At 44.0% G+C, this 242,017-nt stretch overlaps 2 protein-coding genes and 1 non-coding gene across 6 annotated transcripts; all 3 read left to right on the top strand.

The window, feature by feature from the left end:
• The first annotated feature begins 13,439 nt into the window (after nt 1-13,439).
• Nucleotides 13,440-120,832, top strand: TBC1D9B (TBC1 domain family member 9B). Of its 4 annotated transcripts, XM_040344989.1 has the most exons (22): nt 13,443-13,735; nt 28,840-28,950; nt 41,148-41,266; nt 54,982-55,210; nt 57,081-57,339; nt 60,916-61,123; nt 67,556-67,780; nt 70,469-70,612; nt 75,898-76,048; nt 82,659-82,873; nt 89,399-89,516; nt 92,326-92,611; nt 93,098-93,227; nt 93,375-93,473; nt 93,603-93,671; nt 95,278-95,518; nt 99,652-99,717; nt 103,231-103,302; nt 109,610-109,660; nt 110,075-110,131; nt 112,234-112,340; nt 115,370-120,832. In XM_040344989.1, the coding sequence occupies exons 1-22, from the start codon at nt 13,618-13,620 to the stop codon at nt 116,066-116,068; spliced, it is 3,774 nt and encodes a 1,257-aa protein (XP_040200923.1). In that variant the 5' UTR covers nt 13,443-13,617; the 3' UTR covers nt 116,069-120,832. The 4 variants fall into 4 exon arrangements, with proteins under 4 accessions (XP_040200925.1, XP_040200926.1, XP_040200923.1 ...); XM_040344991.1 differs by lacking the exon at nt 115,370-120,832 and having other exon boundaries at nt 13,440-13,735; nt 110,075-110,130; nt 112,232-112,334; XM_040344990.1 differs by lacking the exon at nt 109,610-109,660 and having other exon boundaries at nt 13,444-13,735.
• LOC120934006 lies at nt 18,285-18,499 on the top strand. Its single transcript, XR_005748168.1, has one exon. It is a non-coding gene; the product is annotated as a small nucleolar RNA U3 (small nucleolar RNA).
• A 75,059-nt stretch (nt 120,833-195,891) lies between the features above and the next one.
• On the top strand, nt 195,892-210,677 carry SQSTM1 (sequestosome 1). The gene is made up of 8 exons (XM_040344987.1): nt 195,892-196,236; nt 201,935-202,030; nt 204,196-204,410; nt 206,416-206,572; nt 206,685-206,780; nt 207,535-207,758; nt 208,698-208,899; nt 210,135-210,677. The coding sequence occupies exons 1-8, from the start codon at nt 196,050-196,052 to the stop codon at nt 210,287-210,289; spliced, it is 1,332 nt and encodes a 443-aa protein (XP_040200921.1). The 5' UTR covers nt 195,892-196,049; the 3' UTR covers nt 210,290-210,677.
• Nucleotides 210,678-242,017: the final 31,340 nt, after the last annotated feature.

The following is a 242,017-nucleotide window of genomic DNA, read 5'->3' as shown; positions in this document are numbered from 1 at the left end:
TGACCACTGGTGGCATATGCCAAAAGAGGTCAGTCAAGGCTTTATATGACGATTGTCAAACAGCAATCCTTGGCAGGAAGCGTAGGTCCAACTGGTGGGTAGGTCCTTATATGGAATAGGTCCCCAGGAGTAAGCCGGAAGCTATACTGATGTTGGTATCCCAAAACCAATTGGCTCAGTGTGTTAGTGGTGCATAGAGAAAAATAAAGAGAAGTGGCCACATAGCGTAACTCCGTATAAAAGAAAAAATACGTGTTTATTCACAGCTAACAAACTTACATTTGGCTGGAAGTAAAAGAGCTCTTGCATGTAAATGGGGCGACAGTGGAGTCCTCCCGACGCGTTTCGTGGTCAAAAGCACATCGTCACCCCAGACGATGTGCTTTTGACCACGAAACGCGTCGGGAGGACTCCACTGTCGCCCCATTTACATGCAAGAGCTCTTTTACTTCCAGCCAAATGTAAGTTTGTTAGCTGTGAATAAACACGTATTTTTTCTTTTATACGGAGTTACGCTATGTGGCCACTTCTCTTTATTTTTCTCTATGCACCACTAACACACTGAGCCAATTGGCTTTGGGATACCAACATCAGTATAGCTTCCGGCTTACTCCTGGGGACCTATTCCATATAAGGACCTACCCACCAGTTGGACCTACGCTTCCTGCCAAGGATTGCTGTTTGACAATCGTCATATAAAGCCTTGACTGACCTCTTTTGGCATATGCCACCAGTGGTCAACAAGTTCCGGTAAGCCTGCACTTTTTCCGGTGATGGGATTGTCACGTTAAAGGAGTCACGCTTTTTCTATTTATTCACCTTTTCACTTGAATGACTTGTGGATGTTGATGAACTTTGCTACATACCTCGGATCATCACACTTAGGAGTTTTTGTTGGACTTTGTTTTTATGTTTGATACCACCTTAGGTGCATCAGTTCACGTGCCAGTTGGCACTGTTGTCACCCCTCGCTACAGAGGAATCTCACATGTTTCACAATTTGTGTCTAACATTTATTAATGTTATATGTGTTTTATTTTTTACTATACACATTTTTTGGTATTTTGATATTCATTTATTAATTTTAGCGCTACACATACGTATTTTTTTGGTTGTTTTGCTTTTTTGAATAAGCCGTGTCAGCAGCTACCATTTACGCACACCTGGCAGCGCAGGGTATCCACTCTCTTTCAGCTATGTAGCCTCCATCTGATTTTTTTTATCGGAAGTCCAACGGACCTTAGATAGAGAACCTGTCTTTCCGTCGGACTTCCGTCGGACACACGGCGGACTTTTGCATGGTCAAAAGTCCGACCATGTGTATAAGGCATTACTGAATATAGACACAAATGTCCAGAGGTGGCCAAACAAAATTCGGAAATGTTATCACACTTTTGTAAATGTTGAATCTTGGTCCCTTCCCCTCTAACCTGGCTGTACTAGGTAATGGGCCTGGGGGCCATTATGGTTAATACAGCCCTGAGATTTGTACAGTATGTGGTTTTGCTTTGTTTCAGTGTTTTGTTTTACAGGATGCTCCAGACATGCTGTTGAGGTTTATTGAAAGCACAAGTGTTTGCTGTTTTGGTGGTTGGCAAATACAATGCATTAATTGAACTCATTTGTGTGTGGAGGAAACTCCTATTACTTTTCTGTCCTTTCAGGCAGCCGCCTTAACAAAAGTATTTTTTTGCTGATCTCCGCATCCTGTGAAGGTGTGCTTATTATGTAAACTCCCATTAAACTGTTAATGAAAAACAGCCAGGGTCCAAGGTACACTTGTGGGACGGGCCACTCACCCAGCATGTTGGGGTACCTTTCACGGGAAGCGTGCTCATCAATGCCCGGGACCAGGTGGGGACTGCGGTCATGTGAAAGTCTAGCATTAAAGATTATGTAAACCCCATTCATGAAATCTGATCTGGGCACATATACTGTATAAGTGGTGTTTACTTATCTCTCTCCAAAGCCTTAAGTGCAGTTGCTTTCTGCTTCTCTGTTCCTCTGTTATTAGCATGATAACTTCTGACAAGATCTCTGACACAGGAGATAAAAGCAGCTGGAAATATGTGTCAGGGAGGGAACTTATGCCCTGTACACAGGACCGGTGACTTGTCCTCAATGTTCCCCTATGGGGGAAGTTCCTCCACTGACTGCGCAGGCGCAAACTTCCCGACGGAAATTCCCGAACCTCGGCTGGCATCCAGGCTCATTCTTTAACATCCCCGTGGATTGGAGGATGTTAAAAAAAGAGCCAGGAGGCCAAACGAGCGAAGCGAGCCGTCCGAGCGCAGCGAGGACGTGAGGCCGACTGGCCACTTACCTCAAAATCCACGTCGCCCTGGATGCCGGCCGCCGTTCGGGGATTTCCGTCAGCAAGTTTGCACCTGCGCAGTGATTGAAGGAACTTTCCCGATGGCTGGAACCATCTCAGCGCATCAGTTCGCGCATGCGCTGGAACTTCCGTGATACCTGGAACCAGCACGTCAGATCACCGGGTTTCCCGACGGGAAAACTGCAAGGAGAGCTTTTGTTCAGGAATCCTGGCTGTGTGCATGCTCCTCACAGTATTTCCGATGGGAAAACTGTCCAAAAACCACCGGAGACAAAAAGAGAACCTGCATTTTTTTTTCCCCCGCCGGGATTTCTGGCGGACATTTTCCCGGAGGAAAATTACAGTTTTGGGCAATTTTCCTGTGGGGGAAAAAGCACGATGGAGCATACACACGGTCGGGATTCCTGAGGAAAAGCTTTCATTGGAGTTTTCCAGAAGGGAAAACTGAACGTGTGTACGGGGGAAAAGTAGAGAGCAGATTCTCGGTTTTCCCCTCGGATTTCCGACGGACCTTTTGTCGTCAGAAATCCTGGTCGTGTGTACAGGGCATCAGAGACAGATAAACAAAGAACTGGTCTATTCACAGCACAGCTCTGCAAGTTTCTTCATTCCTCTGCCTATGTGCCTTTCCTCCAATCAGCTCACACACAGTTCATGCCCAGACTCCCCTCCCACTGCTGAAATAGGAAGAAAAATTTCTAACACAATGTGCACTTTCTAAAGAATATAGAAATCTGAAGACAGCAGATATACATGTAAAACCTGTGTTTCATTTGTTCCATCTCTGTGTATCATTTCAGGCAGTTAACTTCACTGGGTATATGTGAGCGTTTACATCCACTTTAAGGCAGTGCCCTGACTAACACATGGGCTGAATGTCAGGTGACATCAGCCAGTTCAATAAAAGCCGGCGGAATGGACGAGCATGCTGGAAACCAGCAGCCGAACGTCTCCCGATCATGGCACGAGAAGCCTTTTCCTGCGTATGTTACATTTAGGAGGGACACCGCTGAGCTTGTGCCCTCTCCACCAGTCCAGCCTCACTCACTCCTATCTCTGTTACCTCACTCCCAGTAAAAGAATGTGGTCCTGCCATGCATGTGTGCACTTGTTAACTCTTTCCTTCCCATACCATGTGACCAGGCCATGAATCTCAGTAGCAGAGGTTTAGAGATTGACTGCTAGGGAGGGAGCCAGATCACCGACCCCAGGATTTGATACGATTTGATTTATTTTAAATCAAGTCGATTTAAATCATGATTTAAATCACTAGTAAAAAGGCTTGATTTAAATCAACTCAATTTAAATCATAATTTTTTAACGAGCAACTGTCATCTCTGCCCCGCAGCGGCTGCTCCTCTGACCCGCTTTTGACTTGCCGACAGTCCCATTCACTTTAATGGAATGGCTGGTGATGCGGCAGTGACACAACAAGGTGAGGGACGTGGCGGCAGCAGGTGAGTGGATGCCTGATAACAGGCACTGCCACGATGGATCTGAAATGACAGGTGCGCTTTAAATGTAAGAACTCATTCTTGCTAGTAGTTAGAAATGTTTATATTTGCAAACAGAATTAATGCTTCCCATTTAGAATAATGAGCCATCAGGTCAGGTGGTCAAGGTCAGGTTTTGCCTAACAGTAAAACAGCGATATCTAATCGATTCAATCATACAGTTTGTAGTGTACATAGATTTGCAAAACATGGTATAAAGGAATATTCCTGAACTTGTTTTATCTCATGGTTACTGTGAAATTGTGTGAATGAATCAATGCAGTGCATGTTATCTCAGCTTGCAGAGCTTGGATTAATTGTAAATATTGCAGAATATACAGCTTCATGCTACATAACTAAGCTCCAGTTCATGCTTAATAAACTAAATTATTAATGTATCTTAAATAGAAAACTATATCTTTACATAGATTTTTACTCCATAAGCATTTTACTATAATAAATTTGATAAAAATCAAGAAAATCTGATTTCTGTATTACTCTTCCCGCTTGAGTTGCAAGTAGACCTTTGGTAGAGACTTGTCTTCATACTTCACATGTGCTTAACTGACCCAAGTTCTTTTGCTATGCCCGAACCAACACGCACTCCTTTAATAACTTCAGACCAGGCTCAGAACAATGTAACATTACTGAAAGCAGAGTTCCGCTCGATTCTGTGTTCATTAAAAGTTAGTAGCTACAAAAAGTGTAGCTGTTGACTTTTAATAAACACACACTCACCTGTCCCATGATCCAGCGATATGGCCGCCCGAACCCTTGACTCTCTCCCCCGCCTTTCCCCAGTCGCCGGCATCACAAGTGTGGGCACCCGGCTGTGAAGCTGCAAGCTGTCACATGCACGAGTCGTGCTGCACATACTCAATAGCCGGGCAATCTTCGGGGACCTGTGACATGTCCCAGAAGATTGTTAGGAGGGAGGGGGAGAGAAGAACTTCCGCTCGAGTCGCCTAGGTGGCCCGAGCGGAAATGGGAGCTGGGTACCTATCAAAACTAGATACCCCCCCAAAATAATTGCATGTCAAATGTGGCATGTAAGAGGGTGAGGAGTCCTTAAAGCGGAACTTCCACTTTTAAGTGGAACTCCGCTTTAAAAGTCCTTTAGCATTACAGTCCTGAGTTGTGCTCAGTTGAACTAATTACCCACCCAGTGGATCCAACGTTGTCCTGCTGTGGCCCATTTCTCTGCTGTCACTGCTTGGCTCTCGCCCCGCCAGCTTCTTTTGTGATGTTATTAGGAGACAGCTCCAGGTTTAGGCAGCCCCCTTCTGATGGTGAACCTACCTGCCCCCCCCCCCCCCCGCCCTATGAATGGAAGACATTTGTGTCCTCATCATTATGTGGGCCATATGATAATATTTGGAAATGTAAAGGGAACCAGTTGGCTTTGTTATTTTAAACTACAGCTATCCATGTTTGTGAAGGTTCTCATTTATACAGGTCATAGTATATTTAGTAGCACTTAGTCACAGCCACCTGGTCTTGGTCTGTAATGTTGAAGAAATTTCATAGCTTCACCAAAAAAAAAAAAACAAATTCTATTTTTTGCCTCCTCCCTTTTACCATTTGGGGTAATGCTATACACACACACAATACCTATACTTACCTGCTCTGTCCAACAATATTGGACAGAAAGGTCGCTTTCCTCTCTTTTTGGCAGTCCCGGCTGTCGCTGTCAGCTCCACCCTCCTTGGAGTGCCTTCTTTAGCAAGCTGGGTGATAAGGAGGCACCCGCAGGGCTGGACTGGGACAAAAATTTAGCCCTGGACTTCATCCAGACAGTCTGGCCCACTTTGACAGGTCTTTCCCATGGCGGCCGGACAACTCCCGCACCCCCCGGCCACCCAAGCCCCCTCTGCCCCTTCACTAGCCACTAGCCATTCTACTTTGTTAGAGTAGAACGGCTGGTACTGGTACTCTTATAGGCAGTACCAGTGGGGAAACTAGACATTATTTCACCCGGGGGAAAGAATCAGTTCAGTGCCCCCCCTTATGGGACAAGATTAGGCAGAAGTGAGAAACTCCCAGGCCATAGCTGTTGAGTCAGCTGTCTGTCCCCTCCCCCATGCTCCTCTATTGTCTCCTCTGATCCTCCCCTTGCTTCTCTGTTCCCACCAGGTGAGCGTTGCGGGAAGAGAGAGGAGGGGAGCGCTGCAGGAAGGGAGAGACAGAGGAGCGGAGGGGGGAGGCGGTCCGCTGTCACTGAAGCCGGCCCACTGAGCCATCGGCCCACCGGGAAACTCCCTGTAGTCCCAATGGCCAGTCCATCCCTGGGCACCCGTGCATGTTCCCGCTGGGTCCTGAGCCAGGCTGTGAGTCTAATAATTGATCTGATCATTTTCATATATTTTTTGACACAGATACATTTTTTTTGGTGGTATTTAATCACCACTGTGTTTTTTATTTTTTTGCTAAACAAATGAAAAAGTACAGAAAATTTGGAAAAAAGGGTTTTCTTTGTTTCTGTTATAATATTTTGCAAATAAATAATTTTTCTTTTTCACTTATGTGCGCTGATGGGCACTAATAAGCTGTACCGAACTGCACTGATTGGCACACATGAGGCTGCACTGATGATCTGTGTAAACAATGTTCTGACAACCTTGCTGATTATCAGCAACGCTTTCCTCACACAGACACAGCGTGTTAGGAAATGACTGCCGATAACTGCCAAGTGTGTTTACATATGATCAGATGTTATTGGACACAGCTGATTACATGCTAATGGCCACTGTGATTGGCCTTAACGCGATCTGTAAATAGCTGTATCCAACAAATCCAGGGTTATGGGAGAATATCCATGGAGGACGTCCAAGTTAAACTTTAAAGTGGAGTTCCACCCATAAATATAACATTACATCAGTAGTTTTAAAAAAATGTCATTAGTCCTTTACGAATTTTTTTTTTTTTTTTTAGATGCCTTCAAAGTGTTGTTGCTAGGCAGAATAGTTAATCTTCCCACTTCCTGCACCTAGGTGCTTAATGCTTCCTAACCTACACCGCACAGACTCCTGGGGATGTAGTGGGTGTAACTTTCCAGGAGTCTGTGCACTCCCCAGTCTCAAAGAATCATGTGACTTGGACAGCACAGGTGCTGAAACCTGATCTGACACTGCTTGTGCAGCACTGAGCATGTTCGAGATCTGCAAGGCTGAAATCCAGGAAGTCATACAGTCTGGCTTCATGATGCCCACACTTAAAGGGATGGTTTACCCTAAAAACAACTTTTTTTTATTACACTGCCCCCCCACATTACAATACGATTAAGGGTATTAATTTTTTTTTATGCTGTACATACCTTTGTACTGCATATTCACCCCTGGCATCCGGCTTGCGAGTCCCGCGGGAGTGGGCGTTCCTAACATGTCTGTGATTGACGTTTGACCAAAAACAAGCTCCCCCCGTCGCGTAAGCCGCGTCACGGTTGGCGAAAGGAGCCGAACGGCGAGTCGGCGCTATACTGGGCATGTGCATCGCCGTTCGGCTCCTTTCGCCAATCGTGACGCGGCTTACACGACGGGGGGGGAGCTCGTTTTTTGTCAAACGTCAATCACAGACATGTTAGGAACGCCCACTCCCGCGGGACTCGCAAGCCGGATGCCAGGGGTGAATATGCTGTACAAAGGTATGTACAGCATAAAAAAAAAATTAATACCCTTAATCGTATTGTAATGTGGGGGGGCAGTGTAATAAAAAAAAGTTGTTTTTAGGGTGAACCACCCCTTTAAGATGGCCCCAGTCAATTTCTATTTTATAAAGTGTCTAAATGCTGTAACAACCTAACAAAACGGACCTTAGTTTACAGGCCAACTTTACTAGAATACATTAAGCTTGTGTATTACAGGGGTATTTATATTTAAAAAGTGAAATTGTGGCCGGAACTCTGCTTTAAGGTGGATGTAAACCCAATTCATGAAATTTGAGCTGGGCAAATATGTCTGCAATATTTTGTTATTTCTCTTCAAAGAACTAAGTCCCGTAGCTTTCTCCTGAATCGTTCCTCTGTTATCAGCCTGATAACTCCTGACAAGTTCTCAGACACTTTAGATAAAAGCAGCATGCAATTTCTGTCAGGGGAGGTTGCTAAAATAGATTAACAGGGAGCTGGCCCTATTACAAAACACCTCTGAGAGTTTCAGCCTATGAGGAGAGGGGGGTGTGCCTTTCCTACAATCAGCAATTTTAGCTATCAGACATCACACTCTGTGTTAAACAGGAGGAGAAAATCTCCTAACACAATATGAACTTTCTAAACAGTATATAAATGTGAAGACAGCAGATATACATGTAAAACCTATGTAGGGAGATTTGGTTCATCCCTGTGTATCATCCGAGGCTGTTCACTTCACTGGGTGTATGGAGGGTTTACATCCACTTTAACAACTTCCCGACTGCGCTAAAGCCATTAGACAGCTACAGCGCGGTCAGGAAGTAGTAGAGTATTAACTAAAGGCAAAATATTTTTTTTGAACAGAGTGGAGAGGGATTAGAAAACCTGTTAGTTTTTGTTGAAGTCTGTGCCCCCCGTTAGGGAGACTCACCCTCTCTATTCGTCTTGTTTACCATTATCATTGAAAGTGAAAGAAAATCATACATTTTGGGCTGTTCCCAGAAAAGTAATAGAGGGTAAATCTTCCAATGGGGACACTAGTTCTGGTGACCTGGGGGTCCTCAAGGGATTTCTTTAATTTGTAGGAATCTCCTCTCACTTCCTGTTTTAGTTATGGAACAGGAAGTAAAGGGAAATCTCCCCAATGGGACACAGATGGCAAAAAAGGATGTGATGTGCCTGGAGGAAGTGGGAACCACCGAAAAACAAAATAATTGTGATGGAGTATAAACTCCAGAGCACCGATAAAAAATTGGTTGGTCTTTCTTTCAAAGCGACTGTTCTGGGAAATTATATGCTTGACGTGTGAGTTTTATAAATGGCAGAACGTTGGAGTTTGTATTTAGCATTGGCAATGTATCTGATTTCTTTTTATAGGTTTGGGATATCGGGGTGGGGGGCTCCAATTGATCAAAGTGCCCGATTAAGTGCTTGAGATCAATCCGATCGATCAAATCTGGTGGGTCAATTTCCTCCAAAAGGTTGATTAGAGTATCAAGAGCTTTAAAGGGTCACTAAAGGAAAACATTTTTTTAGCTGAAATGACTGTTTACAGGGTATAGAGACATAATAGTTAACTGATTCCTTTTAAAAATGATTAAACATAGATAAAAAACAATCATATAATGTGCCTGCAGTGTAGTTTCGTTTTTGCTGTTGTTTGCTGGTTCTCTGATGTACAGAGAGCCACTAGAGGGCAGTCAGCCAATAGAGAGCAGTGATACTTTGTCTAAAACTCCTCAGCACCAATCCAGTTTCGTTTTACACACAGCTCCTTGATTAGTGACCACCGTGAGAAATCTCCCAGTACTGTGGTTATCAGGAAACAGGCAACCAGGAAGTGTCCAGAACAGAGAGGATTTACAGCAACATGAAAGCAAAAACGAACAATGAGGACATGAAACCAGGACTGCAGTAAGGTAAAGGAAGCTATTTAGCTAAAAAAAAAAAATCCTTTAGTGACCCTTTAAGTTCCTGAGATTTACATTTTGGTTTATTTTGTACATCTTTGAAATAAAGCTTTTTCAAAATGAATTTTTGAGCAAAAAGTTGGAGGTCCTTAATGACCCCAAACTTATCAAGATCCTGGTCCGGACAAAAACTGAGACCCCGTGCCAATACCTATGTCTCCAAGTCAGTGAGTTTGTGAGAGGACAGATTTACCACATTAACATTTACCTCGTGTTGTGATTGTGAATATGTGTCTTGTTGCTCGATGGGTCTGTGATCACTTACATCTCGACTTTGTCGATTGGCTTGACCAAAAAATAATTCTGTAGTGCATTTGGTGGTAGTGCAATGTTACCTGACGAGGAAAGTCTAGGGAGAAGAGTATTTGTGTCAGAGTGAAAAAGTGAAGGAGAGAGACCAACGCCACCTTGTGAGTTACCCGACCCCATGTGAGGGCCGCTATGAGAAGCCGGTGGATTGGAAGGTTCAGTGATCCGTTTTTTGTTGGACCTTTCATGCGATCCACTTCCATTTGAGTTTCTTTTGGATTTCCGTAATTTCTTATATCTGGCAGGTCCTTTCGAGCCGGTTCACACTGGGGCGACTCGTCAGGCGACTCAGTCGCCTGACAAGTCGTGTCCCATTCTATTCAATAGAACCGTTCTAATACCGTGTTTCCCCAAAAATAAGACCTACCCCGAAAATAAGATCTAGCGGGATTTTCGGGGAGGGCTGCAATATAAGCCCTACCCCGAAAATAAGCCCTAGTAAAATGTGTTAAAACATGTTTTACTCCACCTTGGAGGTCTTCTCCTCTCCTCCTGGCTGACACCCGCCCCCTCCACAGTGCACAGAGCTGGGCAACGCCAGTGAGACAGCGGCTCCCCCCCTCCACTCTCCTTGCGCCCGACTCCCGCGGCCCCCCCTCCCAGTGCACGGAGCTGGCCAATGTCAGTAAGATAGCGGCTCCCCCCTCTGCTCTCCTCCCGCAGCCCCTCCTTTCTCGGTGCACGGAGCGGACAGATGCCAGCGGGACACCGGCTCCCCCCTCCTCCCACCCGACGCCCGCGGCATCCCCTTCCAGTGCACGGAGCAGGCCAACACCAGCGAGGATCCCGGAGCAGAGAAGAGCCCAAGGAGACCATGCGACCACCAGGTCAGCTGAAAGAAAGGTACGGGTAATGCTCACAAAGAGATCACAAAGGGAGACACACTGCACCTCACATTCCTAAAAATGTAATTGCATACTGTAATTTTATGAGGATGGATTTTAGGACGCTTTTTAAATTCTGACCTGACAGGGAGGGGGGGATAAGACAGGGGACCCACTAGATAAATGACAAAGCAGAAGCACTATGCAATCTAATATGATTTAAATTTTTTAGGGTTACAACCACATTAAGATCATTGTACATATCGTAAAAAAAATAAGACATCCCCCGAAAATAAGCCCTAGTGTGTTTTAGGTTGCCAAAATTAATAAGACCCGGGCTTATTTTCGGGGAAACACGGTAGGAGCGACGCAAGTCGCTCCGACTTAGAAAAAGGTTCTTGTACGACTTTGGGGGCGACTCGGGGCGACTTACATTGACTTCTATACAGAAGTAATTTTGCAAGTCGCCTCTGAAGTCGTCTTCGGGACGCCTTGCCGTGTCCCCCCCGAAGTCGTGCCGCCCCAGTGTGAACCGGCTCTAAGAAGAGGCATCAGAGAGCCCAGGATCAGTATTGTTTGGCTTTTGTTTATAGTTAAATCTCATTTTGTGCATGTTCTTCCAATTTTATGCTCTATTCTCTTGAAAAACATTCTTGTTCCTATAATATTTTTTCTCTTTTTTGATCAAGATTTCCCTATTGTATTATTCCAAATGTTCGCTCAACTCTTTATCATACTATGCATAAGATGCATGCTTTTTAAAAACGGCAAGCTGTAAATAAACAGAATATATCTCCCTATCGATTTATTTTTTTGTCTTTTTTGATATTCCTCTATGAGGAGGGACATCATTCCCCTTGAACATGTGGAGAGGTTCTTTTCCCAATCATTTTTAAAAAGTTATTCCAATATTTTCCATAATAGGGAAATTTGTATTTGTAGACCAAAAGGATTAAAGGGGTTATAAAGGTTTGTTTTTTTATTTTCTAAATAGGTTCCTTTTAGCTAGTACATTGTTGGTTCACTAACCTTTTCCTTCGATTTCCCTTTTAAATGTTTTTTTTCTTTGTCTGAATTTCTCACTTCCTGTTTCTCCTCAGTAAGCTTTCCACCATCATCCATGGGGGTTAGTCAGCCAGAACTGAGGAGGAACAGGAAGTGAGAAATTCAGACAAAGAAAACAAAGAAAAAAAAACATTTAGAAGGGAAATCGAAGGAAAAGGTTAGTGAGCCAACAATGCACTAGCTTAAATGGGTTTTCCACCCATTTTTTACATTTATTAAAAGTCAGCAGCTACAAAAAGTGTAGCTGCTGGCTTTTAATAAACTGACACTTACCTGCTCCAGCGTTCCAGCGACACGCCGGCCAGGGCTCCGCTCCTCTCCCCCCCCCCTCCCCGGCCGGCGTCTTCATTGTCACTGTGGGCACCTGGCCGTGACAGCTTTCGGCTTCACGGGCAGGCACCCACTGCGCATGCGCCAGCGGCACTGCGCATGCGGCCCGGCGCTGCGCTGTGTCCTAGGCGATCGCCTACAAGGAGGGGCTGCCAAAAGGCGATTAAGCTTAATCGCCTTTGCAGCCCCTCGGCGGAAGGAGGAAGTGGGACAGGAAGTCCCCTTCTCCTGAAGCCCCCACTCCCCCCCACAAAAATTACATGCCAAATGTGGCATGTAAGGGGGCGAGGAGTGGATTAAGAGGAAGTTCAATTTTTAGGTGGAACTCCTCTTTAAGGGAACCTATTTAGAAAATAAAAAACAAACCTTTACAACCCCTTTAATGTTATTTTTGATGTACTGTTCAAAGGAATGTATGTGCCAATGATGTAGATATAAAAAAAAAAAAAAAAAAAAAAAAAAAAAGTTGTGCCTGTAGTTCTACGTTTAGGTAAACAACTAACTTTGTTTTACCTTCTGACTCCTTGCCTTGTTTACGTCACAACCCTGGAGGCAGTGTTTGAGCGCAACATCCCATGCAGACATGCCACAGGTCTCTCTCTGCCAGTCTATAGGACCTGAGAGGAACCCCTGGCGTATCCATTCCTGTGTGGGGGAGTCGGGGGCAGGATAGGTCTACATTTTAAGATGGTGCTATGGGAGCAGAGCAGTAAGGATTAACTTTGATTGCAAGGAAGAGGATGCTGGACTACATGTACTAGTAAGTATTTTTTTTTTTTTTTTTTTTAGAGGAACATTGATTAGAGATTTGAAATGTAATTTTAACTAGGTAGGGAGCAAAAGAAGCTTGGATATGCTTCAAAATTATAGAACAAGTCCAGCTAATTGTGACTAACCACTACTACCTATAGTTATCCTTCAAGTATTCCCCCTCCATTGCACCCCCCCCCCCCAGGGAGGAGGACAGCTCCCCCATACCCCCTCTATTTCACCCCATGTGAAGGAGGGCAGCCCCGTCTATTGCACCCCATGTGAAGGAGGAGGGCAGCTCCTCTATGCCTCCTCTATTGCACCCCATGTGAAGGAGGAGGGCAGCTCTACTATGCGCCCTCTATTGCACCCCATGTGAAGGAGGAGGGCAGCTCCCCTATATTGCACCCCATGTGAAGGAGGAGGGCAACTCCCCAATGCCCCATCTATTACACCCCATGTGTAGGAGGAGGGCAGCTCCCCTATGAAGGAGGAGGACAGCTCTCTATGCCCCCTTAATTGCACCCCCCTGAGAAGCACAGCTCCCCCATGCCCCTTCCATTGCACACCCCCAGAAGGAGGAGGCCAGCGCCCCCCAAACCCTCTCCATTGGACCCCCTGTGAAGGAGGAGGACAGCTCCCCATGCTCTCTGCTCCATATGAATCATGCTCCCTTTCAGCCCAAAAACAAACATGACAAGTAAACTACAACGCCACCTGTCATTCCTCCGTCCATCCAGCAGAGGGCTCTGGAGTTCAGCGCGGCCTCCAAGGCCTGGGCTCCGGACCTCATAGGGAGTGAGGGGCGGAGGAGGCCAGTATACAGCACCGAGCACCGACACTCATCTCACCGGACACTGAGGACCTGCACCGGGCCGCTGCTCCTTCCCCCACCCGGGGCTCGGCTGGTGAGGATATGTGGCTGAACCCGGAGGAGGTGCTGCTGGCCAATGCGCTATGGGTGACCGAGAGAGCCAACCCGTTCTTCATCCTGCAGAGGCGACGGGGACACGGCAAAGGCGGAGGGCTGACAGGTGAGGGGTCGGGGGGAGGCCCATGGTGGGCCCGGGCATGTTCCAGATCTTCTAGTCTGCCTAGAAACTTACCTCCAGACAGTGACTGCACAATGTAAACATTGCAGGAGCCCTCCTCTCCAGGTCATCATACACATTATTATTATTATTACAGGTCATCATACACATTGTTATTACAGCTCATCATACACATTGTTATTATTACAGGTCATACAACTTGAGATCAGGAGGGCTCCCTCCTATTCTATCAAAGGTCTCTGGATTCTTCTGTCTGCTGTGTTTACCATCTGGATCAGCACCCCCCCCTGATTGTGATTAGTACAGGGCCCCCCCCCCCCAGATTGTGGTTGGTACAGGGACCCCCCCGGATCCTGATTGGTACTGGCCCCCCCCCTGGATCGTGATTGGTACAGCCCCCCCCTGGATCGTGATTGGTACAGGCCCCCCTCCATGGATCGTGATTGGTACAGGCCCCCCTCCATGGATCGTGATTGGTACAGGCCCCCCTCCATGGATCGTGATTGGTACAGGCCCCCCTCCATGGATCGTGATTGGTACAGGCCCCCCTCCATGGATCGTGATTGGTACAGGCCCCCCTCCATGGATCGTGATTAGTACAGGGCCCACCCCGGATTGTGATTGGTACAGCCCCCCCCCCCCCGATTGTGATCTATATAACTCTAGCTCTGTGTATCCATTGAGCTCCACATTCACTCTTTAAAGTCAAACTTCCCATAAAAGGGGAAGTTTCACTTGTCCTCCAACCCGACCCCCCCCCCCCCCCTTCTCTTTTTAGATTAGTGATGTGTTTTTTTTGGGGGGGGGTGCAGGTACTTAGTTTTTGAAGTACCCAGAAGGCTGCAAGACCATTCGCAGAGCGCGGCTTGTGTATGCGCATTAGGAAGCCAGCTGTCAAGGCACAAGGCTTGACAGCCAGCTTCCCAGAGCAAACATACTGGCATCGGGGACCCAAAGGTTGTTGAAGAGCTGGCCTGGGCAGCGGTGGATCCCTGGACAGGTATAAAAAGTCAGCAGCTATCATTTTTGTAGAAGCTGACTTTACATTTTTTTTATTTTTTGGGGGACTGAAAAACCTATGTAAAGTCCCCATGTTGGATACAGAGGTTAAACCTTCTTGCGTATTAAACTGTTTGGCTCAATAGGGATCGTACATATTGGAAGTATGAGAGCTGGCATTGCGGATTAGTTTGTGCGGGCACACGCATGGATGTAGTCTTCACATGGGTGCACAATATACCATGATGTATATGGATCTGAACGGTGTACAATTGTATGCTACGGGCCCCACTGCCCCATTTTGGTTCATGGCATTAAGCAAAAAAATTAAAAATTGCATCTACAGTCTGACTGTATTTTATGCATGTAAAGGTTTGTGTGAATGTTTACATGAGTAGATAGATGCACGTGGCCGTATCTGTTGCTGCCTATGTAAATATCAACTGTGCAGATAGCTGTGCTGGTGCAGAATTACTTCTGCCATTCGTCATTTGGCACTGCCACTGCCTAGTGACTGATTCATTCAGGGGGAGGTGTAATGCAGGCCATAGACGGTGTGAATATTCACACTATTCCCCCATCAACACAGACAGGGGAATCCCTCCTGCCAAGCATTTGTCTGCTTGTCTTGTACCCCACATGATCTTACAAGTATATTCAGCCTGCCCATTAATGGCTCCAATCTCAGCTGGTTCCTGCTGAACCAGCGTAGTTTCGAATTGTCTATGGCAGGGGTGTCCAAACTTTGGCAGCGCCGATAAATACGGTATATATCTTTTGTGGCCCTGGGGGCCACAAACAATATATATATCCAAATGCCCAGGGGGGCATATTAAATAAACAGGGGGGCCGCATTTGGTCCGCGGGCCAGACTTTGGACATGCCTGGTCTATGGCCAGCCTAAGGCCTCATTCACTCAGGGGTACTACAGCGTACACCCATGAGAGGGTCGTATTTGCCCGCACTGGGATGCACAGGTGTTCGTGCATGTGCGGTAAAACATGGCTCTTGCGCCGGTGTATGCTGTACTACTCCCATGTGAACAAGGCCTAAATGTCCACAATGTATAGACGGTGCGGGTGCAGAATAACTTTAAATACAGTGAGGGGAAAAAGTATTGCTGCTGATTTTATACATTTGCCACTGACAAAGAAATGATCAGTCTATAATTTTAATGGTAGGTTTATTTTAACAGTGAGAGACAGAATAACAACAAAAACTTCCAGAAAAACGCATTTCTAAAAAGTTATAAATTGATTTGCATTTTAATGAGTGAAATAAGTATTTGACCCTTTTGCAAAACATACATTGGTAAGTGCATTACTTTGTTTAATAAAAGTTTTATTGAGATTTACACTATGTTTAGCCTTTTGTTCCTTTTGAGATACCGTCTCAGCCTACATGCTACCATAGAGTGATGCGGTGGGGAGATCATCTGGACCCGGTGTAAAGGCCTTGGCTGGGCTATAGCCACAAGCATTATTGATCCCTTGTAATGAGGGACTAATAGGAGCGGATAAGCAGGCCCTACAGCTATTGGAGACCCTGATTGTTATCACTTCGTTGGTAAAGATAACTTCAGGATTCACTCTCGCAACACTTGTGCACTGTTTATTCATGCATTATTTATGCGAATAATAATTCTGAAAATTTGTTGGATTATACATATTAGCGCAACCTGTTGTTTTGTTTGCGATTTACTGTGTATATGTTCCACAGGAGGTTTGCTGCATTAGGATTACTTGCTTTTGGTTTAAAACATGACTTCGTACTTCGTGGCAAAACCCATTTTTGGCAATCAGAGGTCAGACATTTCTTGTAGTTGGCCACTAGGTTTGCACACAACTCAGGTGGGATTTTGTCCCGCTTCTCTTTGCAGATCTTTTCCAAGTCATTAAGGTTTCGAGGCTGACATTTGGCAACTGGAACCTTCAGCTCCCTCTACATATTTTCTATTGGATTAAGGTCTGGAGTGGAGACTGGCTAGGCCACTCCAGGACCTTAATGTGCTTCTTCTTGAGCCACTCCTTTCTTGCCTTGGCTGTGTGTTTTGGGTCATTGTCATGCTGGAATACCCATCCACGACCCATTTTCATGCCCTGGCTGAGGGAAGGAGGTTCTCACCCAAGATTTGACAGTACATGGGCCCAGTCCATCGTGCCTTTGATGCAGTGAAGTTGTCCTGTCCCCTTAGCAGAAAAACACCCCAAGGCATAATGTTTCCACCTTCATGTTTGACGGTTGGGATGGTGTTCTTGGGGTCATAGGCAGCATTCCTCCTCCTCAAAACACAGCGAGTTGAGTTTATGCCAAAGAGCTTGATTTTGGTCTCATCTGACCACAACACTTTCACCCAGTTCTCCTCTGAATCATTCAGATGTTCATTAGCAAACTTCAGATGGGCTTTTACATGTGCTTTCTTGAGCAGGGGGACCTTACGGGCTCTGCAGGATTTCAGTCCTTCACAGTGTAGTGTGTTACACTTGGTGACTATAGTCCCAGATGCCTTGAGATCTTTGACAAGATTCTCCCGTGTAGTTCTGGGCTAATTCCTCACCGTTCTCATGATCATTGAAACTCCATGAGGTGCCCCAGACCAAGGGCATTTGACAGCTACTTTGTGTTTCTTCCATTTGAGAATAATCACACCAGCTGTTGTCACCCTCTCACCAAGCTGCTTTTCGATGGTCTTGTAGCCCATTCCAGCCTTGTGTACAATATTTTCCCTGACATCCTTGGACAGCTCTTTGGTCTTAGCCATTGTAGAGAGATTGAAATCTGATTAATTGCTTGCTTCTGTGGATAGGTGTCATTTATACAGGTTATGAGCTGAGATTAGGAGCACTCCCTTTAAGGCTGGGTTCACACTACTACACTACTTTCATCCTACTTTGCTCTGCTACATTTGTCCTACATTTATCCTACATTGGTCCTACATCCATCCTACTTTCATGAACAGGATACTACTTTGGTCCGACTTCAATGATATTCAATGGGCCTGAAGTAGGATCAATGTAGGACCAAAAGTAGTACAGGGAGCATTTTCAAAGTCGGACCGTCTTGTGTAAGACGCTACAAGACGCTCTCATAGGGAAACATTGAACACAGAGCAAAGTAGGATGAAAGTAGTGTAGTAGTGTGAACCCAGCCTAAGGGAGTGCTCCTAATCTCAGCTCGTTGCCTGTAAAAAAGGCACACGGGAGCCAGAAATCTTGCTGATTGATAGGGGATCGAATTCTTATTTCAGTTTTATTGCAAATGCAAATCAATTTATAACTTTTTTGAAATGTGTTTTTCTAGATATTTTTGTTGTTCTGTCTCTCACTGGTAAAATAAACATACGATAAAAATGATAGATTGATCATTTATTTGTCATTGGGCAAATGTACAAAATCAGCAGGGGATCGAATACTTTTTTCATCACTGTAGATACATCTCCGCTCATGAGGACATAAGCGCATCCTACAGCAAAAGCCATGGTCCGCAGAGAGCTTCCAAAACATCAGAGGGATCTCATTGTTAAAAGGTATCAGTCATTATACTTTCAGGGATCATTTCTGTAGGATGCAAAGGGAGAAATGTGCTTGAAAGTGTTCAAACTCACCTTCCACGATGATGAATTTTAGGGTTCTTGTCTCGTTAGGACTCCTGCTGGCAGTGCTGCTCTGTGCAGGTGCTGCCACCATTTGATGACTTGGTCATCTTTCTAGGTGGGAAGATGGCAGGTGAGAGCTCATTCAGAGTGGTAAGAAAAAAATTAATAAATAAGGTATCAGTCAGGAGAAGGGTACAGAAGAATTTCCAGGACATTAGATATACCATGAAACATTGTGAAGACAGTCATCATCAAGTGGAGAAAATATGGCACAACAGTGACCGTGATTACCAAGATCTTGACGTCCCTCCAAAATGTATGAAAAGACGAGAAGAAAACTGGTCAGGGAGGCTTCCAAGAGGCCTACAGCAACATTAGGGCACATTGGAAGTGCCTGGGTGTCGGTGGTAAAACACCGCTATTTTTAGCACTTTACCGTAGTTTTTTCGGCCGATAGCTGGGCACTTTTAACCCCTGCTAGCGGCTGAAAAGGGTTAAAAGCACCCACAAAGCGCGGCTACAGCGGCGAAACTCTGTATCCTTCAGTGCCCAGTGCATTTCAGAGATGTTCAGTATCTCTCCATGATTTGGTCCAACCGCCACTCCACATCGCTCCCAAAGTTCTGATCCCCTGTCGGCTTCATGTACAACAGTCCCAGGCCACCTTAGCCAAAGCCTTCCATTGGGCTGTCATCCGCTGCTTGGGATACATGCCACCGGAGGGCTCTGTAGCTCTCATCCAGCCGCATCTCTGCTCAGACCAGCCTGCTTAACTCCGCTGTCTGCTCCCTTTTTCCTAAAAACAGCACCCGCAATATATACTGTGACCAGTACCTTTTCTGGATGGAGGCGAGAATTTCTCCCTGGTGGTGCTGCTCACAGGCTATAGTTTCCTTCCAGAGTTCACAGCGGATAGAATTATACCATCCCAGCAGGACCTGCTCTGATACTGGTCCCCTGTGCTGTATCTGTATTTCTCGCAAACCTCCTTCCGAATTCCTCTTCCATGGCAGCTTATAATCTTTACTCTGCTATCCAGACCTTGGATCCAGATGGAGGTTTAAATGTCCCAGACTGCAGGAAGCATCCCAGTGCTTGCCACCAATGTAACAGAATCGTCTCACACTCCACTTGAGTGCTTTCGTCATATACCGCTTCCTTACAGTCTGAATATAGATATCGGATATTCCAAACGCTTGCAACCAAAAACTAGGCAAAACTCGTTTTTGGCTGCTGAACTGTTTATTGCATTCAGGGGGTAAACTGTCCAGTCAGCAGGGAGAGCTGTTGGCGGAATTTCCCCCTTTCTCACACCAAACGCACATACACATCTCATAATGCTTTTCTCCCAAGGCAGACAGACAAAATAGAACAATGGATTACAGCCACAACCCAGCAAAGAGTCCACAACAGTGTGAGACATATATTTATATATATATATATATATATATATACATATATACATTCCAGTGTGGTTGTACAGTAAGTCCGATTAGTACAGATCAGACTGGAGTTATCGGTCATCCTGTGTCCCTAATAGGGTAACTTAGACGTGGGAGGTGCATGGGGAGCTGAAACAAGGGTTTCCCAACCTCTCCAAGGGATTCTGGGTTCCATGGCCCCCTTGCCCAAAGTTACTCCAGTTACAACCACATAACAGCAAGGTCTGCTATTGTGATAGTTATACCCTTGGTTTGGGGGGAGAGGGGACAGAGGTGTACATGGTCTGTATACATTGATTTTGCAATGGTGAGTTTTTTTCCAAGCTGAATCATTCACATTTCCCAGTGGTTTTAGTAGTCAGTGGCAGTGCAGTGCGGTACTTTATTTATAGTGCCATGAGCTCTAGTGCCTAGTTTTGACAGGTACCCCAGCTCCTACTTCCGCTCGGGCTACCTAGGCGACTCGAGTAGAGGTTCCCCCCCCCCCCTCCCTGCAATCTTCTGGGGCACATCAAAGGTCCCAGAAGATTGCCCAGCCATTCAAGACACGCAGTGCGCCTCACAGCCAGCTGTCAAGCCACCACAGCCAGGTGCCCACACTTGTGATTCTGGCGCTGGGGAGAGGCGAGGGAGAGAACCGAGGGTTCGGCAGCTGGATCATGGGACAGGGGAATGTGTGTTTATTAAAAGTCAGCAGCTATTTTCAGTCAGCAGTTTTTGTAGCTGTTGACTTTTAATAAACACAAAAATGATCGGAACTCTGCTTTAACATCTGTTGATCCTGATAGAAATCCAGTGTCTTTGTAACTTGTTTAAACCAAGCTAAAATTCCAAATAATGTTTCTCAGCTATTTTCTATAAACTGCAAAACATCACTGTCCATGTAATGGAGAAAGGGAGATGTTTTGTAGTACCAAACCATGCCCTGTCCTAGAGTGACAACTCTGCTTCTCCATAGACACTCTGTGATGAGTTAGCATTGTCATCTTGGCAAAGGAAGTATGTTACAAACAGGATTACCAGGTGAAAATAATGCAAAAAAAAGTCTTAAAAAAATACTGATACAGCCAGGACTGTTAAAGCAGAACTCTGGGGGGGAGGTGGATTGCACCCGCTGCATGGGTAAACTGTTTGCTTTGCCCAGGGGTGCACAGAAAGAATATACTCACCGATCCTTCGATCTTCTGGAAAACGGTGCTCCCCCGCCACATCCAGCAGTGGACTGTTCCTGCTATCCTCATGTCCAGAGCCGGTCTGTGGGAAGAAACAGTCCACTGCGCAAGAGCGTAAGACTGCTAACATGCAGGGACGGGGGGATGGGCAGGAGTGGCAGGGACCTGTCTTGAGTGTTAATTTCGTTGACTAAAACATTTCAGTCGACTAACTTAATACCATTTTAAAATATGACTAAAACAACTGAGATGACTAAAATACAACTAAAACTAAAATGGAACTGAAACTAAAAGGCCATTTTAGTCCAAAGACTAATGCCAGCGTACACACGACTGTTTTTCATGATGAGAAAAATGCAATTTTTTTAATTGGTCATTAAAAACGATCCTGTGTAGGCTCCAGAGCATTTTTCTCGACGTGAAAAATGGGCATTAAAAATTTAGGACATGCTCTATTCTCGTCATTTTTTTACGTCGTGAAAAAAACGGTCGTGTGTACGCTTTAGCGACGGGGAAAAAAACGTGCATGCTCAGAAGCAGGTTATGAGAAGGGAAATTTGCATAATCGGCCCAAAGGGTGTCGCCAATCGAATGGAACTTCCCCTTTATAGTGCCGTCGTACATGTTGTACGTCACCGCGCTTTTCTTGAGCATTTTTTTTATCGTGTGTATGCAAGGCAGGCTCGACAAGTATCGCCGAGAAAAACTTGTTTTTTTCCATGACATTAAAAACGGTCATGTGAACGCAGCATAAGACTAAAACTAAATCGAAATTTGCTGCCAAAATTAACACTGCCTGTCTTGCGCTCGGAGAATTGGCAGATTAGGTAAGTAGATCTCTTCACCCTAGACAGAAACTAGCAGTTAACCTATCCACCCACTGCATGGGGGAAAAAAATCCCTGTAATTTTTCTTTTAGGCCCTTTTCACACTACAAAATAAATCCGTTTTAATAATCCGTTTTAAAATCCGTCAGATAATGTTAAAAAACGGAAGTTATACGTCCTTTATAAAATATCATTAAAGTCTATGGGATTTTTTTATGTTCCGTAAAGATCCGTAATAGTCCGTTATAACATACGGACGTTAGTTATAACGGAATATGTGACGGGTCTTGCACTATTTTTTGTCAATTTTTTGTCCGTTGCAAGTAACGGATATATTATCGTCCGTTATATTTTAACATTGAAGTCTATGGCACATGGAAGTTAGTAAATGTCTCCGTAAATGTCCGTTATGTTAACGGACGTTAATTTTACTGAGCATGGATATTCAGGGGAACCCCGCTGTCAATTTAAAACAAAAATGACGTGCGGTTCCCGGTAAATATCCATAACCAGACCCTTCAGGTCTGGTATGGATATTCAGGGGAACCCCGCCGTCAATTTAAAACAAAAAAGACGTGCGGTTCCCCCTAAATATCCATAACCAGACCCATTATCCGAGCACGTTGACCTGGCCGGCCGCAGAAAAGAGGGGGGGACAGAGTGCGGCCCCCCCTCTCTCCTGAACCGCACCAGGCCACATGCCCTCAACATGGGGAGGATGTCCCCATGTTGATGGGGACAAGGGTCTCATCCCCACAACCCTTGCCCGGTGGTTGTGGGGGTATGCGGGCGGGAGGTTTATCAGAATCTGGAAGACCCCTTTAACAAAGGGGACCCCCAGATCCTGACCCCCCCCATGTGTGAAATGGTAATGGGGTACACTGTACCTCTACCATTTCACGAAGGAAGTAAAAAGTATTGTAAAAAAAAACACACTGACACAAAAGAATAAAGTCCTTTATTAAAAAAAAAAAAAAAAAACTCCAGCGCTGAAAAATCCACTCGTTCCCGGCTTCCTGCGTTGTCCTGATCCAGCGACGGGTGCGGGTGATCTCCCGCGATGAGAAGATCCAGCGTCGGGTTATCTCCGCTCCGGCGATGTGAAGATCCATCCATCCGGCGCAGCAGCATCCCGGACCTCCTCTCACCGCTGGGCACAGCCCAGCGAATGAGCGGCTGAAGCTGTGACATTTCTTATATAGAGGAGGCAGAGCCACCCGTCACGTGACCCTGCCCCCTCTGACGTACCTCTGCTACATCACTGGGGAAGACCAAGAAGAGGAAAGGTCTTTCCTCTTCTTGGTCTTCCCCAGTGACGTAGCAGAGGTACGTCAGAGGGGGCAGGGTCACGTGACGGGTGGCTCTGCCTCCTCTATATAAGAAATGTCACAGCTTCAGCCGCTCATTCGCTGGGCTGTGCCCAGCGGTGAGAGGAGGTCCGGGATGCTGCTGCGCCGGATGGATGGATCTTCACATCGCCGGAGCGGAGATCACCCGACGCTGGATCTTCTCATCGCGGGAGATCACCCGCACCCGTCGCTGGATCAGGACAACGCAGGAAGCCGGGAACGAGTGGATTTTTCAGCGCTGGAGTTTTTTTTTTTTTTTTTTAATAAAGGACTTTATTCTTTTGTGTCAGTGTGTTTTTTTTTTACAATACTTTTTACTTCCTTCGTGAAATGGTAGAGGTACAGTGTACCCCATTACCATTTCACACAGGGGGGGGTCAGGATCTGGGGGTCCCCTTTGTTAAAGGGGTCTTCCAGATTCTGATAAACCTCCCGCCCGCATACCCCCACAACCACCGGGCAAGGGTTGTGGGGATGAGACCCTTGTCCCCATCAACATGGGGACATCCTCCCCATGTTGAGGGAATGTGGCCTGGTGCGGTTCAGGAGAGAGGGGGGGCCGCACTCTGTCCCCCCCTCTTTTCTGCGGCCGGCCAGGTCAACGTGCTCGGATAATGGGTCTGGTTATGGATATTTAGGGGGAACCGCACGTCATTTTTGTTTTAAATTGACGGCGGGGTTCCCCTGAATATCCATACCAGACCTGAAGGGTCTGGTTATGGATATTTACCGGGAACCGCACGTCATTTTTGTTTTAAATTGACGGCGGGGTTCCCCTGAATATCCATACGACTTCTGGAGCTGGACTTCAAGAAAGGGTGAAATGTTTTTTATTAAAGCGGAAGTAAACCCATCTATTTGATAGTTTAAAAAAACAGTTAACATTCCCGGCATGCCGGAAATGCTAGATGTCACATTTGCTTGTGCTCTCAACCAAACTGTCAAACCATCCAATGGCTGGTTTCATAACTGATCACATGTGCAGCATCGTGGCAGTTGCAGATTAAACAGAGGCCAAGATGGCAGCTTCCTTGGCTGAAAACAATAGGAGGGTTTACTTCCACTTTAACGGACGTTAGAAAGGAATGATATAACGGATGTATACGGATATATACGGATAAACATTATCCGTTTTCAATAAAGGAAGAATGGTAAAATATTTATCCGTATGTATCCGTTATTAAATCCGTTAATAAACGTCCGTTAATAGGTGTAATACGGATATTATAAAACGGACATACAATCCATAGTGTGAAAGAAGCCTAAGCTGCAATATATTACATTGTTGTTTTGGCATTTAGATACCCATGTATCTATTTACAGTAGCTTTGTTTTTTTTTGTTTTTTGTTTGTTTTTTCTAGGTCAAAAGAACAATTTGGTGCTTTATAACAAATAGGATTTAGAATGGTAATGATGTATTACTGCAGTGAAGGGGCCTGGAAGTTATCTGTAGGTAATTGTAGCTGCTCAGCAATGACTCACTGAAGATGTTGTAAATATCTTTGTGGCAGCTTGAGATTGCTGTACCCTCCTGCCTGGAAAAGAATGGCATTCCACAAACATATGAGGCTCCAGCCCCAGGGGGGTCCAATGCTCTAGAGATAATCTCATGGTCCTCACCACTCAGTAAAATGTGAAGACTGCTCTTTTCTGGGCTGTCATTTCTCATTCCATTAAATTGCAGCGCAATAAAGTGAATAACTTCCCATTCTTTTTCTCCACAATCAGAAATCGCCTCCAAGTGTTTGAATAGCATTTTTGTCAGTTTATTTTTTTGCTCTCTGAACCTTTTGGGCGGATTTCACCACTTCCTGTTCCAAAAGATGCAAAAGGAAGTGAGAAAAAATCCCATACCAGTGTCCCCATTGGAGCGTATACTCTCATTTTTGTTCTGATGACAACTAACATTTTGGATTTTCTATCGTTTTTGGTTTCGGCCAAAAAAGAGGGTGACCCAGAGCAGACAAAGAGAGTGACTCTACCTAGCAGGAACACTAATTCTAATTCCTCCTTACTCTTTCCAAAAGATAAATATGTTTTGGCTATGCATTCACTTTATTAGGGGCCTAGTCACACTAAAGCGTTAAGGTTATGAATGAGCTGAAAACACACAAATGTTGTGCAAAGGGGCAATGTGCACTGCCTCAAGTACACGTGTGAATGGGCCAGGGGTCAAGTCCTGGGGAAAAAAGCGTGGGAACTCCCACCCAAGATCCACTCCCCCACCAAAAAATAAATAAATTATACGCTCATATGCATAATTACTAAACCGCATGTTTTTTTTTTTTTTGGATTTACTGTACCTTAGTAATCCTGTGTTACGTTGTGTTATGTTACTGGCCGCTTCCTGTACATGGATTCATCGGGTAGTGTGCAGGTATTCCGTCACTTCCTCGATGCCGCAAGGTCTCCTGGGAGCTTTTGTCATTGTTTACAGGAGGCATTGCGGAGGTCTGCCCCGAGTTGTTATCACAGGATTTAGAAAGAAGCAAGTTCTTTCTAAATCCCGCGATAACTCGCGGAAGACCTCGAGCTGGGCATCGCCGCTTAGTGAAGGATTGCCTCAGACAGGCTCGGCTGCTATCGGCTGCTCTAGTCCTGCAAAGGGAACTGAGTTCCTGCTGTGAAAAAAGTGCAGGAACTCCGTTCCCACGCGTTCCCGCAGGACTTGAGCCCTGGGATGGGCCCTAAAATATTTACGTACGCGTGTGTGTGTGTGTAAAGAGGTGTTATAAAGTTCATGCCAATATGATGTAATTTTTTTAACAAAAATACAATAAAAGTCCAGACCTTGGTGAAGAGGCCTAAAGCTAATTTCTTTGTGTAGTGATCATGTGCTCTGTGATTTCACATGGCCAATGGACATTTTTTTTCTTTTATGAATGCATTTATTAGTATTATTTATTTTTCAAAAAATTGACAATGGCCCAGATTCAAGAAGCACTTGCGCCCGTGCAACCATAGGTTGCGCGGCGCAAGTGCTTACTTGCTCCGGTGTAACGAGTGCTCCTGATTCAGGAACCTCGTTACACCGACTGCAGCCTAGGATATGACAGACATAAGCCTCCTTATGCCTTCATATCTCAGGCTGCATTCTTGCGTTGGCCGCTAGGGGGCGCGGCCATTGTGATCGGCGTATAGTATGCAAATTGCATACTACCACCGATTCACAAAAGTTGCGCGGGCCCTGCGCACGCAAGGTACGGAGTTTCCGTACGGCGACTTTAGCGCAAGGTTGCTCCTGCTGTAGCAGGGGCAGCCAATGCTAAAGTATAGCCGCCCTTCCCGCTCGTGAAATTTAAATTTCACGTCGTTTACGTAAGTGATTCGTGAATGGCGCTGGACGCCATTCACGTTCACTTAGAAGCAAATGACGTCCTTGCGACGTCATTTGCCGCAATGCACGTCGGGAAAGTTTCCCGACGGAGCATGCGCTGTTCGCTCGGCACGGGAGCGCGCCTAATTTAAATGATTCCCGCCCCCGGCGGGATCATTTACATTAGGCGCCCTTACGCCGGGCTATTTAGCATATCGCCCGCGCAATTTACGGAGCTACTGCTCCGTGAATCGCGGGCAAATCGAAATATTTGCGTGGGCGCAGAGCAAACATCGTTGCCCTTTGCCCACGCAAATATTGCACGGATCTACCTGAATCTGGGCCAATGTCTTTAAAATCTGACCACCCACAAGAGCTCTGCCCATCAGTAGTAACAAACCCAATACATAAACAGATGTACAGAAAAGTGTTTAAAATATAACAATCACACAAATAATAATACACATTAAAATGAAAGTGATCAATTCTTACCAGATAAGGCCCAAAGTGTCAATATTTTGTGTGGCCACCATTATTTTCCAGCACTGCCTTAACCCTCTTGGGCATGGAGTTCACCAGAGCTTCAAAGGTTGCCACTGGAGTCCTCTTCCTCCGAGCTAGTGGATGTTAGAGACCCTGCGCTCCTCCACCTTTCATTTGAGGATGCCCCACAGATGCTCAATAGGGTTTAGGTCTGGAAACATACTTGGCCAGTCCATCACCTTTACCCTCAGCTTCTTTATCAAGGCAGTGGTCGTCTTGGAGGTGTGTTTGGGGTCGTTATCATGTTGGAATACTGCCCTGCAGCCCAGTCTCCGAAGGGAGGGGATCATGCTCTGCTTCAGTATGTCACAGTACATGTTGGCATTCATGGTTTCCCCAATGATCTATAGCTCCCCAGTGCCGGTGTCCTGCCGAGAAAGGTCTCCCGGGGGATAATACCCACCCTGTACTGCGCAGGCACAGCGCTTGCGCAGTACGGAGCACAATGGAGCCGCCGAAAATCGCCAAAGGTGAATCGGCTGTACACGGCACCTGCACAATGAGCACGACATTGTGCCACATGCTGCCGCACGCTCCCGATGCTTGTGCAACCCTGCAAGGGGCGGGTGTATTACTATTATATTATGTAAGGGGCTGATGGCTAAAGCCCGCCCATCAACATTGCAAAACCCGCCCTTCAGTTGTTGAAACATGCCCCGCAAAGACGTCTAGTTTATTGATAAAACCACCCCCAACTTTTTAACCCATCAATTTTAAATTTGGCCTCTTCTTTTTTCATTTCTTCAGTGTTGTCACATGAAAAGATATAATAAAATCTAAAATGTGAGGGGTGTACTCACTTGTGAGATACTGTGTATGTATATAATACATATAAAACTGTAACGACCTCTCCCTGCCCTATTATTAAAGACTAAGTTAACCTTGCAGAGAAAAAAAAGTGGATCGCGGCTGCAATATCAGGCTCCTGCAGACAAGCCCTACAGCTTTCTGGCCATACCTTGGCAGTTTGAAATCCCAGCTGGCAGTGTTTCAGTGAGGACTGAAAAATCTCTGGCGCAATTCAACTATTTGGGACCTGACCCAGATCTGCGGCATATCTGCACACTTGAGGTCCCAACAGAACCCATGCTTGTGAAGATAAAAAATTAAATAAAAAAAAATTGTCTTCCTATTAGCAGGACATTTGAAGATGGTGGGTTGAAAGCAAAGTGACACTAATAGAGCTTAAAGTGTAAACCTCGCCTTGTAAAACAACCTATTCCGTTTAAAATAGAAATGAAAGGCAAAACATTTTCTGTATAGATATAGAAACATTTGATTTTTTTTTTGTTTTTCTTTTTTGTTTTGTAAATGATCACATTCCCTCTGTTTGCAGCTTTATGAGAGTTGTGGGGAGGAAAAACAGCAGTACACTGATCCTTCCAGTGGATGGTTGTGCAAGGGAAGTGTGTCAGGACAAGTCTGATCATTGGAAGAAAGCAAGCTGAGTTTCCATCAAGGCTAGAGAACTGACTATGCTGTGCTTTCCTGCATAGTGTGGTCAGTTTTTAATCGGAAAGCAAAGGAACACCAGGGAACTACATGGTACAGCAGGCACATATCATGAATATGAGATTTTGGGTTTACATTTTCATCAATCTGTATGAAAGACAACACTGGCCTCTGTTTTTGTTTAGGAGCACTTTTTAGAGAGCTGAGATTTGGTTTAACCTTGGGAAGTTCCTCTTTAGGTCCATTGTTGTCACAACAACTTAAAATAGTCTCTTGATTAGTCACATGGTGAAGATACCACAGGCAATCGCATGGCACGCAAAGACTACTTCTGTTTTGAAATCACTTTGCACTCATATTAACTCCTATCATTTGCTGTTTTTCCCTTAGGCCTGCTGGTGGGGACACTGGATGTTGTTCTGGACTCAAGTGCACGTGTGGCTCCGTACCGGATCTTACACCAAACCCAGGAATCTCAGATCTATTGGACCGTGGCTTGTGGTGCGTGTGTATACACTGCATATTGTGATAACAAGTCTAAGCTGATGTAGATTTGGGTGGAACAGATATCTAAATATATTTTATAAGTGTGACATCACTACTTTTTTTTTTTATGTACATTTATGTGACATTTTACAGTAAATATATCGTATAAATGGTGTGACTATAGCAATATTTTACAAGGGCCAATCTACCCATAACCATTATTGTAAAGCCCAACTCTGGGCACAACAATAAAAAAACTACCATTCTTTTGCAACACACAAACACACTATGGCCCAGATTCACGTAGGAGATACGACGGCGTATCTCTAAGATACGACCAGCGTAAGTCTCCTACGCCGTCGTATCTTAACTGCATATTTACGCTGGCCGCTAGGGGCGTGTACGCTGATCTACGTCTAGAATATGTAAATCAGCTAGATACGCCTATTCACGAACGTACGCCCGGCCGTCGCAGTACAGATACGCCGTTTACGTTAGGCTTTTTCCGGCGTAAAGTTACCCCTGCTATATGAGGCGCAGCCAATGTTAAGTATGGACGTCGGGCCAGCGTCGAATTTTCCGTCGATTACATCGTTTGCGTAAGTCGTTCGCGAATAGGGCTGTGCATCATTTACGTTCACGTCGAAAGAATTGGCTTTTTGCGGGTTAATTTGGAGCATGCGCACTGGGATACTTTCAAGGACGGCGCATGCGCCGTTCGTAAAAAGCGTCATTTACGTCGGGTCACAATAAATTAGCATAAAACACGCCCACATGTTCCATATTTGAATTAGGCGGGCTTACGCCGGCCTATTTACGCTACGCCGCCGCAACTTTGCTTTGTGAATACTGCACTTGCCTGTCAAAGTTGCAGAGGTGTATCGTAAATAGGATACGTTACGCCCGCTGACAAATACGCGCTCCACACGTGAATCTGGACCTATGTGTTGTCCTCAATGTACAGTGTAGGGTTAATAGCCTGATTGTCTGTTATGACGCTAAAGGAAAAAAAAATGCCTTCTTTAGCCCTGGTTCACACTGATGTGGGAAACGCAGCGATCCTTGTGCATTTCCTGCAGCGCATAGCAATCGCACTGTGTTAATGCAATCTGCTGCGGGTGTCAATTTAAAAGTTAACAACACCACAAAAGCAGCTTGCAAAACGCAGTGCTCTTGCCTAAACCGGATTGCATAGGTATGAATACCCCTGCGTTCTGGTTCAAGTGTGAAAAAAAAAAAAGGCTGCCTGTACCATTGTGATGCTGTGCGATTTGATCCATTCAAAGGAATGGGTTCAAATTGAACCCCACAGAATCTCATGTGATATGCACAGGAATGCAGTGTGATTCCTGTGCGACTCACATGCAATGTGACAGTGTGAACCGGGGCTTAAAGTGGATGTAAACCCACTATCAAATTTAAATCAGTTAGACTGTTGTAATCGATAATGCTATACATACCTCCTACATGTATCTATATATTTTTAATGTCACCCCTCACCTGTCAGAAGCCCCGCAAAATTGCAGAATCTGTGGGCGTTTTTTTTTTGTTTTTTTTTTGGCGCTCGGTGGGCGAAGTCGTGACGTCACCGGACTCCTCCGCCCACCACTACACTCCCAAGGCCAGCCAGCGTTGCGAGGACGAGCCTCGCGCCTGTTGAGACTGGCGTGCATGTGCAGGAGTGACTGAGCGCATTCTGTGAAGAAGCAGAGCAGGCTTACGGCCCCTGTCACTTCTGCACACATGTGTATGTCCAGGGACAGTCGGGGGGTGATCGGTGCAGCAGGGACAGCTGTGAACACCATGATCCCCCATTGTTTTCATCAGCCACTTCTCCTTCTCTCCCTCCCGCGGCTTTCACCTGAAAAGCCATGTATGGGGGATCGCGGTGTTCACAGCTGTCCCTGCTGCACAGATCATCCCTGACTGTCCTCCGTGTCTGCCTCCTCCATCGCCCCCCTTATTGTCCTCCTCCCAACAAGCACGGCTTCTGTGCATGTTCTGTGCGTCCCGCGGCAGCACCCCCCCCCCCCCAGCTCAACAATGTTCATTTATGGGTTAAAAAAAAGCGGTCCCGCGGTCGCACAGCCCCCCCCCCCCCCCGCTCAACAAGTTTTTTTTTTTCAGGGGTTAAAAAAGACGTTGTCCCGCGGCAGCACCAACCCCCCCTCCCCCCCTCAAAAAATTTGGATTTCAGGGGTTAAAACCCTACCGACCACTACCCCACTGACACCGACCACTACCCCACTGACACCGACCACTACCCCACTGACACTACCCCATTGACATCGTCCACTGACACCGACTACTACCCCATTGAAATCGTCGTCCACTGACACCGACTACTACCCCATTGACATTGTCGTACACCGACTACTACCCCATTGACATTGTCGTACACCGACTACTACCCCATTGACATTGTCGTACACCGACTACTACCCCATTGACATTGTCGTACACTGACTACTACCCCATTGACATTGTCGTACACCGACTACTACCCCATTGACATTGTCGTACACCGACTACTACCCCATTGACGTCGTCCACTGACACCGACTACCACCCCATTGACATCGTCCACTATCCCACTGACATCGTCCACTGACACCGACCACTACCCCACTGACACCGACCATTGCCCTACTGACACCAACCACTACCCCATCCCCTTTCCCAAAAGCACTGTGAAAAAATATATTTAAAAATTAAAACCCCGCCCTCCCATCAATAGTACAAAAATAAATTGTAAAAAAAATAATTAATAAAATGTAATTGTAAAAATTAATTACAAAAATAAATAAAAAATCCGCTGGTACAAAAAAATATTAAATTGTAAAATAAAAAAATTATCTGACACTGTCCACTATCCTGACACCATCCTGCATGTACTACCCACCACTGTACACTCCACATTCCTGTTCAGATCACATGCGATGTCTGTGCGATGCAATTTCAGCCCTACAAACTTTATGGCTGAAATCGCATCACATTCGGACCAAACACGCACAGGACCCTTTTTTTGGTCCGCAACTAAATCGCATGGGTGTTCACACATATGTCCTAACTGTCAGTTCACAGTGCGATATGCAAGCTGAAATGGGGGTGTCATTACCATTGTATGACACTCCCCAGCAGTTCGCAAATGTCAGTGTGAACTGCTGTGCGAGTCGGGTGCGATGTGGGAAGCCGCAGTGGATTCGCAGGGTTCCCGAATCGCACCAGTGTGAACCAAGCCTTGGTGGGAGCAGTCAGGTTGTAGGCTGTATGCTTTGAGGCTGGGTTCACACTGGTGCGATTTGGGAACCCTGTGAATCCACTGTGGGTTCACACATCGCACCCGACTCACACGGCAGTTCACACTGCCATATGCGAACTGCTGGGGAGTGTTCATCACACTGAACTGTGGATCACCCCATATTATGAAAACATATAGTCAAAACGCAGGAAAGACAGACAATCCTGGGAGAGCTGGAGGGGAGGGGGATGTGAATTGTGCACTTTTTACAGAAGCTGTACATGTCTGCAAGCTAGTGCACGAGATATGTAAATAACCTGTCACTCAAAGCAAGGACTTTGGTTTTTATCTGGAAGTCTGTTTTATTTCACTGAACAATAAAAATAGGATTGCTCAGCGCTGGATTAACTCTGTGTGGCAAGACTGGGCACAGATGATAGGAAATCTTATTCTCTACATTGTGACATCAAATTTTTTTGGGGGGGGTTTACATCCACTTTAATGTGTATCTGGAGCCAAAACTTTTCTTTTCATTTTGGATGGAGTAGGGAATGTTTAAAATCCCTCTATTTATTTTTTGCTTTGGATGCAACAGGGATTGAGGCTCAGTTCACATAAGTGCGCTGTGCGACCTTGTATGTGATTCGCACCGCACTGTAAATTGCATGCAATGTCTGTGCGATGCAATTTCAGCCATACAGATGGTATGGCTGAATTTGCATCGCATTCAGGCCAAAGTTGTGCAGGGCCCCAGAATCAGATCGCATGTAATTTTTCTATTCCTACTGGCCCCCCTTAAGTCTGAAGGACAGTAATCTAGCCCTTAGTTTAGAAAGTTTGGAGACCCCTGATCTAAACTATTCCATTGCAGCTCTGGCTGTATGCTAAGGACCGTTGTCCTGCTGGAAGGTGAACCTCTGCCCCAGTCTCAATGAGTCTTTTGCAGACTCTAAGGCCGTGTACACACGGCCGGACATGTCCGCTGAAACTGGCCCGCGGACCAGTTTCCGCGGACATGTCCGACCGCGGGTACTGCCTAGCGGACAGGTTTCCAGCGGACAAAAGTTTCTTAGCATGCTAAGAAACTTGTCCGGTGGAAACCTGTCGGTCGGACATGTCCGATGGTTAGTACACCTAACCATCAGACCAAAATCCCCCGCATGCGTCTAAATGATTCGACGCATGTGTGGAAGCATTGAACTTCCTGGTTCGCGCACGTCGCCGCCACGTCACCGCGTTTTCTGTCCACGGGAATTTGGTCTGATGGTGTGTACACACATCAGACCAAAAGCTCCCAGCAGACATGTCCGATAAAAACGGTCCGCGGACCGTTTTCATCGGACATGTCTGATCGTGTGTACAGGGCCTAACAGGTTTTTTTCTAAGATTGCCCTGTATTTGGCTCTATCCATATTTCCATCAACTCTGACCAGCTTCCCTGTCCCTGCTGAAGAAAAGCATTCCCACAACATGATGCTGAACAGTGGGGATGGTGTGTTCAGGTTGATGTGCAGTATTAGTTTTCCGCCACAAATAGCGTTTTGTTTTTAGGCCAAAAAGCTACATTTTGGTCTCATCTGACCAGAGCACCTTCTTCCACATGTTTGCTGTGTCTCCCACATGGCTTCTCGCAAACTGCAAACAGGACTTCTTATGGATTTTTTTCAACATTTGGCTTTCTTCTTGCCACTCTTCCATAAAGGGCAGATTTGTGGAGTGCACAGCTAATAGTTGTCCTGTGGACAGATTCTCCCACCTGAGGCCTCGTACACACGACCGAACATGTTCGCTGAAACTGGTCCGCGGACCAGTTTCCGCAGACATGTTCGGTCGTCTGTACGGCCGACCGGACCGGATTCACGGCCTAGCGGACAGGTTTCCAGCGGACAAATGTTTCATAGCATGCTATGAAACATGTCCGCTGGAAGCCTGTCCGTCGGACATGTTTGGTTGTCTGTACGACTCACCGGACATGTCCGCTCGGCCGAAAGCCCTCGCATGCGTCGAAGTGATTCGACGCATGCGTGGAAGCATTGACCTTCCAGGGTGGCGCACGTCGCCGTGTCATCATCGCGGCCACGTCGCGACCACGTCACCGCGTTCGCTGTCCGCGGGGATTTTGGTCTGATGGTGTGTACACACATCAGACCAAAATTCGGCAGCGGACATGTCCGATGAAAACGGTCCGGCGGACCGCTTTCATCGGATTGTCCGTCCGTGTGTACGAGGCCTGAGCTGTGAATCTCTGCAGCTCTTCCAGAGTTACCATGGACCTCTTGGCTGCTTCTCTGATTAATGCTCCCCTTGCCCGGCCTGTCAGTTTAGGTGGACGGTCATGTCTTGGTAGGTTTGCAGTTGTGTCATACTCTTTCCATTATTGGATGATGGATTGAACAGTGCTCTGTGAGATGTTCAAAGCTTGGGGTATTTTTTTATTACCTAAACCTGCTTTAAACTTCTCCACAACTTGATCCCTAACCTGTCTGGTGTGTTCCTTTGCCTTCATGATGCTGTTTGTTCACTAAGGCTGGCCATACATGTTCAATTTTCTTTTAACCTTACCATAAACCATATAATATGAGATCAAAACGAAATAACCCTTTCAAGAAAATTGTACAGAAAATTTTATAATGTATGGCCAGCCTTAGGTTCTCTAACAAACCTCTGCGGGGCCAAACAGAACAGCTGTATTTATACTGAGATTAAATTGCACACAGGTGGACTCTATTTACTAATTAGGTGACTTCTGAAGGCAATTGGTTCTATTAGATTTTAGTTAGCAGTATCAGAGTAAGTGGGGCTGAATACAGATGCACGCCAAACTTTTCACATATTTTTTGGTAAAAAAAAATCTTGATAATCATTTATCATTTTTCTTCTACTTCACAATTATGTGCCGTATCCTAATGCAACCAAAAATGTAACATGACAAAATGGGGAAAATTTTCAAGTGGTATGAATACTTTTCCAAGGCACTGTAGACTGTGCATTTTACTTTCAGGGCCTGTTCACTTTGACCAAACACTCCAGTGCAGTTAGCTGTCAGTTTTTGACTGCAGTGAGCCTCAGTGACAGATTCCAGAAAATAAATGCTACATTAATCATCTGCCCTTATTTAGGAGTGCCTTGGTCAGAAATGCTAGGGGGTGTTTTTCTCAACAAATCAAAGCATGGAGATGTGGATGGATGGGGGAGTTTGCTTTTTTTTTTATTTGGTCATGTTAGGCTGCTGGGTGTTGGGTTCACATATGTGCGGCTGCAGATTGCAGTCCAGGGTCCCGTGTGTTCAAAAAAGCATATATGGTAAACCACATGCAATTGGCAGACATTCACCGCCTCCCCTTGTTCAATTGTCGTGGATGAAGAAGGGAGTGTAGACTGATTAGAGCACAGGTGTCAAACACAAGGCCCGTGGGCCCGAATTCATCCCTCCAGGCCATTTCATGTGGCCCTTGCACCTCTCCTGCAGCCCTCCTCTGGTCCTCCTCCAGACCCTTACTTTCTGCTTTCAAACAATGTATCCAGCTTCTTCCCAGCAGCAGCATAAAGTAAGGGGGGTGAACTGTGATGTAAGGGAATGTGGGGGACTCGACTTCTGATGGTGGGGTGGCTCTTAAAATCTAATGTAAGGGGAGGGGATACGCTGGACATCTAATCTTACAGATACAACCGTCCCTTTTGAGTGCAATCGTAATGCTGATGCGGCCCACAATTAAATTGAGTTTGACACTCCTGGATTAGAGGATAACCACAGGGACCAGGTTTTGAAATTTATTAGGACATCCCCTATGTATAAACATGTATAAGCTCTTCTCTCCGTAAATTTAGAGAGTTTGCTTTAACTATTAAAACATAATTAAAGCGGTTGTATAGGCAACATATTTTTTTTTTTACCTGGCACCTGTAAAGGAAAAAGCATAATGAGCTAGTATGCACCGCTAGTGGCCTGCGCGAGAGCCGACGTAAAGCTACGGCTCTCGCGCAGGGGAGCCGACTTGCCGCCGTAATATGACGGTGGGCAGTCGGCAAGCAGTTAAAGTGGATGTAAACCCTCTTCTATACCCAGTGAAGTGAACAGCCTCAGATGATGCACAGAGATTAAACAAATCTCCCTACGTAAGTTTTACATGTATATGTAAAACTTCATCTTTCCACATTCTTTAGAAAGTGCACATCATGTTACAAATATTTTTTCCTGTTTCAGCAGTGGGAGGGGAGTTTGGGCATACACTGTGTGTGAGCTGATTGGAGGAAAGGCACAGCAGTTTGCAGTCCAGGGTCCTGTGCGTTCCTGTTCACCGGTTCAGGTGCTAATTTTTGCGTGAATGTGTGCCTGAACCGGACCCAAAAATGCACAGGACCCTTTCTGAAACCGCACTACGGCACCCCGGACATGTGTGAACCGGCTCCATTGACAACCGGTCACATTCACATGTCATGCGAATTGGATGTTAGGTGCGAATTGGATGCATTTTAACTATGTGTGAGCTGATTGGAGGAAAGGCACAACCTCCTCCACATAGGCAGAGGAAAGAAGAAACTTGCAGAGCTGTGCTGTGAATAGACAAGCTCTCTGCTTATCTATCTCTACATTCCCTCCCTGACACAAATTTCTAGCTGCTTTCATCTCCTGTGGAGCAGACAAATAACATAGGGCTTAGGGTTTTGGAGAGAGACAAGTAAACACTACAGATATATGTAGTGAATTTCAGATTTCATGAATGGGGTTTTTCATCCACTTTAAATAGTGTTTTTGGTGCTCCGATACATTAAAGTGGATCTTCGCTGTATCTATTCACACTTGTGCATGCACATTATCACACATACACTACAAAGCATGGTTTATGAAGGGCTTCCCAACCCCTATATACCATATGAAGAAACACTTCCATTCAGCATATCACAGTGCACAAATGTGAATGCACTGTGCGTTGTAGTACACTGTGTTGGCAAAACATTCGATCTTTTATTTGTGTGTTGAGGCTTATTAAAGGTCAAAGTGAATGAGATTCCCTCAACACAATGCACATGCAGAATGCTGCAGCTGGAGTGTAAATTTCTAGAGTGGAGTTGGCAGGGAGGGAGGTATCAGATATGAGAACATGGTGGAAGTGGAACAAGCTGTCATCGTGTATTCCTCCAGCCAGGAGTAAGCTTGTGTGTTTGTTGAAGGTTCTAATGCTTGAAGACTGCATTTAATAGATCGCACTTAAAATGCAGGCGCAATGTCCACTTTGTTCTCTGCTATAAACATGCCCAGCAGGTTTTCTTTTCATATAAATGTAGGTTACCTAATTGCAACCTTTATCAGTGCTTGTTAATTTTTTTTTTAAAAGCTTTTTTCTATATATAGCTTGTAATCCTATATATCGACAAGGGGCAGCTTGTTGTATATAGCTACACAAGCTGTGCTTTTTGGTTTTGCCTTGCTGATCCTCTTATCCATCTGCAAATCTATAGGATAGGGTCTGTATAACAACAATGGACTCTTTACACACTCTGTGAATCATCCACAGTGCTCACTGATAGCCTCAGGTCATGTGATCTAGGTTTTTATTCTCTGTAAGATAGAGATTTCTCAACCCAGTAACTTGATTTGGTAATGCTGACATGTGACCTAGTTATTGCTGTAAAGTATAATTCTGAACAATAGTCCACCTCAAAAGGAAACCTGTCAGCAATAGCTGAGTGTTGTCTTAAATGACACGCAAGCAGGGAACTGCCTATCCACTGCCTAGGAACTAGTATATGGCTTGTAAACTAGATGTTTCCCAACTCCAGTCCTCAAGGTACACCAACGGGTCATGTTTTCAGGCTTTCCATTATTTTGGACAGGTGATTTGATCAGTTTCACTGCCTTAGTAATTACCACAGCCGTTTCATCTGAGGGAAATCCTGAAAACATGACCTGTTGGTGTGCCTTGAGAACTGGAGTTGGGAAACACTGATAGACAATGGCAGCTTCTAGCAGACAGGTATTTAGCTCAATGACCTATTCCCTTTTTAAAACAATTGAAACTGGAAACAGATAGCTATTAAAGAGAGCAAAGTAAGAGGTAAGTATTAAAGTAGATCCAAAGGCAAAACTTTTTTTTTTTTGGACTGGGCATCTGTGTCCCATTTTCCTTTTGGCTTCCTGTCCTATAGCTAAACAGGAAGTGAGAAGAAATCCTTGCAAATTAGGAGAATTTCTTTGGGGACCCCCAGGCCACCAGAGCTAGTGTCCCCATTGGAAGATTTCCCCTCTAGTACTTATTTGGGGACAACACAAAATTTGGAATTTTCTTTTACCTTCCCATTTCAATGGTAATGCTAAACAGGACAAATAGAGAGGGTGAATCTCCCTAACGGGAGCACAGACAGCAATAAAAACTGGCACGCATTCTAATCCCTCTCCACTCTGTTCAAAACTAGAGGGAGGGGCCAGGAGCACAGAAGAGGGACTCAAGAAGAGGAGGATCTGGTCTGTTCTGTGAAAATCCACTGCAACAGAGCAGATAAGTATAACTGTATAGCGGTTTTACAAGTACACATTTTTTGGAGACATCTGTGCAGGTGGGACAAGGTCATAACGCATGTATGCCTGTGATCTTTGGGCCCTCAGACAGCACTGCATTAAAAACGGCATGATTCTGTGATACAAATAACTTCATGGGCTCAGGAATACTTCCAAAAATCACTGCCTAAGAACACTGTTTGCCATGCCATCCAAAAATGAGGGTCAAAGCTCTATCATGCAAAGAAAAAGCCATATCTGAACATGAAAAACAGAAATGCCTCCTTCTCTGGGGCACAGCTCATTTGAAATGGTCTGTTGCATAGTGGAAAACTGTTCTGTGGTCAAACGAATTGCAATAAAGAGGAAAGAGATTTTCCAGCTTGTTATCAGCCCTCGGTTCAAAAGCCTGCATCTGTAAGGGTATGGGGGAGCATTAATTCGTATGGAATGAGCGGGCACCATTAATGCTAAAATATATATATCCAGGTTTTAGCACAGCATATGCTCCCATAAAGACGGATTTTTTAGGAAAGGCCTTGCATGTTTCAGCAGGACAATGCTAAACCACATACTGCATCAATGACAACAGTATGGCTCCGTAGTAAAAAAAATTGGGTGCTTAACTGGCCTGTCTGCAGTCCATACCTTTCATCAATTGAAAATATTTGGCGCATCTTGAAATGAAAAAAATACAACAAAGAAGATCCAGGACTGTTGAGCAGTTATAATCCTATATCGAGCAAGAATTGGACACCATTCCTCTCCCCAAACTTCGGCAATTGGTCTCCTCAATACCCTGACATTTACAGATTGTTGTTAAAAGAAGAAGGGATGCTACACCGTGGTAAACATGGTCCTGTCCCAACCTTTTTGAGACGTTGTTGCTGCCATCCATTTTAAAATTACCTTATTTTTTTTTTACTTTTCTAACGTTTTCTTAGTTTAACCACTTCCCGCCCAGTCCATAGGGGATTTACGTCGGTGAAGTGGTTCTGAAATCCTGACTGGACGTCTATGGATGTCCTGCAGGATTTCAAGCCGCGCGCGCCCGTCGGGGCGTGCGGCGATCGGTGATGCGGGGTGTCAGTCTGACACCCCGCATCTCCGATCTCGGTAAAGAGCCTCCGGCGGAGGCTCTTTACCACATGATCAGCCGTGTCCAACCACGGCTGATCACGATGTAAACAGGAAGAGCCGTTGATCGGCTCTTCCTCACTCGTGTCTGACAGACGCGAGTAGAGGAGAGCCGATCGTTGGCTCTCCTGACAGGGGGGGTTCGCGCTGTTTGTTTATCAGCGCAGCCCCTCCTCGGATCGCCACACTGGACCACCAGGGAAGCCCACACTGAACCACCAGGGAAGGGCAAAAGGGGCAATAAAAAGAAAAAAAAGGCAGTAAAAAACAAAAAAAGGCAGTAACAAAAAAAAAGATGCCAATCAGTGCCCACAAATGGGCACTGACTGGCAACATGGATAAATCGGTGCCACCCCACAGTGTCCATCAGTGCCACCCCACAGTGCCCATCCATGCCCAGTGCCCACCTATCAGTGCCCATATGTGCCACCCATCAGTGCCGCCCATGAGTGCCCATCAGTGCCGCCCATGAGTGCCCATCAGTGCCGCCCATGAGTGCCCATCAGTGCCCATCAGTGCCGCATGCCAGTGCCACCAATCAGTGCCCATCAGTGCCACCTCATCGGTGCCCATCAGTACTACCTCATCGATGTCCATCAGTGCCATCTCATCAGTGCCGCCATATCAGTGCCCGTAATTGAAAGAGAAAACGTACTTATTTACAAAAAAAATTACAGAAAAAAATAAAAACGTAATTTTGTTCAAAATGTTCAGTCTTTTTTTAGTTGTTGCGCAAAAAAAAATCGCAGAGGTGATCAAATACCACCAAAAGAAAGCTCTATTTGTGGGGAAAAAAGGACACCAATTTTGTTTGGGTACAGTGTAGCATGACCGCGCAATTGCCATTCTATGTGCGACAGCGCTGAAAGCTGAAAATTGGCTTGGGTGGGAAGGTGCGTAAGTGCCTGGTATGGAAGTGGTTAAACATTTAATATTTTTCCTATTGTGAATAAAATACGGGTTTATGAGATTTGCAAACCATTGCATTCCGTCTATGTGTAGATTTTACACACCGACCCAACTTTTTTGTATTCCGGGTTGTAAACGTGACCCCACATCCACCCACAGTATTTGTGTAAAGTACTCATGGCTTTCAAGGTCTTAAACTTCTGGAGCTTAGCCAATCAGTCATGGTTTGAGAGAGTGTGAATATATTTGTTCCTGGCCTCAGACATCTCCACCCTTTTATATCTAGTTTAAAGGTAATAATTATATAGGATGTGTGTATATAAAATTGCACTCATTACATATTTCAATAATGGGCCTTTCCAAATATTTGGAGTAGAAAAAGGCCATTGGATGTTATTTTGGTGGGTCCTAACCTATATCTTTCTTCAGGGTCATCACGTAAAGAAATCACTGGACACTGGGAATGGTTGGAAAATAATCTGCTACAAACTCTTTCTATCTTTGAAAATGAAGATGACATAACAACCTTCGTCAAAGGGAAAATTCACGTAAGACAATTCACTGCTCATACTGTGGAATCTTTTTGTTAGCAATTTTTTCATGCATAACATCTATTGACTGAATGTAAAATTTAATGTGCTTGCCATTGCCAGCAACATGTCTTTTAAAGGAGTTGTAAATGCAAGCTATGCATTAAGGTGAAAAAACATCTGGTGTTGCCGTTCCCCCTCCGAGCCCCCGTTTTACTTACCTGACCCGTCGAAAGTCCCGCGCGGTCCCGAAGATCCTCTTCGCCGCTCAGCCTGGCCGCTGATTGGCTAGAGCGGATGGATTGAGCGCAGCGTAGCCATTGGCTGGCGCTGCTGTCAATCACATCCAGTGACGCGGTGCGCAGAGGGGCGGGGCCGAGTGATACAGTGAGCGGCTATGGCCGCTTGCTGTATCACGGGAGCGCGCCCGCAATTACTGACCACCATGCGAGCTCTCACATGACTGTGGTGAGTAATTACGGGGAGGACCAGAGACCGCCGCCGAGGGACCCCAGAAGACGTGGATCGGGGCCACTCTGTGCAAAACGAATTGCACAGTGGAGGTAAGTATGACATGTTTGATATTTTAAAGGAAAACATTTTTTTCCTTTTTACAAACGCTTTAATTTCAATAATTTGCCAGTCCACCCGTAACAGTTTTTTTTTTCTCTTGGAGACTGATGGCGAGATCTCCACTTTTGAGTTTCTTGGTCCACACACCTACTGCAGTCCTTATGAAAGTGTCCCACTCTCCCTGTTGGATCTTTCACTTATTATATTTTACGAATAATTCACCAGGCGACTCTCACCCAACACCCTAAACACCAGAGGTGGTCAGGAAAAGATGTAGGGACTATGACGAAGAGAACTCGCCTAAGAGGTGTTAGAAGCCAATAGGTGACCTGCCATCTGTAATTGAAATATCTTTTTTGGATGCAATGATTTTTTTAAGGACTTTGGGCACTATAAGAAGCCAATGGATGATTATGTAACCAAAATATAATCTTTGGGTGGGTTAACTATTTAAAAAACATAACTGTATTTGTTTTGCTAGAAAATTACTTGGAACTCCAAACATTATATATTTTATTTATTTCAGCAGAGACCTTTGAGAATAAAATGGTAGTTAATGCAATTTTTTATGTCACGCGATATTTACGCTACGCAACGGTTTTTAATACACAATTCTTTGAGAAAAGATACACTTTAACCACTTAAAGGAACACTAAAGGTTCGTTTTGTATTAGATCAATTGATTGCTGTAAGCTAGAGCATTTAAATATCACTTACCTCGTTTCTCCTTTTGACCTCCAAAATACAGTAATCCAGGTTTGAAAATGCCATTTCCTGTCTCTCCTCTTCTTGCTTTCCACCAGCATCTGAGCCGTTTTGCATGGTGGAAAGCAGAATGTGCTCACCCCCTCCCTATGACTACAGCCCTGCGTGAAGATGCTCTCTTATCCCTCACGGTATGGAGGCTAAGCCTAATGGGGACTGTAGTTCCCATTAGGCCGTGATGTAGCAAGAATGAATGCGCACCGCAAACCAGGAAGTCAGTGAGAATAATGATTCAGGAGTGACGGAGGTGAATAAAACAGCTCGATTTCAACAGGTATCAAACTAGTTATAATGCAAAACATTACTTTTTACTTTATCAGCTACTGTCAGACTTTAATTTAAGAGGAAAATATTTTTGTCTTTACAACCCCTTTAAGGACCGCCTCCTGCACATATACGTCGGCAGAATGGCACGGCTGGGCACAGGCACGTACAGGTACGTCGCCTTTAAGAGCCTAGCCTAGGGTCGCACTGTGTGCGTGCGCCGGACACCGTGCATTATAGGCAGCGTGATGTCAATCACGTGATTGCAGGTGAGATGCCTCATTTGCCTAGTTTTGCGCCACAACTCTCCCATCTTGCAGCATTCTCCTGTTGTGTTATTTTGTATTGGCACCGCCATAAGGCATGTGCGGTGCTTTCCCTGGACCCGCAGCGTCAATTCCGGATTCCCCCTGGCTGCACTGTGGAGGGGAGTGGAGACACAGCAGGATCCTCGCCACAGCCCAGTAAGTGCCCGGACCTCCCACAGGGGGGGGGGGGTGCTGTCAGTGCTGTCAAAGCTATATACACCCTATAACACTCTGCCTATGTAAACAAGGCAGAACACTGTTCTGACACTACTGTAGGTATGGAATGTGTGTAAATTCCATCTCTTCCCCTGTAAATGCACCTCACACAGTATAATGAAACACAGTTAACCCTCTGATACCCCTAACTAAAAAAAAAAAAATACCAATTGCCTTCAGAAGTTACCTAATTAGTAAATAGAGTCCACCTGTGTGTAATTTAATCTCAGTATAAATACAGCTGTTCTGTGAAGATCTCAGAGGTTTGCTAGTGAACCTTGGTAAATAAACCACATTATGAAGGCCAAGGAACGCACCAGACAGGTCAGGAATAAAGTTGTAGAGAAGTTTTAAAGCAGGGTTAGGTTATAAAAAAAAATAGTCGGCAAAAGTCTTGAGACTGGAGCGGAGTTTCACCTTCCAGCAGAACAATGACCCTAAACATACAGCCAGAGCTACAATGGAATGGTTTAGATCAAAGCATATAATTATGTGTTCGAATGGCCCAGTCAAAGTCCAGACCTAAATCCAATTGAGAATCTGTGGCAAGACTTGAAAATTGCTGTTCACGGACGTTCCCCATCCAATCTGACAGAGCTTGAGCCATTTTGCAAAGAAGAAGAATGGGCTAAAATTTCACTCTCTAGATGTGCAAAGCTGGTAGAGACATCCCCAAAAAGACTTGCAGCTGTAATTGCAGTGAAAGGTGGTTCTACAAAATATACAAAAATATTTGTAAAAAAAATTGAAAAGCATTTATCGTTTTCCTTCCACTTCACAATTCTGTGCCACGTTACGTTCTATCACATAAAATACCAATAAAATAAATTTACATTAGAGCTGCATGATTAATCATTGCCAAACCGCAATATCGATTCAACCCCACTCACAATCCTTATCCGGCATTTCCAAGATTCATGTAACAAGTGCAGAGCAGTTCTCTGCTCCGAGCTGTCAAAAAAGATCCGGCAAAGTTTATCACAACATTGCTCAGCGCTGAGAGATAGAAATAAACATTGTATCTTTTGGTTCTTTAAGATCTAAGGGATGAGGATGGAGGGAACACATGCCCACATATGGTGGCAATGCCCCCTCATACAGGTATATTGGCGGGAGATATTAGGACTGATAAAAAAAATCAGCGGATATGCGATAAGATATGACCCATGGGAATGTTTGTTTCACACTACAAGTATGTCCAGGAAAAAGTATAGAGGTTCCTTGGTCCCGTTTCTTTTGAACGGAGCCAAGGCACTAATACCTAGGAACTGGAGGGAAAAAAAAGCACCAACGATAGGGGAATGGCTTCAAGAAATTGATAAAATGAAAGTGATGGAGGAGCTGTGGTCCTTTAAGGTAGAGTCTGGGCTAAGATATGAAATGATCTGGAGGAGATGGAGGGATTTCAGGGCTGGGGGGAGGGGGGGGGAGGAGAGTCTGGAGGGGAATAGGGGAGACTGTGGGTGGGAAACCTCCTGTCCCCCCCCTCTTATTTGTTTTTCCCTTTTTTTTTTTTCCTTTCTCCCTTCTTATTTTTTTTATATTTAAGTAAATACACAATAAGGGGAATTAACCCCTCTACTTTTCACTAGTATTTTAGATGAACTCCCTTTTCTTCACAATCCCATCGTGTTTTGGCGCACTTAAGTAAATACACATTAAGGGGAATTAACCCCTACTCCTCACTATATTTCAGTAAGATTTCGTGTTTTTTATTTTTTAGAAGAAACTGTTTTTAGTTTATTTTCTTTCTCATGGGGTAGTATATATTTAATTTTTTTTTTTTTTTTTCTCTTTTCTTTCTTGGTTTATGTACACCTAAGTAAATACACAATAAGGGGAATTAACCCCTATAGTTTAACCATTTTTCCTTTTTCTCTTCTTCTTGTTCTTCATAATTCACTCTTGTTATTATATATTTAAGTAAATACACAATTAGGGGAATTAACCCCTACATATCTCACTATATATTAGAGGGACTTAATGTTTCTCATTTGGTCTTCACAGGGGAAAGTGTTCCCCCTTTTTTTTTTTTTTTTTTTTTTTTTTTTTCTGTACACCTAAGTAAATACACAATAAGGGGAATTAACCCCTATAGTTCAACTATTTTTCTCTTTTCTTCTTTTCTTGTTCTTCATAACTCACTCTTGTTATTATATATTTAAGTAAATACACAATTAGGGGAATTAACCCCTACATATCTCACTATATTTTAGAGGGACTTAATGTCTCTCATTTGGTCTTCACAGGGGAAAGTGTCCCCCCCCTTTTTTTTTTTTTTTTTCTCTTGATTGTTGTGCACTTAAGTAAATACACAATAAGGGGAATTAACCCCCACTTTTTTTTTTTTTTCTTTTTTTTTTCTCCTCCCTCTTCCTCTCGTTCTGTCTCTCCCCTCTCCCGCTGTCCCCTCTTTCTCTCTCTCTTTCCCTATATCCCTCCCCCCTCCCCCCCCCCCCCACTCACTGTGGGTATTGGCATTTCCCATGGAGATGGAAAGGGAAGGATCGGCCCTGGGGCAGAATGTGATGGAGAAATCCAGTAGTAGAATGTAGTAGTGGTAGAAGAAGACACAGTGTTTATATTTGTCTTTTCTTCTTTTTTTAATCGAAGGGGGTACATACCGAGACCTTAGATGTTAGTCTGTATATTGATTTTATGTTGTATTGATTGTATTGTTTTGTGAAAAAAAATGAATAAAAGTATTTGATAAAAAAAAAAAAAAAGATCTAAGGGATGATCTTCGGTCTGCAAACAAGGTCAGTTTAACCACTTAAAGCGGGGGTTCACCCGAAAAATTTTTTTTAACATTAGATTGAGGCTAATTATGGGAAGCAGAATCGGGTGTTTTTTAAAAAAATCAATGCAGTACTTACCGTTTTAGAGATAGATGTTCTCCGCCGCTTCCGGGTATGGTCTTCGGGACTGGGCGTTCCTATTGACAACCTTCCGACGGTCGCTTACAGCTCGTCACGAGTTGCCGAACGTCGGTGCGGCTCTATACGGCGCCTGCGCACCGACGTTCGGCTACTTTCGGAAACTCGTGGCGCGCTGTATGCGACGGTCGGAAGGCTGTCAATCAAATAGGAACGCCCAGTCCCGCAGCCCATACCCGGAAGTCACGGAGAACATCTATCTCTAAAACGGTAAGTACTGCATTGATTTACAAAAAAAACACCTGATTCTGCTTCCCGTAATTAGCCTCAATCTAATGTTAAAAATGTATTTTTTGGGTGAACCTCCACTTTAAAAACTAAGCCTTTTTCGGACACATGTTGCTTACAAGTTAAAATCAATATTTTTTGCTAAAAAATTACTTAGAACCCCCAAATAAATATATATAATTTTAGCAGAGACCTTAGAGAATAAAATGGCTGTTATGGCAATATTTTATGTCGCACTGTATTTGCGCAGCAGTCTTTCAAATGCAATTTTTTTAGGAAAAAAAACGTCCATGCATTAAAAAAAAAAAAAAAACGGTAAAGTTATCCCAATTTTTTCTATAATGTGATAGATGATGTTACGCAGAGAATCGTGATCTTTATTCTAAGCAAAAAAATCGTGATTCTAATTTTATCCAGAATCGTACAGTTCTAAATTGCGTTTTTGCATTTTCCTTCCACTTCACAATTATGTGCCACTTTGTGTTGGTCTATCACAGGGATATGCAATTAGCGGACCTCCAGCTGTTGCAGAACTACAAGTCCCATGAGGCATAGCAAGACTCTGACAGCCACAAGCATGACACCCAGAGGCAGAGGCATGATGGGAATTGTAGTTTTACAACATCTGGAGGTCCGCTAATTGCATATCCCTGGTCTATCACATAAAATCCCAATAAAATACATTTACGTTTTTGGTTAAATGTGGAAAATTTCAAGGGGTAGGAATACTTTTTCAAGGCACTGTAGAATATCTCAATGTGAAACTAATAGCTCTCTTTCTGAACGAGAATTCCTCTTTTGTGGTGTAAACAGTTCCTCTGTATTTCCGTTTGAAATCTTGGTAGAGGGGTGGGTAAGGTAGAAAACCACATTTCTCTCAGTTGTAGTCCCTGGGGGAACCGTGGTTTACCAGTGAATGGGACTACTCATAGATAACCCTTGTGAAATGGTATTTGTCTGTACAGGTTTATTGCTAAAATTGTATACAAACCGCCGCCTATATTTTTTACAAATACCTTTAAAAAGAAAAAGCTGGATGGTGTCCTTGTCAGGTGACAGTGTGTGAGTTGGGCATTTGACTGCATCATGGAAGGAGATCACATTCTGCCCCAACCGTGCAGCTCTGGATATTTACTGATGGTTGCAATGAAGCAACTTAAATGCTGTTACTTTTAAAACGGAACTATAGTCTATTTTTAGTTGACTTACATTTGTTTAGTCTTTATTGCAGTATTTGCAGGAAATTTAAGGGAATAATTTTTTAAAAATTTACAAACATTTTGTAAAATTTGCACTTAATGTTGTTAGTAAATTAAATGTATATATTTACTAGATGGGAGTCCTCATTGGCTAATGCTTCCTGTTAAACAGCTGTTGAGGTAAAATATCCACACAGGAAGTGCATTGTTTTCAGTGAGTCAGGCTAGTAGTCATAGACTTTCACTGGAGGTAGGAGCTGTAAAGTACAACCATTGTGTACCACTGCAAAGTAGGCATCCGAGGCTGTGTATGTAGTGAGCAAATATAGATGCCCCCTTTTTTAATAAATTATTATTATGCAGGATTTATATAGCGCCAACAGTTTGCACAGTACTTTACAATGTGAGGGCAGACAATATATTTACAATACAATTCAATACAGAAGGTATCGAAGGGCCCTGCTCGTTGGAGCTTACAATCAAAAAGGGAGGGTAGAGTGATAGAAACGTTTATAACTGTAGAGGATGAGCTGATGGGGAAAGTATATGTACAGTTTGTAGGTGATGGCAGGATTGGCTTCTGAAGAGAAAAGTTTTCAGGGATTGCCTAAAAGTGGATAGAGTTGGAGATGGGACAGATTGGGGTAGGATAGTTTCAAAGGATGGGAAAGGCTCAAGAGAAGCCTTGGAGACATGCATCGGAGGAAGGTGGGTAAGGGAACTAGCGAGCAGGAGGACTTGGGAGGAACAGAGAATGATTTTGCTGGTATTTTGAGACTAGGTTAGTGATGTAGCTGGGGGCCAAGTTGTGAATGGCTCTGTAAGATATTGTTAGTATTTTGAATTTAATTTGATGGGTGAGTGGCAGCTAATGAACTGATTGGCAGAGAGGGGTAGCAGGCGCTCAGTGGTTTGGGAGGTGGGGGGGTTGGCAGCAGAATTCATGATGGACTGACTAGGGCATAGCCTATTTTAAATGTAAACCAATGAAGAGCAAGTTGCAGTAGTCAAGGCGAGACATTATCAGGGAGTTGATAAAGAGCTTTGTAGTGTCATTGGTTATGAAGGAGCGTATTTTGGAGATGTTGTGGAGGTTGAGGCGGCAAGCTTTGGAAAGTGATTGGATGTGAGGCCAAAAGGAGAGTTTAGAGTCCAGGACTACACCTAGCATGTGAGGACGTGTTGATGGTTGTGCCCTTGATCTTGACAATGAAGTCAGGGAAAGAGGCACGTGGGGGAGGAAATATTGTGAGCTTGGTTTTGGACATGTTGAATTTGAGGAAGTAGTGTGAAATCCAGACTGTCGATCAGTAAATAACTCATGCACGAGGAGACTGATGTTGTGAGCTGAGTGGTAGTAAGATGTGGGTGTTGTCCACGTAGAAATTATATTGATATATCAGCTGACCTGGGGAGGAGGTGTAGATTGAGAATAGGAGAGGTGGAAGTAGAATTGTAAGTGACACTGAAGGTGCTTTGGTATAGGTAGTATGAGAGCCAATGAAGAGCGCAGTCATGAAAAATATAGGAGTAAAGTTTTTGAGGAGGACGGAGTGGTCAACCGTATCAAAGGCAACCAAAAGGTCCAGAAGTAGGACTACAAATTATGGGGGATTGATTTTTGCTGTTCGTTAATCATTTGTTAGTTTTAGGAGAGCAGTTTCTGTGGAGTATTGATTGCAAAATCAGGACTGAAGGGAATCAATAAGGTTATTCTTAATGAGATGGTCACTCAGTTGGTTGTAGACCAGGCATTTAAGGAGTTTGGAGAAAAGGGGGAGCAAGGAGATGGGGCCTAGGTTGTTAAGATTGGTGGGGTCCAAGGAAGGCTTTTTAAGTATAGGGGTGATCAGGGCTTTTTTTCAGGGGGAACTTGGGGGAACTCGGTTCCACCACCTTTGGCTCAGAGCCTTTGGTGCCTGCTCACCACAATCACTTGTAAAAACAGAAGTCTGGTTTCTATGTTTACAAGTGACAGCTCTGCACTCTGTGTGTAACCCCCCTGAACTCTGTATGCAATGCAATCCTGGTATTTAATGCCCCTTGAATATCCTTCTACTGTTTGTGAAATCTGAACGGGGTGGTGGTTGAGTTCCTGCACCTATTTTCTGAGAAAAAAAGCTCTGGGGGTGATTGAGGAAGTTTTAGATAGTTGTGGGAGAGATTGAAGATGTTGGCTAGAGAGCGTAGGATAGAGCCAGATGGTGACCTAGGAAATAGGTTTAGCAACCCCGTCTATAGTAGCAGGGTTGAAGTGTTTGTACCTGTGGACATGGGGTGTTAAGTGGAGGGGGGATATCTGTAGAGTGGAGACTTCACCACTAATTTAAATCGATCTTATTTAAGTGATTGGCAATCTCCTGGGCAGTGAGTTAGTGGGTGGAGGCAGTGGAAGACGAAGTAGAGCGTTAAAGGTAGAGAAGAGTTGATGGGGATTGGATGAAAAGGTGTTATTGAAGGTGTTATTGGAAGTTATAAAAAAGGTCTGCTTGGCAGTGAGGAGGTAGGAAATATATTTTTGTAGGGCAGATTTGTATTGGTTACAGTCTTTGTTGGACTTGCACCGCAGACGTTCAAGAGCACTGCCACGTTTTTTTAGACTTTTTTGATGTCATCTGTTTGTGGGGATCGGGGCCTGATTCTCTGTGTAGTAAGGGGTGCAAGCTAAATAATTCCGAATTCATGAAGAAACAAGATTTTTGGAAAACTAACAAACATAAGATGATATAATTGACACATTTACATAATAATAGGATTTTATTTTGTATAAAGATCCTGTTGTGTTTTCATTTAAAATGTATTAAAGGCAATCTTCTTTCCTTTTAAAACGGAGTTCATGCAGCAAGACTGAGCACAGTTAAAGTGGATGTAAACCCCAATTTTTTTTTTTTTTTTTTTTTTTATGTCATAATGTAGAGTATACGATTTCCTATCATCTGTGCCCAGTCTTGCCACACAGAGTTAATCCAGCACTCAGCAATCCTCTTTTTATTGTTCAGTGAAATAAAACAGACTTCCAGATAAAGACCAAAGTCCTTGCTTGAGTGACAGGTTATTTACATATCTCGTGCACTAGCTTGCAGACATGCACAGTTTCTGTAAAGTGCACAACTCACATCCCCCCTCCCCTCTCCTCCTCTCCTCTCCCGTCCAGCTCTCCCAGGATTGGCTGTCTTTCCTGTGTTTTGATTAAATGTTTTCAAAATATGGGGTGATCCACAGTTCAGTGTAAACAGCCATCAGAATATACATAGACAAGAAGCTGTGCATGTCTGCACAATAAAAAGAGGATTGCTCAGAGCTGGATTAACTCTGTATGGCAAGACTGGGCACAGATGATAGGAAATCGTATTCTCTACATTGTGACATCAAAAATTTGGGTTTACATCCACTTTAAGGTAAGCCAGCCATTAATGGATCAGCAGGAACTAGCCCAATTTCGATCCATCTTTGGTCAGGCTCGTTGTAGTGATATACTGATGGGCATCTCTACAACCAGCCTGTTTTTTTTTTTTTTTTCATACGATAACTGACAGCAGTGATCATTGTATTCTGACGACTGAGAAACCTCCTGCTGTCAGAATACAATAGCGGGATGGATTCCCCCATCAACGCACACAGTGTGCGATTTTCTTTCCTTCCATCCGTGGTTAAAGGAAAGAAAATTGCATAATGTATTGCCAACCTTAATTGTCAGGTATGTAAAGTGCCTTGAAAATGTATTCATACCCCTTGAAATTTTCCACATTTTGTCATGTTACAACCAAAAACATAAGTGTATTTTATTGGGATTTTATGTGACAGACCAACACAAAGTGGCACATAATTGTGAAGTGGAAGGAAAATGACAAATGCATCCTGTGCGTCTTCTGGTCCGTTTCAAGTCCGAATTCAGCCAAGACTTCGGGCTGAAATCATACCTGAAACAGTGAGTGGGGACGCACCGGACCTCTGCTGTGTGCCGCTCCAGGCTTAAGTGTGAACCCAGCCTTAAGCAGGGTTAGGTTAAGAAAAAATATCCCAAGCTTTGAACATCTCACAGAGCACTGTTCAATTCATCATCTGAAAATGGAAAGAGTATGGCACAACTGCAATTCTACCAAGATGAGGCCATCCACCTAAACTGACAGGCCGGGGAAGGAGAACATTAATCAGGAGCAACCAAGAGGCCCATGGTAACTCTGGAGGAGCTCCACAGCTCAGGTGGGAGAATCTGTCAAAAGGACAACTATTAGTCGTACACTTCACAAATATGACCTTTATGGAAGAGTGGCAAGAAGAAAGTCATTGTTGAAAGAATGGCATAAGAAGTCCCGTTTGCAGTTTGCTCGAAGCCATGTGGGGGTCACAGCAAACATGTGGAAGAAGGTGCTCTGGTCAGATAAGACCAAAATGTAACTTTTTGACCAAAAAGCAAAATGCTATGTGTGGAGGAAAAGGACCACTGCATATCACCCTGAACACACCACCCCCACCGTAAAACATGGTGGTGGCAGCATCATGTTGTGGGAATGCTTTTCTTCAGCAGGGACAGGGAAGCTGGTCAGAGTTGATGGGAAGATGGATGGAGTCAAATGCAGAGCATTCTTAAAAGAAAACCTGTTAGAGTCTGCAAAAGACTTGAGACTGGGGTGGAGGTTCACCTTCCAGCAGGACAATAAACATACAGCCAGAGCTACAATGGAATGGTTTAGATCAAAGCATATTCATGTGTTCGAATGGCCCAGTCTAAGTCCAGACCAAAATCCAATTGAGAATCTGTGACAAGACTTGAAAATTGCTGTTCATAGACACTCTCCATCCGATCTGACAGAGCTTCAGCTATTTTGCAAAGAAGAAGAATGGGCAAAAATGCCACTCTCTAGATGTGCAAAGCTGGTAGAGACATCCCCAAAAAGACTTGCATCTGTAATTGCAGCGATAGGTGGTTCTAAAAAGCATTTTCCTTCCACTTCACAATTATGTGCCACTTTGTGTTGGTCTATCACATAAAATCCCAATAAAATACATTTAAGTTTTTGGTTGTAACATGACAATATGTGGAAAATTTCAAGGGGTGTGAATACTTTTTCAAGGCACTGTAGATGGCAGGATATGGGTGAAATGGATCTGAACTCTTAATACTGGCTACGTTGACTGTAGTCCTGTAGCCTCATAGCTACATGTATATCTGCAGTGTGTTTTTTCTTCCTCTGCTAGTCTGAATAGATTTAGGGGTAGATTCACGTACAACGGTGCATTATTGCGCCGGGCGTAGCGTATCTAAGATACACTACGCCGCTGTAACTTACTTTATTTTGTTTTGAATCCTCAACGAATTCGCGCCGTAAGTTACCTCTTGCGGCGTAAGGGCGCGGAATTCAAATGGATGTAATGGGGGTGTGTTTTATGTAAATACGTTGTGACCCGACGTAAACAGCGTTTTTTTTAACTGCGCATGCGCCGTCCCTGGGGGTATCCCAGTGCGCATGCTCGAAATTTAACCGGAACAAGCCAATGCTTACGACGGTGACGTCATTCTATGCAAATTCCTATTCGCGAACGACTTACGCAAACGACGTAAAAAATTCAAAATTGTACGCGGGAAAGACGGCCATACTTAACATTGAGTACGCCACCATATAGCAACTTTAACTATACGCCGGAAAAAGCTGAACGAAAACGACGTAAAAAAATGTGCCGAGCCAACGTATGTTTGTGGATCGCCATAACTAGCTAATTTGCATGCTCGACGCGGATTTCGACGGGAATGCCACTTAGCGGCCGCTGAAAAATTGCAGCTTAGATCCGACGGCGTACTAGGACGTACGCCTGTCGGATCGATCCCAGATGCCGTCGTATCTTGTTTTGTAGATACAAAACAAAGATACGACGCGGGAAATTTAAAATTACACCGGCGTATCAGTAGATACGCCGGCGTAATCCTTTTGTGGATCTGCCCCTTAGAGTGTAAATTCTTACTAATTGCCCACTGTCCTCCATGCTAAAGAGGAATGCTGTAGATGAGGACCTGTGGTACAGGGACCTTTCTGTTTTTGCTTTGTTCATTCTGTGGATCTGTGCTTCCTCTATCTCTCCTGCAGCTACTGAAATATTATCCCAGTCATGAGATCACCAGAAGCGGCACATACAAGCTTTTGTAGACCACTTACCCCATTTGAAGACCTTTGTGCAGGGGAGGGGAATATTAGGAAATCCCTCACATCTTCTTATGGCAGCCTGCTTGCAGCATCATCCCAACCAGTCCTCACTTTGTAGCCAATATCAAGAAACAACCTAAATCCTGACGTGCTGGTATCTGCTCTGCTAGTAACCTTGTTCCTTGGCCACAGCCCATTACGTTGGTGGTGTGGCACCCAGGTCCATACACTACTCCATATCTTTTGGGATTGCCCTGCTTTTCACCCTTTTTGTCAACAGGTCTTGCATTGATTATACACACAACCTCTTGGATTTCTCTTTTTCGATAATCTAGCTGCAGCGCCCCTTGACTTAGTCAAGTTAAAGGTGCGCCACAGCCGGATTTTTTGAAAATCCTATGTCCAGTAAAAGATACCGCAAATCGTAACTTTAGCACCTGTTTAATGCTGCTAGGACTATAATGTGACAACAACAATCCCGGGCCACCATATCAATGGTTTGCCAGGGTGAATGATATTCAACTTATGAAACACTTGACCGCTGCCCTCAGTGATAAAACGAAGGCACATAAAACATGCTGTTTTTTTTGGGATATAATTAATTATTCTGACGGATTCCTTATTGTGAAGTCCATTCCCCATAACGCCGGTGTTAGCTGGTGTCAAGCCAAATCCCTATTGTTTATTGTGTCCTCATTTAGCACTGAATTTAAACTGAGCAATCCAGGTTCTGAGCACCGTTCCTTTTAGTAAGGGAAGTTGCGCCATGTGCGAGAATATGACAAGAGGCTGGAGAGAGTCCCAGAAGCACTTTGAAAAGCTTCCTGAATTTGGTTGCAAAGGATTGTACAGGTTCCTGCTTTTAGCGCATTGAAAACAATCCTGGATTGCATTGTTAGTTCACAGATTTTACCTGCTGCCTGGAGTTGTAGCGTGAAGGCTAATTTGTTTGGCAGCACTCTGCTAGCAGAGGTTTTTTCAGAGCTGTATGCTTTGTAATGAAGCACAAGATCTGACCGTGCTTGTTGAATTAAAATAATGCATCTTTACAGTCATAGTTTTAGTAATATGCATACATAAATGCTTCTATTCTTGTTATTGTAGGGCATCATAGCTGAAGAGAACAAGAGCCTGCCCCCCAAGGATGAAGAAGACCCAGGCAAGTTTAAGGAGGCAGAGCTAAAAATGCGGAAACAGTTTGGTATGCCGGAGGTGGAGAAACTGGTGAATTATTACTCCTGCAGTTACTGGAAGGGACGCGTCCCCAGGCAAGGCTGGCTGTATCTCACTGTCAATCATCTCTGCTTTTACTCATTTTTACTAGGGAAAGAAGGTGAGAATATGATGTTTCTATATTTACTGCAATTGTTAATTTACCTGGTCCTGGATCTTGTTATATGCTGTTTTTAATTGGCTGATGCTGTCGTTTATCAGAGAGCATGCAACAAAATGCCAATTGGCCAAGGTCAAATATTTTGAATGCAGCTTCAGATTAGATCAGGCTTCACACTCCATAGTCACATCTCAGGTGATGGCTCAGCTTGTGTCCACCAAAGCAATCAATCGTACGAGCAACAGGAATACGCTACACCAGGATCTCTCTCTTTGCAGTCGAAGGATAATTTTCCATTTAAGTTCAGCCCTTCATCATTACATTACCTAGGAATATCTCTTTCTCCAAACTCCTCTAAACGTTCTTAAGATGGATGTCATTCCTCTATTTCTTTTACATATTTCAGACAGTTCCATTAAAAATCCCTCCTTCTGTATTTCTTTGGCATAGTAGGCTTCGTTATTGGTTGCTTACATTGCCCAAGATGCAAGGTGGAGCGCCTGATGTGGCCCTTTATCAGAAAGTAGAAGTAATTTTTAGATTTCCTACTTGTTGGTTCCATAATTTTTCCATGCAACAGTGGGTCCAACTTGAAAATCCTATGACTCCTATAGATCTCCTGGCCTTACCGTGTATTTTTCCATCTCTTTGAATCACCACAGGATGTCTCCCCGACATTACAAAACTAAATTTCTCCGTGGGACCAGAATGTTACAAACTTGCAAATCTCCTAATATTTTGGTTCTACGACACTCGCACTTCTTTTTGGGAATCCAGCAATCCGTGCTGGCCCTTATCGTTTATCTGGTGGCCTGAACGGGATATACAAAGTCACCTGGCCAGTGGCTTTATAAGAAACGACTTATCTGGTTTGTTCTATCCCAGATATTTCTGAACTTCAATCCAGCTTTTAATGAAGTACACTCCTCCATCCCATGCTGTATTTTCCCGTATTCAATTCTTTTTTTGTCTCGGCTTATCCAAATTTACCCAAATATACAGCAGCAAGAGTGAGTGATCTTCAAACAATTATTTCTCCTTATCAACAATTTTTTTTTAATATTTGCCCACAAATTATCAATAGCCACCAGTGATCAGGAAAATGGATTTAAATTAAATACCAGATGGTACAAATGTCCAGATCTTCAACCATATCTATCCAATCATCTCTGATGTCACAATATGACATACAGTTTGTGGTGGAAGTAACCACTGATTAACCCATTTTCAGAACATATTATTGATATATACTATAGGATCACAACGTCACAAATTCCAACTCCCCAAAGATGGCATTATTATCTATAATACCAGGCCATGTAAAAACAATCAAGAAATATATTCTTTGCCACTTTAACTTGGCATCAAGAGTAGTGATTCCTTGCCATCAGTAAACAGGAGTTTAATCTTTAGCCGAATGGGCAGTTTTTATTCATACAGTGTTGGAAATTGCAAGGGTTAAAACTATGTTTAACCTCATCCCCACAGGTAAACGCACATATGCGGCCTCTTGGCACATGGGCCTTCACGCCGAGTAGCTGCATTATTGCGGCCCTGTGTAAAACACTTGCCACCTCCCGGCGTTTAGACCCCTTAAAAGGCTGGGCGGCAGCCGGCAAGAAGGGTTAAATAAGCTCTTGTACGATTTACTAACCGTTACTGTATTTTTAACATGCATCAATTTAGTTTGCCTAAATTAGACTTAAAGGTCCAGCCGAGATGTTAACGCTTACGTTTGTATATTAATATGTATAATTGTTTTCTTGGTTTCTTTTGATCTGTTTTGTTTAAATTATTGATAAAATAAGACTGAACATATTATTTTATAAACATAATATTTTTTCATTGATAATGTCCTCCTATTTTTTAGTAACTTTAGTCATCCAGTGGCTTGATGTGACTCAACTTGAGAAGAATGCAACTCTGCTCTTTCCAGAATGTATCAAAGTTAACACACGCGACAATGAGTACTTTTTCTCTATGTTCCTTAACATCAGTGAGACCTTCAAACTGATGGAACAGCTAGCTAACATTGCCATGAGACAACTGCTAGACAATGAAGGCTTCCTGGAAGACCGAAATCTGCCTAAACCTACACGACAACTCAAGAACATCTCTGCTCTGAAAAGGTTAGAGACAGTCAAGACGTCCAGTATTGTGCAAAAGTTTTAGGCAGGTTTTTAAAAAAATGCTGTAAATGAAAAATGCTTTCAGAAATAGAAGTGGTAATAGTTTATTTTGACAGACCCTGTACTCAAGAGGAGTATGTCCACCATATAAGCTTCCCTTGTCCAGTACCAGCACGATCCAAGATCCCTTAGCCCACCCATTCACTTGTCGAGACATAGGTGTAGGGTGGTAAGAAGCATAAGGCTGTTTGTTCAAACATACGTACAAAAAGATATACACTCGGACAACCCCCCCTCCCCTCCCTTTCTTTGTATAATGACTCAGGGCAGGGTAAATCTCAGTAACAAGAGAAGCACAGCCTTTAGGAAGGACTGCAGTAGAAATTCCCCCCTTCCCTCTAGCAGCTATTAGGTGACAGTGGTTTCATTAACTTTTAGGCTTCATTTCCATGGACGTTTTTACAGCCACTTTTCTGAGCTTTTTTTGCAGCTTAAAAACAGCTCTCCATGTTAGTCTATGGCCTCATGCCCACCATGACGTTTTTGAGCTGTAGATGGCTGAGCCGTTTTTAAGCTGCAAAAAAAAACCAGGACCAGTGCGTTCTGAAGCTCCAGCCTTAGAGCTGTAAAAACGCCAGACGTTAAAAACGCTCAAACGCGCAAAAACGCTACCGCAGCGTTTTTGAGCTCCAGCTCAAAAAAAAAAGAAAAGGACAGGCATTTTTAAGCTGTAAAAAAAGTGGCTGTAAAAATGTCCATGGAAATGAAGCCTAATGCTAATCCACATAAGCATATACGTCCCATAATCATTTGCTCCCAAGGCAGACAGAAACAATAGAACAATGGGATACAGCCACTTAACAATAAACACATAACAACCCCCCCTACCCCACCTCAAAATATCTAGCAATGGTCTATGAGACACTCCTACAATATTCTAGCAGTCTGAAAGGTGGAATTATTTATCTTCATATATTTTATTGAGGGAAATTGTTCATAAATATTACTGTGAAAGAGCCCCTTAATGCTTTCGGCACAAACCACACATAGAACCCAGGATAAAGGGTAAAATGAAATGCTGAGTCCGGTGCGGTTGTACTGGGAGTCTGGTTAGTGCAGACCCGAACAGGGTAACACAGGGTAACTTGCACATAAGAGGGGGCTGAGGGAGCTAGAAAATGTTTTTTTTAGAGTTCTCTAAGGTACGCTGGGTTCCACAAGCCTCCCGCCCAAAGTGACTCTTGTCACATTTATTTTTACAGTAGAGAAATTCAAATCAAATCAATATTTGGTGTGACCAACCTTTGCCTTCAAAATGTATTAAATTCTACGTTCGCTTGCATACAGTTTTTTTTTTTTTTAGGTGCTCAGCATGTTTGTTCCAAACTTCTTGGAGAACCAACCACAGATGATGTTGAGATCAGGGCTCTGTGGGGGGCAAACCATAATTTCCAGGACTTCTTGTTTGGGGTCACTGTCGTTGAATAAATTTGAGGCCAGTCATACGCCTCCCTAATAGTATGGCATGATGCCTAAGTATCTGCCTGTAATTTTTTTTTAGCATTGAGGACACCATTGATCCTGACCAAATAATTCCATTTGGAGAAATGCAGCCCCAAACTTGCAAGGAACCTCCACCATTCTTCACTGTTGCCTGCAGACACTCTCCAACCCTTCAGCAAACAAACTGCCTCCAGCTACAGCTAAATATTTCACAGTCATCATTCCAGAGCACCTGCTGCCGTTTTTGTGCATAGGGCATGGAAACAAGGCTAATTGACTTCACTATGATTGAAAACATATAGCTGGATTCAGGTATCCGTGCCTAACATTAGGCAGGCGTAGCGTATCTCATATACGCTACGCCGCCGTAAGTTAAAGAGGCAAGTGCTGTATTCACAAAGCACTTGCGTCCTAAGTTACGGCGGCGTAGCGTAAATGTGCCGGCCTAAGCGCGCCTAATTCAAATTGTGAAGAGGTGGGCGTGTTTTATGCTAATGAATCGTGACCCAACGTGATTGACATTTTTAACGAACGGCACATGCGCCGTCCGTGGACATATCCCAGTGCGCATGCTCCAAATTACGCCGCAAAGACTTATTGGTTTCGACGTGAACGTAAATTACGCCCAGCCCCATTCACGGACGACTTACGCAAACGACGTAAAAATTTGACGCGTTTCCGACATCTATGCTTAACATTGGCTGCGCCATCTTTTTGGTGGAATATCTTTAGGCCTGAAAACGCCTTACGTAAACGGCGTATCTTTACTGCGACGCGTACGTTCGTGAATAGGCGTATCTCGCTGATTTACGCATTCTAGGCGTAAATCAGCGTACACGCCCCTAGCGGCCGGCCTAAATAGACAGCTAAGATACTACGGCGCCCGTGGTCGTATCTTCGTTAGATTTAAGTGTATCTCAATTTGAGAATACACTTAAATTTACGACGGCGCAGATTCAGTTACGACGGCGTATCTACTGATACGCTGGCGTAACTCTCTCTGAATCTGGCTAATAGTAATTGGGTTTAAGAAAAATGGCAGGTGTTCTGGACTGATTAGCCAGCTCTCTACATTCTTTTGTATCTGTCATGAGTGATTTGGAGCCTGAGCACCAACATTTGCAGACCTCAAATTTGGATTTACTGGAACCCTTATGTGAGCATTGTTTTTTTTTTTTTTTTTTTTGCTCATTTCCACCTTTAGTCATTTATTGCTGGAAGCTTGGTAAAACTGTGGTTAAGAGAACTGAAAGCAACCAAATCAGAACACAATGTGTGTGACATAATCACAGTTTTCTTACACAAAACCACTCTAGATTCTTAAGCTGTGTAAGGGAAGTAGTAACTCCAGTTAGCATCCAAGTCCTCTGTGGTACTGAATGTCCTGAGTTTCCTGTGCTGCAGATAACATTTACAGGTCTCCCCCACCCTCAAGCTTTTAACTGGACAGTGAAAGGAAAAGCAGCAAATTGATAAGCTTATCCCTCTGTTACTCATCTGTCTCCTCCTATCAGCATATACACAATACTGCAGCATACAGTAACTATTTAAATCCTTGTGCTGCTTTTCCTTCCCACTATTCTGAGCTCAGCTGTCCAAGGACTGATATTAATAAATACAAAGCTATAGGTTATCAGTTTTCTTTTGTCTACTCCATGCTTCAGGCTGTCTTCCTTTGTACCCAAATAATGTCTAATGTCAGAGAAATAATAAAACGGAATGGGGCTATTACGCTACAGCAGCTGTGACATGATATTGTGTGTGCTGTGGAGCTGAGCAGGCAGTCTTTACTATTACATTTTTAGACTTGAGAAAAAGAATTTACCAGAAATCCAGAAATGTATGTTTTTTTTTTTTTGTTTGTTTTTTAACCAGCCATTTATATATGGATAATGATATATAATGTACTATTTTATGTATAATAGTGTCACTTTACATAAAAACTTTTTTTTGTAATATACCTGATGTATTTAAATATTTTTTTCAAGCCACACTTTATTTTGCAAATTTTTCTGCATCAATTACCTTTCCTATATCTTGAATATCTAGGTAATGTCTTGTGTCTCTTCTCAGAGATTTAGATGCGAGAGCAAAGAATGAACAATACCGATCCACTTTCCGACTGCCAAGAGATGAGAGGCTGGATGGACACACAGACTGCACTCTGTGGACACCGTTTACCAAGACGCACATACCCGGTCAAATGTTTGTGTCCAATAACTACATCTGTTTTGCCAGCAAGGAGGAGGAAGCTTGCCATTTAATCATACCACTTCGTGAGGTGAGTTTAAAATTGTGACCAATGATCCTTCTGCTCCAACTGTTAACTTTTATGGATAATAACAGTCACCAAGAATAGAAGGCCACATTATTATTAGGCAGAAAGCTTCAGTGGGGTTTGAGAATCTATGCTGCCTAGATCACAAGTCTGATTGAATGGAATTAATAATCCTTCAGTTCAACTCTTTATTAAGGGCTTATGCACACGGGTGCTTTTTGGCATACAAATTCCCAGTGTTCTGTTGAGAAGTGCCCTGCTATCGAATAGTACCCGGGTGGAACTGTGCATGTACCACACAGCTGAGTTGCCGATCAGCTGTTGTCTTGTGTTATATGTGGAGGGTGGGTGCGCTAACAATAATAAATTAGTAATACATACTTAAATCATGTGCAAAGAAATAAATATAAGATTACTGAAACACCTAATAGTAATAGATGATCTAGTACAAATGTCCGTTAGTGCAGTACTAATTGCTGCCTGTTGGATGTCGATATTCCTGTGCCAAACATAATATGTGACTTTGTGTCCTCAAATGAAGTGAATAAGTCCAATAGATGCATGAAAAATAAAAAAATCCATATGCAGTCCTCAATGATTAAAGACAGATGCGTGCTCCTAGTCAAATCAGTAGTATTCCACCTTCACCATTTAGCTGACATACACCCGAAGTGAATGAATATAGATGGCTCCTTACCGAATGGAAATGCCCCTTATTTTGATACCAAAAAAGGAGACATATAAAGCTTTAACAGGTGAACCTGTATGATCAAATGCGTCCTGGCAGTGTTAGTTCTTGCGATCAGAGATATCCCAGTAGATGCATGTAAAATAGAATAGTGCCAAACCTAGTGTAACTTGTTTATTAAAAGTATAAAAAATTTAAACAGAGGGAGCCAAATGGTCGCTTACTATTTGAGGTGCCTCAAACCCGGCACTGAGGCTCAATCGCGTTGGATCGGATGGTAAGTCCTAGACGCTGTGTGCTGCACTCGTGTCCCGAGCGTGCGTTCCACCACGGCGACGATCAGAACCAGCGGGACAGGAAGTGACGAAATGCCGTGCGTGGATAGGTACCGCCTCGACGTACGTTTCGTTGTGAACGTCTTCAGGAAGCGTGTTGTCTTGTGTTGCCGAGGCACATTCATGTAAGTGAGGGGCGGATAGTTACATGAAGGGGGCGGATTTTTAAATGATGGGCAGTGCTGGGGGTGTATTTTTTTATCGCTGGGTAAACAAAGTTGCAAAAGAAGTCTTTATGTAAAATAGAAAAAGTCGCCCTTCAATTGACTAAACACACCCGCAAGCGTCCAGAAAAAATATCAGATAAAGATTTTTTTTTTGCAGCTTTGTTTGGCCATCGATAAAAATTCTGCCTCCACCACTGCCCATCATTTAAAAATCCACCCACTTCTTGGAAATATCTTCCCCTTACCTACATGAACGTGCCTCGGCAACGCGAGAGAAGAGCTGATCATAAACGCAGCTATTCTGGGGAACCGTACTGCGCATGCGCAGTTCCACCCAGGCATTTATCGGCAGGACACCGGGATACACGACTGCTGCTCACAGCCGACCATAGTAATGAAATTCTTACTCAGGTGCACACCACTGCTTTTTAATGCTTGCGCATATGTAAAACTGTATGCCCCTGAATTCAGAATATCTGCGTCTGTATGTAAGTAAAAGGGTTACCCCATATGTACAGTCACATACAACCAGTGGGTCCAGAACAAGACACAGATATAACACAACAGTACAAGAAATAGTGGCTGCACAGGGCCTGACCAGTTACTTGAGGCCCATTTCACACATACAGACCGTTTTTCCATTTTTCATCCGTTGACGGATACAAAATGGACATCAATGCATCTCTATGGAAAAAAGGATGATTATCCATTTACATCATCTGTTTTTTTTTAAACGGTTCAAAGCCCTATTTTTGCTCCATTAAAAACAAAAATGTAAAGGACAAAAAACTGATGTAAACAGACAAATGGTCTGTTTTAGCATTGGTAGTGGATGTAAAAAACGAATGTAGAAACTGATGAAAAACTGATTTTTCTTTGATAAAACATGACTGAACTGATGAAACGAACGGTCATCATGCGTGACAGGGGCCTTACATTGAACAATCAGATCTAATAACAAAGTAAAAGTGCCCATTAAGCCTAGTACACATGGGCCAAATGTCTGGCAGCATTGGCCAGTTCAATAGAAACTGTCCGACATTGGCCCGTGTTTACTGCAGCTGGTCCGACAGAAGCCAGCATGGTCTCACAGAAGGGGGATGACTGAAACTGGCTGAGAGCACTGACCGAAGTGTTCTAAAAACACTGTCCCCCTGTCAGAACACAATAGAACATCAGGGAAGATCGATGTACTAATTGCATAGTTGGTACAGCGCCTCCCACCTGAGCTGTCAGTTTTTTTCTATTTAGCCCACTGCATTGAATGAAAAATAAATATTAGTGTGTACAAGTCTTTAATATAAACAAAAAGCAGTCTCCTCCTCCTTCTACCCCTTTTGGCATTAAAGGGTCACTAAAGGAATTTTTTTTTTTTTTAGCTAAATAGCTTCCTTTACCTTACTGCAGTCCTGGTTTTATGTCCTTATTGTTCGTTTTTGCTTTGATGTTGCTGTAATTCCTCTCTGTTCTGGACACTTCCTGGTTGTCTGTTTCCTGATCACCACAGTATTGGGAGATTTCTCACTGTGGTGACTAATCAAGGAGGTGTGTCTAAAACCCCTCAGCACCAATCCAGTTTCGTTTTGCAAAACCTTCACTGCCATCTATTGGCTCTCTGGCTCTGTACATCAGAGAACCAGGAAACAACAGCAAAAACGAAACTAAACTGCAGGCACATTATATTATTGTTTTTTATCTATTTTTAATCATTTTTAAAAGGAATCAGTTAACTATTATGTCTCTATACCCTGTAAACAGTCATTTCAGCAAAAAAATGTTTTCCCTTTAGTGACCCTTTAAGGCTTGGTTTACATTTTAAGCAAATGTTTACAGTAAATGCATTCCCGATCAGGACAAAGAGTTTAGAAAGAGCTAAAAGCAGTCTTCCCCCACTCCTGTAAATACAGGGATGAATAGAAAACCATAACCACCAGTTGCTCTTAACCAAGATGAAGCGGTCCCCGATATAATATCACTCAAGTAAATAGTCAACAAACACCTAGGGTTCAAACAAGTTACACCCCGCAAAAGAGGCCCATAGACCCAAGCAAATTGAAAATGATCAACAGTAGTAGATGGGGATGATAACCATGCCTGCCACACATTTATCAAACTTTTTTCGAGACCGGTAAGCAGGTTTATAATAGGGAATCATGGAACTGACCAGGCCTTTCCAGAAAGACTGTGGGAGCCGTAGCTTTTTTCTAGTGTCGAATGATGGCCTTGCATGCATACACGAATACTAATGATTAGCAAACGTCTGTAGGCATAAGTCGGCACAAACCCCTTCACCAAGCTCAGCAGGCAAACTCAAATTGTCCTGGGGATTGGCATGGCTAGTACCTCTGTAATACATCTAGTCACCTAGTATTGACCTGAAACGGAGGTCTCCAAACTTGTCTATTTTATTCAGCAGGAGTAAAAAAAAATCTGGCATCAGTGGGAGTAAACCTCACCACATTTGGTATCATTGAAAGGAGTAGTGCCCCATTGTTGGGAGGAATATTGCCCCATTGTTGGTGCCAGTGGGAGAAATGGCGCCCCATTGTTGATTTCAGTTGGCAGAATAGTGTCTCATATTAGTGGGGGAAATAAGGACCCAAGGGCCGGATAAAGGCAAGCAAAGGGCCACGTCTGGCTCCCGGGCCACAGTTTGAAGACCACTGACCTAAACAATAGACTTTTTCAATGCTTGAAAAGGTGAAGAACAGCAATAAGGATTGGAGCTGCATGTAATCACTGTGAAATAGAAAACACTACTAGATCAACAGAAAAAGGAATTTTAATCATCCCATGTTTGGCAAGGAAGCAATATCCTGAAGTTATTTACATTCATATCCTTAGATATGCTTAGTCTTCAGAATTGTAAGTAATGAAAAATTTGTTAGACTAGAATATAGCAATATAGACATTTTGTTTTGCATCTCCCCCACCCAAATTTTTCTATACTAACACTTTTTTTGAGAAATTTTGTTTTAGTGGGAATTTGGCTTCCTACAATAATTTTGCAATATTTAAGTATTGAAAAGGATTTTTTTTTTCTCATGGTAGTGTTTACCAAAGTGAAGCATTCACCATCAGTGCTAGTTTTAGTCATTGCAAATTATAGTATTAGTAACTTGAACTTCTGAGGGCTAGATGGCAGAGTTATAGTGGTGTCTGCAGACTGGTGGTTTACTGGGAGTGCGATCTGACATTAGTGATAATTGCCTGTATTTGGCAGACAGTTAACGGTGTGAACATGATATAAAGTAAAATATCCTCAGGCCCCGTTTACATCTGGCGTTTTGGGATCTCAGATTCGCATCGGATAATGGCAACACGCATTGCTATTCATTTTTAAACACGGTGGAGATTTGCTGCTATTGTCATGCAATAAATTGTGGCAAACCACATCATTTGAAGCTTGTCCCTCAAAAGAAGTTCCTGCTCCTTTTCTGAGCGACAAGCTTTGCGTGACGCTGTTTGACGTGATTGCAGCACGATTCATCACGCAATAATTGCGGCAAAACTGCATAACATTTAAGTGACATTTAAAAATTAATGCAATTTTGCCACGAGATCCAAAAACATCAGCTGTGAAGGGGGCTGCAAAATCTTGAGTGGGGTAGGGTAAAGAAGTCCATGCTGGATGAGGGTTCTTATCCCAACGCACCAAAGGCCAGCGAGATCAAATGTAATCTAAAAGTATGTTTTGTGACCATAAATGTAAATTCCTGTAGGGTGGGGTAAAAATAAATAGATTATACTTGTTTTAAGTACCTCCAAGTAACATAAATCTATATAATGTAGATGTCAATTTGTATAACAATCAATCAATATATATGGGACACAATGATCTCAATATTGCCCCCATATGGTACTATCATATTTTCTTGCTTTATTATTTTTTACCTCTGAAGAAGCTCTAATATAGGATGTATGGTTTAAGGTCCTTTTGGGAGCATATACTTTTTCATTCCTTTTTTCTTAGGGGTCATGAGATTTAATATCTTTTCTTCCTCAATGGGGTGAGGTACATACAAAATATGCCTGCCAAGACATTGGTTTTCTACTAGAGAAGAATTTTTGTGTATATGTTGAATGTGGGGCTCGTCCAATAACTAACTTCTAAGGATCTGTCATTGTGGCTTGTGCTAATTGACCCTGTATTGTGTGAAGGTCTATTGATGATAAATGTGTATTGTGAATTAAAAGACAGCCTAAAGGACAAGTGTATGAATCATCAGCTGTAGTTAATTAGCTCATGTAAATTAGACCAGGAGCCGGAGTCATGATGTCTACCAAAAAGATGTGTATTGGGGCTCATTGTGTGATGTTGTGGGTGGAGTTGGGTCATTGTTCATTTGGACTGCAGTATCCTAACTGTATATAAGAGCCTGATTTTCTCAATAAAGGGTCTATTCCTGTGAAACCTCAAACAGAGCTGTGTGTTTCGTTATTGGGGTTCGTCTGCCTGACTGTGAGGTGTTGGTAGCTGTCTTGGGTTCGGGAATGGAATATCTTAAATGGCTTTAACCCCTGTCCCATTTGGGGTTCCGTTACAGTGTGCATCAGGCTTGACACTATAATTGAGACTGCAATTCTATTAGCCATTGTGTTTAAATGGGTTGTAAAGGTTCGGCTTTTTTTTTTTTCTAAATTGGTTCCTTTAAGCTAGTGCATTGTTGGTTCACTAACCTTTTCCTTTGATTTCCCTTCTAAATGTTTTTTTTTTCTTTGTTTGAATTTCTCACTTCCTGTTTCTCCTCAGTAAGCTTTTCACCATCATCTGAGTGGTGGAAAGTCATTTAGAACAGCTTACTGAGGAGGAACAGGAAGTGAGAAATTCAGACAAAGAAAACATTTAGAAGGGAAATGGAAGGAAACGGTAAGTGAACCAACAATGCAGTAGCTTAAAGTAACCTATTTTGAAAATAAAAAACAAACCTTTACAACCCCTTTAAATAGAGTGTTTGTTTTTTCTGGAAGGTGGCTTCTTGAGATGAGAATGTCAACCATATTAAGGTGTGCATGAAAAAGAAATTGATAATTTATGTCATGTTGAAAAAAAATCACTTGAAAGTCAATTGTTTGTGGCCATAGTTTTAAAACTTGCATTCAGATGTCACATTTGGTGGTGGGTGGTGGTACACAAGTAACCACAATTTGGGAAATAAACATGTTGACTATAGTGTATCTGATGCCAAATGTTGGCAGATTCCAATTATTTGTAGGTAATTGAGTGACCACTTCTAACCCATAGGTTACAATTGTGGAGAAAGCCGACAGCTCCAGTGTGCTGCCAAGTCCTCTGTCTATCAGCACCAAAGGAAAAATGACGTTCCTGTTTGCCAATCTGAAAGACAGAAGTTTTCTGGTGCAGCGCATCTCTGATTTCCTGCAGAAGACATCGCTGCAGAGTACTGGAGGGGACGATAGTGGGGAGCAGAAGACTGCTGCAAGGAAAGGAAGCAAGGGAAATAATGAGGTAAACAGATCCCCCCCCCCCCCCCCTCCGTTTCATTTTATTTTGTAAAAAAAAAAGGATATTTATAATGGTTGTGGTCGTTGGGTGGTGCTTAGTTGTCTGTGGTTACCACATCCCTGTTCCAGTAAAGCTAATGGTCTAGATTCACGTACGGCGGCGTATCTTTCTGCCGGCGTAGCGCATCCCATTTGCACTACGCCGACGTAAGATAGTGAGGCAAGTACAGTATTCACAAAGCACTTGCCTCCTAAGTTACGTCGGCGTAGCGTAAATGGGCCGGCGTAAGCACGCCTAATTCAAATGAGGAACAGGGGGGCGTGTTTTATGTTAATGAATCGTGACTCGACGTGATTGACGTTTTTAAAGCGGTGGTTCACCCTGCTGAACAACATTTCAGCATAAAATCCGGCATAGTAGCGTGAGCTACACTATGCCGGTCTTAATTTTTTTTATCCCCGTACTCACGGTTATATCGTACATAGACGATTCCGTCTGCCGCGGGGAATGGGCGTTCCTAGCAAGAGGGAGGGTGATTGACGGCCGGCTCTGGCACGTCACGCTCCCCGAAGACAGCCGGAGTAGGTCTCGGCTCTTCACGGCGCCTGTGCACAGGCTATGCGCAGGCGCCGTGAAGAGCCAAGCCTATTTCGGCTATTTCCGGAGAAGCGCGACATGCCACGGCCGGCCGTCAATCACCTTCCCTGTCCATAGGAACGCCCATTCCCCGGAATCTTCTATGTAGGATATAACGGTGAGTATGGGGAAAAAAAAATACAGACAGGCATACTGTAGCTCGCGCTACTATGCCGAATTTAATGCTAGAGGGAAAAAAAAAAAAAAAAAAATTTCATATAGGGTGAACCCCCGCTTTAACGAACGGCGCATGCGCCGTCCGTGGACATATCCCAGTGTGCATTGCTCCAAAGTACGCCACAAGGACTTATTGGTTTTGACCTGAACGTAAATTACGTCCAGCCCCATTCACGGACGACTTACACAAACGATGTAAAATTTTCAAAATTCGACGCGGGAACGACGTCCATACTTAACATAGGATACGCCTCATATAGCAGGGGTAACTTTATGCCGGAAAAAGCCTAACGTAAACGACGTAAAAAAATGCGCCGGGCGGACGTACGTTTCTGAATCGGCGTATCTACCTAATTTGCATATTCCTTGCGTAAATCGACGGAAGCGCCACCTAGCGGCCAGCGTCAATATGCAACTAAGATACGATGGTGTAAGAGACTTACGCCAGTCGGATCTTAGCCAAATTCTGGCGTATCTTGTTTTCTGAATACAGAAAAAAGATACGCCAGAGCAACCTAGAAGTTACGCAGCGTATCAATAGATACGCCAGCGTAACTTCTTTATGAATCTACCCCAATGTGTTTTAGAAAATAAAAGAAAACATCAAGCTTATACAAAGTAATACCTGGTGTTGGTAAATAAACGAATGGTGCCAGCTGAACCAAATTTTCTAAAAAGATTCAGATATCCAGGGAGTAAACCACAATATAATCATCATGTTCTCTGTATCATCATTTTAGACTTTCTCCACGGCTGTATGTAGACAACATGTGCTTTTTGGAGGAAGCATGCATGCGTCTGCTTTGTATTCCAAATGCTGTTTTATTTGTACAGAATAACAAACAAAGGAAAGGAGAGGTGATTTCATGTCAACTATTTCCCCCTCATTCACATTGAACACGGCTTTGAAATCGTGTGACTTCACCTGAAATTGCATGATTTCAATGCCGCATTGTCGGGTCCAACTTGAAAGACATCTGGGCGGCTTCATGATGTCTATTGAAGTCGCACCCGAAATCAGCAAAAGTAGTGCAGGAACCACTTTTGCATATCAGTGCGGCCCCGCAAAGGCGTCGTACCGATTGGACCGGTGCCATTGCCAGGAACAGACTACGACTTGTCATGCGATTTGGCCTGTCAAATCACATGACAAATCACTTCACTGTGTATGAGGGCTTCAAGTCTTCAGGCGCCTCTGTACATCATCCACATCCTCATTCCTCTACAGTTTCATTGCTGAATGTAGCCAGAAATATCCGGAAATGACCAGAAAAGGGAACCCAAAAATAATTGTATCTGTTTGTGAATTCTGAGACGAGGCAATAGTGCACAAGTTACATTACGGTAAATGCAGCCCTGGCTAATTCCGCACCAGCAAATTTAATACTAGTTTAGTGTGACCCATTGCGGTCTGGCAACATTTATTTTCCTACTGATCCATTGTACAGAAAGGAAATATTTGGCTACTGTAGGTTACCACACTTGACATATTGTTGCTCTTGGAACAAGCCTGTATGGTTTTGCTGTGACAGACAGCTTGTAGTTCTCAATGAGCTGTGTGGGCACTGGTGAGCGCTCTCGTAGTTCACTGATTTTATTTTTTTCCTGCTATTCAGTAACTGTCTTCTTGTATGGGATGTACAGACAGACAGCTGATTGAGAGTCTGAAGGATCCTGGCATTGCACATGTGATCTGCTGATTATACACGCAGTTTAATAAGATAACAAATGCACATTTTTTATTTGTAAAGATATGTGATCTTGTTATTTTTTTTTGAAAGGTGGTCTCATTCTTTAAATCTATGCTTATTTTTATAAGTGATTTTTACAATGTGTGCCTGCTGGGGTTTTTTTTTTTTTTTTTTTTTTTTCTGATAGGCAACAAAGCTGCTTTCTGAAAGTCCAACTGATATTGCCACCTGCATTCCTCAGAAGTCTGGCTGTGAGGATGCCCCTACTGCGTCTCATGGACTTCTCAAACTCTTCCTGAGGGAACCAGCAGACGAAGAAGGGCCAAAATGGGTAAATTATATTTATGAATTAACCATTTCAAGATACAATTGTAAAACATTTTGGTTGCTGAGACTGCAGAAAATGAATGAAATCCTCTTGCTGACACATTGGCATTCTTCTTTTTTGTCATTTTTCTGTGTTAAATAATCCTATGATTTCATTAGAAGTCTGTTTACGATTTCTAAAATTTAAAGTGGAACTATAACCATTAATTAAATAATTAACATTGTTCTTCCAAACCCCTGCTGGTTATAGTACTTGTTTTACTGGAGAATCCTCTACAGAAGGATAAAAAAAACCTTCATTAAATTATTTAGGAATTAAAAGACGTAATGGTCCTGCAATAGTCTACATTCTATTTCTCAGGTCTAAAACACTGAAATGTGGATCGGCACACTTAAATTGTCATGTATAATGCAGAATCAGCAGTAGATTCAAGCCCTGCAGTCTACATGGTGACACTGGCAACAGAAGTGGCGTCAAGATCAGTTGGAAACTAGCACAAAGAGCGGCTTAGGGGGATAGTTACATAGTTAGTCATGTTGCAAAAAGACACAAGTCCATCCAGTTCTACCCTAAAAAAATTAAATAAAAAATATCGTACAATCCCATATACCCAATCCTATACCCACAGTTGATCCAGAGGAAGGCAAAAAAAAACAGCAGAGCATGATCCAATTTGCTACAGCAGGGGAAAAAAATCCTTCCTGATCCCCCGAGAGGCAATCGGATGTACCCTGGATCAACTTTACCTATAAATGTTAGTAACTGGAGTCACAACTGGAGTCCGCTTGAAGAAAGACTGTGGAACCATGGATTAAGGCAATTGATCTTTTATAGTAGATGATCTCCTTGCTATGTGAGCACTATACAGATGGGGAAGAGGGCAGTGGTAATCAGTTTATTTATGACCCCTTTAGTTTGGCTTACTTTATAATGAGAGCCTCATCTTAGACTGCTTATCATTCTCTTATATAATGATCAATACATTCCCAGGTCCATCATTCAGAATCAATTGGTGTAAGCTGATTGGCAGGCCCTCTAGTTTTAACCTATATCTGAAGTGATTAACATATGGCCTACCTAGTAGGCAGCGCTAAAACTGAATATCTGTAAAGTGTAAATCGGGGGTAGGCAACCTTAATGTGGTGGCGATCTACCTGAACAACCTGGTAGAAGTTAAAGATCATTGAGCATAGTGTTACCCAGGCCCGGACTGGGACAAAAAATAGGCCCGGGCATTTTAGACATAGCAGCCCGGGGGGGGGGGGGGGGGGGGCATTCGTGGGGGGGGGGGGGTGGCCGGATGTGTGGATTTGATTACTTTAACTCCGTTTTTTATGGTGGCGTACTGAAAATAGTATGAAGCAGCACAAGATGAGGGTTGCTCTAATCCAGGGGCAACCTTTTGGGCATAGTGTGCGAATAAATGCTTTCAAAGAAATTGAGAGTGCCAGATACATAAAATAAAAAAATATATACTGTCAACTTCACACGGAAAGAAATCTTTATAGTTAAGTAAATGCTGTAAACTACTTGAAACAACTAAACTTTGCACCATCACACTTCAGATCAGCCCTAATTCCTGCAAGTAACTGGCTTTGTGACTACTGAAAAGCCTGTTATAAAGTATTCAGCCTTGTACACACCACTAAACTGAAATTTTTTCCTCAAATGATATATGCAGTGTATGTGGTATGTGTTTATGGAATGATTGTATGATATATACGTTATTTCTCACATTTTGTCCATAAATAAAGATTTTAAAAAAAGATACTTAGAAGTTTTTGAGATATGACTACCAAATGTTATGAAGATAAAAACAGAGTTCAGGAGTGTGTTACATAAAGAATGCAGGGCTAAGGAGTGCGCTACATGAAGAATGCAGGGCTCAGCTGTGCCCATCTATGCAGCCTCACCAGTGCCAAGCAATGCAGCCTCACCAGTGTCCATCAATGCAGCCTCACCAGTGCCCAGCAATGCAGCCTCACCAGTGCCCAGCAATGCAGCCTCACCAGTGCCCAGCAATGCAGCCTCACCAGTGCCCAGCAATGCAGCCTCACCAGTGCAGGGGATCAGTGAGGAGAGCCGGCCAGGTCATCACACAGGCTGGTGTTGCCTGCTGTGACAGCTTTAATTTGAATCACTGCCATACTGCTGTCATACCAGTCCCGCCTCCTCTATCAGCTCCTACCTATGATAGACAACACATGTCCCAGTATGGACAAGTGTGCGGTCTATCAAAGGAGCCAAACCTGGAGGTGGGACTTGTGTGATGGTTGGCACCCAGTGATTAAAATATAAGCTGTCACAGCGGGCGATGCCGGCCTGACACCCCCCCAGTGTGGCACTTGGGCTGGACCGCACCCCCAATCTGCCTTGCACAGGGTGGCCATCAAAAATGTTGGGGCCCCTTGCACAGCTTTAGGCCCGTTAAGAAAAGTTCCCTTTCATACACAAGGGTCTCCTTTGTCTACGGCTACCAGGGTGGGACAATGCCTGTTCTGCTGTATTTCCCTGGATGGCACTGCTTACCATGCATGCATGGCTCATGGGTTTTGCACAGTTGCAGTCCAGGATCCACATCATGGCAATGCTGATATATTGCCATGACGTGGACACTGGCACCAACCGTTGGACATACTTTTAGTTGTTTGGAGGTAAGGCATCCTATTGAAATAATTGGGATTCCCTACATATGATGCGTGAAAAATATGCCCATGTTTGGTCACACCTGTATGTGTGAACTGAGCCTGTAAATAAACGCAAAAAAAACAATCCTCCATAAACAGAAATGATTCACTAAATTAATAAGTGTTCATATAATAGTGCTAGCATGCAGATGAATGTGAACACTGTGCTCTGCTGTTTATTGAGGATTATTATTAGTTTGTGTGGTGAGTTTATACTTTTCAGTGTATAACATTTGGATAATACAGGGTTAAATGGAAGGGTCGAAAATTAAGTTCACAGTATGTGGACATACAGACTGATTGGGGGAGGCTTATACAGTGATGTCTGCCTGCTTGAGAGATTTGTGTCAGCTATGGGGAGAGACTGCAAACTTAGCAGCCCCCCAGACACACACACACTCGACTCCTGAAGTGTCTCATGTCCTGCAAGAGAATCCGTCCTGTGTCCCGGCCGACATTAATCAGCTTGCCTTATCTTCACAAACTTTTCACAGTTCAGCTCAACTCCCTCGTGTCAGCAGCATTAGCTAGGCTCCGGCTTCTCTCAGAAAGGCACTGGAGATCGAGGTGAGGTGAAGGGGGGGGGGGGGGGAGGATCGGAGTGCAGGAGGGTGCAGAGCGAGCGTGCTGAAGACTGGGGGAGATAGAAAATGATGCTGCTGTCCCCGCAGCCCGATTTCCAGACTGAGCTGTAGCGGGACTTGGTAGACGGAGAATGCCTCCACTCCTCCCACCACCACCCGCATATCGGAATCTGCGGCTAACCCTGCATGTCCTAGCCAGACATGCGGCCCGCGGCCCACCGGGCAAACGCCCGGTGTGCCCTATGGCCAGTCCGGGCCTGGTGTTACCCAGTGTTGCTTCCTCACGCCTGATTTAAATCTCTAATTTCAGTACACATATTTACATACACATATGCAATGCACAGGAAATATAGGTTTAACCACTTCAGCCCCGGACCATTTGGCTGTCAAATGACCAGGTACATTTTTTCTCAGTTTAGGCCGATACATATTCTTCTACATATTTTTGGTAAGCGATGATAAGCGTATATTGATTGGTTTGCGCAAAAGTGTGTGTCCTAGGGAGTTTTTCTGTTAGGGGGCGTAGCTACATGTGACACATCACTGATCGCTGCTTCCGATAAGAGGAAGCAGACGATCAGTGACATGTCACCAGGCAGAACAGGGAGATGCCTTGTTTACAAAGGCATCCCCCCATTCTGCCGTTCTGTGACCTGATCGCTGGACACCGGCGGAAATAGAGTCCGCGGGTCCCGTGGGCACAGTCACGGAGACCGCGCGGCCGCTCGCGCGCCCGCAAGGGGGCAGGATTCAAAGCAACGTACATATACGGTGCTTTGCCTGCCTGTGCCATTCTGCCAACGTATATCTACGTGAGGCAGACGGCAGTTGGTTAAATCAGGTGGTGAGGATACAACATATCTACTTCTCACCTGTCAAACGGGCTTGGATTTTTTTTAGAGGAGAAGCAGTGCCTCCTGCACTTGTGAATGAGCCCTTAGTTGCATTCAGCAGCAGCAATCTTAGGGCTCATTTCACACGTGAGGTTCGGGATGGTAAAACCCTGCAGTTGAGCTGCAGCTTTACCACCCCCAATCTTTACTCCTTTTAGCTGCAGAGGCAGCAGCCAAGGATGTACACATGCCACAGCACGATTATACCCCACCTTGCTTTTGGTGGGCACTACCACCCACCAATCCATTTAAGTAAATGGGTCCACTCTGCAAGCACCCTACAACTACATGCTTGTGTCGGGTCCAGGGAAAATAAAGCAAGTAGTGAGGAGGCGATACAGCGCCTTCTCGCTGCTTGTTTTAACCCCTTGGATGCTGTACTGCACAAGGTTGCAGGGTGCTTGCTGAGCAGCCTTATTCACTTGAGTGGGTCATGCTTGGCGGGCTCCACACCCACCAAGCATAACAGGGCGTGTCATTTTGGTGCAGCCACAACATGTGTACGCCTCTGGCCGCTGCAGGTAAAGAGGGGGGGGGGACCTGGCTCAACTATGGGGTTTTACTGCCCTCAAAACACAAATGTAAACAAGCCCTTACTGCCCTGAGCCCCCATACATGCCCTGTTTTAGAACTTTTATGCCCAGTTCAGTGTTGCTTTTGTAAGGCACACTAACCGTCCACTTTCAGTGCAATGCAGAGCTTTTCTTTTTTTCTGTCTTGCAGCTGCTGCTGGCACCACTCTGATTCCGACTAACAGGGATAAGAGTTCAGTTAATATCACTCTGCCTAGGACTGCAGCCGGCACTACAGAGGAGCTATTGGCTTATGTGGCTGCTCTCCGCTCCCAATGCGGCTGGGCGGAAAAACCAACATATCCCCACTGCTTATATTGCACTGACTGCACTGTGTTAGATTCTCTGAGGACAGCGGTTCGGCAAACCAAGGGAGAGATCTACCAGTCACCTGGCCACAATCGACTGGAAGATCACGATCAAAAGCTTGCCAACCCCTGGTGTAAACGCTTTCATCATCACTATATATGACCCTGTATATGGAAACTGGAAATGGAAAATTGCACCTTTTTATAGAGCAGTTTTATAAATTGTTGTTTTTTATTTTCTTAGGCAAAAGAAAAAATGAAGGAGGAGTCTTGGAACATTCACTTCTTTGAGTATGGTCGAGGGATGTGTATGTACCGAACATCAAAGACCCGCGACCTAGTTTCAAGGGGCATTCCAGAGAGCTTGCGAGGAGAACTTTGGCTCTTGTTTTCAGGTAAGCCCAATGCATTGTATTATTGGATCCTTAGGATAGTGTGGCAAATGGAGTAATGTTCTTCAGATATAATAGAGTATAACTAAACCATAGTGCCTGTATGATCTTGGCTTAGTAGAACAAAGCTCTATTGCCTATGTGGGGACTGTGGGGACGCTCATTGTTTAGTGTTAGGACCACAGATATTACAGGGTGCCTTGGCGCGGCTCTGTGGCTCACGCATGCGTTTGCAAATGCGTGCAGACCGAACCCCTGTTTTTAACGCATACTGTAGACAGGTTAATTGGTTTTCTGCAAGCTGGTCGGTAAGTAGGCTTGGTTTTTCCCTGGGCATTCCCCAGGTTTTTGTTGTTATCTGCTTTAGCCTTCCAATGCTACTTACTGTTATGACCAGCTATAGATGGGGGCAGTGGACATGTTTATGCTTCACCTGTGGTGTTTATATTGGTCCATCAGTGCACCAACACCTTTACAGCCATTGTGCTATATGCTGGGTGCTTGGTGTGCTCTTGTACCTTTAAAGGAGGGGTGGCTTCCCTTCAGTTCACCTGCCCCTGTCTATCCATTAAAATGCATGTGCCTCCACTGTGGGGACGCTCATTGTTTAGTGTTAGGACCACAGATATTACAGGGTGCCTTGGCGCGGCTCTGTGGCTCACGCATGCGTTTGCAAATGCGTGCGGACCGAACCCCTGTTTTTAACGCATACTGTAGACAGGTTAATTGGTTTTCTGCAAGCTGGTCGGTAAGAAGACAATAGGAGAGGTAACTGTCAGCGCAGATACAAAGTACATATATGGGTAGGAGTATGGTGATTAGTCCATTGGAAATAGTAGTAACAGGAAGTTCAATGGTTAAAAATGCAGGTGATGTGGCTGTTCAATGGCGGCTGCTGTCCTCAGAGAGCTGACTCTGTGGTAAACAAAAAAGGGGTAGAGAAAGGAAGCGCCACCTAAGTGCAGTATAAAAGAGGTTCTTTTAATGACACATTGTAAAAAACACACTTACAAGAAGGTAAGGAAAGAAGGCTCATCTGTAACATCCTGTAGTCCTCGTCCCGGATCCATGGGCTGCTTTAGAAGTGAAGAAAGCAGATTGTGTGGAGTCTTCAGGCCTGTCCTGTGGCCTTCAGGATGTAGTCTGTTCCAGCCTCACAGGTCACGTGACAGGTCACGTGATTACTTCCCAGGAACACTTCCGGGAGGAGGGTCAAACAGGGAGAACAAAGGCTGATTGGGCTACGCGCTCGGAGCCACTGCTCCTTCTATTGGCCTGATGGTGAGCTATAGAGGCTGGTGCTTTTATGCTTATGTCGGTGCAGTGGGACTACAGGTCCCAGCGTGGCCCAAGATAGCAGCAAACTAACAAATAAATATAATGGCATAAGTAGAAAAGCTGGATAAAATACTATAAAAGACGTGTAAAAAAAAAAAAAAAAAAACATGTATATAAAAACTGGGGTGTATAAGAACCAGGATAATTAAACATATGTATGTCATAAAACTATAGAGAACATACACATATATATATATATATATATATATACACAATATATAAAACATGGGGCCAACAGAGAATATATGTAAAATGAATATATATATATATATATATATATATATATATATATATATATATATATATATATATATATATATATATATATATATATATATATATATAAACATTAAGTATATATTAAAAATGCAAAAAATAAATAGAAAAAGAATAAAAACATGTTTGTATGGATTATTAGAAGGGACCTATTCAAGAATATATATATATATATATATATATCATATGTCAAATCGCATGGCAATGGCACTACCCGAATCGGTGCGATGCCCCATTTGTGGCGCCGCACCGATTCCCAAAAGTAGTTTCTGTGTAACTTTTGGCGACTTCTTGGTGCAATTTCCATAGACATCTGTGCAGCAACCCGCACAGACGTCTCTGAAATCACCCGCCAAATTCACACTGACATGCGGGTATGAAATCGTGCGAGTTTAGCTGAACTGTCTCACACAATTTCATTCCCGCTGTCCGTGTGAACCTGGACTAAGTCCTGATTCACATCTATGGCATTTTTTGTGCTTTTTGCATTTTGCACAACAGTCCATTTAACATGGTTTCCTATGGAACACGTTCTGTAGTGCAAATCTGCAAAATACAAAAAGCACTAAACATGCCATATGTGTGAATCCAGCCTAAGTGAGTGTTATTCCCTATATATATTCCTTACATTGGTGATCAGTGAGAAGAATGTTCCTTACATTGGTGATTAGTGGGAAGAACGCTCCTTACATTGGTGATCAGTGAGAAGAACGCTCCTTACATTGGTGATTAGTGGGAAGAACGCTCCTTACATTGGTGATCAGTGAGAAGAATGATCCTTACATTGGTGATCAGTGGGAAGAACGCTCCTTAAATTGGTGATCAGTGAGAAGAATGTTCCTTACATTGGTGATCAGTGAGAAGAATGTTCCTTACATTGGTGATCAGTGAGAAGAATGTTCCTTACATTGGTGATCAGTGGGAAGAACGCTCCTTACATTGGTGATCAGTGAGAAGAATGTTCCTTACATTGGTGATCAGTGGGAAGAATGTTCCTTACATTGGTGGTCAGTGAGAAGAATGTTCCTTACATTGGTGATCAGTGAGAAGAATGTTCCTTACATTGGTGATCAGTGAGAAGAATGTTCCTTACATTGGTGATCAGTGGGAAGAATGCTCCTTACATTGGTGATCAGTGAGAAGAATGTTCCTTACATTGGTGATCAGTGGGAAGAACGCTCCTTACATTGGTGATCAGTGAGAAGAATGTTCCTTACATTGGTGATCAGTGGGAAGAATGTTCCTTACATTGGTGATCAGTGAGAAGAATGTTCCTTATATTGGTGATCAGTGGGAAGAACGCTCCTTACATTGGTGATCAGTGAGAAGAATGTTCCTTACATTGGTGATCAGTGGGAAGAATGTCCCTTACATTGGTGATCAGTGAGAAGAATGTTCCTTACATTGGTGATCAGTGGGAAGAATGTTCCTTAAATTGGTGATCAGTGGGAAGAATGTTCCTTACATTGGTGATCAGTGGGAAGAATGCTCCTTACATTGGTGGTCAGTGGGAAGAATGCTCCTTACATTGGTGATCAGTGAGAAGAATGTTCCTTACATTGGTGATCAGTGGGAAGAATGTTCCTTACATTGGTGATCAGTGGGAAGAATGTTCCTTACATTGGTGATCAGTGGGAAGAACGCTCCTTACATTGGTGATCAGTGAGAAGAATGTTCCTTACATTGGTGATCAGTGGGAAGAATGCTCCTTACATTGGTGATCAGTGAGAAGAATGTTCCTTACATTGGTGATCAGTGGGAAGAACGCTCCTTACATTGGTGATCAGTGAGAAGAATGTTCCTTACATTGGTGATCAGTGGGAAGAATGTCCCTTACATTGGTGATCAGTGAGAAGAATGTTCCTTACATTGGTGATCAGTGGGAAGAATGTTCCTTACATTGGTGGTCAGTGGGAAGAATGCTCCTTACATTGGTGATCAGTGGGAAGAATGTTCCTTACATTGGTGATCAGTGGGAAGAATGTCCCTTACATTGGTGATCAGTGAGAAGAATGCTCCTTACATTGGTGATCAGTGGGAAGAATGTTCCTTACATTGGTGATCAGTGGGAAGAATGTTCCTTACATTGGTGATCAGTGGGAAGAATGTTCCTTACATTGGTGATCAGTGGGAAGAATGCTCCTTACATTGGTGGTCAGTGGGAAGAATGTTCCTTACATTGGTGATCAGTGGGAAGAATGCTCCTTACATTGGTGGTCAGTGGGAAGAATGCTCCTTACATTGGTGGTCAGTGGGAAGAATGCTCCTTACATTGGTGATCAGTGAGAAGAATGTCCCTTACATTGGTGGTCAGTGGGAAGAATGTCCCTTACATTGGTGGTCAGTGGGAAGAATGTCCCTTACATTGGTGGTCAGTGGGAAGAATGTTCCTTACATTGGTGATCAGTGGGAAGAACGCTCCTTACATTGGTGATCAGTGAGAAGAATGTTCCTTACATTGGTGATCAGTGGGAAGAATGTCCCTTACATTGGTGATCAGTGAGAAGAATGTTCCTTACATTGGTGATCAGTGGGAAGAATGTTCCTTAAATTGGTGATCAGTGGGAAGAATGTTCCTTACATTGGTGATCAGTGGGAAGAATGCTCCTTACATTGGTGATCAGTGAGAAGAATGTTCCTTACATTGGTGATCAGTGGGAAGAACGCTCCTTACATTGGTGATCAGTGGGAAGAATGTCCCTTACATTGGTGATCAGTGGGAAGAATGTCCCTTACATTGGTGATCAGTGGGAAGAATGTCCCTTACATTGGTGATCAGTGGGAAGAATGTCCCTTACATTGGTGATCAGTGAGAAGAACGCTCCTTACATTGGTGATCAGTGGGAAGAATGTCCCTTACATTGGTGATCAGTGAGAAGAATGTTCCTTACATTGGTGATCAGTGGGAAGAATGTTCCTTACATTGATGATCAGTGAGAAGAATGTCCCTTACATTGGTGATCAGTGGGAAGAATGTTCCTTACATTGGTGATCAGTGGGAAGAATGCTCCTTACATTGGTGATCAGTGGGAAGAATGCTCCTTACATTGGTGATCAGTGGGAAGAATGCTCCTTACATTGGTGATCAGTGGGAAGAATGCTCCTTACATTGGTGGTCAGTGGGAAGAATGCTCCTTACATTGGTGGTCAGTGGGAAGAATGCTCCTTACATTGGTGATCAGTGAGAAGAATGTCCCTTACATTGGTGGTCAGTGGGAAGAATGTCCCTTACATTGGTGGTCAGTGGGAAGAATGTCCCTTACATTGGTGGTCAGTGGGAAGAATGTCCCTTACATTGGTGGTCAGTGGGAAGAATGCTCCTTACATTGGTGGTCAGTGGGAAGAATGCTCCTTACATTGGTGGTCAGTGGGAAGGATGTCCCTTACATTGGTGGTCAGTGAAAATGATTTAAAGTAAATACAATTATTTAAAGAAAAATTAAAACACACCCATAATCCCTTCTCACACTCTATATAAAAAGGGTTATGTAGGATGAGCATATGTATGTAAACAATAATAGATACATGTATAGTATCCACCAGAACATCAGAGTGAGAGCAATTCTAGGGCCATATATCATAGTTAAAGGGGTTGTATGGGTTCAGTTTTTTTTTTTTTTAACAACAAACACGTTATACTTACCTCCACTGTGCAGTTGTTTTGCACAAAGTGGCCCCGATCGTCATCATCTGGGGTCCCACGGAGGCTCTCACGGTTCCTCCCCGCAAGAGCTAACCCCCTCTGGGAAGCTGTCTCCCGAGTGGGTTACCTTGCGGGCGCACTCCTGTGTGATTCACTTGGCGGCCATACCCGAGAAGTGTATGACTCAGCCCCACCCCCTGGCGTGCAACAACATTAATTTGATTGACAGCAGTGGGAGCCAATGGCTGCGCTGCTATCAATCTAACCAATGAAGAGCCGATTGGAAAGCTATGCGGGAATATTGTGCTAATTTATGAAAACCTTCATTTCGAAAATGTACCATTGTTGCACTTTAATGTACATTTTATTTTTCTTTAATTCCTATAATAAACATTTATTTGGAACATAGCATCCAGAAATTCTTTGAACGCATGCAATATGGGCAGTGCAATATGTAGGTAGGATTTGTGTGGATGCAGCTTGAACGTGGCGGGGACACATGGGCAGAGACACAGGGGGCCCCATGATCTCCTTTTGCCCGGGGGCCCCATGAGCTGTCAGTCCGCCCCTGGGCATATATAAAGTTATATAAGTGGGTTAACAACCACTTTAATGGGTTGATGAGGGATTCAAGCTATTTTCTTTCCTTCTACTCATAGTGTAAAGAAAGAAAACTGTATAATCTATGGCCAGCCTTAGGCCTGGTACACACTAGTAGTTTATTTTTTTGTTCAACCCAGCGGGCTGAACAAAAAATAACTTAGGAGCTCAGAGGTGCCGCTGTACTAACAATCTGATGTTAGTAAAGTGATCACCCCTGCTGAGCTATTGTGTTTTGACAGAGGTAAGGGCCCCCGCCATAACACTATGGTAAGCGCTCTCAGCCATTGGCTGAGAGCATTGATCGGATGCGACCAGCAGACCTTTTTCAGGTATGCCCCGTTGACATCTGTCGGACCGGCTGCCATGCAGAAGGACCGAATGCTGCCTGATATTCCAGCAGTGTGTACATCCCTTTAGTTAGGTGAACAGCTTCAATAAATCAATCACACAATGCAGGTGCCAGTGGGTCATTCAGGGATGTATTTGTTTCAATGTTTTTAATTGCAGGCAAGTGAAAAAATCCATACAGAGGTAGTTCTAGGTTTTACATAAAGTATGAGTATATAATTTCAGGATTCTTGGTAGCATGTTATTGGTTAAGTCAAAGTATACACAGGTTCACCTTATTTACTAACATTCATCTTGAAAACATTGTGCACATCAGATCATCCCCTCTGTCTTATTACTGCATCTCTCCATCCTGAATAATGAAAATAATACAATTTTATTCATTTTTTGCTCTTTTTCTTTCAGGAGCAGCGAATGAAATGGCAACCCATCCTGGCTACTATGCTGATCTAGTGGAAAGGTCCACAGGAAAATGCAACCTTGCAACAGATGAGATTGAGCGTGACCTCCACCGCTCCATGCCTGAACACCCTGCATTCCAGAATGAGCTTGGAATAGCAGCTCTACGCCGTGTGCTCACTGCATATGCCTTCCGCAACCCCAACATTGGGTACTGCCAGGTATTTCCACTCTTCCTACCCACATAAGTGTTTAGCAAGAATAACAAATGCCTTCCCAGATCTGTAGCATTCCTGTGTTCTAAACTGTGTATGATAATATTTTTTGTATAAATGGAGGTTCCCTTGTTAGAACAATAAGTAGGTCCAGAGATCTAAGTATCTGAAAAAGAAGGCTTGGTTTTTCTGTAAAAGTTGTGTTTGAAACAGGTCTCTCTGACCTCACTAAGGCTGCATTCACACCTAGGCGTAGGGCGTACAGGCGTTTTTACAGGCGATTTTTACAGACGTTTTTGTCGTACGTATATGCGCGTTTGCGCGCGTATGCGCACAGTGGCGTTCGACGTTTTTGTACTTTGTCTTTTTCCATATTAGCCAATAAGAAAAATTATCATCCCTGACATCACTTGTTGCTCTCCTAGGAATTTTTTATCCTATTATCTCACTATGGTAAGTTTGCTGTTTGCAGACTTTACCTTTTTTATCCTTCTCCTTTATTCTATCCCAGTTCGAGTGCCAATCTCGTCCCATGCCCTCCTCCGAACAGTTCGCAGCTTGTAGGCAGGATGACTAATGTCATAAAGGACAGGGTGCTGCTTTACCATGCTGATGAATTTTTCAGCATCCACGCCAGAAAGGATTTCATCCAATTCAGCCTCCATGCTGCTATGCTGCTGGACTCCAATGTATTTTTACAAATAAAAATGGTGATTTGTGGACTTCCTGTATGATATTATGTACTTTTTTTTCCATTTCCTGTATTGGATTTCAGCAACACAGGCGTCAAAACGCTTGTACAAGCGCGTGTTTACGCGCAATACGCGCGTATCAGGCGTTTTACATTGACTTCAATGTAAAAAAAAAATGCTCAAATACGCGCATATCGCGCGCTAGGAGCGACAAAAAAGGGTCCGGAACTTTTTTGAGCTACAGGCTACAGGCGTTTAGGCGTTCAGATGTGAACCATCCCCATTGCCTTTCATTACTTTTCGTCCCTCTGGCGTTTGTGCGCGTCGCGCTACAGGCGTAAAAACGCCTAGGTGTGAATGGAGCCTAAGTGCCCCTTTGGACCTCCTCGCTTGCTTGTGGGTGGGGCCAAACAACTGTTACAGAAAACATTTGCATATATTTTTTAGATCCCTGTAGCTGTTGCTTACCTTTGCCCCCAACCATCCATTGAATCTCTCTGCTCTTTTGCATTTGCCTTTGTCCCCTGCAGCATGCTGTGGTTCCATCAGCCAAGCACTGTCACTTATGTGTCCTGTAATGACATAGTCAGTTTTTTTTTGTTTTCAAAAAGTTTTTATTAAAGAATACACAGGTATAACAACAGAGGACACAAATAATGCCCAACTTACATTGGTATATAAAGTAATAGCAATCAGTACATGTGTGCAATAACTCATCACTATCTAAAGACAGAAAACTAGTTTATGGTACAACCTAGAGCCCTAGGCGTACCCCAAAAATGAATGCATAGACCATATACCTTAGTAAACTAGAAGAACAATTGTGTCAGAAGCCCAAGTAAAGTACAAGAAAATAAAAGGAAATAAAAAGAAAATTAAAGAAAACATGGCAAAAAGAACATACATAAAAAAAAATAAAGAAATAAAATCAGGACATATAAAACCAAACGAGACATAATCAAGGTCAGTTATACTTGGAGTCTATATAGAAACCACGGGTTCCATTTAGCGTCATAAATTGGGACTGAATCATGTAGAGTGTGGAATATCTTTTCTGATAGCATCATCTGATCTATCCGAGCAATTATTGGGGGAAAGGGCACCGTCGGCTTTTTCCAATGGAGGGCAATGGCCCACTGTGACATAGTCAGTTTTAAGGACAACTTCAACCTGGTGAAGTTGTCTATAAAAAAAAATCCCCCTAATCACCTATGTTTAGCTCGGCCCCTTTCAGTGCTATGAGTAAGTTGAATTTTTTGCGGACTCCAGTGGTCCCTTGGAGTATGGCTTACCTAACCCATAGAAATTAATGGGACCGCTGTATGCATGTGCAGTATCAAGAGAAGCTGGCCAGGACCTTGTCAGAGAAAAGACAACTGCATCGGGGACAATGTAACTATTATCCCAGATTGATTACATTCATAGGGTTGATGGTGTTTTTTGACAGACTTGGTATTATTAGCTGCATTCATAAAGTGGTATGCAAACTTGACGGATCCTAAAACTGAAATCCTAGGTAAAAAAAAGCTTTAGTGTGTGATGCTAACAAACTGGATTCCATGTAGAGTAGAGCTTTCGGTGTGGGTGCTTCAAACTTTTAAGCCATTCCCGCCAACCGTACACACGTATGCGGCAGCGGGTGGAATTTGCACAGCAGCTGCAAATATGTGTCAATAGGGAATGCCTTTTCTGTGCTGAGAGCGTACACTCAACACAGTAACTGAGCTGTCACAGGGAGCTCCTGATGCATTCTTGCGATCGGGAGCTTCCAATCATTTGCCTGCTGTGACAGTCAGTCAAAGCTCATGAAGTTTGCATCTGCCTCCCGCCATTTAGATTTCCTTAATGGGTCAGGGAGTGGCAGTAGAGGAAAGGGGTTAAGAAGCCCAGACTAATAGAAAGTGGTATGTTGTTTTAGGATGGAAACTGTTGTAAGTCACTGAATATTGCCAATTTGACATCCTTGGTATGGAGAGCAGCTTATAAAGTTGTTTAGAACCCAATGCTAATGCTAGTCTGTCTCTGTGCCCACCTCTCCATTCCATCATGCTTACTAACAGACATACACTTTGGAAAGTTTCTCCCCCCTATGGGTTAGTCCTGTTCAGGTGTGACATGCAGTGAGGAAGCCAAGATTCAAGTTTCTACACATGCACCTAACTGAGGCATGAGGGCATAATGATTTTCCTTTTCAATTGGCAGGAAGAAGTCTGAATTCACTAAAATATATTATGGAGTTATTCTATTTGGCCATTTGATGGAAATACTGCATAGTAATTATTTTTTTCCCCTTAAGACTGGGTTTACACTATAGATCGCAGCTGCTCACAGCAGGTGTCCAGTGCATCTCCATTCACCGTTTCAGGTCTGAATTCAGCACAAATTTTGTGCTGAATCCAGACCTGAAACAGACCACAATTCACACCGAAGCAACTGTGGAGAGCCGGTCACAATCTCCTGCTATGCGAATTGGATGCAGAGAAACTCTCATCCAATTCACATAGGTGTGAACCCAGCCTAAAGTGGATGTAAACCGGATAATTTTTTTTTTTTTAGACCCCTTTCACAGGGGCGGTTTGCAGGCGCTATATCGCTAAATATAGTAAACCGACCTAAAACAGCGGCTGCTGTTTCTTCACACTGGAGCGTTGCTCTGGCAGGATGGAAAAAAAGTCCTGCTAGCCGCATCTTTGGAGCGGTGAAGGAGCAGTGTGTTTACCGCTCCTGCCCATTAAAAGCAATGGGACACCGTGGCTATACCGCCGGCAAAGCGCCTCCACTAGCGGCTGAATAGCGCCATGAATTTAGCAGTAAAGCACCGCTAAAAATAGCGGCGCTTTACCGCCACCGCACCTCCCGCCCCAGTGTGAAAGGAGCCTAAAAGAAGACTTCTACCTGGTACAGTAGAGGATGTCGAGTCATCTGTGCCCAGTTTTGCCACAAAGAGTTTATCGAGCTCTGAGCAGGCCTCTTGTCTTTTTTTTTTTATTTTTTTTTTTAGTAAGATAAAAAAGGACACGCAAATAAGTTTGTGTAGCCACATCCCCCCACTGCTGTGACTGATATCCGATTTCTTTACCTCATTAACAAGCATGAGAGCAGAGAGTGTTTTACGATTCCATGTTCACATCCCTCCTCCTTTCTTCTCCAGCTCTCCCAGGATTGGTTGCTCCACACCTCAGCATGATTGGGCATGCTGAAGTCATGTGGCACCTTTCCTGAGTTTTGACTGGATATTACTCATTATGGGGCGTGATCAGTGTGACTGAGGAGGACATTCATGGTGCATTCAGCTCCCAGAGCCAGCAGAAAGAGTAGGGGAGTGTAGAGGTGGGAGGGGAGTCTTGTGACATCTCGACTTCTCGAGTTTTGTAGGGATACATGCAAGAGGCTTGCATGTATATATACATTAATACTGTGCCATTAGTTTATACTGGGTGAGTGGTGGGTTTTCATCCACTTAATCGATTCACACCTGACATGGTCGAACTGCGCTGGGCGGTTATTTCAGATGCCTTGTCACCTGTGTGCCTGATTCACACCACTATGTTGCGGTGGTGTGCGAACAGGGTGCACTGAAAAAAAGTATTGTGTGCACTGCTTTTTTTCAGCTCACCAAAGCGTCTGTGTGATATTTCAATAAACAAAACAAATAAGTTGCGCTAACCAAGGGTGAATGAGGAATATCAATTTGATTGATATAATTAAATAGTGTCCATATACAAAAAATCGTGAATAATACAAGTATATAATAAAAAGTTTTTAAGTGAATAGATTGTTGAATGAAGTTGTGCCCGTGACTGAACACACAAAAATCCTCCACCGGTGCAGTAAATGGATAATTGTCTAAACGCTTACCAGAAGGGCAAGCAAACAGGGCTTGCAGCTGAACTCCCCAGCTAGGGTCTTTACTGGAAGTCCGGATGGTATTCCTCCAAAGTAGGTGGATAGATCCAGGATCCAAGGAGCATGAAAATAAATGTATAGGCAACAAATGGTGATGTACCGTAGATAACACGAATATAGGCACACCAAGGGAAAGCCTCCACCAAAAAGAATCACCGAATAAGGGGGACTCTTACCAGATAAAAGTTATTAAGGAGCTTGTGGCCAAACCCAGCCAGGGCCTTTAGGGGTTAACTTCAGAAAGCATCAACCAAAGCAAACGACTCCCTCACACAGTATAGCCGAGTAAATCACCATAAAAAAGAGGAATTCCACATAGTGATGTACCGTAGGAAAACGATTTAATAAGGTAGATAACACTTACATAAAAACAGATAAAATCAGCATATAAATTTCGAGCCGGCCGGCTACTACGAACGCCCGTCCTCTGGACCTAGACGCAGCACGTCAAAGCGTCTCCTCCTCCCTGGGAGGGAGTCGTTTGCTATACTGTGTGAGGGAGTCGTTTGCTTTGGTTGATGCTTTCTGAAGTTAACCCCTAAAGGCCCTGGCTGGGTTTGGCCACAAGCTCCTTAATAACTTTTATCTGGTAAGAGTCCCCCTTATTCGGTGATTCTTTTTGGTGGAGGCTTTCCCTTGGTGTGCCTATATTCGTGTTATCTACGGTACATCACCATTTGTTGCCTATACATTTATTTTCATGCTCCTTGGATCCTGGATCTATCCACCTACTTTGGAGGAATACCATCCGGACTTCCAGTAAAGACCCTAGCTGGGGAGTTCAGCTGCAAGCCCTGTTTGCTTGCCCTTCTGGTAAGCGTTTAGACAATTATCCATTTACTGCACCGGTGGAGGATTTTTGTGTGTTCAGTCACGGGCACAACTTCATTCAACAATCTATTCACTTAAAAACTTTTTATTATATACTTGTATTATTCACGATTTTTTGTATATGGACACTATTTAATTATATCAATCAAATTGATATTCCTCATTCACCCTTGGTTAGCGCAACTTATTTGTTTTGTTTTTGATTTTATATTGTGTGTATATCACAATTTTTGTTGCAGCTTATATATTTACATTTGTTTTTTAGTCAGTTTAGCGCAGTATCACTTTTTTTCTTGATATTTCAATAAAGTTTGTTTAAAAAAAAAAAGAATGTTGCAGTACAGAGCTGTGATTCTCGCTGGACGTCGGACTTATGTATTTTTTTCAACTTGACTAACTGTGTAACACTGCACACTAGCCACTGTGGTATAAATCAGCGGCTAGTGTGAATGGATCCTAAGCCCTGGTTCACACCAGTGCGAATTTGAAATCGCGCTATTTCAGCGCGATTTCAAAGCCACAGATCAGTGCAATTTGGACCTCCGATTTCACTGCAACTTGCAAGTCGTATTGACATCGCAAAAATTAAGCGCAGGAACCTTTTTCAAAGTCGCTGCGACTTGACTTGCAACGATTTAATCGGTTCCATTGCCAGTAACTGGGTGTGATTTGTTATGCAACTATGAACTGTCAAATTGCATGACAAATCGCAGTAGTGTGAACCAGAGCTAAATGTGCATGCTTGGAGATATGGAGGCTTGCTGCTTAGAACTGCTTGGCTTCTTTTTTTTTTGCAACCTAGTCTAGGCTTAGAAACCCATTGAAAACAAATTACAAAGGCCAGGCTAACCCAATTCTAATAAAAGGCCAATGGGTCCTGAGCATTGTAGTACCCTCCGTTGCATTCAGACATCTGAATGCAACATGACCCTGGCTGGACAGGAAGAGTTGAAGGATGTAAAATGGCGTTTCACCTTAACCTTTCAACCTTTTTAGAAATATCTACCAGAACTGTGCTGTAATAGTGGTAACTGATCTTTTATTAATATCTCATAGTCTATATAGTTCTATATAACAACAAAATACTTTTTATTATTTGTAGGCCATGAATATAGTGACCTCAGTTCTGCTGCTGTACTGTAACGAGGAAGAAGCATTCTGGTTGTTGGTGTCACTGTGTGAGCGAATGCTGCCAGACTATTACAATACACGGGTTGTTGGTAAGTCATGATCAACATTTAGCTCTCTTAAGGATTTATACTGTCCTTTTATTAAACTTCCAAAGAACATGATTTCTTAAGACCCCTTTCACACAGAGTCACTTTGCAGGCGTTATAACGCTAAAAATAGCGCCTGCAAAGCACCCTGAAAAAGCCACTCCTCACTCTCCAGTGTAAAAGCCAGAGAGCGGTGCGCTGGCAGGACACTAAAAAAAGTCTTGCTAGCCGCATCTTTGGAGCGGTGTGTATATTATTGAAATTAATGGGCACCGTGGCTATACCGCCGGATGCAGCGGTGCTTTGTGGGTGGTTTTAACCCTTTTTAGGGTGCTAGCGGGGGTTAAAAGCGCCCCGCTAGCGGCCGAATAGCGCTGCGAAATTGACGGTAAAGCGCCGCTAAAAATATCGGCGCTATACCCCCGTCCCAGTGTGAAAGGGGCCTAATAATTGCATTAAACATGTATGTAATAGTCATGTTGGAGTGCCAAGTGTCCAAATTGTTTTTTTAATGGTTCATACAGTCAATGCAGACCATATACTGTACATATACAGCCGCAAGGCGACTCTCCTGCGCAGGATCATGTGCTAGTATGTGAGCCTGCACTTCGAGGTTTGGGGCGCATATGCCAGCAACCTGCTCCTGCTGTGATTATACACAGCGGGAGCTGATCTGTGGGTATGGCGGCCTCGATGTCTGCCGATACCTGACGATCATTAGGCAGAGAGCCAGAGCGGCGAACTACCTATGTAAACAAGGCAAATTGCTGTTCTGTCAGTATGTATGGCTTTAATCCTGTGTCCGTGAAAAGCAGGAACACAAATCTTTGCCTTCCTATAGTAAAAGCACCTCCCACACAGTGAGAAAGCACATGTTAGGAACATATTTAACCCTTTTTAATCGCCCCTAATGGTAACCCCTTCCCTACCAGTGTCGTTAGTACAGTGACAGTTCATATTTTTAGCACTGGTCCCCAAAAAGTGTCAGTGTTCCAATTTGTCCACCGCAATATCGCAGTCCTGCTATAAGGTCGCTGATCATCGCCATTACTTGTAAAAAATAAATTACAATTCTATAAATATATCCCATAGTTTGTAGATGCTGTAACTTTTGCGCAAACCAATCAATATATGCTTATTGGGATTATTTAACTAAAAATATGTAGCAGAATACATATTGGCCTAAATTTATGAAGATTTTTTTTAGATATGTTTTATAACAGAAAGTAAAAAAATTGTAGTTTTTTATAAAAAAAAAAAATTCAAAATTGTCAGTCTTTTTTTGTTTATAGTGCAGAAAATAAGAACTGCAGAGGTGATCAAATATCACCAAAAGAAATTTCTATTTGTGGGGAAAAAAATACATACATTTTATTTGGGTTCAGCGTAGCACAAACGCGCAATTGTCAGTTAAACTAACACAGTGCTGTATTGCAAAAAATGTCCTGGTCATGATAGGGGTGGGGGGGGGGGGGGGCGGATGATCTTCCGAGGTTCAAGTGGTTAGAGTGTAGTTTACCTGCAAGTCACATGATGAAGCAGCTCCAAAATTCAGATCATCTGGGGAAGTGTATTTCAATCAGAAATACCGGACTTGTGATGTCACTGCAGTATCCTGGACTGCTTGTCCTAGCATCCTTTACAGCTAAATAATGTAAACAGCAGTACTACCCATGTTACTGTCTCGGGCATTGTGAAGAGGTTTTAATGAGAGGAACAGGCAGTACACACAGGGCCGGATTCAGAGAGATCGGCGTATCTCTGTGCGGGCGTAGCGCATCTCATATGCGCTACGCCGACGTAACCTAGAGAGGCAAGTAGAGTATTCACAAAACACTTGCTCCCTAAGTTACGGCGGCGTAACGTAAATGGGCCGGCGTATGCCCGCGTAATTCAAAGTAGGCTGGTAGTGGGTGTGTTGTATTATAATGAATCGTGACCCCATGTAAATGAAGCGCCGTACGAACGGCGCATGCGTGCGCATGCTCAGAATCACGACGAATTTACGCCCTAAGATACGATGGGTCAATGGCAACGACGTGAACGTAACCTACGCCCAGCCCCATTCACATACGACTTGCGTAAACGACGTAAAAACATACGCTTGTTCCGACGTCCATACTTTGCATTACCTGCGCCTCATATAGCAGGGGTAACTTTACGCCGGACGTAAGCCTTACGTAAACGGCGTAGCTAAATCCGACGGGCGCAAGTACGTTTGTGAATCGGCGTATCTAGGTAATTTGCATTCGATGCGTAAATCTATTTCCAACAGGTCTTTAGTTTTAATGTGTCATAAATGCCTTCATGCATGGAAAGGCTGTCTCTCTTTTATATCAAGAATTAAAGTTCACTGGGTTCTTTGTTTTATTTATTAAAGTTGGAGAGTGCAAAATCAGGCTCACTTCTGCATAGAAACCAATCGGCTTCTAACCTCAGCTTGTTCAATTAAGCTTTGGTAATAAAACCTGGAACCTGATTGGCTTCTATGTAGAAGGGAGCCTGGTTTTTCACTCTCCAGCTTTAGTAAATAAACCCCATAGAGACTCGAGCTAAGTGTTAGTATTACTATTATTATACAGGATTTATATAGCCCCAAAAGTGTGCGCATCGCTTTACAATATAAAGGGTGACAATACACAAACGGTACAATTAAAAAGAAGCGGGTTAGAGGGGGCCCTGCTCCTGACACTTGGCAGCCATGGAGGAAGCTTCAACCACACATAATATTTTGAGCCAGCAGGAGTGTGAAATGACTGCTCATACAAAATTTGCATTGGTGACTTACACCTCCTATCTGTTTGGTATATAGGGGCCTTGGTGGACCAGGGTGTGTTTGAAGAGCTGACACATGAGTGCCTACCTCAACTGTCTGAGAAGATGCAAGAGCTGGGAGTCATCTCCACCATTTCCCTCTCCTGGTTCCTCACCCTGTTCCTCAGTGTCATGCCATTTGAGAGCGCTGTAGTCGTAGTTGACTGCTTTTTCTACGAAGGCATCAAACTGATTCTGCAGCTGTCATTGGCTGTACTAGAGGCAAACATGGATGCCCTGTTAAACTCCAGTGATGAAGGGGAAGCCATGACTATACTCGGAAGGTAATAACATGTACAATTTAAATGTAGGTTTAATAACATCGAAGGAAATGTAAATCACAATAATTTTAACAACATCTGTAGAATTTTACTGAAGTTTAATAGACACAGTTAACTGTTTATGATAATGTAAATGATAATTAAATATGCTTTTTTTGCATGTAGCTTGTCGGCAAAATGTACTATAACTGTAGAGAGTAAGAAACAGGAAGGTATCTGAACTTAATTTTTATTTATTTCAGTTTCCTCGAGTCATAAAGTATTATTTTTATGTTACGATGCACTTCTGTAATTGCTGGAGATCACAAACTGCTAGAAGCAGGAAGCCCCTGTTAAGCATATTTTCTACACTAATACCAATGTAATTTTCCTCATGACCTATTGTTCCACCGCTGGTACATAATCATTAAAAAATAATGGGGGAATGTGTTTGAACTTAATAGCGTTACCTGTTATACCTGTAGTAATACAATTCTTGTTTTCCTCTAGGTATCTAGACAATGTGCTGAACAAGCAAAGTGTGTCACCTCCAATCCCCCACTTGCATGCTTTACTTACCATTGGTGATGAACCACCAATTGAAGTTGAAATTTTTGATCTCATCAAAGCATCCTATGAGGTAAAAGCCCATAAAGTGATGTATTATTAAAGACCCCTTCAACCATAATTTTTGGGCAACCTACTTCTTTTTTTTTTTTGTAACTTTGATACCTTTTTGTATACAGTAATTGGATTGTTTACCTGAATTACTATCTTCTGCTTCTAGAAGTTCAGCAGTTTAAGAGCTGACGACATTGAACAAATGCGATTTAAGCAGAGGTTGAAGGTCATACAATCTTTGGAGGATTCTGCAAAGAGAAGTGTGGTAAGAATGAATAGATTATATATAATAATATTGTAGGTCCAGTGTTTGAATTGTGGGCAGAAATAACAATTTATGTTGCACGTTTAACAGGATGTTGTATATTACCCCCTGCTGTTTGCTAATGTTTAGGTGAGATCCATTTCTACTGACCTCGGCTTCTCCATGGAAGAGCTGGAAGATTTGTATGTCCTCTTCAAGGTTAGTGTTATTTTTTTTTTTATACCATTTATCAGTTGTAAGATAATAATGGATAACGGCCATTTCCAAAACCTGTGTTCCTTGTAAATTTCAAGTTGGGCTTTGGAGTTATAACGTGCCGGCATTGCCCTCCTCTAAAGTGTAGCAGTGCTTTCTGTAGATCCCTGGTGCCCAACATGCAGTCCACCAACCCTCTGAGATTAGGTCTGAAGCACTGAAGGCTGTGTTTGAAAGACAGAGGCTTCGATAGGACTTGGCACTGGGTCCACTGGCTGTCAGTGACCGCTGTTGTTCAGCAGTAATCAATTTAGCTCTTGGGTTTCTGCTCCTGCTACAAAACGCTCAGCAGGAGAGCTCTGTAAGCCGAGCACTGTAAAAACAATGTGGAATAGTGCTTCTGCATTGGGTTTACATAGGAAGGAATGAGGGATGCGACAGGAGCTCTGTGTGTGGACAAGCTGTGGCTTGATATGTGCAGATTTTGGGGAATCTATGAGTACTATTCTTCTCTGACATGAACTCTCCTTCCTTGCTTGCTAAAGTAGTGCTAAGCAACCAACCTGTTTCTTCATTGTGAGATGTGCTCTGCATAATGTTGGACAGTGTTATTGTCAATCATATTCCATCATTACGCAGAGCACAACACACCATGGAGTAGTTATTGAATACCATTACTCCAGCTAGCGATAGAGGAGTTCATGTCGGAAACGGAAAGTCCACAATCTGACAATGCTTGACCCTTCTTGGCAGACACAGTGCTCTCTAAAGCCCACATGTGTGTTACTGCACTGGGGTGCAATTCATTTTGAAAGATACCCCTACACACTGAAGCAATGCACCCCTGCACTGTAGAGCACCAGAACCAATAATAGTGTGGCGCGTTATGTTTGAAAAAGAAGGTCACTTGCAATTTGAAGCACATGAGGGTGCATTAGGGTTCCTTCAGATCAGAGCGCTCCACTACATTTTGACTAGAGTTCAAGATCAACTCCAGACTTAATTTCTGGGTTCCAATCTAGGAGTTTTTTTCTCATATCCTATCTATTCTATGGAAAACACGCAGAACAGGAACGGAAAATAAAAACCTTTTGCATGACAGAATTAGCTTTAATTTGTCATGAATAATTTTTTTTATCACCTAAGATGGCTCCATTGCCTACTGACTCTGAGGCCCCGTACACACGACAGAGGAACTCGACGTGCTTGGCACGTCGAGTTCCTCGTCGAGTTTTGGGATGAAGCCGCCGAGGAGCTCGGTGGCCGCCTTCTCCCATAGAACAACGCGGACAACGAGAAAATAGAGAACATGTTCTCTATTTTCTCGTCGAGTTCCTCGGCGGCTCCATCGAGCCAAAACTGTACAGACGACAGAGTTTCTCGGCAGAATCCGGGTTTTGACCGAGTTTCTCGGTGAATTCTGCCGAGAAACTCTGTCGTGTGTACGAGGCCTGAAATGTTACTCTTAGCCATGGTGGCTACCTATTCACAGGTTACTCCGTGGTGTGCCGGTTTCTTGCATTATTCGCTATAATAAAACAATAGGAACTTTGTATTATTTACATGAGGATTGTCTTGCAATGTAATATTTGTATATTTTCCACTTTAGGCTCAGCATTTAATGAGCTGCTACTGGGGTGCGAATCGTGCATCCAGTAATCGTCATGATCCCAGCTTGCCTTACCTGGAGCAGTACCGCATTGACCTGGACCAGTTTCAGGAGTTGTTTGCACAACTCACTCCATGGTCATTTGGCCCTCACATCACTATATTGGCAATACGGATTTTTCGCTTGTTAGACAGCAACAAGGACTCATTAATAAACTTTAAAGAATTTGTCACTGGACTAGGTATGTAAACACATACATTTTAAGAGATTTTTTTCTATTGAATAAAGTAAAACCTGGATGATAGTTTATATGATATTGCAGTTGGTAGACGCTCCACTCTCCTCCAACTACTTATACGTAGCCCTGTTCCTCCTTTCTTTGGTGTTGTGCTTAATGCAGGTCCTGTTCCTGTGGGAAGTCTTATGCCTCGTTTCCACTGAGCGGATCGGTTCGGTACGGTATGCCTTTTTGGGTGTTTCCATTATGAAAGCGTGCCATAAAAGCGAACCGTACTGGACCATTCTGGGTCCTGCTTCAGATGTGGGGCCATAGAGAATGGAACGGTTCCATTAGGGCGGACCTACAAATACATCTCACTGATTGGTGGACGTGCTAGGCTTTTTTTCTAAACCTTGCATGGTCCCGGATGGTCCGATTTGCAGTGGAAATGCTCTGCAGAATAGACCGGACCATTCTAACCCGTTCCATTCTAAGCGACCCAAACCGATCTGCTCAGTGGAAACAAGGCATTAGCCCTGGTTCACATCTATGCGGTTTACTCAAGGCCACAGCAGCATATTTAAAAGCCACTGAAACAGCAGGCAAAAGGTCCCTGCACTTTTTTAGAAAAACTCAGCCGCATGGAAGACGCATAGTGCAATGCGGATCCCAGTGCAGGAAACTGCGTTGTGGCTTCCAGAGCATGGGATGCCATTAGGATTAAGGGTACCTCCACCCATCTCCTAAACTTGATCGTATTTTTTCTGTGGGAAGCTGTGCGATCACACACCTTTTCGCTTCCTGCACTACTGTGAACCTAGCCTCAATGTGCTTCCAGAGTGTTAGAGGATGTTTCCAGTCTTTTTTACAGTGGGGAAAGGTTTATATGTCCATAGGCACTAGCTGACCATTGCAGATGTCCCCTGGCCAGCCTTTCACGTCGATCAGCTGTGATGGATTCTTCTCAGCTGATCCCTATTCCCCCTCCTGCGAAAGATATATCCGCTAACTGCTCTACATTTCTGCTCCTTAGGCACAACAATTAACTGTAATACAAATGTAATTTTTTGTACTATGATCTTTCAGATCATGTATGAATAGCTAGCTTAAAGTGATTCAATAATTAATGCTTAATCTAAAAAAAAAACTTAAAAGACCTCAATTATCGTGACTTATGATTAGTTATTGATAATCACAAGAATCGCGCTAATTGATGTCTTGGACAGTTTTATTTTAGGTTTAGCATACATAAATTAAAGGAGGTTTTTAGCATTTTAACATGATCTTTATGAAGGTAGTGCAGCATTAATTATTGAATCGCACTATCTTAAGGTGTGGGAACACAAGTCAATGCGTACAGTAACCTATATAAAGCATAGTAAAAGGGTTACATTTTCACATAGAAGTAGCGTGGGAATAAAGGGGTTGTAAAGGTAGAAGTTTTTTTTTTTTATCTTAATGCATTATGTACATTCTTGTCCAGCGATGTCCACAAGTGTCTCAGCCATCCAAGATTCTCATTCCTGATTGGCTGCTTGTGTCTCAACTCTGGTGCCCCCATAGCAAGCAGCTTGCTGTGGGGGCACTGAACAGGAGGGAGGGGCCAGGATCACAGAAGAAGGACCCGAGAAGAGGAGGATCTGGGCTGCTCTGTGCAAATCCACTTACACAGAACAGGTAAGTATATTTCATTCCCCGTCTTCATATTTGCCCTTTTTTTCTTTTCTTTTTTATGACTTTTCCTCACCATATATGCGATTTAAAGGTGTACAGACTGAGAACTGTGCTTGTTTATAGAGGAAACATCCTAAGTTGTAGCTAACAAAAAGGACAGGACTTGTGAAGTCCCAATGATCTCTCCATTACAAATGTTAAAATAGGTTGGACTTGATGGACTGGTGTTCCCTGCTGTCAAAATGCACTGATCATCGTTGCAGTCTTATAGCCTTTGGAACTGATCAAGGGAAAAATCTGACAGGGTGGTTGTAGATCAGTAGATAGACTTCTGTATAACCACAGGGGCCCTACATGGATAGAAATTTGTCCGGTCCCTACTGAACCGCCCAAATTTCGATCCCTATATGACCGGCTTAAAATTGTCCCAGTACAATAGGGACAGTATGATTTATACCCACATTCCATACTTCTCTTAAGGTGACCTTACACTAAGCAATCATTGGGTTGTACAGTCTCCTTTAGCCTCACCAAAACTATGTAATATAAAGACGAACCTAAACAATCCTCTTAAATAGTACCAAATCAGGTCCTTGTTATGTCATTGTATCATGGTTCAGTGATGGCAAACCTTGGCACCCCAGATGTTTCTGAACTACATTTCCCATGATGCTCAAGTACACTGCAGGGTGCATGAGCATCATGGGAAATGTAGTTCGAAAACATCTGGGGTGCCAAGGTTCGCCATCACTGAATAGTTGATGGTAGATCTAAACAATGTTGTACACTTATATTGTGTATTGCAGCCCTCAAAATTTCCACTCGCCTACTAGCATTTGGCGATTGGATTTAAGCTGGGGGCGAGTGATGACAGGGCTGCATGACCAATCTCCCTCCAATCTGTGCCTACACTTAGAGTCTTGATGAGATTGGCAGCCGAAGAGGAAAGGTGCATGCTCGGGAAAAGTAGTCTGGTGAGCCGTGCACAGGCAGAGCAGTACACAGGTGCTCTCCTTACAATTCTCATTAAGCCTAACAGTATGACCTCTCTGAGCCTGCCCCCAGTGCCCTGTCCCTCTGGTCTGCCCCCAGTGCCCTGTCCCTCTGGTCTGCCCCCAGTGCCCTGTCCCTCTGGTCTGCCCCCAGTGCCCTGTCCCATTTTGTTGTTGGTAATATTTAATTTTGTAACTTGATTCTGCATAAAACATTGTCATTCCATGAGATAATCTACGAGGGCGTGTTTACGGGTGCAATTAGGCGCAGGGCAGTGTATGAATTAGGTGGGGCAACTGGTGGCGAGTAACTCTTGAGGCCTGGCTAGTAGCTCAGGACTTGAAATTTTGAGCCCTGGTGTATTGTATGGTCAGCCTTATGCCGCGTATACACGCTCAGAATTTCCGACAACAAGTGTTCGATGGGAGCTTTTGGTCTCAAATTCCGACCGTGTGTAGGCCCCATCGGACATTTTCTGTCGGAATTTCCGACCAACAACAATTTGAGAGCTGGTTCTCTAATTTTCCGACAACAAAATCCGTTCTCGTAAATTCCGATCTTGTGTAGACAATTCCGACGCACAAACTTCCACGCATGCTCTAAATCAAGTATGGGACATAAGTGCTCGGTCTGGTAAAACTAGCGTTCGTAATGGAGATAGCACATTAATAGTGCCGTTGTACATGACCGCGTTCTTGGCAATCGAAATTTCCGACTACATTTGTGCGATTGTGTGTATGCAAGACAAGTTTGAGCCAACATCCGTCGGGAAAAAATCCACGGTTTTGTTGTCGAAATGTCCGATTGTCTGTACGCGGCATTAGACCTTAAAGTGATTCTAAAGGCAGACTTTTTTTATCTTAATACATTCTATGCAATAAAATAAAAAAAACTCTTATGTGCAGCCCCCTCAGTCTTCCTAATACTTACCTGAGTCCCGCTCTCTATCCAGCAATGTTGCATGAGAGGACTCCGCTGTTCGGGACTCTCCCTTCTGATTGACTGAGACACAGCAGTGGCGCCATTGCTGTCACTCAGTCAGTGAGCCAATGAGGTGAGAGAGGGGACAGGCTGAGTCACGGCTCCGTGTCTGAATAGACACACACAGCAGTGTGGTCAGGTGCCCCCATAGCAAGCTGCTTGCTGTGGGGGCAGGAGGGAGAGGCAATGAGCGACGGCGAGGGACCAGAGAAGAGGAGGATCTGGGCTGCTCTGTGCAAAATCATTGCATAGAGCAGGCAAGTACAACGTTTGTGATTTAAAAAAAAAAACTGTATTTACTTTACACATTATCTTGAGATGTCGTCCACTTATCTATTGAATTACAGGGAGATGGCCAACTGCAATAGTATGTGAATCTAATTTTTATAGTGCTTTGTAATGTTTTGACAATTTGGGAACTGTGAAATTGGGGCATTTTCTTTTTATTATAGCAGGATCAATCTTTTACTACAATCAGTGAGTTCCTTTTCTGTTCCTTTTGTTAGGTGGAATGTATCATGGTGACATGACAGATAAGCTGAAATTTCTATATAAATTACATCTACCCCCTGGTAAGTAATACAGGTTCATGTTCACCCATAGAATGAAGCCATGGCATGAGTTGAGCCTATTTTATGAAAATGCCATGAATTTTAAGTCACAATTAATTTGCATTCACAGAATTTCATGACTTTCTAGGCTAACATTGTAGTTCTCACATCTCCTGCTCTATGTTGGTGCAACATATGCTGGCTGTCACTCGTTGCGTTGGATGTAAAGGGGTCCCACTGGACCCTGCAACAATGACTGCAGCCCCCTTTGTTCCCTATATCAATGACTGCAGCCCCCTCTGTTCCCTATATCAATGACTGCAGCCCCGTCTGTTCCCTATATCAATGACCGCAGCCCCCTCTGTTCCCTATATCAATGACTGCAGCCCCCTATGTTCCCTATATCAATGACTGCAGCCCCCTATGTTCCCTATATCAATGACTGCAGCCCCCTCTGTTCCCTATATCAATGACTGCAGCCCCCTCTGTTCCCTATATCAATGACTGCAGCCCCCTCTGTTCCCTATAACAATGACTGCAGCCCCCTCTGTTCCCTATATCAATGACTGCAGCCCCCTCTGTTCCCTATATCAATGACCGCAGCCCCCTCTGTTCCCTATATCAATGACCGCAGCCCCCTCTGTTCCCTATATCAATGACTGCAGCCCCCTCTGTTCCCTATATCAATGACTGCAGCCCCCTCTGTTCCCTATATCAATGACTGTAGCCCCCTCTGTTCCCTATATCAATGACTGCAGCCCCCTCTGTTCCCTATATCAATGACTGCAGCCCCCTATGTTCCCTATATCAATGACCGCAGCCCCCTCTGTTCCCTATATCAATGACTGCAGCCCCCTCTGTTTCCTATATCAATGACTGCAGCCCCCTCTGTTCCCTATATCAATGACTGCAGCCCCCTCTGTTCCCTATATCAATGACTGCAGCCCCCTCTGTTCCCTATATCAATGACAGCAGCCCCCTCTGTTCCCTATATCAATGACCGCAGCCCCCTCTGTTCCCTATATCAATGACCGCAGCCCCCTCTGTTCCCTATATCAATGACTGCAGCCCCCTCTGTTCCCTATATCAATGACCGCAGCCCCCTCTGTTCCCTATATCAATGACTGCAGCCCCCTCTGTTCCCTATATCAATGACTGCAGCCCCCTATGTTCCCTATATCAATGACCGCAGCCCCCTCTGTTCCCTATATCAATGACTGCAGCCCCCTCTGTTCCCTATATCAATGACTGCAGCCCCCTCTGTTCCCTATATCAATGACTGCAGCCCCCTCTGTTCCCTATATCAATGACTGCAGCCCCCTATGTTCCCTATATCAATGACCGCAGCCCCCTCTGTTCCCTATATCAATGACTGCAGCCCCCTATGTTCCCTATATCAATGACCGCAGCCCCCTCTGTTCCCTATATCAATGACTGCAGCCCCCTCTGTTCCCTATATCAATGACTGCAGCCCCCTCTGTTCCCTATATCAATGACTGCAGCCCCCTACCAATGACTGCAGCCCCCTACCAATGACTGCAGTCCCCTCTGTTCCCTATACCAATAACTGCAGCCCCCTCTGTTCAATAATACCAATGACTGCAGTCCCCTCTGTTCCCTATAACAATAACTGTAGCTCCTTCTGTTTAATAATACCAATGACTGCAGTCCCCTCTGTTACCCATAAGAATAATTGCTTTTATACCCTACAACAACAATTGCAACTCCTGCAATTCACATTTTACTAAACCCAGCACCTTCAAACCTGCATTACTGTGCTCCAGACAGCATATAAAGCTTAGCCTGCATACGGTATAATTCTATATATGTATTAACCACTCTAAGGTCCTGTTTACACCTGAGCATTTTTTAGCTTTCAAAACGCGCAGCTCTGAAGCTCCAAAACACCCAACAAGCAAAATCCCATTCATTTCACTGGCCCCTGTTCACATGAGCATTCTGTCGCCTGAAGAAAAACGCATGAAGCTCAAAAAAAGTACATGACCCCCATAGACTTCAATAGAAACGCCCAACTTGAGCAGAAAAATGCTCGTAAAATGCTCAAATAGCAGCTTTCCATCCCTAATTTCCTCTCCCTATTGCTTTCTATTGGCTAAACAAAAACACCTGAAGCTGTAAAACGCTTGTAATACACTTCTAAAACGCTTTAAAAAAGCTTGTAAAAAACTTGGCAAAATACCCAAAAAACACCAGAAAATCAATATACTAAGGTGTGAATGAAGCCTAAGACCAGGCCTATTCTGACACTTCTCACATATATGTAAAAATTTGAATTTTTCGCTAGAAAATTACTTGGAACCCCAGAACATTATATATTTTTTAAGCAGTGGCCCTAGACAATAAAATTGTGGGTGTTGCAAATTTTTATGTCAAACGGTATTTGCACAGCAGTTTTTCAAGCGCACTTTTTTTTGGGGGGGGGGGGGGGGGTTTAATTAATTTTAGTGTACTGCATTCCTCTCTGACATGAAAGCTCCTCCCTTGCTTGTCGGAGCAGTGCTATCAAATCTGCCTGTTTCTTCATTGTGGAAAGCAGGTCCTGTGGGATGTGCTCCATGGCCATAGACCTGCATGGAGCCTCCAGTCAGGTCCGAATGAAAAACTGACAGGCCTGACCTGATCAGAAAACCTGTGTGAAAGGAGCCAAAGAAGTAAACGGGTCCTAACATTTTTAACACAACACACCGCAATCCATGGTATGTTTGTGGTGCTCTGCCGTGTGGCTTTGTTGACTGCTACAGTAACAGTACAGTGGGGTGCCATTCAAAATTAATAGTGGGTGTACGCATTAACATGTGTTTGGTTATGCACAGCTTCAGTCCCTGGCTCCCCAGTGGGATATGAGAGCTAATTAGCCGATAGGATCGCTTTAAAAAAAAAAAGAGCATCGCCGACTGAAAAACATACCGGGTCGATGCCTGTAGCTGCAGGCATCATCCCGGTATACCACTTCAACCCAGCGATGTACCAGTACGTTGCTGGGGCTGAACTAGTTTAATATTAATATCTCCCATCACACAATAACTTTCTGTCATCCCCTAGTTATTCCGACAAAATTTACTAAGCAAAGGTTGCCTGCTCAAATCTAAAAACTAAGCATTCACAGCGCTTGTAAGGATAGTTCCTTTAAAAAGTACTACTCGTGACTCATCTAGGCACATCTAGGATACTGGACAGACCTGAAAACACTGGAGGAGAACTGAACACCCTTCAGGGACTGCTAGCTGATCAGAGTTTGGGATCATTACTGTGTACTCAGCTCAGCCTTCTAAGCAGAGCGAAAAATAGAAATGATAATGGAAAATTTATTTTGTTTAGTTTCACATTGTGTCTGAGAGAAAAAACTATTCATTTGTTATATTGCCAATAGGCTTTTTAGACTTTGTGTGGAAATTGATGATTTAAATTACTAATGTTATATTATACTGATAACCATTATGGTTTTGCCTTCTGCATTAATTGATTTGATTAAAATTTATTTTCTGATCTGTTTGTCTCTCTCATTGGATGTAGCTCTGAGCTCAGAAGAAACAGAATCCGCTCTAGAAGCCACTAACTATTTCACAGAGGAGGTCACTCCCGAAAGTAAGTAGGGCAACATCTGCAATGGTTTTGGTAAGCTTGGAAATAATGTTGCACTGTAAGATTGTACATGCTTAGGCTTGTTGGCTCTTAAAGAGAACTAAACCCAGATGGGTTTTACTTCCTGTTTTGTTCCCTGCAAACCCTGTAAAGTAAAAGCATAATGGGCTACTATGCATCGCATACTAGCCAATTATGTGACACTCAAGGCCGCATCCATCTTCGCCACTCTTCCTACCGGGGCCATGGACTCGGCTCTGTGACTGGCCAGAGCCGCGTTATGGCACTCCCATCCGTCATGGTTCTCGCTCGGGAAGAAACGACACAGAGGGCCGTTTCTTCACAGCGCATGCGCTGATGACATCATCGGCGCACTAGGAGGTAAATATCTCTTAAATGCCACAGGAGATATTTACAGTACCTATAGGTAAGCCTTATTCTAGGCTTAACTATAGGTACAAGTGCTAAAAATGGGGTTTACACACACTTTAAGAGGTTTAAATAAAGTAAGTGCCTGAAGAAAACCAGTCAGGAATAAGTACCTGTAAAAATCTGAATCGCCATTTTTAGGTTGTTATACTGGTGCAGTTTCAGGGATAGGTATACGTCTTCATTTGTTTTCTCTCATTTCTGAGAAACTATCAACTCGGTGTCATGCTGCAAGACACCATTTGGAGTTGTAAAGGTAAAAGTTTTTTTTATTTGAATGCATGCTATGTGTAGAAGCCTCCCCAGCACCCCCTAATTAAATGAGCCCCATCTCTCTTCAGCGATGTCCATGAGTGTCTTAGCCATCTGGGACTCTCCTCCTAATTGGCTGAGACACAGCAGCTGCGCCATTGGCTCTCACGGCTGTCAATCAAGGTCAGTTAGCCAATCAAGGAAGAGAGTGGTGGGGCCAGGCCGCAGTCCATTATCTGAATAGATACACAGAGTTGTGACTCTGCTCCAGTGCCTCCATAGCAAGCTGCTTGCTAAGGGGGCACTCGATGGGAGGATGGGGCCAGGAGCAGCAAAGAGGGACCTGAGAAGAGGGGGATCCGGGCTGCCCTATGCAAAACCACTGCACATAGCAGGTAAGTATAACATGTTTGTTATTTTTTTTATTTTTTAAACAAGACTTTCCATTCACTTTAAGGCTGAAGTATCTCTTGCCCGAGTTCAGAGAGAAAAAGATATTGATAGAACAAGTCCAGAGACGGGTAACAAAAATAGTGAAAGGTCTGATAGGTAAAACCTATCGAGAGCGACTTCAGGAACTTAAAGCAGAATTTTGGTCATTTTCTGATAACTTTTAATAAACAGCCACTCACCGCAGCCGTGTTCTACCCGTGTCTTCCCTTGGTGGTGCCGGCATCTCTACTATGGGTACCCGGCTGTGATAGCTTGCAGCACCACAGCCGGATTCCCACTGCGCATGCACGAGCAGCACTGTGGTCTGTGAATGGCCCCAAAGTTTTCATATGTCCCAGAAGACGTCAAGAGGGACCAGAACGGAAGTGGAGCAGGTACCTGTCAAATTCGGGTACCTGACCCCCCCCCCCCCAAAAGCTCTGTTTCACAAACAGGATTCGAGGAGGAGGCCTTTAAGGTGTAGGTTTCACTTTTTGGTGGAACTCTGCTTTAATATGTACAGTCTGGAGGAAAGAAGGGAAAGGGGAGACATGATTGAAACCTTTTTTAAATACATCAAGGGGGTGAAGAAGGTTCAGGAGGGCAATTTTTTCAATATGAAACCAAAATCGAGAACACAGGGACATGACTTTAAACTAACTGGAGGAAAGTTCAAAACTAATTTTAGAAAGTATTATTTTACTGAAAGGTTAGCTGATGCTTGGAATAGATTTTTTTAGCCAAGGTAGCGAGACAATCAACAGTAAATGACATCAAACATGCTTGGGACAAACGTGGCTCTATAGTCAGACAAAAAAGTTAATGAAAAAACTAACCACTTGGCCTTTTTTTGCCGTCACTTTTCTATGTTTTTATAACTGTCTACTGGAGGAGATAAAACTGTCAATTGACAAATCTTTTCATTACCTTTTGTGTAATCTTAAAATAGACTTTGCAGAATAATTCATGGTCTGCATATTCTGTGCAGGCCCCCTCCCCCTTTTAAAACATGAATAAGCACTGAAGCACAGTGCGAAACGCGTCAGCTTTTGTCCTAATTTTTGCTGTGACATGTAGTTTTTTGTGATCAGTTTTAATAAAAAAAAGAAAGTTTTTGGAGTGTGGCTGTCCCAGCTTCTTCTCTTCTATTTTGCCCCCCTTTTAAAACAACTTGATATCAGAAGGTGTAAAATGTACCTGTAAAGAAAAAGTTTGCGTTCTACTACCTTACCCCTGTCTTCTGCATCGCTGGGTGTGACATCACCATCTTTCTGCCTATTGAAAGAGCATCTTCTCCCGAGATTTTGGCTGCTCTGTATTCCCCAACATCTCACTGGAAGTAGTATAACGTCACCCTCACATAGGCAGTGTGGGCGAAAGATGGTGGTAAGGTAACCATAAATCGGACCTTTTATTTACATGCACATTTGATATATATGAAGACACACTGCTATACACCCTTACAAATTTGCAAACTTTTGCATAAAAACAGGGAATTTTGGTTCACATTGCAATACATGTTCAGGCTGACCAGCTGCGTCAAAGTAATCCCTCTCTGGCCTTTATGCAAAAGTTTGCTAGAAATATATGTAAGGGTATATAGCAGTGTGTGAAGGGTTAATCCAGAATTTTAGTGTTAACATGTGGTCACACCCCTTTTGCATCTGATGTGTTATGTAAAATGTAAGCTGTTTGGATTTGAGCACAGGCCTATTGCCTTAATTTTTAATGAATAGTAGAGGTTCGTGACCAGACCTGAGTCTGGAGCTTTCCTCCTGCCGTGTCTGTCTGCCCCATATTTGGCACTATATGTCAGCTGAAGTATGCTATAAGCAAGTAACTACTTTTGCAGAGTAGAATAGGGACTGGCCAGAGAAGAATTACATTGGCACATATGATCTACTTGAACGTGTATTGCAATGTGGGTGAACCATACATTTTCGTTTTTATAATGCAAATGTTGGTAGAAATATGAAAGAGAGAATAGGAGTGCGCAAAGGCTTAATTCTGAGTTTTCAGCATTAACATGTGGTCACACTACTTTAGCATCTGATGTGTTTTTTTTTTAATATATATATATATATATTAGAGCTGCACAATTAATTGTTAAAAAAAATCGCTATCTCGATATAACCCCCCTCACGATCTTAATCCGGCACTTCCATGATCCATGTAACAAGTGCAGAGCCATTCTCTGCTCACAGCTCAAAGGGATGAACTGTCAGTTTAACCACTTAAAGACTAATGCCCCGTACACACAATCATAAATTCCGCCAGAAACAGTCCGATGTGAGCTTTTGCTGTTGGAATTTCCACCAACAAAAGATTGAAAGCTGGTTCTCAAATTTTCTGACGGAAAAAATTCCTATCGGAAGATCTGATCGTCTGTAGCAATTCCAAAGCGCAAAATTCCGAAGCATGCTCGGAAACAGTTCAACTCCTGCTCGGAAGCATTGAACTTAAATTTCTCTGCTCGTTGTAGTGTTGTACGTCACTGCGTTCTTGACGGATGAAAGTTCAGAGAACTTTTCTGTGACCGTGTGTATGCAAGCCAAGCTTGAGCGGAATTCCGTCTGAAAAACCATCGTGTGCCTTTTTCTGACACTTGTTGCTTACAAGTTAAAATCAGTATGTTTTCCTAGAAAATTATTTAGAACCCCCAAATATTATATATATTTTCTTCGCAGAGACCCTAGAAAATACAATGTCAGTTGCTGCTTTATTTTATGTTGCATTGTATTTGCAAAGCAGTCTTTCAAAAGCAATTTTTTGAGAAAAAATTCACTTCAATTAATAAAAAAAATTAAACAGTAAAGTTAGCCCATTTTTTTGTATAATGTGAAAGATGATGTTACGCCAAGAATTGTGATCGTTATTCTAAGCAAAAAAATTGTGATTCTCATTTTATCCAAAATCATGCACCTCTAATTAATCTATATCTATATATATATATATATATATATATATTAGGGTTGTCCAGATACCGATACTAGTATCGGTATCGGGACCGATACCGAGTATTTGCGGGAGTACTCGTACTCGCGCAAATGCTCCCGATACCTAAATAGAATACTTTTTTTGTATTTATCAACATGTTCTATGAAAATTCTTTGAGTTTTTTACTACTGCGTGACAAGCAAATAAAACATTTTTATTCATTTTTACTCATTTTTATTCTTTTATAATGTCTTGAGTTAGAGTTCTTCATAATTCTAAAGAAAATATCCTTAGTCTGTATTGTGGTTTGAAAACTGTCACATGACATTTAAAAAAAGTATCGGTATTCGGTATCGGCGACTACATGAAAAAAAGTATCGGTACTTGTACTCGGTCCTAAAAAAGTGGTATCGGGACAACCCTAATATATATATATATATATATATATATATATATATATATATATATATATATATATATATATATATATATATATATATATATATATATATATATATATATATATATATATATATATATATATAATTATTTGGAGAACTTGGATAGGAGAAAGGGAATTAGTAGGATACTCCATTTGTAGCAGAAGGAATTTAGTGGACTTTGCTTCTTCAAGGCAATAGCTGGTGTCCCCTTTAGCTTACACCCAGTATGCTGACTTTTAGGACCAAGAGGGGGATTTTAGCAACAACAGTCTCTATGATCCCTTTAGGGGTCTGTACTCGCAAGGCCCTGGCCGCAGGTCATGATACCAGACAGGATCTGTGGACAGCCTCCCTCCATCAGCTGTCAAAAGAACTATGAGTTTTAGCGTCAGTGTTTCAGGACCTTAGGTCGACCACCTGAGGCTGCATGACAGCCTGTGCTGGGGAAAGGCAGAAGCCCCCTCCCCACCTGGACCTCTCTCTCCAGAGGAAGACTTGACCCCCTGGCCCAGGTGCTCTTCAGATATAAATACAGGTACCCAGCATGCCTTGGGGCACACCCCCTTATAATTGGCCAGGGCTGTACAGACATCCATGCTCTCATCTGCCAGGTTTTCTCCCACCATCCAATATACTCCATAGATATTGGATACAGTGTGAAACCTCAAGACAGCACCAGCAGCACCAGAGAACACTAAGCAGACCTCACTCAACAATGACCTTTCTCTGTTGGGCAGACAGCACATACATTTGCCTAGCTGTCTGCCTGTTAAGCAAAGAAAGCAAACATTATATACACTCACTCTAGCACCTAATCTAGGAGGGCGCTACACAAAATTGTATCTGGTCACTGGAACAGGAATAAGGGCAGAAAGTGGAAGAGAATCACCTCAATGGAGCACAGAAAGCAAAAAAGAAGAAAAAAAGCCCTGTACCTTCATCTAATCCATCCACTGAGCTCAAGTAGATGATAGAGTAGTCATACAGCTTGACACCTCTGTTCTGACAGGCAGAGCACAACCAACCATAAAATCAAGAAAGTCTGCTTTATTATGATGCAGGCGTGGGCATTCATATTAAAATAGATGTCTATTTTTTATGTATTTTCTTTGAATGAGTGTCTTCATGACCCTGGCATCGTTTTTTAGAGTTCATTTCTGCTCAATCCACAAGCCTTTGACTGACAAGTTTTCCAGCTTGTCCTTTTGACCGAAGTTGATCTAACTATTGACTTCTGTCAAACAGGGACTACCAATGCCACACAAGGATAAAAATTCACCGGATTTTGATCTGTCAATGCCCAGGTTTAGATCTTCGTGTTACTAAAGCAGTATTGGTTGTAAACATGTTTGTGTTACTGAAATATGCACATTGCTATTGATCTTTGTATTGCCTTAATGACTAAGACTGTATCTGTTATGATTTGTGATTTATCAATGTATTTAGATGAGATTGACATTTCCGTCATCCACAGTCAGATAAAGGATGCTCATTTAAATGTAGCTGACCTGACTTACTACCAAAATGTGCCTATGGTAATAACAAGTCAGTAGTACAGGGCTTAATGTTGACTTGGTGACAGGTTTGAGGGCCTGAGCACAGTCTCAAGGCCTTGGATGAACAGAGGGATGAGTTTGAAAGCAAAAACAGGTTCTTTTAGGTCCAGCATTGTTGTTGCTTTAGGCACCTACAAGGCCGTGTTAGGTCCACTTTAATAGAAGTTATCTTTATTTGACTTTCCCATCTTTTCTTATCCTTACCTTTTTCTCTTGTCCTCCTGCCACCCTGAACTTTGTCCCCTCTCTTTCTGACTGCAGTATCTCCTTTTCTCTCCGAACTGGATCTTATTCTGCAGAGTGAGTTCCCAGGTTAGTTATTTTTATTGTGTGGGAACAGACCACCCAATGAGTGTGTAAAGTAGCCATTGTGCCATCATACAGGTTAAGGTGTCTTGATCATTTTTTAAACGTGTAGATCACTTTCAAACATTTAGATTAGACCATATTTTTAAGTGTATTTTATTTATTAACCAAAGTAGATGAAATAGTTTGGTAGCAGTAGTTGTTGCCCACACATGGGAAATGTTGCTATTTTGTATGCTTGGTAATCTATATAAAATACAAGGGACTGAAAAATCAAACAAAAAAACAAAAGCAGTCTTCACGTGAACTGAATACAGCATTGTTTATGAAGATGTTTAGCATACAAAATATGCAATTGATTTTATTATGGGCCTTTGAAACCTTAGTTCTGTTTTCCACCTCTGCTTTCTTTTTTTCCAGATTCAGATGGGGGCAGTGGGTCTACACCTGAAAATGGAGACTCTGAAGGCAAAAAAGGTATTTCTGGGGTTGTTGTTGTCCATTTAGTCAAAATAGTTCCCATTTTGTGCGTGTGTCTATTGGGATTAAGGTAATGGTGCACCAGTCAGCCATGAGGAACTCTGCATAACATTGATCCACATGGAAGGGTGCCAAAAAAGAAGCCTTTACAGAAAAATAACCAAATTAAAGCATGACAGAAGTCTACCATATTTATATTATCCTGTCCTGGATGTGTAGGAAAAGGTGCTGAGGTTAGACGACACCAAGAAAGTTCTCTAATGTTCATAGTGATATGTGTGGAACACATCTACTATCAATACCTTTTTATTAAAGTATGGTAGTGGTAGCATTATACTTTAAGGCTGCTTTTCAATTGGTCAATTGTTAAAAATAGAAGTATGTATGGTGGTAATTACTGGTGAATACTGCACTAAAACCTTTTTCAATTTGAGTTTCCTCTGTCCGAAATGGACACGGCCAACGATGGATTCTATGGTGGCGATAATTGGGAAGGCGGAGAGGGTAGGAGGACAGGCTGACCGTAGGACCCTTATGTACCAATATAGGAGAATTTGGCGTCCGATAAATTGCACATCCCGCCCTTGCACAACTTTACTCCTCTATGGCATAATGTTGCCCTTCCCGAATTTAATACACTTCCGGATAGCGAACTGTGGTGTACGAGGGGCATTTTTTATCTATCCCACATCACCTTAAACGGAACACTAAAAACATATGAACACCTACAGGTGGAGTTCTCGATCCCAGATTACATGTACTTCAGGTATTTACAGCTCAGGCATGCTTTTCATGCACAATTCCCCCTGGGCAACCCCTCTGTAGGGACTAATCCCCTGATGAGGGCTGTAAAATACCCAGACCCTAAGAAGCTCATCTCAAACTTCTACACTATGCTGACGCTTCCAACGGCAACTGTGGGGGCGTATGCCCTAAAATCTAGATGGGAAGGAGACATGGGCCCCATAGCAGATGATGAATGGAGTGACGCCTTAGACACATGCAAACTGGTCTCCCCTAAACTATCTGATCGGCTGACTCAGATATTTATAACGCACAGAGCGTATCTTACACCGTTAAGGGTATCAAAATACAAAAGTGACTCCTTGGATGCATGTCCGATGTGTGGTCGAGAGAAGGGTACTTTCTTCCACCTCCTATGGAGCTGCCCTAAGATACAGGTCTTCTGGTCCCAGGTTGTAAAGTTTCTCCACGACACCATGGGGTCCCCTATAACCCATAACCCTGGAACCAAAATCGTGTCTTTTGGGAATCTTTCCTAACCCCGACATTAATAAATTCTCTAAAAATTTTCTACACTAAACGCTTTTTTCTGCACGTAAGGTGGTTGCTAGAGTGTGGATGAGGCCTGATCCCCCCCCCCCCCCGCTATTTCGCACTGGATTGCGGAGGTTAATGTGGCCTTGCCATACAAAAAATTGATATACTCTCACAGAGGTTGCCCTTCTAAATACGGGAAAATATGGGATAAGTGGTTCAAGGCTGCCGACACCTGTGTATAGACAGTTGGGCCGCGGCCTAATATGTTTGTTCCATCCTCCGGCCGGTGGGGGGTATATATGATTGGAGGGGACAGGACCCCGAGCAGCATGTGATGTTTATACTCTGTAATAATGGACTGTTATTGGCACAGATTGTGTGGTTTTGACTTATGTTTTTATCATTATGGACTGAAGTCATATTTAAATGTCAAGAGATACTGTCAGTTACACTTGCTGGTTGTTATGACATCCTTTTGTATGTACTGTATCTTTTTCTTTTGCTTAAATAAAAGATTTTTTGATTAAAAAAAAAAAAAACTTTTTCAAGCTGCCCAAGCTTAACTTTTTTTGGAGAAGTTTATCTTTCACCCGGACTTTGATCCTACAGACCAGGCCAAAAAAACTGGAGCTGCAAGAACAAAAGGTGACTGTCCTGCAATGGATTTGTCAAAGCCTCAACTCAGGCCAAAATCATTTTCTAATTCTTATACAAAAAAAAATTATAAATTGAAGCGAATCTGTTGGCCATTTTGAACATTAAAAAGTATAACTCAAAATCATTTTACAGTTGATCTCATAATAATTTCAATCTTTCAGAGGAGAAAACAAATAACACTACTGACTACAAGTATTACTTGCGGATGTGGGCTAGTGAGAAGGAGCAGAAGAAAGAAACTATAAAGGATATGCCTAAAATGAATCAGGTAAACATAAAATCACTACAGGGTTTTCCAAGGAAGCCTGTTATGTGAAAACCTTTTTAATATTTTAGTTTCCTGGATATTTCTTGATTTGTTATTTTCTAGAGCACTGACCCAGAAAACTATGAAGATTATATTATTATTATTTGTGAGCAGTATTTAATTGTGAGCAGATTGTACAGTTAAAAATGCAATTCATTAAAGAGGAATAAGAGGGCCCTGCTTGTTAGAGCTTACAATCGTATATGAGGGGGATCAGTAGTGGCAGCTCACATATTTATCAGTTTCGTCTACTTTTAATTTCTGTTTAGCAGAATTGATTTAATGAAAACAAGCATCTGAACAACACCTTTTTATTGTGGGGTTTTTTTCTGCATTTTCTTACCAGTGTACAGTATGTGACTTTAATCTGCTTAGTTTAAAGTGGAAGTAAACCCTCCATACACCCAGTGAAGTGAACAGCCTCAGATGATACACAGGGATGAAACAAATCTCTCTACATAAGTTGTACATGTATATTTGCTGTTTTCACATTTATATACTGTTTAGAAAGTTCAGATTGTGTTAGGAGATTTTCTCTTCCTGTTTAACACAGAGTGTGATGTCTGGGCATACAGCCAAGATGGCTAAAATTGCTGGTTGGAGGAAAGGCACACACCCCCTCTCATCATAGGCAGGGACTCTTAGAGGCGTTTTGTAACAGGGCCAGCTCCCTGCTAATCTATTTTAGCAACCTCCCCTGACAGAAATTTCAGGCTGCTTTTATCTGATGTGTCAGAGAATTTGTCAGGAGTTATCAGGCTGATAACAGAGGAAGGTTCAGGGGAGAGCTATGGGACTTAGCTTTTTGAAGACTGATAGCAAGACACTGCAGACAGTTGCTATTTTTTATGCATAGTTGAGTCACTTAGCCTTGTTTTCAAGTTGGCATATGGCTTATTGGCTGAAATTCTTCCATGAAAACCACTTGGCAAGACGGTAGATGGGTGTACCTGCATCCCACTGGTTTCTGCCATTTCTGTGCTGATGGCACTGCTGGAAATGTTTCTGATGTTGAAGCAAAGTAAGCTGGATTTCTTTCATCTGCTGCATTGTTTTCATGGCCGACCACTGTGTCTATGGTCCTCAACGTTTCTGTTTTCTTTGTACTTTACTTTAAAAGAGCTTGAACAGCACATCATGAAACCTCAGTTTCAGTCCATATTTTTGCCTGGGAGAGACATTGCTCATGCACCTTGTGTGCCCAGTCTTGCCATGGTGTATTACATGTGACATGAAAGGTCTTCCACAATCTCACCTTGGTAGCAGAGTTTTAAAGTGGTTATAAAGGGTAAAGGGTTTTTACTTTCATGCATTCTCTGCATGAAGGTAAAAAAACCTTTAGAGCTCACCTCCCCTCAGCCCAATCCTGATTCCTGTGATGTGCACAAGAGCAGAAGCTCTCCCGGTTCTCTCCCTTCTCATTGGCTAAGGCACAGCAGCCAATGGCTTCCACTGCTGTCAGTCACAGCCGGTAAGGCAGGAGTGGCGGGGCAGAGTCGTGCTCTGTCTCTCATAGACACACAAGCAGAGAGTGGGTTTACATCCACTTTAAGATGCACATCTAAGAGTCTCTTAAATGCTCCCCGCAGTCACCACCAGTTGTGGAAGAGAGTTCCACATCCTTATTGCCCTGACAGTGAAAAAACCCCTGCCCTATTTAAGGTGAAACCGCTTCTCCTCCAATCTCAATGTGTGGCCCCTTGTCCTCTTACACTCTGAAACTGAATAGTTTTTTTTCCTATGCTGGGATCGCCATTGAGGTATTTGTAAATCGCTATTATATCTCCTCTCAAGCGTCTTTTCTCCAGCGAGAATAAATTTAGTGTTTGCAGTCTTTCCTCGTAATTGAGGTCCTCCAGTCCCCTTATTTGTTTTGTTGCCCTTCTTTGGAATCTCTCCAGTTCCAGCACCTCGCTTCTGAGGACTGGTGACCAGAACTGGACAGAATAGTCTAGATGTGGTCTAAACATTTGTTTTATGCATGCTAATATTCTGCCGGCTTTGGTAGCCGCAGCTTGATATTGCCATCTATGACTCCCAAATGTTTCTCCATCCTTGATTCCCCCATCGGTTCTTCCCCTAGTTAGTAGTTTGTTTTTTGCCCCAAGTGCATTACCTTACATTTTTCCACATTTAACCTCATTTGCCATGTAGTTGCCCACTCCATTTGTTCAGGTCTTGCTGTAAACTTTCTATATCTTGATGTGAAGTTTTTGCCCTGTTTAATTTTGTGTCATTTTGTGTCATCTTAAGAATTAACTGTTCTGTATCCATGTACAATTAGGAAAACAGGATTTTTGGTTTACCTGTAAAATCCCTTTCTTGGAGTACATCACGGGGCACAGATCTCTCCTTTCTGCTTTCACTGTGATATTGCTTGCTGCCAAAACTGAGGGAATGCAGAGAAAGGTTATCATGGGAGGTGTTAAGCTTTACCATTTCCCAGTGTCCAATCACCTGGAGGTGGAGCATGACCCAGTTGTCTAAAAGTTAACTTTCCTCTGTCCTGTAATGTACTTCAAGAAAGGAATTTTACCGCAAAGTCAACATTTTTGGCAAGTAAGTGGATTTGAGGCCCCGTACACACGGCCGAGGAACTCGACGTGCCAAACACATCGAGTTCCTCGTCGAGTTCAGTGTGGAAGCCGCCGAGGAACTCGGCGGGCCGACTTTTCCCATTGACTAACGAGAAAATAGAGAACATGTTCTCTTTTCTGCCCGACGAGTTCCTCGACGGGTTCCTCGCTGAAAAGTGTACACACGACCAAGTTTCTCGGCAGAATCCAGCTCCGACCGAGTTTCTGGCTGAATTCTGCCGAGAAACTCGGTCGTGTGTACGGGGCCTGAGAGTCAACCCATAAGTGTGCTTCATGTCATTGCATTGGGGTCATGTGACATAAAGTTCAGACTTCACTAGTTCTTAGCATTTAAATGTAAATCTTTCTGATATTTTCTGTTGGTACTAACCTTAAATGTTATCTTTCACAAAGGAACAATTTATCGAACTATGCAAGACTTTCTACAACATGTTTAGTGAAGATCCAGTTGAACAGGAACTCTACCATGCAATAGCAACGGTTGCCAGTCTCCTTTTACGCATTGGCGAGGTGGGGAAAAAGTTCACCAATCCTCCTCTGAGAAATTCAGGAGACACCCAGCCAAATGTCACCATGGAGCCCTCAAGCGAAGAAGAGGAGCATAATTCCAGCCCCGAGTACAGGCAGCAAATGGCTACTGAAAAAAATCCATCCAGTGATGCCATCTCCGTTCCGTGCAACTCCCAAGCAGGACATATGGAAGAAGACTTTCAAAAACTGAGAATGGAAAGTGGAAATCCAGAAAGAAACAGCCCGCCTACTCAGCCCACCTCAGATGATGAAACCAAGGATGACACTTCGGTCTCCTCCTATTCCATGGTCAGCGCCAGTTCCCTTCAGTGTGAGGATATTGCAGACGACACAGTATTAGTTGGGTGTGAAGCTGGCAGTGCAACCCCCAAATACGGCAGCACCATTGATGCCGAATGGTCTATCTCTTTTGAACAGATTCTGGCTTCCGTGCTGACTGAGCCAGCCTTGGTCAGCTACTTTGAGAAGAAAGTGGACATTGTTCAGAAAATGAAGCAGAAGAAAGTTGAAAGACAAATCAGTTCCTCCAGCGAGCATGAACTCTCTTCTGTCTCAGGATGAAGTCTGTTTCTAAGTTATTCAGAAGCTGATGACTAATTCATGGGATTGTTCCATCCAAAACGGAGTTCAATTTTGGGTAGATGTTGAGAAGTTAAATTGCACAGCACAGCACCTTGAGACTTCAGAAACAAACTGTCCACATCTCAATCTTCATTCTAGTGGCAGATATCAAAAGCTCTCACTTTTTCTAGGGGTGGTTCATATTGTTAGGTATGCAGGAGGAATGAGGGCATGTGATTGGAAGACGCAGGCCCAGGAATTCGAGCAAGAAGAAAGAGCAGAGCCTCCAAGAGATAAATGGTGATTTAACCCATCAGCATCTACTCAAAAATGACAAAATTGTTGCATGGAATGACCCTTATATCAACATACAGCAATTTGTTTTTAATCATCTGTTTCCATTTCAGCTACTCCTAGCTTCAGGTATTGTGCATCTCCCACCAGTAGCCCCTGCAAGCTTCAGGAAAGCACTGCTAGTTGGAATAATCCTGCACTGCAGAATAACTTAACTGCAGCCTACACCTCTGCATGCTTATCTTCTATTTTAATGAATGGGTTTTTTACTCCCCCTATATGCGACAACATATCACTGTGTTCTTGGCTGCTTTATGTCGAACATACAGCACCAACACGCGGCACTGGTGTTCCAATGTGTGATAAAATTGAGTAACAGTTGCCTTTTCCTCTGGTGACTCTTTGCTTGTCTGTCTTGTGCCTAAATGATGTACTGTTGGATCCTGTTTCTGCTACCAAAGTGTAGCCAGTCAGTACTGTGTCATAGGCATGTAGCTAAAGTGCAATATATTGGTATACAGAATAGTATCCCATTATTATTTTTTCCCCTGAAAACTCCAAATCCATTGTATGTTGAGTTACATGCTTATTTCCTTTCAGTTTCCCCCCCCCCCCACATTTACATATATTTTTGTTTTCAAGATTTGTGCCTGTATAGTCGTGACTTTTCCATGAATGTTTTTTTCTTTTTTCCTAGTTTAGTTACTACTTATTTACACTAGATACAGCCATCATTTTGGCATAATGCACTATTCTGCTGCTAAATCACTGTGTTTTGTAACATTTCAGGTATCTCTCCTATTTTTCCTTTGTCGTCTTGTTTAAATTATGTTGTCTTCACATTCCATTTCTACAACATAAATACTCACGTTCTGGTATTGTAATACGTAGCTTGACCTGTGACTTGCAAGTAGCAAATAAATATAGAACAGGGGTTAGGTAGGAATTGCTTACACTGAGAGAAGGGGTTGAAAATCAATTTGCAAAAAAAGACACAAATCCCTGGCCTTCAACCAATAAAAAGCAGTTTTCTCTTTAACAGCTTATTTAGTGAAGAATGCAGTCACCTCTATCAATCAATTGGACTCCTCTTCATTTGGCTGCAGTACACTGAAATGCGGTTGCTAATGCTTACTGCAATTTCACATTGTCTATGCATTACACCTATTAAATAAGCCATGTTAAACTAACACTCTCACAAGAGAAATATAAAGGCTGCTGTTGCTGACCACCTACTAAAACTGCTAGTTGACTGGCCATAATGCTTATCTTCTGCTCTCGGTTCTGAGTCACTGACCTGGAGCAAATATGCAAGTCAGGAAATGCTGAGAAAGGTATGTACTGCAACAAGAGGGACAGCATGACTGCCAGAAGTTGGCAATGGCAGCCTCAATGTTTCTCTAAAGGCAAGTTTCCTTAAATTACTACACTATTGATTTTGGAAGGTGTTTTTTTTACAGGTGAACGAAGCAAATTGAGGTGGTGAAATAAAGTTTACAGTAGTATAAACTACACTGACTTACAAGAGAAAACATTGCTTTGTGAAAGTTCATACCTCCCCTCTTATATGGTGGTACGGCACTTTGCCCAAAAGGGCTTTTTGCGGAGTTATAGTTCAATGCTGGATTCCTTGTGAGAGTCTTGCTTATTTCCACATAGAATGCATGTGCTCAGATATTGTGAAAGCTAACGTAATTAGCAGTGTAATGAAGCTTCAAAAGGACTCTGGGGAGTCAGCATAGAACTGTGGAGGTTTGTACTGGCGCCTTATACAGCCTGATTCTGTAGGCAAGGGTTATCATTGTGGGTCTTTTTTTTTAGCCATGTAAACACTGGCTGCAGCAGATTCTTTTTAATGTATTCTCAAATTTTGACAGAGATCCTGCTATTAGAGGCAAGGAATAGTTCAGGCCACCAGACAGCATATGCAATAGAAAATCTGGGTGAATTTACTTTATCAGCAAACCTGTATTCTATACTAATCTTATGTTTTGCTAATCTAGTACATGGTGAGCACATATATTTTCTTCTAGATGCCTCTGCTACAGCCCAGAACCTTCGTTTTTCCATCTTCTAGGTTTGCATTAGACACCACATGCCACAATGCAAAGATGGTTTCTTGGTGACAATCCAGATGTGCTTGCTTTGCATTGTCATATGATAAGCCTGTCTGGCTATCAGAAGAATCAAACGTTTGAAAGATATTGGAGGATATTGCTCACAACCAATGAGGTTAGTTTTAACCCGTGTATCCAAAGTAGAGGTTTACGATAAATGAAAAGCATGCATAACAGCATAAGCTGAAATTACTGTAAAAAATCAATGTCTTCTTTGCTTCCTTCACTTCAGAAAGCTCTCCAAACATTGCACATGCCTAGCTAATTAAATATAATTAAGTCCGCACTTTAAGGCCTTGTGCACACTGCTGTTTTGGTTTCAGATGTTTTTTGCTGCCAATAAACTCCCCAGCATGTCCATGCACACATAGGCTGTTATCAGCAGTTTTTGGCCAGGGGCGTTTTCTTGCTGGGGAAAAAAAAGGCAAAACTAGTGAGTTTTGAGAGGAGTTTTCCCATCTAAAAAAATGCTCTGACTCTAAATAAAGATGAAAACAACTTAAGACGCCAAAAAAACATGGCTATTCGGCATTTATCAGCGTTTTTGAGCCATAGGCTTTTATGGGAGTATAGTTTTGCTAAAAGAAATGCTGAAAAACGCTAGTGCAAAAACATTGAAAAACTCACTCTACAGCTAACGCTGCTGGCTTTTTTTTTATAACATCCAGTGTGCATGAGGCATCGTGCACACTGAACTTTATAAAAAAAAGGCAGTAGCGTAAGCTGTAGAAAGCTGTAGCTATAGAGAGTTTTTCAGTGTGTTTTTTTTAGCAAAAATTTAGTCCCATAAAAGCTTATGGCTCAAAAACGTAGATAAACGCCCAATAGCCATGTTTTTAAGCCATTTTCAGCTTTTTTGCAGAAAAAAAACAGCAGCTGTAAAAACGTCCAGTGTGCATGAGGCCAAACAAAAAAATAGCATTATTTAACAATGTTCATGTAAAATGTCCCACCAGATCTGCCAATTAATTAGGGGTTCATTTATGAAACTGTGAATGGAATGTGTAATTACATGTATCAAACAGCTAGTGATAAGCTGTCCAGTTTGTTTATGCTACAGTATGTTTATTTTTTGTGCCATTTTAATGTCCCTTGCATTTGTTTAGCACTAGAGAGCTATTAAAGAGACACTGACATTCAGGACAAAGTGACAGTGCTTCCTGAAAATCAGCCCTGCCAGCAAAATATAGTCCCCCTTTTCTGCTCCTTCAGAGCCCTCGCTCCAGTACTGTAACGTAGCAAAGCTTAAAGATTATTGGGAGAATATGTCTACCCCCCCCCCCCCCTTCTCTGGAGTTTGGATGGGCTTCTGCAGTGAGGATCCAGCGAGGGACTGTGGATCAATGAGTATACTTTGCTGGGGAGATGGGCTATTCTTTTTATCTATATCATATGAGCCCCCATATGCAGTATGCAGCATAACCAAGATCAACCAGCAAATGAAAATGGAGTTGCTATTGATCATTGCGTTTATTAAATATCATAGTTTTTTTGCCTTTTTATAATGTAATATGTATCTCCATCCAAAATGTGTTCTGTTAATTTTGGAATGAGTGGATGAGGGTTTAAGAATCCTCAGGTTTTTCACACTTTTGTGCTTCCCCTATTAAGGATATTTTTTTTGCTAGTGACACCCATCATCTAGACAGGAAATCTCCCCACTGAAGACGCAACGGTAAAAACCCAAAATTAGGTTCTAACCCTTTTCCAGTCAATCCAATTCTAAAAATAAAAAAAATGGTTGAAGTTCCACTTTAAGTGCGTGTCCGTGGAAATCAGCCGGTGATAATTTAGTAGCCATATTTTTTTTTTGTTGTATTGTGCATACATGCAGACCTTTCCCATACAGTAATCACTGCCTTTCTTTAGCCTTGCAGTATGATTTACAGAACATATTCATGTGTTAAAATATTAACCACAACTCGCTTGTTATGCCAAGAGGACCGCTCTCACATTGTAGGGAAACTTTTACCTAGATACATTTGTTAGCCTTGGCTTCTGCTTTTGGTAGATGGTATCTAGGATAAAACAAGCTTTTATAAGCCATCTTCTCAATTCACTGTGTATTGTAATATCATGATACTTTTTATATGTTGCTTCACCAGACATGATACTGAGATTACACGTCTTTCAGATAATACAAACTGGTCTAGATTCACTTTCCTGTTAAACGCTATATGGTGTATGCACTCTTGTGTTTACCTTTATTGTAGATGGCATCAATGGCCAACATTGATCACAACATAATTTATTATTATTTTTTAATCTACTGAGTTGATAATATGTATGTTTTTAATCACCCAATGGTCTTGTATTCAATATAAAAGATCTAAATAAACTTTGAATGGCTGTCCATTTTTTTTTTATTTTTTCCCCCCACAACTTGTAAACCAACTTATTGCGAACAAGATGAAAGAATTCTGTCCACAGATGTTCGTTACTCTTTATAGAGCTGGACAACATATTTCCTCATTGATCTATAATACGATGGACCTGCACTGGGCATAATCTAACCAGGGATCCTCAAACTACGGCCCTCCAGATGTTGCGGAACTACACATCCCATGAGGCATTGTAAAACTCTGACATTCATAGACATGACTAGGCATGATGGGAATTGTAGTTCCTGAACAACTGGAGGGCCATGGTTTGAAGACCCATGATCTAAGCTTTCCTAAATTAGTGATTTGCAGATATGGAATCAATGATGGTATCAAATAATAAAGAATTCCCTTAGCATCTAATGCAATTGCTTGCACGCACTCAAGATCGCATGCATTTGATGACCTGCAAATGAGGGTTTTAACCTTAAAACCCTTGTTCTCATTCTACCCCTTATACTGCCTTTATGTGAAATATAGAACTTCCCCAAAAAGCAGAAAATATAGGCATTCAAATGTGCATAGTTTATAAATGTGCCCTTTGAATATCTTGGAGGGTTCTGAAAACAGATGACCACTTGACAGGCTAGGGAGGTGTTCTTAAGATCCAGTTGGTTCAAGTGACATGGTCAGTGGAGCAGACTGGCATCCAAGTTCAGCACCAAGCTGGACAGATATGTCTCCCAAGTCCAGGGATCCTAAGCCATGAAGATGCCATAGTCCTGTTTTGGGATTTTCCCCTCTGCTTCAACTCCACTCTACCCACCTTGGATAAATGCAGATGGGGTGTGTCACGGAGCCCCGTCCTCAACAGGAATATGTCCGCCGTATACACTTCCTTTGTCCGGTACCAGCACGATCCAGGACCCCTTAGCCCACCCAGTCACTAGCCGTAACTCAGCGTAGGGTGAAAGAAAACATAAGACTCTTTATTCAAACACATGTACCAACAGATATACACCCAGAGGACAACTCCCCCCTCCTTTGCATAATGACACATGGCGGGTTAACAAGAGACACCAACAGGTGTATTTAAACTTCTCACCAGTAGACTGTCTTATTAGCAGGGAGGCCGCTGGAGGAATCCCCCCCCTCCTCCCTGGCCCCAGTTTACATGCTAGAAACACATAACATCCCATAATAGGTTGCTCCCAAGGCAGACAACACAATAGTACAATGGGATGCAGCCACACCTCAAACAAAATAGTAAAAAGTCCACGAGACCAAGCACATAAAATATGTTGGAAAGGTGAAATTATTTATCATCATATTTTCAGAAATATCAATGTCCCAAGTAGAAGAGCCCCCTCACTCTTTCAGCACAAACCACACACACAGAATCCAGGACAACAGTGTTAAAAGCAAATGCTGAGTCTGGTGTGATTGTACGGTGAGTCAGGTTAAAGCGAAGTTCCGGCCACAATTTCACTTTTTAAATATAAATACCCCTGTAATACACAAGCTTAATGTATTCTAGTAAAGTTGGCCTGTAAACTAAGGTCAGTTTTGTTAGGTTGTTACAGCATTTAGACACTTTATAAAATAGAAATTGACTGGGGCCATCTTAAGTGTGGGCATCATGAAGCCAGACTGTATGACTTCCTGGATTTCAGCCTTGCAGATCTTGCACATGCCCAGTGCTGCACAAGCAGTGTCAGATCAGGTTTCAGCACCTGTGCTGTCCAAGTCACATGATTCTTTGAGACTGGGGAGTGCACAGACTCCTGGAAAGTTACACCCACTACATTCCCAGGAGTCTGTGCGGTGTAGGTTAGGAAGCATTAAGCACCTAGGTGCAGGAAGTGGGGAGATTAACTATTCTGCCTAGCAACAACACTTTGAAGGCATCTAAAAAATATATATATATTTCCGTAAGGGACTAATGACATTTTTTTAAAACTACGGATGTAATGTTATATTTATGGGTGGAACTCCACTTTAAGCAGAACCGACTGGGTTTCTCAGCCACCCTGTGCCCCTAAAAGATACAGGGTCCACTTACACATAAGAGGGTCCGGAGAAGCTGTAAAATGGGCTTCCAGAGCTCTCTATGGTAATCTGGGTTCCACAAGCCCCCTGCCCAAAGGGTTCCAACGATTTTATTCACTCCAGCTTGGTCTTGAAGAATGTGGTACATAGTCATCTTCTATCTACTAGCAGGCGAGCCATGGGCATCCAGATTGAACTCCAGTATTGCAGTCGCTGGCTTTGATGGCATTTCTGTTGAGGCCAAAGAGACCAGGATATTTCTGACTCTTATGTCGCGTACACACGATCGTTTTTCGACATGAAAAAAAAGACGTTTTTGAAAACGTCATTTAAAATGATCGTGTGTGGGCTTCACATTGTTTTTTCGGCTTCTGAAAAACGACAAAAAAACGAACATGCTGCATTTTTTAACGTCGTTTTTAAAAATGTCGTTTTTCGGGTTGTAAAAAATGATCGTGTGTGGGCTAAAACAACGTTTTAAACCTGCGCATGCTCAGAAGAAAGTTATGAGACGGGAGCGCTCGTTCTGGTAAAATTACCATTCATAATGGAGTAAGCACATTCATCACGCTGTAATAGACGTCGTTTTTTTTCATGACGAAAAACTATCGTGTGTACACGGCATTATTCCTACCCAGCTCAGAGCAAGGAAGGTGTCCTCAAAGGGGGGGGGGGGGTGTAACATTACACTTGCATTCTTACTTTGCCTGATTTGAGGCTCAAAAGTTTCATCTGCAAAGGTATGCTATGGTATGTATAAACAGTGTAGCGCCAGTAATTGTGATGATTAACTCGATCATAAGCTTAATGTGACAAAAGTGCAATAAAGTCCATAAAATCAGTGTGAGATGATATGAATAACCAAAAGGGTTATACGACTGTAGTTTATTAGTCCAAATGTATATAAAAGTGAAGGAAATAATAGCTGGTGCATCCACTCCAGTGAACATGAAAATATTGATCAGATTGTGTCCAAATAGCTGAACCACCACCACTGACTGAATTGCGAACTCACCAGAACAAATGGCTGACAGTTTTTGGCAGAAAGTCCTACAGGCAAATCCGCAATAGAGTTTTACCATTTTGTGGGTTTTGACTTCTTGTTTTGTTCATCTTCACATTTGAGACATGAATATGAAGAAACCCTGTGCCCTGAGATGTATAATTAGGAAATTAGGCTTTTTTGGTTTACCTGTAAAATCTTTCTTCTTGGAGTACATCAAAGGCCCCAGAAATCAATCCCCTCTTGTATGTTCCTGATTGCTTTTTACAAAACCTGAGGCTTGTACTGTGATAGAAGGGGGTTATGCATAGGTGGTAAAACATGCCTTATTGGCTAGTGTCCATTCAGCTGTAGGTGACCGTATAACCCAAGTAGTCCTGCATATAAGAAAAAAAAAACGGATTTTACAAATCAGAACTTCTAATGTGCTGCTCAATATTATAAGCATAAAAGGAAAAAACCCAGTGAGAAGATACTAAAAACACAAAACACTGAAGGTAATTCTAATGTCAAATTGACGCCAATTGGTGCCGCACCAATTACAAAGAGTAGTGTCTGTACTACTTTTGCGATTTCCTGGTGCGATTTCTCGATATCTGTGCAGAAACCCACACAGATGTCGGTGAAATTTTCCACACTGCATCAGTGTCGCGCTGTGTTCATGCAAACCGCTGCAGACATCCATGTTAAAATAATGACACCGCAAAAGCTGTTTACAAAACACAGTGTGATTGGCTGAATTGGATTGCATGGGTGTTTACACCTATGCAGTCCGATTCCAGCATGGCAAAAAAATGTGCATGTACCTTTTTTTGTGTGGGTGCGGTGCAATTTGAACCATACAAAATGAATGGGCTTAAATTGCAGTGCAAAGAACGGCGTGATTTAAACAGGAATGCGGTGCGATTCCTCTCCAAATCTCTTGTAGTTCCCCGCACCGCATCAGTCTGAACCTAGGCTGAAGGTCAATTTCATTGCAGTATCTGCAGCCTCAGAAGTTGTGGAGTGCATGCTCCACTACACTGCAGAGTGCATGAACATCATGGGAAATGTAGTTTTAAAACATCTGGGGTGCCAAGGTTCGCCATCACTGGCCTAGGCCAACAGGGCCCAGACCTATGTCGACACTTTGCGGGTAGAGGGCGGGCGGCAAAAAAACAGCCAGTGACTGGCCAGACCGAGTGCACGTAATTTAAGAGGTTAACATCGGGGCGATCAAAGGGTTAGATGTGTGCCTAAAATGTGCTTTTTCACTGTGTGGGATGTACTTGTATTATGGGAAGGCAGAGATCCGTGTTCCTGCTCCCAACTGTCCCTGATTTGGAGCAATGTCCCTCTGTCCTCCTCACTTTCCCTCATTTTAATCTGATCTATATAATTGTATATAAAATGCAGAAAGTGTTTCCCAGTGCTAAATCCAATTTCTAAATCGCTGCATTTGTACATTTCAAAAGTCAATATAAAGGAAAAGTAGTGGTAAAAAAAAATAAAAGTGTGGCTTTCACCAATAATTTTATTTTACTTTTCTAATTTAAGAGGCGTGACAGGGGGTGTGTCCTATGCCTACACACTTTTGGTGCAAATACCTGTCTTTAGACCGGTATCTGTCTCAAACTAATTAAATAGAGAGGGTGAATCTCACTAAGGCCCCATTCACACCTCACGTCTTTTCACTTGATCCACATAGGGCAGCCCATTCACTTGCATGGCAAACATGGCAAAGAAGCTTCACATTTTTTTAGTTCTCGTATTTTCATATTTGTGGTGTGTTTTACTAACAAAAATTGCTCGTATGGCAATATATGCAAGCGCAACACATGTTTTGCACATGTCCTAGGAAGACGCGCAGAAATGCACACTATTGCATGCATTTTCAGAACGCACAGGTGTTAATGGGGCCTAACAGGGGCACAGACAGCATTAAGGTGACCAGATTTTTTAAAATGAAATACAGAGACATATTTTTTTTTTAGAAATAAAAAAAAGAAAAAGATACTTCTTAGAATTTTTGGAGGTATGACTACCAAATATGACATAAAGAATGCAGGGCTGACGAGCGCGCTACATAAAGAATGCAGGGCTAAGTAGCGCTCTGGAGCATGTTACATAAAGAATGCAGGCTCAGCTGTACCCATCTATGCAGTCTCACCAGTGCCCATCAATGCAGTCTCACCAGTGCCCATCTATGCATCCTCACGAGTGCCCATCCATGTAGTCTCATCAGTGCCCAGCAATGCAGCCTCACCAGTGCCCAGCAATGCAGCCTCACTAGTGCCCAGAAATACAGCCTCACGAGTACCCATCAATGCATCGTCATCTGTGCCCACCAATGCTGCCTGACCAGTGCCCATCTATGCAGTCACACCAGTGCCCATGTATGGAGCCTCAACAGTGCCCAAGAATGCAGCCTCAACAGTGCCCAGGATTGCAACCTCACCAGTGCCCAGGAATTCAGCCTCACCAGTGCCCACCAATGCAGCCTCACGAGTTCCCCCGCAATGCAGCCTCACCTGTGCCCAGCAATGCAACTTCCCCAGTGCCCTGCAATGCAACCTCGCCAGTGCCAAGGAATGCAGCCTCTCCCTAGCCCTACAATGCAGCCTCACCAGTGCCCAGGAATGCAGCCTCACCCATGCCCAGCAATGCAGCCTTACCCATTTCTAGCAATGTAGCCTCACCAGTGCCAAAGAATGCAGCCTCACCTGTGCATGGGGATCAGAGAGGAGAGCTGGATCATCACACAGATCCTGGGTGGGTTCTGAGACAAAGGTGGGGGGGGGGCGGTCTGCCCCAGGTGCCACACACTGGTGGGGTGTCCGGCTGGCATCGTCCGCTGTGTCAGCTTTAATTTGAATTGTGAGGCACCGCCTTGACGGGCTCTTACCTACTGTATAACAGACAGTACATTTACTGGCATTGGACAAGTGGTGCTGTTTGTCAAAGGAGAAAACCAGGAGGTGGGACTTATGTGATGGCGATTCAAATTAAATCTGACACAAAGGGCGACGCTGGCCTGACACACCCTCCAGTATGCTTTGCGGGTGGTTTGAACCCTTTCTCGGCCACTAGCAGGGGTAAAACTGCCCCGATAGCGGCCGAAATGCGCCGCAAATCTGCCCATAGTGTCGGCGGTAAAAATAGCGGAGTTTGGGCAGCTCAGTGTGAAAAGGGGTCTAAAGGAGTCATTTTTATAATACACAGTGTTCAGGAAGGTAGACGCGTGGGGGCTCTATACACACAGTATACAGGTAGGTATGAATGTTTTAGGGCAGTGATGGCCAAGCTTGGCATCCCAGATGTTTTGGAATGACATTTCCCATGATGCTCATGCACTCTTCAGTGTAGCTGAGCATCATGGGAAATGTAGTTCCAAAACATCTGGGTGCCAAGGTTTGCCATCACTGTTTTAGGGGCTCTATACACACAGTATACAGGTAGGTATATGTGTTTTAGGGGGCTCTATACACACAGGGTTATGGAGTACACACAGGGATGAAGTGTAAACACCGTTGCTATGGTTACCAGTGACACTCAGCCCTCTCTCAGACATAGAATGGCTCAATCACCACACAATATGAAAGCCAGGCCTGCCTGCGGACAGCAATGACTCGGGTCCCCTCCATACACAGTACTACACACACAGAAAACACAGATATGTACTGACTGGGTCAACATTTAGCCCAACTCCATTCATAATCCACTTCCTGGTTCCCCTACAGCCCTCAGAACCCCACAAAGTCTGTCCTTCTCACTGCCTGATACCAGAGCAGCTGTCACAGTTCCCTTATATTATAAAATGATCAAACCCCAGTGTTTATTAAATTCCATAATAAAGCTTTATTTGTTTAATAACAATGGTATAAGCTCAATGGTACTGTGTTGTGTGAGCCGGTATATTTCAGGCAAAGGATCGGGGCAGCTAGTGTGAGATGGGGGGCAGTTGGTCTCTGCATAGGTGCAGATGTTTGGGGTCCTGACAGGCAGACAGTGAAGAGGATCTCCACTGAGACGCATCTCTGAAGCCAGACTCCAGCGATTACCGCATTAAACTGCTATTATTCTACATTTTGTCTTGTTTTTCTTCTTCTTATAGTGTAGAATATTAATATTAATTATTTTTTGGTAAACCTTCATTCACCTGCAATACCATCCAGTACCATCAAGATGCCGCGGCGTCCACGACGAAACAACCGTGAAATACCACCATGGGACCCACCAGGTAAGACAATTGTACCATATTAACCCCTTCATGACCGCATAACACATATATGAGGCATCCAGGAAGTGGGCTTTAAACCTGGGTACCCCATATATGTGTTCTTACAATACATACTATTGTTTCTTGGCTCTATTATGGGCACAAAGAACAAATCACACATATGTGGTATCGCTACGATTGTCAGGAACAGGAGAATTTGTTGTGCAGGTTATTTTGGTGGTGATACATTGTAATGTCCTTAAATATACAGCTAAATGTAACTACTTCCTGACTGTAGGACATCCATGGAAGTCCTCGGGTTGAAGTAGTTATACCCGGATGATGTCTACACCTACAGGCCTCATCCCAGTATGTTTTTTTTCAGCCGGCGAATCTGTTTATGGCAGAAGTGATTTTAGTGACTAAATAGGCACTCAATCACTTCTGTGGGTGGAGGAAGGGGGTCCCTCCCTCCAGGGTCGTCTTAAAGCGGAGTTCCGGCCACAATTGCACTTTTTAAATATAAATACCCCTGTAATACACAAGCTTAATGTATTCTAGTAAAGTTAGTCTGTAAACTAAGGTCCGTTTTGTTAGGTTGTTACAGCTTTTAGACACTTTATAAAATAGAAATTGACTGGGGCCATCTTAAGTGTGGGCATCATGAAGCCAGACTGTATGACTTCCTGGATTTCAGCCTTGCAAATCTCGCACATGCTCAGTGCTGCACAAGCAGTGTCAGATCAGGTTTCAGCACCTGTGCTGTCCAAGTCACATGATTCTTTGAGACTGGGGAGTGCACAGACTCCTGGAAAGTTACACCCACTACATTCCCAGGAGTCTGTGCGGTGAAGCTTAAGCACCTAGGTGCAGGAAGTGGGAAGATTAACTATTCTGCCTAGCAACAACACTTTGAAGGCATCTAAAAAAAAAAAAAAAAACCGTAAAGGACTAATGACATTTTTTTAAAACTACTGATGTAATGTTATATTTATGGGTGGAACTCCACTTTAATAGCATCATGGGCCCCTGGGCAAAGTAATGCTCTGGGGCCCCTACAATGGAGACAGTGCAGGTAAACAGAAATGAAGAAGGTAGGAGGTAGGGGGATATCTAGGGTGTAGAGGGGTCAGAGTGCTGAGGGGATATCTGGGGTGTAGAGGGGTCAGAGTGCTGAGGGGATATCTGGGGTGTAGAGAGGTCAGAGTGCTGGGGGGACTATCTAGAGTGTAGAGGGGTCAGAGTGCTGAGGGGATATCTAGGGTGTAGAGGGGTCAGAGTGCTGGGGGGATATCTGGGGTGTAGAGGGGTCAGAGTGCTGGGGGGACTATCTAGGGTGTAGAGGGGTCAGAGTGCTGGGGGGATATCTAGGGTGTAGAGGGGTCAGAGTGCTGGGGGGACTATCTAGGGTGTAGAGGGATCAGAGTGCTGAGGGGATATCTGGGGTGTAGAGGGGTCAGAGTGCTGAGGGGATATCTGGGGTGTAGAGGGGTCAGAGTGTTGGGGGTATATCTAGGGTATAGAGGGGTCAGAGTGGGCAGCCCGGGCTCAAGGGCCAGCTGCTTTGGGGAAAGGGAAGGGGCCCCCCATGCAGCTGTGGCCCCTGGGCAGTGCCCAGGTGTGCCCTCTCATTAAGACAGCCCTGCCTCCACCACCTTTCCTGAGCTCCAAGTCTAAAAAATGTTTTTTATATAAAATAAATAATAATAATAAAGCACCCCCATCTCACCGTGCTTACGCGCAAATGTGAACGCATACGTTTCTCCCGCACGCACATGTGAGGTATTGTCGTGGAAAACAGACTGAGAGAAATAATTCTAGCACCAGACCTCCTGTGTAACTCTAAACTGGTAACCTGTTGATGAAAGCGTCGCCTATGGAGAATTTTAAGCATCGTAGTTTGCCGCCATTCCACGGGCAGGTGCAATTTTAAAGCGTGACATATTAGGTAACTATTTACTCGGGCAACATCATCTTTCACATGATACAAACAAATTGGAGTAAATGTTGTGTATTTATTTATTTATTAAAATGTATTTTTTCCCCCCAAAAAAATGCGTTTTGAAAAACAATTGCGCAAATTTTATGTGACATAAAAAATTGCAACACCCATCACTTTATTCTATAGGGCCTCTGCTGAAAAAAAAAAAAAAAAAAAATATATATATATATATATATATATATATATATATATATATATATATATATATATATATATATATATATATAGTTTGGGGGTTCAAAGCAATTTTCAAGCAAATAAAAGTAGATTTTTATCTAGGAGTGAAGTGTCAGAGTTGGCCCGGGTACAAAATGGTTTTTTTGTTTACTATTTTGGGCCAGTTTTCCCTTTGATAATAATAAAAATCAGGAGATTTGTATTAACATTTCCCACCGAATGAAAGCTGTCCTGAAAAAACACAAGGTACAGTATAATCCACCTGAATACACTAAGTAGCTGCGATGATATGCACAGTTTTAGGAACACATGCCAAAGTTGCAAAATTGGGATTGGGTGTTAAAGTGGAGTTCCGCCGAAAAAATAAATAATTAAAAGTCAGCAGCTACAAATACTGCAGCTGCTGACTTTAATATATGGACACTTACCTGTCCAGGGCGCCCGCGATGTCGGCACCCAAAGCGATCTGCCCCTCCGTTCTCGGGTGAAGCCTTGCGGCTTCACTTCTTGGTTCTCTACTGCACATGCACGAGTCACATTGCGCAATCTCACTGGTCCCTGCTGTCTTCTGGGACCTGTGTGTCTCCCAGAAGACAGCAGGGGGGACGGAAGAGAAGCTGGACATGGTGTAGGTCACAGCAGATACTCCAGAGATCTATGCCCGGAAGAGGGAGCAAATACCTGGATTACACAGATATCTGCTCCCCCCTCCCACCTGAAAGGTGCCAAATGTGACACCGGAGGGGCGGAGGTATCCGTAACTTTGAGAGGCGAGTCCCGTATTCAGAAAGAACTTGCACCCGAAGTTACGGCGGCGTAGCGTATATAGGCCGGCGTAAGCCCGCGTATTTCAAAATAGGCTGGTAGGGGGCTTGTTGTATGCTAAATAGTCGTGACCCCACGTAATTGACGTTACTAACGAACGGCGCATGCGCCGTCCGTGAAAGTATCCCAGTGCGCAGGCTCCAAATGACGCCACGAATAGTCATTGCTTTAGACGTGAACTTAAATTACGCACAGCCCTATTCGCGTACGACTTCCGCAAACTACGTAAACGACGCAAAATTTGACGCTGGCCCGAAGTCCATACCTAACATTGGCTACGCCTCATAACTTCTTTCCATACAGGCGCAGTAGTGGGTTGTCAGTTGGGCGCAGTTTTTATATCCCAATCATCACATTTCTACGCCTCATAAAGCAGGGGTAACTATACGCCAAAAAACTTACGTAAACAACGTAAAAAAATGCGCCGGGCGCACGTACGTTTCTGAATCGGCGTATCTAGCTCATTACCATATTCGACACGTAAATCTACAGAAGCGCCACCTAGCGGCCAGCGTAAATATGCAACTAAGATACGACGGCGTAAGAGACTTACGCCGCTCGTATCTAGGCAACTGTGAGGCGTATCTGATTCTATGATTTAGGCGCCGAGTTGCGACGGCCCACATTCGGAGTTACGACGGCATATTTCCAGATACGCCGTTGTAACTTCTTTCTGAATCCGGGCCTATATGTTTAACCACTTACCAGTCAGCATGCGTATAAATATATTCTGAAATGTTTGGCATATATTTACCTGATGCATCATTATCTTTTATATTTTAGCAAAAATATTGTGTATTATATTGTGTTTACTTTTATTTATTTTTAAAATATGAAAAATAAAAATTAAACCATCCCGTCCCCTGTGTATTTACCTGATGCATCATTATCTTTTATATTTTCGCAAAAACATTATTGTGTATTATATTGTGTTTGTGTGCAGTAAATCTCAGACCTCTGTCTGATCAGCTGTCTTGTAGGGCAGAGGAGGGATCAAGGATCTAACAGACCCCTGATTTCTCCATGAAGAGTACCTGTCACTGCCCAAAGCTATCACAGGGGGTTTTGTCCACACCTTTTAATAGCAATAAAGATAAACGAAAAAAATAAATAAAAAAAAGTTTAAAAAAAGTAATAAAATAAATAAATAATAATAAAAAAAAAATCAACTACTTGCCGACCAGCCACCGTCATTTTACGACGGCAGGTCGGCTCCCCTGTGCGAGAGCCCGTAGCTATACGTCGGCTCTCGCGCAGGCCACTAGGGGCGCGTGCGTGCGCCCCCCGCTCGCCCCGACTCCCGTGTGCGTGCCAGGCGGGTGCGATCGAGGCCAGGCAAACGCGATCGCTCGTTACAGAGCGGGGACCGGGAGCTATGTGTGTAACACACAGCCCCCGGTCCTGTCAGGGAGAGAAATAGTGATCTTCTGTTCATACAATGTATGAACAGAAGATCAGTCATTTCCCCTAGTGAGGCCACCCCCCCCCCTACAGTTAGAACACACCCAGGGAACATACTTAACCCCTTCTCCGCCCCCTAGTGTTAACCCCTTCACTACCAGTGGCATTTTTATAGTAATCCAATGCATTTTTATAGCACTGATCGCTATAAAAATGCCAATGGTCCCAAAAATGTGTCAAAAGTGTCCGAAGTGTCCGCCATAATGTCGCAGTACCGGGGAAAAAAAGCTGATCGCCGCCATTACTAGTAAAAAAAAAATATTATTAAAAATGCCATAAAAATACCCCCTATTTTGTAAATGCTATAACTTTTGCACAAACCAATCAATAAACGCTTATTGTGATTTTTTTTTTTAGAAAAATATGTAGAAGAATACGTATCGGCCTAAACTGAGGGAAAAAAATGTTTTTTTATATATTTTTGGGGGATATTTATTATAGCAAAAAGTAAAAAATATAATTTTTTTTTTAAATTGTCGCTCTATTCTTGTTTATAGCGCAAAAACTAAAAACCACAGATGTGATCAAATACCACCAAAAGAAAGCTCTATTTGTGGGGAAAAATGGACGCCAATTTTGTTTGGGAGCCACGTCGCACGACCGCGCAATTGTCAGTTAAAGCGGCGCAGTGCCGAATCACAAAAAGTGCTCTGGTCTTTGACCAGCAATATGGTCCGGGGGTTAAGTGGTTAACCACTTAAGCCCCAGAGGACTTTTTACAATTTGGCACTGCACTGCTTTAACTGGTAATTGTGCGGTCATGCAATGTTGTACCCAAACAAAATGTGTGTCCTTTCTCTTGATGGGGACGCTAGTATAGATCTGATCTGATCAGATATTGATCCGTTCAGATATTATACCAGTAAGGGAGGTGTATGCTGCGTGCATGGGTGTTAGCGCTACTGGCACTAATCTGACGCTGCCTGGGGCGACGCAGACCCTATCTGACGCTGAAACCTAACTGATATCACCTGCCGGGCGATCAGGGGGTTAAACCCGTATCGGGTAATAAATGGCGGGTGCCCTGACGCTATACAAAGCAAACGAACTAACCAGCGTCACCTGTAACACTTATACAGTGATCACTGATAAAAGGGTTAACTAGGGGGCAATTAGGGGGTTAATTATTAGGTAGTATATGGGGGTACCTGAAGCTATAAAAACCTGACGGTGAACCTAAATTTCTAACTGGCTACCTAGCGTCACCCGCGGCACTTATACGGTGATCAGAAAAAAGATTGTTTCGTGACACTGGCGACAGGGGGTGAAAGGGTTACCTGGGGGGCGATCAAGGGGTTAAACCTTTATTAGGGGGGTTAGGGGGTACCCGATACCTAAAGTGTATTTTATTTTTCATGACAACGTGCAGTATGATGTATTGTAGATGGCTCTGTTCTCTGTGAATAGAAGATTAGGAAGGTTAATTTCAATTCAACTAGTCATCATTGGACTTATGCATGAATCTGACTATTACAATGATTCTAAACCTAAATTTTTTATCTTTGAAATAACAAATATGTCATACTTACCTGCTCTGTGCAATGGTTTTGCACAGAGCAACCCCAATACTCCTCTTCTCAGGTCCCCCCGCCGGCTCTCCTGGGTACTCCTGTCTGCAGAGTGCCCCCATTGCAATACACTTCCTATGAGGGCACTCGTGTGGGCTCGCTCCTGAGCTGGCTCGGTTTGTCCATACGGCCCTGCCCCCCTGCTCCCTTCTCACTGGCTGTGATTGACAGCAGCCAAGAACCAATGGCTCTCACTGCTGTCTCTGAGCCAATGAAGAGGGAGAGAGCAGAGAGAGCCTCTGCTCTCGTACATAGCACTGGATTAAGATCAGGCTCAGCTAAGTGTAAGGGGGAGAGCTGCATGCAGAAGGTTTTTAACACTAATGCAGAACATGCCTTATGCCGCGTACACACGATCATTTTTCGCCATGAAAAAAACATCGTTTTAAAAAAATGGCATTTAAAATGATCGTGTGTGGGCTTCACATAATTTTTCGGGTTCTGAAAAACGACAAATTTTTTCGAACATGCTGCATTTTTTAACGACGTTTTAAGCAATGTAGTTTTTCGGGTTGTAAAAAATTATCGTGTGTGGGTTAAAGCGACGTTAAAAACCCGCGCATGCTCAGAAGCAAGTTATGAGACGGGAGCGCTCGTTCTGGTAAAACTACCATTCATAATGGAGTAAGCATATTCATCACGCTGTAACAGACAGAAAAGCGTGAATCGTCTTTTACTAACACGGAATCAGCTAAAGCAGCCCCAAGGGTGGCGCCATCTGCATGGAACTTCCCCTTTATAGTGCCGTCGTAAGTGTTGTACATCACCGCGCTTTGCTAGAGCATTTTTTAAAAACGATGGTGAGTGGGCAATGTCCTTTTAATGATGAAGTTGGAAAAACTTTGTTTTTTCTACATGCCGAAAAACAAAGTTTTTTTTCATGCCGTAAAAAGATCGTGTGTACGTGGCATTAAGGTAAAAAACCTTCTGCCTTTATGTTTAGTCAGTTTTTTTGTGTTTTTTAATTTTACACAAGAAAACCAAATAGAGAAACTGCTGTGAAACATAAATAGTGTGCTGTCTAACAGTGACATTCAAAAAACAGTAGTGCAGCAAAGTATCAATAAAATGCCAAAGTAATCAACCTTGTAATTCTATAAATCTGTATTGAATTTAACACATGCAACACCAAAACCTTAGTGAGTTAAAGCGGTAGTTCACCCACAATCCCATGATTTTACCATCGAGACAGGCATTGTAGCGCGAGCTACAGTATGCCTGTCCCGATTTTTTTAACCCCGTACTCACCTTGTAGTCGTCCATCGTAGATTCCGGCTCCCGCGGGGAATGGGCGTGCCTATGGAGAGGGAGGATGATTGACGGCCGGCCCTGGCACGTCACTCTCCCCGAAGACAGCCGGAGTAGGTCTCGGCTCTTCACGGCGCCTGCGCACAGGCTATGCGCACGCGTCGTGAAGACCAAGCCTATTTCGGCTATTTCCGGAGAAGCGTGACGCGCCAGAGCCGGCCGTCAATCATCCTCCGTCTCCAGAGGCACGCCCATTCCCCGGTATCTTCGATGGACGACTACAAGGTGAGTATGGGGGGAAAAAATTCGGGACAGGCATACTGTAGCTCGCGCTACAATGCCTGATTTTAAGGTAAAAAAAAAAAAAAAAAAAAAATTCCCGTCCATAGGGTGAACCCCCGCTTTAATAACCAAATGTACTTAAAAAGTAGTTCATAAATACACAAGTACATTCGGTGTGAAGTGACTATTGGGCCCTGTACACACGATCAGTCCATCCGATGAAGCTGACTGATGGTCTGATGTGCCTACACACCATTGGTTAAAAAACCGATCAAGTCCAACGCGGTGACGTAAAACACAACGATGTGCAGAGAAAAATTAAGTTCAATGCTTCCAAGCATGCGTCGACTTGATTCTGAGCATGCGCAGGTTTTTAACCGATGCTTTTGCATACTAACCATCGGTTTTGACCGATCGGTTAGGCCTCCATCGGTTGAAATTAAAGCAAATTCTAAATTTTTGGACCGAAGGATAACTGACCGATGGGGCCCACACACGGTCGGTTTGGACCAATGAAACAGACCTTCAGTCCGTTTTCATCGGTTTTGACCGACCGTGTGTACGCGGCCTTACACTCAGAACCCCTATTAAAACGGACTATGTGACAAGAAATGTAAAAATAAAGATTATAGTGAAATCAAAAATGTAAATTGGTATCCATTCTATCAGTACACTTGAAATGCGCATAGAATCCCTTGTGGATCTAAACTTCTGGTAAGTGGCCATTGAGTTTGCTTAGAACACGGTGGTGGAGCACTGACACTTTGCATTTGTTGTGCATGAGGACACTGCAATACCATGGATATGGATGGACACCTTTACTGGACTTTTACTCACCTGTTTATGAACATATTTGATTTAACTAAAATCTTTGATTTGTCATTTTTTTGCCACATAATCCCTTTAAATAGGGGTTCTGAGTGTATGGAACTTCCTCTTTTCGGAACCCTCCCCCCCTCCGGTGTCACATTTGGCACCTTTCAGGGGGAGGGGGGTGCAGACACCTGTATATGATCTCAGATGAAGTCACGTGACAGTGACGATACGCGTTAGACACTAGGACACCGGAAGTGAAGTTTTCTGATATACACTACATTACTGTTTTAAATGTGAGTACCCTGTTTGTTATATGTTTGAATAAACCTCTGAGTGTTTAAAACATACTACACTAGAGAGCCTCCTCTATGTTTTCTCTTCCGGGTATGACTCCCACAGGAGTCACTCCACTCCCCCCCCCCTGCTGCTTTCTGGGAAACACACTGATCCCAGGAGACAGCAGGGACCACTGGGAAAGTGTTGCGCTACTCGCGCATGCGCAGTAGGGAACTGGGCAGTGAAGCTGCAAGGCTTCACTTCCTGATTCCCTCACCGAGGATGGTGGCGGGGGCAGCAGAGAGACTAGCGATTGCTCGTCTTCTGCTGCTGACATCGCGGGTGCGCTGGACAGGTAAGTGTCCATTTATTAAAAATAATATTAAAAGCCAGCAGCTACAAATACTGCAGCTGCTGGCTTTTAATATTATTATTTTCGCGGGACCTCTGCTTTAAGTACATTCAGTTATTAAGTCACTAAGGTTTTAGTGTTGAATGTGATCAATTCAATAGTGATTTATATAATTACAAGGTTGATTACAGTACTTTGGATTTTTATTGATACTTTGCTGCACATATGACATACTGCCTTTTGAATGTCACTGTTACACAGCACACTATTTATGTTTCACAATTATTTTGGATCCTAGTACTCCAAGGATTTTCTGTACAGCAGTCCCTAGATTATGAGAGGCTGAGAGAAACCTTACATAACTAATAAATAGAGAAACTGTGAATCACAAAGAATGCACTTTCCACCACTGGTACATTACAGGCGATACAAAGAGAATGCTGTTGCATTTAATAAGAAAAAGAACGCAAACACACTGTGGACCAAATAGAGCAGGGGTGTCCAACTCAATTTCATTGTGGGCCGCATCAGCATTATGATTGTTCTCAAAAGGGCCGGTTGTATCTGTAAGATTAGATGTCCAGCGCACCCCCTCCCCTTTACATTAGATGTCAAGAACCACCCCAACATCAGAAGGTGAGTCCCCCACTCTCCCTTACATCACAGTGCACCCCCCTTTCCTTATGCTGCTGCTGGGAAGAAGCTGGATGCATTGCTTAAAAGCAGAAAGTAAGGGTCTGGAGGAGGACCAGAGGAGGGCTGGAGTTCTCCTGCAGCTGCAGGAGAGGTGCAAGGGCCACAATAAATGGCATGGAGGGCCGGATTCAGCCCACGGGCCTTGTGTTTGACACCTGTGAAATAAAGGGTGTGTACCAAGTTTTTGTAATCACCTATAAGGGCGGGCACATGGGCATAGGCACAATACTTTAATAGCTGTAAAATATACAGTATAGAAACAGTATGAAACCAACCAAGTATATAGAGAGCCTCTGCCAATATCTTGAATGGCACGAGTATCAATTCTGCCATCTATGTAGTCATAACTATGTGGTAAGTAGTAAAGTGGCAGATGTAATCGAAGTAATCAGTATATAGACATCCGGAAATCAATCAATATGGAAGTAATCTATATAGGAGAGAGAAAGGGTGTAGAGGTGTGAGGTAAGGTAGAGGGGGGAAGAGGGAAGGGGGAAAGGGGGGGTTGGACTCGAGCACTACGGAAGAATGAAGCCGGGACATTGACACTGGCAGACATTAGAGCATCAAATTATACAGAAGAGGCAAACTTTGGAGAATATCCAAATTGATTCCAAACTGACCATGTGAGGGTATATACCTTCTGCCTTTAGAACCACTTTATTAGAGAGAAAAACAAATTAAAAGTCAGCAGCTACAAGTATTGTAGTACAAGTATAAGGCCGGAATCACACTAGTGCGTTGCTTTTTTGAGCTGCGTTGTCGTTGCAGATTTCTCTAGAGGGTGTTCTGCAGATCAACTGCGGTTTAGCTGCAGATCAGGTGCGAATTTGGAGACCTGGGAGAACTTCCGGGTGAGAGGAGAGTGGGGGAGAATTGTATTGAGCTGAATGAGAGAAACTCCTGCAGAGAACTGAACACATGTGCGAATTAGATGCGTACCCATAGAAGATAATGGGACTGAATTCGCACCGCAAGACATAAAAACCGCATGCGGTTTGGAGGCAATACGCAGTGCGGATGCATCGCACATATGTGAACCAGCCTCATTGAAAACAATGTATTTTGAAATGTCCTGCGAATTAGATGCGGTTTAAACCGCACTCAATTCGCATAGGTGTGAACCTGGCCTTATAGCTGCTGACTTTTAATATAAGGACATTTACCTGTCTAGGGATGCAGCAATGTCGGCACCCGAGCCGATTTTTCGCAGCTGGTTTTCTACTGCGCATGCACGAGTCGTGCTGCTCATTGTGAATGGTCCCACAGTCTTCAGGGACATGTGTGTGTGTGTCCCATAAGGCTGTGGGGGGAGGAGGAGGGGCCAAAGATCCTCGTAGATCGCTACAGCGATTTGACCCGGAAGTGGGAGCGTGTACTGGTCAAAACCAGGTACCCGCCCCCCACAAAGTGCCAAATGTGGCAGTGAAGGGGGGGAGGGTGCGAACAAGTGTAACTCCCCCTTTTGGGTGGAGCTCCGCTTTATCCACTTCATCCTCTGGCCAAGTCTGACATTCCTCTCCTACTTGTAAAAATCAGCATTTCTTTGCTAGAAAATTAATTGGAACCCCTGAACATGATATATTTTTTAAAAGCAGGGGCCCTAGAGAATAAAATTGTGGGGGTTGCAATTTTTTTGCCACACAGTATTTGCGCAGCGGTTTTTCAAATGCAACTTTTTGGGGGAGGAAAATTCACATGAATGAATTTGAAGGCATAAAAACACAATAGAATATCTAATTGTTTGGTAAAATATAAATTCTAATGTTACGCATAGTAAATAAATACCTAACCTGTCACGCTTTAAAATTGAAGATGCTCATGGAACGACGACGAACAACGGTACACTTAATTATTCGTAGACAACACTTTAACCACTTAAGACCCGGACCTTTAGGCAGCTAAAGGACCCGGCCAGGTTTTGCGATTTGGCACTGCGTTGCTTTAACAGACAATTGCGCAGTCGCGCGTCGTGGCTCACAAAAATTGGCGTCCTTTTTTTCCCACAAATAGAGCTTTCTTTTGGTGGTATTTGATCACCTCTGCGTTTTTTATTTTGTGCTTTAAACAAAAATAGAGCGACAATTTTGAAAAAAAATTCAATATTTTTTACTTTTTGCTATAATAAATATCGCCCATATATATATATATATATATATATATATATATATATAAAATATTTTTCCTCAGTTTAGGCTGATACGTATTCTGCTACCTATTTTTGGTAAATAAGCGTTTATCGGTTGGTTTGTGCAAAATGTATAGCGTTTACAAAATAGGGGATAGTTTTATTGCATTTTTATAAAAAAAAAATTTTTTACTACTAATGGCGGCGATCAGCGATTTTTTTCGTGACTGCGACATTATGGCGGACACTTCGGACAATTTTGACACATTTTTGGGACCATTGTAATTTTCACAGCAAAAAAATTTCCACAGTAATTTTTACTGTGAAAATGACAATTGCAATTTTGGAGTTAACCACAAGGGGGCGCTGAAGGGGTTATGTATGACCCAATATGTGTTTCTAACTGTAGGGGGGTGTGGCTGTAGGTGTGACGTCATCGTCATTCTTCAGCTCCGGGACTGATCGTGGGACTCCAGCGGCGATCGGGTCCGCGGGTTCCGCGGTCCTGCTCATGGTGCTTCGAACCCATGGCTGGGCACTAGCAGAGGACATACCTGTACGTGCATGTGCCCAGCCGTGCCATTCTGCCGACGTAAATGTGCAGGAGACCGTCCTTAAGCGGTTAAAAGCCTTTACAGGTTACACAGGAGGTCTGGTGCTAATTATTGCTCTCACTATAACATTTGTGGCGATATCTCTCAGGTGTGATGTGTGGAGGTAATGCCATTTTACATATGTGTGTGTGACCTACGTATGTGTTTGCCTTAGTGCATGAGCATGGGGGGGACAGGGGCGCTTTAAGAATGTTTTCTATTTTAATCATTTTTTATTTTTTTTTTATTTTTACACTTTCTAATTTTTTTTTTGTGTTCATAGCTATCACAACAGATGAAAACGATCCCTTGTGATAGCCAGAACAGTGACAGGTCATCGTTATTGAGAGATCTGCGGATGTTCCGATCCTCAGTCATCTATATGGTCAGCTGGCAGAACTGCTGGCTTCAGTCCCGGGTTCTCCGGGTGGCACAGGAGAATCCGAGAAGACTGGGGCGGAGGGCTGGGGGGGGGGTTTCCTCTTCCACTGCCTGTAAAAGAGATCCAGCGGCTAATTAGCTATCACTAAAGTTGCTCCTAGGATCACTTTTACATTAAAGAGCATTGCTGACAAAAAAAATAGATACTGGGATGATGCCTGTAGCTGTAGGCATCATTCCGGTATAACCATATCAATCTGGTGATGTATGGGTACATTGCGGAGTCATTGAATTATCTCCTTTTTTCAGGTTTACCTATGAGACAGCCACCTGTCACACTTGAAATCTGTTAAAAATTAGACACTTGCCTTTGTCATTTAAGTTTAAAATTGAGATAGAAAGGGTTACATGACAGAAATGCTGAAATCTCTTCCATTGGCATTACAGGCATGGATTCACCCATTGCTCACCGAACACGAGCAGCTCTTCGGCAGCAGCGAGAGAATGCAAGGGCCCATCGTAGCCGATCTCCAAGGGACCGCATCGTTGCTGAGGACCAGCCTGCACCAGCCAGACCACCGGCCAGGGAGTATCAGGAGTTGCCCACCTGTTCCATCTGTTTGAGTGAAATGGATGTGGGAGAGGACAGTACAGCTCTACCTTGCTCCCACCTATTTCACTCGACCTGCATCGGAACATGGAGGGCTCGAAGTGATAGATGCCCTCTTTGCAGAGCTTTGATTGATTTTCTTCCCCCACAGGTTGGAAACAGAAGAGTGCCCCGGAGGATCGAGTGGTGGGAGCTGGCCACCCTAATGCTAGAAGACTTCATCAACCTTCACATTGTAAATGAAATTGATGAATTTGGTCGTAACCGTGTTGCCCTCTTTGTTTTCTAACATCCTTTTTTTTGTTGTTTCAAGAATGTTGTTTTAAAAAATAAAATAAAAAACAAAAAAAAATTACAAAACAAAAAAATATAAAAAAAAAATGTTTTATTGTTATATATACAAAAGGGGCCAGATTCACGTACAGCTGCGTATCTTTAGTCGGGCGTAGCGCATCTCATATGTGCTCCGCCAACGTAACTTAGTGAGGCAAGTACTGTATTCACAAAGCACTTGCTTTCTAAATTACGGCGGCGTAGCGTAAATGGGCCGGCGTAAGCCTGCGTAATTCAAAGTAGGCTGGTAGTGGGCGTGTTGTATGGAAATGAATCGTGACCCCATGTAAATGAAGCGACGAACGAACGGTGAATGCGCGCGCATGCTCAGTATCATGTCGAATTTACTCCCTAAGATACGCCGGCTCAATGCCTGTGACGTGAACGTAACCTACGCACAGCCCCATTCACGTACTACTTACGTAAACGACGTAAAAAGATACGCTTGTTCCGACGTCCATACTTTGCATTACCTGCGCCTCATATAGCAGGGGTAATTTTACGCCGGACGTAAGCCTTTACGTAAACGGCGTAGCGGGCGCAAGTACGTTCGTGAATCGGCGTAACTAGCTCATTTACATATTTGACGTGTAAATCTACGGAAGCGCCCCATGCGGCCAGCGTAAATATGCACCCAAGATACGATGGCATACGGCAACTTACGTCGGACGACTGAAGCCATATTTCAGGTTCCTATATACAGGGCATAGATACGACGGCGCATCTTTGAACTTGCAGCGCGTATCAATAGATACGTCAGCGTAAGTCGTCTGTGAATCTGGCCCAATATATATTTCTTTATATATGATACAGTACTGTAGATTAGGGCAAGGTGATGCAGTTAAGGGCAATAGGGCAGGGTGGAGTGGATGGAGCCAGGCGAAGTAGGGCACAGACTGGAGTGAGGCCTGTTGAGACACAGGCTGGATCGAGGCCTGTTGGGGCACAGACTGGAGCAAGGCCCATTGGGGCACAGGCTGGAGTGAGGCCCATTGGGGCACAGGATGGAGCAAGGCCCGTTGGGGCACAGGCTGGAGCAAGGCCGGTTAAGGCACAGGATGGAGCGATGCCCATTGGGGCTAAGACTGGAGCGAGGCCGGTTGAGGCACAGGCTGGAGTGAGGCCTGTTGGGGCACAGGATGGAGCGAAGCCCATTGGGGCACAGGCTGGAAAGAGGCCCGTTGGGGCACAGACTGGAGCGAGGCCTGTTGGAGCAAAGACTGGAGCAAGGCCAGTTGGCTCACAGGCTGGAGCAAGGCCCGTTAGGGCAAAGACTGGAGTGAGGCCCGTTGGGTCACAGGCTGGAGCGAGGCCCATTAGGCCACAGGCTGGAGCAAGGCCCGTTAGGGCAAAGACTGGAGCGAGGCCCGTTGGGTCACAGGATGTAGCAAGGCTTGTTGGGGCACAGGCTGGAGCGAGGCCAGTTGGGGCACAGACTGGAGCGAGGCCCTTGGGGCAATGACTGGAGGAAGGCCCATTGGGGCACAGGATGGAGCGAGGCCCATTGGGGCACAGACTGGAGCGAGGCCCATCGGGGCAGAGACTGGAGCGAGGCCTGTTGGAGCAAAGCCTGGAGCGAGGCCAGTTGGCCCAGAGGCTGGAGCAAGGCCCGTTAGGGCAAAGACTGGAGCGAGGCCCGTTGGGTCACAGGATGGAGCGAGGCCAGTTGGGGCACAGGATGGTGCAATGCCCATTGGGGCACAGGCTGGAGAGAGGCACATTGGGGCTAAGACTCGAGTGAGGCCAGTTGAGGCACAGGCTGGAGCGAGACCCGTTGGGGCACAGGCTGTAGCAAGGCCTGTTGGGGCACAGACTGGAGCAAGGCCTGTTGGGGCACAGGATGGAGCTAGGCACGTTGGGGCACAGGCCGGAGCTACGCCCGTTGGGCCAAAGACTGGGGAAAGGCCTGTTGGGGGAAGGCTGGAGCGAGGCCCGTTGGGGCACAGGCTGGAGCGAGGCCCGTCGAGGATTAGTGGTGTAAATACTGTACATTATAAAAAGAAAACCAAAAAAAATGATATTTGTTTATATTTTTTTTAAATGATATATGTTATGTGGATTAGAACAGGGTGGAGCGGATTAGGGCAGAATGGAGCAAAATAGGGACGAGGGGAACGGATTAGGAAAGGTTGGAGCAGAAAAAAATGCAAATGTAAAAATAGAAAAAAATGTATATTTGTTTATATGTATAAAATGTATATTATTACATATTATACAGTACTGTAGATTAGGGCAGATTGGAGGGGATTAGGGGAGGGTGGAGCGGATTAAATAGTGTAATGTAGTGTAGTGTAGATTAGTATAGTGTAGTTAGGGCCTGGCCAGAGAGGGATTACTTTGACGCAGTTGGCCAGCTTAAACATGCATTGCAATGCATGTGAACTAAAAATCCCTGTTGATAAGCAAAGTACGTAAAGTTAGAAGACTATATAGCAGTGTGCAGAGAGTTTATTCAGAATTTTTAGTCTTAACATGTGGTCCCACCCCCACAGAGTCTCGGTATATACAGTATGGCCCGGATTCACAAAGCACTTACGCCGACGTATAACAAGTTACGCCGACGTACGTGCAAATGTGCGCCGGCGTATCTGTGCGCAAGACCCACAAACAGAGATGCGCCTAAAAATAGGCTTCACCCTGCCGACGTATCTTGCTTACGCCGGCGTAGAGTGGGCGCACATTTAGGCTGGGAGCATGGTGCCGCTCCCATTGATCAGTCATTCAAACATGCAAATGAGGGAAATACGTTGATTCATGAACCTGCGTGCGCCCGACGCAGGCTACGAGAGGTGCGCCTATGTTGTACGTCCGGCGTAAAGTTAAGCCCCATAAAGGAGGTGTAACCCAGCAGTAGACATGTAAAAGTTCTGCACCAGGTAACACAAGCCGGCCAAGCCGGCGTATTTTACGTTAGACGTGTGTCTGGCTGGGCGTAGATTACGTTCATGGCGTAGGCAGTGATCCGGCGTATCTTAGGCAGTTGTTCCGACGTGGTTGTGAGCATGCGCACGGGGATGCGTCCACGTCACGACGTATGCGCAGTTCGTTAAACGTACTTGTCTGGCTCTCAAACCATCATTTGCATGGAGTCACGCCTCATTTGCATGGGGCAAGCCCACTTCCACCTACGCCGGCCTGCGCCTTCGAAACCTACGCCACGTCGACGCAGCGTTGGGAGCACTGGCTTCCTGAATTCCATGCTTGCCTCTCTGCACTGCGTCGGCATAGCGTACATTGATTTGCGCTACGGCGTAATGTGCCCCCGCTCTCTGTGAATCCGGGCCATTATGTTTTGGGGGATTTTATGTAATCTTCTGGCCTAAAATTATTTTTAAATGTTTGCAAAAAATGCAAAACTGGCTCTGGCTGTGCAAGGGTTAATAGCATTTGCAGAACATTCCCATTCACTTGGACAGTTCCGGCTTGGTGAGTTTACTGTGGTGTGAAGCAAACCACAGTAGCTTACTGGTTAGTGCCTTTGCCTAGGAGCATTTGATTTGTTGGACTAACAGCCAGGGCTGGTGCAAGGATTTTTGACACCCTAGGGCAGGGGTGGCGAACACGCGGCTCTCGAGCCGCATGCGGCTCCGGGTCAAAATGAATGCGGCTCTTTGCCTCTTATCATTATTTTGTATACTGTGGCTCTTTGCCAAGTTTGGATTTTGTTATGCTGCTTCTGAGAAGGGACCTCTGAGGAGAGATCTCCAAGCGCGTAGTCCCGCCCCCAGGCTGCGTCATCACGTCTCCCATCCCTCGGAAACAACTGCACGGGCCAGAGAGCGTGGGGACCCGTGTGTCACATGTTGTGTCACATCTTGCCGTTAGTTCTTAGTGTGGAGGACGCAGCACACCCTCACCATCACTGCAGGATTTTTAGGCCCCATGCACACGAGACGCTGCTAAACTCGAGTTCAGAGGCATTTGGCCATTTTTTTCAACTGCCCCTGAACACATTTAATGTTATCCTATGTGTCCATGCACACGATCACGTTTTTTGGCGTTTCAAAGCAGTTGGGTTTAGGGCCGTTTTTCCAAACCCAAAATTTTGGGTTCAGAAGCTTTCAGCTTTTGCGTTTTAGACGCAAATCGCGGCAAAACGCCGCTAAACGCGGCACAAATAGTTTGATTCTGAGCTTGGGGAGGGTCTACAGTGTTTTGGAGATAAACGCTGACAGCCGCAAATCACGGTAAAACGCCGCAAATCGCGGCAAAACGCTGCGCAATTCGCGGCAAAAACGGGCGTTTTAAATGCCGGTTTTTGCCTTTGAAAAGCTGAGATTAGAGGCGTTTGTAATAGCGTCTCGTGTGCATGGGGCCTTACCCTCACTCAAAATGGCAAAATGCAAAGCTAAACGAAAATATGAAGATGAACACAGGACATTTTTGGAAGAATGGGAAGATGCTTTCTTCTTTATTGAACGGAATGGGAAAGCGCTGTGTTTAATATGCAATACTATGATATCACATTTCAAGGCTTCAAATCTTCAGCGTCATTTTAGCACTCTCCATGCTAATATTGACAAGGAATTACCCAAAGGTACTGAACTACGCAAGCAAAAATTGAGCACCTTGAAAAGCCAGGTAAAAAGACAGTCTCAAATGTTTCAGCAATTAACCAAGCATGGAGAAACTGTGACCCTTGCATCCTATAAAGTGGCGTGGAACATTGCCCGTGCTAAAAAAACATAAAATGAGGGGGAGTTTCTAAAACAGTGTTTTGCGGATGTAATTGAAACCTTGGCTCCAGACAATTAAAAACTCAAAGATTCCATTAATGATCTCCAGCTGTCACGGCACACAGTTGAAACCAGAATAGCAGACATAAATAATGTGATTGAGTCAGATCTACATGCAGACTTGAACGCATGTGCTTATTTTAGTGTTGCATTAGACGAGTCATGCGACATACAAGACAAGCCACAGTTGGCAATATTTGCGCGAATGGTTTCTGAGGACTGCGTGATTAAAGAAGAGCTTCTCGACATTGTCGCATTAAAAGACAGAACTCGCGGTACTGACATAAAAGAGGCAATGACTGCCGTTTTTAAAAAAGCGAATATGTCTTTTGAAAAACTCAGCGCAATAGTCACGGGTGGAGCACCGTCGATGATTGGCTCAGTAAATGGACTTGTGGGTCTTTGTAAAGGTGATGACGCCTTCCCTGAATTTTGGAACTTCCACTGCATCATCCATCGTGAGCAACTTGTGTCCAAAACACTGAATTTAGACCACGTTATGAAGCCTGTGATGGAGATTGTGAACTACATCCGTACGCATGCCCTTAATCACCGGCAATTCAAGAACCTCATTGCAGAACTTGACGCAGACTTGCCCGGTGACCTGCCACTGCACAGCGCAGTGAGATGGCTCTCAAGAGGCAAAGTAGTTTCGTGCTTTTTTGAGCTTTTGGAAACAGTAAAATTGTTTATGGCACAGAAGAACAAAACATATCCTCTGCTTTCAGACCCCGAGTGGCTTATGGATTTGGCATTTTTAGTGGACATGCTTTCACACTTGGATAAACTAAACCTGGACCTGCAGGGGAAATTAAAAACTCTTCCTGAGCTGACACAAAGTGTATTCTCCTTTGTAAACAAGTTGAAGCTTTTTAAAGCACACATTCAAAACAGCAATCTATCCCATTTTCCTTCTTTGCGCAGCACCCTGCAGAAGACCGGTGTTAAAACAGATATAGCTGGATACGTGAAACAACTTACACAACTGCAAGAGAAGTTTACTTTGCGGTTTGAGGACTTGGACCAAAAAAGACCACAGATCACTTTTCTCATCGACCCGTTTAATGCTGACACCGACTGCCTGAAAACCCCACTTGTTACTGATGAGGCAGCGAGTGAACTAGAAATGATTGAGCTACGCAAGGACGATAGACTGAAATCTCTTTTGAAGGAAGGCCATGTTACGTTTTGGAGAGCTGTGCCAACTGAAAAATACCCGTGTGTAAAAAGAGCCGCTCTCAAGCTGCTTTCTATGTTCTCGTCAACATACGTCTGTGAGAAGCTGTTTTCTACTTTGAAACACGTGAAATCAAAGCACCGGTCCATTCTGACCGACACTCATGTAAAGGAACTGCTCCGAGTGGCTACAACTGAATACAAACCTGATTTGCAGAAGATTACTGAAAACAAAAGATGCCAGAAATCCCACTGAGATTATCATCCCATCACTCCAACAAGGTAACAAAAAACACCTGACTGAGCATGTTATATTATGTGTTTAATATATTATTGTTAAAATGATATGCTTTTGTGTGAGTGTTTGTCTGTTTTGGCAGGTCACTGCGTGGTGTGGCTCTCTGACTCTCAGGCCCCATACACACGAGAGGATTTATCCGCGGATACGGTCCAGCGGACCGTATCCGCGGATAAATCCTCTCGAGGATTTCAGCAGATTTCTATGCGATGGCGTGTACACACCATCGCATTGAAATCCGCGCGGAAATCCTCTGGCGATGATGCGTCGCGCCGTCGCCGCGATTATGACGCGGCGACGGGCGCGACGCTGTCATATAAGGAATTCCACGCATGCGTCAAATCATTACGACGCGTGCGGGGAATCCCTTTGGACGGATGGATCCGGTGAGTCTGTACAGACGAGCGGATCCATCCGTTGGGATGGATTCCAGCAGATGGATTTGTTGAGCATGTCAGCAAATATCCATCTGCTGGAAATCCATCCCAGGGGAGATTTATCCGCGGATAAAGATCCGCTGGCGTGTACACACCATAGGATCTATCCGCTGAAACCCATTTGATGGGATTTATCTGCGGATAGATTCTATGGTGTGTATGGGGCCTCACAGTTTAAAATTTTGGCTCTTTTTGTCGAACTTGTTCGCCACCCCTGCCCTAGGGCATAGGTGTCAAACACAAGGTTCGCTGGCCGAATCCGGCCCTCCAGGCCATTTCATGCGGCCCTCGCACCTCTCCTGCAGCTGCCGGAGAGCTCCAGCCCTCCTCTGGTCCTCCAGACCCTTACTTTCTGCTTTCAAGCAATGCATCCAGCTTCTTCCCAGCATAAGGTAAGGGGGTGCACTGTAATGTTAGGGAGAGTGGGGGACTCGACTTCTGATGGTGGGGTGGCTCTTGACATCTAATGTAAGAGAAGGGGATGCTCTGGACATCTAATCTTACAGATCCACCGGCCCTTTTGAGGGCAATGATAATGCTGATGAAATTAAGTTTGACACCCTTGCCCTAGGCAAAACCTAATTTTGCCGCACCCTTGGCTCCACCCCTGACTCCACCCCTTTGCCCTACCCATGTATACACCACCTTTTTAATGAAGTGCCCATTAAATGCAGCCCACCAGACCCCATTAAATGCAGCCTCACCAACGCCCATCAAATGCAGCCTTACCAGCGCCCATCAAATGCAGCCCACCAGCCCCCATTAAATGCAGCCTGTGGGATGTGCTAGAAAAACAAGTCCGATCCATGGAGGCCCCACCTCACAACTTACAGGACTTAAAGGGACTCTAAAGGCAGAATTTTTTTTTTTAAATAACAAACATGTTATACTTACCTCCAGGGCAGGACTCGTGGGGGCCCCTGGGCTTGAGTGTTGAAGGGGCCCCCTGGATCCGAGAATTGGGGGGGGGTCGAAGTTGTTGAGCGGGGGGGGCGAATTGAAGTTGTTGAGCCGGGGGGGCGCATTAAAGTTTTAAAGTTGTTGAGCGGGGGGGGATTTTGCAGTTGTTGAGCGGGGGGGAGTGCCTCTCACCTGTGCCAACAGCCGGGGCCACAGAATGTCATTAGCCCGGCTCTCGGCTTTCTTCCCTTCAGCAGCCACAGTCCTCCACACACTGCTCCGGTTCCTCCTGCTTCCGTGCTGCCTCCTCTTGAAATGCAGGAAAATTAACCCTTTTGCGGGACTGCGGGAAGAAGCTGTCTGTGTGGGAAAGTCCCGCAGAATCAGTGCGTGTTGGGAGGTATGCGCAGGGCCGCCATCAGGAATTTTGGGGCCCCTTACACAGCTTAAGGCATGGGCCCCCTGGAGCAGAGAACCGCCTGAAATTGAGAAGCGGGGGGGGGGCCTTTACAAAAAAAAGAAGACATATATATATATATATATATATATATATAAAGGGGGGTAGCCATCTGGGGCCCTGGGGACCTCTGGGCCCTTCCTTTAATAAAAATAAAAAATAAACCTCTGGGCCCTTTAATAAAAAAATAAACATTTATAAAAAAAATACATAAAAAAAAGGGAGGTTGCCTCTGGGCCCCTGGGGACCTCTGGGCCTTTTAATAAAAAAAAAATATATAAACAAAAATAAAAAAATGAACATTTATAAATAAAATAAAAAAAGGGGGGGGTTGCCACATGGGGCCCTGGGGACCTCTGAGCCCTCTAATAAAAAAAAATATATATATATATAAAAAAAAATGAATTTTTTTTTATAAAAAAAAAAAAAAGTGGGTTGCCATCCAGGGGCCCTGGAGACCCCTGGGCCCTTTAATAATAATAATAATAATAATATTATATATATATATATATATATATATATATATATATATATATATATATATATATAATATAAAAAAACATATTTTTTTATAAACAAAAAATAAAAAAGGGTGGTTGCCGTCTGGGGCCCTGGGGACCTCCGGACCCCTAAAAAAAAAAAAATTTTTTTTTTTTTTTTTTTAAAGGGGGCCCCCTATTGGGCGGGGCCCATGGGCTTGAGCCCAGTCAAGCCCAATGGTAAGTCCGGCCCTGCTTACCTCCACTGTGCAGCTCGTTTTGCACAGAGTGTCCCTGAATCCGGTCTTCTGGGGTCCCTTGGCGGCTATCTCGGATCCTCCTTGCAAAAGCTTTCCACCTTCATGCGAGCTCGCATGGTGGAAAGCTTTTGCGGGCGCTCTCCCATGATACAGCGGCGGGCATAGCCGCCGACTGTATCACTCGGCCCCGCCCCCGGCGCGGCGCATCATCGCATGTGATTGACAGCAGCGCCAGCCAATGGCTCCGTTGCTATCAATCCGTCCAGCCCAGCCAATCAACAGCCAGGCTGGGAACCGAAGAAGATCTCAAGGACCTGCGCGGGACTTTCGAGGGGTGAGGTAAGCAAAACGGGGGTTCGGGGGGGGGGGGGGGCGGTACAGTCGGATGTTTTCAATGGATGTAATGGATGTAATGATTTACTGCAGAGAAAACTCTTGGCATCAAAAGCTGGTATTACCCCATTTAGCAAAAATGACTTCTTGTAGGCATATTACATGACTGCCCACCAGTCTCTGACATTAACTCGGTAACATCTTTGACCACTTCTCCATGCAAAATCTCTTCAGCAAGATGTTTGTTTGTTTCTTGCATGAACTGCCCTTTTTTTTAAAATATACCTATCAAATTCCAATGGAAATTAAATCAGGGCTTTGATTAGGACAGGCCATAACCCTCTATTGCTTCTATTTTTAATACATTTTTTAAGACATGACATACAAAACACGTATACGGACTTGGCACAACACCAAGCCCAACATTCAGCCAACATGGCCGGCAATAACATTCACTAACAATGTGCCATCAACTGACAGCACCATTACATACATCCCAGGTGAACCCCCCCCCCCCCCCCCCAACCACCCCCATTTCTCAGTCCCCCCCCCCCCACACACACAATACTAATAAAAGTCCCCGGATGTGTGCATAACCTCCAACATCCCCATGTACTGCTGCATAACTCTGGAATCGGGCTCCCACCCATTGCAGGAGAGTGACCCAAGTGACTCAGGGCCTACCAAACAGCTATAACGCCGCTATGCATTAACCCACCGTTAGATCAGAATCATACCATGCACGCCATACTTTCTCAAACTTCTTTCCACAGAGTCTGGAAATATATGTCTCTTTGTAATATGGGATCATAGAGTTAACCAGCCCTTTCCAGAAAACAAACTCAGGGGCCCTCGGCTTCTTCCATCAAAGCAAGATGGCCTTCCTCCCATAAAACAACAATATATTAAGTAACGTTCTGTGAGCTCTGGACAGGAACCACCTCTTCTACCAGCCCCCGGAGACACACTTCTTTTTGAGCCATCTCTTGGTGAATTTACTATGAACTTGCCCAAGTTCTGAAGCAGCAAAGCAGCCCCAAGCCATAACATTTCAACCATCATTTTTCACATTTGTTATTGGGTTCTTTGGTTTGTGGGAGAAAACACGTTTACTTGTTACTGTGACCAAACAACTGATATTTTTACAGGAATTACCTAAACACCTTTTAATGAAAAGAAAAAAGAAAGAAAAAACGGCGCTAAAGTATAATATATAGCGAAATAATCCCTGAAAACTCCTTTGCAAGATATACACAGTTCAAGTCATTTGTTCCAAATTGAGTCACGCTAACATAATACTACAAATAGTGAAAAATAAATTGTCAAAAATAAAATGAAATCCACATGTGCTGAGGTAGAAAGATATTTGATTGAATATCATCAGCATCCAATGCTCGCAATTTCACTCCTGTCAGGAGAAGCAGCTGTCGTCACTTGCTGGAGAGAGGATTAGGTTTTCTGCTCCCTCCAGCCTGCAGGGGGAGATAGACAGCCGGAAGACTTTCCTTCCTCTCTCCCATTATCACTTGTCACTCATCACATGACTGGAAGAAGAGAACCTGCCTTCAGAACTGTGAGTACACGTGGGAGAGGGGGTCTCTCTGATATAAGGGGGTGCTGATGGGACACCGTGATGTAAGGGGCTGCTGATGGGGACACTCTGATGTAAGGGGGTGCTGATGGGGACACTCTGATGTAAGGGGGTGCTGATGGGGACACTCTGATGTAAGGGGGTGCTGATGGGGACACTCTGATGTAAGGGGGTGCTGATGGGGACACTCTGATGTAAGGGGGTGCTGATGGGGACACTCTGATGTAAGGGGACTGCTGATGGGACACTCTGATGTAAGGGGGTGCTGATGGGACACTCTGATGTAAGGGGGCTGCTGATGGGGACACTCTGATGTAAGGGGGCTGCTGATGGGGACACTCTGATGTAAGGGGGTGCTGATGGGGACACTCTGATGTAAGGGGGTGCTGATGGGGACACTCTGATGTAAGGGGGTGCTGATGGGGACACTATGATGTAAGGGGCTGCTGATGGGACACTCTGATGTAAGGGGGTGCTGATGGGACATTCTGATGTAAGGGGGCTGCTGATGGGACACTGATGTAAGGGGGCTGCTGATGGGACACTCTGATGTAAGGGGCTGCTGGTGGGACACTGATGTAAGGGGGCTGCTGATGGGACACTCTGATGTAAGGGGCTGCTGGTGGGATACTGATGTAAGGGGGCTGCTAATGGGACACTCTGATGTAAGGGGGCTGCTGATGGGGAGCTGCTGATGGGACACTCTGATGTAAGGGGGCTGCTGATGGGACACTGATGTAAGGGGGCTGCTGGTGGGACACTCTGATGTAAGGGGCTGCTGGTGGGATACTGATGTAAGGGGGCTGCTGATGGGACACTCTGATGTAAGGGGGCTGCTGATGGGACACTCTGATGTAAGGGGGCTGCTGATGGGACACTCTGATGTAAGGGGCTGCTGGTGGGACACTGATGTAAGGGGGCTGCTGATGGGACACTCTGGTGTAAGGGGGTGCTGGTGGGATACTGATGTAAGGGGGCTGCTGATGGGACACTCTGATGTAAGGGGGCTGCTGATGGGACACTCTGATGTAAGGGGGCTGCTGATGGGACACTTAAAATTTAAGTGGGCCGGTCTGGATGAAGCTCAGGGCCACATTTTTGTCCCAGTCCAGCCCTGGCTAGAGCAAATAAAAGCCCTGGCGTGTTCCCCTATGAAGAGAAAAGGACTCTGACTGAGATCATTGATCAACATAGAGGCCTGAGGACAGGAGTAGCTGAACCCATCTAACGAATCTAGTTCCTACACCAAAGTGTTTTAAGACCTCCCACAAGTATGCTGTCAAACGCTTTGGCAGCATCCAATGATAGAATGACCCACGTTATCAGAAGAAATTTGTTGGTTAAGAAACGCAAAAAGGCATTCCGTCACTATAAACGGTTGGGAGCCGATATTATTTTATTGCAAGAAACCCACTTTGCCACTAATAAACTCCCACAATATTTTGATAGGTCTTATAATCAACATTATTGTACAGACTTTAGTTCCAAGGCTCGTGGTACTGCCATCTTTATAAGGCGTTCACTGGTCATGGAAATTCTAAACATATACAAAGACCCTGATAGCAGATTCCTGATCCTGAAAGGCATCATCAATGGTCGTCAAATAACTATTGCTTCAGTTTATGCCCCTAGCGAGACACAATCTGCTTTTTTTACAACATTTTTTGATATCCTAGACAGATATCACTCCCCCCACCTCATTGTGGGAGGTGACTTTAATGCAGCTGCAAACTCGGTCCTGGATAGGAGCAGAGTGGTCCCCACATCAAAGGCTTTTCCAAAATCTCTCACCCGCTCTTTACACAATCATCAATTAATTGATACATGGAGGGCCCATAACGTTGGTATAAAGGCCTATACTTTTTATTCACACCCACATGACAGCTATGCAAGATTAGATTACATTTTTGTTACCCCGATTCTTTTAGCTAATTCACATAATGCAGACATCCACATATGCCCCTGGTCTGATCACCACATTGTCGCGTTCACTACGTCTCACATAGGTCTGTCTCCTACCCCATATAAATGGAGAATAAATGATTCCCTGTTAACAGACCCCAGTATAACCCTAAAACTGTCTTCACAATTAGAAGATTATTTCACTCATAATGAATCTCCCGACACTTCTCTTTCCACTCTGTGGACAGCACATAAGGCAGTCATGAGAGGTCACCTTATTAATACTGCATCAGCTAAAAATAAATCGAAATTAATAGATATCAATAATCTAACTAGGGAATTGGACGGATTATATTATAAACATTTCCAATCCCCATCAACGGATATATATAATCTAATCCAAAGTAAAAGGCGTTCTCTTGATACGCTTTTGGCATCAGACACTGAGAGGACCTTGAGATGGTCCAAAGCAAAATTCCTATTATATAGCAACACTGCATCCACAATGTTTGCTAGAAAGCTTAAACAGTCTACTAACCCTCCACATATATATAAACTACGTAATGCTAATGGTAACCTGGTCTCTCACCCTAAAGAGGTTATAGAGATTTTCTCCGACTTCTATAAAAACCTTTTATCCGCCCCGATTTCGCCACCGAAACAGTCTTCCCGGGATTGGCTAGATGGTTTAATGCTCCCCACCCTATCTACCCAACAAGTAGATAAGCTGAACGCTCCTTGCACCGCAGTGGAAATCTCTGATATCATTAAATCCCTAAAGACTTCAACGGCCCCAGGTCCGGACGGGTATTCTACCCTCTATTACAAAAAATTCTCCCATATCCTAGCCCCACACTTATCCAAACTATTCAATCATATTCTACAAGGTAATACATTTCCAGATGAAATGCTTCTAGCCAATATGTGTTTAATACCCAAGCCCCACAAAGATCATACCTCCCCTCAAAACTACCGCCCAATTTCAGTCATGAACAATGACCTCAAAATTTTCGGCCGTCTGCTTGCTGGTAGAATTGCGACAGTCATTACGTCGTTAATTCATCCTGACCAATCTGGGTTTATTCCGGGCAGGCAGATCACTGATAATGTAAGACTGGTCACTAATTTAATACAAGATGCAAACCTACATACTAACCCATTAGTTATACTTAGCCTTGACATCCACAAGGCCTTCGATAGTGTCAGTTGGTCATACCTCGAACATTTACTCCCCAGATATGGTCTTTGTGATGAATTCATGCACGGCTTTAGAGCGTTATATCATAACCCCCAAACCAGAATTAGAATCCCAGGAGAAAATTCCGATTTTTTCGCTTTGGGTAGAGGGACTAGACAAGGATGCCCCCTTTCCCCTCTCCTTTTTGCCCTTGCGATAGAACCCCTTGCATGTGCCATACGTAGTAATGTTAATATTAGGGGATACCCGGGGGGCCCAGGTGACGTCAAGTTGAGTCTATATGCTGATGACGCGATGCTTTTCCTTTCGGACCCCTTGATTTCCCTCCCTAACCTCATCAAAACACTAAACACATTTCATAACCTCTCCGGACTTGGGGTAAATTTATCTAAATGTACTGCTATGCCAATTAATATCCCGTCTTTACTGTTGTCCTCTTTACAGCATAGTTTCTCCTTCACCTGGACTTCACATTCGTTTAAGTATCTGGGCATCCTCCTTACACCATTGTATAACACTCTGTATCAAACTAATTACCCATCATTGTTCTCAAACATCAAAGCACTTCTGAAGGCATGGTCAGCATATCATATATCCTTCTTGGGTAGATTAACGGCTGTCAAAATGGCAATTTTGCCTAAATTACTCTTTTATTTTAGATCCCTTCCAGTACAGGTCCCTAAATACACACTAGACTCCCTACAGAGGGATATCAATAAATTTATATGGGCCAACAAAAAACCGAGGTTCGGATACTCCCTTATGCATAGATCCCATTTAAATGGAGGTCTGGGCCTTCCCAATCTATGGTATTATTACCTCGCGACAAGGTTTACGCAACTTGCTCAATGGTTTGCTCCTTCGGGTCAAGTTGCCTGGATACAATTTGAGGAACATTCAATTAAACCTTTCCATCTTCAGGGGTTGTTGTGGTCCAGATCGATCTCCCCTAGAGTGATTTTTCGCTTAAATAAGGTGGTAGCCTACTCATTTCAGTTATGGCATCGCTATAAAGATAAATTTGACTTAATTTCGGCCACTCCCCCACTGGCTTCCTTCTTGGGCGACCCCCGATTCCCACCAGCCTTTAAAAATGATAGTCTATTCAGTAAATGGAGGGCATGTAATCTCACTACGTTGAAATCCCTTTCCAGGAATGGCAAGTTTCGCCCATTTTCAGAACTACGTGAAGAATTTCAACTCCCAATCTCAGAATTAGCAAATTTCACTCAAATTGAGAGATTCTACAAGGATTTTTTCTCACTTACATTACATACTCCCTACTCTAATTTTGAACGTATCTGTATATCAACACCTAGAGATAGGGGCTTGATCTCCCGCATTTACCGTTCTCTGAGTGAGTTTTCTCGCCCAGAGAAGTCTAATCCTATGCTACATTGGGAGGTCGACCTGGGCTGCACATTCTCTCCACAGGAGTGGACTACTATGTTACATAACCTATTAAAATGTACTCGTTCTACCTCAGCAAGAGAATCTGCTCTAAAAATTCATACCAGATGGTATCTGACCCCTTCCAAAATAAACTCATTTTATCCCACAGTAGCCCCAACTTGCTTTAGGGGTTGCCCTGAACAGGGCACTATTTTACATACCTTCTGGAACTGCAAATTTCTAGACCCCATATGGTCACTTGCAACAGCCAAGATTGAACATATCACTGGTAGAAAAGTAACCCTTAATCCCATGGTGTGTTTATTATTCGCATCTATACCTAATATACCTATTAAACATGTTAGACTGATTCACACACTTTTTAATTCAATTCACTGGATGATTGCTTTTAATTGGCACTCTTCAAATGTCCCATGGTCCCAAGTTTTAAATAGAATGGAACAAATCAAACTCTCAGAGCTAATCCACCATACTCTCTTCGACACAATGCATGTTTTCAAAAAGAAATGGTCCCCCTGGGATATAGCAGTTCCATGAAAATGTTCTACTTATCAGTTGTCCATAATGTAGCTGGTCTGTAATGTTTTACCATTTTCATCTTTACATGTTTCATGTTTTATATATCACATGTCTAGTACAAGCATGTTCAGTTTGATTGTACCTTTTGCTTCTATATTGACTCTGTATTAATCTCTGACCTTTTGATATAATAAAATTGTTTGTAAACAAAAAAAAGAAATAATCTTCAGATGTTGAGACGTTGATCTGGTAGGTATAAAACCTGACTGCTCAGGATTAACCAACCGCTTTATCACCTTATTAAATTGGTCAACACATTTGCAAGAATTTTGACATCCAAATTCAGCAAGGAAACGGGAGGATATGACTGAGGGTATAAACTGTCTTTGCCTGGTTTCGGAACCATTATTATGCCTGCCTTATTCATAGATTCTCGTAGAGAATTAGACTCATATGCTGAGTTCAGAACCTCTAAGGCCCCGTACACATGACCGAGGAACTCGACGTGCCAAACACATCGAGTTCCTCGTCGAGTTCTGTGTTGGACTTGTGCAGAAACTCGACAGGCTTGCTTTGCGTACACACGTTACAGACAACAATTTCCTTGTTCTCCAGCGCGGTGACGCTCACCACGTATGATGGGACTATAAAGGGGAGATTTGAAATCTTTGGCGCCACCCTTGGCGCTCCTTTTGCTGATTTCGTGTTTACGCGTGTTAGTAAAAGTTTGGTGAGTGACGATTCGTGCTTTTCAGTCTTTGTGCTTTCAGATTGATCTCTGCCGTTCAGTTTGTACTTGTGGAATCGTATCTAGGCAATCGGGACGTGCGGTCAGGTCGTATTGTTTTACATTGCGGTCCTGTCCCCGCGTTTTTGATTTTCAGGTCGTTCTTCATAGGTCTTGCTGTTCTTCACTGCGGTCTGTTTAGTGCAATTCTGATTTGTCGTTCGTTCCTAGCCTTGTAGCCATGTTGCAGGCACCTCGTCGTCGCCGACTTCGTGCTCAGCATCTTATGTGTGTAGGTCTGTTTGTTTATGACCTAGGCGATGAGTTCATGAACAGGAGGAGGACGCGTTCATGGACCAAGAATTGGTTGCTCCGTAGGAACCAATTCTCTCACATGCCTTTGCTGCGGGAGCTTCAGGAAAATAATCCTGTTGATTATAGGAATTTCCTGAGGATGTCTGATCCCGTCTTTCAGCACCTGTTGGCTTTGGTGTCCCCCTATATTACCAGGCAGGACACCGTTATGCGGGAGTCAATCAGTGCTGAGCAGAGGCTAGTTGCCACCCTCCGTTATCTGGCAACTGGGAGAAGCCTTCAGGACTTAAAGTTCTCGACGGGCATCTCCCCCCAGGCTCTGGGCCTCATCATTCCTGACACCTGCTCTGCCATCATCCAGGTTCTGCAGGAGGAATATATGAGGGTAAGTTTTCTCCTTTAATATCCCATTTTATGTCTATAATGTATGCTAATGTATTGTAGTTCTCTCCTCCTTCCCTAATTACCATGCCTGGAATATGCTGTGATTGTCCCCTTTGCCCCCATGCATGCTGTAAACTTTATTGATGCCCCTTTTTTGGCCTACATGCCTATTTCCCTACACTTACCTCCCCAGCATGCTATCCTGGGCCCCAACCTACCTAGCCTAGTCACTTCCCAATGTATTGTGTTATATCCATTGTAATGCTCCCCCCTCCTCTCCAAAATGTGTTGTTAAGTCTATGTTCACCAATATAATATTTTATATGTACTCCCAAACTCATCTAGCCCTCCCCTCCCCTCCAAAATGTGTAGTTAAGTCTATGTTCACCAATATAATATTTTTTTGATGTACTCCCAAACTCATCTAGCCCTCCCCTCCAAAATGTGTTGTAAAGTCTATGCATGTTCACCAATATTTTTTAATTTTTTCAAATTTTTTTTTACTCACCAACTCATCTAGCCCTCCCCTCCAAAATGTGTTGTAAAGTCTATGTTCACCAATATAATATTTTATATGTACTCCCAACCTCATCTAGCCCTCCCCTCCAAAATGTGTAGTTAAGTCTATGTTCACCAATATAATATTTTTTTGATGTACTCCCAAACTCATCTAGCCCTCCCCTCCAAAATGTGTAGTTAAGTCTATGTTCACCAATATAATATTTTTTTGATGTACTCCCAAACTCATCTAGCCCTCCCCTCCAAAATGTGTAGTTAAGTCTATGTTCACCAATATTATATTTTATATGTACTCCCAAACTCATCTAGCCCTCCCCTCCAAAATGTGTTGTAAAGTCTATGCATGTTCACCAATATTTTTAAATTTTTTCAATTTGTTTTTTTACTCGCCAACTCATCTAGCCCTCCCCCAAACTTGGGCACTGGCCCATCAGAGGGGGTGTTTAATGTGCTAATTGTGTAAATATATTTAGGTATAATATGCTACTTCCAAGAAATGTTAGAATGCTTATAATGTCTTTGTATAATCTGCTTGCAAGGTTATGTGGCTAATATATTTTTTATTTTTTCTTCTCCAGCTTCCGTCCACACCACAGGAGTGGCAGTCTGTGGCATTGGACTTCCAGACCCGTTGGAACTTCCCCAACTGCGGGGGAGCCATCGACGGGAAGCACGTCCGCATCGTGCCTCCACCCGTTCTGGTTCCCAGTTCTTTAATTATAAGGGGTTCAACAGTATTGTGCTGATGGCGGTGGTGTCAGCACAGTATGAATTCCTTTTTGTGGATGTCGGGATGAACGGACGGATATCGGATGGGGGAGCCTTCAGGCAGACGGAGTTCGCACTTCGCCTTCAGGATGAGGATCTGTCATTGCCACCGGATTACCAGAATGTAGAAGGCCTGCCGTTTGTCTTTTTGGCAGATGAAGCGTTCGCCCTGGGACCCCATCTTATGAGGCCATTCCCTCAGCGCACCCTCACCCCAGAGAGGAGGGTGTTTAATTTCCGGCTTGGCCGAGCCCGGAGAGTGGTGGAGAACACTTTTGGCATCATGGCCAGCCGGTTGGGCCCGAGGCACAACTTTTGACCCCTGCAGAAACTTTGCCGGGCCTTGAACCTGGCCACACAGGACTGCCCCCCCAGAGTGCCCTCTTTATTTTTTCACAGAATTATATATATATATATATATATATATTTTGGCCAAAATAGACAAATCTTTATTTTTTTTTTATTTTTTTTGTTTTTTTATTCCAAAAGACACAAATCTGTTTTTTTTATTTTTTTGTTCCAAAAGACACAAATCTTTTTTTTTATTTTTTTGGGTTTTTTTTATTCCAAAAGACACAAATCTGTTTTTTTTTCTTTTTTTGGTTTTTTTTTATTCCAAAAGACACAAATCTGTTTTTTTTTTTTTTTTTTTTATTCCAAAATAGACAAATCTTTATTTTGTAATTTTTTTGATTAAGATTTATTTTTTTGGCATTCAGACTCTCCCCAAAACATCAATTACATTTTTCATTTGATTTTCAACCCTCCTTGTTCGTTTTATGATTTCTCGGCTGGCCAGATTAATTTCCTCCACCTCTTCTCTGCAGGCCCATATTTCTGACATCACCATCTGGGCAGTCTGCCTGTCCAAGCCACCACCTGCTCCTGAAATGTGGGACAAAACCATTTATTAAAATTAGGCAGGCCTACATCTAGATTACCTAAAGCTGTGTTAGATGATACCTTACCGGATGTGGTGGCAGCCTCATCCTGATCCTGCGGGGGTGGTCCTTGGATAGCATCCAGTCTCTCTGCTTCATGTCGCCCTACAAGAATGAAGAAAAGGTGTTTCAAACATTATTTAAAACGATTGTAGGCCTGAAAGAGGAATAAGAATCATTGTTAAAATAATTTCTGGGATTATTGTTGGTTTTTACAACCCCTCTAAGCAGGATTGTAGGCATTGCCAAAGATGAAGATAATCGTTGGACCTTTGTTTTTTTTTTCTACATGGAAGCCAACCAAGTATCCACTGGATGACCTAACCTCTGTGTTAACCCCTAAATAGTTACGTTTTTGTGGCCAACAATTGTGCTACTGAGTCCGCATGTGTCCCCAACTGCTGAGCAGACTATCCTTTTCCTGTCTATTCTCTTAATTTGAAGTGTTAAAAACACATCTACATTAATTCTCACCCCAAAAAATAAGATGTCACAAATTTCATGTTTGTGGGCACAATATTTGGTCGTACGAGTCGTCGTTCTGTGAATGAGAGACGACTTTCACGACAAATAGTTGGGCCCACAAACATGAAATACATACAGTACAACCTTAAAGAAAAAGCACATGCGCAAATAGCAAACACAAGACAGGATTACACATAACAATTACTTACTTTTTCTAATTTCTCTTCGGATTCTTTTCATTGTCTCTTTTTCACGCAGCTTCAGGTCCGACCAGCGCTTTCTGAGCTGCTCCCGAGACCTTCTGATCCCAAACTTCCTGAAGATCCGCCTTTCCACTTTGCTCATAATCAGGCCCTTCAATTTGTTAGGGTGTTCATATGGTCCTTGTTTCCCGTCATAATCCTCTTCCCGGAGGATCTGCACCATCTCCACCATTTCTAAAAAGCTCATATTGCTCGCTTTATAGGTCCTTCTGGATGGGCCAGCGGATCTCTGGGCTCTCTCCTGTGCTGGCATGTTGGGGAGCTGGGGGGATGCTTCCATCTTGTCGATGTGGGTCAAAGGAGAGAGAAGGGGCGGGGAAAAGACTACAAAGAACGTCAGGGGTGTGGAAACGGGCGGAGCGTCACGCATGCGCGTGTATAAAGGGATACCACGTGAGTGAAGGCGGCGTTCACAATCTTTAGAATATCGTGTCATACGACGGTACGTAAGTCTTTTTGTAAGGTTTGAGTTTGTCGCCTAGATATCGTGTTAACCTAGCAGAAAGCACCAATAAACATAACATTAGATTTAAGTCAGCCAAGATCTGACATGGAAATGGCCCTTTCTAGTGCGGTGCTGTACGTAACCGCGGTTTGCTCGAGCATTTTGACAAAACTATGTTGTGTGTGCAATGTCGTTATTTGACCATGAAAGGTGTCATTTTTTGCATGATGAATCTGGTCGTTTGAATTCATGAGTAAACTTGAGCCAAATGCTTTTCTAACGTGACCGAGTATCAAAATCCTGCTCAGATAATTCCTTCTTGTCGATTGCGTGGCGACGAAAGAAAAGGGGCGGGCGGACGACGTGTGCGGAGTGTATATAAGGCTCCAACACACGTGGCGTCCATCCGACCGGGGTGCGGAAGAAAGACGTTTGAACGACAAGCGTGTAGGTATGCTTTGAACTTGGGACAGCAGTGGCCTATTCAGGAAAGACAGACATTTAAGGGCTAGCTGGTGATAAAGATTTTTTGGAAATCTTTATAGACAGGTGGAGAGAACTGCCAGTTCTGTGGGCCACCAAAGACCTGATATCCCGGAATAGGGAGTTGCGGAAAGCAGCACTGGAGAGCCTGCTCCCACTTGTGCGCAGACAGGTGGGGCCTGATGTGACTACTGAGCAGTTGGAGGTCAAAATTGGGACATTGAGAGGCACCTACAGGAAGGCACGCAACAAGGTCTTGAATTCGATGAGGTCTGGAGCTGGAGCAGGGCAGGTATATGTACCCACGTTGTGGTACTATAGCAGACTGAGCTTCCTGGATGAACACCTGGAGGTAAGGGAGTCACTTTCAAGCCTTCCCCCCAGAAGAAACAGAAGGTCCAGGCTTCCCTCCAGCCTTCCCTCCAGCCAACCTGCTGCTCACTCTGCAGATGAGCCCTCTCAGCAGCCTTCCATCCTGGAGGAAGATCCTGATTTGCCAGGCTGGAGCCAGGTATAGTACTTTCAATGTGCAAATGTGTGGTGTTTAAATGTTGGAAAATAGATGTTAAGATGTTAAAGCCAAAAAAAAAGGTAGAGAGAAATGTGTTATACATATCATTAGTCAGTATTGGCCAGTAATGTTTTTTTGCAGATTAAATAAAAAACAGGGGTCAGAATGATTGGCTTAGCAAATTCGTGAAAAACAGTTGGCAACAGTCATGAGCTGAAAATTGTGTGTTATTTTTGAACACAAAAGTAAAACTGTACCTTTTTTAACTACACAGGAGGAGACCAGCCAGCAGGAGGTTCAGGAAAATGCCAGGCAGGAGGAGGGCAGGGTGAGTGGCACAGAGGAGGTTGCAGGCCCAAGTGGCTTGGAGGAGGTTGCAGGCCCAAGTGGCTTGGAGGAGGTGGCAGGCCCAAGTCGCTTGGATGAGGTGGCTGGGCCCAGTAGGAGTACCAGGTGTCAGGTGCCTCCACTTCTCCTTCATCCAAGAAGGCAGATGAGGGATACGAGGGTGCGTGACGCCTCACTGGCCCTCATTCGGGACGCCCCTGCCTTCAGCAGCCTGCCACCGCTCAGGAGGGCTTTGTGACGGTCGTTTTGGCCAAAATGGACCAAATGACGGAGGACCAGCGCCTCCTCTTTGAGAGACTCCTCATCAGCCTAGCCAATAAGGCGGTGAGGGGTCTTCTCACTGAGGATACTGTCATTTGCTCACATGCCCATCCTCAGCCACCAGCTAACTCACAACCTCCTCCACCTTCTTCTTCTCCCCCTCCTGCTCCCACTCAACATTCGTCTTCCTCTTCTTCTCCTGCTCCCCCTCAACATTCTTCTTCCTCTTCTTCTCCTGCTCCCACTCAACATTCTTCTTCCTCTTCTTCTCCTGCTCCCACTCAACATTCTTCTTCCTCTTCTTCTTCTAATACTCCTACTCCACCTTCTTCTACTGCTCCTCCTCCTCCTCCTCCTACACCACCACCTTCTTCTACTGCTCCTCCTCCTCCTCCTACACCACCACCTTCTTCTACTGCTCCTCCTCCTCCTCCTACACCACCACCTTCTTCTACTGCTCCTCCTCCTCCACCACCTTCGTCTACTACTCCTCCTGGCACGAGTACTACCCCTGTGGCACCGCCTCCAGCCAGGCAGAAGAGGAAGGCTGCTGAGAAGGCTGCTGAGAAGGCTGCAGAGAAGGTGAAAGAGCAGGCTGCAGGGAAGCCACCATGGAAGGCCTTGAAGAAATCCAAAAAGTGACTCCCTTACTTCCATGTGGTGTACCAGAGGTCAGTCTGCTATAGTACCACAACCTGGTGACATCTGCCTGCCCTGCTCCAGTTTGTGACCTCTGGGAGTCCAAGACCTTGATGCGTTACTTCCTGAATGAACCTGTCAAGTCCCCATTTTGGCCTCCAACTGCTCACCAGTCACATCAGGCCACACCTGTCTGTGCACAAATGGCAGCAAGCTCTCCAGTGCTGCCTTTTGCTTATTTACTTTATATTTGGAACCAAAATAAATGGTCATTTTTGAGTTTACAGTTCATACTTGTCCAGGTTTTTTTAAAAAAAAATAATGTAGCTTGTGAGAAGGCAGGTTATGTTTTTAAAAAATTGGTATAAGGTGTAATTAGAAAGGGACAGATGAGATAAGACAAAGCAATAAGGTTTTAATGGGGGGAACTTGACATTCCAAAAAAAAAGAGGATTAGAATTTTTTGTGAAAAAAATTAAAGGGGAAAATTAAGAGCAGGATTTAAAATACACGACCAAAATATGGCGACAATTAAGAAAATATAATTAGGAGATCAGTAAGAAAAAGGTTTCACAAACTTTGTCAGAACTCTGTGTGAATATCAGTAACAAAAGCAAAAAAAAATAGTGCTGTTTTGTGCCCTTCGAAAAAAAAATTGCAAATAAACGATGCAATAATGTTGGAAGCGTGACGAATGTGCTATCTCCATTCCAAACGCTACTTTTACCGAGGGTGTTCTCCAGTCTCCGACTTTTTCACGGGTTTCTTAGCATACACACAACCGAGTTTCTCGTTGAGAAAACAGCCTGACGAGGAACTCGTCGATCCAAATTCGACTCCCGTCGAGAAAATAGAGAACCTGCTCTCTTTTTGGCTCGACGAGTTCCTCGACGAAAAGTGTACACACGACCGAGTTTCTCGGCAGAATACGACTCCCATCGAGTTTCTGGCTGAATTCTGCCAAGAAACTCGGTCGTGTGTACGGGGCCTAACAGCTCTGGTAAAAGTATTTCATAGCATCCCATATATAGGATAGCGACCCTTTTGTTGGCCCGAAAAAATTCAGGTATCTACCCTCTAATAGATTCGCCACTCAGGACTGCCTGTAGCCGAAATGGACAAACCTACCAGAAGGGTGCGTTTACAAGAATGATATAAACACATCTTAAGAACTAAAGGGGAATGATCAAAGGCCCCTAGCTTGATAGGAAGTATCAGTTATGTGTGACAGCAGGGAGTCTGTACCTAGGGCCATGTCAATTCTGAAAAGTGTTTGATATGTACTGGAACAACAAGAATATTGAGCGACATGGGGATCATTTACATACAGATGTGGGACTCGTAGGAAATCTATTAACACGTTGGTTACAAACAGCGTTAAAATCGCCTATCGTCAGAAAGGAAAACTCCAGGGTTATCGGCAAGTATCTTCACCATCACCTGGGTTACTTCGCTGTTATAGAGAGGAGGTAAATAAACACTTCCCAGTATACATTGGAATTGTCAATAGAGCAGATAAGAAAAATGTATCTCCCCTTAGTGTCAATAATAGCTTGCTGGCAGGAGAACTGTAACTTAACCCAAATTAGAATATTGACACCTCTAGCATAAGAGAAGACTAAATGGTATTACATCAGGCAAGTACAAGACCTTAACACAGCCCTCAAAATTTCCACTCGCCTGCTAGCATTTGGCGAGTGAAAATTAGCTGAGGGCGAGTGTGGAGCCACATCGGAGGGGGGGGGGGGTTGGCGGTCGCCAATTATCCTCCCAGCGATCGGCCAGGAAACCGTGGGAAAGGTAGAGGAGAGGAAGAGGAGAGCTGGCCGGATTACACAGAGACGGGAAACTCCGCTGGTAAAAGAAATTTCCAGCCTCCTGGACGGGCTCTCCTATGATAGACAGCATACTTGTCCAATACCAGGAAACTGAAGTAGTGTGACGTCTACCATAAGAGCTGGTCCAGGAGGCGGGACTTTGACAGCTGAATTCTCCTCTCTGTGTGATCTGGCTGGATTTCCTCTTCCTCTACCTTCTCCAAAGTTCCTGGCCGATCGCTGGGAGGAGAATCGGCTCCCGTGAGGCTGCATTGATGGGCACCGATGAGGCTACATTGATGGGCACCGATGAGGCTACATTGATGGACACCGATGAGGCTACATTGATGGACACCGATGAGGCTACATTGATGGACACCGATGAGGCTACATTGATGGACACCGATGAGGCTACATTAATGGACACCGATGAGGCTACATTGATGGGCACTGAGGAGGCTACATTGATGGACACCGATAAGGCTACATTGATGGGCACTGAGGAGGCTACATTGATGGACATCGATGAGGCTACATTGATGGACACCGATGAGGCTACATTGATGGACACCGATGAGGCTGCACTGATAAAGTTGTTGTTAATATTTATTTTTTGTAACAGTGTCTTTTTATGAGATAATTTACAAGGGCGTGTTTTGGGGGCGGGGCAGAATAGGTGTTGGGCGGGGCAACTGGTGGGAAGCAACTCTTAAGGCCTGGCTAGTAGCTTAGGACTTGAAATTTTGAGCCCTGCCTTAACAGATCAATAGCGTCTTTCGCTAAATGCATTTCTTAAATGCAGGCAATGGAGGTGCCGTAGTGTGATAACAAGTCCAGAATGGCCTTGTGCTTTGTAGAGTCTTTTAGACCCCGAATGTTCCATGAAGTCAAATTAATCTCCAAGTCAAAGGGCACTGAGCGTAGCAACTAATTGTCGGACCATGGTGAATGCAGTGTGACAAAGCAGGGTTCGATGAATCAACCAAAAAACGAGCAAAATAAGAAAAAATAAAAAATATCAAAACATACAAACATTTATACAGAGCAATTCCCGCAGGAGTATCCATGAGGGGGAAAAAACATGCAGAGGCCTCTTGTGGGCCAGAATCCTACTCCCACTGCAGTCAGGTGAAGAAAAAGTGAACCAACATAAACTCTGAGCTAGAGAAGCAATGTCCGCCTTAAGCAGAAACTTACATCCGGCCAAAAAATTAATAAGTAAAAGTAATGTACAAAATACTGATATTTAAGAGGGAGGATGGAGTCTAGCCAGATGTTGCACATTACGATCCAACCATTGGGCAGCGAGTTTGGGCCAAAATGTGTTTCCCCTTTTGCAACCACTCTCAGCTTGGCTGGGTACAGCATTGCGTATGGGACTTGCAATGCCCAAAGCCTCCGCTTCACTTCATCAAAATTAGCTCTCAGCTTTTGTACCTCGACCAAGAAATCCTGGAAGAATGAGATCTTTGATCCGTTAATTTCAATCGATCCCTTGGTGCGAGCCAATGTGAGGATAATGTCTCGATCCTTCTAACTAGGGATGAGCCAAACACCCCCTTCGGTTCGCATAAGAACCTTAGAATGGACCGAACGTTCGCGTGAACTTTAGAACCCTGTTAAAGTCTATGGGACTCGAACATTAGAAATCAAAAGTGATCATTTTAACCACTTAAGGACCGCCGCCTGTAGATATACGTCCACAGAATGGCACGGCTGGGCATTCCGGCACGTCCTGTACATCAACCCAGCCGTGGGGCGCGGGCGCGCGCCCGCGACCCGATCGCCGCTGGGGTCCAGCGATCGGTCCCCGGAGCTGAAGAATGGAGAGAGCCGCGTGTAAACACGGCTTCCCCGTGCTTCACTGTGGCGGCTGCATCGATCGTGTCATCCCCTTTATAGGGAGACACAATCGATGACATCACTCCTACAGCCACACCCCCCTACAGTTGTAAACACACACTAGGTCAAACATAACCCCTTCAGCGCCCCCTGTGGTTAACTCCCAAACTGCAACTGTAATTTCCACAATAAAGAATGCATTTTAAATGCATTTTTTGCTGTGAAAATGACAATGGTCCCAAAAATGTGTCAAAATTGTGCGAAGTGTCCGCCATAATGTCGCAGTCACGAAAAAAATCGCTGATCACTGTCATTAGTAGTAAAAAAAAAAGAATTGATAAAAATGCAATAAAACTATCCCCTATTTTGTAAACGCTATAAATTTTGCGCAAACCAACCGATAAACGCTTATTGCGATTTTTTTTACCAAAAATATGTAGAAGAATACGTATCGGCCTAAACTGAGGAAAAAAAATATTTTTTTATATATTTTTGGGGGATATTTATTATAGCAAAAAGTAAAAAATATAGAATTTTTTTCAAAATTGTCGCTGTATTTTTGTTTATAGCACAAAAAATAAAACCCGCAGAGGTGATCAAATACCACCAAAAGAAAGCTCTATTTGTGGGAAAAAAAAGGACGCTAATTTTGTTTGGGAGCCACATCGCACGACCGCGCAATTGTCAGTTAAAGTGACGCAGTCCCGAATCGCAAAAAGGGGCCTGTTCCTTTACCTGCATTTTGGTCCGGGGCTTAAGTGGTTAAAGGCCAATATGCAAGTTATTGTCCAAAAAAGGGTTTGGAGACCCGGGTTCTGCCCCAGGGAACATGTATCAATGCAAAAAAAAGTTTTAAAACTGAAGTTTTTTCAGGAGCAGTGATTTTATTGATGCTTAAAGTGAAAAAAAAAAGTGAAATATTCCTTTTAAATATCGTACCTGCTGGGTGTCTATAGTATGCCTGTGAAGTGGCCTGTGTTTCCCGTGTTTAGAACTGTCCCTGCACAAAATCAAATTTTTATATAGGAAAAAAGTCATTTAAAACTGCTTGTGGCTTTATTGTAATGTCTGGTCCCGGCAATATGGATGAAAATCATTGAAAATAATGGCATGCCCCCCCCCCAGGCCATTACCAGCCCCTTTGGGTCTTGTTTGGATATTAAGGGGAACCCTGCACCCAAATAATAAAAAGGAAAGGCGTGGGGCCCCCAGGCCCTATATACTCTGAACAGCAGTATACAGGCGGTACAAACAAGACAGGGAGTGGTATTAGTATGAGAACACCAGCAAATTGTATTCAGGTAAGCTTTAGGTGCACACTGTGCAAAGGACACTAGAACTGAATACTGGAGGTCCCTGCCTGTATTTGTATGAGAACACCAGCAATTGTATTCAGGTAAGCTTTAGGTGCACACTGTGCAAAGGACACTAAACCAAAATACTGGAGGTCCCTGCCTGTATTTTTACGAGAACACCAGCAATTGTATTCAGGTAGCTTTAGGTGCACACTGTGCAAAGGACACAGTACACTAAGTGAAAATACTGCAGCTAGCACAATCACCTGCCTGCCTGTCAGTATATTATTGCTATGGATATGCAATAAAGTCTGTCAGTTTAGCTGATCTCCATGTGTTCATTAGAGGCCTGACCCTCCTTCTGACAGTCTTAGTTAATACGGGCGGGGAACATTACAGCATTCATTTGAATAGCTGTAGTCTTTCCCGCCCCGCCGCGTATAGACACTCCCCCTTGCTCGGGTGAACTGTCCAATCCGGAGCAAGGGGGAGTGTCTATACGCAGCGCGGCGCGAATCATTACAGCTATTCAAAGCTGTAATGTTCCCTGCGCGTATTAACCAGTCGGGCTGGCAGCGGGATGCAGGTAAGGAGACATGGCTGGATATGGGGGGAGACAATGGCTGCATATGGGGGGAGACAATGGCTGCATATAGGGGGAGACCATGGCTGCATATGGGGGGAGACAATGGCTGCATATGGGGGGAGACAATGGCTGCATATGGGGGGAGACAATGGCTGCATATGGGGGAGACAATGGCTGCATATGGGGGGGAGACATGGCTGGATATGGGGGGAGACAATGGCTGCATATGGGGGAGACATGGCTGGATATGGGGGGAGACAATGGCTGCATATGGGGGGAGACAATGGCTGCATATGGGGGGAGACATGGCTGGATATGGGGGGAGACAATGGCTGCATATGGGGGGAGACATGGCTGGATATGGGGGGAGAAAATGGCTACATATGGGGGACATGGCTGGATATGGGGGGGAGACAATGGCTGCATATGGGGGACATGGCTGGATATGGGGGGAGACATGGCTGGATATGGGGGGAGACATGGCTGCATATGGGGAGACATGGCTGCATGGGGGGGACATGGCTGGATATAGGGGGACATGGCTGGATATGGGGGGAGACATGGCTGCATATGGGGGGACATGGCTGCATATGGGGGGGACATGGCTGGATATGGGGGGAGACATGGCTGCATATGGGGGAACATGGCTGGATATGGGGGGGACATGGCTGCATTTGTGGGGGGACATGGCTGCATTTGTGGGGGGACATGGCTGCATTTGGGGACACATTTAAAAAAAAGTATCGGTATTCGGTATCGGCGAGTACTTGAAAAAAAGTATCGGTACTCGTACTCAGTCCTAAAAAAGTGGTATCGGGACAACCCTAGCTGCCAGTGACCAAAATATTTTTTCTCCCGAATAGGTGAAACAGAGCAAGTTAGAATCTCCATCTAAGGTTCCTGTGCTGTCTGTGACCCCAACAGGATATGTCCACAAACCCTGGCATGGCAAAACTCTATAAATCAGTAAGTCTCCATAAACTGCTGGAAGCTACCTGCTGTAAAGAAAGTTTTGGGCTTTGTTTTGAATAATTAATTCCAAACTTCACTCTGAGATTTATATGAAGTTCATACTGTGTAGTGTAAGCTGTTTCATTGTAATAACCCTTTTCTCTATAGCTTTTATTTTATCCACTTACAACTATAAATGGAGTACAAGCCTTTCAGATTCTGATTTAACATTTTAGCTGCCTCAACCCCAGAAGCCCCCTTCAAGGACCTAGAACATTGTCTTGACATTTGGTTGCTCTGGTAACAAATGCCAGTACGTTAAAAAGCTTGGCCAAAGTAGCTTAGCTTAAATAAGCATATCAAATTCTCAAGAACAAACCCCCTCAGTTCCATTTCATTAACTTTAACAGTGGGTTTATGTGTTTTGAAACTTAAACAGAACAGACAAGTTTAATGCAATTTTTTTTCTCATTCGATCTTTTTTTTTTTATTGAAAAAAGGTTTTCAGGAACGCTAGGGTTGTGAGTACTGTTATATGAAGTTAGTTTGTCAATAGTACAATTTATAAAAAAAATGGAGCTTAGAAAATATGTGAATTGGAAATCTTCTACATTGTATCACTACAGCATCAGAGGTGAAGTGAGAGGGGAAAAGGAACAGGGGAAGGGGTATAGAAAAAGGGGGAGGGGTGCAGATCAGCTCAGTAGGTTAAGTATGGGGCATAGTATTAAGATTATAGAGCAAGAATGTGCCAGGAAATTTATCGCCTAAGGTTCGCAGCATTTTTGAATTTAGGCTTCGAAGGTTGTAATCAGTGCCTACATTTGACCGCTAAAATGAGGAGTGTTCCAGACAACTGTACTTCCTCAATAGTTTGTTCCGTGGTTGTTAGAACATGAGTCATACGTGAAAATGGATGCTTGTGTAATGATCATACGCATTGGGCCCATGAAAAGCTGTATGCGGTGGCCATGTTGTTCAGGTTCCAAGTCAAAAGAGACATAGCTGCAGTGACCTTCCCCCTCCCTCCTCCTCCAGTTTATACACTCAACAAACTCTTACCTGTATGCCAAACGTCCCTTATCAGTACATTGAGAGGACATGGAGGGCTTTCTACCCTATCCCCACCCCCCCCCCCCCCCAAAATACACATTTCAGGCTCGCTTTAAGTTTAGTAGTTAGGAAAGTCAGTGGTTATCATCTCACTAGCCCACCGTCACAAACACTTCAATTGGAGCACTCGGGTAATACACATTGCCATCATGCTTGGAACGTCAGGCTAATTCAAACCCATTAAGAGTCTGTGGCATGCCCAAAAAATATTCTTCCCCAGGACCAATGGGTATCATGATACCATTCAAGCCTGGGGAGACCTTTTTCCAGACCCCTGTCTCACTCACAATTTCAAATCTTCACACAACTCATAAAATGAGACAGGACCAAGACACATTAATAATAAGTATATATTTGAATGGAGAAGATAATACCGAACAAACTGAGGTCATGACTAAGCTATAGTATACAGAAGGTGAGATAGCCTTCTCCTACCTTCTGGGTGACAGGCCCATCCGAGGGATCCCATGTTTAGTATCCCTGGACAAGAAATTCAATGCTGAACAATAATCTATCAGTTTCCAGAATGCATCCTGTATTTATTTGAAGATATTAATATCGGTATACAACTGTTTGTAAGGAATGGCCACGGGACAGTTGTAAACACAGTGACAGGGACTCTTAATTGGTCAGATAGTTTCTGTCAACACCCTCCTCCCCGACAAGAAAAGGGGGCTGCCCTTGCAGTTGACAGCTCTCGTTTTAACATCAACCTGTAAAGCACCTGTCAAGTCCTATGAGAGCTATTGTACCATTCTGCTTATTAATTTAGACTCTGAACAAGAACTTGATAAGTATTTTAATTTTTCAACCCTTTTGTTTTGCTGTTGCCTTGTTGTCTCTTTGTTTCTTTGTAATACCTTTTTCTGTAAATAATTAAATGCTCCCTTTTTATAAAAAAAAATATTTTTTGAACCATATTTTTAAAAGTGTTAAAATTGTCTCTAATGCACTAAAGTAGAACGTAAAGAATCCCAGAGCGCTACTGTAGTGTAAATCTCTGAATTTACCTGTCTATGGTCACAGTGTTTGTTACAGACGCTTATTCTAAACTCATAATTGCTATTGCTAATTTTGTTATGGTCGATAGGCCAATGCTATCTGGTGGCAGTTTGGGTTTTAAAGAGATGTTTACTTAGTTGACTAAACCGAGGGACAATCATTCTCAGTCTGTTGGCACCTAGATTGTGGTCCTGCAAGCTGGAAAATCTTTGTCTGAGGGTGTCATTGTTGCAAATCAGTGACAGCACAGTGTGAGGGACATTTGTCATTGCTTGGTAATGCTTTCAGGTTTTAGGCGGGCATTCACAGTTGCGAAGGTCTTGGTGGAGAAGTTCTTTATTCATTATGGACTCACCCAACAAATCTATTCTGATCAGGGGAGAGACTTTAAAAGAAGACTCTTCAAGAAATTGCTATATCTGTGTAGCGGGATATCACCTTTTGTATGTGATATTAAAGACTACCATCTGCTGATCAAGGATCTCAGCTCCCTCTGGTGGCTAAGTTGTTTTATAGCCACCTGTTTTTTACTTTTGCATTGAGTACAAGGAGAAACAGACTACATTACCCAGAGAGCAACTGTCCAATTCTCAGAATGCTTTGCTCCTCGCACAGCCTTCTGGGGGAGGTAATTTAAGGAGGAGGACGTCCTTGGCTCTCACTTTCTGGACCGCCTCTCCAAGCAAGAAGGAGGCCTGTGTTAGGCTTGTCTCCTGGAGTGTAGGCCGAAGCCTGAGGCCTACCCATACCTGAGTGGATCACCATCCAGCGACAGAGAGAGCATCCCTGACGGAGTGATCGGACGAGACTCCAGTACCCCTGTGACTTGTCTGAGAACCGGAGGCTGTCATCTTGAAGGACTGCGATCAGAGATCGTGGATGGAGTGATTCTGTGGGACAAGGCCTGAACTGATCGGGTGAGATGGGCACCTGCCCAAGCATACTGACTGTTTTGCAGGAGGGTGAATTGTTGATATTCATCACTGTGGTTAGACTGTTCAGGAAATTTACACCAGTTACTATTTTTCCCCTTGGATTACAAATTGTGTTCTTTTTCTTCTTCGCGCGCATACGTGCACGAACTGTTAAGATTAACTGTTAACTGTTAAGATAATTTATATCGAGGTTTGGCCTGGCTCGCCAAACCGTGTTAGTTAGCTATATTACTCAAAGACTACCTATTTAGTTGTTGCATATTGTTGATATTCATTTTCATACTCGTTGATCGAGTAATTGGTTCTATTACACTGTAAGTATTGTTAGTAGTGAGAGCTGGGCGAGGCTTGGCAAGAAGGTACCTCAGTATAGATACCTTATTGAGGGAATCCCCTTGCACAGGTCTGCATAGCCATTATAAGTTAAAGTGTATTTATTTGTTATTTCTGTTTCTGACTCTTGCAGGGCTTTATCGTTTTACCTGTGTTTCTTTTACTTTATCCTTTCAAGTAAAGAGTTACATTGGTTAAAGGGGTTGTAAAGGTAAATGTTTTTTCACCTTAATGCATCCTATGTAAGTAAGCCCGCCCGGAAGCTTCTCACCTGTATGGGCCAGTCGTAAGTGGGCAAGGCATTCCTTGTCCCACAGCTGCAATTATACATGCCCCTTGTATTTATTTAGCTGCAGGGCAGGGAATGCCCTGGGCACAAAAGATTGGCCCAGTACAATGACAGCATCTTGGCAGGCTCACGCAGGTGGGTTCAGACTAGCATCACAGAATACCATAGTTGTCTACATTCAAACTAAGGGTCACCTCACCATACATGTTACAACCCGTAAGTACAATCCTTGTACAATTAACTTTAGATTTACCAAATCTATGTAATATGAAGATCTACCTGATCTATCCAGCCAGGTAGGCTTTTGTACTATGGTACATTGTAACCTGGGTACTGGGCTTTTGTCATTTCCAGGACGACGACATGCTATCAACAACATTCTCCAGCAACAAATCGTATCTACAGCACGTGACGTTTCAGAGAGAAGCCCTGGAACTGAACCTGTGTGATAATGACTCATAGTCACCTGACTTGCTTTCTGAAAATGCTAAGCAGGAAGTATATTGCCATTTGTCATTCTACAAGTAAAACATGTGTGCAAAAAATGAGGTCATGTTTCTGAGGCCTAGAATGACTCAGGTAACCTACTGGGAGGAGAATCACCTGACAGGTGCTACTGTTCGAAAATGCAAGTCATTTATATGAAAAGCCAATATTGTTTTTACAGCAAAACATGAAAATCTATAACTTATTGTCTATTACACTGTCCTAGACCCCTTTTACATGGCTTGTTTGTTGCGGACCCCGGATTCCTGCTGCAAGAATTCTTGCTGCTGGAATGATCGGGTTATGTGATTGGCATCAGCCGCTCAGCCCAGTTAAACTAATGGCGGGCTGACAGCAACCGCTGTTGAATTCCCACCAAAACAGTCCAATGAGTGCACTGTTGCTACTTGACCACACTTAATTTACTTTTTTAATTAAATAATATTATCATAATTTTTTTTTTTGCAATCCCCCCCCCCCCCCCCCCCCCAGCTCACAGCATTATATTTATCATTTTGAGATCTTATCTTACAGGCACCTATGGCTTGAGGACTTTAAGGATTTGGCATGGGACATTTTTGAAGTGTATTGGGTAAGTACTGAATTTTAGGGTCGGTTCACACCACAGAAATGCAGTCCGGATGTGTCTCTGCATGCGCTTTTTTTGATGCATTTTCAATGCGTTCCTGCATTTATTTTTTGCTATTGTTTTTTCCCCCCAAAGTTTCCTTTTTTTTTTGTTTTGTTTTTTGCTGTGATGCTTACCAGTATGTTTTTAATGCATTTTGCCATGCTCTAGTACAGATTCAATGGAGCATGTTCTACTTTTTACTGGAGCGAACTGTAATTGTGTGAACTTTGCCATCAAAATCAATGTAACCTACTGTCCATGCGTGTGAACCGACCCTGGGTTCACGCTATAACGATGCAGGAACCAGCACGATTCCAGCATCGCATCACATCTCTCCCGCAAGCAGTTCACCTTGCCCTCTGCGAACCGCTACGGGTGTCAATACTATGTTAATGACATTCCCAGATCGGTTCACAGATCACAGTGAGAACTGTGGATTCGGAAAGGAATCAGATCGCATGGGTGTGAACACCTATGCTATCCGAATCGAATGCGGGAAAAAAAGTCCCTGCACCTTTTTCGATGCAAATCCAATGCGAGTTCACCCATCCAACTGTATGGTTGAACTCGAATTGCGCAGACGGTGCATGTGATTCGCCTAGCAGTGCAGGTGCGAATCACATACGAACACAGGCATTGCATTGTGTGAACCCAGGCTGAAACCATAACTGATTGCTATAGAGTAGACCATATTTAAAGCGTCCAGAGGCGATTCAGTTCGCATTTGTTGTGCTTTACAAGTTTCTCACTCACTCACTCAAAGCCCCATTCACACTAGCAGTGTCAACCCTACGTTTAATGCATGTAGAGGACATTTCTAAATCCATATAAATACATGTAATGATTTTTCAGTGGTGCTATTCACAATCTGTTTTACCTGTGTTTATCTGCATGCGGTCAGAGAAATAAGAATTCTGTGCATCCAGGATCGATTAGACTCTCTAACCATAGCTAAATACAATTAAAGCCATAGCTCCCAACTGTCCCTCATTTTTAGGGACTGTCCCTGATTTTGAGTCCCTCTGTCCCTTTTTCCTCCTCATTATATGTAAAATGTACTTTTTATCTTTCAAAAAGTGTTTCCCAGTGCACCTTTCATCCAATTTCTAAATTGCTGCATTTGTAAATTTCAAAAGCTAGTATAACGGAATAGTAGTGGTAAAAAAGCACTTGTGGGTTTAACTAATCATAATTTTTTTTATTCCTATTTAAGGGAGCGTGACAGGGGTGTGTGTCCTATGCCTGCATACTTTTGCTAATAGGTGTTCCCATCTTAAAATGTTGTGAGGTATGTAGAAGCATCTAATTGCACCTAAGCGTGGCTAAACCAGCTTTAAAGCAGTAGTAAAGTCTATTCTATACAGTGTTGGTGACGGGATAATCACGGAGTCGGTCCCCCGCACTGTAATGTAATGGGGCACTGTGATATAAAGGGGACTGCACTGTAAAGGAAACTGTAATGATTACAGTCCCCCTTTACAGCGCAGTTCCCTTTGCATTACAGTGCCCCTACCAATCACAGCCCCCCATCACAGTGCCCCTACCAATCACAGCCCCCCATCACAGTGCCCCTACCAATCACAGCCCCCCATCACAGGGCCCCTACCAATCACAGCCCCCCATCACAGGGCCCATGCCAATCACAGCCCCCCATCACAGGGCCCATGCCAATCACAGCCCCCCATCACAGGGCCCATGCCAATCACAGCCCCCCATCACAGGGCCCATTCCAATCACAGCCCCCCATCACAGGGCCCATACCAATCACAGCCCCCCATCACAGTGCCCCTAGAATTCACAGCCCCCATCACAGTGCCCCTACCAATCACAGCTCCCCATTACAGTGCTCCTTGCAGTCATGCCCCCTAATTTTTCTCTGTAATCAGTGGCCTTTTTTACTCTCTGCCTCCCCTGCACAGTCCTACCTTTGGCAGGGCAGAGGCAGGATTCAGCCTGTGTGTCCTCTACCGGCTCTCCCACCCTTCCAATGATGTCATCCTATCAGCAGAGTAGGATCTGGATCCTATTAACAAACAGGTGATTACCCACTTGTTGATATGAAAAGTCTCCCGCTCTCTGTGCAGATCTCCAGCTCCTCCTGCCCCCTACTCTTCTGATAGGATGACATTGTTGGAGGGGTGGGAGAGCCAGTAGAGGACACACATGCATGGCCACATAGTATCCCCCTCTCTCAAGCACTCTGTATATCAGATCTATGAAAGTAGATCACTCTCTCAAATAATGATGGGGTTGGCTTTAAAAGCTGTGATCATTCTAATTGTACCTTCCCCTGTATATATATATTGAACCTGTATTACCATTGATTAGGTCCTTCTATACCCAGGCTTTGTTCTCTTCCTTTTTCACCTATAATATTTTTTATCCTTTATTTATTATTTTGTATTTCTCCTTTTTTTCCTTTTTCTTTTTTTTTTTTAAATCAAAGAGCTTTTATTCGAGCAAAACAATAACATACAGGGTATACATGCAGCATTCAGGTACAGTACATGTCCGGTGATCATGAATAAAATGCAGGTACAAGTGTGTCGATAACAGGTACATAGAACACAGGTGGCAGGGATTACAACTACGCTCAAACCCAATCACCCCAGAATGTAGACCGAGGTTGGCAGAGTGGACTGTTAGGCCGCCCACACCCCTCCCAGTCTCCCGTTCCCCCCTGCACGACCGGAGACCCCTCAAGCGCATCTATCGCTCCTAGGTACATGTTGCAGATGAGTTCAACCATTTCCCCCAAATTTTTTCGTATTTGGCCGGGCAGCCCCTGTGCGAATATACCAGTTTCTTATACGGCAGTACACTGTTGACCTCCGCCAGCCAGTGGGATAACTCTGGGGGCTCTGGTCGCATCCACACCCGTGCTATGACCTTTCGGGCTATGAACAGCGTCTCGTGTAGGAACACTGCAAGGGATTTAGTTATGCCAACATCTGGGAAAATTCCCAGCAGACATGGTTTGGGCTGTAGGGTGATGGGGGACCCCATTCTGTCATGGAGGAACTTCACCACCTGTTCCCAGAAAGCCTGGACCTTTGCGCACTGCCAGATTAAATGGAAAAAGGTGCCTGTATTGTGGTTGCACATTGGACACATGGCGGGAAAATCCCTCCTGTACTTGGAGATCCTGAGGGGTGTGAGATATGCTCTATTTAGGATAAAGGTTTGCGTGAGGCGATCTGACAGTTTCGGGGATACAAGTTTACAAGCATCTAAAGCGTCACTCCACTCGTCATCTTCCAGTGGGCCCACCTCCCTCTCCCACCTGGGCTTTAGGGCGTAGGCAGACACTGTTGCTTTCGGGAGTGTGATCATGGTGTGGAATTGGGTGATCAGTTTTTTGGGGTCGGGGTATTTAACTGCCGCCATAAGGGGGTTGTCGGCTAAGGCCAGGTCGTCCTGGGGGAACTGGGCCTGGAAGGCGTGTCGTAGCTGGGCGTAGCGGAACAACATGTGGTCGGGCAGGTCATATTCGGTCTGTAGCACATTGAAGGGTTTGAGTTTTCCGTTTCTGGTGACATGGGACAAATAGTAAATTCCCCTAGTACTCCACACCTCAGTGGCTTGCATGCGTTCCAGCTCCGGCAGGGCAGAATTGTGCCACAAGGAGGTGTAGCCATGTAGGGGCGAAATGCCCAGCCTATCGGACACCACGCTCCACACCCTACTGTAATGGTACAGCAGGGAGTGGCGTCCCCCCACCACCCTCACCCCCCCTGCAATCACCACCATGGGGTCACCTAGTGACTGGGTCCACGCAGGGCACAGGAGGCGAAGGAACCTAGTCCTGTCCACCTTGTCCACGTGGAATAGTTGTGACATCTGGGCAGCCAAATAGTATGCATTGAAGTCTGGTACCGCCAGTCCGGCTAGGTCTGTCGGGTTTTTCAGTCTGTGCCAGGGGAGTTTGTGCCTCGCGGTGCCCCATACAAACGGCTTAAGAAGGGTTTCCAGCAGTCTGAAGCACCTAAGCACCAGATACACCGGTGAATGCCACACCATGTATAGAATCTTAGGCAGCAGAATCATCTTTATTAAATTTATGCGGCCCATGACTCCTATTGGGAGTCGGGCCCAGGCTTGCGTTCTCAACTTCAGCATATCATACAATGGCGTAACATTCAGTGAGATATAGTCTGCCGGGTCTCTAGTGGTCTGGATCCCCAGATACTTGATCTTGGCCACTCTCTGCAATGGGAGAAGGGCCCCTGCCCTTGTCATCGGGTAGCTATCTAGTGGGAGTATTTGGGATTTGTCCCAGTTGATCCTGAGACCTGAGAAAGCGCCGAAGCTCTCTATCAGGGCCAGTGCCAGTGAGAGAGAATCAGTGGAGTCGTCCAAATACAAAAGTGTGTCGTCCGCGTACGTACTAATTCTTTCCTCAACGTCCCCCCTCCGTAGGCCCTTTATATCTGGGTGTGTGCGTATGGCAATTGCCAGCGGTTCCGCCGCCAAAGCATACAGCAGCGGCGACAGGGGGCAGCCCTGCCTCGTGCCGCGCCGCAGAGGGAATTGATCTGAGGGCCACCCGTTGGCCAGAACTCTAGCCACAGGGGCCTGATAAAGAAGCTTCACCCATTGTATGAATTTGGGGCCTATCCCGTATTTGGCGAGGCATGTCCATAGGTACCGCCATTCCACCGAGTCAAACGCCTTGGCAGTATCCAAGGCGACTATTATTCTAGACCCTGGATTGTCGTGATTGGCCTGGAGGTTGATGAACAGCCTCCTGAGGTTAAAAGAGGTGTTCCGGCCAGGCATAAAACCTGCCTGGTCGGCATGCACCAGGGAGAGGATTACGGTGTTAAGGCGGGTCGAGAGTACCTTAGCTAGAATCTTGATGTCTACCTGTAGGAGGGAAATGGGGCGGTATGATTCCGGCATGTGAGGGTCCTTTCCTGGCTTGGGGATTAATACTATGGTGGCTTCCCTCATCGAGGGCGGAAGCTCTGAGCCCTCGAGGATGGAATTGTAGAGTGCAAGGAGTCTAGGGACCAATACTTCAGCATAGGTGGAGTAGAATTCGGCCGGAAGGCCATCCGACCCCGGTGCCTTGGACTTCGGGAGTCCAGCCAGAGCGGCGGATATTTCTTCCGCCTTCAATGGTTCCTCAAGTGCCTGAGTCTGCTGTGCAGTCAGTCGGGGGACCTGTAAGCCTGCTAAGAAGTCTTCCGACAGGGAGTCAGAGTCAGGGGCCACCGTGTCGTACAGGGAAGAGAAGAAGTCCTGAAACATCATGGTCACTTTCTCCGGGTCAGTTATCAAATCTCCAGTTGGAGAGCGCAGGGATATCACCACTGGGGGTCTTTCTTCACAGTGTGCCAAGTACGCAAGTAGCTTCCCCGCCCTCTCCCCATGTTCAAACGTCCTCTGCCTGAGAAAGAAGAGTTTTCGCTTCGATTTCTCATAGTGCAACTGGTCTGCTGCCCTGGTGCAGAGCCTAAGTTCGGCAGCCAGGTCAGTCGACGGGTTAGCCGTGTATTCCCTCTCCTTTGCCGCGGCGAGCCCCATAGCCCTATCCAGTGCCTCCGTGGATGTGACCTTAATGGAATTAATACGGGACGAGAGTGTCATGCGTGCGTGTAGCTTGAAGGCCTCCCAAACTGCCCGGGGGGACGCGGAGCCAGAGTTATCCGCAAAGTATCGCTCCCACTCACCCACCAGATCCGCATCCTCCGGGAGCAGGGTCAGCCAAAATGGGTTTAACCGCCACGAAGGGGGCGGACGGGCTCGGGGCAGTGACAGTGTCGTCCAGCACGGACAGTGGTCAGAGAGGGACCGGGGGGAAAAACCCGCGTCCCTCACTCTAGGGAGAAGGGCTGTGGAAACCAGGATTAGATCGATGCGGGACATTGAGCGGTGTGAGGCCGAGAAACAGGAGTATGCCCTGTCCGTGGGGTGGCCGTGTCTCCATGTATCTACGAGGTTGAAATCCGCGAGGAGTCTCGCAAATCTTGTGGGGCGTGCCTCCGCAGACGCGGGCAGATCCCCCACCATCCTGTCCAGGGAGGGGTCTAATACATTATTAAAATCGCCCAGCCATATCGCCGGTGTGTCAGGGTGCAGGGCCATGAAATCAAATCCTGTAATCAATATGGTAGACTGATACGGGGGTGGGACGTAGAATGCCATAAGGAGGACCAGTTCCCCATACATTTTAGCTTTCAAGAAGACATACCTGCCCTGTGGATCTATCACTGAATCCTGGAGTTCAAAGTGTGCCGTTTTGGCAATTAATATAGAGACCCCTCTGGAGTGAGAGGTGTGGACTGAGTGAAAGCCCCAGCCCACCCACGCCCGCCCGAGCGCCCTCGGGGCCAAGCCCTCTGCATGCGTCTCCACCAGGACCACGACGTCCGCCCTCAACTTTTTAAGTATCGCGAATACCGCAGACCGCTTGATGGGATCTCTCATCCCACGGACGTTCCATGTTAGTAGCTTTAGCGTGGTCATGGGACGAGCCAGGGAAGATATAGAACTCCAGGATTCAGACAATTTTCAGATGCATACCACAATCCCCCATGACCACACAGCAACCCAGCCCCATACATCAGTACTGACTTATTGGATTGCCCTTCAGACTTGTTTTGCTCAGATAAACTGTAAAATAAACGAAAAGTAACAGTAACCCACAACCTTCGCATCCCTCCCTCCCCCCACCCTGCCCTGCACTGTCCCCAACTGGTGCGGGCTTGAACCCTTAACTGCCAACAGGGCAAAGGCAGCACCCCATGCATAGTGTAAAAAAATACGGTCATCAAGGATATACATAGGGAGACCATCAGCACAGTCCCGGATGGCATCCAGCCGGATTGCTCAGGGTGTGTTTCCTTTTTCTTTTTATTATTATTTATTTTTATATTTATTTTTTATTTTTTTTATATTTATTATTATTTTTATTTTTTCACGCTTTATTTTTATTTTTTTCCTACTTAGGTAATTTTCTTTACCTGTTTTTTTTCAAGTTCATTTTCCAACATTTTTCTCAGCTTCACCTTATCCTTTTATTTGTCTATTTTTCCCACTCATTTCTTTTTTTACTATTCTTATTTCTCTGTCTTTATTCTGTTTAGTATTTTTCTCTTATTTTCCTCTCCTTTGTCTCTTTTTTCCTTTTCCTCGCTTTCTCTTTATATATCCCCCCTTTTTTTTCTATCCGTTCTTCTTCCCTCCTTTGTCTCTTCTTCCCCCTTTCTTAACTCCCTTTTGCCACCATTTACACCTTGGACTGCCTTTTCTCGTTTACCTGTTTTCCTTCCCTCCTTGTGTCTTCTTTCTGTGTATGCACTTCCGATCAGATGGCTGAAAGGAACGTAATCAGCCTAGGTGGGTGGGGTCTCCCGACGTCATCGGTTTCCATTTCTTCTCCGACGCCAGCCCTGGCAGCGTCCCGTTGCCTAGCGATCTTCGGCCGCAGAGTGCCTGCCTGGACGGCGATCACTGTTTTAATTGGATCCGACCTGCTGTACAGATCTCCGGCTCCTCCAGCCCCTGCTCTTCTGATAGAAGACATTGTCGGCAGGGCAGGAGAGCCTGGAGAGGAGATACAGGCACGGCCGCACAGCGGAAGGTGAGCGGGGACCGCGGGCTGTGTTAACCGCGGTTGCTGCTTACCTCCTGCTGTGCAGCCCGGTCATCAACAGGCATCGGACCGCGGCCCGAGGTTGAGCCCGGCGGCCCTGGCCCACTGGGCAAACACCCGGTGTGCCCTATGGCCAGTCCGGGCCTGAATATCTATATATATATTGAGAGAGATATATATATATATATATATATATATATATATATACAGGGTGGGCCATTTATATGGATACACCAAAAACAAAAGTTGGATTTAAAATGGCCGACTTCAAACTGGCCGCCATGGTCACCACCCATCTTGAAAAGTTTCCCCCCTTACATATACTAATGTGCCACAAACAGGAATTTAATATCACCAACCATTCCCATTTTATTAAGGTGTATCCATATAAATAGCCCACCCGGGTGGATCCATATAAATGGCCCACCCTGTATATAGTTTCACCCTGCAAGGCACTATCATCATGTGCTAGTGTTCAATGCATACTAGCATAATATGAAAGACTTTACCTTAAAATGAAGCCTTCCAGTGGGGCGCTGTCACCGCTGCAGGGGCTTTCATCTTCACCTGGTCTTCCTTCCAGGTTCGCGGACTCCGGCTTTCTGGCTGGCTAAGCCATGATGACATCCCTCCTGTGGCTCACAGCTCTGAAGGAATGGCACGGGTATGTCGCTCCTTCAGTGCCCATGTCCCGGTAACGTCACCGGCTGCTGCTTGCTAGAATATCTCCTAAACGTGCAGCGTCATTCGTAAAAAAAAAATTATTGATACGTCTCCAGTGTTTAGAAAAGATTAACGCAGGGCCTTAAAGGATAACTATGCTCGCATTCTATTGAACCCCGCTGATTGCACAGCTGCTGGTGCTCCCTGGGAGACACAAAACAGATCCACTGATCCCAGCGTATCGCGCTGGTTACTTTTTTCCACACAACTTTATTGAAATGTCACAAGAAAGCAGCATGGCTTATGTCAGAGTACCGGGAGCACTGATGGCTGTACCCCTGGTGCCCATCAATGTATTCATAGTTCCCAACTGTCCCTGATTTTGAGGGACTGTCCCTGATTTGGAGCAATGAATGTCCCTCTGTCCCTCTTTCCCCCTCATTTGTCCCTTATTTTGGTCTGATCCATACAGTATTGTATATGAAATGCACTTTTTATCTTTCAAAATGTGTTTCCCAGTGCTAAACCTTTCATCCAATTTCTTAATTGCTGCATTTGTACATTTAAAAGCCAACACAAAGGAATAATAGTGGTAAAAAAAAGTCCTTGTGGATCTAATTAACCTTTTTTTTGGTTAATTCTCCTTTAAGGGGATGTGGCAGGGGCCTATGCCTACATACATTTGTTAGTAGGTGTCCCTCATTCCCATCTCAAAATGTTGGGAGGTATGATGTATAGCATATAATACTCCTGGCCAGACTAAATCTAGTCTACCTTTTTGACTCTAAGCAAATGGGCAGAGACACAGCAGACTCCATATGGAATACAAAAAACTGGACTTCATGGCTGATTAGTGATTAGGAATTCTACGTCGGCTCTCTCGCAGGATACTAGGGGCGGGCGATCGCCGCCGGGCACCCGCGATTGCTCGTTACAGAGCGGGGACCGGGAACTGTCTGTGTAAACACACAGGGCCAGATTCACAAAAGGGATACGACGGCGTATCTCCTGATACGCCGTCGTATCTCTGTTTCTATCTATGCGACTGATTCATAGAATCAGTTACGCATAGCTATCCATAAGATCCAACAGGTGTAATTGTTTTACACTGTCGGATCTTAGGATGCAGTACCGCGGCCACCGCTGGGGGGAGTTCGCGTCGTAAACCAGCGTCGGGTATGCAAATTAGGAGTTACGGCGATCCACGACGGATTTTCGCGTTCGCTACTTCGCCGCTAGTCTAGTTTCCCGTCGCAAAGTTAGTCGTCGTTTTTGGTGCCCTAACTTTAGTCAGCAAACGTATTGCTGTCTAAAGTGTGGCCGTCGTTCCCACGTCGAAATTTAAAAATGAACGTCGTAAGCCGTCCGGGAATACGGAATTACACTACGCGCGTCGCCGTTCGAAAAAATGACGTCACTGCACGCAAAGCACGACAGGAATTGCGAAACGGAGCATGCTGCAGTAGGTCCGGCGCGTGAGCGCGCCTAATTTAAATTGCACACGCCCATTTGAATTGGCCCGCCTTGCGCCGGACGTATTTGCGATACACCGCCGCAAGTTTCCAGGTAAGTGCTTTGTGGATAGGGCACTAAAACTGGAAACTTGCGGCCGTGTATCGTAAACGGGTTACGTTACACCGGTGCTCTTGTATGTGAATCTGGCCCACAGCTCCCGGTCCTGTCAGGGGGGGAAATGCTGATCTTCTGTTCATACAAAGTATGAACAGAAGATCAGTGATTTCCCCTAGTGAGGCCACCCCCCCCCCACAGTAAGAACACACCCAGGGAACATACTTAACCCCTTCTCCGCCCCCTAGTGTTAACCCCTTCACTGCCAGTGGCATTTTTATAGTAATCCAATGCATTTTTATAGCACTGATCGCTATAAAAATGCCAATGGTCCCAAAAATGTGTCAAAAGTGTCTGAAGTGTCCGCCATAATGTCGCAGTACCGAGAAAAAAAATCGCTGATCGCCGCCATTACTAGTAAAAAATTTTTTTTATAAAAATGCCATAAAAATACCCCCTATTTTGTAAACGCTATAACTTTTGCGCAAACCAATCAATAAACGCTTATTGTGATTTTTTTAACGAAAAATATGTAGAAGAATACGTATCGGCCTAAACTGAGGAAAAAAAACATTTTTTGATATATTTTTGGGGGATATTTATTACAGCAAAAAGTAAAAAATATTCATTTTTTTCAAAATTGTCGCTTTATTTTTGTTTATAGCGCAAAAAATAAAAACCGAAGGGGTGATCAAATACCACCAAAAGAAAGCTCTATTTATATGGAAAAAAGGATGCCAATTTTGTTTGGGAGCCACGTCGCACGACCGCGCAATTGTCGGTTAAAGCGACGCAGTCCTGAATCGCAAAAAGTGCTCTGGTCTTTGGGCAGCAATATGGTCCGGGGGTTAAGTGGTTAAAGTGTTACAATGGAAAAAAACGAACAATCAATTCTTCATCACAGACATGCACAGGAGATTTTATAAGGTATTCCACATTTCCAGTTGTATGTCACTTATATTTGACACAAAGTTTATGGTCTGTCTAGTTTTTGGTTTTTTTCCCCCATAAATTGTAATTAGTAATTTATACATGACAGTAATAGAAAAACTTTTGTAAAAATACGGAGCCACTTGTGTCTGATCCAAGAATGTTATGTGGTATGAAAAGTCGGAGCAGTCCTGGGTCCTAGCTGACCTCGATATTTATAGATCTGGGTCAGTTGATAATAGCGGCAGAACAGCCATCTCACTTTTTCCCTTACATATGGCTGAACTAGCAGTACTATCCTGTGATGCTGCTCGCCCGCAATTGTAAATCACACTGCCTATGACTCAGCAGCTCCACATGGAAGCTATGGCTGGAGGATGACATACACAGGCCTTGTTTAACAACACCACGGAGCAACGCAACGTCATGTCTCAAGTGATCATGGGATTGTCATGTGATGGGGCCCTTTAAGGGGGGTATGAGTTCAGGGAAAGTTTCCTGCTATTGAATCATCTGTAAATGCCTGTTACATAAAACGTCCACATTGAGGCACTATAGGGGAATCTGTGCGGCCTAACATGACTAAGCTTGTTCCTTCAATGCCGCCGTATGATCCTGTCACTATACTTGGATCGCTGTACAGTTCATTCTTACGGTTCAATTTGCTCACAATTTATTTATATCTGCAGTCTCTATTCTAATTAATTGTACAAGAAACAGATTTTATGCTGGTGAAATGTCACTGTATTTGATCATTTTGTCATGCAAGATATACATTTAGGCCCCTTTCAGACGGACGGATAGAATGGTGCTTTTAGCTGCGGATTTTCTATTTTTCTACCGCAGCTAAAAGCACACAATGTTTTCCTATGGCCCCATTCACACACAATGTTTGTGTGCGATTTCGTTACATGCGGTTTGGTGCGAATAGAAAAAATAGAATTGAATGCGTCCAGGTGAGATGTAGCGCAGCTATATGCACATAACCGCAGGTAATCGCAGTCTTTTTTGTCAACTGCGGATAGCAGCGTTGAAAAAAAAAAAAAAAAGAACAGGAAGCACATCATAATCCCAAAAAATAAAAAGGGTTGCTATGGAAATGAATACCGCAGCTAAACGCGGCCGCAATTAAAAGCACGTAAACGCATGTAATCGCAATGTGCAAATGCAGCTAATCACAGTGCCTGGAGCCTTGAATTTCACAAAACATTGGTAGTGCTTTTTACTTCGGCAAAACAGCCGTCCGACTGAAAGGGGCCTTACAATAAAAGGCCTGATGAACACGGCCATATAAATCCTGTGTAAAATATTATTCGTACTGCATCTTAACCACTTAACCACTTGACCACTGGGCACGAAAACCCCCTTAATCACCAGACCAATTTTCAGCTTTCGGTGCTCTCACAATTTGAATGACAATTACTCAGTCATACAACATTGTACCCATCTGAAATTTTTGTCCTTTTTTTCCCACAAATAGAGCTTTCTTTTGGTGGTATTTGATCACCTCTGCGGTTTTTATTTTTTGCGCTATAAAAGAAAAAATACTGAAAATTCTGTAAAAAAAAAAAAAAAAATCTAGTTTCTGTCATATTAGCAGGTTATTTCTCACACACAGCATATGCATACTACAAATTACACCCCAAAACACATTCTGCTATTCCTCCCGAGTATAGCGATACCACATGTTTGCGACTTTTACACAGCGTGGCCACATAGAGAGGCCCAACATGCAGGGAGCACCATCAGGCGTTCTGGAGCACCCAGGCCAATTCTGACATTTCTCTCCTACATGTAAAAATCATCATTTATTTGCTAAAAAAATTACATAGAAACCCAAAACATTATATATGCTTTTTTTTCAAAGACCCTAGAGAATACAATGGCGGTTGTTGCAACTTTTTATCTTGCACGGTATTTTCGCAGCAATTTTTTGAACGCGTGTTTTTAAAAAAAAAACAGTTTTGTGCTTAAAAAAAAAAAAAAAACAGTAAAGTTAGCCCAATGTTTTTGCATAATATGAAAGATGAAGTTACGCCGAGTAAATAGATACCCAACATGTCACCCTTCAAAATTGCACACGCTCGTGAAATTGCGCCAAACGTTGCTACTTAAAAATCCCCATAGGCGACGTATTGCAAGGTATTGGAGTATTGAGGGTATTGCGGAGTATTGGGGGGGTATTGCAGAGTATGGGGGGGTATTGCAGAGTATGGGGGGGGTATTGCAGAGTATGGGGGGGGGTATTGCAGAGTATGGGGGGGGTATTGCAGAGTATGGGGGGGGGTATTGCAGAGTATGGGGGGGGGGTATTGCAGAGTATGGGGGGGGGTATTGCAGAGTATGGGGGGGGTATTGCAGAGTATGGGGGGGGGGTATTGCAGAGTATGGGGGGGGGGTATTGCAGAGTATGGGGGGGTGGGTATTGCAGAGTATGGGTGGGTGGGTATTGCAGAGTATGGGGGGGTGGGTATTGCAGAGTATGGGTGGGTGGGTATTGCAGAGTATGGGGGGGTGGGTATTGCAGAGTAAAATAAAAAAAATGATGAGTGCAATACTCTGCAATACCCCACCCCATACTCTGCAATACCCCACCCCATACTCTGCAATACCCCACCCCATACTCTGCAATACCCACCCCCCCAGGGTGGGTATTGCAGAGTATGGGGTGGGGTATTGCAGAGTATGGGGTGGGGTATTGCAGAGTATTGCACTCATCATTATTTTTTTTTTACTGCAGAGTATTGCGCAGGGATGGCTGGATCTGTGACTGCAATTGTCACAGATCCAGCCCACAGTGCGGCGGCTGCTGCTGCCGCCCGATCCCCCCCCCCTCCCTCTCCTCTCACACTGTACCGAACGGTACAGAGAGGAGAGGGAGGAACCGGCGTCATTACATGACGCCGGTTTGTTTACAAGTGATCGCGCCGTCATTGGACGGCGCGATCACGTGGTAAGGAGCCGCTTCCATTGGCTCCTTACCGCGAGTGCTGTTGCTGCGGGTCCCGTAGACCCGGCGAGCACCGGCGATCGCGTGTGCGCGCCCGCTCGGGCGCGCACAACGCAGTCTCTGGGAGGACGTACATTGACGCCCTCCTAGAGTACAGGAACCGCTCTGTAGCCGTATTTTGGCTATAGGGCGGTTACCAACTGGTTAAGGACCGGAAGATTTCCCCCCTTAATGGCCAGGCCATTTTTTGCGATACGGCACTGCGTCGTTTTAACTGACAATTGCGTGGTTGTGTGACCTTGTACCCAAACAAAATTAATGTATTTTTTTCCCCCCAAAAATAGAGCTCTCTTTTTGGTGTTTTTTTTACCTCTGCGGTTTTTATTTTTTGCGCTATAAACAAAGAAAGCCTGACACTTTTGAAAAACAAAACAATACGTTTTGCTGTAATAAATATCCAAAAATAAATAAATACGTTTATCAGTTTAGACCAATATGTATTCATTTTGGTAAAAAAAAAAATCGCAATAAGCGTATATTTGATTTGGTTTACACAAAAGTTATAGCGACTACAAAATAGGGTATACATTTATGGCATTTTTATTATAATTTTTTTTTTACTAGTAATGGTGGTGATCAGCGATTTTTTTTTTTAGCAGGACTACGACGTTACGGCGGACAGATCGAACACTTTTGACACTTCTTTGGGACCAGTTACATTTATACAGCAACCAGTGCTATAAAAATGCACTGATTACTGTATAAATTACACTGGCAGGGAAGGGGTTAACACCAGTGGTGATTAAGGGGTTGGAGGTGTTTCAAACTGTGGGGGGAGTGTACTGACTGGAGGAGGAGAGAGATCACTGTTCCTGATCACTAGGAACAGACAATCACTCTCTACTCCCTTGTCAGAACAGGGATCTTAAAAGTGCCGCCATATACCTATGGCGATTTGCGGGAACTAGCTGACCTGCCACCGTATAATGATGGCGGCTGGTCGGAAAGTGGTTAAAGTTTATGTGAACTTTGTAAAAAAAAAAAAACATTCTATTTGTGGGAAAAAAAGGGCGTCAATTTTGTTTGGGAGCCACGTCGCACGACCGCGCAATTGTCATTTCAAGTGCGACAGCGCTAAAAACTAAAAATTGGTCTGGGCAGGAAGGGGGTGAAAATGCCCTGTATGGAAGTGGTTAAAGAGAACTGTACACAACTGGTAATGCAAGAATTTAAACATTCAGTCTTAAAGGGGGCAGCTGTCAAATTTCAGGTGAGTTCTGACAAATGCTGGAGTGTTAAGCCCTGTACACACGATCGGATATCTGATGGAATCTAATTCGATGGATTTTTTCGTCGGATATCCGATGAAGCTGACTTTCATCAGTCTTGCCTACACACCATCGGTCAAAAATCCGACCGTGTCCAAACGCGGTGTCGTAAAACACTACGACCTGCTGAGAAAAATGAAGTTCAATGCTTCCGAGCATGCGTCGACTTGATTCTGAGCATGCGTGGATTTTTAACCGATGGACTTCCACACAGACGATCGTTTTTTTCTATTGTTTTTTTATCCATAGGAAAAATTAAAAACATGTTCTATTTTTTTCACCGATGAAAAACAAACCGATGGGGCCCACACACGATCGGCTTGACCGATGAAAGTCTGTTTTCATCGGGCAAACCGATCGTGTGTACAGGGCTTTAGTCTCAGAAAACATAAAATTGGGCCCGTGGTAAAACTTCTATAAGTAAGCATGAACAATCATACAAATATTCATAACCCTAGTTGCATCTGGTTCTTTTATGGCGTATCTCTAGCCACTCTCCCCCCCCCCCCCTTTTTTTTTTGCCCAGGACAATTTTCAGCTTTCAGTGCTGTCGCAAACCACATTTTTATCATTTTCTTCCTGGTATTTTATCACCTGATATTTTTTGCTAAACAAACTAAAAAAATGTAATTTTTTGAAAAAAAATAAAAAGTTTTTCTTTGTTTCTGTTATAAAAGTTTGTTTTCTCCTTCACTGACAGGCACTGATGAGGTGGCACTGATGAGGAGGCACTGATATGCAGCACTGGTGGGCATTGGGCACTGATAAGGGGCACTAATAGGCGGCACTGATGGGTGGCAATGATAGGCACTGATGGTACTGGATAGGCATCACTGACAGGTATTACTGATGGGGCACTGTTATAGGCACTGATTGGCACTTTGATGGGCACTGACATGCATTCTTGATGAGGAACAGACTGGCAGCTGATGGGCATTCATTGGCAGCTGATGAGCACATCTGATGGGGGCTGTGCTGATAATCAATGTGCTGATTATCAGCACAGAGCCCCTACCCCCACCCCCAACTTACCGGCACTTCCTGGTTCAGGCGATGATCAGCTGTGATTGGTCACAGCTGATTAGGGGGTAAGCAGCCTCCGTCAGAGGCTCTATACCACGATCGGAGATGCAGTGTGTCTGACTGACACACAGCACCACTGATTGCTGCGCCATGTCCACCGGAATGTTATCCTGAAAGACGTCATATGACGCCCAGTCAGGATAACGAATCCACCGCCCGGCCGTCATTCTGCTATAGGCAGGGTGGGTAGTGGCTAGGAAAAACCTTTTTTATAGTTTTGGACAGAGTGGTCAAAGAACAGACCCTCTGTCTCATTTTTATTGATGTATGTGTCTCCCCAGGGGTGATTTGCCCCTCTTTTTGTACTGGTGACAATACTAAGAAAGAAAGTGAGATGAAATCCAAAATGTTGGAGCTGTCTCCAGAACAAGTAGTGATGGGAAATGTCTTTCTGTTGTGTCTTTGGGGCAGGAAGTGAAGAGAAATTTCCCAAATGGTACACAGACAGTGTTAATAAACTGGCAGGGGAGCCATTTCACAGCCGTGGTTTAGGGGTAGACCGGACCAGAGCAGCTGTGAAACAGGTAAATACATTGGCCCGGATTCACATACATCGGCGCATATTTATGCGGGCGCAGCGTATCTAATATACGCTACGCCAATGCAGCGCACAGAGGCAAGCACTGGATTCTTAAAGCACTTGCTCCCACATACGCTGGGTTTCCTCGGCATAAGCCATCGTAGGTGGAAGTGGGCGTGAGCCATGCTAATGAGGCATGACCCCATGCAAATGATGGGGCAAGCGCCATAGAAGTACTTAAAATGAACGGCGCATCCCTGTGCGCATACTCAGAATCACGTCGGAACTACTCCCTAAGATACGACGGATCACTGCCTACGACGTGAACGTAACCTACGCCCAGCCCTTTTCACGTACTACATAAACAACGTAAAATACGATGGCTGTGTTCCCTGGTCCATACCTTAGCATGAGTTGCGCCTCATATATGGGGAATAACTTTACACCGGACGTACGACTTACGCAAACCGTGTATATTATGCGCCGGGCGCAAGTACGTTCGTGTATCGGCGTATATCCCTCATGTGCATATGTGCATAGAAAATCAATGGGAGCGGCAAATGCGCCCAGCGTAAATATGCACCCACGATACGACGGCGTAGGCAAGTTACGTCGGTCGTAGGAAGCCTATTTTTGGGCGTATCTCAGATTGTGGGCACAGCGTACAGATACAACGGCGCATAGTTACACTTACGCGGCGTATCTCGAGATACGTCGGCGTAAGTGCTTTGTGAATCCGGGCCATAGATTTTTGCTTTACAGGCTTAGATAGATTAGGCTGAGAGTAGGTTTGGCGTTTGTTTTTTTTACTTGAATTCCACTTTAATTCAGGGAATGCATTAAAGGAAAAAATGTTTTGGCTTTAGAACCACTTTAAGGCCCCTTTACCATGGGGTGGAATCTGTCCAAACGGATCCGCCTGCTCAGCGGGGGATCTTTCCGCTGATTAGGCAAATGACAGGTCCGTGTCCGCTCCGCTGTGCCGAATGGACACAGCCTGATGCTTTCTATGAGGCAGTATGATGGAAACGTACTGCATGTCCATTTCCATCCGACTGTCATCCAGGGCGATCCACCAAATGGATGGCAAATGTATCCCCATCTGTCTATTTTTAGCGGACTGGATTGGATGCTGGCGGGTGACAGACACATAGATAACAATGGGTGGTCCGCCTTAATAACAGACAGGTGGACCCGATCGGCCTGCTGGTGTGAAAGGGGCCAAACTTCTGTTTTTGGCCATATGTGTCTCATTAGGGAGATTTACTTACTGTTCTGTAGACTCAACAGGAAGTAAGAGGCTATCTTTCCAACATGAGGGAAATTCCCTCTAATGCCGCATACACACGATCGGAAATTCCGACAAGAAAACCGTGGATTTTTTTCAGACGGAATTATGGCTCAAACTTGTGTTGCATACACACAGTCACACAAAATTCCGACCGTCAAGAACGCGGTGACGTACAACACCACAACGAGTCGAGAAAAATCAAGTTCAATGATTCCCGAGCATAAGTTGAATTGATTCTGAGCATGCGTGTTTTTTTGCGCTTCGGAATTGCATACAGACGATTGGAAATTCCGACAACAAAAAGTCCGATGGGGCCTACACACGGTCGGAATTTCGGACCAAACGTTCACATGAAACTTTTATTTTCGGAAATTCCGATCGTGTGTACGCGGCATCAGAGGATTGTCACTGGAACAGGTGTCCCCATTGAAAGATTTCCTCTCTATTCCTGTTCTGGTGGCAACTCAACATTTTGAATTTCCCTTCTCTTTCATTCCCAGTTACATTGGTGATCATGACATTGAATCTTCCTAATGGGGGACACAGACAGCAATAAGAACCTGACACATGTTCTAACCCCTCACCACTGTCCAAATCTAAAAAAAAAACAAAAAAACCTGCCTTAAAGCAGAGCTCCACCCAAAATGGGAAGTTCCGCTTTAGGGCCTCCTGTTTATGAAACTAAGGTTTTGGGGAGGAGCGGGTACCGGACACCGGGTGTTGGCATTAAAGCACCACTCGTTTTAGCACCACTTTTAACCCCCAAAAAAACTTAAAATCTCCTGTTTTGTGGCTTTGAAACAGCTACCCATTCATTCCAATGGGCAGGGCGTTTTGGGAGCGCTAATGACAGAGCTCCAAACCCGCCCCAAAGATGCTGCTTGCAGGACTTTTCGTAACGTCCTGCACCGCCCCAGTGTGAAAAGTCACACTTGAATGAATTGGAGGCGGTTTTCAGGTGCTTAGCAGAAGCTATTTCCAGCGCTAAAGTGCCTGAAAACCGCCCCAGTGTGAAAGGAGTCTATGTATATCTAAATGTATATTCGGTTATCTTTGGGGCCTTATACAGTTGTGTGCCCAACAATAGTATTGGGCATTAGTGTCAGTGCCACCCCCCTAATCCTACACACAGGGTGCCGGACACATGCATTCCAGTGGGGTTATTTTTTCTTGGAAGCACGTAATTAGAAGCAGAGACTCTAAATGATTTTTAAAAAAAGGGTGGGTTCAGGGCGCCTGATTTTCCTTCCGGCCAATCAGGAAGCAGTTTTTGGGACCCGATTAGCTGAGAGGAGAAGCGATCGTATTGTCCGCTGAGGAGGAAGAGGAGAAGACACAGGGGAAGCTGTTGTAAAGGCGAGGAGGCGGAGGCGGCGCTGGTTAAAGCTGAAGAAGTGGAAACGCTGACCGTGAGCTAGATGGGGCAAGTGTGGGGCTGGTGGGCTGATGATTGAGCGACGGGGGGTGCAAAGTTTCCTCCCATTCCATGTCTATGTTCCTGCCCTCCATCATACATAGCTATATTCCTGATTAACGATAAGAAATGTTTACTTTTTTTATTTCTTTGATGCTGGATAGTACATTTAACCTTTGGATATTAACTTGGGACCATTTTTTGCCTTTTTCTTCTGATGTTGGATTTTGCTTATCCTTACTTTTCACCTTATCTACCTGTGTCTTGATATGACGACAACCTGAGAAATGACTTTGTTCCCGTATTATTTCTCTTCTTACCAGATCTTTTTAAATAAAAAATATTGAAATCTAAAGTCAGCAGGTACACTTTTGTGTAACTTTTTTTCACTTAAGAGAGTGGAGCTCCACCTTAGTAAACATTGTACTTGTAAAGTCATTGCACACAGGATGATGACATTCCATCAGCAGATCTTGGAGATTTCTTGATGATTCTAGAATCGTCCCTCACATTCCTCCTCTATGAGGAATCCCCCTTTGTTTTGCTATGTCACGATGACATCACAAATACAGCGGCCATGTTCTTCCTTGGCATGTGAAAACAATATGTGGGCGTGGCCGCATGGTGTATTGTCAAAGTATGGCGTGGGCGGGGTTGGTAGCGGTAAGGGGCGGGGTAATGAGGCAGCGGCCGGTGGGCGGAGACTGTCGGTAGAAGCTGTTTATATGCGGAGCTGTCCGGTCACTGGAGACAAGTCATTGGATAGTCAGAGACTGAGCTGTGTGTTCGCCGATCCTGACAATTCCAGCTGCGCAATCCATCCAGGAAGAGAAGGAGATCCGTAGAGTCGCCGCCATGTCGGTCACTGTGAAGGCCTATCTGCTGGGGAAGGACGAGACCCATAGGGAGATCAGACGCTTCGCACTGGAGCTGGGCAAAGGGAAGTCTGCCGACCCGGGATCCAGCTGTGAGCTGCTCATCAGGAAGGTGACTGATGTCTTCCAAGGCCTGAGAGGGGGAGCCTTCCAGATGTTCTACAGAGGTGAGACACCTATCATAGACCTACCCTGACCCTTCATGGCATCAGAACATCACTGGGGCTCATTCACACCATAAACCCAGAACCAGGCATTATACCCCATTGCTGACACCATAAACCCAGAACTAGGCATTCTGCATTATACCCCATTGCTGACACCATAAACCCAGAACTAGGCATTCTGCATTATACCCCATTGCTGACACCATAAACCCAGAACCAGGCATTCTGCATTATACCCCATTGCTGACACCATAAACCCAGAACTAGGCATTCTGCATTATACCCCATTGCTGACACCATAAACCCAGAACCAGGCATTCTGCATTATACCCCATTGCTGACACCATAAACCCAGAACTAGGCATTCTGCATTATACCCCATTGCTGACACCATAAACCCAGAACTAGGCATTCTGCATTATACCCCATTGCTGACACCATAAACCCAGAACTAGGCATTCTGCATTATACCCCATTGCTGACACCATAAACCCAGAACCAGGCATTCTGCATTATACCCCATTGCTGACACCATAAACCCAGAACTAGGCATTCTGCATTATACCCCATTGCTGACACCATAAACCCAGAACTAGGCATTCTGCATTATACCCCATTGCTGACACCATAAACCCAGAACTAGGCATTCTGCTTTATACCCCATTGCTGACACCATAAACCCAGAACTAGGCATTCTGCATTATACCCCATTGCTGACACCATAAACCCAGAACCAGGCATTCTGCATTATACCCCATTGCTGACACCATAAACCCAGAAGCAGGCATTCTGCATTATACCCCATTGCTGACACCATAAACCCAGAACCAGGCATTCTGCATTATACCCCATTGCTGACACCATAAACCCAGAACCAGGCATTCTGCATTATACCCCATTGCTGACACCATAAACCCAGAAGCAGGCATTCTGCATTATACCCCATTGCTGACACCATAAACCCAGAACTAGGCATTCTGCATTATACCCCATTGCTGACACCATAAACCCAGAACTAGGCATTCTGCTTTATACCCCATTGCTGACACCATAAACCCAGCACCAGAACCAGGCATTCTGCATTATACCCCATTGCTGACACCATAAACCCAGCACCAGAACCAGAACTAGGTATTCTGCCATTGCTGACACTACCAAAAACAGGTAGAACTGCTTACCTGTTACACGGCACAGCATGTCACCATTTGGAGCTAGTTCAATAAAGTTAGAAAAGTAAACCGCACTTAAACCCCTTCACGCTTAACCCTTCTTCTGACACTTGTTGCTTACAAATTAAAAATCAGTATTTATTGCTAGAAAATGACAAAAAAAAAATATATAATAATAATATATATATATATATATATATATATATATATATATATATATATATATATATATATATATATATATATATATATATAATTTTTTTTTGCAGAGACCCTAAAGAATAAAATGGTGGTCGTTTGCATAATTTTATGTCGCACTGTATTTTATGCAGGGGTGTTTCAAATGCAATTTTTTTATTTTTTTTGGAAGAAATACACTTCCATGAATAAAAAAAAAAAAAAAACAGCCCAATTTTCTTGTATAATGTTAAGGATGATGTTACACTGAGTAAATAGAAACCTAACATGTCAACAGCAAACGGCGACAAACTACAGTACTTAAAAATTTCCATAGGTGATGCTTTATAAAAATCTACAGGTTACCAGTTTAGAGTTACAGAGGAGGTCTAGTGCTAGAATTATTGCTCTCGTTCTAATGATCGTGGCGATGCCTGTGTGATTTTAACTGGTGGTTTGGTTGTTTACATTTGCAGGCGTGACTTGCGTTTGCGTTCGCTTCTGGGCAGAAGGACCCTTTAAAAAAAAAAAAAAAAACGTATTTATTTTAAACACTTTCCCTTTAAAAAATAAATACAAATTCTGCTCACTTTTATTGCTGTCACGAGGAATGTAAACATCCCTTGTTACAGTAATAGGCAATGACAGGTACTCTTTATGGATCTTGGGTTTATAAGATCCCAAATCCCTCCTTTGCACTTGGAAGCATTCAAAATGCCAAGTTTGACAGTTTTGAATGCTCTCTTTAAAAAATTTTTTTTTAAAAGAATTGGCGCCTTTTAAATGGGTTGTAAAGGTTCGTTTTTTATTTTCTAAATAGGTTCCTTTAAGCTAGTGCATTGTTGGTTCACTTACTTTTTACTTTGATTTATTTTCCTTCTAAATGTTTTTTTTCTTTGTCTGAATTTCTCACTTCCTGTTTCTCCTCAGTAAGCTGTACTGTCTGACTAACCCCCAGCCAGAACGGCTCAGATGATAGTGGCAAGTTTACTGAGGAGAAACAGGAAGTGAGAAATTCAGGCAAATAAAAAAAACATTTAGAAGGGAAATGGAAGGAAAAGGTAAGTGAACCAACAATGCACTAGCTTAAAGGAACCTATTTGGAAAATAAAAAACAAAGCTTTTACAACCCCTTTAAGTCTCCAGTAAACTGGAAGCGATGTCAGGACATCGCTTCTGGGTTACTAGATCCGAGACCCGATTGAAGCTGATTGCGGCTTCGTTTGGGTCTTCAGCCAGCCGGCGGAAATGGCGGCTGGTCGCTCTAGCCTCCCGGTGAGACAAGAGAGACGGGACGAGCCGCGTAAAGGCGGCGGGAGGGCCCAGTGGCTGCTTATTATCACAAAAAAGCCGACCATCGGCTCTAAAGAACAGTAACGGGATGATGTGTGCAGCGGCCTACATCACCCAGTACAACACACTCAAGCCGAAGGCTGCATATTTGCGTTATGTCAGTGTAAAGGGGTTTATTTCACACCACTCCATACAACCACACATTATAGGGATCATCGTGCCTGCTGGTCTGAATGGGCCACTTGTTTGCACCACATGCATTGGGCTATGTGGGTCAGTACAGCCCCAACACACGGATGAAGCGGAACACCTTGTTGTTAACATCATTTTTTTTTAACCTCCTCTGAAGTGGATGGTCTTCCATAGGGCCACATAAGAGTATGCTGGTCCCATACTAAGGATCAGGAGGGTAGGAGGACGCCTCTAAATCAATTGATCACCGCGATTAACTATCACAGGGATCAGTACCTGCACAGCCTTCCCATGTATTCTTTCTCCCCTTGAATAGAGAAAAAGATACATTGTAATTTCTTCTTTCTGAAGAAGAATGTAAAAATATATATATATATATATATATTTGATCTGAGTCAGGGTCAAAAGTCAGCATTGGTGTGTTTTTTAGGTAGGATTACAAAAAACAAAATGCGCACTATTGTTTCTGGGCCTTCGCTGCTATCAAGACCATTTATTTTGGGTTGTTCCTCGATAGTTGGTTATCATAATGGCAAGAATTGTACAACAAATGATAAACAATTAATTTTTTTTTTTTACTATTATGAGCCAGTTCTCCTTAGATTAATAAAAAAGCGATATCCATTACTATTTATAAAATGAAGGCCCAGTGTGTCCTGAAGCATCCCTGCCCCTTTGTGTACAGACATCTGCGGGGTAGGAAATACCCTGGGCTGCAGTTGGTTAGGTGGCAGTCATCGGAAATGACCGCTTCCTTCCCAGTTTGGTCCAAACCCAAGTTCAGAGCAAACCTGCGCTCATGCCCAGTGAGGATTAGCCAAGGTGAACTTGGAACCCCTTCAAGCAAAATGTATTTCACTCCCTATTTTTTTTTGTTTTGTTCTACTTTAACAGTTTGATTCCTTGTTCTAGGTATTCAGTTGAGTGGCTGCTGGTGCCGAGCATCGTGATTGTCTTATTTTATTTTTTTTACAGTTTATGAATCTGTAAAGTAAAATTGTTTAATAGTTTTTGTGTTCAGGATTTATTCTCAACATTCACATGAGAGCCAAAAGTAGTGTCATAACAATCAGCAGCATAGATTTTTGTTCTAAAAACAAGAAAAGATAACATTACATCCACTGAAAGGAATGTGCCCTTTGCTGTTTGTTTTTATATTGCCTAGATTGACAAAGGTGCGGTTAGACGATGTGTCTAGGGCAAAGGTACTGTAACCTTGTACAGAACTAGGAAGGAGGGGGGAAGGCTAGATATTAAAGGATTTTTCTAAATAACAAACATGTTATACTTGCCTCCACTGTGCAGCTCGTTTTGCACAGAGTGGCCCCGAACCTGGTCTTCTGGGGTCCCTCGGCAAGAGTGGCCCCTAACCTGGTCTTCTGGGGGTCCCTCGGCAAGAGTGGCCCCAAACCTGGTCTTCTGGGGGTCCCTCGGCAAGAGTGGCCCCAAACCTGGTCTTCTGGGGTCCCTCGGCAAGAGTGGCCCCAAACCTGGTCTTCTGGGGTCCCTCGGCGGCTGTCTCGGCTCCCCCCGCAAGGACTCAACGCCTTAATGCGAGCGAGCATGGTGATGAGTTGTTGCGGGCGCGCTCCTGTGATACAGCCGGCAACCATAGCCGCTCACTGTATCACTCGGCCTCGGCGCGCCCCGTTATTGGATGTGCTTGACAGCAGCGCAAGCCAATGTGGGCGCTGCTTTCAATCAACCAATGAATGAGACAGGAAGACGGCAGAGAAGCCTGCTCGTTCACGGCGCGGGACTTTCGAGGAGTCGGGTAAGTAATCAGGGGGGGCGCTAATACTCGGCTGTTTTTCCACTTTAATGCAATAAGGTTAAAAAACATTTACCTTTACAACCCCTTTAGCATTAAAGTGCTTTTATTTAGCTATAATGAATATTAAAAAAAAATATATATATATTTTTTTTTCTGTGTGTTTCCCAAGCTTTGGTGTTTTTTAATTTTTTGCTTTTTTTGTCTGGATTATTTTACCTTTACTACATTATTAAAAGCTTAGTGCTGGAGTTTAATAATGCTTCATCGTTGGTGTCGGTGAGAGGAATGGTGCGCCAAGGGCTGTATAAAAGCAATCAAAACGCAGCAGTTTGGAGAACACAGAGATAGTATTGAATTTTTAAACATCTGCCAGGTTTTCATTGCTGTCTGTGTCCATGTTGGGGTGATTCAGACATCCTGTCACTGGAACTGATGGGGAAAATCTAAACTTTTGATTTGTTGCTGGGTCTGGAATAGAGGAGAAATCCTCCAATGGGGACACTTGTTCCAGTGACACCTGTCTAAGAGAGGATTTTTCTTAAAGGGGTTGTAAAGGTTTGTTTTTTATTTTCTAAATAGGTTCCTGTAAGCTAGTGCATTGTTGGTTCACTTACCTTTTTTCCTTCCATTTCCCTTCTAAATGTTTTTTGTTTCTTTGTTTTCTTTGTCTGAATTTCTCACTTCCTGTTCCTCCTCAGTAAGCTGTTCTGGCTGACTTTCCACAGCTCGGATGATGAAGGCAAGCTTACTGAGGAGAAACAGGAAGTGAGAAATTCAGACAAAGGGGGGGGAATAAAACAATTAGAAGGGAAATCCAAGGAAAAGGTAAGTGAACCAACAATGCACTAGCTTACAGGAACCTGTTTAGAAAATAAAATGCAAACCTTTACAACCCCTTTAACTTGGAGGGATCTGCACTCACATCATGTGTCGTCTGGAGACAGAAAGTGAGGGACAAAATGGTAAATTATAGATGTGAACTTTTAAATGGTCTTTAGGTCTTATTAAAGGTGCAAACTTTGGTCCTTTTTTTCCAGATCTGTAACCTGTATGTTGTGTATATCTACAAATATATATTTATTTGTATTTCCAGATGAAGAGGGGGATCTGGTTGCCTTCTCCACTGATGAGGAGCTGAATATGGGTCTTGAAAATCTTAATGAAGGCGTTTTCCGTGTCTACATTAAAGGTATTTGTGTTTTCCAATGCATCATAAATAACATACAAATGTGATCTAATTCTGTTTGCTGTAATCCATAGCCACCAAAGATCTGAGTATATCTTAAGATCTATACACCAAAAAACCGCGCTATCACAACACAGTAATTTCAGGCAGCGGCTAGCGTGTGATGACAAGAAAAAATAAAACAATATAAAAAGCCGCGCCAAGTATCAACAAAAAATTGAATATAAAAGTTCAACAGTCCACAAATGGTATGAGTAAGTGGATATTAAATTGGTTCTCAAACAAAAAGCAGAATCGCTGTATTGATCAGAGGCTGATTTGCATGTAGAGATGTTCAGCTTTACAATGCACCAGGTGACATATATACAATGTGTGAGATCCCACCACCGAAATTGTATATCAGCTTACCAGATAGCAAGCCTTTAGTGCAGTTGGCTATAGCCCAGCCACGGCCTTTGAATCCCCTGGGCTACGATGTTTCAAGATTCCCAATCAAATGGCAGACTTGGAGTTGAAAGCGATGCTTGTTTGCGATTTAAGACACCCAGCACCTCCTCAATAATCACAATAACGCGATAAGCGTAACCCAATCCGGTTCACATGCGGGCAGGAAGATAGAAAGGGACGCAATAGCGTGATATCGTAGGTAACAGATTTATTAAAAAAAGTATTGTACTTACACTTAGACAGTATAAACACAGCATATAAACAGGTAAAAAAGCCGGCCGGCTTACGGAGCCCTCCTCCTCGGCGTGATGACGTCACTGACGCTGCCTCCAGACGCGTTTCGTCCTATTGGACATTCTCAATGTCCAATAGGACGAAACGCGTCTGGAGGCAGCGTCAGTGACGTCATCACGCCGAGGAGGAGGGCTCCGTAAGCCGGCCGGCTTTTTTACCTGTTTATATGCTGTGTTTATACTGTCTAAGTGTAAGTACAATACTTTTTTTAATAAATCTGTTACCTACGATATCACGCTATTGCGTCCCTTTCTATCTTCCTGCCCGCATGTGAACCGGATTGGGTTACGCTTATCGCGTTATTGTGATTATTGAGGAGGTGCTGGGTGTCTTAAATCGCAAACAAGCATCGCTTTCAACTCCAAGTCTGCCATTTGATTGGGAATCTTGAAACATCGTAGCCCAGGGGATTCAAAGGCCGTGGCTGGGCTATAGCCAACTGCACTAAAGGCTTGCTATCTGGTAAGCTGATATACAATTTCGGTGGTGGGATCTCACACATTGTATATATGTCACCTGGTGCATTGTAAAGCTGAACATCTCTACATGCAAATCAGCCTCTGATCAATACAGCGATTCTGCTTTTTGTTTGAGAACCAATTTAATATCCACTTACTCATACCATTTGTGGACTGTTGAACTTTTATATTCAATTTTTTGTTGATACTTGGCGCGGCTTTTTATATTGTTTTTATATTGTTTTATATCTTAAAGCGGGGGTTCACCCTTAGAGGGCACTTTTCCCCCTTAGATTCCTGCTCGTTATTACTAGGGGAATCGGATATTTATTTTAAAATATGTGCAGTACTTACCCGTTTACGAGACGCATCCTCTCCGTCGCTTCCGGGTATGGGCTTCGGGAATGGGCGTTCCTTCTTGATTGACAGGTTTCCGAGAGGCTTCCGACGGTCGCATCCATCGCGTCACGATTTTCCGAAAGAAGCCGAACGTCGGTGCGCAGGCGCAGTATAGAGCCGCACCGACGTTCGGCTTCTTTCGGCTACGAGTGACGCGATGGATGCGACCGTCGGAAGCCTCTCGGAAGAATGTCAATCAAGAAGGAACGCCCGCTCCCGAAGACCCATACCCGGAAGCGACGGAAGAAGATGCAGCTCGAAAACGGGTAAGTACTGCTCATATTTTAATATAAATAGCCGATTCCCCTAGACCGAACGAGCAGGAAGCTAAGGGGAGATTTTTTTTTTTTTTTTTAAATGGGTGAACTCCCGCTTTAAGATCTACTGCACCAGAAAATGTTAAGTTTTTATAAGATAAAGATTTTTTTATACAATAATGAGAATTTATAAAATTACTTATCTTGGTAAATTTGATATAAAATATTGGTTAGTGTCAATTGTTTTTTGTCCTACTTTAAAAGGCAAATGTATATTCTGTTACAAGATATAATTGGATGGTTTTGTTTTTAGAAAGGAAAGACTGTAAGCGTGAGCACCGTGCACACTGCGGACAGGAGACTCCCCAGAATGTGGTCCACCCTAATGTGACCTGTGATGGATGTGAAGGTGCTGTGGTGGGGAACCGGTACAAGTGCCTGATTTGCCCAGATTATGACCTGTGCAGTACCTGCGAGGGGAAAGGAATCCATAAGGAGCACAACATGATTATGTTCCCTACTCCTATTGTAAGTAATTGCAGTCAATTCTATAGTAAATAGAACAGTAGTTGCCAGTAATGTGTATGATGGATAGCACAGCTAATAAACTATGTGGAATCCAAAACAAATACAATCCTCCCCTAGCTGTTTAGGTTTACTCTTCTAAGGCCCCATACACACGAGAGGATTTTTCCGCGGATACGGTCCAGCGGACCGTATCCGCGGATAAATCCTCTCGAGGATTTCAGCAGATTTCTATGCGATGGCGTGTACACACCATCGCATTGAAATCCGCGCCGAAATCCTCTGGCGATGACGTGTCGCCGCGATTATGACGCGGCGACGGGCGCGACGCTGTCATATAAGGAATTCCACGCATGCGTCAAATCATTACGACGCGTGCGGGGAATCCCTTTGGACGGATGGATCCGGTGAGTCTGTACAGACGAGCGGATCCATCCGTGGGATCCGATTCCAGCAGATAAATATTTGTCGACATGCACAGCATATCTATCTGCTGGAATTCGGAAATATCCGCGGATAAATATCCGCCGGAGTGTACACACCATAGAATCTATCCGCAGAAACCCATTCGATGGGATTTATCTGCGGATCGATTCTATCGTGTGTATGGGGCCTTAGTTTTGACATGCTAAGCAAACTACCTAGTTGCATAGGTATTGTGCAAGCTCTCATCATTGGCTATGGGTCTTGCCATTGGCTGGCAACAACGGCTGCATTGAGGGAAGGGTGGAAGTCTGTTACATGTTATCCCATACCCAGAACTGTATTTCCTGGGCACTCTGATGGTGGAATAGCGAGTGAACAAAGGGCAAGAAATGAAAGTGAGCTTTACTTCAATGTGCCTCAGGGAAACTCAATATAGACTACAGTACATCAATTTGAAGATGTCGAATAGCTCCCTGGTTTTTGTAAACCCCAGTCATGAAATCTGAACAGAGCACATATTTCTGTAGTGTTACTTGTCTCTCTCCAAAGCTGAGTTTCGTTTCTCTCTGTTGCTTCATTCCTCTGTTATCAGCAGAGTGAAATCGCATCTCAAATCGGCAGCATTTGCCGCCAATTGTCGGCAATGACACTGTCCTAATCGGTGCGACGCCGCATCTGCGGCGCTGCACCGATTTCAAAAAGTAGTTCCTGTACTACTTTTTGCAATTTCGGGCCGCGATTTACATAGACATCTGTGCAGAAACCTGCACAGATGTCTCTTAAATCGGGACTGCCGGCGGGAGTGAAATCGTGCGAGTTCAGCTGAACTCGCGCGGCTTCACTCCCGCAGCCCAGTGTGAACCAGGCCTCAAACTGATCTGCAGATGCAAACAGTGCACCTGCTGGTTACCTGCACTGAGCCATAGATTTCTGATATTACCTGCAAGTTTGGTGAGGGTGCATCTGTGTGAAAGCAGCCTTGGGCCCCTTTCACACGGTCAGTCTGACCCGATTGGAACCTCCATTCACCTCTAAGGAGTGGCAGATGTAAACCGACTTGTGTCTTACATCCAATCCGCAAAAAAAAGAGAGTATAGTGGGCTGTGTCCGCTCTGCATATACAGAGCAGTCACGGACCTGGCATCCACCCGCTCCGCTCATTGTGGCCCGCGACCGGTTACCAAGTCGCTTTAATTGTCCTCTCTCTTCAAAAGATTGGTCACCCCCTGGTTTACAACCACTTTAATGCTGCCATGCTATGAGGGAAGCATATTGTGCAGGTCTGCTTTCAGGACCCCAAATGCATTTTTTGGGTTCTCAGTATAGTAGATACTTTTTTTTTTTTTTTTTCAATCTGTTTCGTGTATATATAGATCTGTTTTTTAGTTTTCAAAATCTTTAATCCCATCTGCAGATGCCCTCAGTTGTATAAAGCAATAATTGTATATAGTATATTTCTACAAAATAAGATTCTGGTTTTTAAATAATATATAATGTGGGCCTGCTGTCTGAAGTATGTACATTTTGGAAGTCGACGTGCATGTTTGTTACTGTGGCTGATTTAATTCTGGTTTCTCTCCAGCCTTTTCCTCGTGGGCGCTGGTTCCGCAAGATGCATCATGGAGTGCCACCTTTCAACTGGATGAATGGCTGGGGTTACCCTGGCACAGGCTTTCACTGCCCAAATTCCCAGCAAACAGGGTGTAACCCAGAACAATGTCAGACTCCACCTGCAGAAGGTAAATCTTGATATGGAAAGCTTTTTTTTTTATTTCGTCAGCAATTTCAAAGCAGTAGTTATGTATTTGTCTAAAGGTTTGAAAATGTAATGTATAATTGTTTTCCCCCTAGGTACTGCTCCTAGTTCTTCTCAGCCATCTCCTGATCCTAATGTCACCTTCTTGCAAAATGTCGGTGAAAGTGTGGCAGCCTTGTTGAGTCCCCTTGGTAAGTCCCAAGTAAATCTTTCCTAGGAAAAAAAAAATATGAAGGCTGGCATTGCTAACCTCCTTTAAAAGGAGCCCCGTACTTGCCCCCTCCCAGGTGTAGGAAGCTCTACTACTCAATTGCCAACCCTATCCCTACCATCCCTACTGCTTTCATGCTCCTGGCACTACTTTTTCCTACATCAACCCATAATTTGCCTCTCCTGGCTCTACTTTCTCTACATTCAAGGGTACTGACTTGTTAGGCCTCATATATTACTTTCATCCCCCCCACCCACCCTATCCCAACTTATGTTTATCCACTTCTGCTTTGTGTTTTTATAAATTTCAGGAGTCCACTAAAGTTATCTTCCTACCCTAAAGTTACACCCTTGACGTGCTTGCTGAGACTCTTGTTTGCAACTTAAGCTTGTTTCTACCCTCCATCTGAAGTGTTTTCTAATGTTTGCACATCCTCGAACTGTATACATATACTGGAACAGAAAAAAGCTAGTTGACTTATTATGACCTACTTGCATTATTACTTCCTTAGACACTGACTCAGAACAAGTGTGCATATTAAGACGGTCAAAGTAAGCTAATAAGTCTGCATGCTTCTTCTGGATAAGTAGCCTAAAGTATTAATGCCAGAAGGTCAACATAGCAGCCAGGCAACTAATTATTTCAGAAAGGGATGCCAACAATGACACCCTCCCTGGTTTTCAGGTTCAGAAAAAACTAATAACTGACTGCTTCCTGCCTTGTGTTACATACAGGAATTGATGTAGACATTGATGTTGAACATGGTGGTAAACGCAGCAAGATTGCAACCCCGCCATCTGGTTCTGAAGCTAAAGATTCCCAACCAAACAGCTCATCCTTCACTTCACACCCTCAGAATGTTAACAGCAGACCTGAAAATGAGGAGTGTATGGATACAGATGCCATTGCTAAACGGATGAAAGATGTTTCTTTGAACCCCTCTGTTCAAAATGAAAATGTAAGTGCTCCTTCACTGTTCTTCAAATGGGAATACTTCCTCTAACTGTAAATGGTGATCAGTGGTGTGGGCATGTGGCAAGTGCCATGTTGGAATACTAACACCATTTAAAAGATAAGGTCACATTTTTTAACATGTTACATCCATATTTGGGGTGTAACATGTTACTGTTGCAGCAGCCCCCCCCCCCCCAATCCTCTGTGACCGTGGGATCTTCTCCCTGCACCCGCTGTCACAATTTGAAAAAAAATCTGAATGGGAGAACTAAAAGTACCGACAGCCTTTTGTGGCTGTCGGCTTGTAGTTTTCAATGAACTTCCAGGGTGTTATTGAGCACGCGAGGTAGTTGGTGCATAACTGGCTGCCCAAACGAGGTATGAGCAGACAGCTTACACTGACAAACTGCAAGAGCCCTGCATTGCACCAGTGGTCTCCTGATCGTGGGTGCAATGCTTTGCAGGTTCCTATTGGGGAAAAAATAAATAAAAATGCACTTTTTTTTTTTTTTTTTTTTTTTTTTCCTGCAAAAAGTTATCCTTTTAAATTAATAGCTTCTCTTCACAGAAGACAATTTTGCTCCATAACCTATAGAACCTCTCTAAATTGATCAGGTACAATACATGTACATTGACTCTATATTGCAGAGTAAGAACTGGTTTTCTTACCCATACCAAATGGCAACCTGTATCCTCTCGAGTTGCAGTATGCCTGTCTGTGGACATATTATTATTTGTTGTCTTTTGCAAGAAGTGTAGTGTGTTTGTCCTAAAAAAAGAAAAAAAAAAAAGGCAGTTGGCCCCAACTTGTTTTCTCTATAGCATGTTTTAGATTCCTTAGAATCTATCCGTGCTCCCTGCAAAGGGCTTCTTATGTGATAATTAGCCTTTTGAGAATTTAAATCTATATTCAGTGTTTGAAATCTGCTCCTCTGTCCTACAGGAACAAAGTGAACACAACAGCAATGCATCAGGTGGTGAGGATGACTGGACTCATGTCTCCCCCAAAGAGGTGGACCCGTCAACTGGTGAGCTACAGTCCCTTCAACCAGACACAGAGGAACCCAGTTCTTTAGACCCAAACAGACCCATTCATGCTCCCACAGGTCTCAGAGAAGCTGCTATTTATCCACACCTCCCAGCAGGTAACATCTTCTCTTTAAACATTTGTTTAATACATTTTGAGCAAATGTAGGTGTAAATTTGGTACTGCAAAAGGTCATAGTATGTTGCTCTATGAAATGACAGTTAAGATATTTGCTTTGAATATAAACCCCAGTTTCCAACATGGGAATTAAAAAATAGAAAATCTAAAATATCTACAGTATTTATGTTAAAAAGACAATTGATCCTACCTTTTCTCTATAGCATGTGTCAGATTGCTTTGAATATACCCGTGCAGGGATTTAACTAAAGTCCTAGAAAAATTGCCACTGACTGATATATAGTGGCAGACATTGCAATTTAGTTTGGAAGTTCCAAACTTATTGATGCTCTGGTATGCACATTACAACCATTTCCTATAATTAATAGTATGGTGCCACCTCCTGCAGATCTATGTTAATCGGTGAGGCTGCCGATTGCAGCCCCTGCCCGCTGTCATAATATGACACAGAGGTAGAGTTCAGGTTGGATGTTTTAGTTTAACACACTGGTTGAACAAAAAACTGACTCCTCTATGGCCAGCTTTAGAGATGCAACACTTTTGGTGGTGGGGTGGGATGCAGGCTTGCCTGTACCTGACCTGAGTAAAATCTATTGAAGTTGGACACAACCACCTTCAGATGCCTGACAATGTGAGCTCCCATTCTTTTACTATGACTGCTTTTACATGAACAAAGTTCATAGCATAGGGTGCGCACAGGGTGTGCCAAGCACACCCTAATCACCCTGTGCAGCACAAATTCCCCCTCTTCCTCCCAGAGCGCTGCTGGCTTCCCTCCTCTCCTGCTTGTTGCTGCGGAGATGTTTTAGGATGAGTGGTGGAAGGGGCCAGTAAATAGGTAATTTACCAGCCCCTTCCCTTTCTGAATAAACATTGTACGTTATCGGTAATAAGTGTTTGAGCATTGGGGTGCACACCTATGGTTCATAGTTTCTGCATTTAAGACTGCAGTCTGGTGCTTTTGTTCTGCCCCCCATCCTTTCCCAAAGGAGGTCTGTTCTGAGAATACATTTAATACAAAATAGACCTTCAACAAACCTGGCCAATTCAAACTGAGCAATATTAAAAAAACATGAGATTGACTTGAGTGAAAATGGTATTTCAAAATGATCAGTGGATTCAGAGATGCAGACAGCTGGAATCTGAAAATCTCAACTTAAAAATTGTCTTATTTTTTTTTAACAGCTTTTTATTTTATTTCTTTTTGTCTTCCAGAAGCAGATCCTCAGCTCATTGAAACACTATCACAGATGCTGTCCATGGGTTTCACAGACGAGGGAGGCTGGCTCACGAGGCTACTGGAAGCAAAACAATATGACATTGGGTCGGCTCTCGATGCCATGAAGTCTGTGCGGAATCTTCCTCAATAATAGCATCAGCACATTTCTGTTTCTATCTTAACTCTGCCTTTCTTACGTTGCTATAATATATAATTATAGACTGATATTCATACCACAGCTCCACAGATGGTGGAGACGATCATGTGCAGTCAGATTGTTATTTCAAACATTGCAGTTTGAAAGGAAGTTTAAACTGCAAATCCGAAAGCAACGCTTTACAGCTTTCAGTTTAATGGAAACCTAAGTTGTTGTTGTTTTGGTATTCATCATCACCTGTGAAGCGAACCATAGAAAACTACCAGTGATGAGCAGTTAATTACAGCTTGCTACACAAAGTAACTTTTATTGGTCAACTACTGTAGTACCATTTTTGGTTCATGCCCATTTTCATTTTTTTTCTTTTTATTCCCCCCCCCCCCCCCCCCTAAACAAAAACCCAACTAATGCCCCATTTTTAAAACCACCAATAACTTTTTTTGGTGCAATACTCACCCTGTCTCCAGTGCTGTCATCAGACTTGCTGCTTCCAGGGCAGGCACTAGTCTTCTAGGTTAAATGACACCCAGCTTCACCTTCCTTCTTTTTTTTTTTCTTGTTTAAATTGATTGTTTTTAAAAGATAATCCCAGTGCTAAGGGTATCCTGTGGATAAACATGCACGCTCAGCTGATACTAATGTGCATGTTAATGCCACTAATATTTGGTGGCTGAATCTTCCCACCTGAAAAGGAGACACAAATGTTGGTCTTTCAACATTTGTGACATTCGTTTGTTAATGTGTGATCTTTAAAAGCAGAGCTGTGAAATCACAAATTTTGAAAATAGTATTTAGAAACGATCTCCTAAAAGTACAGATCCTCTGTTCCCAATAATAAAAAAACAAAATGCTGCCAACAATTCAGGTATGGCTAATGGCAACGTTTTGAGTATTTCTTTCTGTTGGATACAATGGTTGCTTTAATAGCCAGCAGCAACATATGGGAGCAAGAAGGATAATTCTATTTGCAAAGCTGGTGGTTTTACAGAACTCTCGCTTACCATCAGAATGATAGAGTTATGCTAGAAACAGACTAGTGCAAATGTTTTTATTTCATTGCCTTATACTGCTTAATAACAAAGTGATTTTTGGTTTCTTAAGTTTAATAAACATACTTATTGCTCACTTACTATGCAGAAATATTCACCCTGATGTATTCAATGTGTTAGCATATTCGAGTAGCTTCATTACACTGTTATGCCTCTAGAGTCATGAGAAAACGGCAGTGCTAATTTGTTGAGGTTCTATCTGTATGGGAATAATGTTGGTGTTCTGTAACAGTCTAATTGTGACATTACATCTTCTGCAATTAAAGTTCCTTTAGAGCATTACACACGGCTAGCATGCTTTATTTCTTTGTTTTTCTGCCAGTGGATATTAAAACCAGCTTGTGAACAGAAAGTATGCCAGTTGGAAGTTTACTTTTGTACTCTTTGTAACTCAATAACAAGTCCCACTAGATTTTTTTTATGGCCCTCACACATAAACTGCTATGAAGCAAATACAGAATCTGCAACAAGTAGAGTCTTGCTTTAATAAGGAAAATAAACTCTGCCTAGATAGTGCATCTAGCTCACGTTTATTTAATGTGTGCATTACTTTTAACTACCTCAATACTGGGCACTCTAACCTCCTTCCTTCCCAGGCCAATTTTCAGCTTTCTGTGCTCTCCCACTTTGAATGACAATTAGTCAGGCTGCACTGTACCCTAATGAAATTGTTATCATTTTGTTCACACAAATAGAGCTTTCTTTTAGTGGTATTTATTCACCACTGGGTTTATTTTTTGCGATATAAGCAAAAAACTATTTTCCGTTTTAAAAGAAATCCAATAAAATCAAATTTTATCATGTATTCTGCTACATGTCTTTTTGATAAAAAAATAATAATCCTGATATGTGTATGAAAAAAATGCACTAAATTGTCATATTAACAAAAGTCATTTCTTACACATGGCATAGGTAAACTTGCAATTACACACCAAAATGTTCCACTACTTCTTCTGAGTATGGCAATACCACGTGTGAGACTTTTCCACAGCCTGGCCACATACAGAGGCCCAAGATGCAGGGAGCGCCATCAGGTGTTCTAGGAGCATAAATTACACATTTAGTTTCCTGACTGATCACATTTTGTAAGGCCCTGAAGCACCAGGACAGTTGAATTACCCACAAAGTTAACCCAGTTTGGAAAGCCAACACCCAATGTATATTCTATGAGGCATAATGAGTCTCTTGAACTTTTTTTTTTTACACACAAAGTTGTCAATTTATAAGATATTTCTAACACATGGCAAAAATGACACCTCAAAATACATTCTGCTACTTCTGAGTATGGCGATCCCTCATGTGTGAGGCTGGGTTTACACTACTTTCATCCTACTTTGCTCTGCTACATCGGTCCTACATTTATCCTACATTGGTCCTACATCCATCCTACTTTCATGAACAGGATACTACTTTGGTCCGACTTCAATGATATTTAATGGGTTGAAGTAGGATCAATGTAGGACCAAAAGTAGTACAGGGAGCATTTTCAAAGTCGGACTGACTTGTGTAGGACCAGTTAAGACAGCTCTCATAGGGAAACATTGATTTTCACACGTCATGCTACATGAGGCTCCCAATGTAGGACCGTTTGTCGGACAAGTGTGAACCCAGCCTGAGACTTTTCCACAGCCTGACTACATGCAGGGAGCTCCATCAGGTGTTCCAGGAGCATAAATTACACATTTAATTTCCCAACTACCTATCATCCCATTTTTGAAAGCTCCTGAGCCTCTTTGTTAGGATGCTGTCCTCCTCAGTTTTCCTTTCAGAGCCACTGCTTTCTACTGGCTCATGCTCACTATCCGAGTCTGACGGAGAGAGTTCCCCGCTACTCTTGTCCGACATACTCTGAAGTATATCGAAAGCCTCCTCATTGCTGAATAATCATTTTAGCCATGTTGACAGATTACTGGGGCAGATGATCACGGGCAGATGTGCGCCAGATGTTCATTAGGACAGTTTATTTTACTGGGACAGATGTGTGACAGGTGTTTTTACGGTGTGGGGACACTACTGGGTTATCAGTGTATAAAAGACTGTAAAAAAACACCTCATACACACTGATCCCAGTCTCGCAGCACAGATACGCTCTCCTCACTGGCAGGCTTCCGTGTGAGATGGAAAACCAATCGCATGTCAACTGCTCTCTGCTTACATCACACGATGGCTGTGATTGGACACATCCATCATGTGATCAGGAGGGCCAATCACAGAGCCCTCATGCCGCTCTTTTTGAGGGACATTCAGGAACGCCCACTCAGGAGGAAAAGCCCACCAGGCCGCTTATATGCAATGGCAGGGTGGGAGGAGGTTAATGTCAGGTGGTAAATCCAGTAAAAGAATATCTAAACTTAAAATATTCTGGCAGTGAACTCTTTCTTTACTTGGGACTATGGTTGGACATAAAAATAAATCTATGGTATTTTTTTAGCTGTTGCACATTAGTGTGGGATTTCGGAGAAAACTACCTTGGCGGTCCTTCTACTCAATTCATTCCCTAAGGGCCCTTTCACATGGGGCGGATCAGTAATGATCCGCCTCCGTGTGTCCGTAAGCTCAGTGGGGATCGCTCCGTATATCACCGCTGAGCCAGCGGCTGACAGGTCGGTCCCCGCACACTGTGCAGGGACCGCCCTGTCTTTTCTCCGCTCTCCCCTATGGGGGGGATCGGATGAACACGGACCGTGTGTCCGTGTTCATGCGATCCGCAGACGGAAGAAAAAAATAGGACATTCTTCCGTCTGCAAAATCGGATCTTTGCGGAGGCGGGTGATTACGGGTGTCAGCGGATGTTTATCCGCTGACACCCGCAATCACATAGGGACCAATGTATGTCCCTTTTTCATCCGCAAACGGATGGATGAAAAAGCGGACATACGGTCCGCACGTCTGAAAGGGCCCTAAGACCCAATAATAATTTTTTCAGGACTCTCCACCTTCCTCTCACTTTGTCATTGGTGCCAACAGTACCATGGCCACTGGATCCTGCCCAATAATCTATCCAGCCGATTATCGATGTGCCAAACCCGAGCGCCCGGTAAAGAACATACAGTTTAGTGACCATGGTCTTTGTGACAAATTGCCCTCTCTGTCCTAATAATTAAGTCCCCCACTACCAGCCCGTAGGTTGCATTAAGGTGAAAAAACACGAAGCTTTACAACCCCTTTAACTTACAACATCCATGTGAAAGATATAACACTAAGATGTCATAAAAAAAAAATCAAAACAGAATCACTTAGTTGGAAAAATGATAACCCCCTTGTGTCAGTATTTTGTTGAACCATCTTTTGCTTTAATTACAGTATTTTGTCTGTTTGGGATTTGTATCTACTAACTTTGCACATCTAGACTTTGCCCACTCTTGGCAGAACTGCTCAAGTTCCGTTAAATGTGATGGTGACTGTTTGTGGACTGCAGTTTTCAAGTCATTGTGCAGGTTTTCAATGGGGTTTAAAACGGGCATGCAAGGAACAGTCACCCTTTTCTCCTTCAACCACCGTGTGGTCATTTTTTGCTGTGTGCTTTGGGTCATTGTCATGTTGGAAGGTAAAGGTTTCCTCAAGAATATGTTTTCATTTTGCCCCTTCCATTTTTCCTTCTATATTGACAAGTGCTCCAATCCCTGCTGCAGAGAAACACCCCCATAGCAGGATATTACCACCTTCATGCTTTACTGTAGATATTTTGTTATTTGGATGGATTTCTGCCAGACATATTTTTGGTGTTGAGGCAAAATAATTCAATTTTAGTCTCATTTGACCATAACACCTTTTTCCATTCGGCCTGAGAATCTTTAACCACTTCAATACCAGGCACTTACACCCCCTTCCTGCCCAAGCCAATTTTCAGCGCTGTCGCAATTTGAACAACAATTGCACAGTCATACAACACTGTACCCAAATTTTTTATCATTTTGTTCCCACTAATAGAGCTTTCTTTTGGTGGTATTTGATCACCTCTGCAGTTTTTATTTTTTGCTAAACCGAACATTTTGGAAAAAAATATGTTTTTCTTTTGTTTGTTAAAAAAATTGGAATTAAGTATGTTTTCTCCTTCACTGATGGGCACCGATGAGGTGGCATTGACCATGGGCACTTATAGGCGGCACTGAGTGGCACTGATAGGAATCACTGATGGCACTGGCAGGAATTGGCAGCTGCCCGGGCACTGATTGGTATTTCCCTGGTGGCATAACTGATGGTCCAGTGTGATGGCCATGCCTGGTGGTCCTGGGCGGGCATCCAAAGGGGGGGCTGCACGGACCCCCCAATCAGAAGAGTGGCCGATCAACGGCTCTTCCGGTTTACATCGTGATCAGCTATGATTGGACAGGCTGATCACATGTTAAAGAGCCTCTGTCAGACTGTCACACCGCACCACTGATCACCGCGATGCGTGCCTCCACAGGCACGCAGCGACTGTTAAACTGTTGTATAACTGAACCACCACCTGCCGTCATTCTGCTATAGGCTGGGCAGGAAGTGGTTAAAGACAAACCAACATACAAAAGAAAGACTTTGGTTATTCACGGTTATGCATAAACAGGTAATACACTTGCATATTTAATAAACAAATATCAACTCACATGTCTCCTGTGGTTAAGTGCAAGGTTACGAGAATTGGCCTACAATCAACTCTCAATTTTATAAGGCAGCAATGAAGAGCAGCATGGTGAAATGTGTGGCACAACCAAGGAATAATCTAATGATGTATTCACATTGGGGTAAGCGTCAGAGGGCTAGCAATCCACCTGCCCCATAATTTTTGAAACGTTTTAGTTAATTTTCTAGTCTTAAATGTGAGTTTATATAATGGTAGAGTCATTTATCAGTTTCAACCAGAGAGATCTCGGAGGTGTCTGCGATCCCTTCCATGTAAACAAGATGGACTTCTTTGCATAGAAGTATAAGATGCAGAGAAGTCTCCTAGCATGAGAGGATATGGGCAAATCACCAAAGATGCCCAGTAGGCAATTTTTGGGGTGTATAATGTTTGGGAGACCCACCACTGATGAGATAAAAGAACCAATTTCCACCCAAAAGTCCTGAAGCACAGGACAGGCCAGAAACGGTGTAAGAAATCAGCAGTTTGACTACAGCCCCTAAAACATTCAGCAGAGGAAGGCAGCCCTATTCTATGCAATCTAGCAGTGGTAAGGTGGGAGAGGTGAGCATTTTTAATGTGTATAATACGATCCCTAGAAGATATCACTAAGGACTTGCATGTGTCTGGGCCCTCTGGACTGGTTACAGTCAGTCATGAGGGCAGTATAGTATGTGGAGATAAGTGTGGAGATAAGTTTAGTGGGGTCTGGGTGACGTAGCAGCTTCTCCAGTGGAGGTATAGTTATAGGTTTGTCTAGAGAGCCAAACTGAGCACAAACAGCATGTCAAAGTTGGTAATAATAGAACAGGTAGGAGTGTGGCAAGTCAAAGTCGATGCGTAATTGATGAAAGGACTTAAAACTATGCGTGTCAAATAAGTGACATAAGTATTTAACCCATCTAGAGTACCAGCATTGTGGGTCAGGGAAGGAGTGCAATTCTTGCAGGTTAGGATTGAACTATAAAGGTTTTTTTGGGGAGGTCGACCACGTCTTTGGAAATTTTCGAGACCACTGACCGAAACAAGGAAAGTGAGGTATCTAAAATAGACAAGCTGGAACATGACTTATACAGGTGATACTCGAAAAATTTTAATATCCTGGAAAAGTTCATTAATTTCACTAATACAACTTAATACAACTTAAAAGGTGAAACTAATATATGAGATAGACTCATTAAATGCAAAGCAAGATAGTTCAAGCCATGGTTTGTCATAATTGTGATGATTATGGCTAATGCCGTGTACAAACGGTCGTTTTTTGTGATGAAAAAAAACTTCATTTTTTATCATGAAAAAAAAATTCATTTTAAAAAACGACATTGCCTACACACCATCATTTTTTCAAAATGCTCTAGCAAAGCGCGGTTACGTTCAGCACGTACGGCGGCACTCTTTTCCATTCAAGCTTGCGTCATAACTTGCTTCTGAGAATGCGCGGGTTTAAAAACGTTGTTAAAAAATTGAAGCATGCTCGAATTTTTTTTTGTCGTTTTTCAGAAGACATAAAACAACGTTTTCCCCACACACACGGTAATTTTAAATGACGTTTTTAAAAATGTCGTTTTTTTTCATCACAAAAAACTACCGTGTGTACGCGGCATTACAGCTCATATATTAGTTTCACCTTTTAAGTTACATTAGTGAAAAAAATGAACTTTTGCACAATATTCAAATTTTTCGAATATCACCTGTATATATAATATTATGGAGGGTCTCCAGAGAGGAAGCAATAGCTCCCTCTATGGTGGTGCAGGCGTTTGCTGCAACCGGGTGCAGCCAGTCATGAATATGGACCAGTTGGGATGCCAGATAATACAGATATAATGTTAGGAAATGACAAACATGCCAGTTGAGTTAGCAACCTTAAACGTTTAAAGTGCCACCCTATTCCATAGGAATGCTGTACAAATTTTATCTATACGTGCCTAAAGATAGATTTGGGAATTTTACAAGGGGAATTGGCTACAATACATACAATAGCTTAGATAGATATATCATTTTAAGGATATTAGCCCTTCCCATAAGGTCCACAGGTAAATCCATACATTGCTTGGTTTGTTCTTGTCCAGGATCCGTCTGTGTGTGGTGGCTCTTGATGCACTGACTCCAGCCTCAGTCCACTCCTTGTGAAAGTCCCCAACACTTTTGAATGGCCTTTTTCTGACAATCCTCTCCAGGCTGCGGTCATCCCTGCTGCTTGTGCACCTTTTTCTTCCACACTTTTCCCTTCCACATAACTTTCTATTAATGTGCTTTGATACAGCACTTTGGGAACATCCAACTTCTTTTGCAATTACCTTTTGAGGCTTTCCCTCCTTATGGAGGGTGTCAATGATGGTTTCCTGCACAACTGTCAGGTCAGCAGTCTTTCCCATGATTGTGATTCCTACTGAACCAGACTGAGAGACCATTTAAAGGCTCAGGAATGCTCTGCAGGTGTTATGGCTTAATTAGCTGATTAGAGTGGGACATTTTGAGCCTAGAATATTGCACCTTTTCACACAATTTTCTGAGATTGTGGATTTGGGGTTTTCATGAGCTGTAAGCCATAATCATCACATTATGACAAATAACGGCTTGAACTATCTTGCTTTGCATGTAATGAGTCTATTTGATATATTTGTTTCACCTTTTAAGTTACATTAGTGAAATAAATGAACTTTTGCACAATATTCTAATTTTTCGAGTATCACCTGTAGATGTAGAAGTCACAGGATCTGTAGTGGAGGGTTAAACGGGGTTCAAGAGAGCAAGTGCCACATTTAGTCACCTCTGCGCCTAGGTACAGCTCCATAACGATCATTTAGCCACGCCATGGCTTCCTTGGGATTTGTGTAGAAGTGGGCTCTACATGTATAACATGCATCTTAGCAGGGAAAAGCATGATGTATGGTAGGCCTTAAGTATGTAGGTGGGCTTTCACGGCCACAAAGGTGATGCGTTGGCATTGGATGTCAGCCAAGAAGTTGTGATAGACTGAGATAGTATTGCCATTGTATTTAAGCAGCCCTTTTTCCCTTGCAAGGTGTAGAATGGCGACCTTACCTTGGAAAATAAGGATCCACGCAATAAGGGAGCATGGAGGGGCTCCTGATTGAGGGGGGCGTGGAGGGGTACGGTGTGCATGTTCTATAACATATGAGAAGGATGGTGCATCAGTACCAAAAATGTCCTGCAACCAAGAGTATAGGAACTTTTCAGGGGGTGATCCTTCTGAGCACTCAGAAAACTGAGATTGTTCCTGCACGAGGTGGTTCACTAGTGTTTCTCAACTCCAGTCCTCAAGGCGCACCAACAGGTCATGTTTTCTGGATTTCCCTCAGATGAAATGGCTGTGGTAATTACTAAGGCAGTGAAACTGCTTAAATCCCCTGTGCAAAATAATGGAAAGCCTGAAAACATGACCTGTTGGGGCGCCTTGAGGACTGGAGTTGAGAAACACTGCGCTAGATCATAGAGTTTAGCTCGGATAGTTGCCATCTCACTTGTAGTATCATGCACTGTGGCAGACAATGGGTGCACAGTATCTTCCAAGGAGCTTATATGGTCCTCAGTGGCCCTGGTTATATCACGCATATTTTTAACATCTTGTTTCAGGAGTGAAAAATCCATGCGGATAGATGCTATCTGGGTAGAGAGTGAGGCATTGCAATCCTGTATGGTCAGCATGATATTAGCTAGTGTAGACTCATTTGGGGGAGAATCAGTGGCCTGGCAGCTCTCCTTGTTTTGTGAGGGATCTTGGTGGAACAGAGAGTCAATTTGGGTGGCAAAGATAGCAGGGGTTGAGTCACTCACCCATGTAGCAGAGTCTCTAGTAGTGTGTCCGACAGCCCTGCCTGTGTCCCAGCGCCATCTTGCCGTCGAAAAGGAACAAGCTGCGCCGCCGTGGATGGAGGCAAACTTGGGTTCCTGGAGCACTGGGCCGACTTCTCAGTCGGGACAGCCTGCACCTAAATGAGGAGGGTGCAGATCTGCTGGGAGTGAAGATGGCGGAAAAGTTAGTGGGGTTTTTAAACTAGGCAACAGGGGGAGGGTCCAGAGGTAGAGATAGTCAGCAATGAACACATTCCAGAGGGTAGTATTTGGGGCATTAGTGGTAGTTTGACAAAAGCACATAAACCCCAAAGGTAAGAATAGTAACAAGTCCTATTTGCAATCTCGGAACACCCAATAAGAGGACAGTACGGACCAGTCTAAACTACGTGGTATGTTCACCAATGCCAGGAGCCTGGTGGACAAGATGGGTGAACTAGAGATACTGTTGTACAAGGAGGATTTAGATTTTCTGGGAATTTCAGAGACCTGGTCCAACAGCTCTCATGATTGGCTGGAAACCATTCAAGGGTATTCCCTTTATCGCAGGGATAGAGATGGTAAAAAAGGGGGAGGGGTATGCCTATATATCAAGAATAATGTACAAGTGAATGTGAGAGATGAGACATCAATAAGGGAGCTAGGGAGGAGGTGGAATCCTTATGAGTAGAGCTTCAAAGGGATGAAGCTAAGAGGAAAATAATACTGGGAGTATGCTATAGGCTTTCTAACCTGAGGGAGGAGGGGGAGACAGACCGCCCATCACAATTTGGATTAGCAGCAAGGATGGGAAGTGTTATCATAATAGGAGATTTTAATTATCCAGACATAGACTGGGCAGAGGAAACCACGCATTTGTCTAAGGCTCGCCAGTTCCTTAATGTCTTGCAGGACAATTTTTTGAGTCAGATGGTAGACCCACCAACTAAAAACAAGACAGGTGCGTGGCCAGCACGGCATGGGAGCAGATGCTTCATCACAGAGCTCCCGCTGTGATCCTGAATCGATCCGGTTAACGGCACCGCTGAACACAGAGATTTTTGCCATCCTAACTTGGGAACACTCCAACACCCAGTCGACATCTAGACACTGCTAGAGGGTATGATGACTCGCAGACCGAAAGGAGAAGGCTCGAGGCAGGACTCTCAAAATGGCGCCGCTCCAACATCACCACAGAAGGCGGGCAGCGGAGACAAGGCAAAGGAGGGGGTGAGTAAACAGCTGAAATACCCCAAAGAGCATGTTGGAGACCCTCCCAAAGATATGAGGTACTATGTCCAGAAAATGGCAGGGAAGTCGAGCACAGCAGACATGCAGCCCCTGGATGATTGTGCTGCGCCCAGTGACACTGAAATGAAGGAGGGGGAGAGTGTGCAGGGAGCGGGTGCCATGATGGATCAGGCTGAGGGCAGCTCTAACTCACTGGAGGAGACGGATGATACTGGAGTGGAGGGGGGAGAGCAGCCTACACTTTCTGCCATACTGAGAGCTGTGAATAAATGTACAGCCTCTGTGAATAGCCTGCAAGTCAGATTTGGGAGCTAGTGACATAGAAGACAAGCTCCCCACGCTGATTAGAGATACCCAATCTACTTCACGTCTGGCCAGGGTCATGGACATGCGGGCAGAAGATTTTGAGAATCGCCTCAGGCGCAATAATGTGCGTATAGAAGAGCTAACAGAGAAGGTGGAGGGCCGTGACCCCACGCAGTTTGTGGAACAGTGGATGGCTGATGTGTTTGACAAAGACGCTTTCACACATCTATATGCGGTTGAGAGGGCCCACAGAGAAGCCAACTAGGCCTCTCCCGCCGGGCAATCCTCCCCGCCCGATGCTGGCCCGACTGTTAAACTACAGGGACAAAGAAATAATACGGAGACTGGCCAGGGAGAAGAGAAACATTCAGTTTAATGGCACGTGGGTCTCATTTTACCCTGATTTTTCGGCTGCGGTGCAGAAGAGCCGGGCGCGTTTTACTGAGATTAAAAAACGCCTACAGAAGTTGCAGGCGCCGTATGCGATGCTATACCCAGCGAGACTCAGAGTCATCTTGCGGGGCCAGGCTCACTTTTTTGAACATCCTGCTGAAGCCTCGGACTGGCTCGACGCTAATGCAAGTGCACTACGCAAAGCCCAGAGACCCCCTGCGGTTGAAGATTGACACGCCTGCTGAATACCATTTGTGCCGCTCTGCTTCTCCCTTGGCTGAGGAAGCTGCCGGAAACATACAATGATTTTCTTTACACAATGCGAGTTCGGAAACGTATCTACTACTGCCAATGCATCCACTGAAGATGGCTGGCGACTTGGTTGCCACGTTAGTTGGCCCCTTTAAGGATTCACAGGACCAGTTGTCCCATGCGAGTTGGGAATGCCCGTTGGCGCCCCAGTGTTTGGAACTACAAGAGGTTTCTATGCAGATGGGTGCCCAGCCCATGCAGGCGGTTAGCCTGCAACGAGAGAGATCTGCATATTCATTCAACGCACGGCTGTGCGTTCTGGTTTGCTACCAGGTGACAGTTTACTCCAGAGCGGACACTCTTTTTTATTGGATGTGTGGGATTCCGTGTTTTTCTACTACCTGGCTGAATGCCCTGTTCCAATTGTCATCCCAGCTTGTCATTGCATCTCCTACAACAAGGCTGGAGGAGGGGGGGTTGGGTGGCGGTTTCTTTCCCCCTTTCAGATACATGCCTGAACCCCCCTGATGGCATCAGTTACAGTGTTATCATGGAACGTTAGGGGGCTGCAAGACCCTCTGAAGCGCACTATGGTGCCATCCCTGATGAGGAAGCGTTTGCCGGCCATCTGTGCCCTACAGAAGACTCACCCAACTGCTGACTCTGAGTCGTGTTTGAATTATCAGTGGGTGGGCAGGGCGTATCATTCCACTCACACTTCATATTCCAGGGGGGGGGGTGAGTGTGTTGATGCATAGCTCTATAGATTATGAAGAATTTAGCACTGAGATTAACGCTGATGGAAGATATGTTTTTCTTTTATGCAGGCTGTTTGCTTTTAAATGTATCGTTGCTTTTGTGTATGTGCTCCCCCGTACAGTTACCAGGTACTGAGAGCTTTAGTGGAGTTTCAGGTGCAGATCCCGGAGGTGCCCTCTGCTGGATAAACATCCCCTGGGGGGTAGGGGAAGGGGGGTGAGCCGCACTGCCCTGAGGAGAGCCAGGAACCCGGGTGAGAAACAATTCTCCTGTTTTTCCAAGTTATTCCTCCTTGTCTAGGATGGATCTATGCCTATGTTCATATGCAGCTGAGCGGTATATCTTGGAGGTGGCGTATGCTCCGAGAAGTGTATCGGCTCACTATCCACTGATTGTCTCCTTGGAGGTGCGTCCCCCTTCTGCGGTGGCCAAGGCCCCCATGGAAGATGAACGCCTTCTGGCTGAATCTCTTCCCTTCCCATGAGCAAAGAGAGTCCCGCATTCTGGCGGACAAATGCTCAGGAGGGAGGGAATGGAACAGATGGCAGAGAGACTGGAGGGTACTTTCATTGCAGACCCATCAGAGGTTAGGATGCTCTGTACCGAGCCAAGGCGGAGAGAAAGCGGAGAGAAAGCGTTTTTTCTAGAGGGCGGCATTCTATGAGGGTGAGCACACTGGACGCATTTTAGCAACTATTGCCCACTCCCAGCAGATGTCTCCATCTATAGGGGCGCTGCGCACCCGTACTGGCGGAGTGACTAGCTCCCCAGACCAAATTTTGTCTGAACTTGTGAGTTTTTACTCCTACCTATATGAATCTAAGCAAATGTATTTGCTAGAGTCACTGGCTGAATACTTAGACCCCGTCCACCTGCCTGTTTTGTCAGCCTCCAATAAGGAAATGCATGACGCCCCTCTGACCCTCGAAGAATTGCAGATGGCGACCAGTTTGTTCCCTAACTCAAAAGCTCCAGGGGACGATGGACTCCCGTAGAGGTGTACAAGCAGTATGGGGAAACAGTACTCCCACACCTTTTGAGGTTGTTTAACGGTGCAAGAGAGGCCGGCACCCTACCCCAGTCTATGACCAGGGCAAACATTGTTTTGATCTTGAAGCCTGACAAAGACCCTCTTGACCCAGGCTCATACAGACCGATCTCGCTTTTACAAAATGACGTGAAGATCCTCGCCAAAGTCTTGGCTGTAAGATTGAATAGTGCCATTTCCACCATAATTCACTCTTACCAATCCGGGTTTATGTCCCAAAAGTCGACGGTGATAAACTTGCGGAGACTCTTTCTTAATATCCAATCCCGGGCGGACAATACGGGGGACCGAGCATTGTTATCTTTGGATGCCCATAAGGCGTTTGATAGCGTCGAGTGGGAGTATCTTTGGGCGGTGATGCGGAGGTTCGGGTTTGGGAGCGGATTCATCGCATGGGTACTTGTCCCCAGTAGCAGCTATACTGGAGGGGGGGGGGGATTTTGCACTTTTAACCTACATAGGGGTACACGACAGGGCTGCACCCTGTCCCCCCTCCTGTTTGCCCTGGCTATTAAGCCCCTGGCTGCCATAATCTGGTCAAATCCCTTGGTACAGGGATTTCAATAGAAGATCATGCTATATGCCGACGATACCATGCTGCTCCTGGGTGACACTTCTGCTTCACTAGCAGAGGCCATGACTGTTGTACAGAGGTTTGGGGAATATTCAGGTTTACTTATTAATTGGACTAAGTTAAGGGGTTGGAGGCTAGTGGTGCAACGGATTACAGTTGATTCGTGATCCGAACGGGTCACCCCCTTCGGATCGGCACACACTGTGATCCGCGGATTGCCGCGGCTCTGGAGCTAGGCCGAAGCCACGGCCTTTCCTAATGTTATGGCCGCGGCTCCGGAGCTAGGCAGAAGCAGCGGCCTTTCCTAATGTTATGGCCGCGGCTTCGGCCTAGCTCCAGAGCCGCGGCCATAACATTAGGAAAGGCCGCGGCTTCGGCCTAGCTCCGGAGCCGCGGCCATCTTGGTATACCCGGCGGCGGCCCTCCTCTGTTTACACTCACAGAGGAGGAGGAGCCCGCACTCGTGGGACACACCGCTACACACACCGGGAGTCCTACTACTGGGGGTGTCTGTCTGCACCGAGAGAGGGGGGGTCTGTCTGCACCGAGAGAGGGGGGGGTCTGTCTGCACCGAGAAGGGGGGGGTCTGTCTGCACTGAGAAAGGGGGGGTCTGTCTGCACCGAGAAGGGGGGGGTCTGTCTGCACCGAGAAGGGGGGTGTCTGTCTGCACCGAGAAGGGGGGGTTTGTCTGCACCGAGAAGGGGGGGTCTGTCTGCACCGACAAGGGGGTGAAGTGGATAATACAGTGGGGGGGGATGTGGATATTACAGTGGGGGAGAATTTTTTTTTGCCGATCCGAAAAATCATCTGATCCGTGACTCCTGATCCGAGGAACGATCCGAACCGCGAGTTTTTTGATCCGTTGCACCCCTATTGGAGGCCCTACGGTACACTAAATCTAACAATCGGTTCTCATGCAGAAGATTTGGAACAAGGTCAGGATGCTCCAGGGGGTGACAGGGTTTACTAAATACAGCCCAATTTGGGATAATCAATACTACCTGGAAATAGCTAAAATACCTCATGGTCTGGAGTGGAAACAGTATGGGGTATCTCTTATGACTCACGTAATTAGAGCGGGCAGCCTGAGATCCTTCAAGGAGCTCAGCACTGACTTTCGGCTACCGGCATCCATGCACTTTTATTACCTGCAGCTTAGACATGCGTTTGATGCACAGAGGGAGGCAGATGTTTGGTCCATGGACTCAGCCCCGGTCTTCAACTATCTGTTTGAGATGACTACCGATAAGGGGTTTATATCCAGTTGTTACGCCACGCTGTTAAATTTCTTCCTACCGGGCGCCCCTCTGAAGGTGGTGTCTCGGTGGGAACAGGATGTGGGCGTGTTTGAGGATGAGCAGTGGGAGGAAGCCATGTAGGCAGTCTCCATGTGCTCCCTGAACGTGGCGCATAGACTTTCACAGCTCTACATACTCCTAAGGGTACATTACACACCGGCCAGACTAGCACGCATGGGACTGGATGTGGATCCCACCTGCACCAGGTGCTGTAGGGATAACGGCGATCTTATCCACCTGCTGTGGCGTTGCCCAAAGCTCCACTTGTACTGGACAAAGGTCATTGACACTATTAACGGGGCTTTCCAGGTTCAGATACCTTTGGAGCCCAAGACTTGTCTACTGGGGATAGCTGATGGCCTCCTAGTGGAGGATATCCCTAGGCAGGCTATTGGTAGAGCCTTATTTCAGGCTCGCTTGATGATCTTGAGGCACTGGAAAGACACTGAACCACCCACGGTGCAGGAGTGGATCACGCAGATGGGGGTTACACCGCAGTTGGAAAAAGTTGTAAATCAACGGAGAGGGACCAACTCTAAATATGATAAACTGTTGGCCCCCATGGCTGAACATCCGGGGTCTGGGCCCCAATAGATCTTGTGTATGATCGTTTATTTTAGGCCTGTGCGGGGTGGGCGCATTTATACAGTGATATGCTGTCCACTTGCTAGAGTATGTTGATGTGTGGCAGGGATAGGGGGTGTCGGCATATACTGGAAATCTGTGAACTGTTCACTCGGGGGAGGGAATGGGGGTTATAATACATTTAAGTATCTATATGTGTGCTGCGCCACACTGACTGTGTTTAATGCTTATGCTCTGGAGTTCTTTGTATGTTCTTTTACTTTTGTTCAATAAAAACCTTTTTTTTTTTTTTTTTATAATTCTTTATTTAACTTTTCTTATCTTTTTTCACATACAACAAAAAGAAGAAAAACATAATACAGCTATTTTGTCATATTTTCCATCCGTAACATCCGTTAATCAACTCACATTAAATATTTGCAATTTCTACAACCTACACCATATCAGCCCAATCTCTCATTGGTTACATTACTATCCTTTGTAGGTCATTACTTCCTTGAGTTACCATCTTCTCTGGGTTTAATCAGGATAGTTTCCATCTTTCTTCTCCCCCTCCCCCCCTCTAGCAAAAACAAAAATAGGAAAAAAAAAAAAAAAAAAAAAAAAAACATAATTTCTCTCTCTCTCCTCCCCCCTCCCTAGGGATTCCGATCTCTATACTCCGTATATGGAGTCCAAGTCCTCCGATATTCCTCCTCTCGTTCTCGGATTCCCATCGTTAGATTTTCCATCAACTGAATCTCATTTATTCTGCTAAGCCATTGTGACCTTGTTGGTAGAGCTGTACTCTTCCATAATATTGGTATACAGGCCTTCGCAGCTGTTAACAGATGTCTTAGCAAAGATTGCTTATATTTTTCCAGAGACATTGGGATATCAAATAATAGATATGCTGCCGGTCTGTCTCCCAGATTCACCCGGTGATTTCCTGAGTGATATCCGAGACCATATTCCAAAACTCTTTTAGTTTTTGACAGCTCCAAAACATGTGCATCATGGTGCCCTCCTCTTTCTGACATCTCCAGCAGATTTTTGATGTACTTGGGAAGATCCGATTTAATATCATTGGTGTTCTGTACCACCTAGTCAGAACTTTATATCCTCCCTCCTGATACCTGGATGCCATTGACGCTTTGTGTGTAAATGAAAAGATCTTATTTTTCTGTGTTTCTGAAAACTTTGTGTCCAGGTCCCTCTCCCACGCCTGTATGAAGACTAGTTCTTGGGGTGCATTTGCTTCGTTAATTAAATTATACATATACGATAACATATGTCTCATTGGTTCCCTTTTTAAGCATATTTCCTCAAATTTCGACGGTACACCTATATCTTCCATTCGTATTTTTAGAGATCCTATGTACGTTCTCAGCTGATTACGTCTCCATAAATCTATGTCCTCACCATAGACCTGCTCCATCTCCTCATTTTGCATCACATGATTGTCTATCATAAAGTGTGTCAGTCTGCTGATGCCTTTCCGTCTCAAATTGTTAAAACCCGGTCTTTCAGACCTGGCTCAAAGCTCGGGTTACCCAGAATAGGTGTCATAGGGCCGATCTGTTTCAGCAACTCTATTTTTTTACACATCTTTCTGACGACGCTAAGTGTAGCATTTATTGTTGGGTGTTTTTTTGCAGACTGGGGTATTTTACTTTCTGCTAGCCACGCCAGTCCTTCTAACGGGATGTTGCTCGTCTCGCGTTCCATGTTTACCCATGGTTTGTCTGCCTGCTGTGTGCACCAGTCCACTACACATACTAAGTGCGAGGCCTCATAATAACCCATTGGGTCTGGGAGTCCAACTCCTCCTTTTTCCTTCGATAAGGTCAGTATGTTTCTTCGTACTCTAGCAGGTTTGTCTGCCCATATGAACTTCATAATTCTAGTTCTCATATCTGTCAGAAAACCGGTCGGTATTTTTATCGGTAAGGTTTGAAATAAATAGAGTATTCTTGGCATCACATTCATTTTAACTATGTTGATTCTGCCGAACCAAGAGAAGGTTTCTTTATCCCATTTTTGTAAATCGAGTTTTATTTGTTTTATCAATGGGACGAAATTTAATTCAAGAATTCTGCTTAATTTTTTAGGTATCTTAGTCCCCAGGTATTCTACGTGGGAGTCTGTCCATCTTAGAGAGAAATTAGCTATCAGTTGCTGCTGTTTCCGACTGTCTACCTCCACTCCCATAGCCTCCGACTTATTATAGTTCACTTTGAAATTTGATATTTCCCCATATCTTTTTATTTCTGCAAATAGACATGGTAGCGATGTTGTTGGGGAAGTTATTGTGAACAATAGATCATCGGCATATGCTGCCACTTTATACTCGTCCCCCTTATCTTGAATACCCCTTATATCTGTGCTCGCTCTGATTGTTCTCAAAAATGGTTCCAGGGAGAGGATAAATATAATAGGGGAGAGGGGACATCCCTGTCGAGTTCCATTCTGGATGGGGAAATGAGTCCGATTTTATCCCATTTATCTTTACTCTTGCTGTCGGGCAAGAATAAAGACTTGTAATCCAGTTCTGTAACCCCCTCCCTAGTCCTATGTGTTGTAGTACAGCTTTTAAAAACCCCCATTCCACCCTATCAAAGGCTTTTTCCGCATCTGCGGAAACCAATATTAGCGGCAGTTTTCGTTGCTGAGATAGATGTATTGTACTTAAGACTCTTTGAGTATTTTCTCGACCTTCTCGGCCCGGAGTGAACCCTACCTGGTCTGCGTGTATCAACATAGGAATGTGTGTCAATAGTCTATCGGCCAATATCCTCGCAAAGATTTTTAGATCTACGTTTAGAAGGGATATTGGGCGATAGCTCGCACATTGAGCAGGGTCCTTCCCCTCCTTCGGAATTACTGTTATTTCGGCCATTAAAGTTTCTGCCAACATCTTCTGTCCCTCTCGTATCGAGTTAAACGCCGCAACAAATTTAGGCGCTAGCTTTTCTGAAAAGATTTTATAATAACGTAGTGTATACCCATCGGGGCCTGGGGCCTTACCCGGTTTCAGTGATCTAAGGGCACCGCAAAACTCTTCTACTGCGATAGGGCTATCTATTTTCTCTGCATCTTCAGTCGATATCCTAGGCATCCCTGAGGCCCTTAAATATTCTTTTATTCTTTCTTCTCTGTCGTGCATTTTTGCCCTCGGTGACTGTCTCTCTAGTTGATACAAATTTGAGTAATAGTCTCTAAATGTTTCTGCTATTTGCTGCGTAGAGCTAACCATCACATCTCCTTGAGTCTTGATTTTTTCAATCTGATTCCGGGTTCTCGTTTCCCTGAGTGCGTTAGCCAACAGTCTGCTGGGTTTATTCCCGTATTCATAATAGGCTCTTCTACAACGATTCAGTTTAGCTTTCGCCTTGTCTGTTAACATAAGATTCAATTTTTCTCGTAAGCCCATCAGCTGCTCCTCGAGCCGCTGCGTCTGAGCTTTTTTATGCGCTGTTTCCAACATTCGAATCTCTCCCAGCAGACTGTCCAGTTTAGCACCCAGAGAGCGTTTTCTGTGTGCCCCCAACGATATGAGAACCCCTCTCAAGTAGCACTTATGTGCCTCCCATATATACATTGGCTTCGTTTCACCCGAATCATTGATTGAAAAAAAGATCTCTAATTCCCGTGTCAGCTGCTTCTCGTACTCTGGGTCTTTCAAAAGGGTCATTTATTTTCCAGTTCCATTCGCGTGGACTCCTCTCCCCCCATTCTATGCTACAATTAGTGGGCGCATGATCGGATATGGTAAACGATCCCAGTGATGCATCTCGCAGACGCAAAAGAATATTCTGATCAACCAAGACATAATCAATTCTCGTATATGTCTTGTGTTTGGGAGAGAAAAAACTATAATCTTTTTCCTGAACATGCAGGATCCTCCAGCTATCTATCAGTTGTGACTCCTGTAATATGCGTTTTGCTTTTCGTAGTTTTCTGCTGGATAAATGAGATACCTCTTTTGAAACATCCAGTGCCGGTTCTAAGGCTATATTCAGATCTCCTCCTACAATTAGGACCCCCTCTCTTTTTTGTTGGACTATTTCCAGATATCTAACCAGGGCAGATATGGGATCCTCATTTGGTAAGTATAGATTTACAAGAGTAATCTTTTGGTCCCCTAGCCATCCCTTTACTATTAACATCCGTCCTGCCTCATCTTTTATTACCTCGGATTCTTTCCAGAACATTTGTTTTGAGAGCATAATTGCTACTCCGTTCGCTTTAGATGTCTGAGAGGCCCCATGATATACAATTGGATACCTATAATTTCCCAATTTTGGGATTTTATCATTTCTAAAGTGTGTTTATTGCAGGAAGATTACCTGTGCTTTAATTCTGCCCAATTCCGCCATTAGTTTGTTACGTTTTTCTGGACTATTTAGGCCCTTTACATTATAGGACGTAAAGTTGACTGTCTCCATTTTATCCTCTCTCCCTCCCCTCTCCCCCATCCGTTGATCTACTAACTCCTCTGATGAGAGGGGGAAAAGGGAAAGAGAAAAAAAAAAAAAAAGATAACCCCTCCCCGTACCTCGGAGGCTGGTCACTCGTCCCAGTTCCCGAGTAGTATTTCCCCCCCCCCCCTATCCTCCCTTCACCACCTGGCTGACCTACTATCAGTCTACAGCGCCCCTGGTATGAAAAAGGAGAATGATAGAGGGGGGAGAAAAAAAAAAAGACCCCCTTTCTTTTTGAACGCCTCTGGCTTACCTCCTCCTGGAGGAGAGGAGTTATAGGTGGGGAGAGTGTATATGCAGTACAGAGCGTGGGGCGCCTCCGGAGCCCCCCCCCGTGTTTACCCGCGTGCACACTAGCTAGTCTTATTTTATTGTAGGTCTATACACCCCTTTCCCATACTGCACTCACCTTCTTCCTTTTAAATACCTTCATTCTTATACATTCTTATACATTCTGCCTACTGTATGCTGTGTATACATTCCTTCAATCTTTTACATTCTTTGCTTCTGCAAAGTAAGTGCAGTGTGGATGATCCTACCCCAATAACAGAGAAACCGAAAAATACAGACAACACAAAAAAAAAAAAAAAGAGAGAGAAAAGGGAATGAGAACCCCAGATGACCCTATATCTAATTACTATAGATTCCTAATATCCTCAAACTGATTTTAAATTAACTAGTTAAGTAATATACATTTTGCCCCTCATCTCCTCATCCTTAGTTTAATCGATATCTTGTCCAGCTGGCGTAGATCTGCAACCTCATTATATCATTTGTACAGTCCCAGGCCAGCTAGTCATAAAAGTGACCAAGAAAGAGAAGAAAAGAGAGAGAAAAAAAAAAAAACAGGGAAAAACACTCACAGAAAGTAAGGGCATGCAACTGCCACAGATCTTTCTTCTCGTCTCCAACTCTAGACCCCCATCTGTACCCCCTACTGTATCAACCAATCTTAACAAAATGACGTATACTTATATACCTTCATATTTGACTGTTATACTACTTATTTACATTCTTTTAAATTCTTTCTGTTCCCACCCTCCCTATATATAGCAAAACGAACAAAAAACAAAAAAACAAGAAAAAGGACTTCCTTTCTTACTCCTTTTACCCCCTGAGAGATATGAATCCAAAATCCTTAGTACCCTTATATGTTCCACTGCTCTGGCCCATTGTTCATAATTCCATCCTTTTTTCCGAGGCCCCTTGACCCTTCCACCCTTTAATCTTCTCTACTTTACCCCCTCCCCCATCTCTGTCCCATCTCTTCGTGTCCCTGCCAGTGTATTGGTGTAATTAGTGTAATTAGTATACCATTTAGTATACTCTTATTCAAAATCCTCACAGCAACTATATATAAAAAGGAAAAAAAAAAAAAAAGCTGTAAGAGCTGTTGTCCCGTGTATTAACGTGCTTTTTAATGTGTAAATTTTCTATTATACCTTTCATGCCCTACCCCCCCCCCCCTCCTCTTCCCCTTCCCCATCCCCCTCCCCATCCCCTCTTATCCTTCCCCTCCTACCCTTACTATGGCAACATTTTTGCCCACCTCCCCAGCAAAAAAAAAAAAAAAAAAAACAAGCAACAAATACACAAATCGACCCTCCCCCTTATTGGGCCTCGGTAATTACCTATAACGTATATCGTTTACCTCATTTTCACCACGTATATGATGCCGGTACTTATAATATTATATAATATCATACAATGTCACATATCATTTTATATATCCAAAAATAGAAAACTCCACCAAAAAAAAAAAAAAAAGGAAAGAAAAAAAAAAAAATGGTAACACTCCCCCCCCACCCAGAGGAGATCAAGGGGAATGGGAAAATGGAGGATAATCTAATTCCTGACGGACTTCAATCGTCCGTTTATCTGCCACACCTTGTCCGCCTATCCCCTTTATATGTTTTGTGCGCTTTATTCTTATTCCAGCCCTTACCCTCCTACCTTCTTACCGTCTCTGTCTATATGGCTGCTCCCCACTTGTCTTCCCCCACATCCCTTCTGCCTCTGTATCCCTTTCCCCTTCTCTCCACAAAAAAAAAAAAAGGCCCCCGATCAGAGATGCAAAAAAAAAAAAAAAAAAAAAAAAAGGAAAAAGAGTCAGTTTTCCTATTCCCCTCAGTTTCTCAGAAACGGAAACCCAAAAAAAAAAACCTACAAAAGCCCCAAGCAAAAAAAAAAAAAAAGGAAAAATTTTCCAAAAAATGTTCCATTATCCTTTTGGGGTTTGTTCATCATAATATGGTTCTTTACATCTCTTTCTCTTTCCTTCTTCCTTTCCCTCTCCCTCTGTTCAACGTCCGGCTCTCTCCTTTTCTCTCTTCTCCCTGCCCTCTAGTCTCTCATATAGTTCCTGTGTGTTATCACAATAGGGAGCCTATATAGGGAATCTGTCTATTACTGTCGGCAGTTCTAACCAGTTAGGAACATTTATAGGGTCTGCTCCCAGAAACTGAAAAAATTCTGTTAATTGGGCGGGGACCCTCAAGTTGAAACTCTGCCCTTCTTTCTTCGCAATAATTGCTAAAGGGTATCCCCATCTATATGTAGCCTCTTTGGTGCTTATGAGCTCTAATAGGGGTTTTAGCATCCGTCGCCTCCATTTTGTTTGCCGACAGAGATCTGGGAAGATCTGTATGTCCCCCCCCCCCACTTTATTGTTCCCTCCTTCCATGCAATTCTCATTATGTCTTCCTTAATCCTATAGAAATGTATCCTACAAACCACATCTCTAGGATTTGATTGTGCAGAGTATCGGGTGGTAGGGACTTTATGTACCCGATCTAATTCGATCACTGTCTCTGGGGGATTTTTCAAGACTCGGTTTAATATAGACATAACCATTTCACGCAGTGCAGACCCTTCTAGACTTTCTGGGACCCCCTTTATTCTGATATTGTTCCTCCTGCTCCTGTCTTCAGCTTCCTCTGCATGCAATTGTATCATAGCTATCTGCTGATACTGTCTCTTAAGCTCCTCTTCCATATTCGCCATTTTGCGCCCCATAATGAGATTTTGCTCTTCTAAGTTATTAATTTTAAGCTCTCCCCTCGTCACTCCAGAGCGAACTTCCTCTATCTCCACTTGCAAAGTCCCCATTATGCTGGTTGTCATTGTTAGTATGTCCTCCTTCGTGGGGAGTGCCTGTATTAGCACACTAAGCTGTCTAATATCAAGTGCAGCTTCTTGTTCCTGAGTCTGTGTGTCCTTTGAATTACCAAGGCATACCTTTGCTCCCACCTCCTTCATTCTCAGTGTATCAGCGAAAGGCTCCAGCTGTCCTATGCCTCCCCCTCTGGACATACCTCTATCCAGCGTGTGTGTGACTGCGGGCGCTTGTGATGACACCTCTGGTAGGGAATCTCGCCTCCCCGCCATCTCCCGAGCCGCGTCTGTGGCGTCTGTAGTTGCGTCACTGGCGTCTGTTTGCGAGGAACAGCCCTCCTTCGCTCTGAGGTAGCGGGTGATATATGATCGGGTTGAGACACCCGATAGACCAGTACACCTCCTTGTGCCTCTGCCTCTGCGCGACATGAGCCGCTACGATCGGGAAGTATAGCCTGCTTTTGCCGGTCCTTCTGTTGTGTGCACGCTGTGGTTTCGTTAGGGGCTCCTCTCTCGCTCCCTCACTCCGCCATACCTAAGCCACTCCCCCCGGAAACGGAAAATCCCAGTCCTCCCGTGTCCAGCCTGGAAATTCTCTTCCGCCTCCATCCAATAAAAACCTTTGACTGAGGAAAAAAAAAACTAGAAACAATGCATTACTAAATCTACTGATTACCAATACAGACCCGATCACGGATGTAGAAATACCAGGAAATTTAGGAAACAGCAATCACAGGTCAATTGGCTTTCGTATAAGTCACACAAGGGGAACACAAAGACACTAAATTTCAAAAGAGCCAACTTCCCTAAACCACAACCCTTGCTAGAAGATATAAATTGGGATAAAATCTTAGAAACAAAAGAACATTGAGGAGAGATGGGTTAACATCTTGTGTCCCTCAATGAACGAGAAAGAAAAACGGGATCTTGTTACTTACAGTAAAAACCCCTCTCTCTAAATTAATCGATGGACACTTCTCTTTCCCCATATTCATGACTGATCAGGGTGTTTTTTTTTTTTTTTCTGCGCCACCTACCAGGAGTAAGACACTAGGCATAAAAGAGTTTGGCACCTCCTAAGGCCTACCATCGCTGTATATAAAAAAAAAAAAAAAAAAAAAAAACACCTCTCACTTCAAAGGCCACCAGTTCGTATTAAAAAGCAGTGTCAGAAGCATAAATGGGGAGTGCTGTGTCCATCAATGAACTCAGAGAAAGGGATTTTCTGGAGACTATTCGTGACATCTCAATGCCGTATGAGCAGTGGCGGCCCATCCATTAGGGGCGACACCCCACCACCCCCCCCTCCAATCCATGCATCTAGCCCCTTATCTACATGCAGGGCACCGGATGCATAGATTTCAGTAGGGTTTTTTTTTTTTTTTTTTATAAGCCCACGATTAAGGCCTGAGGCTCTAACTGGCTTAAAAAAAAAGAAGGGGTGGGCTCGGGGCGCAGAGCACTGCGGTCTAAACCCACCCAGTTGTGTGCCATGCAGAGCAGACGGGAAGCAGCTTGAGAGGAGAGAAGGCTGAAATGAGGCGCTATATATCCAACAGACTGTAAGTTCGACTTGAATATCGAACAATTTGGGGTGTTCCCGGCAAATTTGAAAGCTGCGGAACATCATTTTAAAGTCTATAGGAGAAATCAAAAGTGATCATTTTTTATCAATAACAATTTTATTGGTCAAGGGTTCAAGTTTACAAAACTTTTTTTTTTTTTAAACTACAGTTTTTTCGGGAGCAGCAATTTTAATAATGCTTAAAGTGAAACAATAAAAGTGAAATATTTCTTTAAATTTAGTCCTGGGGGGTGTCTATAGTATGCCTGTAATGTGGCGCATTTTTCCCCCCCCATGTACCTGCAGCAAAATAGGATTTTTAAGACAGCTTACCTGTAAAATCCTTTTCTTGGAGTACACCACGGGACACAGAGCCTTAGTCATTACATAATGGGTTAAGGGTCACCAGCGGTGATTGGACACTGGCACAACCAATTGAGGACAGTTCCCCTACATATAACCCCTCCCATCAGGGAAGCACCTCAGTTTTGTAGCAAGCAATAAGGTTCCCATAAGAAGGGGGGGGACCCTTGGTGTCCCGTGGTGTACTCCAAGAAAAGGATTTTACAGGTAAGCGGTTTTAAAAATCCTATTTTCTTTCTCATACACCACAGGACACAGAGCCTTAGTCATTACATAAATGGGACGTCCCAGAGCAATGCTCCATATGAAGGGTGGGAGAGACAGATCAAGCAGGCTGCCACGGACAAGAAGCTTTATACTGCTGCCTGCAGCACACTTCGCCCAAAGGCGGCATTCTCTTGTCCTTTCACGTCCACTTGATCGAATTTGGAAAACGTGTGGACTGAGGACCAAGTTGCAGCTTTGCAGATCTGAGCCCAAGAAGCCTGGTGGTGCACTGCCCATGAAGCACTTATCGCCCTGGTAGAGTGCACACAAACAAAAAAAGGAGGAGTCCTATTCTTTAAACCATAGGCTTGAATAATTGTCTGTCGAATCCACCTAGAGATAGTGGATTTTGATGTCGATTGTCCCTTCATAGTTAGTCAGGTTGAAAAAAGACACAAGTCCATCCAGTTCAACCACAAAAAAATAAACAAAACAAACAAAATAAAAAACACAATACAATCCCATACACCCAACTCCATACCTACAGTTGATCCAGAGGAAGGAAAAAAAAACCCCCAGCAGAGCATGATCCAATTTGCTACAGCAGGGGAAAAAATTCCTTCCTGATCCCCCGAGAGGCAATCGGATTTACCCTGGATCAACTTTACCTATACATGTCAGTACTCAGTTATATTCTGTACATTTTAGGAAATAATCCAGGCCTTTCTTAAAGCAATCTACTGAGCTGGCCAGAACCACGTCTGGAGGGAGTCTGTTCCACATTTTCACAGCTCTTACTGTGAAGAAACCTTTCCGTATTTGGAGATGAAATCTCTTTTCCTCTAGATGTAGAGAGTGCCCCCTTGTCCTCAGTGTTGACCGTAAAGTGAATAACTCAACTCCAAGTTCACTATATGGACCCCTTATATATTTGTACATGTTGATCATATCCCCCCTTTTTCTCCTCTTCTCAAGAGTGAATAAATGTAGTTCTTCCAAACTTTTTTCTCATAGCTTTCCTCCATTCCTCTTATTAGTTTGGTTGCCCTTCTCCGATATCCTTTTTGAGACCTGGGGCCCAAAACTGAACTGCATATTCCAGATGAGGTCTTACTAATGATTTGTACAGGGGCAAAATGATATCTCTCTCTCTCTGGAGTCCATACCTCTCTTAATACAAGAAAGGACTTTGCTCGCTTTGGAAACCGCAGCTTGGCATTGCATGCCATTATTGAGCTTATGATCTACCAAAACCCCAAGATCCTTCTCCACTACAGATCCCCCCAGTTGTACTCCCCCTAGCATGTATGATGCATGCATATTCTTAGCCCCCAAGTGCATAACTTTACATTTATCAACATTAAACCTCATCTGCCACAGTCGCCCAATCAGACAGAGCATTGAGGTTGGCTTGTAAATTGGAGACATCCTGTAAGGACGTTATTCCACTGCATCGCTTGGTGTCATCTGCAAAGACAGAAATGTTACTTTTGATCTCAGACCCAATATAATTTATAAAGATATTAAAAAGTAAGGGTCCCAACACTGAACCTTGGGGTATACCACTAATAACCTTTGACCATTCAGAGTAAGAATCATTAACCACGACTCTCTGAATTCTGTCTTTTAGCCAGTTTTCTATCCATTTACAAACTGATATATCCAATCCTGTAGACCTCACCTTACACAAGAGCCGTGTGTGCGGAACTGCATCGAACGCTTTTGCAAAATCCAAGTATACCACGTCCACAGCCATTCCTCTGTCCAGGGTTTTACTTACCTCTTCATAAAAGGAAATCAGGTTTGTCTGACAACTTCTGTCTTTCATGAATCCATGCTGTCTGTTGCTTAAATAGTTTTTTTTCCAGCAAGAACTCATCCATGTGGTCTTTTATTAAACGTTCCAGTATCTTCCCAATTAGAAGTTAAACTAACAGGTCTATAGTTACTTGGCAAAGACTTTGTTCCCTTTTTAAATATGGGCACCACATTGGCTCTACGCCAATCCAGTGGAACTATTCCTGTCATTAACGAGTCCCTAAATATTAGATACAGTGGCTTTGAAATTACAGAGCTCAATTCTTTTAGGATCGCAAGGTCGTGACAAAGCGGAAGTTTCCAAGGTTTTCCTACCGCCATCTTTATGATTTCGGCGTACCAGGATCTTCTGGGCCAATTTGGGGCCACTAAGATTACAGGAATTCTTTCCCTCTTGATCCTGCAAAGTAGCCTTTGTAAGAGAGCCATCGGAGGCAATGCATAGATTAGTGAGAACTGATTCCACGGAGTTATTAGAGCATCCGATCCATAGGCCAGAGGATCTCTTGTTCTGGACACAATGTTTTCCAACTTCCTGTTGAACCTGGTAGCTAGCAGGTCTACATCCGAGGTCCCCCATCTCTGGCATATTGCCTGAAAAATCTCGGGGTGGAGAGACCACTCTCCTGGTGACAGCTGCTGGCGACTCAGATAGTCCGCTTGCCAGTTTTCTACCCCTGGAATGACGATTGCAGAGAGACAAGGAACATGTTCTTCTGCCATGTCAAAATCTGATTCACCTCTTTCTGAGTCCCCCGATTGCGGGGGGCCTCCCTGGTGATTGATGCAGGCTACTGCAGTAGCATTGTCGGATTGAATCCGAACTGGGTGGCCCTGTAACTTGTGTGTCCAGGTTCTGAGGGCTAAATATACTGCCCGTATTTCCAGTATGTTGATGGGCATGCTTCTTTTAGTCTTGGCCTAGGTTCCCTGGGCTGAAGCTTCTTCCAATACTGCCCCCAAGCCTATTAGGCTGACATCCATAGACACCACCTTCCAGGTGACTGGAAGAAAGCATCTTCCTTTCCGCAAGTTTTTGGTCTTTAACCACCAACTGAAGCTTTGGCACACCTGTGAAGGCAGGCGCATGGGTAAATCCAGAGCTTGGATCTTCCTGTTCCAGGCGGCTAAAATACTGCCTTGAAGGACCTTATGGATCAGGTCCTTTAGAGACTTGATCTTTGGCTCTGGTAGGAATACCCGGCTTTGGGCTGTGTCTATGATCATGCCCAAATATTCTACCCTTCTCTGAGCTTGTAGAGAGGACTTTTGCAAGTTTATAATCCATCCTAAATGCTCCAGGGATCTTATTGTGGTGAGCACAGCATGATCTAATCCTGCCTCTAACTGATCTATCACAAGTAGATCGTCTAGATAGGCTGTTATTGCTATGCCCTCAGATTTGCCAACCGAGGGGCTAGCACCTTTGTAAATACCGGGGGGGGGGGGGGGGGTGGTAGCCACACCAAAGGGTAGAGCCACAAACTGGAAGTGGCGATATTCTACCACAAACCTTAAGAACTTTTGGTGAGTGGGGTGGATAGGCGCATGTAAGTAAGCGTCTTTGATGTCTATTGACACCATTAATTCTCCGCCTTGAAGGGTGGCGACCACTGATCAAATAGTTTCCATTCGGAAATGGCAAATGTTTAAAAATTGATTTAGAGATCTTAGATCCAGAATGGGTCTGACGTCTCCGTTTGGTTTTGGGATCACAGAGGTTTGAATAAAAACCTGAACCTTGCTCTTTTAGGGGCACTTCTGTGATCACCCCTTGAGACAGCAAGTGATCCAATTCCTTGAAGAAGGACGCTCTCTTTAATGGATCCTTGGAGAGCTTTGAGCTTCGGAACTGAGAGGATGGGATCTCTCAAAATTCCAGCTTGTACCCTAGGGATACTGTGGATACTACCCATTTGTCCTGGATTTCTGTCTGCCATTCCGCTGAAAACCGACGACGCCACCCCCCACTCAGTCGAGCGGGGGCGCCTCTTCATGAAGAGAATTCTGCGCATATGCACCAGCTGGAGTGTGAGACGAGATGCTTGCAGAATCGAATCTCTCATAGCATCAATTGTAAAACATAAGGCCTTAGGCAAATTCTCCCACAATTTGACTTGTTCTGGAGGCAACTCCTTCAGGCCCTGTTTTACCTGGTCCTTGAGGACCTGACACATGCCTACTGCTGCTACAGCAGGTTGGGCAACTGACCCAGCCAGAAAGAAGGAAGGAAGGAAGATTTCAGTAAAAATATTCCAGCTTCTTTGAACACCTGTACGTTATCCACTGGAAAAGTCAGGTTTTTATTTACACAAGAAATGGCTGCATCTACAGAAGGCAGCCTCCACTTCTTGGAAAACTCTTCCTCCATAGAATAAAGAATATCAAACTTCTTTGGAGGTGAGAAACGCTTGTCTGGATGTAGCCAGTCTGCGTAGATTCAGAAAAATTTGTATATCCAGGGCGCTCCAAGCATTTGAATCCTGACAGATAAAGTCTGTGTTGGAGAGGGTAGCAAATCTTCACACACTTTAGGCAGCACTCAGATAAACAAGCAATCTCTAATGGAAACAGAAAAACAAACAAGGCGCCTCTAAGTTCAGAAGTATAAAACGTAATATCCCCTAAAGGGGTTAAAAACACTTACAAGATAGTGGATTAAACAGGCATGTAGCAGGTAAGTGCGTCCAGGAGATGTTCCAGTGGCAGGGCAGTCCCAATCTGTGATGGTAAAGCTTCCAGGGAAGTCCACGAGATAACAGCCGATTTGTGCTATGAATGTTCAGGGGCACAATGCTGGAGCCTGGGGATGACGTCAGAGGAAGCGAGACAAAAACCAGCATGGACCAAACAGGAAGTGGACAGAAAGTGTGTCATAGAGGTGGGATGCGTTTCGGAACAGCTCATTGGTTCCTTCTTCAGCCAAGGACACTGGCTGAAGAATAAACCAATGAGCTGTACACCCCCCAGTACAGACCCCCCCCTCAGTACAGACACGCCCCCTCAGTACAGACAGTAACCCCCCCCTCTCAGTACAGACAGTAACCCCCCCTCTCAGTACAGACAGTAACCCCCCTTCTCAGTACAGACAGTAACCCCCGAGTGCTACAGACAGTAACCCCCGAGTGCTACAGACAGTAACCCCCCCTTAGTGCGGCCTTTCCTAATGCTATGGCTGCGGCGGTAATCCGCGGATCACATAGTGTGCCAATCCGAAGGGGGTGACCGGATCAACGGTGATCTGTTGCACCACTAAAACAAACCTTCCCCGTTCTATGTCAGTGATCGTCTGTTCCGCGATATAGGGAACGACGATCACTGACATCACACGTCCAGCCCTGCCCCCTACAGTTAGAAACACACATGAGGTCACACTTAACTCCTACAGCGCCCCCTAGTGGTTAACCCATTCAGTGCAATTGACATTTTTATAGCACTTTTCGCTGTGAAAATGACAATGGTCCCAAAAATGTGTCAAAAGTGTCCGATGTGTCCTGCATAATGGTCCGGGTCTTAAGTGGTTAAAATAAAATAAAGGCTAATTTTTATTCCTATTACAAGGAATGTAAACATCCCCTGTAATAGAAAAAAGCATGACAGGTCCACTTAATTATGAGATCTGGAGTCAAAACGACCTCAGATCTCATATTTAGACCAAAAAAATTGTCGTTTGAAAAAATGACAACAGAAAAATGTGCCTTTAAGAAGCATGGGCGGAAGTGAAGTTTTGACGTCGGTTCCACCCTGCTATGGAGACGGGTGGGGGCCATCTTGCCCTCACTCGTATCCCAGCCAAGCAGGACACAGGACCCGATCGCCTCCGCAGCCAGCTCCAGTAAGGGGCCGACGGGAGGGGGGTGCCCTCTCCCGCTGCGAAGACCATCGTTATCGTTTAAAGGACCGGCCACGTTAAAGATTAATATCTTGGTTGTGGCTGCCGTAACCGAGATTATCATTTTTAAAGTGATGACATTTATATATATATATATATATATATATATATATATATATATATATATATACACACATATACATATACATATACATACACACACACACACACACACACACATTATATATATATATATATATATACACATACATATATACATACATACATACATACATACATACATACATACATACACGTGAGCCGGTCCTTAAGTGGTTAATGAGCTCAGGGAGGAGATGACTTTTGCGCATTGGTTGTGGGGGCCTGCGGGCGGGGGGCTTATCGGAACCTGGAAGCCCATTTTAACAAGGGGAACCCCAGATC

This window comes from Rana temporaria, chromosome 3, assembly GCF_905171775.1.
Source record: "Rana temporaria chromosome 3, aRanTem1.1, whole genome shotgun sequence".
In the NCBI taxonomy this organism is placed as follows: Eukaryota; Metazoa; Chordata; class Amphibia; order Anura; family Ranidae; genus Rana; species Rana temporaria.
The sequence above is the reverse complement of the archived record's forward strand: the minus strand, read 5'-3'. Positions and strand labels throughout refer to the sequence as shown.

Excerpts from the sequence above, each read along its gene's own strand:
- TBC1D9B (XM_040344989.1), top strand. The coding sequence starts at position 13,618 with ATGTGGCTGAACCCGGAGGAGGTGCTGCTGGCCAATGCGCTATGGGTG. Across the intron at positions 41,267-54,981 it reads TCGTCAAAGGGAAAATTCAC|GGCATCATAGCTGAAGAGAA; the intron begins GTAAGACAATTC and ends TTGTTATTGTAG. Across the intron at positions 95,519-99,651 it reads AGAATTTGTCACTGGACTAG|GTGGAATGTATCATGGTGAC; the intron begins GTATGTAAACAC and ends TCCTTTTGTTAG.
- SQSTM1 (XM_040344987.1), top strand. The coding sequence starts at position 196,050 with ATGTCGGTCACTGTGAAGGCCTATCTGCTGGGGAAGGACGAGACCCAT. Across the intron at positions 196,237-201,934 it reads CTTCCAGATGTTCTACAGAG|ATGAAGAGGGGGATCTGGTT; the intron begins GTGAGACACCTA and ends TTGTATTTCCAG. Across the intron at positions 206,573-206,684 it reads TCAGACTCCACCTGCAGAAG|GTACTGCTCCTAGTTCTTCT; the intron begins GTAAATCTTGAT and ends TTTTCCCCCTAG.